Source organism: Necator americanus, chromosome I (genome assembly GCF_031761385.1).
Source record: "Necator americanus strain Aroian chromosome I, whole genome shotgun sequence".
Taxonomy (NCBI): Eukaryota; Metazoa; Nematoda; class Chromadorea; order Rhabditida; family Ancylostomatidae; genus Necator; species Necator americanus.
In genome coordinates this window covers 21,296,186-21,580,914 of record NC_087371.1, presented here as the reverse complement: position 1 = coordinate 21,580,914, position 284,729 = coordinate 21,296,186, and the positions used below count along the sequence as shown (strand labels likewise).

At 41.5% G+C, this 284,729-nt stretch overlaps 26 protein-coding genes across 39 annotated transcripts; 12 read left to right on the top strand and 14 right to left on the bottom strand.

Moving 5' to 3' along the window:
* Positions 1-1,719: 1,719 nt before the first annotated feature.
* Positions 1,720-16,507, bottom strand: RB195_006442 (uncharacterized protein; the record flags this gene model as incomplete). Of its 3 annotated transcripts, XM_064179518.1 has the most annotated exons (19): positions 1,720-1,869; positions 1,976-2,129; positions 2,382-2,551; positions 4,417-4,518; positions 4,600-4,679; positions 4,761-4,867; positions 10,381-10,436; positions 11,190-11,325; positions 11,397-11,511; positions 11,583-11,690; positions 11,774-11,892; positions 12,998-13,073; positions 13,373-13,478; positions 13,533-13,603; positions 13,658-13,757; positions 14,112-14,245; positions 15,185-15,219; positions 15,351-15,475; positions 16,397-16,507. In XM_064179518.1, 19 exons carry the CDS (start codon positions 16,505-16,507, stop codon positions 1,720-1,722), a joined length of 2,055 nt encoding a protein of 684 aa, XP_064036466.1. The 3 variants fall into 3 exon arrangements, with proteins under 3 accessions (XP_064036466.1, XP_064036468.1, XP_064036467.1); XM_064179519.1 differs by lacking the exons at positions 1,720-1,869; positions 1,976-2,129; positions 2,382-2,551; ... (2 more) ...; positions 4,761-4,867; positions 10,381-10,436 and adding exons at positions 10,915-10,986; positions 14,710-14,808 and having other exon boundaries at positions 13,524-13,603; positions 14,112-14,234; positions 15,138-15,219; XM_064179520.1 differs by lacking the exons at positions 11,190-11,325; positions 11,397-11,511; positions 11,583-11,690; ... (7 more) ...; positions 15,351-15,475; positions 16,397-16,507.
* A 5,558-nt stretch (positions 16,508-22,065) lies between these two features.
* RB195_006441 (uncharacterized protein) lies at positions 22,066-23,646 on the bottom strand (the record flags this gene model as incomplete). The annotated part of the gene is made up of 3 exons (XM_013448671.2): positions 22,066-22,196; positions 22,729-22,816; positions 23,530-23,646. The coding sequence occupies 3 exons, from the start codon at positions 23,644-23,646 to the stop codon at positions 22,066-22,068; spliced, it is 336 nt and encodes a 111-aa protein (XP_013304125.1).
* Positions 23,647-27,058: 3,412 nt separating this feature from the next.
* Positions 27,059-46,494, top strand: RB195_006440 (uncharacterized protein; the record flags this gene model as incomplete). Of its 2 annotated transcripts, XM_064179516.1 has the most annotated exons (15): positions 27,059-27,178; positions 28,555-28,586; positions 28,710-28,810; positions 35,372-35,595; positions 35,659-35,759; positions 36,688-36,780; positions 37,000-37,117; positions 39,620-39,800; positions 40,066-40,180; positions 40,328-40,410; positions 40,477-40,595; positions 40,707-40,811; positions 41,640-41,789; positions 41,879-42,019; positions 46,366-46,494. In XM_064179516.1, the coding sequence occupies 15 exons, from the start codon at positions 27,059-27,061 to the stop codon at positions 46,492-46,494; spliced, it is 1,812 nt and encodes a 603-aa protein (XP_064036464.1). The 2 variants fall into 2 exon arrangements, with proteins under 2 accessions (XP_064036464.1, XP_064036465.1); XM_064179517.1 differs by lacking the exon at positions 27,059-27,178 and having other exon boundaries at positions 28,558-28,586.
* An 8,688-nt stretch (positions 46,495-55,182) lies between these two features.
* Positions 55,183-58,173, top strand: RB195_006439 (uncharacterized protein; the record flags this gene model as incomplete). Its single annotated transcript, XM_064179515.1, has 4 exons — positions 55,183-55,236; positions 56,179-56,343; positions 57,637-57,687; positions 57,991-58,173. The coding sequence occupies 4 exons, from the start codon at positions 55,183-55,185 to the stop codon at positions 58,171-58,173; spliced, it is 453 nt and encodes a 150-aa protein (XP_064036463.1).
* Positions 58,174-58,353: 180 nt separating this feature from the next.
* On the bottom strand, positions 58,354-61,191 carry RB195_006438 (uncharacterized protein; the record flags this gene model as incomplete). Of its 3 annotated transcripts, XM_064179514.1 has the most annotated exons (3): positions 58,354-59,325; positions 59,379-59,610; positions 59,864-61,191. In XM_064179514.1, 3 exons carry the CDS (start codon positions 61,189-61,191, stop codon positions 58,354-58,356), a joined length of 2,532 nt encoding a protein of 843 aa, XP_064036460.1. The 3 variants fall into 3 exon arrangements, with proteins under 3 accessions (XP_064036460.1, XP_064036462.1, XP_064036461.1); XM_064179513.1 differs by lacking the exons at positions 59,379-59,610; positions 59,864-61,191 and having other exon boundaries at positions 58,354-59,241; XM_064179512.1 differs by lacking the exons at positions 58,354-59,325; positions 59,379-59,610 and having other exon boundaries at positions 59,860-61,191.
* Positions 61,192-61,666: 475 nt separating this feature from the next.
* RB195_006437 (uncharacterized protein) lies at positions 61,667-64,564 on the top strand (the record flags this gene model as incomplete). Its single annotated transcript, XM_064179511.1, has 6 exons — positions 61,667-61,765; positions 62,730-62,813; positions 63,738-63,803; positions 63,872-63,942; positions 64,001-64,115; positions 64,472-64,564. The coding sequence occupies 6 exons, from the start codon at positions 61,667-61,669 to the stop codon at positions 64,562-64,564; spliced, it is 528 nt and encodes a 175-aa protein (XP_064036459.1).
* Positions 64,565-73,097: 8,533 nt separating this feature from the next.
* Positions 73,098-73,568, bottom strand: RB195_006436 (uncharacterized protein; the record flags this gene model as incomplete). Its single annotated transcript, XM_064179510.1, has 2 exons — positions 73,098-73,319; positions 73,551-73,568. 2 exons carry the CDS (start codon positions 73,566-73,568, stop codon positions 73,098-73,100), a joined length of 240 nt encoding a protein of 79 aa, XP_064036458.1.
* RB195_006435 (uncharacterized protein) lies at positions 73,098-78,409 on the bottom strand (the record flags this gene model as incomplete). Of its 2 annotated transcripts, none has more annotated exons than XM_064179509.1 (2): positions 73,098-73,330; positions 78,073-78,409. In XM_064179509.1, 2 exons carry the CDS (start codon positions 78,407-78,409, stop codon positions 73,098-73,100), a joined length of 570 nt encoding a protein of 189 aa, XP_064036456.1. The 2 variants fall into 2 exon arrangements, with proteins under 2 accessions (XP_064036456.1, XP_064036457.1); XM_064179508.1 differs by lacking the exon at positions 73,098-73,330 and adding an exon at positions 77,770-77,897 and having other exon boundaries at positions 78,073-78,391.
* A 5,783-nt stretch (positions 78,410-84,192) lies between these two features.
* Positions 84,193-123,985, top strand: RB195_006434 (uncharacterized protein; the record flags this gene model as incomplete). 3 transcript variants are annotated; one of them, XM_064179505.1, is made up of 57 exons in its annotated part: positions 84,193-84,237; positions 87,031-87,181; positions 94,186-94,283; positions 94,509-94,667; positions 95,797-95,936; positions 96,093-96,116; positions 96,634-96,747; positions 97,471-97,546; positions 97,608-97,711; positions 99,547-99,610; positions 99,896-100,001; positions 101,878-102,032; positions 103,025-103,213; positions 103,300-103,467; positions 106,767-106,927; positions 106,999-107,077; positions 107,273-107,406; positions 107,464-107,542; positions 107,694-107,857; positions 109,853-110,024; positions 110,112-110,219; positions 110,279-110,401; positions 110,842-111,012; positions 111,092-111,283; positions 113,128-113,201; positions 113,253-113,343; positions 113,452-113,649; positions 113,741-113,857; positions 114,319-114,473; positions 114,528-114,630; positions 116,061-116,324; positions 116,389-116,613; positions 117,119-117,285; positions 117,348-117,546; positions 117,603-117,775; positions 118,219-118,410; positions 118,497-118,569; positions 118,627-118,719; positions 119,011-119,169; positions 119,228-119,419; positions 119,477-119,576; positions 119,671-119,800; positions 120,007-120,109; positions 120,175-120,300; positions 120,357-120,574; positions 120,643-120,826; positions 120,879-121,004; positions 121,109-121,225; positions 121,554-121,826; positions 121,883-122,020; positions 122,137-122,262; positions 122,565-122,685; positions 123,180-123,232; positions 123,301-123,417; positions 123,492-123,593; positions 123,717-123,815; positions 123,869-123,985. In XM_064179505.1, 57 exons carry the CDS (start codon positions 84,193-84,195, stop codon positions 123,983-123,985), a joined length of 7,701 nt encoding a protein of 2,566 aa, XP_064036453.1. The 3 variants fall into 3 exon arrangements, with proteins under 3 accessions (XP_064036453.1, XP_064036454.1, XP_064036455.1); XM_064179506.1 differs by lacking the exons at positions 84,193-84,237; positions 96,093-96,116 and having other exon boundaries at positions 87,052-87,181; positions 123,884-123,985; XM_064179507.1 differs by lacking the exons at positions 84,193-84,237; positions 96,093-96,116 and having other exon boundaries at positions 87,052-87,181.
* Positions 123,986-124,239: 254 nt separating this feature from the next.
* RB195_006433 (uncharacterized protein) lies at positions 124,240-124,440 on the top strand (the record flags this gene model as incomplete). The annotated part of the gene is made up of 1 exon (XM_064179504.1): positions 124,240-124,440. The coding sequence occupies one exon, from the start codon at positions 124,240-124,242 to the stop codon at positions 124,438-124,440; it is 201 nt and encodes a 66-aa protein (XP_064036452.1).
* A 2,337-nt stretch (positions 124,441-126,777) lies between these two features.
* Positions 126,778-136,716, bottom strand: RB195_006431 (uncharacterized protein; the record flags this gene model as incomplete). The annotated part of the gene is made up of 3 exons (XM_064179500.1): positions 126,778-127,024; positions 132,412-132,533; positions 136,570-136,716. The coding sequence occupies 3 exons, from the start codon at positions 136,714-136,716 to the stop codon at positions 126,778-126,780; spliced, it is 516 nt and encodes a 171-aa protein (XP_064036450.1).
* Positions 135,587-136,417, bottom strand: RB195_006432 (uncharacterized protein; the record flags this gene model as incomplete). The annotated part of the gene is made up of 1 exon (XM_064179503.1): positions 135,587-136,417. One exon carries the CDS (start codon positions 136,415-136,417, stop codon positions 135,587-135,589), a length of 831 nt encoding a protein of 276 aa, XP_064036451.1.
* Positions 136,717-138,960: 2,244 nt separating the features above from the next.
* On the bottom strand, positions 138,961-165,571 carry RB195_006429 (uncharacterized protein; the record flags this gene model as incomplete). 2 transcript variants are annotated; one of them, XM_064179498.1, is made up of 17 exons in its annotated part: positions 138,961-139,060; positions 139,118-139,154; positions 139,218-139,248; positions 141,243-141,419; positions 141,482-141,565; positions 141,623-141,727; positions 141,933-142,058; positions 142,887-142,988; positions 144,387-144,503; positions 144,857-145,000; positions 145,060-145,209; positions 145,624-145,690; positions 145,755-145,857; positions 147,739-147,864; positions 154,680-154,746; positions 156,518-156,520; positions 165,494-165,571. In XM_064179498.1, 17 exons carry the CDS (start codon positions 165,569-165,571, stop codon positions 138,961-138,963), a joined length of 1,617 nt encoding a protein of 538 aa, XP_064036447.1. The 2 variants fall into 2 exon arrangements, with proteins under 2 accessions (XP_064036447.1, XP_064036449.1); XM_064179497.1 differs by lacking the exons at positions 138,961-139,060; positions 139,118-139,154; positions 156,518-156,520; positions 165,494-165,571 and having other exon boundaries at positions 139,162-139,248; positions 154,680-154,743.
* On the top strand, positions 161,380-161,757 carry RB195_006430 (uncharacterized protein; the record flags this gene model as incomplete). Its single annotated transcript, XM_064179499.1, has 1 exon — positions 161,380-161,757. One exon carries the CDS (start codon positions 161,380-161,382, stop codon positions 161,755-161,757), a length of 378 nt encoding a protein of 125 aa, XP_064036448.1.
* A 17,114-nt stretch (positions 165,572-182,685) lies between the features above and the next one.
* RB195_006428 (uncharacterized protein) lies at positions 182,686-182,892 on the top strand (the record flags this gene model as incomplete). Its single annotated transcript, XM_064179496.1, has 1 exon — positions 182,686-182,892. One exon carries the CDS (start codon positions 182,686-182,688, stop codon positions 182,890-182,892), a length of 207 nt encoding a protein of 68 aa, XP_064036446.1.
* Positions 182,893-186,048: 3,156 nt separating this feature from the next.
* Positions 186,049-198,098, top strand: RB195_006427 (uncharacterized protein; the record flags this gene model as incomplete). Its single annotated transcript, XM_013448664.2, has 6 exons — positions 186,049-186,244; positions 194,266-194,417; positions 194,674-194,919; positions 195,895-196,029; positions 196,105-196,263; positions 197,439-198,098. 6 exons carry the CDS (start codon positions 186,049-186,051, stop codon positions 198,096-198,098), a joined length of 1,548 nt encoding a protein of 515 aa, XP_013304118.2.
* A 1,847-nt stretch (positions 198,099-199,945) lies between these two features.
* On the bottom strand, positions 199,946-204,273 carry RB195_006426 (uncharacterized protein; the record flags this gene model as incomplete). 2 transcript variants are annotated; one of them, XM_064179494.1, is made up of 15 exons in its annotated part: positions 199,946-200,030; positions 200,209-200,290; positions 201,256-201,339; positions 201,393-201,479; positions 201,628-201,705; positions 201,760-201,786; positions 201,871-201,924; positions 201,992-202,146; positions 202,217-202,328; positions 202,538-202,711; positions 203,052-203,154; positions 203,220-203,318; positions 203,396-203,483; positions 204,041-204,135; positions 204,202-204,273. In XM_064179494.1, 15 exons carry the CDS (start codon positions 204,271-204,273, stop codon positions 199,946-199,948), a joined length of 1,395 nt encoding a protein of 464 aa, XP_064036444.1. The 2 variants fall into 2 exon arrangements, with proteins under 2 accessions (XP_064036444.1, XP_064036445.1); XM_064179495.1 differs by lacking the exon at positions 201,760-201,786.
* Positions 204,274-204,629: 356 nt separating this feature from the next.
* RB195_006425 (uncharacterized protein) lies at positions 204,630-208,856 on the bottom strand (the record flags this gene model as incomplete). Its single annotated transcript, XM_064179493.1, has 12 exons — positions 204,630-204,756; positions 205,566-205,695; positions 205,746-205,871; positions 206,204-206,330; positions 206,390-206,469; positions 207,220-207,331; positions 207,397-207,491; positions 207,558-207,682; positions 207,777-207,883; positions 207,945-208,039; positions 208,556-208,653; positions 208,777-208,856. The coding sequence occupies 12 exons, from the start codon at positions 208,854-208,856 to the stop codon at positions 204,630-204,632; spliced, it is 1,302 nt and encodes a 433-aa protein (XP_064036443.1).
* Positions 208,857-211,480: 2,624 nt separating this feature from the next.
* On the bottom strand, positions 211,481-218,552 carry RB195_006424 (uncharacterized protein; the record flags this gene model as incomplete). 2 transcript variants are annotated; one of them, XM_064179491.1, is made up of 7 exons in its annotated part: positions 211,481-211,605; positions 212,189-212,235; positions 213,568-213,734; positions 214,709-214,804; positions 217,185-217,337; positions 218,262-218,383; positions 218,501-218,552. In XM_064179491.1, 7 exons carry the CDS (start codon positions 218,550-218,552, stop codon positions 211,481-211,483), a joined length of 762 nt encoding a protein of 253 aa, XP_064036441.1. The 2 variants fall into 2 exon arrangements, with proteins under 2 accessions (XP_064036441.1, XP_064036442.1); XM_064179492.1 differs by lacking the exon at positions 218,501-218,552 and adding an exon at positions 218,395-218,464 and having other exon boundaries at positions 218,262-218,335.
* An 824-nt stretch (positions 218,553-219,376) lies between these two features.
* RB195_006423 (uncharacterized protein) lies at positions 219,377-224,618 on the bottom strand (the record flags this gene model as incomplete). 2 transcript variants are annotated; one of them, XM_064179489.1, is made up of 11 exons in its annotated part: positions 219,377-219,484; positions 219,551-219,607; positions 220,930-221,034; positions 221,120-221,215; positions 221,780-221,826; positions 221,909-222,027; positions 222,128-222,184; positions 222,245-222,287; positions 223,976-224,012; positions 224,078-224,215; positions 224,613-224,618. In XM_064179489.1, the coding sequence occupies 11 exons, from the start codon at positions 224,616-224,618 to the stop codon at positions 219,377-219,379; spliced, it is 813 nt and encodes a 270-aa protein (XP_064036439.1). The 2 variants fall into 2 exon arrangements, with proteins under 2 accessions (XP_064036439.1, XP_064036440.1); XM_064179490.1 differs by lacking the exon at positions 224,613-224,618 and having other exon boundaries at positions 224,078-224,260.
* Positions 224,619-225,319: 701 nt separating this feature from the next.
* RB195_006422 (uncharacterized protein) lies at positions 225,320-230,498 on the top strand (the record flags this gene model as incomplete). The annotated part of the gene is made up of 10 exons (XM_064179488.1): positions 225,320-225,372; positions 225,444-225,588; positions 225,683-225,794; positions 225,859-226,025; positions 227,213-227,293; positions 227,479-227,636; positions 228,669-228,726; positions 228,783-228,902; positions 230,187-230,357; positions 230,424-230,498. The coding sequence occupies 10 exons, from the start codon at positions 225,320-225,322 to the stop codon at positions 230,496-230,498; spliced, it is 1,140 nt and encodes a 379-aa protein (XP_064036438.1).
* A 5,945-nt stretch (positions 230,499-236,443) lies between these two features.
* RB195_006421 (uncharacterized protein) lies at positions 236,444-238,680 on the bottom strand (the record flags this gene model as incomplete). 2 transcript variants are annotated; one of them, XM_064179484.1, is made up of 4 exons in its annotated part: positions 236,444-236,655; positions 236,716-236,812; positions 238,364-238,441; positions 238,549-238,680. In XM_064179484.1, the coding sequence occupies 4 exons, from the start codon at positions 238,678-238,680 to the stop codon at positions 236,444-236,446; spliced, it is 519 nt and encodes a 172-aa protein (XP_064036436.1). The 2 variants fall into 2 exon arrangements, with proteins under 2 accessions (XP_064036436.1, XP_064036437.1); XM_064179485.1 differs by having other exon boundaries at positions 238,515-238,586.
* Positions 238,681-240,590: 1,910 nt separating this feature from the next.
* On the top strand, positions 240,591-240,974 carry RB195_006420 (uncharacterized protein; the record flags this gene model as incomplete). Its single annotated transcript, XM_064179483.1, has 1 exon — positions 240,591-240,974. The coding sequence occupies one exon, from the start codon at positions 240,591-240,593 to the stop codon at positions 240,972-240,974; it is 384 nt and encodes a 127-aa protein (XP_064036435.1).
* A 139-nt stretch (positions 240,975-241,113) lies between these two features.
* Positions 241,114-242,958, top strand: RB195_006419 (uncharacterized protein; the record flags this gene model as incomplete). Its single annotated transcript, XM_064179482.1, has 1 exon — positions 241,114-242,958. The coding sequence occupies one exon, from the start codon at positions 241,114-241,116 to the stop codon at positions 242,956-242,958; it is 1,845 nt and encodes a 614-aa protein (XP_064036434.1).
* A 1,253-nt stretch (positions 242,959-244,211) lies between these two features.
* On the bottom strand, positions 244,212-244,609 carry RB195_006418 (uncharacterized protein; the record flags this gene model as incomplete). The annotated part of the gene is made up of 3 exons (XM_013448658.2): positions 244,212-244,320; positions 244,373-244,451; positions 244,525-244,609. 3 exons carry the CDS (start codon positions 244,607-244,609, stop codon positions 244,212-244,214), a joined length of 273 nt encoding a protein of 90 aa, XP_013304112.1.
* A 4,495-nt stretch (positions 244,610-249,104) lies between these two features.
* RB195_006417 (uncharacterized protein) lies at positions 249,105-258,477 on the top strand (the record flags this gene model as incomplete). The annotated part of the gene is made up of 11 exons (XM_013448657.2): positions 249,105-249,148; positions 250,909-251,032; positions 251,109-251,196; positions 251,254-251,387; positions 252,006-252,076; positions 252,164-252,320; positions 252,863-252,981; positions 254,012-254,079; positions 257,601-257,766; positions 257,816-257,966; positions 258,355-258,477. The coding sequence occupies 11 exons, from the start codon at positions 249,105-249,107 to the stop codon at positions 258,475-258,477; spliced, it is 1,245 nt and encodes a 414-aa protein (XP_013304111.2).
* Between the last annotated feature and the right edge of the window lie 26,252 nt (positions 258,478-284,729).

Sequence of the window (284,729 nt, the reverse complement as noted above, 5' to 3'; positions counted from 1 at the left end):
ACTTGAAGTAAAGGGAAATTTGTAGCTGCCTTTGGGAAGTGAAGCGTTTTTAGATACCTCGTACCAATTTCTTTCAAGCCTTCTATGAAATGTGGAAGTTATTTATGCCAAACTCTGCCAAACTCTGAATATTCTTTTCTGAATTGTACAATCCACCTGAATTGAGCTCGTTGAATGAGTTATTTCCAGCGAACAACTCCAGCCTCAGCTTCCCTCAGAAGCAACACAACAAATTCATTTAGCACTACACTTTCCGTTGGGGTGCGAGCGCCATCTCCAAGAGAGCCATAAACGAGTAGTAGTCGCTGAGACAGACGCGTCACCGATGTTGATTTACGCCCACGCGTCAAATGACCGGATTTGTGTTCATAGAATGAAGTTGCTCAAAGATATCGCTTGTACATTCCGAAACACCAACGTGAATAGAAATAGCAAATATCATGCGAAGAAGGAATAGTTAGCATAAATGTTGTGCAGTGCCCCTGCTCTAAAGACCTGAACACGAGGTGCTCGCGAAACAGAAATACCCCACCTTTTCGGAGCTCAGAGCAAAATGCACCATGAATACAACGAAATACAGATAGAAATAACAATCCTGCCATATGAGTTCGAGCCCATAGCAGGCGGAACAGTAGCAACGCTTTGGATAACTACCCAAGGAACAGAAACAAACAGTACGACTGAGATCCACGAGCGCAACGAGATAACCCTCTACTGCGACATCTGCGGCTTTTAACCTACGCCTGAGCCCTCGGGATTCCATACGAAAACCACTGCCATTGATAGTAGCGGTGTAGTCAAAATGACATGACGTCTGGTGCCGTTGCGTTAGCCGCTGCGCTCAAATGGTAGGGCGAAACTAACGGCCGCGACAAGGGGTGGGACAATAAATCATTCTTGCAGACCGATGACAGAAAGCGAAGGTTCCACGTTCCAGGTTCGATCTCCACCTTGCCGCTTGGACCACAGCCGTTTACGCGACTGCGCAGGGCTTCAGGCCGATTTAATCCGAGTGTACTAGATGGCCTGTTATGTTACCAGTTTAAGCCTGTAGGGTAAGCATTAGCCATTATTTTGTTACTTAAAGGCATCACCCCACGAATCTGACGTAGCATGGATTTCCAACTGTCTAAGACTATACGGGGCGTATATTGCAAAAACAGGTGGGATCTCGCTCAACTCTTCCTGAATCACTGTAAACAGACGGCTTCGGAATGCCGTTCCTTACGACGTCCTCTACTGCAACGCGCCATCCTTGCGCCCGCCCCCGCTTGTGATTCGTCGAATGAAATGAATTCCCCATCGGGGCGTCCGAATGGATTCTCGACGAATCGCAGGCGGAACGGGGCACAAGGGTGCGATTCGCAATAGAGGATGTCGTGAGGAACCGCATTCCGAAGCCGTCAGTTAACAGTGATGCGGGGAGAGGTGAGCGAGATCCCACCCGTTTTTTACAATCTACGCCCCCGTAGAGCCTTTGGCCGTCGGAAATCCTTACCACGTCAGATTCGTGAACGCAAACTGGTGGAATGATTCTTTTGATGAGGTGTTTGAGACGGTAAGTCATTTATGGCTTTGATGTCCTTGACTGAAGGCAATGACGCCGAAACTTTGTTAGTAAATATTAATTTGATTGACATTTTTTTGAAATCAAAGCAATCTTTTCTCAACAATACCAGTAACAAAGAACCAACAACTAGTTCTGCGATAGAGAACATGTTATTCAGCAAATATCATTTGTAGCACATCATCGTCTTTCGCAGCAGAATGTGCATGGCTCGACTTGAACCGTTTTCGCTTTGACTTTAACACCTTCCTTTGCTCGATTTCACGTTGGAATTTGTTCCAAGTTCCATTTGCTTTCAGTGCCTATAAGACAACGATGAGCGAATTGGGGAACGATGCATATATAACTCAGACACTTTCCTGCCATTCTGCCTTCTGAGAATGGCATAATTACTGAAAATCGATCCACCTTCTCCTCTAACTTCCTGAGATTTCGTCCCTTTTCCACTTGTTCTTCGAAGTGCGCGGCCACACGCTTTGCTTGAGCTATTTCTGCACTCATGTGGTGAGCTGATACCGCACGTTCGTACTGTAGCTGCTCCATTAGGTGAACCCACTTGAATCTGAACGTAGAACCATCTGCACATGTAGGAGGGCGCTTAAAAGTTTGTCCTATTCACATTACGACCAATAATCAGCGCGGTTGTCCTCATCCCTTGTCACTTTTTAACCCCATTCTCTACTGATCGTATCAATCAACGTAGCCACATCGCAGCGGCAATAATGAGAGTGAATCGGACAACAACTAACTATTGAAAATTGCAGGCAAACGAAAAATGTTGCTATAAAAATCTAGAAACTAAGCATTCACTTACGAACTCAGGTACTTGATGTTCCACAAAACACTCGAAGCGTACTCCCTCTTCTTTCCTCCTACAGGAGTGTTATCGAAACGTGAAGCTAACATCTTCGCAACCTTCTTTCTCTTTACCTCCAACCATCCTTCCGAGAACCGGTTCTCTATCGTTTTTGCGTTCTTGTTTCGCTAAAAGATGTATTGTCATTATCATACCCCCAACGTATAGACGACGGTACATATTTTTACTCTTATTTTTTATTCTGCTTATTCCTTCTTCCACTATGACAGAATCAGATGGCGAGATCAGAGGTGATTCTGCTCATCTCTCCCTGATCGGTGTAAGAAACGGCATGGAAGACGACGTTTTTTCAGGAAGATTTCAGTTGCACTGTGCCAACCTGTGCACGCGCCGCACCCAAGTGCGATTGGTCGAGGATCGGTTATGTCATCTCATCAGCCTATTTCGGTAAAACTATTAAATAGGATGCTAAGAGAACCAGACGTGTGCATAGAGGAGCGTTCTAACATACCCTGTAATAACCTAAGTGGTTCCCAACTCGTTTCTTACGATGATCTGGGAGGGAGCGAAACCACCTCTGATCCCGCAATCTACAACCCCATTTTTAGCATGCTCATCACGTCAGATTCGTGGTATGCTGCATTTAAGCACTTCTATTATTAAAGTACCAAAAAATCTCGTTGATTATGAGCATTTAAAAAATATTTCAGCATGAAAGAGGGGAAAGCGAAAGGGAAAGAAGATCAAAACAAAGGAATTTTCGCTGCTGTTAATTGTGTTGCCACGAAGAAGAGGCTTAGCATTACGTCAAAGACAACAAAGCGTAACTATCAACAAATAAAACGTCTTTCGCCAGTAAATAAATAAATCAATCCAAATATGTTATATATGAATATCATACGCATATTATACCATATTAAACATATGCCTGCCATCATATAAATGTCACTTCTATTATGTTATATTTATGTACATGCATTTAAATGTGGTGAAAAACAACTGGGTTGGGAATCTAAAAAATTTTGTAATGAGTCAAACATTTGCATTCAACTTTTTTGCAACCTTTTCAACTGACGTTTTGTTTCTACATGTTCAGTGATTTTTCGATGATAAATCCATCATACTTCAACACGTTTCTAGTTCCTGAACAATTTCTGTCCTCAAAGTTGTGTACAGTCAACTCCAACCAAATTGGCGTGAAAAGTAGTGAGCTTGACAGACAAAGGGCCACGATGTCGCAACACTTGTATTGAGGAAACAGCGGAACGAGTCGATCAACAGTTTTTGATCATCACGTTACTTCTATTCGGAGTCAATCATTTTGCGTTTCTTTTCGCCAGCCTAACTGTCTCATCACCACGTCACTTCTCGAGAGTGACATCCACACCACTACCATTTAAGCCTTACAACAATTATGCACCTTTCCTATCCAATCTCAGTGGGTCCGCAGATTTACACCAAATTTTACAAATATTGTCGCAACGTATGAATAATATAGGATGGCTTACCTATAACAAAAAAGTATGGGTCTATTTAGCAATTATGAATACCTATATTGAAATTCTTGCATACATAGTTGCAGGCTATCGTTCCTTCTCTATTATTTTTATTATTTCATGTATCAAACCATATTTTTATTACTAAATTTGCTATATCGGGTAGGTGTAGCGCAGTCGGTCAGAGGTTCGCTGTGGCCACACGGCCGATCGCTCGCAGCCTCTCTAGTTCCAACCAAGCCTTTCATCCCTCCGGAATCGATAAATTGCTACCAGACCTCTCTGGGAAGATAAAAATACTGACTCGATCATCGGCTGGCTCCCGCAAGTCATTTTATAGGCCGACACGCGTTCTAAAACCTCAACTAATTCCACTAAAACAAATTGGAGCATCCCAAGTGGATTGATACGCAAGTGACCTTATCCTTTAAGATTATTACATTATTTATTACAAAAAGTTATTTAAGTTTAATAATTTAATTTTATATGTAATCAATAGTATTAATTCACGCGAAACGTTGAAGTTGAGAACTTACTGTGCAATGGACCCTCCCAATCATACGAGGCGCATGTTTTTCAAAATATTCTTGCAACCTTGAAGGAGTGAACTTTGGAGGAATTCTCGAAAAATATAACACCTAAAAAAGTTTGGTTTGTTTTCCAATTCTAAAATTGACGATAGAAAAAGTGCTTTTGAGTTAAGGATCTGCATTGCTTACTCCGGATTTTCGTTGTTTCGACTCAAAATTGGTCGACTGATCCTCACCATCGCTCTCATTTGCAGAAGAGTGACATTCGTCTACAAAATGTCGAATGTTGGATGAGCTTTAGAAATGCCGTGAGTGCCATGATTACCACAACAAGTCAAAGTGGATCGTACCTATTTCGGACGTTACTTGAACATTTCCGATATTTTCTTCACACCTAAGATCGTGGGCTTCTTTCAAAGGGCTTTCAGTAGGATCTTCATGGGTCTTCCTCTTTCTTCTGAAAAGTGTAAAGGAGTGATGGAACGTTTAAAAAGCAATCAATACATGAAGTATCAACCGGATACTCTATTTTATAATAAATACTGAGTTCTCTTTCCCAATAGCAACATATAGTCAAAAGGTTGTACTGCAGTCTATAAAAAGAAGAACAACACCCCAAACTGATCAAAAAGAAAACTATTCTTTGAAGATTTGACTAAACTCCTACCTGGACAAACTTCATTTAATCAAATCTCACTTCATGTCTCACAGTGTCTTAAAGCCGGAGAAACGGAAAGTTATTTAACAAGGTTGCATTCATAAACAAAATCATTACTGTTTAGTAGTCGTAATAAGGATTATCTAACATTCCGACTCTCCTTCACACATACAATCTTCTCAGCAACTTAAGAGGTTTTTTTTTTAATTGATTTAAAATAACTGTGAAAACATTTGAAAACGGATGCTACATCCATAACTGCGCAGTAGGTAAAAATTATGTGATGAAATATGAGGATAAAGAAAATGAATGGATTATGAGGATAAAAAAACACCGTATCGATACATCGGCTGGCTCTCGCAAGTTTTTGTATAGGTGAACACGTGTTCATTAGGGATTGATCCACGCAGGACACTTTGTTCTTTTATCTTTTCCCGCTTTCGGAAGCTTTGTCCAATTTATGTCTGACTTTTTGTAGCCATATAGGGGAACGGTCAAGAGGTACCCGTATGATGTGCCGCCGCGTCTCCAGGAGGCTAATGAGCGTATTAATTGCACAGCGCGTCTTCTGACAGCGTCATGATCGCTACAGTAGCCTGGCTGCTTCTCTCGTGCTACGCCTCGCTGACACCCCGCCCACACCACTCTCCTTGCTCATTTCGCCGCGTCTGCTGCTCTTACGACGCGCTTTTAGAATCGAAGGAAAAGGAAAGTGCCTGGTATTAGATGTTGTTTGAAACTCTATATAAAGTGTATTCGTAAATTAATATAAATGAAAGGGGTTTGCATTTATGCCATTTAGAAACGCGAGTGGAAATGAAATTATCCTGTTTTGACTTGTTAGATGGAAACCAATCACCCATCTCTGAGAATTCAAAAGATGCTTCGAAGAATTTCCCACTGATCGGTGTGATGCTATATTTCTCTACTTTTTTCGCCTTCTAGGAATTTCCTTTTTGCTTATCTATCCGGGTAAAACTGGGATTCAACGCTTAACGAGGCGCGATTAATGCCTCGCAGACATACATTATACCCAAAGGTATATCTCGAAGATGTTGAAGATACAAAGGTATCTGTTCCCCATACAACAATAATAATAATACATCTAACTTGTCATATTAATTTTATGTAGAGAATACATAGGAATTAAGCGATAAAACGCTGTCAAAAGCAGTTTTGAGAACTATAAAAAGTTTTATTCTATAAAACGTACAAGGAAGTACTAAAATACTTGACATGCGCTCCATATAAATATTACATCTATACAAAATTTTGAAAAGGTAAAATGTAGAAAGGAGTTCAAAGAATGTGTACAAAGTAATAAGGGCATAAAGTTGCTGGGCATATACGTAGTTGCTGCAGTCGAAAGTTAAACATGAATTCGTTGAATTAATCGTGAAAAACACATATTTATGCACTTCGAGTTTATATAGAACAGTTTGGGTGTGAAATGTTTGAAATTATGAGATCTGTGAAAATATATGCATATTATTCTTTTCCCTGCAGCATCTTTTTGAGATAATCTTTATTTGTGTGAAGTTGCTCAAATGAGGTCAACATAGGTCACGCATATCACTCTTATCAATTTTCAAATCTTTGACTTTTTGATGCTCTACGATATGTCTCTGATGATATATCTTTTAAGTTAATGAAAGGATGTAGTTTTTCTCCTTAATTCCCGGTAATATGCGCTCAGTTTACTATATTCGTACATCAGAACTTGCTGCGTCAATTCGTTTCACACTCCTACCTCTTTTAAATTCGCAGTTTCCACTGATTCGTCGCTACGTGAATGTCGCGCGCAGCGTTGGTTAGAAAGCAATAAGGGGGCGGGGTTAGATGATCTAACACGGTCGTGGAGGATGTCTAGCTGGTGGAGTGGCAGCCGTGATTACGCGGAGGCGTGCAGCGCTGAAGGAAGGTCAGGAGCGGTCAGCCGGTTTTCACGAGTACCTCTTTTACTGCATTCAAAGAACTTTACGAGATACGTGTTCCTCGTAAACTAAGCGGAACCCACAGCGGAAGCGTGGACTTCGGAGAGAAGAATGCGGAACCACCGTTGTTCCGCTCATCCTTTTCTAATCATTGTGAAAAAACGGCGTGGGAACCGCTTTAGTTCCTATGAGCTACGTTAGAATGCGCCTCTATGTACATGTTCCGGTCCCTTCGCCAGACTATTAATTGGTTTCACTTGAATAGGCTGGTAAGGAGACATCATCGATCTTCGGCTGCTCGTTCGGATGCGGCGCGTGCACAAAGATGATGCCTTGCAACAAAACCCAAACTACACCTTTCCCATGGGTTCCGCACCATCTCAAAATCGTGGTATGTTGTCTACGAGTGGCCTGGTTGTGTCTTCGTAAGTGCTAGAAAATTGACCAAAAATAGGGAAAAACAGGGATTCTCCGAGAAAATAGAGCTATTGCCAGCTTGGTCAACGTGAATTCCACAGAGAAAAACCATGGCTCCTTACTTTTCAAAGCGGTCAGCTCATTGGCTTCTGTTTAAAAACAACGATCCAGAAATTTCGGAAACAAAAAGAAAAGGTCAATGGATTATGAGACGTGCTTAGTGGGAACGAATTATTAGATAAGAATAAGCATACTCAGAAGTTATTCAGAATACTGTAGAATTCCAGTTTCTGAATAAAGCTTCGAAACAACTAGCGCATAGCTGCAATAAAATAAAAAAGTAGAAGGATAAAGTCATTGGCGTATCAATCCACTTGGGATGCACCAACGCGTTTTACTGGAATTCGTAATCGTTGAGGTTTTGGAACACGTGTTGGCCTATAAAATAACCTGCGGGGGCCAGTTTATCCTCCCAGTCAAGTCTGATATCAATTTATCTACCCCGGAGGGATGAAAGGCTTGGTGAGCAATAAGATGGATTCGAATCTCCGATCGATCGTGCAGGAAGCGGAACCGCTACACTACACCCGCCCCACAATAAAATAAAATAAAATAAAATTATGAGGTGGTGGGTGTTGATCTCAACCCCTTTCGGATGTTTAGGCGCAGGGTTCCAGTCCAAAATCGTAAGGGTTTACGAACGTGTGCTCGTGATTTGTGAGATGTAAATGTATCAAAGACTAGTACCAATTTGTCGACCTCAGTGGAATGAAAGACTTTGTTGGCAAGGGCAGTTTCGAACGATAGACCATTCAGACGCACCGGAAAATCCTATCACGGCGCTGCACCCGTCCTGCAGGACTTGACAATGGCTCGTCGTTTTTTTTTGACACAAGAAAAACGCAGTTTTTCCTTCTCAGTATATTGATACAGTTTTTCAGTTCTTTTTTTTCGTTAAATCCACTCAAACTACATTCTTTGTCATCATTTTATAAGAGAGTTTATCTCTTTTTAGCGGCTTGACAAACTTGTCAATATGTGAGGGTTTGAATTCAGAAACAATCCTCGACGCAAGAAATTCCACACAGTGGAAAATCTCCAAAAATGTATTGCAGCAGAACGAAAGGAATCCCACAAACTATCATTTCCTTTTCCAGTGTACTTTCAAGGGAAATATATAGACAGGGTCAAGCGTGTGAAGGGATTTTCCCATCGGGGGTCGTAAAGGGAGGGGGCTGCAAGGGAAGGGTGTCGTAGGGGAGTGTGCGGTGGCCAGTTGTGAATTGAGGATAGCATGATAACCAGCACAAAATATTACATAGTAATTAAACAATTACATAAATTACCAAATATTACAATAAATAATATTAAATGATTACATAAATTACAAACATTATATTTAGTTTCAGGCGTAGGGCAGTAAAAAGGAAGCATCAACATTTCGTTCTGACAAAACCACGCAAGTTCGACACCCCACTGAGGCAAATGTTTGCAAAAGAGATGGAAACTTGAAACTACTTCTAAAAAAAGAAGGATTCAATTTTACGTAGCTTACAACAGTTTAAATGTGAATTTAACAAAATTTAATGAACAAAAAAGCTTCTGTGCACATTGCCAGGTCTGGAAGATCGCGAATAACTTCGTCATAAGAGAACCAAAAGAAAAAGTTCAGGTAGTTTTTGAGAGAAAAAGATTTGCTCAAAAAAAAAACAGTCCCATCGCTGTTTTTCCCACCTGTTGGTCTTTTTGGAATTTTGATGGGAAAAAAGTCGTTTTTCCCATCTCTGTCCCATCGAAATTTTGAAAAAAAAAGGCGAGGACCTGGAGAACGTTTGATGCAGCATCTGATAGAAAAAATCCTCGGCTACAAAAAACTGGAAGATGATTTGCTCCGCTCTAAGCTATTTCGAGTTATCGAATTTTATTCAAAATTACTCACTTTTCGGCGCGTGAGCGAAAACTGAGATTTTGGCTATTTTTTCCATTCTAAAAAAAGAAACGGTGTTTCAAAAAAATCCCCCATATATTCGGATGGAGGGCCTAAGAGAACCCCCTATGTGCAAAATTTCTCTTTTCAGGACCTTTTGGTTCTCTCAAATTTTAGATGGGAGAAATCCAAAAAAAGTCGGAAAATTTCAAACTTGGTCCCATCCAAATTCCAAAAAGTCCAGAGGAGTTGAAAAAGAGGTGAAAAAATGCAGCAAAATGACTGTTATTCTAGGACAAACCTTCTTCTCCTAAGGACCACCTTAACTTTTTCTTTTGGTCCTCTTTAGGCGGAGTTATTCACGATCTCCCAGACGTAACAGTGTACACAGAATCCGGGCTTTTTGATTTTTAAATTCTGTTAAGTTTACTTTTAAACAGTTGCAAACTGCGTAAAATTAAATTCTTCATTCTATGTGCTAAGATTCTTCATTTTTTCAATTCTTCATTCTATGTGCTTCTTCATTTATGTGCCTAGATCAGAATTTGAATATAATTCGTAGATTTTTTAGAGTACAAATAGGATGAATAAAAATGAAAATAGTTCAATACCAGTATTTCAACAGCATTTCAGCAAATTTGCCTCTTCTAGTAAATGGTATTTCTTCGCTTCTGCCAGCTACGTACTTTCACATTTGCCATTTGTTCCTCAGCTAATTTTCGGCTTTTCAAAACACATGACATTTCAATATATTGAATTAACAGCAATCGAGAACTGCCCAGAACAAGAAGACGGGGAGGGAGGAAATTCCCACACCACGCTGACCCTGAAACTTCAGACCCTTTCAAAAATTTATGTGAAACAGAGTAAATCTGCCTTTGGAGCTAATTTGGGATGATCGACCTTTACAAGAAACAAAACGGAGATTTTAAGATCTTGAATGGAGTTGGAAGAAACATCACGAAATCGCACTGGTTAGACTTAAAAATAAAAAAATAGTAGTCGACAAAGGCAAAAAAAAAACTACAACCCACTTGATTCCTTTCTTTTTTAGCTTCCCAATCTCTTTTTCCGACTGGTTAACAACCATCTAGAAAGAAGTTCAAATGTAGATTTATTTAAGTAAGGATGAAACCAAAGAAAAATCCAAATAATTCGAGGACACTGTCAAAAACACCTGCTCATAAACGGTTGCGATAACAAAAAATATATTTATTTTAAAATATCATATCAGAACACCTACAAACATAAACACCAAACACAAAACAACTTAATCTCACTCACGAGCAGCTTATTATCCTGAATAGGCTGCGATGGCAAGGTGTAGAATTTATGTGCGAAACTTTAGAGATTTAAACAAGAAAACATCTTATGAAGGACAGGAAAAAAGTTGCAGCATCGATTACGAGCTGACTACATACGAGACTAGTGAATGGTTAAATTTTTATATGTAACAGTTCCATCGTTACACAGTTCTGGTAGTCATAAGAGATGAAACACAATGACGACAGTATAAGAACTGAGTATCTGTCGTACTGGAGGTTGTGACCTTGTTCAATTACTAGTTATCATAAATCCTTTGGTTTCGTTTTTATAGGTAGACTCTCCCCGATCCGAACTTCATGCAGATCTTTCACCATCTAAAAGATAAAAAATGATATAGAAACAAAAGCCAACCACGGAAATGAAAAAAAGAATTATATCTGAAGTTGTTCCAAAATCTAGAAGCCAATTTTGCAGCTCCATTCAAGTAATGAAAGATCACCGCTGTCGTGAAAATGACAACATTAGTTGCCGTGAATAAAACGACTGTTATCCGCATCTTCGCTGAAAAAAAATGTACCTGGACACCAGCGCGTCGCGCCATACGGCCAGCAATGCTACGTGGTCCAAGATCCCACAACTGCGCTGCAGCTAACGATCCATGCCCGGCAGCAAATAGGGCGTGATGGGTTGCTTCCGAAGCCTCATCACCATACCTTTAAAGTTACTTCGGCAAGAATTAAAAGGTAAAGTTTTTGATAAGAAGTAGAGGAAATGTCATGACAACTTCAGTTTGACAGTCTGCACAGTCTGATTTGCAATGCTACGACAAAGTGAGCGGCTGTTATCCTCCAGAGACATCCATACAGTACTAACGCCAGTGATTCCACCTCCGAGCACAGCTAAAACATCCAATTAAGTACGTAGAAAACATCTGTCAACGGCAACTGCTGCTCTTCTGAGCTTCGCTTACATATCGTTCCAGATACAACTCCTGCTGCACTGCCCTTCCCAAAAGTTTTTTCCGCTCCAGATGCTAATGATCTACCGATAGAAACACCCATGTCACCAACTTTATCCACTGAAACAAAAACTACGGTTTCAACAGAGAAAACTAAATATATTTTTTCTAATGAAAAAGTTAAAATGAACAACATAACCAACGCAGATATCGCGTGCACTTCGCCACTAGCTTTGAGCCTTTATGCATGTAAAGAAGACTTCCTTTAAGAGCAGGATTGATAGAAACAGGTTTTTCAGCAGGTTCTATCCCTGATCGATACCTTAAATTCACTTTTACAATTTAAGTCATATTGTTTCCTCACAATCTTTACAGTCCTGATTACTACTATCCGGTTGTCACTATTTCGGTTTTTGTTCCTGGTTGAGTTTTGTCCCTATTCGAAATGCTCTATGTCTTTTTTTTTTTGAGTTTGGCTAGCCAAGCAGCGAGAATGGATATGGATATTAAAACTATGATATATGCTCTGTCGTCTGATACTTGCTGTCCTTTTCTTCAAATATTGCTTTAAAAAAACAATTTTTGTAGTTATCAGACCTATTACAGTTGCGTATCACTATTTACGTTTTCTCCTAAATTAATAAAATAAGCATAGAGCAGAATTGTTGCGTCTCACTAAGCGCGCCAGTTTCAGTAAGATTGTACCAATGATTCGTTCCTTGTATGTTGATACCTGATTATTTTCAGCCTTTGGTTCTGTCATACCAAAATTTCACTTTAATCAGAAGCAAAAAGAGTAAAGCACAGTCAAAATCAGCTACCAATATTGCGCAGTGTTTTTGCATGTCTGTTTCCAAACAACCAATGAACCTCAATACAGCTGTATCGCTCTAAAGTGCAATGGTGCTGGCCGTAATGTTAGAATGATACGACTGCAAACGAATGATACTCAAAAGTGATCGTGAGGTTGAGAGGAAGGAGACTGAAGATCGCGGTTTTTCTGACGTAACCGCCAACGCGACTTTTCACTGCAAATCAACATCTTTTACTAGACCTTCATGAGGAAAGAGATTCTCATATTTGATTTCATTATGAACCTCATGAAACTCAACGATTCACACACTGTCTACAAGAAGAAAATTCAGACGTCACGAAGAAACTAGGACTTCACAAAGGAAACGGAAACGTTAAATAAATTATTTCTCGGTTCTGTAACACAAGGGTTCCCCATCTTACTCTTGAGACAGTCTGCTTTCTATCTTAGTCTACGAATAAAGCCACCAAAAAATGCGACTTTACATGAAATATATTATATATAATATAATATAACAACATAATATAATATAATACAATATAATATAATATAATATTATATTATATTATATATATATATAATGTAATATAACATTATATATACATAAACGAACCTTTCCGCTTTATCGTCCAAATACGAGGTCACCTTAACTGCAGTAGTCTCAACGCCCCATGCAATACGCTCACCACCTAAACATTTGAAGGATAAGGATAGACAACCGTGGTCGTGGAACCAAGACAGTTAGAGTGGGGTCAAAACGGCTTGGAGCCAGGTGTAATTGCCTAAAGGGTTGTGCTCGAAACAGGATAGTCGCTAGCACGAATTGGTCTGCAGAGATGAATGAAGGTCCCACCATGCCACTTTGAGCGCAACCGCTTTGCAACTGCAACATGACCCGGTTCGTTTTGGCCAAACTGTACCTACGAAACTATGGGGTAACACTAATATTGATCTTTTATCTGCCGCTTCATAAAACGAAAATACTCACCAGCTATCAAGAGCTGTGCAATTTTCCTACTTATAAGTTTATTCTCATCTTCGGAAAATTCCTTTCTCACGTCTTGGTCGCGAAGATCGCAGAACTTACTCAAAACCTGAAACTACTGTACTGAAACGGGCTTCCAAAGAATCTCGTTCACTATTTGCACACTAAACTCTCGAAACTCTTGTTCTACTTCAGGACCGATATCTGATGGAAGCAGAATGGCAACGGCTAGGCCTGGAACAAATATTGTCACCAAGCGCTTCATTTCACATAACAGCTCCATCTTACCCGGATTTTCTTGCGTTGGGTTTGATACAACATATGCTCCAAAATCGTTGCGCAGAACTGGAGTCTGACCACGTACAAGAGGATAAACCCATGGGCCAACCTTGAAATAACAAGACAAGTAACAAAAGTTTCGAAAAAATTGGAACGAGCCCTGTTAAGTTCGAAACCCTCAACTGGCAGGACAATAACAAAGAGGATGATTCTCTCTATATAGAAAGACCCTCAAGTAGGGTCTAAACGACCTTACTTGTGATGCGATTTCATAAGTGATTGAACTATCGCGGGAACACTCTCCAAGTCCAGTTGGGCTGAGGAACTGAGCGAAAATCCCACCGCGCCACTTCGATTGCAACCGCTTACGCAATTGCGTTACAAGTTAGATCGTTTTGACCCAACATTACAACTAATTTGGTGCCTTCAGCCTTATTATAGTTATCAAAATGCTCTAGAGTACCTGTATCAGAGCAGACGGTTTACTGCCTTCATCCGAGACAGCTTTTTCAGGAGTCGAATCGGGACTGCTGAACTGCAGCACTTGTAAAGATGTTGGATACGTTGGTGCAGTTGTGTTTTCACCCTTCAACAATACTAAAGTATAAAAGCGGGTACGTGAAAACCAAGCGCCTAGATTAATACAAACATAATATTACATAAGATTATATGTTTTTGGAGTTGTGCCAGCAAAGAAAAGAAGTGTGTGTGTGTGTGTGTGTGTGTGTGTGTGTGTGTGTGTGTGTGTGTGTGTGTGTGTGTGTGTGTGTGTGTGTGTGTGTGTGTGTGTGTGTGTGTGTGTGTGTGTGTGTGTGTCTGGCGCCGGAGCAAGGAGCGAATAGAATATATGAGCGCCCAAAGCGGAATAGAATGGGTCAGGGCAGAAAGAGAAACAAGCTGATGCCAGTGCGGACTGTGCACCATCACAATCGATAGCAAACATTTCCCACACCAACTTTTTTTCTCAAATAGCACTTAATACGAACGATGAGACAGCGAAGCACAAAAGTGCACAGTGCAGATGTATAGATATAAACTTGTTTATAAAAAACTAAACTTACATCGATGGTAAAAAGCTGCACACCATCTGGTACGGAAAATATAACGTCAGCTTCTGCGTCTCCCACTTCCTCCAAGCATCCGCGCAGTTCTTCTTTGACGTTAAAAAACGAGTTATATAATTTTGGTCAAGGCGACCTGACGCCCAGTGCAGTTGCTCAAGCGACTGCATTCAAGGCGCGATGGAGCCAGCGATTGGATCGAGAAGAGACCCCTGCTAGCTACACCCAACGCTGCAGTACTAGTCGGTCGGAACCGCCAGCTCAACAATGCTGCATTAGCGCAGCAGCTTACACAACTTCAACGAGCTTCAGGTCGTTTCAACTCGACCATTTGAAGGTCAGACTGACTACAATGAGCCCAAGAGATAACTTGGGAGTTAAAAAGTGAGTAACGTAAATAAGGAAAAGACTACTCTTAACAGGCTTATCTTTTCGTGTTTCTCGGAAGGTACTAGGACTTCGTCTTTGTGCGTACCATAAAGGGCAATCTCTTTCTCTAGTACTTTCAGTCTGAAAGAAGACGTTAGAAAATACTAGGACTTTCCCACTAAACTCTACCTAGGCTATTGATGGATAGGAAAGGAAGAGACATGTGTAGGACTTTTGAGAATGGATGTGGACCGGTCAGTAAAGCAACTCACCGATTTGCTACACTCGGCTTCGCCTCCATTAGATGTTTGTACAAGTCACTCCTCTTCGCATTTTTTGCTTTCTCCGCCTCCGTGATAAGGTTAAGTCCTCTTTCATACATTGATGCAGCATTCTCCTAAACGCTTAATTACTGGACCTTTCATACCGATTTGAAAAACAAAACGAAAAGGACTATACTTCATAGTCAGAATCGACGGAGGGTAAGGTGTATTTGGAGGGGGAGAGGCACTCAGTGGTGTCTTTAGTAAATAAGTGAATCAATCGGTGCCCTAACACCTAAGCATTAGTCTTAGAGGATCTGTGGCATGTAAGTTAAAGTTACTATGAAAAAAGTAAGATAGAGCTTCCAGAAATAAGAGCGCCACTGAGTGCCCCCGCCCCTCAACTACATTTTCCCCTCGAAGGAATTGTGATAAGAGGATGACAAGGTTCAGCTGTGCCCACGCTTCGTGTTTGTGTGACTTCTGAAGATACGGCAAGAAAAAAGTTGCTGACGAACCCCAAAAAGCAACTGTGTTTAAACTGATGGAATAGGTTCAGCGCTAGAGAAGTTTTAATGGACTGCAGGACGTTCTGTGGCATTACGCAAAATCATAACACACATGAACCTAGCTGAGCTTCCATGGAATTACAGAACTCTGAGAAGATGAGTTCTTGCTTGTCCAGTGGACTCTTGGAACTCTGCATAGATTAACAGTGGCACAGTGAAACATTTACTGGGGACCAAGGGAACTTGCAAAAGTGAGTGAGTACAAGTGAGCTACCCTGCACGCATAGAATTGAAAGCTGCAGCTGATACTTTTTAATTGTAATATACTGAAATTGCCCAAAATAAACATGAGGTGGAAAAGGGTTGACATAACAAGGATCATTGACTTGTCGATAATAGTTGCAATAAGTAAAAAAAAAACCAGACACATAGCAACGAACAGCCGTCTTCAACGGAAACACCGGGAACGGGAAAGGTTGTCTTTTTAATTCTTGAAAAGTGAGATAAGTTCAGACATCGCACAATAATTTCAATCTGATCACTCACTCGGTCATTGTATTCCTCGTAACACAGTCCTTGATCAATGGCAGCGTAAGCCTCAGAGAAGAGCGCATCAGCAGCGGCAGTGTCACGAAGACGTAAAACAAACGGAGACATTTTCTGAACGCAAAACACTTTCGGGGAAGATGAAGCAAGAGACTGCAGTGCAATATTTACGACACAAAACCACAGAAGGATGTTTGCAAGCTTCGGATTCAAAAAAGCATAGGTAACCAAAAATTGATAAAACGCATTATAATTTGATAATCAACAGTTCCGGCAGATTTCGGGATACTCAACTTTCAACTAAGAAGGAGAGTCTCTGTAACAAATTTCCCATGCATTCATAGCCTTCGCACAGTGTTACAGCAGCCGTGTTTTGGGAAACTCTCAAGCACTGAGTGGGATGACGAAAGAGACAAAGTAATTCGCACTGTTTTATTATGTAAAAGTCATAGCTGTGTATGCCTGCCATTTCGTAACGCGCTTTCATCAAATTGATCAGCGCAGTTTCAAAAACCGGTTTTCCACAGAGGCTTACGGAATTGTCCTCTCCGTCGAAGGTCGGCTGACTCATTCTCTCACGCACCACCATGAGTCAGAGATATGTAAGCACGTACAAATGGCAAAAATGATCGCTCAACTATAGATAGAACAGCTGCAAAGATACGGAAGTTGCGGACAACGTGGACATTGAAGAAAGACGATTGCAGAGATCCTCAAGTAGAAGACGTTCGCCTTTGATCTGAACTGCCGATTCAGTCTCTAACCACACCTTCAAGAGAAGTAAAGGATGCTTGTAGAAGCAAAAGTTTTAAGGACTGGCGCACAATTCGCCGAAGAGCGCCAGCAATGTTCCAACTCTTGTTATAGTCGAGTTAAAATGACTCGACGCTGGGTTCAATTGCGTAGGCGGCCGCGCTCAATGCGACGCTGTTGAGCTAGCGGTTGCGATCGAGGTTGGACCATCGCTTACATCACTCAGACTGTGTAGATAAAGGGTACAATTTCTTGCGATAGTCAATCCGCTTTCGATATGCCAGCGCGTCCTTTTCAATCCGGAATCGTTTGCGGATGTTAACCGATGTATTAAGTTACTGTTCTTATCCTCCTAGACAAGCTTGAGGTGATTTCGCACCATTGTGGCCGCGGTGCAGTCGTGGCGGAACTTCTTGCCAATTGTGTTACGCTCCTCTTTCCCTTTCCGCGGAAATAACAGCAAACGGGATCGCGACAAACCTTCGGAAGACAAAAGTCCGACAAAACCCTCCAACCTCGGCAACCAAAACAAATAGATGTCCTATTTCTGATCCCTTTTATCCTTTGTGTGCAAGAGACATGTTTACACTGCAAAACTTGTTCCTTATTAAAATAATAAAGGACTGGTATCTGCTCCGTATTATGGTCATAGTATATAGATAATATAATTATAGCAATAGTCATCCACTGAATGATGCATCTCCACAGGGATTTCCACAGCCCACCCCCACAAACGAATGCACGCCAAGTACGGTAAATTGTTCTTCAAGTGATGAACAAAACGCAGCTACTTCCACGAACAAGCTTACCTGTGTTCATTCTCATTAGAATCCCAAGAGAAATCCTTGGCTATGTCTAGCTTTAAACTATGGGTAACTAAACTAAGCTAGCTGGAAATTGTATATATCATAAGAACTCAAGAAATGCGTTTCTATTTCCAAATTACCATGGGACGAAGAGCGATAATGTGTACTAGGACCCCTTTTTTTCTTGTCCTAAGGGAGAAAACATACATGAAAAAACAGTGGTGATTGCAGATTGCAAAAATCCTTGTTAAAAGGTGCATAAGACAAAAAAGTAATGAGGAAAAGGGAACAGACATACAGTCGGGTCAAAACGGCATGAAGCACGGACAGTTGCGTATGCGTCTGCGCTCGAAGCGGTGCGGTGGAGAGTAGCGGTCGGGTTCCTCGACACCGCCACCCATCTCTGCATTTCGCCATGGTCCCACCTCGATTCTAACTGTCAACTGTCCGTGATTCATGTCGTTTTGATCCAACCATATAGTCGAGTCAAAACGACATGAATCACGAGTGTAGTTGCTGTGCATTTGCGTACGCGCTCGAAACGGCGCGCTGGAGGCAGCATTTGGAACCGAGTTGGGAACGTCTCAAACTGCAGCGATGGGTGGTGCCATCAAGCATTGCACCACGCTCCTAGCCGCTACGCTCCACCGAAGCGCCTGGGGAGAAGCCGTGTACGCTAACACTAAATACTAACAAAAAGATGTAGTTAGAATTCAGTTGGCTACAAACTTCAAATCATTCTTAGGCGACCTTTGAACCAACAATTAAGCCGTGGCACAAGGCAAAGAATGGCGGATGTGTTGTGCTGCAGTGCAAAAAAGCTAACATAATGCTGCGCATACACGCTCGCACTCTACGTGCAGACTTATGGCGCTCACCAACGAAAAAAAAGCACAGTCAAACCGAGACGACTATGATGGAATATATTCCGCTGACTCTTGACATAGAAGGACCAACAACAGCAGTCACTGCTTAGTCAAACTAAGTAAAGAAAAACACCCAATCAGCCGCGTTTCATCACATTAATCGGCGAAAAGAAGGAGAGAAAGCTTGTCACTGTCTGGCTTAACAGTAGACCTAGAGCACTGCCAGAATTTGGCACTACACCAAATATTTGAACTAGGTCACAAAAATCAAAACTGTCAATAAAAGCCGCTATGACATCTCAAGTCAAATAATGAGAACATAAAGATGGGCTAAATTTTATCGCAATTCTATAATTTTACAGCGTTCGACAAAGTAGACTAAGAAGAGTGATCATCAAGCTGTTGCGCTTGGATAACGCTTGTTCCAGAAAGGAATGTACTGCCCAACGGTTTGCCATTCACAGAAATAAACAGCCATCATAAATGCGGATATTCCATAAGCTCCATAAGTCGGATAGCTGAAACATTGAATACTAGAGCTAGACATGTGCAGAAACCTTATTTCATTTTTCCTAGAAACAAGAAAGGACCCTTTCAAAAAGGTGCCATTAAGTGAAGCACTACCAAAGAGAGGCAGCACAAACATAGGATACTGCTAATCTTAAACGCTAAGATGTGAGCGGTAAAACGGGATCGTTCATGGAGGTTTTAAGAAAAGCACCATGAGGTAGCAGGTGTACGCAGAGGTGCTACATAAGCGAAAATTTTGGTGACCAAAGTCTTCGGATGTGGTTATTAAAAAGAAGGCAGCACTGCCATAGCAAAGTTTATTCCGGTTTCTTGTTAAAAAAAAAAAAAAACTATCGAGATAACTTAAACAATGATGATGACTTCTTCCTCGACGAGCAATGAGAAGTCTTAGATCTAACCACATGAAATTAAAGCGACTATAGAGCATAGGTGCGATGAGGAGAACCTGGCCTCTTCTCATCACACCTATGCTAAAAAAAAAATAATCTCCTCCTCAGGTGAAGGGGATCTGGCTTATGGGGTGCCGCTCAACTGTTGAGGATCCCTTTGTCAACTGTTCTAATGTGAAAAGCGTTCTTCCGTTATCAGTCCAAAAGTGAAGGGAGTCGGAGCACCGGCTCCGACTATCTCATCTATGCTATAGAAGTAAATAAATCACATGAGAAAGTGAGAAGATGAGAAATGGGAAGAAATGTTAATTTACTCGATTTTTTTCACTGAGGAGTTGCCAAAAATAGAGCGAAGAGCAGAAACTTCTGCAAATCAGAATGAAGAGGGGAAACCTATTCATGCACTTCAACAATTGCATCGCGCCGCGTTTCCCAGGTGATAATTTTGGCAGTTATGCCTGAAACAACTCAACAATGCATAAGGTCCTCTCGTCACCGCAACCACACCGAGAACATTTTCGTTCAAAAGGATTATACTGGCAATCACCGAATTTAGGAACCCATAACTGTATCATGCAGGTAGGGATTCATAGGATGTCAAAGAGTTTGGAAGAGAAATAGATGGAATCACTAAAACAAGTATTTTCGCGCAAAACGACCATTCACGAACGAGAAATGCGAGAATCCTAATGGGCAAAATTTTTTTTTGCACATAACAAAAGGATGGAAAAACCAATGAGACAGGTAGATAAATCACTGCATTCGCACGACAATATAGGCGATTTATTTGTCTTTTACAGGTTCCTAATTTATCTTTCGGAAAAGACATGGTTGTTTGCTAAGACTGATAGAAATTCCACCCACTTTCAGAACCCCACTAACTCCAGCCCTACTATATATGTGCAATACACCGTTGCGTTCAGGGAGGAAATGGAGATCTCGAATTTCTCGGAACCGAATACTGCGTGTGTATATAATACAATATAATATAATAATAGTAATAATATATCTGTGTGGCCGATGTTTTGAGAGTAACTGACATTATTTTAAAAAAAAATTCATTCTTTGGAGTTCTCTTTGAATGTTAGTTTCAGTGTTTAACGCTTCGCTTCTTATGAGTTCGCACAGTGGCTGTCTGAAGATGAATTGCTTTATTTTGCTAACAATGCAGAATGGATCAGAAATCCCGTAAGAATTGTCCACTATTGTTCAGAGTGTATTTCGACTTCTCGCTCTGATTTGTATTTCTGTATTATTTTTACGACAGAAAAAAAAACAATACGAGTGTGGGTGCGCATCCCCGCGGTTCGGAAACGTCTATTGGCCCGGTGTATAGTGGACTCATTTCGATCTGAAGCTTGGTGCAGTTGCGTACACGTTGTTGAAGGATTCATGGTGAATTTTAGAGTGAGACCTTTACTTAGGCTTTGTCACATTCGGACTACCTCAAATAAGTGTGTTCAGCTGATAACTGTTTACGCAAAAGGATTCCGAAAGGCACGCTCCAAACGATACGAAGAACCTACTACTTGAATGTTCAAGAAAACCCAATTACTGGGGTTCATTCAAACATTTCGTTTAGAAGTTCTTCAAAACATTGAGCTTCGAAGTTGGATGTCTCAACTATATTCCGCAGCCCGTCAAAATAACTCAGGATAAATAGCAGAAAAAGAGCTGCGGTAACCCATATTGGAGTTATTAAGTGAGCCATGTAATGAAATAATGTAAACCGTTATGTAGCAAGGTGCTTGCTCACAGCGCACCAATTTTGGGATAACCTAACTTAAGTACTATTTACATCTTTTCGAAAGTGCACCTGAGCATTACAAAACAGGTCATGAGAGTGCTTCAAGCACCATATAGCACCATTCACAGATACGTTAGTAGCTCAGCAAAGGCTATTGAGTTTGCACAAAATCTGCTTGAGAACGACAAGAAAAAACATAAAACTTACTAGGTTGGATTAGTAAGAGAGTTTTTGAGAAGGCGGAGTGGTCTCATGTAGAGCATGATGGAACTAAAAATTATTTTGATTGCAAAAAAAAGGATGAAAGATGATAGATAAGGAATCATTAAAGGTAGAACAACGAAAAGACGTGGAAGGCGTTAGTCACAAAATACATAAACCATTTTATTCAAGAATGAACCGTACTAATCTGCACATCATGTAACAGAACAAACAAATGTAAACAATAAATACTAAGTAAAAGGAGAAGCTCAGAAGACCGATAGCTTAAGGTCTTGATAGATAGAAAGGCCCACATTCAGAAACAACAGGAGAAATAAATGTAACACAAAGGCACAACACAGGCATAATAGAGCATTTAACCTAGGAAATTCGCGACCACCAAATGCAGAACTGCATGTGCAAATATGAAGTCAGCAAAAGCTCGTTCGGGTGAAATGTGAGAGAACTCCGATTTGTTATCCTCATTCACTTGCACACGAAGACAAGCTGAAATAAGATCTTGATACTGCAAAAATATTTTTCTAATGATTTTGGTTCGCAGTGAGGCTTAATAATAGCCGAAGAGTATAAATATGGTGGAGATGAACACACGAACCACAAGTAAGGATTACCTAAACGTTAAAAAGTTTTCATCCGAAAAAAAGTGTTGAATGGGAGAAAAATGCTGCCCAGCCAACTACAGGTAGAAATTTCTACATTTGATGACATGGGCATGTTTCAGAAGTTTCAGAGGGGGGGGGACGCACTCAGTGGCGCTCTTATTTCTCGAAGTAAGTAATCAAATCAATCAGGGCCCTAAGGCCTAAGCATTAGTCTTAGAGGATCTATGACATGTAAACTTAAGTTACTAAGAGAAAAAAGTAAGTTAGAGCCTCGGGAAATAAGGGCGCCACTGATGCTGACGCCACCGCCACTTTTCTTCCGCATTTACAATGATTGAAGTTAAAACTGCGGAAATAGTGTCAGTAAGTAAAATAAACGAATGTAAATATCGATGAAACGAAAGAAAAAAACTCACATGCAAGAACGAACGAGGTGACAGTGGAAATGAATCCTGAGAGGAAAGAGTTGAACGGGTATGTACCAACAATTAGGCAGTATAGGAACTAAAAGAGAATACTCAAATACTGCAATTTCCTTCTTTAAAAAGTGTAAGAACGAGTTGAAAATGTTCCACTTATGTTGGTTTTATTGAGACTTTCGAATAATACTTTCAAATGGACGTTTTCCGGTCCTTTTGGAAACTCTCGTCGCGAGAACGAGAAGTAAACTTCAGTGAAATGTGCATTTTTGAACTGAGACTGCTTCCAATTGGCGTTAACTATTCGAAAAAGCGTTAATCACATTAGACCATCCCGAAAGTCACAGTAAAATCGAAGCAGCATTTTTAAAAGCAGTATCCAAACTAGTTTTCGTTTCAAAGGATTTGTTCGCTGTTGAAATATTCAAATAAGACAGTCTTTGACATCGGTTTTGTCTTTTCATTCCGAATGATGCGAACAATCTACGTTGAAGAAGTTCCGTTAAAGCATAAAAAAGTCATTTTCACTAAAACTTGAATGTTGTCCACCATGGAAAAGTCTCCGTACGTCAAAACGAAAACCAAGTCTTGTTGCCAAAATTGATAAGGTAAGAGAAATTGAAGAAGCAAGAAATAGGAAGGTATGGAAGTTAACTATCCAGATTTAACTTCAATATATATATATACATTTATATATATATATATATACATGTATATATATATACATTTATACATGTATATATACATATATATATATATATATATATATATACCGAAGGACAGAAAAGTTGTCACTACCTGAGCAATTCCTGTGAGAAGAATATAGAGCATGTATGCATCTATGATTTTGAGCTTTCCAGGGGTGGTCTTCCTGTAGTCATCGAGCAGTTTTTTAAGTACTTGAACAGCTTGCATGTGTGAAACGAGAGACCCTAGAATTAATAGGGATAGGAAAATGGGACGAAATTCATAACTCCCGGCAGACGAAGGCCAATGCGATCATGTAACTCTCCGAATGTCCGATACAGATCCACTGAACACCCAGACGAGCGACCAAATTGATAATACCATCACCAAAAGAGCGGAAAAATAGCTGTGCACTTTCCATTAAAACGTATGTCCAGAACAACCAAAAGCCTAAGACATAAGCAACTAAGAATAACTAGGCAACATGTCTGAAAAATCTCAGGGCGCCGTGCCAATAAACGCATGTCGACGTTTACAATCTCCTGCAGACAACTCGTCCAACTGATAGTGCTTCGTCGCGCCGCAGCATTTTTGGCGCTCGGGCGAAGAACGGTTCACAGCATTCCAACAACTTGGTTTTCGAAAAGCGGGATCGAAGTGTTGAAGGATTGTTGGTTCGAGACCGCCCGGTGATGAAAGCTAACATGGTGGATACATTAGGACGCGGTTGGGATCGGACTGGACCTTCGCTTCCTCTGCTGCTCGACTTCAGTGAACAAAAGTTCCAATGTGAGCGGAACTGCCTAGGCAACTGCACGGCAAGTCAGCTTGTTTTAAATCGACTGTAGTCGTTCGTCCCCTCCCTTCAGAGATACTTTTCCTTCTTTTCTTTGCAGTTCGCGATGGTCCCACGTCGATTCCAACCGCCGTCTACACTGCGTCGCTTCAAGCGCAGCTGCTTACGCAACTGTCTGTACTCCATGTCGATTTGACCCGACTATAGGTGCGGTAGTTCGAAATATTTTCAAGGACTATTCCTGACTGGTTAGGTTGGGTTTAACGACATTTCTTTTGCACGCCCATGCGAATACGGAAGCAAGTAGTGTCCGACCGAACCGGACTCACTTGTGGTGGGGAGGGCTGGTTTCAACGGCTGATATGTTTTTGGACGAGTTGTCTCTCCCTGCGGCTGAACTTCATGTTAGTTCGCCAATTTTCGAATAGAGCATGTACAGCGTACATTTTTCTCGTTGTTTTGTAAGAATCTATAGCTATGGTCAAACTATAATGCATCAGGAGATGAGTTGGTGTTTCGTCTACTCACTCACGCATGCGTTGGACAAAACCATTTTTGTGAGAGCAAGTTCAAGTATTCGTAGAAATCTTTGGAGATTACGCTGTTCTTCGTTTTCTGCTGTGATCTATGCTTGGGAAACGTCCTTTCGTTTGTAGATAACTAGAAAGGCGTGCTTGTTCTAATTCATTGTTTGCCGAGATTTCATAGATATCAAAGGTCTTACCATTTTGAAAAAGTGCTGAAAGACCAGGTGGTTTGTGTGTTCCAAATTAGTGAAACGCTAAGATGCGTTGTATTTTACGAAATTTCCTACCAATAAGGTGTTTTTTTATCACTTTATGAAATTCAAATGTTGTTGACTTCTTGCCAAAGCTTTTCATGCTTACTGATTTTCGGCTATATTCTACAATCTAGGTGTATTGTCCCATGCTGGCTGTGTTCATACGCCTAGTGTGATAAGAGGTTCCGGACTTTGAACTAAGGTAAAAAGATCGTCATCTCGTCAGGATTCGATAAGCTGAAGGAAGCAAATGAAGACGAAAGGTTGAAGACGTCTGCTAGGCGTTTCCTTCCAAAGTAGTTTGTGGACCCTTGTGAAATGATACCTGGATAAGATATAATAACTACGAACGAATACTATTCAATACTGTTTGTCGATATTTACCTTTCATCCAAACCTTCGAAATCTAGAATAATTCATAAAAACTTTGTGTTCATTGGAACCACTTTCACTTTGGTTGTGTACAATGTAGTCAAGAACTACGTGCGCAATGAATCACTCGTACCGCTCGAGCACAGTTCAGATTTCAGCTGTAACTATGCTGCTATGAAGTTATATTTTTGCTTACACTGTAGCGTAGAAGAGTAAACGGTGCATTACAAATATAAGAATACAATATAGGAATATGAATATGAATATATAAGAATAGAATATATACGACAAGCTATGCTTTATAGAATCATTACACCTGAGGTCTTACAGCTATATCTCAGTTCAATTAGGAGATTAGAAGCAATCGTCAAGTTCCGCGTGGTTCAATTAGATTCTAATTGAATCAAGTGGAGCTGGACGATTGCGTTCAAATATTTCCAGAGAGATTTCCATTTCTATTTGTGCAGATACCGGGATCGTAGTACTGAAGAGGTGACTGGAGCTAGTAGTTAGTAGAAGCTGATAGTCGGAATTTAAACTGGAGAAATTAAAGGCAACGTTCGGAGGAGCTGTCGTTGTATTCTCTCCAGTAATAGACAGTGTTCGGGATGTAGTTTGAAAGTATGACAACAGAAGCACGCAAAATTCATTAAAGGCATCACCCCACGAATCTGAGGTGGTACGGATTTCAGGTGGAGTATTCGTATACGGGATGGGAGAGTACGGAGGGAGGGGTGATTCCGTCCATTTCTTCCTAATTGCCGTAAAAAAACGGATTGGAAGATACGGCTTCATTCGTTTTGGTGCACAATTTTGTACAAGAGGTTCGATTGGAGCGCGCTAGTCTTGTGCGGCGCCGCATCTTCCGGGCCGTTTTTTACGGCAATTAGCAAGAAATGGACGGAATCACCTCCCTCTCCGTAGTCTCCCATCCCGTATACGAATACTCCACCTGAAATCTGCACCACCTCAGATTCGTGGTATGCTGCCTTTAACAATATCACAAATATGAGAATCATAGGCCCCAGAAGTGCCTGAGGCTTCAATTTACTTAAAGGCCACGATTTTGACGTGGTGAGGGAATCCGCGCGTCAAAAGCTAGGGCTCTGGTTGTAGATTGTGGGATCCGGCGTGGTTCCCCTCATCCCCCTAATCGTAAAAACGGCATGGAAGACCCCGTTCCTCATTTCAATTGCAACGCGCCTCATCCACGGTAAACGGTAAAAGATTAGTTTGGTCTCCTTACCAGCTTATCAAGTAAAACTAAAGAATAGGCTGCTGGCGAGACCAGAGATTGTTCCACGGTGCGCGTTCTAATGTACTTCCTAGGAACTAAAGCTGTTCTCGCCTTGTTTTTCACGACGATTAGGGTGAGATGCGGAACCACCTAGCTTTTGTCGCGGATTTCATCACCACTTCACATTCATGGTCTGTCGCCCTTAACCAGACAACCCTTTGCGTTCATATGCTTGACTAAATGGAAGTGCGCGAGATGGATTGGTGGTGAAACTGTCCAATAAAGTAACTCTTCTAGTAAAAAAAAAAATCCGACTTGCTGATCTGGTTCGATCAGAATTATGTGTGTGAGGAATTGCATCGTAGGGTGAACTGAGGCCTATGCTGCTTACCATCCCGCTGACTCCAGGGGTAGCCATTGTTATTTCTTGTTTTCCCTGCAGTAGTTGCAGAGCATGTCCTGGACGCTATCTTCTGTTGAAGTGTGCCAAACATTAGAAATTCCTCCGAACGGTGCCTTTAAGGATTTCGGAAATAAAGCGACGATATTCTACTGCTGTCCGTTGCCGAAATGGGTAAGGTTCAAAACACGAAGATCTGACGTTGTTAGACGCTTGTTGTATTGTACACACATATTGCGAGGCACATTCTGACAGGATAGAGGACGCCCTTCCAGAAGCAGCCGTCAGTTACAATAATTTCTAACGTTGCATGCAAAATTCGATCCCATATTGTGGAGGTTTACTTCGCCTTCTTTTAATTCATGTTTTATGGCCAAAATTCCATAGCGGAATTTAGTGCTGACAAATGGGTAGCTACAAAATAAGACTTCTCAAGAAATCAACAGTCCACTTGAACGTGAGATTATCGAACAAACATTGGGTGCGTCAATGGCTGCTCGGCATCTTTTTTAACTCCTTCTTCACCAGTGTTTCTCACTCCGACTCACAACTCTCAGTTTTGCCGTATCCGTAGGTACCCTCGACAACCTGTTTTACCCACTTTTGTTGTCTCTCTTTTCCTTCTAAGAGGTTCGAAGAATGATTTTCTTCACCGCATTACCACAGAGAATGATTACAACTATGATTACCAACCTCTGAACACGTCGTATTCGAAGAGAAAGTTTCGTACAGATCCTTTGGGTCCATGATTCATTGAAAGTACAATGATTGGTAAGTTTGTATTGTGTCTGTTATTCATTTGAAAAACACGTGCGAAGCTGTGCCTCAGCCCGTGGTCTCAGAGGAGGCGGAGCGCTCGAATCTGAATTGAAAAGCAGACTGTCCCACCGTTTCGCGTGCGCGTTTGATTTGTTTGTTGGATGTCTCGGCAAACAGAACGAGATGATTCGATTATCTTTCACGTGAAAAACTGGCGTGTCACATCTTGTCTGTCATCGTTCTATTGCATTGAAAAATTTTCCTTCTCGTCAAAAGGTAACAGACGTAATTCAGATTATGTTGTGCTGTTCGTGTTTTCATTTAAGTACAAATCTAGTTATCTTTATATACCACTTTGGTGATGTGTATACAATGACCATTTCAATTCTTCTTTTACATAATTTTCTATTTCATTTCAAACATTTGAACTGCTTCACTTTTCCCATAATCAGGGCGAATAAAGTGATCTTCATTCGTTCGGCTGATGTGTTTTGATGCAGCGCCATTAACAAACCTGTTCTGTTTGATTTCCAATTCTTTTTCAATTCTGGACAGTGACAGAATCGTAGTGTTGAGACCTAGTGTTCCTTTTCTGACATAGCCATGTGTGTGTGTGTTTTTTTTTTTTGTAGATTTCTCTTCGCTGATTTCTTGAGAACTTCACCAATAGAGCTACCATGTGGTTTGTGCGTACACCAAAAATTTCAGTGTTGCTCCTGAGTCGTTTTGTACAATTACTTCATGAGGCCTTCTGCGAAAATTGTGCTTTAAGTGGAAGATTCGCTTTCTAGGCAATGCTTTACACTGTCCTATCTGTACTTAGGTAAGTCCTTTTGCGTAAATAACCATTCTTACGAAAATAGTGGTGGTTTATTTTAAACTTTGAGTTGATCTTTTTTGAAGGGGCTCGTTTTAATTAAATGTTCTTTTTTTGTTGTAATTTCAGCCAAATTTATTGCGATGGTCCTATTCTTAGGACTGTGCAGGACTCGTACATGTTTCCAGACTCGAAGCATTTCGTTGACATGTCGCTGAAGTTTGATCCGAGTGAGTGAATCTCCCGTGCTTTGCATCTCTGCTTTTTATGCATGTTCCAAGATATGATGCATATGCTAAGTTTGTTGGTGATAAGATCTGCTCAGAAATAGGATGGCTTATTCCGTTCGGTGACCTTTCCATTCTCTGTTTCTTATTTATTTGCTTTTTTTTCGCTGGCTCTCTTACACGTCAGCGCTTCTCGTCTTTACGCTTGACAACTGTTCTCCTGAACATGTTGTCTGGCGATCATGTGGAAGGATCATGGGTCCCACAAACATAGGGATGTGGTAAAAATTGCGCCAAGCTTTTTGTGAACTCGTGAAATGTTTACGATGCTTTACTTGTGTGCACAATATTATAACGGTGTATTCTTTCGCTGAAATCCTTTCCCATTGTGGATTCTCGGTTCTCGGAAGATAAGGAAGCAGTTGAGTTCTGAGTTACTTATTAATCATATTTCTATTCAAGAAAGGCATTTCTATGTTTTTATGTCGAACGGACATTGTAATTACTAGTCCGAATCCCTATTCAAAAAGCCATCTTTGGAATTTTGTCGAACTGAGATATTTTATCATATGCTTCTGTATTTTAATGAAAACATAAGATGCTCAAGAAGAATTCTATTCCTTTCCTAACACTTAGAGGTTTGCTTCATTTTTCATCTTTTGGTTCTCTTCAATGATCTCTAGCTCCTGGAGCAATTCTTTGCCACTTTTGCGTTGACTGTTAATCGGCTTCACTGATCGCCCCTTGTATATGACAATGCAGCCAACCTATTTTCAGCATTTAACACAGTCTCCGCGACCCTTTTCATTAAAATAACTTGCACTCTTAGTGTATGAATCAAAGTTGTGGATATCCAATCATATTATTTAGTCTCGTTCAAGTCAATATATGTTTGTGGGCGTACCGTTTTTTTGATTCACTTGTTCGAAAAAACTGAGATTCTTCTTCCTTGTAATACAAAGTGGTTACAAAGGATTAATTGTATTTTTTATCGAGGGTATTCTATGTAATCCCCTGATAAGGGTCTCATCTAAAGTCCGATTGTAGCGCATCACAAACAATGACTTCGAGACCGTCAAACATATTTTGAATTATGAAAAAAAGGGACTCAGCCTCAAGTTTACGTTTCCAACTACTCGGTGCCTGTAATTATATAATCACTACGTTTCTGACTCGTGCAACCAACATCAAGGCTTTCCTTGTTTTTCCAAAAAACGTGGTCTGCTGTTTTTATCGTTCTTGTTGTAATTATAGTTTTTGTTGTATTTGTTTAGCGTTAGTTGGTGGAGTAAGAAATGTTCTGAATATATCATTACAGGTATTGAGTAGTTGGAACCGTAAGTCTATGCTTGAGTCCTTTCTCCATAATTCAAAATATGGTTGATTGTGTCTTGCAGTTGTTGTTTGTGCTGCGGCACACTCAAATATTAAATTAGAACCATATCAGGGATTATAGAAGAATCCTTAAGGTAAATATAAGGTTATTTGTTTATTATTATTTTCACTTATTATTCTCAAAAGGTTTGAATTTGAGAAACAGCACATCATAGGATCTCCACGACTGAGCCCTCATTTAATCAAAATGGCTGTGTCGAAACACAACTGCGAAACGTTCTATGAACCATAAAGTCGTAATCGCCTTTTCATTTCTATGCGTTCAAACGTTACACTGCTTTCGCAAAAACGTCGAGAAACTCTTCTTTAGGAAAGATAGCTTTCACACTCGGTTAACGGTGATGCCAGTTATAGATTAACTTTGACACCAACTCGCACTTGATTGTTGAGATCGCACAAATCGATTGATTGAGACAAACAGTCACGTTTCACAATTTTCGGTTGACATTACCACTATATAATTTTTTGTTCTCCCACTATTGATTGATTATGATAGCGTTTGGATTTCTTGGTCCTTCGCGTCCATCAGAATCAACCCGTGCATCAAAATTTAAGTAAAGCTTTTCTTTTAAGAATTTGGAATTTTAGCTTTTCGCCTAATGTATTGATGGGAAAACGTAGTTAACGTGTTTTTGATACCCAATTTTTGTTTCGGCTGCATCTAGGAATTTTTAAAATGATGCAGAAAGTACCCTCGTAAATCCGGATCGATTTGTGGCGATCCTGAGATGTTTTGTGGGAGGTTCTTGACTCTGACCTTCTTACCACAACAGATGTAGTACATCGGTTTCGTTTTTTTTATGACTGATATATATAATATTATGTTTATATATATATATATATATATATATATATATATACTCGGAACAGTTCGCACTCCTTAGCTTGAACTTTATTTTGCTTTTATGAACTAAGTAGTGTTATTTTGACAGCAACACTTCCTGTTTTTTGAACACACGACTGACTAACCGAAGTTGAGCAAACCAAACGGTGATTTTGAAAAGTTGTTTCGTAGCAAAAGTTACAAACAATATAAACGTAAAATACGCTTTGTAAGTATAAATGAGAAACCACAAGATGTTATCAGACAAAGCACTTTTGTTTACTGTCCAAAATTATGCAAGATGCATAATGCTACTAACCGTTCAGTGTCTTCTTTCTGGAAAACAAAAACAATAGATATCTCATTGTTTTTTGTTCTTTTTTTTTTTGAAAGATTGAGACGCGTTTGTTTTGTATAGGCGAAAAAATTTTTTTGAGCGGGTTCAACGCAGTCTGCAAGAGGATCAGTTGCGACTGCACGGTCGAACCGCCCAAGAGGCAACTGATCCCTATTTCTTTGCTGTCGAAAAATTGGTTCTAAACTAGTCCGTAAGGGTAATAATGCTGACTTGATACATTGCTTCGACAAGTCACTTTCTAGGCTACACATGTACTCGTAGACCCCAAACGACTCTAAGTTGAAGTCGAAAGCGTAGGCATATTCCAAGAGTATTGATGAACACCGTGCACTTTGTACAAGTTTTTACATATAATGGAAGGCGACTTGCTTTTCAACCGCTCGCAGGTCATTGCGAGCATATCATTCAAGCGTTGCAGAGGCAGTTCCAGACCGAAGGTAGAGTTTTTCATTGCTTCCGCAACGCATATTTCTACTGTAGACTCGCCGGAAGCACAACAAAACGTGTCACGACGATTTTGAGCTCTTCACCGAACTGTGGTGTTACATCTGATGTGAAACATCACGTTAAGAGCCTGCGTATTTCCACGCACTCAGGGTATTATCGCTTTTGTTTGACACCGCGACTGGTGTTTTACGGAAACGTCCAGCACCTGTACAACATTGAGCTTGGATCCATCCAGACTTATAGTAGGCTCAAAACGACATGAAGCACAGTGCAGTTACCTAAGCGGCGCGGTGGAGATAGCGATTGGGATGGAAGTGGGGCCATCCCGAACTACAGTGAGGAATGCTACTCGCAAGGGCCCTCCTAGTTTCTAACCGCTACGCTCCGCCGCACCGCTTCGAGCGCACCCGCTTACGCAACTGCTCAACGCTTCATGACGTTTCGACCCTACTATTTTTTCTACACAGATTCCAACATGGTGAAAGTGGGAAACAATAACGAACACCTTTGTGTCTTGGATTTTCTAATTGTCATCGATTTCTACCATGATGACTATCTTAGCAACTTAGTGCAGTTGCATAGGCGATGCGGTGCCGCTACTGATGGTTGCACCTCAAAAACGGTTGTTTTTGAGGTGGGACCATCAGTAGCTTCGCTAGGACTGCAGTGATGAATCGAACTAGGGAGAATCTTACCTCGATCTCAACCGCATTTCTGTGAATGCAGCCGCTCATGCAACTGAAGCGTGATTCAGATCCTTTTGACTGCACTATGTAAGCGATAAACATCGCTAGGTGGAAGTGTACGCGTAATTGCTGCGTTCTTTTGGAACTGACTTCCGCTGTAGTTCACTTAACTGCCCTAACAGAACTATCCTAACATTTCAGTTATCACGTCTTCGGAGAACAACCAATGTCTGTGGTTCTTAGTCGTAAAGAGGGCACAATATGTCACGATAATGCCGCTTTTTAGGGGATTCATATACGCCGACGAGAAGAACGCAAGAATTTCGTGACATTATGAATCCATCAAGCAGGGTTGTTATAAAAAACTGATCACTGATTAAGTCGATCGCCTTTATTGGTCACTACTAACTAGATTTTATATCCCTTGCATCTCAGAGTTCATAAACGCCAGGAAAGCATTTCAAGTCGGTTTTTTTTGGGAATTTCTGGAATTTATCAAACACTCATTACGCAACTTTTGCTTAATGATCTCTATAAGTGGGATCGACGAGGGTCCCAGCGATTTGGTGGGTCCCGCGAATTCCTTCCTCTCACAGTTCTCGTTTATGTCCTTCTTTGGAAAACCGCGGTTCCACTTTCTGAGAGAGACGAATGTATACTGTAGTCGAGTTGTCTATGAGGCCAACCAGTTGATATCCTTATTTGTTTTGGTTACATCTTTCCAGTAAGTCCCTCAGCTGCATTGTTTACGTCTCTAAATCTGTATGAAAGAGTATTACATAGAGGTATCTAGAAAAAAACCTGCATGCAAATTTGTTCCTATCCGAAAACAATTTTCAGAGGAGGAACAAAATTGTTATTCTCGTGCAAGACTGAATATATTCATAATTACCGTATGTTCAATCTTCATGGATAGGTGGCAAGAACGTTTCTGGCTTAGGTACTACACTGATTATAGAAAGAAATAGCAACTTTCACACCCTTGGAAATAGTTCACTTTTCTGTAATACTGGAAAACAATCTGAATTTTTGTATCTAAAGTGGTCCGAGGTGACCAAGCTACGTTAAATTTTCTGCTATCCTAACCCGACTTTGATTTAAAAGGTAAAAAATAGTCGATAAGTAGTCGAGGCTGGATATGAATCATAAAGTAGACAGATTCAGTTACTGGAAGCTGTAGTGCTGAATGCGACATTGACAGCTGCTTCAGTGTTGTTTCATATGCTGCATGTAGCTTAAAGACATCACCCCACGGATCTGGGGTGGTACGGGTTTCAGGCGGGTAATGCCTATGCATGGTCGTAGATTGTGCCGATCTCCCTGGATCTATGTAAACGGACAACCCCGGAACACTGTTTCTTACGACGTCCTATATTGCAGCAAGCCATCCTTGCCCCCCGCCTGCGATTCGTCTGAAACCCATTCGGACGAATCGCAGGCCTGGACGGAGTCTTAGGGTTGCGCATTGCAACAGAAGTCGTCGTAAGAAACAGCGTTCCGGGGTTGTCCGTTCACATTGATACAGATGAACGGAATCACCCTCTTCTCCACAATCTAGGACTCCGTATAGGCATTACCCGCCTGGAACCTGTACCAGCCCAGATTCGTGGGGTGATGCCTTTAAATGTAACAGTTATAGCTGTGACGCCAGAGCGAAATCGATTATCGGAATCGATTTTTACGTGGATTTGAATTGCTAATTGAGAATTGCTCTGGTGTAAGGTGATAGCCACATTTGTAATCTGCTTGTGAAAATTTCTCACTTCCTTCCCGGATCTAACAGATTTCTACTGCGTTTGCTATTGAGGTGAGCATAAATTAGAGAAATGGTTATAATCGATGAATAGACGGATGCTTCTAGACATAGGGTAGCTCATATTAGCCACCAATCTGTAAACATGCGAACTTTTGTCGGAATTAGTTGGCCCGCTAAGATTTTTATAAAGAACATTCAAAAATGCAGACATACGGACTTCTCTTCTTTCAATTTTATTTGAAAGAGTAAACTTAATTCCCACGATTTTCCAGTAAGAGGTGGCTGTAGATTTCAACAGTGACAAGTTTCGATGATGGAGTTGCTGATTTGGTCCTCATCAGTCACGTTTCTCGGCAACAAGAATATTTCTCAGTCTGTCGAAAATGAACCGCGATAAGGTGCTTTTCCAATACTTGCTTCCTCACTGCTTCGACTTTGGAAAAATATCAGAACTTCTTTTTATCCGAAATGCGATGTAAGTTTGTAAGATGTAAGTTTTGCCGAAAAGAATATCAACAGTTTTTTTCTTTCTGTAAAAGGAGCGGAACTGGGAGCGGAACTGAAATGTAGCACACCTACACAGGACATTTTTAAAATAAGATTGTTTTGACGTTACGGACCTTTCATCAGAATGATTTTTTTTTTATGAAACAATAAACATCTAGCCACGATGTCGTATTGCTTAGTATTTTTTTTCTCAAAAGTTTTCCTACACAACCACTTCCCTATTTTATTACCCGTTCATCTTTCTTATATCACTTTTAATTTAACTTTATCATCATTCATTGTTTTTAATGTATTTATTACTACTTTTGTTGTCATTGGGGCGGGTGTGACGCAGTCGGTTAGAGGTCCGTTGAAGCCACATGGTCAAGGGTTCGAAACCGTCCTAGTGCAAACCCATAAATTGGTACCAGACTTGTCTGGCAGGATAAAAACACTGACTTGATCATCGGTTGGTCCCCGCGAGTATGTGCCGTTTCAAAACCTCAACGATTACGAATTGCGGTAAAACGCGTTGGCGCATCCCAAGTGGACTGATACGCCAGTGATTTTTTCATTACTTTTTTGTCATTGTTATACTATTATTATATTTTAGTCGCGACATTGCGAAATTTTGACGAACTGGGGGAGAAAGCGAACGACATTGCTGTACTCAGAGAGTTTGTGAACTCTCACTTCAATCCCCCTGGAACAGAACTAGTGGAATGGTTCCCTCGCGATTGGGTCGATTTCCCTTCCACATTTTTAAGCATACATGATTATCATCATCGACGCTGGGCGCTCCATCTGCATCGTATTTGGAGAGATCTGTGTAGACGGGTTCGTTCTTGCTCTATCTATACCGCAAATCGTTCATAAGTCTTCTACTTTAATTTATTCAAGGTACGGGATGATGTTCGTAGACATCAAGACCACTATTCACTTCTGTATGTGCCTCACCCATTCATCATTCCCGGAGGGAGATTTAGAGAATTCTATTACTGGTTGGTTTTGATGTGTTCAGCCTAATGTTTTGTGGCTACTTTTTCCTACCTGAGTGTTTTTTTTCATCGAACTTACGATTAATTTGTTTTTTTGTCAAAGGTAAGGCTAAATTGGAGATGCCGGCGTAACATGTCTAAACCGAAAATCTCGGTTGAAAATCTCCATAGATGCTCTTTTAAACCAATTCTGTTCAAGTGATTGACACTATTACACAGAAGCAACATTTACTGTAGCTCCACCAGCTTGTAACCAGCTGGGAAAGTTTTCAGTCTGTTGGTAAACCATCCTTATCCTGTTTCGCAAATAGCCGGCAAACTTGTGTTTTGTTCAGGGAACCAGCCTGTTATGAGTTTTCCTTGCTTTTGTTCTTTCTTGAAGAATAACTTCTTTACGGAAATGGTTTCCTGAAGATCCCAAGATACTCAAAGGCGATTTTAAATGTTTAGACTGCAAAGACTAACGAACATTTTTTATATGTGCATAGTTTTGTCTCCCAAGCGATCTCTGATGGAAATATAGGTTCTGGGAAATTGTTTTGTTTCCTTCGAGCTCCGTTAAGCTGGTGATTTCCGACATTTTTTTTTCGGAATTAGTGTACAAAAAACTGAGATGATGATGATTAAGCATTCATACTTCTTACTGCTTCAGAAAGTGGGCTATCAGGAAACAAATCCATTTCCGCGCTTTCAGGAGACAAATTCATTTCAAGCTATTCTTGTAGTAAGAGCTCACAGGTCCTTGTAGTTGTCACCTTAAATCGAAATTCTAGCTTTTGTTTGAATTTTATGATCTCCACATTATTATTTAGGAAGTATTTCGTTTATTTCGAAATGCCTAAAATCATGTTGTGCGCAATGGTTTCGACTTTTTTTACTCCTGCCAGTTTTAAAAGACAAGGTCATTGTCAATCTATTTCGATTATTCTAGGGATTCGTTCTGGATTCTAAAAGGTCTCATCTTTTCCGAAATGCACGAAACAGCCAGAGGAATAATTAAAAATCTGGCATATATGGTCGACAAGTAAGATCATTCGCTATTTCACTTTTATTTTTCTTTCCTTTGAGCAAAGTCTCGACAGAGATACGCTGGTGATGGCCTGAATGACCGCGACGTGCGCGCTGCAACTCTTTAGTTCCTCCCGTTTGACGCAAGCTCCCTTCAACCGTGTCCAATGTTTTCGCAATTTGCGGTTGTCCGGGCCACCACAGGCACCCTGCTGCCTATAGTAGCATACTTTAGTCATGGTTTTGTGCCAAATGGTGGTCGTGTGTACTATCTTACACGTTCACAGCCACCACTCCTCATACCGATGGTTTACGACTATTTTCTGGGTACTGGTGACTTGGAGTTTGTGATGGTTAGCTGTTTTTGTTTTTAAATTCGTAATCTGATGTTTTGTGTTCGTCAAGACTTGCCTGATATCATCTATGTGCAGAGCACAAATCTTCATAGAGGTGTATATGTGTATGTTCCGTATGCGAATATAAGTAAACGGAACAAAGATCCGTCTTCATCTTTGTTAGACGTACTCTTCCCAAGTGGAAGCAATGAAACCTTGCAACCTGCGGTTCTGGTGTGTAGTGGTCACGAATATAATTGACGATTTGCTCGAAATACCTATTTCTTTCTTCCTTATACTTAATGATGCGTAAGTTATAGAAGTACGCGGATATTTCAATCACTGGTATGGCAACTGTTTCGAGGCAAAATATTTAGTCTGTAATAAGCGGCTTAGCAAGACCGTAGTGGTTAAACGGCGCAGTAAGCATAGATGCGATAGTGGGAGCCGGTGCTCTGACCCCCTTCACTTTTGAACGGTTGGGGAAGGGACCTCCTTCACTTTTAAACGGCTGGCGAAATTACCCCCTTCACTTGAGCTGCACCCCATGAGCTAACCCCCTTCACCTAAGAAGGGTCCGGCTTCTCCCTATCGCACCTATGGCAGTAAGCTCTTCTTACTCTTTTCTAAGTTTGTACCGTGAAAAATGAGTAAGTTGGTATTTTTAGGCTTATCTTGGTGATTATAGCTGGTCATAGCCGGCGTAACCAGCTGTTACTATGCAGTTAGAGCAGATGAGTGGCCAGGATGTTCTTATTTTCAACATAGTGCCTGTAGCTCAGAGAAAGAAAAGTAAAAACTTAAGCATGCGCATGGGAACAAAACACCTTTAGACACGATCTGCGTTTTGTATTTAATGGAGGTGTTGAAACTGCCGAAGTTGCTCAGAAGAATTCTATTTAGTATATAGGTATATAGAACATGGTTTACAGTAGTTTTTTGACATGACATGGTTTATTGTAGTTTTTCTCTTATGGAAAAGATTGAGAAGAAATGGGATTCTTCCTCAACCCTCAAGTATTGGTCGGTGTGTGATCAGTCTCCGAGGTCAAAATTTCCGTTTTTGAAGCGAGAAGAGCAACAGTGAGCACTGTTTTGAAGCACTGATCTTCCTTCGCACACAGCACCGATGTCAGCTGCAGCTGCCTTATCATCTCGGCTAAAGGTAGAAAACAAATGGTTCTCTTTTTATTCCCTTTTTTGTTCTCTTGACCTTCCATTCTAATGATCAAAGAAAACAAGAGTCAATAAAACAGCAAAAGTTGCAACACTACTCTCTTGTAGAGTAATAAACTCTGTATCAAACGGTATACAACACTTCGTTAAAACTTTTATTTCCATGTGCATTTTAAGTTGGAGAAAAGTCACAAGCTGTTCCTCAACTAAATGGAAGTGACTTGATTCTTGTACAGTTGATTTCCTGTACCTGCCACACTCATGCTTTTGCATCTCATTCTTTCTTTATTAATAAGCACTGCATGGGGACAGCTACTGGAGTCCTAACGCCTGCGCCTCTATAAAAATCAATTTTGTACCCTTGAACTAACGATAGAATCAGTGAAGTATTGAAGTGAAATTAGCCATCTAACATTCTAGTTATATAACCTAACGTTTGCGTAACTAACCTGCTCCGAGCGACAGTCGGATTCTTAGGCGTCGCAGTGTCTCTCGAAACTCACAATTGAAAGTCGCAGTTAAACATTTTTGCTTGTGATGACAAAAAGAGAACAAACACATTCAAATGACTAAAAAGTTCTGTACGGCTATGCTTCACGTAACCGTCTCCGTCACATTACGCCGGAAACCGAATTTTTTAATTGCGGGTAACGGCCTTAGTTCCTTCGAGGTGCATCAGAACATGCCGCCGCATCCACGAGTGAACGGACAAAAATCAGTGGGGTCTCCTCAGCAGTCTATTGGAATAAAACTAATGAATAGGTTGCTGAGAGAGCCGGAGCGTGTACAAACGTGGCGCGGTCTAACGAATCTCATAGAAGGTTTTTCGGTTCTCGCGTCGTTTTTGAGGACTGGGAGAAATTGAGTGTGGCCGCCCCTCATAATCGTAAGTTAAAACTCTATGTTGTTCCGCAGTGATCCCAGCATCATCAGTTTCGTGATATGCTGCTTTTAAAAGGACTTTTGAAAGCGTTTTCAAGATTTGAAACTTTTAGTGAATCCCAGATTTTTAATTTGTAGATAGGGTCAATTTTGGAATGTTGCGGTTTGCACCATTCTAGCACTTTTTTTACACTTGCGTAAACAATATAAGGTATACATCAAGTATAAATCATAGGTATATGAGATGATAGATGGTATGCCATCAGAAATTTTTTTTGCACTGTTTTTGCACTGCCTGAACTCCCTACCTAAACTAATTACGTGGACCACCATCCTGTTCCTTCATGATGTGTTCAGTCTGTTTGCAGCCACTTAGGTTTGTGGTCCTGCTTCGTTTATCACCAAAATTGGTCCTTGAAATAGCTGAATTTTCGGGAGGATATTTAACCCTAGACTTTACAGGAAGTTTTACCGACTCTTGAGAAGGAGTATTTATTTTGGATCAACAAAAGGTCACGAATGTTTCTTGGTGACGATGGCAAAGAAAAGTTCCCGTACTATCAGTATAGAGCAACGCTACACATGCCACGTCCGGAATCATATCGCGAGGACTATGAACTCGTCCATCATTTGAAAAACCATGGTTGGTTTTTCGAATTATTATTTATTGCCGTTTTCGCCGAATATTCTTTAATGGTCTTCTCCTTTGTCATTACGATTTACAATACAATTTTTACTGATACTCTAATAAATGCTTTGACATCTACATGATTGTGATGTGTAACGTTTTGTGTTATAGCTAAGTTCTTTTTTTAAACCGCTTCCGACATTGCTTCAAAGTCAAGAAATTCCCCTTGCTCAAATGTGTTATCTCAAAACTTTCTAATTTGTTCAATTTGATTGCTCAGAGGACCGAATACGCATGTGGTCAGAAATAGCTTCCGCGGCTGAAACAGGATGGGATTTCTCGACGAGATGGTTCGCTCAAGTGGGAGAAGGGAAGCATAATATGAAAAGCATAAGGTACATTTGTGTTGTTTTGTGTTTTTGTTTTTTTTTTGCCAATACGTAAATGTGAGCATGAAATTCAACGAACTACTTGTCATGCAGTGGGTTCATCCTTCTCCGAAGCAATCAAGTTGCACATAATTGCACAACTTTGACATTTAGGACCTGGAGCATAGTGCCTGTCGATTTGAATGCTTTCATGTGTGTAAACGCACGAATTCTGGCAAGTCTTTTCGAAATTAGAGGTGCAGTTGACCGTTTCAGAGTTCTTTTTCCTTTTTTCTTCATTTTGTGTGGTATTCTTGTTCTAGGCGATTTCAAAAAGGTTGCATTTTATCAGCAGCGCTATGAATGGGCAAAACGTGAAATGAAGGAGATTCACTGGAATGAGACTGATGGGATTTGGTACGACTACGACCTGGAACGAAAGGTTCTCCTTTTTCGCCTTTTTCTGGCCTAGTTGGACTTCTTTAATGTACATTTTTAGTCGTTCATACAAGAGAGTTCTTAGTTATTTGTGAATAAGATGGCAGAATTGCAGACTCATTCTAACACTTACTATGTTTCGAACGCTGTACCACTATATGCCAAATGCTACGATGACGAAGATGATATTGTTCCCCGCAGAGTCCTTGAATACCTTAAGGTATCATGAATTGTCAGTTGCCGTTTACGGTTGGGTCAAAATGACTTGAAGGCTGGTCAAAATGACTCCAAGGCAGTTGGCAGGAGGCAGCGGTCGAAGTGATACGATGAAGCTATCGGTTGCTGCCGAAACCGGACTTAACTCCTCTCTGCTTACACAGCTGCTCTGAACTTCAGGTTGTTTTGACCCAGCTCTGTCATATCTATTAGAATTCTATCCTGAAACACGACCTTTGATCCAGTATATGCATCCGAAACTGCGTATCACTGGAATTTTGTTGGTATCGTTAGGAATGTTCTTTATGCAGCATGTCTTCTTTACTTATCCACTTCTTCAAAAACGCTTATTACATTTTGTCCAATGCAGTACGGGATGGATTGCATTTGATACCCGGTTTTTTCATTCATTATCTTGTGGGAAAAGCACCAGTATTGTGGTTTCTAAAGTAAGAGAAGGTAGCACGTAGACTACTTTCATAATCTATCATTTAGATTCATTTTCTACTTTTTAATTAACTAAGTTTAAGTTTGTTGTTTCATTGGTTTGGTGGGTGTAACGCACTCGGTAAGAGGTGCACGATCGATCGAAGGCTCGGATTCTCCCTGCTCACCAAGCCTTTCATCCCTCCGGGGTCGATAAATCGGTACCAAACTTTTCTGGGAGGATAAAAACACTGACTTGACACATCGGCTAGTCACTGCAATTCACTGTATAGGCCAGTTACACGTTCGTAAACCTCAAACGATTCTGAATTGAAGTGGACGTGGTGGCGAATCCCAAGTGGATTGATCAAAGCCAGACAGTTTATTCTTTATTCCATTTGTTTAGGCAGCAGGAGTTATGAATTTCACCAAAGGTTTGCCAACTTCACTTGCTATGGGTAGTGAGCAGCAGTGGGATAAGGAGAACGCTTGGCCGCCTATGATTCATATGGTTATTGAGGGTTTCCGTACCACGGGCGAGCCTGATTTAATGGAGGTTTGTTACTATCTTACTCGGATGGACTAGTAATTTGCAAAACATCGTTTACGCTGTAGATGCGTAAGCATTCTACGTTGCCGTTTCAGGTGGCTGAGAAAATGGCTACCTCATGGTTGACAGTGACCTACCAGTCCTTTATCCGAACTCATGCCATGTTTGAAAAATATAATGTGACTACACTCACCGAAGAAGCGGCTGCTGGCGGAGGCGGAGAATACGAAGTGCAGGTAAGCGGAAGCAAACACCTCTACCGAAGTCGTCAAGGGCTAACACATTGAGTTTGTTTCGTACGAAGTTCAGCAATGCTCTTGAAAATGTTGAAAATTTCTTTATATGTGTAGTAAATCCACATAATCACATCCTACCTGTTCTTTTCATTAAAAAGCATAGAGATCGATGAGCGAGTAGGAAACAATTCTTAAAGGTTACAAACAGCAGCAGTCCAGAAATCTCTGCTGCGTGCTTCCCAGATTTGTCATCCAGCGTCAGGTAAAGACAATACTTGCAAAAACGTCGCTATAATTTACGCACTCGAGGCTACACCGATCTGTCTCGGGGGCCATCATTAATCATATCCTAATATCAACTCATATTCTTTGCCGGCGTTATATTCACCACAATAAATGAAATCTTTCTTGAGCGGTTATTGTCTGGAAGATCTTTAATAATTTTTAGAGTTAAATATGCCTCTAAAAAGTCCCTAGTCATTTTGTGATCTATTCGGCCGTCATAATTCAATTTTTTCAGTGTTTAAGTGCTTAAAGGCATCACCCCACGAATTTGAGGTGGTACGGATTTCAGGTGGAGTATTCGTATACGGGATCGTAGTTTAAGGAGAAGGGGGTGATTCCGTCCATTTCTTCCTAATTGCCGTAAAAAGCGGCCCGGAAGATACTGCTTCGAGCGTTCCGCCGCGCTATTTCTACAACGAGTTCGATTGGAGCGCGCCAGCCGTGTGCACACGCCGCATCTTCCGGACCGTTTTTACATCAATTAGCAAGAAATGGACGGAATAACCCACCTCTCCATAACCTACGATCCCGTATACGAAAACTCCACCTGAAATCTGCACCACCTCAGATTGGTGGGGTGATGAGTTTAAAGACCATCAAATACATGTTCCATTCACGATTCTTCTGTGTTTTGGTCTCATACGGCTTTTCTGTTCCAAGAATTGGGAAATTCCAGTGTGTAAACAAATTCTCATCAAATGAAGAAATGATACATGTTATCATTAATCAATTTGTTTTTTTTTCTCGAAGGGATGGAAAGTATTTAGAACTAAACAAACTAAAATATGAGTGATTCTTTCTCACTTAAGCAGTGTATTCACTTAATTTCTGGTGGAATGTCACTCAGTTGTTTTAAAAACAAATACTCCTTCACAAAAAAAAACCATTATTTTTTCACTTATCCAATTTTTTCTCCTGATGGATGACTAACTGCTCACTGTTCTCATCGCCCGCTTCACCAGACTCTGTTTGCTTTGATAAATAATTTAACTAACTGAATTTTCGTCTTAGAGTGTTGTAGCTGAAGAACTCTTTCCTTGTTAACCTTTATCACATAGTAAACCATCATCCGCAAATTTACGTTGTCAGCCTGTCCTTTGTGACTTGCTCGGCTTTGCAAGGATTTTAAGCAGAGTAGGATCGTCCGGGGAAGTGCGCGAAGTGTCATCAAACTTGGCTTGGGGGATGTAGTCATGAGAGTTTCTCTCTTAACTCAGCGTATAGATCCAATAGGTTCGTTCTTGAAGTAGTTGTGGCTTTTGGATTTTCTTGCGTATTTTGTTTTGTGAGACATCTTTTTAGTACGAGGATCTAACTGATAGTTCATTTTAGTTCTCCAAATTACAATAACACAGCGTAGTGGGAGCTCGAGTATCACATCTTCTTCGAAATAATGGTCACTACTTGCACCTTAGCTTCAATAGGTCCACTCATTTTCGTTTACCTGTATTTAAACAAAATTTCAGAATCCTTCAAATGGGATACTGAGATACGTGAAAGTTGTAAAAAGTTGAAAGGATAGAGATGACCTGAGCTCTGAATCTCGTAAAAGCTTCTGTCCTCATCTCGAATAAAACGCTCACGTCTTGCGATTGAGTACCTCCATGAAATTTCATGAAACGGCATGTTTTTATAATCGGCAGTCTCTCTCTAAGCGCCAGCAAATGGTAATTGACTGTTTTCTTGTTGTTCATTGTTCGGTTTGCATTTTGACGTTGATCAGTGACTCGCTTCCTGGTATTCTTTAGTTTGAAAAATTAAGAAGACTAAATAGCAACACGCAGAATTGTTACCTGGTTCTCCAAAATCGTCTTTCGTTGTGATCTGGGTGCTTCAATTAAGTGGAAAAGATAATGGCTAGACAACCCCTAAAAATCAGTAGCTACATCTCTTTGCTGGAGAAAGACTCTGCTTGACGACATGCGACCTTCATTTAAAACCACGCGTATCATTATGTGTAGACCAGACACACCCTTCTTGCATTCCCTCGTGAATTAATCGAATTTCCGATAATATGAAATTAAAGTTCACGCATGTTGTTCGAAATGTGTGAAACAGCAATGTTAGGTTGAACAATAAATTTGTTGTGTGAGGTGTCCCACATTGTACATTTTTGTTTTAACTGAGACCCTTACAGTTAAGAACGAATTAAGAGTTCTTTTTTTCCAACAGACAAGTGGGTAGTATCAAATCGGTGAAATATGTGCAGGTGGACCTATTTTATACTAGTCAACATAGTTGGTAGATTTGGCGCTGATGTTTCCCTGACTATGATCTTCGAGGTGCATCCGCTTTGCGTCTCCGGTTCAGCGTGTGGAGAACACTCTCTAGCATCATCGGAGATTCGCTCAAATTCTCATAACTTTCATAACTCAAATTCCTGGCTAGGATATTTTGAAGGCGGCGTTCTCTTACCATCATCGTCAACGCATTCACAACTACTTAGTGTTCGCGACATATTTTCCAAGAGTGGCAACAAAACGCGAAACACCATGTGCAAATCCAAAAACGGATGGTTCAAAAACAGCAGGCTGAATTGTTCACTCGAAGAAACACTCTCATCACTTGTACGGATGCAATAAGTTGCTTCTTCACGTAAACTGATCAATCTGGAATTCCTGATTTATCTGGTCTGCGAGGCTGGAAAGGTTTTTTTTTGCGTTTTTGCTACGGTATCTGCAAATCTCCTTAACACTAACTACCATCGTAGAAAAGCGAATATCGAGATTTTTATTAGATTTCTAATTTTTTGTCTTAGAAAGCCGTGATAATCGACAATGACAATGACACGACAGGATCAATTATAACAATTTTGGTAGTGAAAATAGCGAGTTTCTGCACTGCTAGTAGGCTGTTTGTTTTCTTTTTGTCGCACTATGGCATGACATCACTTATGTGGCATTCTATTGACTCGACGAATTCCACTGAGGTGACGTTTTTGACAGATTCAAAATCTGATGGGCTTAAGCACGAATGCATTAAACATATTTCTTGGGAATTTATGGAAATAACAGAACAATGGAGGATTTTTTTAAAATTCACACATAAATTTCGTTTTTTTAGTTTCGTAGTTTCTGGACATTTTTCGAACAGTAAGAAACATTTTTTCAGTGGAATGAACTCTATGATGTGCGGGAAAGTTCCGGTTTTTACCTCACTTATCTTGAAATGTGGACTTTGTTCATCCTCACACTTCCCTCTTCTTCCTGTCGCTGAAGTTCTCCTTTTAAATCTTCGGGTTGTTAACAGTAGGGAAGCTTTCATTGAACTCACAGTTTGGTTTCACCAAGCACCTGAATGCAGGATTAGTGCGAAGCTCTGTAGTGTTGACAAAAAAAGCTTCATTGTGCATTACGCAGTTCATTTGACATGAATGTGTAGGTCGGGTCGTTCAGAGGTCACGAATCTGTGAACGTTGCAAAATTCTACAGAATCCTTGTACAAACGAGCAAAAGAAAGAGAAAGAGAGATTCAGATCGCACATCGATGTCGATATGCAGTACAGTACACATTAGACCCTATTTCATTTGTGAAAGGTTGATTGTTGGGCAAAATTTCTTATGTTCATCTTTTTTCTAACCTATTAGTGGTTGAAATTCGTGTATGAAATGTGCGTGTTTTGTGTATCATTTTGAGATGGAATTGTGTCCGTCATTTAAAAAATAGGCCGATTTTAAAAATCTATGTGAAAACTTCAACTTTTTATTTAAATTCGAACGCATTAAATGATTTCGCGTTATCTTAGACGTTTTGGGTGATCCACAATACATATGATTTATATTTTTTGTTTCTACGGAGCAACTATAGTGATATTGCATTCATACTCAGTATAGTAGGGGAAATCTCTCCAGAAAAATAGCGTCCTGGAGGTGGTACAGAAGCGAGTGTCAGATGGCTGTGTGAGCTCAAAGTTAGAGAAATATCATCGCAAAGAGCATTGGAATTCTTTACAATGGAACTAAACAACTGAATTGAACAATTTCCGATTAAAATGTATTATTTCTACTATCTCACTCGCTACCCTTAATTTGTTGTGAATTTGTTTACTCGATATTTTTTAGACTGGATTCGGATGGACGAACGGTGTTATCCTCGATTTACTCGACAAATATGGCGACAAGATGAAGAGCTCGTCACAATTGTCCCCTATCGTTTTAGTTACAGTTTTCGTTTTGTGGCATTTTGGATAGGAAGTGGTTTCTCAAAAGTTTTAAGTCGTCGTTTTTCTTGCCTTTGTGGCCTCTAGTTTGCTGTCGCTTGGTGGGTGTCTTTGGTGTTATTACGTAGCGGGGTGGTGGTAGGTAGCTGTGCGTAGCAAGCACGTGATGTTTCTCTGTTTTTGTCGTTAGTGTGCCTCCTGCGCAACGGAATGTCGCGGCGAGCTCCAGCATCGCCCGTTCACTATTGCTGACGATGATTCATTTCTTGTTGTGCCGATGCCAGTGGGTGCTTACGATTCTCATTCTGATTTTATGTCGCACTATAATTCTAAATTCGGACCGTAAGCTGGCTATTGCCAAAGTTTTTTTTTGTCGTTTGTTAGCTCAAAGCTTCATCACAACTCCAAAACATTCACTTTTTACGACCAAGCGAACTTCACGGGGGTACTACGCGCTACGCTTGTTTTGAGCCCTCGTATTTCCCATCAATACTAATGAACTGCGACTGAAACAAGCACAACAAGCACCAGAAACTAGATAATCGTCCTCACTCTAGTCACAATTGTATTTATTCGGGTAGTTATTGCGATGCTCACCAAGTGACAAGCCGGCGAATTTTGTGGTCTACGATATCTTATACGTCTAGAATCTATTGGTCGGGTTCTATCTACATATTTCGAGTTAGAAGATATCTTTTTTAATGTATGAGCTCAGTTTGTACATAAGATTTTCTTTTGTTGATAGATTCGTGCCTTTTGGGGCGTTTGTTTCATTTAGTGGCATTAATATTTCATTGGAATTCATCACTGTGTTCAGATGGCATTAGCTATGAATTTTTTGTTCGTAGTGTGTCAATATCAAGCTGGTGCGGGTTTTGAGAAATGGTATGGTATCAGTCAGTTCTATTTCGATGTTTCTGGCTTCGTTATAGATGCTAACACTACAATGACGTCAATTTGGGGCAAGAAATTATGAGAGACATGAATATTCGGCATTGTTAACTTCTCATTAATATTTTTTTATGACTGGGCGTAAGCAGCGCTTTCAGGAAGTCCCAACTATCCTTTATTGTGTTCGGGAGTGATTATGTTATCGCTACATTTAGTTTAAGCTCTCTTTCTCTCTCTGGTCTGTTGTTTGGCGGTTTTTGATTCTCGCGATTCACTTTCTTTCATTCAAATCATCGGATCGTCGTAATGTTTCGCAGCGCTTGTATCACATTAATTTTGTGTACTACGCTCCCTATAAGTCTTTGTAGGCATGATGTCAGTCAATTTTAGGACGGTGTTTTTGGCTTCAGTATAGATGTAAACAACCTTTTGTTGTCAATAAGGTGCAGATCTTGTAGGAGACGTAATGAAATGGACGCTCAAGTTTAGTCCAGATGAAATCGTATGTTTTAGATTATGAGATTTTCCAGTAACCACATATTGCTTGGATGTATGTACTCTTCCAGATGAGATATGATATTTTCATCCATCATTTCGAAGAGTTGAATTCAGAAAGAAAGAAATGTTTAAATGTGCACGCAGAAAGAGAGCGAGCGGTTCTCATCCTCATAAGTTAGCCAAAACCGTGAGATGAAAAGAGAAATTGTCACCAATAATATCTTATTTTATCTTTTTAACGACGTCAACCCGTTCAGTAATATTCTTCAGTTTTTTATGGTATAATTATTAATAAATATAATAGTATAAAATAATAGATTATATATAATATAATCTATTATAATATAATGGGCGGGTATGGTGAAGTTGGTAGGAGGTTCCACTGTGCCTGCACGACTGATTGATTGTTCGAACCCCTCGTAGTGCCAACCAAAAAGTTGATCCTTCGGAGGAGTCCTTCTATAAATTTGTACCAGACTTGTCTAGGAGGACTAAAACACTGACTTGAAACATCGGCTAGATCCCGCAAGTCATTGTATAGGTTCGTAAACCTCGATCGATCCTGAAGTGAAGTGGACGTGTTGGTCCATCCCAAGCGGATCCGTTAAGTCCATGCTCTTTATCGTTCAGGGCATGTGTTTTTTTTCAGGAATAATGGATTTTAGGAATGAAGGAAAATGTGAACCGTCTTTTATAAATTCAGAAGTTAATGGGCTCAGTTTACACGGCAAAGCAACTCTCTACATCTGTAGAGAAAATAAAATGAAAGCTCGCGTGGCGAATTATCTCTTGGATTTCTATTTTACCATTTGTATGTACGGATGTAAGAAGTTGCCTGGTATCGTACGTTGAGGCTTATGATTCCAGGATTTAATGATTATACATGTACAGGATGTAACACACATATGTTTCGCGTTTTTGATACGTTCCCGAGAAGTACGTTCTGGAAGTCACCTACTAGTCGAAAGAACTCATTATCGGGAACTTCGCGAACATTGCCTTCAGCGGGGATGATGTATTTCGTGCGGCACATGATATGTATGAGCCTGTGCGTTGCAATGCAGCGAGTTGAACATCTGTGAACAGCGACCAATTTTTTGCTTACCACCGTTCAAGCAGATGAAGAGTTGCATCAAACTACTTGCTCTCTTCAGTATTTGTAGGGTTGCAGTTAAAAGTTACGGAAAGACGAACAGGCGTCGCTGAGAGGGTCGACCGCGTCTGCGCGATTGATTGTTCAAAAATCACTCTGGAGGCGACCAGGCCATTTATCCCTGCGACATCGATGAACTGGCACCAGGCTTGTCTGGAAGGATAAAAACACTGACACATCGGCACGCCCCCGCAAGGCATTGTAAGGCTGCACACGCATTCATAAACCTCCAACGAATCTGAATTGAAGTCGAGGCGCATCCTCGTAGTGATCAACGGCACTGTCACTTTATTCTTTGTTTTCCATTCAAATACCGAGAACTTTCGAAGTCAACAACGATTTGTTTCATCTACGCACAAAGATTTTCCTACTTGTGCAGCATTCGGTGTTCGTAAAGGTAGTATCCTTCCAAAAATGAGTGTAAAATCAATGAGATTTCAACGAATTGAGTTGGCCGCGCATGGACGAACAAAGTTTTTGAAGTCGTTTTTGGAGAAAATAGTATCTCAACTTGCTAATCAAGCCTGAACTCTTGCAGCGTTTTCGCTGGAGAGGCTAACCCTGTTTTTCGTAGCTGCTTTAATACTTACATGTGCATAGATGAAACAATGCTTCGACTTTTCTTCACTTAAGCAATGGACAGGTTTTTTCGCTTGAATATTCCCTGTCTGTCTTAGACGTTACTGCACATAGTTTCTGAGTATTTTAGCACGGCTATAGCTTAAACGGAATTTGAAGTTGAGATCCTTGAAAGCGTCTCCCAAATCCAGCAGTTCACATTTCTTTGCGTTAGCTTTCCATAGATACTGGAGACATTAGAAGAAAAAATAAGTTGGCCTCTGGGAAGGATCTTGCGCTAATTTTAAAGTCAAGTTCAACCTTTTTTTCTTAACCTTTCAAATTATTTTCCTCGTTCCACTCTTAGATCTCACCTTAGCAAGGAAAACTTAGAGACGTAAACTGTTTGTATGCCATTCAAGCACTTCTCACTTTTTGTACCATTATCATCGATCTTGGAACCAACGATGGTTTGCACGGGATACTTCTAGGAAGCCGAGAAACACGTGAAACCTCCTGAAAAACATCGCATCCTACCGTGGATAAGAGCGGGGTTGAAGAGCAGGCTTTTCTAAGCTGAATGATGCTCATTTCCTGTTCCTTTTCGAAGTCCATGATGGACGATGCACAGTCGATCGAGGTCCTGAGCGTCCTCTTTGAAAACGCGGATCCTCCTAGGAGTTCATTTCAAGAAACTCGCCAGAAATGAGCAAAAAATTCCCCTGCAGCGTGACATATGCAACTTTTGAAATGAACGACAGAATATGATAAGCAGAAGCTGAAATCGTCTCACCTTCCAAAGATACAATAAATAAATTCCTTTAGATTTAAGGGAATAAATCCCTTTAGATTTAAGGAAATTGATAGTTCCAAAAATCTACCGTTTCCTGTATATTGTTTGGATGTTCAGACGTGTTTTTATCTTCTCTTCTTTCAATTGATGATAGCATCTTAGATTTTGCACGGTGCTGCCATTAGAGTTGAGTTACTTGGTTTCTCGTGATTCGCAGACGGATCGTTATTCATTGTTCAAATTCAAAATGTTAGATTGATAAGGCAGAGATGTTAGAGAAGCAAGCAGAGAGATCTTTTCTGGATTTGTTACACTACAAAGAGAAAAGAATGGTCTGATGACAGCGAGGAAAAAGTTGTGCAACGATAGTGGAAGGAGAACAGGGAATAGGCCGTACCTGTTTCTATCTTTACAACTCACTTTAGGCATTTAAATGAACAAACAGAAAATAAATAATACCTGAACATGGCAAGGAGTAGTTAGCTAGTTAGAAATAGAAGTAAAACCTGGGTTGTCAAGAAGCGATGTTTTCAACTTTGTCGAACTAGTAATAAAGGAATATTCACTGATAACAAGAAAATCACTTTGAATCTTTCAGATAAGTGGCAGTTCTTTAAATGTCTTGGCGTTAGCCAAAGTTGACTTCTACTTACAAGTAAAAAAATATTTTCCGACGATGGGAAAAATGATTCAGACACCACAGAAAGGCGAGCTGTCTTGTTTTCCGTAACTTCTCACATTTTAAGAGAATCGAGCGCGTTCTATTTGAAAGCGGATAAGTGATTCAATAACTAAACGTTGAGAGAAACTCTCATTCCTTTCATTGACACAGACCATTACACGATCTTATATTACCATTTTGAGGTTCCCTCACCTTACGTCCACCACCTGCTGCACATGAAAAGCGCTCAAACGTTTTTTATCCTTTTGTAGCTACGTAGTAGCCAGAACTGCTGCGTTGAAGCAGAAATGAAGTACATTTTGCTCGATCTGTTGAAGCTGTGTGGTAATTTCAATGGCGAAAACCTTCTTGAAGCTGTAGAATAAGTAATATCAGGTCCATCACAAAGTTGGAGTTTTCAGAAAAAAAAAGGGGAAATTTGCCCAATCTGAACAAGCCGTCTCTTTTTCTGCTAAATACACGTTGATCTCTGACCGCCGAGTACAAACAGATGGTTTTCTTCGCCGCGTTCGCTCAAGTAATCAGTTGGCGCGACCTTTACGGTTGTAAACGACGGTACAGCGGGAACCAGTGCGTTCGAACGAGAAGCGGCTGCGGCTTATGCACATCACTCGAAATTGCGGCGGTCGTTCCGGGTTGCAGTCCGAGTTGATGTCATTTTCCTGCTTCTCCTCCGACTTTCATGATGTCATTTTGTCTTCTTGTAACGATCGAGCAAAGGAATTCGCCTGCGGATACAAATACAGAAATTGAACTGTTTCATTGGACGCATCAAAATTATGTCTCTATGCGAACTTCTTCCAATACACTTGATTTGGATCTGAGGTTTCTTCTCTTTTATTTTCAGATGGCCTTCCGGTAAACAATCAATATCTGAGAGAAGTTCGTTAGCAGGCTTTTGCTCTTTTTTGAATATGACTACTACTATTAAAATTATGTCAACATAACTTTCTGCACCAATATTGGGGTGTTGAAATTTTCCTAGGGTTTCTTTTTCGACCGAACATTTATCGGATGGTTTTCACAAATGCTTGTTTTGCAAAAAGAAACCAAATCACTCTGGTTGGATACAATGATGTAAAACTCGCTGATTCGCAGTTTCAGGCCAACATATTCGTTTCCGATGCAAGATAAGTAGACTTATCGTTGCCTTAAAGAGTTTTCTCGAACCTTAGCATTATTATGAAACACAATTATGAAATGATGTTATTAAATTTCATTACTGAGTAGGATTAGAACCGTTAAAATTGGTAGGATATTGTGAAAAGTTTTCAAATACATCGGTTAGATATTTCATTTTCGCTGTCTGATTTCAGAGATCACCGTGAAAAACTGTCATTAACAAAATGATACATTTTTGTAGGGATTAAGTCGGGTTAGGTCCAGCCTTCTTCTCTGCGAGCTGCGTTTCTGTGCGTCAACGTCGCTGATGACCGAATCCCGTGTTTGAACGGGTTGTCCCAGTTGGAATCGATAACCCACAAAACATGTTCTTCTTCGGGGCGTCAAGTTGTTGCAACACGTAGGAGACCTCGTGTGCATTCTGCCGCCTGCATTCCTTATCGTCCCACCCATCGTTGAAACACAACGGATCTCTTCTTACTGTGTTTCCGTACAGATTTCCTCGATCCCTTGACGAGTCGTCTCGTCTTCGTTTCTACCTCTCAGCTTTCGCGACATGTGATTCATGTTTCCGTAAATATTTCGCCGGTTTCCAGCTGCTCTCTTCAGCTGAACGGGTTTCTTCAAGTTCTTTTGTTGATACTGGAAGGTCAAGATGTTTTCTTTGATCCCCGAAACACGTGAGTAAAGAGTTCTGTGTACTCGGGAAATTCCGCTGGCGAATTTTGTCGGTGAAGGGAAGTAGACGTTTTTGCTGAAGATTGCTCGCTGAACATTTAACAAACCTGGCGGAAACATTTTCTGTCGCACAGTTAGAAGTTCCACTTTCTTAGTGAAATACAATGTGCCAAGAAATAAAATAATAAAAAATAATATGCTGGAGTTGCATTGTAGTTCTTCATTGTTTGCGATAACGTTCATATCAAAGAAAAAAGTCGACAGAAATGCAATCTCAACTTCTTTCTCTCATTACAATCTTTATTTTTTTTATTGTTTTAGCGAACAACGTTCATCGCATTAAAAAAAGAAAGCAGTAGAGATGGTTGGATGCTCTGCGGAGTTCCGGATGTGTTTTTAACTCATTACCCGTATCTACCGTAATGCAGATTATATTATATTTAGTAGATAAGAGTAGATAATATTGCAAAAAAAAAAAAACAAGCGAGCAACAAAGTAACCAAAGTAACCGTTTAATTTTGGCAAATGGTCCGCCTAGACCTATCTCCAAGATCCATTCATTTGTTTATTTGGACTTTTGTTTGGTGAGAAATGAAAGTACACCAGCTGCAATTCCCTACGTGTATAAAAACCAGACATGATGACGTTCCTCTCATGTTTCTTTGGGGGCTAGATCATTCTTCTGCAGGGGAAGATCGGTGAGATCCTCCCGGCAAATCCAGATGCTATTTGGTGTTACATTCATGCATACAGCTCATAGATCTCTGTTATTCCTGTATTCCTGCTCACTTAAATTCATTAGCTCGCCATACCAATTAGTTTAATTGTTTTCTAAGAAGATGTTTGTCAAAACTCCTTAATTTTTATTCGAGTTGTATAATCAAGACTTTGAAATTAGACGGCCATTTTCCATGTGCAACTAGACTGCAGGGCCCAAAGTTGCTAGGAACTTTAAGGGAAATATGTACATGGAAAATACAGCGAACGTTTCGCTGCGTGTGCAGCTCGGGTGTTCTGCAGCCCTTCAGCAGCGGGGAAGAATCGTTGCATTGATTTTCTGTAATTTTTTAAAAAGGATAGCGATGAATGCGGATTTCCCACGCTGCTAAGGGCCTCGCGCAGCGTCAGGATGTTCGATGTTCATAAAGCGTCGAAAAGCAGTCAGTCATTTCATACCTCTGGGACGTATAATCTTTGGGATAAATGATGCCAGACTTGTTTGGAAGCATAAAAAAGTGATTTGATATTGCCGAAACGTTAGCCACGAATAAAGGATTATAACAACCTCGTGTCCGGCTCAATTAAAGAAAACAATCATTGAAACATCAACATGCCGAGGTTTATCGAAAGTCGCACATGGAGTGATTTGATATATAGGTGATACCTGCAAGTCAGGGCCGCGTAGAAATATCCCCAAAAAAAGTTTGAAAATTCTGAGTTTAAGTCGGCGCAACCCACAGGGACCAGTCAATGCTAAGCATTCATCTTTTCTTCTTTAAGACTTTTATAACTCGATTCAAGTGTGCATCTGGACCGTCCAGACACAAGCTGTGGAGACTGCAGTGAGGCAAATCGCGACCAAAATCTGTTGACAGCCATTTTAGATTAACCTGAAATTGCCGCAGATTGGGACAACATGCAGCAGGCTTATTCTAAATACCCTGTTTTTAAATTCTTCTAAATTTATTCTGAAACATCGAAAATCTGATGTATCTGGTTCTGTATGTAGGTATTTTGCCTTTCGAATCACCAAAGATTCTGCTAGTCGATTTGATTTCATCTTTCACTAGAAATCCTACCATTCCTTTTTTGAGTTATCTATCTTTTCCTCACATGTGGAGAACAGTTCACGGTGAAATCCATCGTGAACAGTCTGCGCATCCACAAATGCGCCGGAGTTTAACACTGCTCTGCCAAACAAAAGCGATTAGAAAATTCGAAAGCGATTAGAAAATTCCATGAAGCGAAACGCTCGTGTGTGAGTGTAAGCATACTTTCGTAGCGATATCCGTCAGATTTTGACGTTTAAAACATAGAACCTTGGACATGGGGTTTCACATTTCTTTGCAAAAATCTTCATTTGAGAATAGTTGCTGAGTAAGCTAGCAGTGTAAGATTGTTCAGTTCACAGGGTGATTTTTCTAACATGACAACGTTATTCTTTTTCGAAATCAACACTTTATTGTTGTTCTTGGGAAATCTATCACTCCCTCATCTTCACTGATATCCTCCACTTGTCGTTTGATCACTCCTCCAGACTTGTCCACTCGATTACTTTTTCTCTGCCAGCACCGTCCGCATGCTTCACATGTTTGCCTTCTCCTCGAATATTTGAGCTTTACAGATGTCAACAACGGTGAAATTGTTGGAGATTGAAGATACTACAACTGATAGTCAGGCAAGTATTGCCACTTTCTAGTGTGCCCTCTTGTCAAAACTAAACACATGGCTTTGAGTAAGTTCGAGGTGCCGAAGTGGGACCCTCATTCAGCTCCGCATTCGACTGCGGCTACAGTGGTGCCCTCTGTGCACCTGCGTTGGGAGCCCCGCGGCTGAGCAATCGATCGCAATCGACTCGAACTACAGGTGGAGCTCACCTCGATTGCCCGCTCTGCCGCGTCGCTTCGAATGCAGCTGGTTACGCAACTGCACCACGTTTCAGGTCGTTCACACTCGACTATAGCAAGGGCTCCACCCGAAGCTCTTTCGCCTATGCAATTGCAGCAGAAGTTAGGTCGTTTCGACTGCGCGCTCTACAATAGTATTACATACACTGCTGAAATTGTTTTGTATAGAAAATAGTTACAGTTGAACTAGGAGGGTTTTTTTCCACATACACACCCTCCTGTGTCCTGTCCCAATCGAAAACGTATCGCGGCCGTCAAGTTCTAAAGATTCGGGTGAAATCTTCATAATTGTAGTGTAGCTGTAGAATGCACTTTATTTCGTCTCTGTAATCATCTCCTGGTTTCGTAAATTTTCTGAAATTTCTTCGGCCGACTTTTTCTTTATAAATACAGTTTGCGGCGAAATCCTTGTCTCGCTGCTACCGTCGGGCTCGCGGATCAGTGACACCGTTAGGCCGGCGCTTAGCCAAGCGTTCCGTTTCATGTCATCGTCGCAACGCCTTCCCCAAGGGAACGAAATTTAAGGCAAAACTGTTGGTAAAGTTTGAAAATCTGAGGGATGTTTTCGTTCATGTAAATAACTCAACTTTTAATTATTCACATATTTAAAGCCAAGGGTCAGATAGTCTAGGACGGTTTGGATCACGTCAAAAACATCAAACTTGAAAATCCAGACGTTTATTCGCAAATCAAGTTTTTCGCTTTGATTTCAGTATGGAATGGGCTTACGAAACACTGCGCATGCGTTTGTCGAAGCGCTGAAAGTGTTCGACGATGCGAAACGCGCAGATCGCAAGGACTGGAAGCTGAAGGCCGAGCACAAAGGCGATAAATGCTTCAACAAACATTTTCCCATTGGCAAAGTCTACTATCTCAAGGTACGTCTCAGCATAGCTTCATGTATACTTCGACGGTGCAACTTATCATCGTGGTCGTCCCAGTCCGATCGTGGTTCAGACCTGGTATTTAACAGTTACTGGCACGTGCTACCACGTACATAGGCGCTTCAAGACGATCTTAGCACGTATCCAACAAAACTTCTCCAGTTGGATTAACATACTCTAGAAAAAAGTGTGCCTTGATAGGGTATATTGCTATCCATCAATTGTTTGTCTGCGGACAAATGCATCACACAGAGAAAATTCGCTTACACTCGTTTCAGCAGTGGAAATGTTGCTGCGGCGAACGGCTAGGTCCCGAAGCGAGTTGCCGTTGGTCTGAGTTTGCTTGAGAAAGCCAACCAGATGATACTGGATAGCGCTATTGGAAAAAGAAACCTTCGATAGTTTCTATTTCGTGGAATTTGTTCTCCCAAATACAAATATATTGGACACGGAGCCCTGTGGTCGAGTCCATTTTCTTACGCTGCCGCGCTCGAAGCAGCGCATCGGGGCTAGCGGTTCATCGCTAGCCCACTCCTCTCTGCGGTCCGTGTCGTTCGCAACTGCCGGTCCAACCGCGCAGCTTCGAGCGCTGCTACTTAAGAAACTGCGCCGAGTTTCAAATCGTTAAGAACTTTATTACATACACCGCTATTCAAAGGTGAACGTGTTGCGCTCCATTTCGGAAATGGCGCTCCTCCACAATCCGAAAAAAGTTTTAGTTCATGGTGCAATATGGCGTGAACACTTACGAACAAAGTCGAACTGTTCTGATCATGTTTTTGGGACTGCAGATGAGCTCATCATAACCATACGCGTTTGAAATTGTTTTGTCGCTGCATATTATTGTGGACGACGAGCTTTAAACCCGAAGACGAAGTTAGAGAAGTTTCGCGCGGCTCTACGTCCCAACTGGACAGTACGAAAGTCACGAACTCTGAGCGGACTGTAGGTTTTGTAGATTCTTTCATGGAATATGCAGCGATGTTTTTTGCGAGCACCCCTGAGAGATCCGGAGTCGGACTCGGATCATCCCCCGTATATATTCAGCCTTCTCATTACCTTTGAGTTCTATAGTATTTCGGACCAACTTGACCACGATCTGACGGCAAAAGAGAACCATAATCAGAGTTCAGTTCGTGTGGTTATACTTTCTAAACAGATCGCATAAATGCTAAAAGCTGCACGGATTACGATATGAACAAAAAATAAAACGAAACGCACAGCGAAATTGATAAGTAAGAGAAGTTACTTTTCACATTCCCTTTTTTCTAAAGAAATTCGTTTCAGAAGACGTACAATATTGACATGGAAACGCTTTTCCAGCATCACTGGAACGAGGTAATGCTTGAAAAATTTACCGTCTACACTTAATAGAAGCTTCCGTTCTGGACTGATGGAATCGACCGCGCATAAGATCGGGATCACTGTGAAGCTACAGAACTTCGTACTTTGTTTAGTGGCTGGGCTCAAAACGTTGGAGCATAAAAGTTACGATTAAGAGGGGACCGTTGCTAGCACCTCCTGCAGTTTGCGTGGGTCCCACTGTTAGCTCCAACGCGCCGCTAACACAACTGCACCGAGCTGCGCGTCCTCACCCTCCGTGTTTACCCGAGTATATTCTGATCCGAAATTCATTTGAAGAACGGCACCTCTCGTATGGTTCCATCAAAACTACCTCAAGCCTGGTGCAGCAAGGGGCTACGCCAGAAGCGAGGCGGTGAACTCGATGGCGATGATGCGATTGAGGTGGACCATTGTCAGCTCCAATCGGACTGCAGTGAGGTTAGCGAACGTCGCACCTCGGGTCTTGATCGCAGCCCCTAACCCCATCACGTCGCTCCGAGCCCAGCCATATTCGGGTGCTCAGCTGCACCAGGGTTCAGGTGGTTTAGCCCGAATATGGTTTTCGTGTGCATATTTTTCAAGCGTCAGCTGGCTTTTCTGTAGCTGGACCTTTATTTGAAGAGTTTCACTATGGCGTGTGGCATGAAAAAATCACCTTGATCACCTTGACTCCCGTTGATCTTCGGACTGGTCGAGCGGGCGCCAGTAATTCTTCCATTTGTCCCGATCGCGTGCCAGAGTAGCCCAGTGGTTCCTCCTTTCGCGTGGGACACGAAGAGCATCATATTTTTCTTTCAAGGACTTCGTGAAGAAATCTGACCATCGGGTCGGCGGTCTTCCTGTAGTGCGCTTAATATCGCGGGGAACCCAGTCGCTCACGGCTCTGGTCCAACGGTTGTCATTAAAGCGCATCACGTGTCCGGCCCACCTTATTTTACTTTCCTTGGCAAACGCGGCGGCGTCTCTAATCTTCGATCGCTGACGTAGGAGAGAACTTCGAATCCCGTCCCTCACTTGCGTGAAACGGGATACTCCTAGCATCACTCTCTCAATTGCGCGTTCAATGACGCTCACCGCGTTTTCTTCCTGCTTGCGAAATGCCCAGGTTTCCGAAGCATAGGTCAAAGCAGGAAGTACGGTGGTGTTGAAGAGGTGAGCACGGAGCCGGGTGTTCCTGGTCTTCTTCACTACATCCTCGATGCTCTTGTACGCTCCCCAAGCCGCTCGTCTCCTCCTGCCCAGCTCGGGGGTCAGGTCGTTCATCATGTTCAGTTCCCGACCCAGATAAACGTAGCTGGTGCATTCGGATATGTTCGTTCCGTTGAGCGTGAATGGGGCATCCGAGACCCATCCGTTCCGCATGAACATCGTCTTTTGTAGATTCAGCTGAAGACCGATGCATCCACATGTTTCGTCGAATTCGGTCAGCATTCGTTCCGCTTGGCTGATGCTAGGTGTCACCAGTACGATGTCATCAGCAAAGCGCAAATGGTGTAGCTGCCGACCATCAACCTTCACTCCCATGTCGTCCCATTCCAACTTTCGCATTGCGTTCTCGAGGGTGGCTGTGAATATTTTGGGTGAAATTGTATCACCCTGTCGGACCCCCCTCTTCACGTCAATGATGATGTTCTTGTAGAATGGCGAAATTCCGGTCGTGAAGTTACTGTACAACCTCGAAGTACCTTTATATATTGAGTAGGGACGCCTTGGTTGTCCAAGGCTTCCACGACCGCTTCCGTCTCAACCGAGTCGAAAGCCTTCTTTAAGTCGATGAAGGTGAGACAGAGCGGCATCTTGTACTCTCGTGATACCTCGATGAGTTTCGAAACAGTGTGGATGTGGTCAATCGTGCTGAATCCTTTTCGAAACCCTGCTTGCTCGCATGGCTGTCCTTCATCCAAGACTTTTTCAATCCTATTAAGGATTACTCTTGTAAAGAGCTTGTAGATGACGGACAGTAGGCAGATTGGGCGATAGTTGCCGATGTCATATGGATCTCCTTTTTATACAACAACACGGTCTTGCTGGTCTTCCACTGTTTAGGAACCTTGCATTCCGACAGATAGCGTGTAAAGAGCCTCGCCAGGGTGTTGATGAGTACTGGCGGAAGGCTCTTCAGGTGTTCTGGTCTTATTCTGTCGGGACCGGGTGCCGTACGATTTCTTACCGACATGATAGCATGTCGTATTTCGGAGGGAAAACCTCTGGAATGACTTGTCCATCTTCCCTCAGATGGTGAGGAGGCAAGTGGACATGGCTGTCGAAGAGATCAGAGTAGAAGTCGTAGATGATTTTCTCCATCCCCCTTCTCGATGCAATGGCTGTTCCCTTTGGGTTCCGGAGAGCAGTCATCCTCGTCTTGCGACTGGCGAAGTCTCGACGGGCATAGCGGATGCTTTTCCCCGCCTCTGCAGCTTCAGCCAGCACTTCTGCTCTTCTCTCTTTAAGGTCTTCCTTTATCGCCTCTCGGCAAAGCCTTGCGAGCTCGGACGTGAGTTCTTGGTTCCCTGCGGCTCGTGCTGCTCCACGCTGGCGTATCAGCTCAAGAGTTTTAAGAGACAGACGCCTCTTGGTGGTTTTAAAACTCTCAGCCTTCTTCGCGCAGTCGTGAAGGTGTTCGACAAGCCGGTCATATTCCTCGTCGATGTTGTCCATTGCAGAATCTTCCCAAAAGCCGACTAGCGTAGCGAAGAGATCCCAGTTGATGGTAGTCCTGGGATTTCTCTCTCTGAACTTGGCGGCTTTCTCTGCTCTCCTTGTGAAGGAAAATCTTCCTCGGAGGAGGCGATGGTCCGATCCCGTATAGAACTTTGGTACAACACCGACGTCCGTCAGGCAGAACCTTTTATTGACGATGATGTGGTCTATTTCATTACGGTACCCTCCACCGGGTGACTCCCACGTCCAGCGTAAAGAAGAGGGTTTCTGAAATTGCGAGTTCCCATGGATGGTCTTAGTCGTCATGATGAACTCGGAGAGCCTCTCTCCCTGGTCATTCCATTGTAGGCCGTGGGTCCCGATGTGAAGTTCCTCCGGCGTTCTTCTTGGGCCAACCTTAGCGTTGAAATCGCCAACTATGACCTTGTAGAAGGCATGATCTTCTTGGTAGAACTTCTCCAGGTCCATATAGAAAGCTTCGACTTCTTCTTCTTCGTAGCTTGATGTTGGAGCGTAAACGACGAAGATAGTCAAAGCTGGTATTGGGCAACATCTTCTCATCCGCAGACGTCCGATTCGGGTCGTAAGTTGTTCAAAAGAGTCGATGTTCTTTGCCATACTCGTGTTGACGAGGACGCCAACTCCACCAACACCTCTACTGTCGCATGTTCCTAAGAACAGTTCTTCTCCAGTTTCATATACGGCGTTGAGAGGGTGACGTCGTCTCGTCTCGGTCAGTCCGATGACGTCGTACTTGATCTTCTTGGCTTGCATCATCAGATCTTCGATGGCCGCTTCCGATGCAAGCGTACGTGCGTTATAAGTACAGATCGCCATCCTAGTCCTTTTCCGTTTTGGTAGCCTACATGACTCCTGCAACCCCGTCCTACCTGGCGCTACCGTACCAGGCTTTCCTCCGGAATCAGGAGACTCTTTTCTATTACTGTGTTTTGCTTAAAAATTTTAAAACCCATGGGCAGGTTGCAAGCCTCTAGTCCCATGAGTTTCTGGGAGAACTTCCGTTCTCCCGGTGTGGACATGTGGAGCTTATTTGTTGGAGGCGACTCCAAACCGCCTCCCTTGCACCTGAAAAAACACCTGGCATGAAAAAATAAAAAATAATAAAGGGAACGGTGATGTGCAGCTTCGGTTTTGTTTACTGGATCGTACCTCTGTCTCTGCTTTTCATAGAGACATTTTTTCCTTCAGCCATTTCCTAATCAATACCATTTTCGCTTTCCTTCGGTTGATCACATCCGTTGCTGTCCACGCGTATTTATCTTCTAGTTTTTATGACATGAGGAATTTTCAGATGGAGGCTAATGAGTTTGATTTCTACTGGTCAGTTCTATCGGGTGTCCCCGTTGGAGCTTTATCGCACCTTCATATGAGGGCAGCAAAATTGACATTTGTGAGATGCAAAGCGATGCTGCCTTTCCTCTCCGTTTCTAGACATATTCTGCTGCTATCCTGGAATTGCATCATAACATTTCTTCATGAAATCGCGGCGCAGAATATTGTATTCGATCGCACTCCAAAACGCGTGCACTTTAGGTTCTTTTGGTCTGCTGCATATGTTGTCGTAGATTTCCGATGTTTTGCTCTCGCTGCATTCTACGCAGATGAGCGGAGATTCAGAATGATTAGGCATGAATCACGTCTGCGTTCCATGAAGGTTATGGTGCCATTTATCCTCTGCGAAATGTAGTTTACTGCGGGGAAAAATGAAGAAATGGGAGACATTGGAAAGAGGATTCAGTTCTGAAGGGAATTATTTTCCTTTCGCACATTTATGGGGAATTATGTGGTAGAGAGTGGAGCAGACCTTGTAGATGTAGTGGTTAATGTGAGGAATTTCAGAGAAACGTAGGGCTACCGTTATGTTATAAAGTAATGATTGGTCTCATAAACAAGGCGGTATCGCATGTTTCTATTTTTCAGAATTGGAATAAACAAAACCCTTTCTGCCGAAGATATTCTGCCTTTCATTCAGCACAACCTTTTCGCATATTTCTGGCAAATTTCTGATGGCCGTTTTCCAAATCTCCTTTATCCACGAAGAAAAATATCCTTCAAGTGTGATCAAAAAACAGAATGACTCAACATTTGAATGAGTGTTTTCTTATCTACCTTTGTGGAGTTCCCCATAAGGAAAGTTCTTCAAAACTTTTATAGGTGAATTGTTGTCGCTGACGGAAGGAACGTGGATTGTTCATCCGCAGTGTTCGAGGAGAATCCAATGAGGAGCCGGAGAGGCTTCTATGAGATCTCTTCAGTTTTGCTTTCAGGGAAGAATTGCATTGAACAGAAAAGCTCAAACAAAATATCGGATCAACTCAATGTGTTGTCACTGACGATGACAATTGCAATTGCAGATCGAAAAAACACCTCAATGGAATAGCAACGTACATAGTGTGGATCGTCTTGGAAGAATTAGTGACCACGCTGACATTCTTCATGTAAGTTTTCTTACTTGCAATTTAACAGTTTGTTGGCGTCACGTTCGACCTAGAGACCTCTAGACGCAAGAACTTTGACTGCCTCCTATCTGAGTGAGTCGTTGAGAGTCGAGGAAAGCCCCCATTTATTCCTCTTCTTCCTTTCGCCCTTTCCTTTCCTTCATCATCAACATCCGATTCTGCTAGCTAGACGTTGTCTTAGTGAGTGTTCCGAAAGATCATTAAAGAGTCCATTTTTGCATAGGATATTTCATCGTTGAATGAGAATTCCAGAATTCGTTGCGTTCTCATTTGTGGTCAGAAAAATATTGGATCCCAGCTTTCCGTGAATTCGCACATTTTCACGTACTAGAATATGTAAATATTTTTAATAGCTTCGAATCTATCAATTCATTCAAATAAACCTAAAGGTGTGCCAAGACAGACAAAAAAAAAAACAAGAAATTTACATTACGACCATTAAAAGCAACATAAGACTAATCTGACGTTGTGAGTGCGTGGAAGACGCCATTTTCACGAGGATCGGGGAGAAATGAGCGGAACTACCCCAGGTCCCGCATGGGCATAAAGCCCATTTCTAGCCTTTCCCATGGATTTTTCACCACGTCAGATTCATGGTATGCTGCTTTCAAAACAATTGGCCTCAACCTTGTCGTTCGGCAGTGATTGGAAGGATTCTTAATACTCTTTTATCTCTGATATTCATAGCAAGGATGAAAAACGTTTTGTGCTATCAATATCAAAGGTGAAAGAGTATTAAGAATTAAAAGAAGAACTTAATTTCATGTCTTTGGTCTGTGTGTTCCAAGTATCTTGAGAAAATAAGCACTGTTTGTCTGCGCCTTTTCTAATCGCACCATTCCTTCCCGATAACATCCTTGTGTTACTGGGCAAAGATAGTGCACAAACTGTATACCTTTTCAGTACACAACTTCCGAGGTGGTGGTCATAAAGGGACGCGACTTTGTGGTTTGTCGAATGTGGCGGAAGGTACGGTTAATTAATCGCTGCATCGCTCCCTTGTAACCAGGAGATGATTTCCCTTTTTTTTCTTGCAGGTAGGGGACTCCTATGTGGTCACAGCCACCAGCTTTGAGAATGATGTTCCCGTAGTTTCGAAAAAGAAGCGGTTCGGGCCTTTTTCCCTTTCGAAACCGTTTATCGCTGCTAAATTAGATCGTTTGCAGAGGGTGGGTGAATGTGTGCGCCGGAAAGTTCACTCCTTTACATTCGGATCCTTCGAAATGTATTGTCGAATACATCGTTTCAGTTGATCTTAAGGATAAATTGACTCCAAAAGCGGTATGCCTCTCTTTTCATTCTCGTTGTTTCCTTCAGTGTTTATGGATCCAGAGGCTCAGAATCGTTCCTCTTGTAATGCAAACACTTCTCGCCTTGCTTCTCACGCGCATCGCGGTTCAAAATAGCGGGATTTTGCATCATATGCTCTCTGAGTTTCCATAAAGGCACTTCAAAAATGCAGCACAGTAAAATGTTTGAAAGTCCAATTTCATTCAGCCAGTGAGTAGAAGAGAAAGGTGAGTATCCTACGTAAATATGACGAGAAAGGGCTGTATCCACATTTTAAGGACAAGTCCGTTCCTTCTCACGTGCCTACAAATCTTCCTTAGCATTTTTTGATTTTAAGCTCCATACAGGTGCTGAGCTCGGGAATCGCCGACATGTTGATCAAGGACGCTCGAAATGCTGACAAGTACATTGATGAGGAGATATCCAAGCAAAAATCCTAAACATCTTCCTCTGCATCTTATTTTGTATATTAAGACGAAACGACTGTATAAAAATTCTTTCCTTTGTTTGTTATTCAACAGTTAGTTATGAACAATTGCGTATCCGCGGCCAAATGCAGTGACAGTGGAAAGATTCGCTTATGAATGCGGATACGAGTTAAAACAATCGGCCTCTCATTCCTCTTGCAGTTAGGAGACTTAACGGCGCATTCTAAGGTTGGTGTATTCCGTTTCTTCTTCGAAATATGTGATAGTGATTTTTTGCTCCTCTAAAATCTCCGACAGAATGCTATAGACATTATATGAGATTACACAAAATGAGTTTTTTAGAGTAAAAAGTGAGGGCTCGCGTTTCTCCACGATTCGGTGAGTTTTCATTTTTCGGCATAAGTATATGGCTGCAAGAGCTCTTAGCTCCTTCCAGGGGGACATCCAAAGTAACAACTTAGTTTTAAAAGCGGAAAATTTCCGATTTTTGTTCTTATTTCAATATGCATCAGAAATTACCTTCAATGAATGAGATGCGATTTTAAAAATTTCTGGTATCTTTAACAAGGTCCAATTCAACAACTTACGAACAGTATTGGAGCTGAATGTTGATGTGGGACTCGAACCATTAAGGATGGCTTCGGAAACTTCGTTAAAGGCATCACCCAGATTCGTGATGCCTTTAAGAATGTTGCTTTTGAAGCTGCGTAGAACAAATTTATTCTCTGATCATACTGTATCTGGAAATTGTACATTGAGGTAGATCAAAACCAAAGATTAAGCAAAGTGGTTACTGAACATTTTAAGCGTTTATGAGTTTTGGTCCATTTAGTGTGAAGCTCACATTCGCCCCATTTGATGCCCCGAGGTGGAAAATCTTGGACTCATTTTCACATCCTAACGCTTTGTTTATTCTTTTGGCGTCATTCCAAAATTAGGATCAGAAAAATAATGTCTGCTCTCTGGTTGTAACCGGCTACAACGTTCTTGGTTCTAGGAGCATTGGTCACAAACGCAAACGGTACTGCTGCAACCTCTCCTATCATGGTTTTCTAGCACATGTTTCTTTGTCCTAGAGAATAGCTAAGGAAGAACTCTCAACCCTACTTCGAGTTACGTTAAAGGCATCACCCCACGAATCTGAGGTGGTGCAGATTTCAGGTGGAGTATTCGTATACGGGATAGGAGACTATGGAGAGGGGGGTGATTCCGTCCATTTCTTCCTAATTGCCGTAAAAAACGGCCCGGAAGATGCGGAGCCGCACAAGGCTGGCGCGCTCCAGTCGAACTCCCTGTAGAAAATAGTGCGCCAGAACGACTGAAGAAGTATCTTCCGGGCCGTTTTTTACGGCAATTAGGAAGAACTGGACGGAAGGGGTTGAGGATGCAGCAGTACCGTTTACCGAATTAGGAAAAATCGGACACCCCCCTCTCCATAGTCTCCTATCCCGTATACGGATACTCCACCTGAAATCCGTACCACCTCTGATTCGTGGAGTGATGCCTTTAAACGGTTGAGATACCCTCTTTACAAATAAACTGTATTACAATGGAATGAAGAAAATCGCAAAAAAAAAACGTATTTCCACTCTGCAACTGAATACTGAAAACTGCTTTTTCACATTTACCTTTGAAATGTTGAGGTTTGCTTTCTTCCCTGATTGTCAGTATGAGACATCATTTTGGTCGCAAAAATTAGCCTTCATGAAGAGAGATTTTCTACCAACAAACACTTCACATAACACAACCTCAGAAAGTACGGAAAATAATAAGAGAATCGAAAACTTGTTATATATGCGGTGAAATGTTGTGTTCTGCTGCACGGGAAATATTGTAGTAGAGGTCTCAAGGTAGGGGGAAAAGTTCTGGTAAATCGAGAGGGGCACATCATGCTCACCTACGTATATTCCACTTGATTTTCACGTCAGTTCCTCTGGACTGAAACTGAGGAATTGGCAAAAAGTGAGAATACAAAGAAAAATCAAACGCACCTCTGCACAATAAATCCTATTGTTACCTCTATCGTTACTTGCAATCCTCAGTCCTAGATTTCCTCTACTCACGCTTTAATTCGTTCGTATCCATGAGAGAACTGTTAGAGGATCCTCTGTTAGAAGACGTCCCAAATTTTTCTCTGGAGAAGTTCATGAAGAAGTCTGATCATCGATGATCCCCCGTTTTATCTTTTACAAGCCCAATTGCTTACGGCTATTGTCTAGTAATCGTCATTAGAGCGTATCGCGTGTCAGTTTCATCTAATTTTGGTTCCTTTAGCAAACGCGGCGCGTCTCTGATGTTCGATCGTTAGCGTGGTATATGATTCAGAATTTTTTATTGCTCGTGTCGAGTAGGGAATCGATGCATCGCCTTCCCAGGACGTGGTGATGATGAAACCATTTCTCTGCTGCTCAGCTATGGAGTCAGATCATTCATCGCGTTCAATTCTCTCGGATATACAGTCACTAAGAACTCGGATATACAGTTTCATTGAGATTGAAGCGGAAATCAAGGACACGATCGGTTTTCAACGAATGGTTGTGCGTTCCATTTCATGGAATTTGATCAGAATTCGGCTTGTCTTGTGATGAGGAAAGGTCGTAAATAGAAAATTGCCAGCCATTAGCTTTCACCCATGCCGTCATATTCCTATTCAGGCTTGCGTTCTCGAGAGTGGCGTAGAATAATATTGATGAGATCTTTTTTTTTTGTCAACGCTTTCTTCAATTTTTTTTTGTTAAGCAGTTAAGCATAAATGAAAGTTTTTACGGCTTTTCCTTAAACGCGCCAGTTCTATATTTGGAGAACAATTAAACTTGATTTTACATCTATTTTCCTCTCAAACCTCCACAATTTGGAAACATTATTCGAAGTATGAGTTTCTTCCGTTCTCAACTATTAGCAAAGAATGACGTGAATATCACTGAATATCACTATCGTAGTGATAAAAATAACGTTCTACGGCAGATCGCGTAAACGTTGGCCACAATGTAATGTATTTAAGCAGCTGTTTGCAAGTGTGTTTCCTCCTTTCGAGAAAGGATGCTAGAAGCATCAGGGAGACATGCTGGGAAATAGATATGCGAAGGAACCATAGGAACCCATTCTACTGCGTTGTGGCTCCCGCGCACCATTCTGACCTCGTAGAACCCGACCCACCCCATTTTATAGCTATTTGGCTCCGGGGCACGAATATGACGCCCTAGGACCACTCTCACTCAATTTTACTGCGTTGGAGCTCAGCGCACCAAATCGACGCCATGGTATCCGTCTCCCTCACTTTTTGGAATTTCTTGACTGAGACGCACACATACACAGACGCACACCCGTGACAGAATAATCCTGTTATTATATAGTATGATAGTTTGCAAATTTGCAAGTATACATTCACATGAAAGTTTATTTACCCTCACTAACATATGACAGAAACAAACTTGAATTGTCCAGGTGAACATATTTTATCAGCTGCATGGCCATGGTTCGGTACATCACCGGTGCAGAGTTTTGCATCATTATGTGGTATTTTCGTTGCACACACAAAGAGACTGAGTGCGTTATTATATAGCATGCTGATTATATTATTATATTGTGCGATAATGTTGAGAAACTCAATTTAACAGGACCAAAAGGAGAATGCGAAGGTCTCCTACACGTACAATAATCTGAGCAGTTTCAAAATGGTAAAAGAAAAATAAAGTGGTAGCTTTGTGATATTGAATAGAAAGAAAGCACATGGAATGGAGTAGCATAAATGATAGAAATTAGAAAACGAACAAACGAACTCTTTGCGGAGCGTTAAAGAAGATAAAAGCGTTCTAATGGAAGAATGGTGAGCGTTGCCCAATACTAAGCATGACGTTCGCTTCCTCATTTATCCATAGCTGATCTTATGGATGCGTTCAGTTCTAGATCTTTCTGTTCAAGTAATGCTAAGACCAAACGTTTAAAAAAAACTTTCGCGTTCGATTCTTCTTTTCTTTGTCATGTTTAAATTGAGTTCTCTAACATTGTCATATTTCTTTGGAACCTCATTTCTTTTGGAATTCATTTCTTTGGGACCAAAGCCATAATTAATACTTCTAAATAGGTAACATCAGTAAAACCTGGAATGAAATACTCAGAAAAGGTAACGTCTAGGAAATTCATAATGGTTTGATGGAAATGCAGGAATAAATATTTCAATCTATTGCAGTTTTTCCACATTTTCCTGTTTCTCTTGTGTTTCCACAATAATGTCGATCCAGGTGCTGTTCTGGAAGTGTCATATAATGCTAAATAGGAGCCCTACTGATTACTCGAACACTTCTGAACACTTATTCACTTTTTCTTTTTAAAAAAACTGCGGACTCAGTTAATAATTTTAAAAAATGTTTAGTTAACAATGGTTTAGTTAACAAAATTTAAAAGAGAACTTTCAACCTTATGTAACATATTTAAGGATAACAATTACGTCAGGGGTGGTGTAGCGCAGAGGTTCCGCTGTCTGCACGATCGATCGGAGGTTCGAATCCGCCTCAGTGCATCCTCCGGGATCGATAAATTGGTAGACTTGTTTGGGAGGACAAAAACACTGAGTTGACACATTACCTAGCCTCCGCGAGTCATTGTTTAGGCGAGTTACACGTTTGTAAATGTCAAACGATTCTGAATTGAAGTGAGTGTGGTGGCGCATCCGAAAGCGATTAATTTACGCGCTTATCCTTTACTTACCAATTACGCACTTGAGTTTCGTTGCAGAGAGGACATGTTTTGATGCTCAAGAGCTTGACTAAAACGCGACAAAAAAAGAAGTGAGTATGTTTGTGTCCTTTTTTTTGTTAGGAATTCGGAAGTTTGCAGTGTTTCCATTTTTTCATGTTATCGTGAAATGAAACATTCAGAGTCTAGGGGTACAGCAAACTTTCGTTTCTACTTGTTTTTTTTGAGGTGTCTAAGGTAAGATCCGGAACATGTTTTTGCCTCGAAAAAGTGGTTCGGGGTAAGATGGGTCCTAAGGCGTCAAATGAGGGGGTTGGTGTCAGAAGGCAGTGAGGCGAGTTTCACGATGCTGTAGTGATGCGCCATCGCCGGAAGGCAGAAAGATAAGATGGCCACACAATGCCGGACTGTGCGCCCGCACTTAAAAGTACTAAGATTTATGGAGCGGGTTCTTGAGCGTCAGACAGATGCGTCTGCGACTCCTTTGTTCAGCTTTTTAGGGCTTAAATTGGTACAAATGCGCGAAAAAGCAGTAGAATTGGGTGGGACGAGTCGGACACCCCTAATAAGGCGTGTTGGCACCAAAATAGTGGAGCGTATTCTACGGTCTCATGTAGATGCGACGGTACTAAAAAGTAGAAAGAGTAAGAAAGGTCTCATGATATTAAAGTGCGCCGACACCTGAAAACACTAAGATAAAGCGAGACGAGTTGCCTGTATAGCGAATCACAAAAAATGTACCCCTCCGTATGACCACTCCTCTGATTGTAATGGCTGGATGATTTCTTCGGAAATTTTATACACATGCATACATCTGCTTTAGTAGTAGCTAGTTATTTACGTGAACTGACATAAAATCCTTATCTGATGATGACTTCAACGTTATTTAGCACTATTACACCATTCCATGGTAAAGGCATCACCCTACGAATCTGAAGTGGTAGGGATTTCAGGTGGAGTATTCGTATACGGAATCGTAGATTATGGAGAGGAAGATGATTCCGACGATTTCTTTCTAATTGCCGTAAAAAACGGCCCGGAAGATACGGCTTCAGGCGTTACGGCGCGCTATTTTCTGCAACGAGTTCGATTGGAGCGCGCCAGCCGTGTGCACACGCTGCATCTTCCGGGCCGCTTTTTTACGCCAATTAGCAAGAAAAAAAACGGAATCACCCACCTCTCCATAATCTACGATCCCGTATACGAATACTCCACCTGAAATTCGTACCACCTCAGATTCGTCGGGTGATGCTTTCAACTGTTGGGTATTAATACGAGAAAATCTCAGAAGTTATTGCCTCAGAATCTCAGAAGTATAGAAGGAAGGAATATCATGCTCTAAATTGGAGGGTTTGGTCTGTCGCATGTGTATATGTTTATGTGCGAAGCGCAATATGAAAGAGTAGAGAGACAGCCCACACGGTGTCGAATTGGTGCAGAAAGCAATAAGAGTAGCTCTGAGACGGATCGAATTGGGCGTAGAATTGGTGCGTGGTCGCCAGAAGACGCTGGGAGCTGCAGATCTGGTGCAACTGCGCAGAACTCAAATGGATCTCTTCTTCTTCCAACAGCTTTATAGAATATGATGTCTCTTTGATCGTATAAATGAATTCATGTTTAAAGAGCATGTAGATGATAAAACAAGTAGCAGACTTTATGATAATCATCGATATGATCATGATACGATGAAGATCCTCATCTGATGGGAAACGCCGAGTTGGTTGGTTTTCTGTGATTAAGGCCCACAGATTCAGATAATAACTATAGGAAGAACCTTGTAAAGGCGCGCAGACTTCGACTGACAAAAAGAGGTCAATTTCGCTGTAGTACTCTTACCGGATGACTCCTTTTAGTAGAAAAGAGAATTCTCAGAATCGTGCATTCCACAAACAGCTCTTTATTGTGGTGACAAAGCGTCTTAAGTTGGGAAGTTTCTTAACACTGTCGCTTAGGAGTTGTAGGCAGCAGATCCGCATGCGAAGTATCTTAGGGGTTCTCTAGAAGATAACATTCCCATTGATGTTAACAATTTTAATGTTGAAGGAGGCATCGCAGAACACCTTCTGGTTTGATTTCCTTAGTAGTAGTAGATTGCAGAACCCAGCGCGGTTCCGCTCATCTCATAATGATCGTAAGACCCGTTTCTACTCAGTTGAAAGAAATGAACAGGCTGCTGAAAGGGACCGGAACGTGAACATAGAAGAGCATTCTAGCGTACCTCGTAGAAAATAAAGCTGATCCAATGCCGTTTTTTTACAGCGATCAGGGAAAGGTGGGTCTAACCACGCCCCGAAATCTACTACCCGAATTCCACGCTTTCGCTGAGGTTCCCTTACGACGTCAAAATCGTGATATGCTTCCTTTAAACATTGAAAGGTAAGTGACGGAAGTTGGTCTCTCAACCGAAGACTTCTCAGTTCGCTCGGCATTACGTCGAAGAATCGATGTTCACAGTCACATTTGCATTGATGACGACACCAGCTCCTATGTTTTCACATTGATCCTCTTTGTTTGCGTCACGAAGCTTTCAACAGCAGCTTTTAATGCCATTGCACATATGCCAAATGTTCGGATTGTCATCATATGTTGTCCTTCTCCTTCTGAACATCAGACACAGCCATCGTCTTCGGTGACGCTGACGTAAGGCTGACGTAGATATTCCCCCGGAATCAGAAAAATAGTCTTTATTAAAAGTGTTCTGGACGAGAGTATTCATAAATTAATGCACAATTTGTTAAACTACCTCTGAATATGCGAATCTTACCTGCAGATGGATATAGGACTTGTTTGATGAAGGGGAGACAGAGTGGCCTTCCTTGCCCCATACATATACACACGTTTGAACACCCAGACAGAAAAATGGATAATTTCTCGCAGCGAAATGCGATCAGCGCAAAAATCTGGTCTTAAAAGCCGAGCGAATATCTCAGTGCGCGGCTCCGAATGTAACTGCTTGTTTTATATTAGAAGATAGCTGGAGAGCACCGGTAGGCAGGACTTGATGCTGAGGTCGATGAGGACAATGCGATTGAACCATATGCAGGCACGACGCAAGGTATTGCCATAGATCCGAGCTCGATGCCATGATCATACGCAGAGAAAATTCATAGGAACGTTTCTGGTCTGTAGTTAAAACGCAAAAACGGCTCGCAAGAAGGAAGGGGCCTCTGTATCACGAGAGACCTCCGCGTGTTCAGCACGATTGTTGAGTTTGCGTCAGTCGACCTTCTACAATTAATAGAAAGCTGTACTGAAAGCTGTACTGTTCTTTTGAACATAAGATTTGGTTAGCACTTTCAACCGCAACTAGCATGAGCCAAGAGTAGACTTTACTCTCTCAGCTCTCAAGAAGACGCACTTACCAAAACACCATTCAGGAATTTTTTTCTATTATTACTAGGAACAAAGCGAAGCGAACTAAACGGGTATCACAAATACTACAAAGCGTACCTTCAGCTGTTTTTGTGGTGGTTTCCACAGATAGTCGGGAATTCACAAATTCGTCATAACCACCAGAACGAAAGGAAAATTTTGTTGCATAGAAGCAACACGTAGAAGAGGAAAGAAATGAGAAAATGAGGAACGATTCATCTCTAGCACAAGGATTTGAAATGTAGTTGAATGTAATAAAGTTCCCTAACATCTTGATGTGATGTCAATGTCAAAATGAACATATACTGAGTCACACAAATTGTAGAAGAGATATGGCCGTGGCGTATAGGAATACGGAATAATATAGGAAAAAATGAGTACGTACTGCCGATTCGCAGTGGCAGTTACGCTCACAAGCTATACAACCTGCGCAGTTCTATTGCAGAAGTTTTCCAGACATTGCAAGAGGTGCTTTCGTTCAGAACTCTGCCATTGCACAACCAAGATGTGCCATTAGTATAGATCGAGCATGGAATCTTTGACAAGAACTCTGCATTACGTTAGCTTTGACTACAGGGACTTTGTTGACGTACTTGGGTCGTTCGGTGTCGACAGGCAGCTCACGATGCCAGGCTTCGCACGCTATGATACAGCGGCGAATAGACGGACTCTTTTCAAGCTTCTGTTGTAGATTCTCAAGCTGGAACAGAGCTAAATTTCAATGCTGATACGCCTCGGCGAAGATGCGGGAAACCGCGTCAGGCGACAATTATCAGCTTCATTATTGAGTCAAGTGGTCGTGTGCAAAGTCCCTTAGCAAATCAAGTTGTTTCCTGCACGGCATGTTTTTTTTTTTGTAAAATTTCATATACATTTCCGCACTACATGCCGTTGCAGCTTGTTCTTCCACAGCGAGTGTCTCATTTGTCACCTTAAAAGAGACCAACATCACACTGAAAAGTTAGAACTCCAGCTTTCAAAAGGATGTAGAGAAGAAGAACAGGAATAGATTGAGGAAGATGGAACATATTACCTATTCCATAGCTTTTTATATGAATTCTTCGATCACCAAACGTCCTGCGAGAAAAAAATCTGTCTCCATAAAAAGCAGGAAATGCAGTAAGGCAATGTGCTTCACTGATAACACTATTTGAAAAATAATTCGTCGAAAATGTGTTTTTCACGTTGGGCAATATGGAATCACTTAGTCAAAATTGATCAATTGATTTACTCGCTTTCAACTTTGTTGATATCAGATATCCTTAGTTCCCATTCAGTGGTGTTCCATATTTTCCTGACATGAACTTACTGAGTAAAATTAAAAATGACCCTGGATTCGTTGGGTCAATGATACGGGTGAATTATTTCTTTCCTTTCCTTAGCAAAGATGCTTGATAGTGTTTCAAAATTGAAGTATATTCTTTTATTCATATTTTATAGTTTAGCAGCACTATAGTAAACATTAGACAATTAGATCTCATTTTGAACTATTTGACCCTCCCCTCGAAAAGTAAGAAACTCGTTAAAATTTACTGAGGAGTTGTTGTTGACACTGAAGACGATAATGCAACAAGTCAACATATAGGTGTGTTGACCATTTGCATTAGCGACGCAATGAAACTTCATCAATAAACTGGAAACAATGGTTGTTCAATGACAAAAATGACTAAAAAAAACCGCAAATATTATATACATAGTGTATTGATATGAGTAAGGTTTTAAATGAGTAAAATACCGGTCAAGTACTTGTATTGGAGTGGATATTTATTTATTTGTTTGTCCGCATACACCAATGATGCACCGAAAACCACAATATTTTGTGCGAGCCAAAGAAAGAACTTGGCCACTTAATTTTTTGGTTATGAAACTGGCGCTGTCCTTCTTCACGTGGCGAGAAAACAGGTCGTTTTCCTCCTAGAAAAGGTGGAAGGTCCTCATATTTGTTCCCCGAATATCGCGCACATCTAGAAACCACCTATTACGTTTCTGGGTCTACGCTAATCCATGACTCAACTTCCGCAAATTCAGTTGACAGATTTTAGCTTTGTTTTTCTGAGTTTTCTAAGTTTTTCTAAGTTTTTCTGAGGATAGGAACGGCAACTATGAGACCTAATTATGTGCATCTACCATAAAATCCCCTCCTTCCCCTTCAGGATCAGTTGCAGCCTCTTCTCCTGAAGTGCAATCAAGGGAGCATAGGCAATTTCTCATTGCCTATGCTCCCTTGATTGCATGGTTTTCATCTGGGTAAAAACAGACACTTGTGAACATAAGAGTTTTTCATCGCCTCCGAGTAACCGGCAATTCTTAACTTACCTCTCTTCTTTGGCTGAATTACTGAGTTTTTGTCTTTTCCAGAAAATATGCAGCAGCCCTCTAATCTACCCATGGAACCCCATCTTTCCCTTATGGGGAAATAGCATGAAAATACACTATGGAGACATCAAAGGACAACATCACATGTATTGTTTTTGTTCTTAGAGAGATATGGAATTGAGGTCCGGTCCATTTTGAATTCCCGTTCTTATTTCGTACATTGTGTATATCAGAATGAATAAATGAGTGCTATTGCTCAGAATCAGTCCCGTTCATTCGACCTAAGCACTGCCCTTAACTGCAATCTCTCACTAGAATGTAACTTTTTTTAATGGTGAGTGACAGGTTGTCAAGAGTGTATCAAAACACATGAAAAAATGATGACATTGTAATAGATTCAGACATTAGAATTGTCAAACTTTCTGGATAACCTCTCTAATTTTGGTCCTTGAAAAAATCATCGCTTCCATTGATGAATGCAATTAAGAGACAGATGCGATGAAAAAGTATATAAAAAGTGTTTAATGTCAATAAATTCGAAAAATCCTCTGCCTCTGGATTAGACAAATATGTACTTCGAAATGCGGACATATGAAACGTAGAGTATACACTAAACATACGGACATACTATTTGTTGTCACGGTTTTCTAGAAACGAAAACTATTGAATAAATTTTTCCGAACGTTTTACACCTTGTTAGCTCTCGACCAAGGTGTTCTGATGACTGCACATGAACCGATCCGTGTCCGAAGGACGTAGAAACTCCACTGTCTGCGCTGATCTGGGAATCCCAAAACTCCGGCGAGCCACCGAACGAGGTTTGCACTCCCTCAAGTACTTTGCTCTACATAAGCCCACTACACTGCTCAACATAAGCAGAGCCGGACTAAGATCGATCAGAAGAAGGAATGCGAGAAATTTGTCGGTTCGATGAGGCCACAGGAACGCGGAGGGACGAGAGACGCAGAGCGGTGAGTTTTCTCGCCCGCGATGTTACATCGAATGTTTCTACGATGTGCTGCACTCGAGGAGAGTGAGTGACCCACCACCGAAGGCGGAGGCGAAGGAGGGTCAATACATCAGCGGCCACCACCACCAGCGAACAACAATGCGCTGTCATTAAGCATCTCGGCTTTGTTTTCTTAGTCTACTGCGCCAGTGGTGCTGGAAGCACCTCCCTTCCGTTAGGTATTTAGTGATGTGGCAATAAATGTGGATTGGTATCACCATGGAAAACTCTAGAACTGTGTATTACTGACTGCTACACTTGCCGCTCTACGAGTATGACTGTCTCTGTCGGCAGATGACTGGTTCGTGATGTAAAAGCATGGCTGCCAGTCGCTGCTATGGTTCACCATAACCCCTATACAGTGTCCGATACCCGTCGTAGTCCATCCCCATGGAGAAATGCCCAACGCTCTGGGAAAAAAATCTGAAACCGCAGCATCCACAGAAGGAGAAGGTTCAGCAGCAGGCGAGTGAGGTGCGGAATGGCCGAACCGCTCGTCAACTATAGTCGACGGTCATCCGGCCGGAGCAGTAGCCTCGGCTGTTCCCGTGGAGTGCGGTCTGCGTCACTGGCGGCCGCTAGCCACCCTGTCGTGTCTGCAGCCCGCTCGGCCACCCGGTCGTTCCTGATTGCGGCGTGTTCGACCAGAAACGTGCGAGCGCTCACCACCACACCGCTTCTGGATGACTCACGTCCTTATCCGTAATGCTCCGCGATCGATAACTCACATCTCGATCAGTCACTAGTTGACAGTCGTCCTCTCGTCGCTGCCACTGCTACTTTTCCTGGATCCGATTGATTTTTGGCGTATTTTTTTCGCGAAGCTCGTCAGATTTACCGCTTTTAGTCTTCTGTCAATTTATTTGACTATTGTTCGGTTATGGTAATTCTGAGATCATCAGGCTTGCTCTTTGCCTGGTTCAGCTGTCACATTAAGTTGCCATTCTCCTATCAATTTTTTCCATCTCGATTATTCTCGTGTGGTATGCGCTATTGATCGATTGCTATAACTCATTCAAGTGATCGAAGGTCTTCAATCTTATGCGCTTCGTACGTATCGTCAGGCAGATAGTGGTAGCAAGGGACGTGTGATTAGTAACTAACCTGTATTTTCATTATCTTACTTGAAATCATACTCAATTATCGCGAGGTCTCCTGATCAAATCAAAATCATTCCATTAAACAAGGATTTTCTCGCGTTTTCAAGACCGTGAAACCGTTCTAAGGTTTGAAATTTCAGACTTGAAAGTTCCCTATTTTTTAAATCTCTAACTACGGAAGAGGTTGTGGCCGACTCTTCATCTAAAGTTGTCTTTGACTTAACACTCTGAAACAAAACCTTCATTGTAGTTCATGCATGTTTCTTTGTTTCGTCGGTTTGTTTCAAAAAAAGTGTTCTTTCAATGTATTCATCAAGGATTCCTTTTCTTTTCACCATTTTAATTTTTTGAGCCATACCAAACTTTCCAGAAATATTTGGGTATGTTCGATTTGCTTTTTTCTACCTAAAAACATTTTTTTTTAATCTTGTTCTATTCGCTTCACTGAGTTTGTTCATGAGTTCTTTCTCTCTCTTTTCAACACGTTTTCTTTTTGCTCCTATGTCTTCTCCAATGAATTCTGCACAAAATTAGTTGTCATGTTTTCGGTGCTCTACTATTCTTCGCTTGGTTATTCTACAACTGAAATCTACTGAAATTTTTCCATGCTCTGCTGAAGGCTCTCTTCGACAGTGAGCAAGGAATCTATGCAACGTTCGATTTTCAAAGAATGGTCAACAGAACAGTTTATTTTAACTTCATACTCTTTTTTTCCTCATTTTTGTTCATTTCTTTCTCTTCTCATCATCATTCTCCAAACCCATCGTTTCATCTACTTCGTTCTCAAATGTATTGCTCTGTGAATAGTTCCGTTCCTTGTCCTCTTTCATTATTAGTAAATGAGGGCACATATCTGGAGCATATCATCCTGATTACAGATAAAAATGATTGTTTCTGTAAGATTTACTCATTGGTACTTCACTAAATCTATGTCAAAGTCTTTTACGTTCCAAGAAGTCTGAATTTCCTGCTTCAGTTTATTTGAGTTACTCATGTAAGTCCAGTTATTCGTGTTCTATTTAGCTTACTTTGTCCACTTGTCCCAGTCGGGTCTTTTGCCGCACGGATTGATCGCGTCACCCACAAACTTTCGCGAGATCCGAATCCGTATTTGTATAAGAAAGCATCCTTCTTTCGCATTTGCGCGAGAGGCTCTCGAAGAAACGAGTTCCCGTGTTTGAAGTGGGCTGCTTTTTTTGGTTGCTGATCGAAGTAATCTGATTTTGTTGGCTCAAGTAATCCGATTTCTCGCTCTTCTCTCCGTGAAACGTTCGATTTAGTAATACCTGCTGGGAATTGTGTAATCTGATCCTCTATGAAACCATTGTTCTTTATCCATTTATTCATGACGTAGAAATAATCCATTGTAATAAGTGCATTTTCCTAAACAATTCTCTTTCATCGAACTACGTTAAACGTCTGTTTCTGGTAGTTTCGTCTTTAGAAAACGAAATCCTCATCACCATATCGAAAGCAGCGTTAAAAGACGTTTTATCTGCAGATCTATCCTCATACGTTACTGCAAATTATACTAGGAAAACACCTCCTGAGCTTCACACAAATCTAAAGACACCAACGAAGAGAAGCCACTCACCGCCGAACACCGGCATGGAGCGTTTAGTAAAAAGTAAACAAAGTAAGTATAGTAAGGTCAACACGACACGAAGCACGTACGCAATTGCGTACGCGACTTCTCTCGAGGCGGTGCGGTGGAGCGCCGCGGCTAGGAGCGTGGTGAAACCCTTGGCTCCCGGAACCACCCATCGCTGCAGTTTGCGACGGTCCCACTTCGGTTCCAACTGCTGCCTCCAGCGCGTCGTTTCGAGCGCGTACGCAAATGCACCGCAACTACACTCGTGATTCATGTCGTTTTGACCTGACTATAGATCGCGCACGTTGCGGCAAACGCGTAGCGCTCACGCAGTTGAACAAATCCGTTTCCGAATACCACGACTTTCTACTATTCGTCCTTTTTTAAGCAGAACCAACAAAATTAACTGAAAAAATTAGGAGTTTAATTGAATTTATTTCTTCTACAGTTCTTCGACTACATTTACGTTTATTTTGATCGATCCAAAATATGCAACCACAACTAAGAACACATTCTATGTTAGGAATCACCTTGCTCTTCCGCTCATTTCTTTTTTATTCCTTGTGGGGTCAAAATGATCTGAAGCTCGACGCAGTTGCATAAATGACTGCGTTCGAAGTGGCGAGGCTGAGCTGGCGATTGCGTGCGACTCAGACTGCGGATTCGAGTGGAGTTAACGAGGGTCCCATCTCGATTACAACCCTGAGCTTCACCGCAGCACTTCTAGCACGACTATTCACGCAACTGCACCGAACTCCTGGTACTTTTACTCGACTAGATCAAAATATAGTTCAAACTAAAATGCTAATGGCTTGTAATACTTTTTCTTTATCCAAGTGGATTTCCTTGCATTAGTTTGTGGGATTAGAGATGTTTTGGTCTCGATTTAAATTATTTCTAGCTATCTGTGCGGCGCTTATGCTTTTTTACTATTTATTTGTATGTTTATTGCTCATATACTTATCTATTTATTTCCTTATAATTACTTCCAGGTATTTGTGAATTGAGGATGCTGTACTGCGGTTCTAAAACATATTCGTAGCGAATTCCTTTTTTGTTTCATAATCATTCACATACGATGACCTTGGATCGTAAATCAGTTTCTCTATGATGGCTTACGGAAATGATTGATTATAAATAGTCGTTTTTTCCGTAATTATTTGCAAAGCAAACGAGGGAGTTCTCATTCAAGGTCCGGTTCTCCGACTTCCTCTTGTTTTCGGTGGCAATTTTGCATACAGAAGAACGAGTAGATAACGGTACTCTCACAATATTCTTTTTTTACCTATCGAATGACAGAATTAATGTTATCGAACCAGCACGTTTTTAGTAACTCTGTAAAACCCTTGATGTTCATTGTTCGATTGCATTTCCAAACATTTTTGATGAAACAACTTCACAAAACATTTGGAAGTTACGAGGGGAGTTTACCGGCCTGTAAATGCTATGACTGATTTTTTCTTTTAGAATTATTAAATAATTAAATAGTGAGTGAAAGTTAATAAGTAACTTTTCTCAAAGATTCGTGGAATCCTCCTACAGTAAGGTTTGAAAGTAAAAATGATGAATTCCCCCTCGGGGTGTAATTTTCCTCTCAATCAGACAACGATTTTGGAGTGACCAAGGATTCCATTTCATTTCAAGATTCTATCGTCAGCAAAGAAATTTCATCCTATTATTGAAAAATGAAATGCAAGGGAATTTTTTAAGCAGGATAGTCTCAGCGCTGTTTTTCCAACGAAAACTACTGAACAACTAGTTGCACGCTCCTCACAGCTCACTTACATATATGTACCTTTGTTAGAGTGTTGATTTTGAGAACGTATGGTATAGGGTATAGTCCGTCTGGTACTGGAGGTCCCAGGTGGAATTCTTCAAAGCACAGGCGCCCAGCCCCAATCTATCCGGTGTTAAGAGGTTTTGCAGTTGTGGGAAGAAAATTATACAGGCTTTCCTTTTCTATTCTGTTTCAATAAATTGATGGTTCTCCATCCGGTGGATCCAAGATCAATTGCTGCATCATTCATGCTGACTTTTTAAGAAATATTTTGTCATTTTTCTGCTTTTCCTATTATTATTGTGACTCAGGATTCAGTGTTCGTTACTTTGAATAATCTTTGGTTGTTTAGATTAACGCGACCTGTGAAAGAAGTATTGTTGTAGAGTGTTCTTTCTTCTTTTTTGTTTATTTTTCTTAGTTCTTAGTCCACAAAGATCGGTTCTTTGTGTTTGAAACAGTCTGAGTCATGAGTTCCAGAATTTTCTGCTGCTCGTCATCAATTTACACTTTTCTTCCTCGGCCTTTTCACTCCTGCAGATAATTAGGAACTACTCGCGATACCAGAAAGGAAGCGGGACAGAGCCATATGTTTTTCTCTTCCCCTCTTTGTTTTTCTCTTTTCTACTCTACAACATCGCTGATTATTCTAAAATGATTGTTTCTGGATTTTTTTTCTCGCTGAGAAGAAGGATTTTCCTAATCTTCCTAACACGGAGTTTTCCAACATTCAGCTATGCCTGGATACGTGGTGTTCATGTGCTTTCTTCCAGACTACACCGTGCAAAACATATGAACTCGTAGCAGCGTTCCGCCAGATGTTAGTTCAAGAAATAGACGCAGTTTCTTCTGCTACGGCCATGTGGCGATTCGAGCTAATCTGAAGAAATCGTGTTCTTCTTGAGTGGGGATGTTCTTGGTTAGACTTTTGGTTGAAGCATTCATTTCTTATGCAGTACGTTACAAAGAATATGCACTGTTAAACACTAGTTTTTAAAAATTAATTATTCAGTTAGTTAAATTCGTTGGTCTGGTTATTTTTGGGTGATTCTGATTCTGGACATGGTTCTTTTCATGGTGAGACACATACATGGGAGTTGTAGGCAAAAAGACAAGTAATCCTGTAGAAGATCAAGAAGGGCAAGGAATCCTCCAGAAGATCAAGAATTTCGCAAAGACCCGCTATATCAAACATCGCATCACATTTTTCGACTGCCACTTTGGTGCAGCCAGGGCAAAACTGTCGTATGTGTGGTGCAACATCGCACAAATACGTACAGAGGTTTTCAACGGCTCGCACATGTCGGCGCACATACCACTGTAGCGGCTGAATTCCAGCGTGACAGCGGGGTTTAGAGAGGGTCCCACCGCGCAGGCAGCCTCTGTAGCACTCTTGGACGCAGAAGCAGCACGGTTTTCGACAATTCTTGACCATTACTAATTTTGTCGTCCATAGTGAGATCCTTAATCGTTTTGTTCTTTCAACTTTGTTTGCTTTGAAAAAGTAGTTTATAGCGTGAATAGATCGATGATTTAGAAGTATCACGAACCTACATGTTTTGAAAGCTTCAGAAAATCCCTACTACTTTGAGGAACTTTTCCAGTATTTTTCTTTCTGTTGTTTTTTCTTAGAATGAAATGCTTCTTAGAGCAAAATCGTAGTATTGCAATATTTTTGTGGTTTAGAAAATTGTTGGGAAATTACCACGTACTAAAACTCTCTTTCTGCTTTCTTAATTCTTAGCGACGTTAATCATCGATCCATTCGAGACCAACCAGGTAACACTTGAACTTGTATATTTTCCAAAATCCTTAGAAAGAGGTGGTTTTGATACTTTTGGAGATCATGGGCTTCAAATGAGAAATATTCTTAGCAGCAATGAAATCTTTGTTGTTGTGGTGAGAACTCCCTGGAAGTTTTGCTCTTGAAACTCTTTTGATTGAGATGTCAGATCTCTGTGATTTCAACATTTCTAGATGCGGATGTAGTAGTATTTCGAATTGGTCACGCGAAACTAAGTGTTTTGATCCGGTAATTAATTTTTACCTAATTCATAGTACAATTTGGTGTAAGCGGTTGTGTTCGAAGCGACGCGGTGCGTTTGCCGCGTGAGTGCAGGGGGACATTGACGCGCAGCTAGTGCTTGTCAAACACATACCTCAGTTCAAAGCATTATGGAACAACGCATCATGGATGATCGCAATTTCCTGGCAGAACCACAGTCCATTCAGAATAGTAAGGGTCTGCATGGTCGCAAAATCTGCATAACCGTTGTGATGAAACCTATGGGAGGAAAAATTTGATAATGGGTATGTCTTCGTGTTCTCGCTGCGCTCTTTTCAAAAACCTATCGTAACCGTGACAGCATCTCTGGTAGGCTATGTACAACTTCTAGTTCACCATTAAGCGAATCTCAACATTTCAAAAAATGGAGAATACGGGAAAGACCCCGATAGGTCAGAAAAGAATCCCTGTTGCTGTCAGCTGAAGCTAGAATAGTCGGTTATCTTTTTCAAAGTGCACGATTCTCAGATTCGGATTTGTCATTTTGCACTCTTCGTGAACTCGTCGTTAGATTTTTCCTCGAATTTTCCATGATCACATTGTAAAACGCAGTGGAGCATTCTCAGTCATCTTCGTTTGTTTTGATTCTTTCGATGGAATTGTGTTTCTTCTTCGTGTTCATTTTCAAAGATCTGAGAGATTCTCGATAAATTCTCACAGGGATGTACTCTCTCTCTCCCTCTCTAAAGCCTATATTTTTATTTGATGCGTGTGAACGATGAGATATCTTTGTGAATATAACAAAATTTCCTTCTGTTTCACGGTAAGGGGAGGGAATGCACTCATAAAATTATAAGGTGCGCGCGATTGCGTTTTCACACTGACTTTATTTTTCTTTCGTTGAATATTTTTTCTATAAAATCCCGCTTTCGCGATGTGTCAAATATAAACACTTTCGCATTTTTTTCCTCAAGAGCAGCTGTCAACAACCCAGCGGGAAGTGTAGGAGGAATGCCACTTGAAGCCAACGTTCACAGTTTAGAAGTAGTGCACGTTTTGAGAGTTTCAGGAAAATTTAATTTTCGCAAAAGCTTTTATATATATAGTCTCAAAGACTGAATAAGTGTAAAATTTCGTTACTTGGAGCAGCTTCTTAATTTTGTCTCTAATTTAGTATCGTCGTTTGCTGAATTTTTCCACATCACCTTCTTTGCATGTTAGTTTCTTTCTTTTTCCTGTAAGTTAAGCCTGAGACGTAGTTTTTAAGAATGCCGTCAAAAAAAGAAGCACCTCTCACAGGTCCTGAAATTTGGGGTTCCGGGAAGGCTCAAAGGCCTCAGTTCACTGATGATATGAAAGCACGTAAAGTGGATTATTTTTGTAAAATTATTATAGATCACATGACACCTTTTTGTACAGTAGTGGATCCATTCTGCGCACTTTATTTCGTCTATTCTTCATTTATTTCATAAATTTCAGGTGTGTAAGGAGTTGTGTTGTTGTTTAAATTGATCAGCCTCGATGTTGTTGTCCCATCGAATTACTGAATTTTAAGATGTTTAACTTTTCCGCTTTGATAATTGCAGAACATGCCGCATATTTATAACATCCTCAGCTTAAAAAAAACTGAATTGAAGATTTGTGGCTTTAACAGAAGGTTTAAAACTTATAAGAGGGGAGAAGGGCGACATGAGGAGAGAGGGTCCTTTTACATCGAAATTTTGCCAGACAAACGACGCGTACCGCTATGTATTGTCCAAAACTTTTATCGCTAAATGTCAATCCTCTATCTCATTATCAACGGGTTACTCGTTAGAGGTGTACGTAGGTAAATTTTCAAGTCCCAAAAAACGAACTTACGAAACATGGGGGAGGAAATTTCGCAAACTTTTGATCGGTAAATGGAGAAAGAAAATAGCATCCACGTTCGGCTGTTAAGTCTTCACATGTGACGAGAACTCTCTTGCTACGTTTTCCTCAAACGTAGAAGATAATTTTTCAGGAAAAAAAAAAGAGCCAGGGAAGGGATACGGAAAAGAGCGGAACACGTTTAATATATATGCAGTGGTTTTTAATCTGTTAGGAATCCGTGATGAAGCCAGGTTATTTGTTTAACAGGAGTGGGTAGCGTTCGTGCACCCTTCTTCCCTCTTTACCCGTGATAGTCCTCCTTTTTGTTATCAGTTCAGATACCATCGGCTTCGAATTCGCATTCGCCTTCTTCTCACATTCGCTCCCTGATCGTCTCTGCCGCTGCATCTGTTTCAGTGTCTCGCGGTCGTTCACTTTCTACACGTCGGTAGGCCAGGCAGCAGCGGCAGCTGTCCTGCTGCGTTGGCGTCGTCGGAGCGTGGTGTAAAGCAGCTCCTCGAGCTATTTTCTTCCATCGCAGCAGCGTTCGGCCCCGTACATGTTTGTGTATCTGCAGGGCCTATCGCTCTTTCTGTAGCTTTTTTCCTTCACTCTTTTCTCTCCAGTGCGTTCTCCTCGGGAGTTCTCCATCTAATTACGGTAATGACGAGTTGTCCATTCGCATTCCTCGATAAATCTAAGCTAACACATATGTTTCACCAAAATCTCTCATCACTATTAATTATTAGTTATAGATCTTCGTTTTTTTTTGTTTTCGTTCACTTTTGCTAGCTTTTTTCCATCTGAATCGACTACATACTCTTGATCCACGGATGTTTTTTGCCGCTCACGCTAAGGGCACCTTAAGAATGCGAGCTCTTCTAATCGTTTCCTTTTGCTTTGTTCATACCTTTGCCTTTGTGTAATCCTTTTTTTTTCAAATGTGTCGCTGTTCAGAGTTTAGTGCACCGTTGAGCCCTCCATGTAACGCACGAAGTATCTCTTTCTGCTTTCCTCGGGATTTCGTATTCTTCGGATATCCACGCTGTTTTGACGAATTCTAGCTTACCAGACTAACCAGATTTGTGAAATTATTTGTTTCCATTCTCTGCTTTTGCTAATTTTTCGAACTGGACTGGTTTTTCGAATATAGAGAGCTGTACTATATAATTAGGAATCTTAAAATCATTATCCCTGCAATCCTTAGATTAGTGTGTTTATTTCTGACGTTTCTGCTACTCGATTTTTTTCCTCTAAGCCTTGAAAACTTTCGAATTTCTTCGCTGATGTTGCCTGTTAGAGCTCCACAGATAGCGGAATTTTTAGTACTGATCGAATTTTTGTCGCTCAAATTCCTTTTGGGATTTTCTTCGTTCGAGACTTCCGTCGTTTATGATGGATAAATTTATCCGTTGGTCGTTCTGTGTTGCTGTTTACTTTTCATTACCCTTCGTGTTTAAAAATAGTTAGAAATTTGTTCCACGTGCCTATCTGCTAGGAACAAGTGATAAATTAAGGGGTTATTGTTTACCAGGGAATCACTGAGTGAAGTTTCGCAAATGACATCTGGGACTTTCACAACATTCTGCTAATGTAAAGGTTTTGGTTTCCATGGAGGTTGCTGGAAACTTACCAACTGGAAACGAATATTTTGCACTGACAAAAAATGATGTTTGTAACAATTCTAAAAGCTTGTGATTTTCCATCTCAACCACTCAGATCATTTAATATTTTGAAACTACCTCCGCTTTCCTTAACTCACCACATACGAACATCCTTAAGACGCCTCTTCAAAGTCTCGGAACCGTTAGTGAAGTTCACATCTAGAGGATTTTCTCATGCTTCTTCCAAACCGACTCATCTGAAGTACTACTGTATTATCATACAATCAGATGATCATGGTGTTTGGAAGCGAAGAGGCAAGAACGCGCTGCTATTCGCAGTACTGCCGTCTCTCAGCCTATTGTTAGTGTAATAAGAGACCACCGCCTGCCAAGTCTCGGATATTTCCTAGGTCTAATCCTCGCCTCCAATATCGCTGTGTTACAACTACGAAAATCATATCAGTTCTGTGTGACTGCACTTTTTATTTGTGGGCGACGATCAGAATTGAAGAGAGGTGTTGTTTGATGATTATTCCCATTTGTTCGGGAGACGGCGGAGAGGCTACCGCTGTCCAGAGCTCGTATCTGATATTTCCATTCCTGGAAGGATAAATACGATGGAAACCGTCGGTGACTTCTTTTTGCAATCGTGCTGTTCAATATTGTTTGGTTGGTTTGCTGACGCAATTTCAGTCCCACAGCATTTTGCTATGGGACCTTGCTTGCGTTGGCTGCAGAAACATTTCCAGTACTAAAACTAGCGGGATCATATTTATGCCGTGTCATCGTTTGTCCGCGATCAAATTTTTAGTGGATAGCAATGTTTTCATCTAAGGCACATTTTCCCGCTAGAGCGCGTTTTTTTCAATTGAAAGAATTTTATTGGATCCGTTCTCAAGACTCTTCTGCTTAGGACCATAAGCACAATTCGTTTTCGCGAAACATCGGGAACCTCAGTAGGTCTCATGCTCACATTCCGCGACGAATCTCGAGAATCTCTGGGAAGCTCTTTTCCCGCTGCATATTTTTCGTAACAAATTCTATGCTCCATCAATTTTGGCAATTTCCTTATGTTATTTCTTTCCGTGTACTCGAATATGTTATGATTTTTGGCTGCGTTAAATAATGATGATGCAGATTTTAACGGGATATTTGCAGCTCACAGTAGGCGCCTCCAAAATGGGCGTGATCACGTTGAACGTGGTCTCTCAGGAGAAGGGCACCAAGAAGACGATGCAGTTCGACCCGTCAACGCTCGTCTTCGACGTGTGCAAAGTGATTCGCGAGAAATTGCACATGAATGTAGACCGTAAGTGCACGAATTCGCTTTTTTTTTTCTTTCGAGATCCGGCAGGCAAGAAAGGGACGTGCGACGGGTGGCCGATGGGAGGCGGCCGCATGCCGTCGCACATCCCTTCTGACGCTGGTGCTAAATATGCGTGCTACCGAACACTGAATCACGAATGAAATTTGCAAGAAACATTGTGGGCGGCTGAAAAACTTCCTTAGAAGCGTAGCTGAATAAGTTTTCGAACATATTATGGATATTACGGATTATTTCATTCTAGAACTGTTAATTTGGTCGGCATTTTGCGTGATTTGTCCCAAAATTCGTACAGGAAGGCTGTTTCCCACGCCGTTATTCAGAACTTATTAAAGGAAAATGAGCAGAAACTTGCTCAACTCGTAATCCGGATCCCTATCCGAATCTTTTCCTGGAGAGATCCCAACATCGTTAATTTCGTGATATGCTTCCTTTAACACCATATGTAGAGTGATAGGTAAACGGCAACGAGTAAAGAACAGGTCCCTTTCCTTCCTCATGGTGCTGTTCCGTCCGTCCTGAGGAAACTGTGAAAAATAAATTGAAATTGCGTTGGCAAGAAACCCCTTCTTCTGCTTACTGGTTGCTTCTTTGCCCTTGGGTATTTTGTCTGTTTTAATTGCACCAATTCTTCATCCAGCCTCCCAAATCCACTGGGGAACTCATTCTTCGTTTCATGAATCGTTGCTGTTGGTGTAATCGACATAATCCCAGAGGGACACTTGCTGGTTCACACTTGAATCGGCCTGCCAAACGATGATGGAATGGCAATTCGTGTTGAGTTGAGGGATATGAAGAACCGCTGCTGGTTCTTCAGATAGTTGCTTGAGTTGTAGGCCTGCTTTTAAGTCGATAATTTGGAAGGGAAGTGAAAAAAAATTGAAAACTGCCATACGGGAAAAACTTACCGGACCACTACCGTGCGACATACATCATTGGTTGATACTTCTTTTAAAAATTCGATAGAAGAGCTACAGAAGAAAAATTTCTTTTACAAATATTTAACCAGGAACTCATCAGTCAACAAATCCCAGAGACCTATAAAAGAAGTATACATCAAAGGAAGGACGAGTGACACACTTTCTTAGGAAAGAAATGCAAAATGTGGATTAAGAACTTTTGAAAGTCTTATTATCTGCTAGAAGTAGAAGTAGTGGAAAAACAGTTAGATGAAGCATTGCTTTTAATCCGGAAATAATGGCTCACCCCTAGTGTTTTTTCAATAACCAAAATATGAAAATTCCATTTTTGACCACGTAGTGGTGTACAATCTTGGAATATCACTTTTTACCTTTTTTTGTTATCATTTTGTCATCGCATAAACAGTACAGTTTTTCTAACGACGCTGTATCAGTTCCTTTTGTCATGAACAAGTGAATTCCGGATATCAAAAATCTTCCGACAATAGATTAAAAAGAAGGAAAAGTTGTGGAAAATGAAATATAGTTGATGTTGGATTAGAATTGTTCTTGTGTATTATTTTTACCATTTATCTTCATCTTTGAGAAACAAAGTGAATAGATAGTAGAAGACCGCATAAATTTTGATGAGTGCTCAACATTTGAACTGACTGTACCGAATAAGAAATTTTCTCTCAGGTTATTTGTGCTGCTATTAAAGGCATCACCCCACGAATCTGGAGTGGCACGGATTTCTGGTGGAGTATTTGTATACGGGGTCGTAGACTATGGGGAGGAAGGTGATTCCGTTCATTTCTTCCTAATTCCTATAGAAAACTTCCGGAAGATACGGCTTCGAGTGTTCTGGCGCACTATTTTCTACAAGGACTCCGATTGGAGCGCGCCAGCCCTGTGCGGCGCCGCATCTTCCGAGCCGTTTTTTTACGGCAATTAGGAAGAAATGGACGGAATCACCCCCCGCTCCATAATCTCCTATCCCGTATACGAATACTCCACCTGAAATCCGTACCACCTCAGATTCGTGGGGTGATGCCTTTAACTGTGTGAAGTTTTATTTTATTAATTTACATTCATGATTTATTTATTTATTTATTCATTGTTCACTGTTTTATTAATTAATATTCATTATTCACTATATTCATATGCATATATCCATTAAACAATCTGATCTTATCCGAGTCTCAAGGGATTTTCTATCATTCGAAGGAGCTGTCTTCGACCAAATGATCTGCTCGCACCCGTCGGTTGCGTGACGGCTGCGCTCGTAATGCGGAATGTCGTGCATTTTGTAATATCTCATGTATGTGCATGAATGCGAAAAAAATCGCCCTATGCCGCAGCACTTTGGACTTCAGACAGAGAATGAAAGCACAGAAGTTTAGAGTAAGATATGTGTGAGGGATGAGAATGACACAAATAGTTTTTTTGTTCCAATTTTTCTTCAAGCAACTGTTCGTTGATCAGTGCGAATACACTCATCGTGAATCAATAAGTTGAAAAGAAATGAGAAAAAAAAGTAATGGGAGTGGGAGTAATAGAGAACAGATGATAAAATGCTTGACATGGATCAGTCCTGACGATCCAATTCCAACCCTATTCAAAATGGTAGAGGTTCATAATCGCATGTACGGCCTATATATTCACAATTACGATGCCAGCTGATCTATTAAGACGCTGTTTTTATAGTTCTGGAAATGTCTGGTACCATTTAATCGATTCCGCAAGGATGAATAGTTTGGTCGGCGTAGGTCGGTTTCGAACCATCAACCGTTCATATTGGCAGCAGCTTACTAGGCACTACGAAAGCCACTCGGATATCCGCCATAGAAAACCTTTTTTCCTTTTAACTTCTGCCTTTCTTTTCTGGGTATTCTATGAATAGAAGCTTGCCCACAACTACAGTAAAGCGCAAACAAGCGCATTCCTGTGAAAACCCAAGAAATCTTGAGGATTAAAATTTTTGCAGGACTAACTACATAGTTAGGCATATTTTCTTCTTACTTTCGCGTTATCTGGCACAGTTATTGAGCTATCATTATCTATCGTTGTTTAGTTTAGAATATTATTAAGTAATTTGTCATTAAAAGCACCAAAAAACACTTTTTTTTCGTTTCTGCACAGGAGAATCTAAACGCATGAATGTGGATTTCATACGAATGAGTCATTCCACCTGTTGACATCCGCATTTTCAAAATTTTTGTTGAAAGAAAAAAAAACAGATGAGTCAGCGATGTTGCAATGCTACCTCATGTGATAGATGTGACGCTGTAGAGGGTTTTTATATGTGGTTGTATAAAACTGACATAACTGGGACCGGAAACAGGCTGGGTCAAATCAAAACTAATGTTTACCCTAGTTTTCTAGCATGGCGAATTGCTTGGATGAGAATAATTCTTGAAAATAATTCTTCTTTTTATTCACTATTATATGTACGTTCATAATGGATAGATATTCTCATTCAGATAATAAACTACGATTTCTAAAATAGGAAATCATTTCTTTTCTGAAGACTCAGAGCCAGAAAAACTTCTCATGTTTTGATCTTCTAGAAAGTTCGAGTGGATTCTTTTGAATGGATTTTCGCTAAATAGCCCTTGAAAATAGCAGAGTATTTCAAAAATTCAATAATTGAAATGTGTTCCTTTTATGCTATACTATCTTAGATGCACTTTTTTTTAAAGATATTTTTTGATAGGATCAAGGTGTGATTCATGCTGATTCTGTAACATAACATTCACAGCATCAACATTTCTTTCTGAAATCTTCCTGTAAATCGTTTTAAATCTTGAAATATCAGCGAGAAAACAGCGAAATATCTATGGGTATAATTTTTGAGGCAATCTTTTGCAAATAGCTTATTTGTTTATAATGCATGCCAATAGAATTACCTGATCACAGCATGAAGAGGAGAGTAAAAATATACCCTTGTTATTGACTTCAAATCAATACTGTTTTTGTCTGTGTTGGCCTAACGACCAAAATCACCCGTGGAAGTTAATGCCATTGTCGTTTGAATAAATAAAAAAAATGTAGCTAATTTTTTCAATTGTACGTTTTCACTTCGGAAAGGAAACCAGTGCTATTGTATTCTTAGAAGCTTGGATATTTTAGGCGAAATTCAGCGAAGTTTGGTTTCTTTCGAATCTGCGTCCTACACTTGAGTCGCTCAGGTTTTGCTTGAGTTGTATTGTTTTCTCTGTTCATAGCCAAACAGGAGGTTGATGTGACCTCTATCAAACTTATTAACGAGTTCAACTCTTCATCGTCTAAAAAAAGCTAAGAATCTAGGAATGAAAGCTGGGAATCTAGGGATGCAATTTATCCGAAGCGCGAAACGCGTACTCTAGCCTGAAGTGAATCGTATGAAAAAAAATTCCGCTGAATTTCACCTAGAATATCCAATTGTCTAAGGATCCGCACTACTTTCCTCTCCGAACTGAAGGCGTAAAATTACGAATCCTATACGAATTCACCCTTCTTTTTTTTTACTTTTTTTCTTTTTTTTTCAAACGCTGTGCGCTGAGGAGTGAGGATACCACAATGGTAATCCACGGGTTGGAGGTGTTAGTCGAGTCCATGAGTTGACAAATTATAGGTTTAAGTACATAGTAGGGAACAACAGAGCAATTTGAAATAGAGTAAAGCCTTGCCTTGTGTTTGGCTATAACAAAGAAAACCTTTCGGACGAAACCTTATGCTGAAGTTCTCTAACAGTAGGACGTGGCGAATCGTGCATGGATTTAGTTCGAGCAGCAGTCTTAATTTGCCTGCAATAGCTGGACCCACGTGTACTTTCATTCCCTCGTGGGTGGCCCTGTGTGCTGGTTACGAGAGCTAATGTGATTGTTAGTGCCCCCTTTCGCGCTGCCAGAAACCTTTGCCGGGATTTGGTGGTTGCCAAAATCGATCCTCAGTCGGCAAAGCCCAGCGGCTGTTGAGAGAGCGGTGCGAGAGTGCACTGGTAGGGTGGAGACGAGCATTTTCGGCCGCTGTGATTGATGTGCTTGTGTTGTGGCTTTGAGCAGGACGGGGATTAAGATATAATACGTACGAGTAAGACGTACGTATGAACTATCTCAATACAGCGATTTTCGTAGAAAAGTCGCTCTGAACAGGAATTGTTGTGAATTTTGCACTTAGGTGACTGCTCTTTTTCCCTCGAGACACGTCTTGAACAGAAAAATGTGGATGGAGGAACTGTTCCAGAAGTAAAAAAGGTATTATAGAATGGTAAAGTAAGGGCTGTGGCGGAGGAATCATCGAGATAGTATCAGTTCCTTCACTTTCTTCCACACTACAGGTGACATCAATATTATTCTTTATTTTTCATAGTATTTAGGAAAATATATACGTTTAATTGATGTACATAAGAAATAGTGAGAGTTTGACCAGCTTACAAAAAACGTCCTCAACAGCAACTTCTAGAAAAGCAACGCGGTCGTGTACACCTTGTCAAAGAGGTGAGATAGTAGTAGTATTTTTTATTCTTTACATTTTAAAATAATCTAATGAGCTTTATGAATTATATATATATATATATATATATATATATATATATATATATATATAAGGAGCAAAATAAATAAAGGAAAAGTAGATATTAAATGTTAGGGATGAAGGGTAATATATACAAGTTTTTATGAGGATGTGATGGCTCTCTCAAAATGTTCCCATGCACTGTTGTGCTGCACTTTTCACTCTTCTGTCCTGTGGCCTACTAAATGTTTGGGATATGATGCTCTAGTACCAGCAAAAATAGCCCAAATACAGTATTATTGCGCCATCGGCGTGCTGCACCCTGGTTTTTAACGTCTTCGAACCGTATTTTACGTTAATGTGAATTTTCGAATAAAGTTGATGACCAAGGTGAGGAGTTGTCGGCAGATCTTAGAAACCATAGTGCTACTGAATGTATCCACCTGTGCGGCGAATATTGAACATTTAAAAGTGCAGAATTCAAGATCATGTACTAGCTGACAATAAGCTGAATATTTTCTTTGTTAGCATTGACAGAAGTGTACGCGAATTCCGCCGACACACACGAAGAGGAATATTCGGAGCTGAATGTGTTCACCCGCTTGGTAGCGTTGCGCTATCGATCAGGGAGGGTTCATAGAAGAGAGCGTCTGGCTGATAAGCGATAGAGAAAGAGGGTGCACTGCAGCTGACGCGTCGCGCGTTCACTCGTTTGAACACATTCGGCGTTGGACATGCATAGGTTGATGCATGAATCTCCTGCCTCTTTTAAAAATGAACCGTCTGGAGACCAGAAATATCCACCATACCCGTCTGCCACACGACAACAACGCTCTGACAGCCTGTCGTTCCCCTCCTCCCAGAAGGACGGGAGGTGGAACTCGAAGTAGTCGCCGAGTGTGAAAATTTGCTGCTGGAAACGTTCACATCAACATTATGTAGACTTGAGAGTTTTGGAGATCCTCATGGGAATTGGAAAGTTTCGGGACATCGATTCACTGGAAATCTATGTGTACATTCTGTAATTATTGGGACTGTAAGATGTAGGACAAAACAAAAATAGAATACGAAAAAATAACGATATACTCTAAAACATGAAAACACAACATCTGAAAGAAAGTGGTACGGTAATACCATGCAGCAATAGTGTACCTATACTGACGTTACTGTACAGAACAGAAGTACTACAGAAGAAATGCGAACATTCAAGGTAGTGGTAAACTCAAAAAAATTACATAGGAGAGAACTCCTAAACCTTTCAGAAAATTAGCCGTCAGTTTTTTTTTTACTGAAAGAAGGAAATGGTGATCAGTGAGCTGATATTCACTAAGATTCAAATAGTCGGGGCTTGCGACGGTGAACGAAAGAGGCCCCTCCTAACATCATAATCGAGAGAGGAAGAAGAATCTTATTCTCCTCACCCTCGGTTTTTGAACCACCAAAATAAAAAATATGGATGAATATAAAAAATAGAAGGAGGTACAGTCTCCGACGTAATCCAAAAAAATCCCTGAAGCTTCTACCTTCCATTTTTCGTAGTTTCTATAAATCAAATTTTTCTGTCCTGCTTTTTAGTTTTCTTTTTTATTTCAGCTAAAGAATATGGCTTAATGAGAATTGTCGACGATCCGACGAAATGTGCATGGTTAGCGAACGGACACTCGTTAGAACATTATTTGATACGTCATCAGGTACAGTATACAATCTATACGACATTTTTTTATCGTTGGCAACTAGAGATCGCAGTGTTCCTCGGTCTGCAAATAATCATTTCAAGCATATACGTAGAATTCCGAACATAAGAGCTGAGGAATGGTTGCGATCAGGTGTCGCGTGGCTTTAAATTATTCATCTGTGATCTTTTTTCGATGCAAAAATTTCACCCTCGCACACGATTGAATATTCGACTATTTCAGGACACAGTAGAGTATCGACGAAAAATTCGTCTGCTAAAAGTGCGAATGCTAGACGGATCTGTAAAAACAATACCTGTAGACGAAAGCCATCCTGTTGGTCAACTGATGGTCGGCGTGTGCACCAAGATAGGCATATCGAACTACGAAGAGTACAGTCTGGTGCGTTCCGCTGCCTCATTTTCTTTCTATCTACAAGAAAATGATGGAGATGCGCAGAAATAAGAAGTTGTTGCGTTTCTCCTGCATGGACACCATCTCACTGCGTAGATGTTTTTCGTTTTCTAACAGTAGTAGCTTAGAAGAATTTTCCTAGATGTTAATACTAGAAAATGATCCACTCCTTCCTTCTTCAGACGCTATTTTGTTTACTTTATGCTAATGTTTTTCTCTTCAAAATCATGATCCATAAAGAAACTGCTCCCCACAAATTAGTCCGTTTCTTTTTCTGCTTGCACTCAGTTTTAGAAGTAATCACAAATATGTGGTCCGTATTCTCCATTTCTGAAGTGACAAACCCTTTTAGTCCTTATAAGTTTTCTGGTGGAAGTAGGCTGGCTCTGAGTGATTCGTTTTTTTTGCTTCGTACTCGTCAGGTCTTTTTTTACCTTCTGGGATTCTTTCTTGTGTGATAATTTACACAGATAGCATTCAAGAACTCTAGCTTGAAGTTCACACGGATTTTCCCAGTTAAAACCTTTGTTTTGGAAAGGTGAAACAAAATTAATTGACACAAATGACAATTGACTGCTTGTGGAGACTTTCAGGAAGTTGTTTTCAGATTCCCGAAGGTAAAAAAAAATTTTCTGATGATTTTCATTTTCCAGGAAGTCCATTTTTTGAATAACGTAACGAGACTAAATAGTTGCAAGAAAACGGAAGCGAACGAGTCACCATGAGAATTTTTTCGTTTTTTCCCAATCCTCTCTTCGACCCTTGAGCTCAGAATGGTCCCAAATTCTACCATATTAGACGAAGATCGAAATGAGACGGTGTGCCAAGGGTGATACCCCACCTACAAGAATGAGGAACTTATTAGCTTCCCCTTCGTTCCTTTACAAAATCACCAAATATTCCTCCTTTTCACCTAAGTCCGCGTCAAAATTGTTCAATCGAGTGAGCTTCATGCGCCATCATTAGAACAGTGTGAACAGAAGTAGACTAGAAAATGTATAGACATATGTATGCGCGACAGGCGCGTCGCGCACACGAGGTCGAACACGTCCGCCACCGACTATAATTGCGCCTTCTATTTGTTAGAAGTTGTGGAATCACCTCTAGTTTGTTCCAGGTCCGTGCAACGGAACCGGATTCACGAGGATCTATGATGAACTTGAAAGATGAACGATCACGTATTGCGGACGGAGATACACGAAAGGGAATGATGGGTACCTTGGGCAGGAAGAAGGAGCAGAAGCTCGAACAGCTACGGTTTGTCTAGAGGTTGAGACGTTTTCTAGCGGCAACTATTGCACACGGTCCTCAACTGGTAATCACGTGCTCCAGCTTCTAGATGGTATTTTTCCGTCTGAAGCTGGAACAGGTCGAACTTGTGTGGCGCTCACTATGAAAATAAGAGTGTTCCAGTGCTAGTATCCGGAATGGATCGTGGTGGGTTACAGCAGGTTGATGTGTACCGCTGAATAGGCGTAGAGTCCTAAAACGATAGGGTGTGATGCTCTTTAGCATTCCTTACAGTAGTTTGACGCACTGACGCAGTTACTGTATTATCGGATAATGCGTGGAAATAGCTTGCAGTGCCATTTTTACAACTTTTCCTCGTCGTATCCTTGAAAAGGTGAGATAGGCGCATTTGTGTGTTCTGAAGTGTACTTACCGTAGGACTAACTGTTAAACTGCAATAACCATTGATAAATCCTTTGTTATCGCTACCGACGCTTTTTCTCATTATGCGACTCGAACGTTTTGGCATTGTCTCTTTTTCCGCTGCTTTAAATTTGCTTTTTTCCGAGAGTTATTAGCAAAACTACCATCTTGTGTGAAATCTAGTAAGAACAAGTTTCTCTTTGGTTTGCTGCGCATCGAACTCCTATGGGAGCTGTCGAAACCCGAGTAGGGTAGACTTGAAAAAAAAAGTGGCACTCAATGGCCTACATTCGTTTTTCAGGCAAAAATTGCATACTGATGAGGAGATGGCGTGGGTGGATCACAGCAAAACGCTAAGAGAGCAAGGGATTAGCGAAGATGAGACGTTGCTTCTCCGACGGAAATATTTCTTCAGGTTCGTCCGGTGACATTTTCTTTCTGTTAACATTATTCTCCCCCTCTCTCCATTCCTCTTATTTCAAAAAGGCCTAAGGAATTTTTGAGCAAACACAAAGAGAATTTCGTAGAGGAAGTGCAGAGTTCCTGTTGTTGTTTTTTACTTACCCTAAAAGTCGCTTTGAAGTAAATGCATTCACAGATTGCTCGTGATGAGCTATAAATATTATAGTAGAGGAGAAATGACGATATTTCTGATTTTTTCTTCTGAAAGCGCTTCGTCGGCAGTTCGCCTTCTTATGACCGTAATGCTCCTCAAATTGTTGTTCTTCTGTGGACGTGACAACGGGAAAATCGAGCGCGCAACCGTTCACTCTGCTGTTCAGGATTTGTTTCGAATTTAGATCCATATTTGTTCTGATTGATTCTCTTCCTTTTTTGAACTATTGTAAATGTATTCAATGGATCGCAACCTTATTCGACACTCAACAGGATTAAGCTCTTAAGAACTGGTCACAATCACATTTAGCCGGTATTTCAGTGCTTGGTCTTAGGCTTAGGCTTAGTTCTAGTCGTTGTTGAAAGTGGATCCATCTTTTTCTTAATGAAAGCAGCTTTGAATTTATAAACGTCTATAATTTGAAGACATTTACTACAGCATAGCTCTGTTTTAAGCGTACACTCTTTTCTTTCTCTATACTCCACGACAACGTTTTCGTTGTTCCATCTCGTACGATTTCAGTGATACAAATGTGGACAGCCGTGATCCAGTGCAGTTGAACCTGCTCTACGTGCAATGTCGCGACGGAATTCTTCGAGTGAGCCCACGAAAACATACTTCAGCGCTTTTTCTACATGCTTCTTAACGTCTCCATTCAGAGTTTGCATCCAGTAACGAAAGAGATTGCGTGCGATTTGGGTGCGCTTCAGTGCCAGATCGAATACGGGGATTTCCCGGAGAATAAGCCAAAATTCTATATTGAGTCAGTTTTTATTTCATTATGGATCAATGTGAGCTCAAACTCCATTAACAATGTAAATTGATCGATTTGAGCAAAGCACATTAGAAATCGTTCTTTATTCTTGTTTGTTTTCTGGGATAATTCTTCATCCTCTGCCAAATGATCACGTCTACCGCCAGACCGCCGAGATCGCTGCCCTTTCGGGGAACTGAAATAGTCCTAGAAAACAATTTTTTTTTTACAAAATTTCTCGGAGTAGCTAGCTGACTTGGCGACTGATATTAGGACTATGCGCAGAGTTCAACGGAACCTCAGCCTTAAAGAAATAGCATAGGAAACTAAATTTAACTTTTTTACAAAGAGATCTGTTTCTTAGAATCAGTCCAAAAAAGAACGAGTACGTTCTATTTAAACAAGGGATTAAACGGAATGGAATCCTCAAAAACTCTAAATTTTTAAGTTATGATTTTGAGTTTACGTATATCCTGTAACAAGACTATACGTACTCTTCAACTAAATCCCGAAAGTTTATCCCATTCGGTGCTGAATTGATTCTTTGCTCGACTGTATGTATTGTTATTTCTTCCTTTCTAAATTGATCATATAATTATATATATATATATATATATATATATATATATATATATATATATATATATATATATATATATATATATATATATATATATATATATATAGCCTTAATCGCAAGTGAAAAATGTCTTTCGAAAAAAATCACTTTTTTTCGAAATTTTCAAGAATTTATCAAACTTAAACTTTCATCTACTCATTTTTAATTATAAAAAACTTTAGAAGCACTTGATTCCATGTTCTTCAGAAGTTTTCCTGTTTTTCGCCCGGGGAGTTTTTAAGGCTAGTGAGAGAGTAGATGAGGAGAAAAGACAGTAGAATTTAGTGAGATAATCATGTCTCCTTGTTTTCAGTTGTTTCCCTGGAGATTTTCTCGCTCACATTAAAATATATGTTCTTTACATATTTCCGAAAACGGGGGAAAGAAGAAGGCTGAAGGGTTCCGTTGGATTACTCTCTTGAGAGCGTCTAACGAGCGCTTATTCGCGCCTCCACTACAACACACGAACTCTCATTATTGTTTCGTATCACACCGTGCACAATTGAGCAATTTGCTTGCGTCGAGAGGCCGGATGCACTCGGCAGCTTCGGCCTCTCGTAAAATTCCCGCCCATCTCCTTGTACGAGAGTAGCGCAGTGGTAAGCAATCACCAGCACGTCTTTGTGGCCGATGTTTCGATGTCACTCTCTGGCAACCAAACATTTCATCCTTTGAGGGTGAATAAATTAGCTTCGGATTTCATTGTCTTAATCACTTATTAAATAAAAACTCTTACAAACGAACATGTACGAACCTTCACAGTCAAAAATAATTCAATACTAAAAATGAGGAAGGATGATCACAAGAACAGCGAAAAACCAGTCAGTTAAGAAAAAATACTGAGTTTTGAGGAGTAGCTGTACTTTTTGCGCGAAATTTCTCCATTAAAGAACAGGTAAAAATAATAAACTAGAGAGATCAACAGTGAATTCAAATGAAATTCCATCAAGAATATAAAAATACGAGCACTAATTTCACGGTCGGTTGATCTCTTCAGGTCGTTTTATAGAGGTTGATCTATGCCTACATTTTTAGAAGCTAGTTAAACTAAAGATGTAAATAATACGATGGATGCGTAGAGGTGGATTGAGAGATACCATAAATTGGTGGGAACATAGCGCTAAACCGTCGATAATTTACTGTGTGAACTCTGGATCCGTTGCAGTACACTCACAAAGCAGAATGACCCAAAATATATGTTCTCCTGTGAAACATGCTGTTCCAGAGGTCGTGATTTTCTGCCGAAAGAATACGCGAAGAGTAAAGAGAACGAGAAGAAAATTGTGCAGGTAGTATTCCTTTTTCCATTATATAATCGTTTGATTGAGTCGAGGAGTAGTGATCTATGGAACAAGTCCAACTCCGTGTTCGGTCATGCTCAGTTCCGTTTCATTGGTGATCTCCTTCATTCAGTCCGTTTGAGCAAATTTTTTGCAGTTGATTGCAGTCCCATCCGCTCTTCTTCATGCAGTGCGAGAGCGCTTCCTTTATTCGTTGCTGTATTAGATTTTCCTGGAACTCAGCATTAAAGATAACCAAGTTAAACGATTCCGAGCTGAAAGGTTTATTTCCAGCGTTATAAGGAACTCACTGGCACGTCCGATTTGGATGCGAAAAGCAAATACGTGCACTTATGCCGAGGCCTGAAGACCTATGGTGTGACATTCTTCTTGGTGAAAGGTTGGTTTTAATTTGGCTTAGATTTTCGATGGCTCTGAAGTTCGTGAAGAGATTTCATTCGCAATCTCTCGGATTTATTTAAATTGCTATTCGAATGGCGCTTACTCGCCTCCTATTATCCCTCCAATGGGAAGAGAAACAGTAGTTCGGCCTAGGAGTTTCAGGAGCGAACCGCTGGTGCAGTGTTTTCGCTTACACATAGAAGACTTAAGTATGGTTGCATTAAGTAGCTTAGCAATTCGCTTTCATACAGTTGTGATGTCCAAGAATATTTTAATAAGTGTTTACATATTTAGGTAAGCAGTGAGTATTGAATTGAAAATTACCACTTAGCCCCTGTAAGCAAAGATATTATTTGTTTTTTTTTTCACAAATTTGAAGCGCTAACAAAAGTGTAATTGCACTAAGATTAAGGTAAACAAGTTCAATGGGAGATACCGTCAACTTCTCGGAACTATTTGTGTTTTGTCCGGTAAAAAATGTATCTCCTCTCGAAATAACATTTACTTTACTTGCAATCATTGAATCGCTTCCGTTGGAGTTGCTAGCCACGGTGAAAACCAATATTTCATGCGTTAAAAATATAGCTATGTGATTTTGAGTGCTAAACGGTAACCAGTCCGAGATGAGATAAAAATTTCCCTGGTAGGTTGAGATGTTGTCCACCTGTATAATGGGTGAGGTTAGGGTTCCTTTAATCGAAGCGTGCATACTCACATAAATCGATAACGTTAGATTATCAAATTAAGAACTTGTTTCAAAGCTTTAACGTTAGCTACGATCCTGGCGAATCCCATAGCGAAATTTTCTCTTTCCATAGCTTTATCAAGGTTCCAAGTTCAATTTATCAAGGTTCCAAGTTGTGGAAAACAGCGGCAACCCTTCTTCTGCATTAGTACCGCTTTTGCAGTTTCATGCAGCCTTTTGGAAACTTCTTCGAAGCGTGCGGCAAAAACAACTGGCAAGGAATACCTTGACTGAAATTTTTGAGGCACTTCAAATCGTGAATAATCAGTCTTTCTCACCTAACAAGGCTGAAATTATGTGATGCTTCAAATATTCCATGAATATTCCATAAACGAACCAGGCATGTTTTCTATGTGTTTAGTAGTGAGAAGTTTATTTCAAGGGCGTTGATGAATCGGTTCCAGATGTGACTTAAAGGGAGCTACTGTTCTTTTTTATTGCAGAAGAAAACGTTTTGAAAGTGAGAACTCTCCAGCTGACTTCAGTTTCTGGTGTGTACCACTTAAATGCTTAACAAAATCAGCTGCAGTTAGGCGCTGGAGAGCTTTTGACTGAATCCCGAGGGACGTTGTGTCTACGAGAGGCGGTGGTGTGCTGTTAGCTGGTGTTCGGCAGGCGTTGCGCGACTCTGTCGCTCTCCGTTGACATCGGTGCCCAAATTTCGCCATTTACTCCACGCAAACTAGATTTCGTTGGCCGACCGCGAGGTCTCTGATTAGCCTGCCAATTCAATGAGGTTCGAACTAGAGGGCGGGGTGGCCCTTTGCCTCCTCGCCTCGCCTCGCCTCGATTCCCTCCATTGCTGCTGACGACCTCCGCGCTGCCAAATCTCGCGTGCCACATTCATCGCTGCTGCGCTAATGAGAAATTCTCTCCGCCGTCGCCGCTGCCTAGTCGACTTGTCTCCGATGGAACTTCGCCTTGTTGTACTAGACATTCATTGAAAGGACCATGTTTCCATTTCTGTTGTCCTTTCTCTTAGATGCGTAGTGTTCATGCGAGGAAGTGGTGTGAATCGTGCACTTTTTCCATTTAGTTTATTTTCAAATCATTGTTTTTATTCTCCTTCCTGCGTATATTCTTCTGAGAAAGAGAAAAATCTTTTGTGTAATGTATTTTTCGAATTCAGAGAAACTATGCGGGAAGAACAAACTTGTCCCACGCCTCCTTGGAGTCAACAAGGAATGTGTGATGCGAGTCGACGAAAAGACCAAAGACGTGCTGAAAGAATGGCCGCTGGAGCAAGTGCGACGTTGGAACACATCGCCGAGAACGTTCACCTTGGTTTGTGCAGCACATTTCTTTAAACCCTTTCTCTAATCTATGGAAAACTTATTGCACTCCTATGCTTGCGTTTTGCTATGGCTCCCATCGCTTCAACCATACTATTCCTAGACTATAGCTAAAATAGATACATTCATGTGAAGTCGGGTCATCGCACCGATAAGCTGTCATTGATCCTCTAAGTCTGAGTACCATCACATTATCATCTCAAGGAATTACCGCTTTACTGTGTTCTCCTCGCATTGCACGCTTTGTTTCACCTAAAAGTAGCAAATTCTGGAAAATCGGCTATTGAAAACATTCTCTGGTAGTGCAGCCTTAATTTGAGAGAGGCTTCTTCAGAAGTGGTACCGCTACTTGGCCAGATTATGTTGTGGGAGGTTCAAGTGGTTAGTGTGGTGTTTAGTGCTTCACAAGAAATGGATAATTTGAGGAAAAACCCTGAACGAGAAAATCCTAAAGGAGGTCATTAATCTATTTGAAAATACGAGCTTCTTCCTTTACTTTCCCAGCGCTTCAAAAAATATTGTCTCTCAGTTTGCTCCGAATAAAAAGAATCAGCTATATTTTTGTGGATAGCAGCTTTATTTTGTTCTCATCACTTGTACCATTTTCATTTTGTTTTTCTCCAATTCGAAATTCCTGTATCTAATCCTATATTACCCATAGTTAGTGCCGGATATGTACAAAAAAGCGACGCCTCTGCAGCACACCTTCACTTTTCCAAGCGGACAATTGCACTCACCTGCTTGAACTCATTTGGCGCCAAATACATATTCGCTTTTTTCTCACTTTCTTCTTGAAGTGATCGGACAGATTCCGTTCGAGCTAATTATGCGCATTTTCATACAAAATATAATAGTTTTAAAGTGGCTGCTTTTGGTCGAGATGACCGTATTTTTGCCTTCTCGTGGACATTGAGGCCGAGTGTGGACTGCAGTAATATTCCTTCTTGCAACTTTCGTCTCGTACTTCCACTTGATTTTTTTTAGGACTTCGGTGACTACCAAGATGGCTACTACTCCGTGCAGACCTCCGACGGAGAAAAAATCGGCCAACTTATTGCCGGCTACATCGATATAATTATCAAGAAGAAGTCCATGCGGGACCACCTGGGAATTGAAGGCGACGAAGGATCCACAATGCTGGAAGATGTTGTGGCACCCGCAAAAGCGACACTTGTACGTGTGACTTTTTTTCTAAATTAGTTTGTTCTTTAATCCATTAGCTCTTCATTTTTTGACGCGAATGAGGATCTGCGCTTCAGGTTGCCCACGGGCAAATCGGTGCAGGTCAACATGCACAGGATGGGCATGTTGCGTTGCGCGGCGTGTTGCGTACGCCACAGCAACAACCGCAGCCTTACGGCTACGGTATCAACGGAGCACAATACGGAGCTGTTAGTGGGGAGATACAGTCGCAGAGTCTTGCGAGGGTAGGTTCATACGGATTTTATTGTCTTGGTGAAGATCTGAGTACTTTTCTTACTTCTTCCATGCCTTTTAGTATCCCTCCCTTCTTGAAAGATATTTGATTATTTAACTGAAAGGTTGTTTGTATTCAATTCACTTGGAAGGAATGTTTGCTTGGCAACAGTGCGTTGGGAATTAGCACGTCTCGCTTTTCACCTCTCTTGCTGAGCGGTGGTCAATTATTGCCAATGCAGCTATGGTAACGCCGAAATCGCTATTGTCGGCTGGTTAAGGTGAATTCCCCTTCGGTGTCGCAGATGTGTGGCCGCCCATCGCGTCTCCAAGATTTTTGGTTTCGATTTCGCGCTACATTCATCAATCTTCTTAGCTAGGCGCTTTTGAATAAGTTACCAGGGACTTTTCACCTTGACCTTCCTACCTGCTTTGACCTTTTGAAGACGACCTCGGCAACTGACTAATAAATTGGAAATTAAGACCACTCTAAACATATTCCTTAAATGACTTCTGTCAAAGTTCGTTACTACTGTAGCACGCAAAGAAGCTGGTTCCTGCGCGAGTCGACAATTTCGATTCCATACAAAAAACCACTCTCAAACAAAAAATAGCCTCGTACAATGATGTTCCAGAATTACTCCTTCCACATCCTGTATACGTCGTTGCTCTATTCCTGCCGTCGCTTCCCTTTTTGATTAGTTCCAGAAATGGCGCTGAACTTTTTCATAACCGTTCCGCTACAGATTTCCGAACGGCAACATCAGCTATGTTATCGACCAGTGTTCCAGTTCTTTTCTAAAACTACCAAATAAGAATTGATCGGTGAAAAGAAGCAACAGATATAATATCTCAGTGTATTACTCTCATCCGATCCCTTCTTCCACAGCACACAGCGGCTTCCCGTCTCAAACCTCAAACCGCTTCTTCGTCATCTCTTGTCATGGTTCTTCGACGTACTTCGCGAAGAAATTCTATGCTTCGATGCTCCTTGTGCGCTTCCGCCTCACACATGAACGAATTGTCTCTTTGAATAACAAGAGAAGCCAAGAATATCCGACAAATCTGCCTCCCACTCTTCCTACTGACCTTAAAAAGCGAGCATGGGCTGGTAGATAGCTTATTTCACATTTTCTGCGTGTTCTACTTATTTAAATTCTACTCAGTTTTGACTTAATAGTACACCATACACCAGTGGTTCACCAACCTTGCCCAAGTCAAAACAAAAGGCAGAAAAAACGATGCTCAAATTTTTGGCAGTGAGAACTTGCGCAGCACCTGTCGCTGTGGGTAAACAAGTCGCTTTCTTCCTGGAAGATGTGAGAGGTCCTTTCAGGAGATCTATTTCCTTAATCTAGAATTTAGTATTAGTCAATTTATGTAATTTCTTGATTATGAAAACGACTGACACGTAAGCACACTTGGGCTCATCAGAAACATTTTGGGGACTGTGATAGAAATTTAAGAAACCTCTTGCTGAGTTTAGTGATCTTTCTCAAATATCAGCATGTTTCTAACTAGGACTTTTTTCTTTAAAAGACAATTGTGTCCACACATCCGCGCGGAATTATTGAAAGCGCCATTTTCTGGTGTGCATATGTATAATACATATTGTGCATTCTACATTATTGCCGTGTGCATATTTTTTTTGCGTGCATAAAGCCGAAGTGGGGAAGTTCGGGTCTTTTGGGGAGGTGTTGTTAGATTTGTCGTTGCACTTGTTGGAAACTTTTCGTGCACTTTGGTCATGTCCCAAAAAATAACGCCTTACTCAATACTTTCTCTATCCCTCAGGATTGAGGTAAACAAGACCCTTCTGGTTTTAGACATAGTCTCCTCTTCAACTTCCTCTTATTCCGTTCCCCCTTTCCGGTGGACTTTCAATGCCTCTCCCACTTCCATAGTTGCCTTTTCCATGACGGAAAATACTTCTACATGCAATTGAAGAACATCATTATTTAAAGACATCACCCCACGAATCTGAGGTGGTGCAGATTTCAGGTGGAGTATTCTTATACGGGATGGGAGACTACGGAGAGGGGGGTGATCCCGTCCATTTCTTCCTAATTGCCGTAAAAAACGGCCCACAAGATACAGCGCCCCACAAGGCTGGCGCGCTCCAGTCGAACTTCCTGTAGAAAATAGTGCGCCAAAACGCCTGAAGCCGTATCTTCCGGGCCGTTTTTTACGACAATTAGGAAGAAATGGACGGAATCACCCACCTCTCCGTAGTCTCCCATCCTTTATGCGAATACTCCACCTGACATCAGCACCACCTCAGATTCGTGGGGTGATGCCTTTAAACAAGGGATTATTTAGCATTTAGATCACTGTTGGGATTACATTTAATCCTCAGACCTAGGATCTTTGGACATCTATTAAGTTCTACTTCAATTCCAATTACCGATTCTCATCGAAACATCTCCATAAGTCTCGCACTCTATTCGAGTTGTTGTACTCTTTCAAATAACCTCTAGGTCCACGAATGGAAATATTTCGGTTCAAAATAAATTCTAAGTTGTTTCGGTGCAATATTTAGTAGCACATCACATACGTGTTTTCTCGTTGATTTAGAACTTGCAGTGTATATTTTATGCAACCCTTTGAGTCTACAATTTGTTAGAAGGAAAAATTGCAAGCAATTATATCCTTTTAACACTTTACCCCCACTTTTTCAAATGGGTATTTCGGTCTCACAGAATCTAGAGCGTGTTTTCCCGTATAAGCTCGATGATAGTCTTTATTTTTTCTTTGTTTCCATGAACTCTTTTTTCATTGAATTTGGTGAACTAATAAATTAAGAAAAATTCTGCCTTTATCTTTACATCGCTTCTCTTCGCTTTTGGAATTCGAAGAGAAAGGTAATCGGTGGATTAATTCACAGTAAGCGCTTACTTTAGGAGTTTTGGTGTTGGATTTTCAAAGTATGGGTTGCTTAGCTGTGTTTGTACCGCTGAAAACCGTAAAAATGCACATAAAAACTGGAAAGGGTGCTAGAAGCTACAGTAACTCAGTGATTTTGAGTTTTCTAGAGGTCTCTACATAATTCCAAGAATAGCTTTATTTCGGGTATACAGCCCCAATCAACGGTATCCTATATGAATCTTGAATTCGAAAATTGAGTTTGCTCACGAATATCCATTTAACAAGGAGACAAGAAATGAATTCAATAGGAACAAAGTCCGAGTTAAGCCAGTTTCACACATATCCATTTCATTTCTTCAGGATTCGCCATTTATGGTTACCTCTGTTTCTTGGCTCACATAAAAAATGTCAAATCCTAAAAATCGACCTTATACCTGTATTTCAGGCGCAACGTCTCCGTATTCTCGACACCTACGAGCATCCACAACGTGCATTGGTTGGTACGATTGAAGCGACGATCAAATCGGTAGCGGAAGCGGAAGAGGAGCTGGAACGCGAGCCGCACATCGAACTACCGCGATTCCATGACGATTACTCACGAAGGAAGTGAGCGATTTTCGTGCATAGCGCCCCATCCATAACCCTCATATGCGTAACTAGTAACAGTTTTTCTGCAGGTGGGTCGACGAACAGGTCATCATCAACAAAGAGAATGTCAACGAACGCCTTGCTGCTATGGGTGCAGCCACCGCACAGGTGACTTTTTGTATTAATTTTCCGGCTGGATGTGGCATGAGCATTTTTTGCTCCTCCAAAAATTCGTTTTTGTTGAACTCATTTTAGTGAACAATGGAGAGACAAGTAGTAAACTAAGTATTCGTATTATGCAGCCAATCAGTCATAATTAAGCATTCTGGTCGTTTTACGAAGACAATATGAGGCTACTTCCAGGTGGTGCAATGGACAGCTGTGCAAGAGGAATACGACGATCGCGTTGGAACCGCAATCGCAACGATTGGATCTAACCTTCCAGATGTCGGAAGAAATGTTCGTGATCTGGCGCACTTCATGCCTGAGAGAAGAAGGTGAACGAGCTATCAGTACCTAATAACACTTGTGAGAACTCCTTTTTCTCTTTGCAGAGATGATTTGGTTGAAGCAACTCGTAAACTGTGCGGTGCTTTCGGCGATTTCCTTCATGCCGTCAATCCAGAGCATGAGGTTGGTGCAGTGCTAGCCTTTTAAATTCTTCTTTCAGAATACGAGCAAATTTATGGTTGTGGTGGCGTTCAGTAAAGAGTTCTGCTGTTTTGAACTAGAATATCACGATAATATAAAAGTAATCAGGCATACATAGGCATATCATTTGTAGGAGAAGCGAACCACAGTGTTGGCTGCGGCTGGACGTGTTGGCGACTTCTCGCAGCAAGTCATCAACACTATGGACGAGCCAACGCACGAGCAATCCTACTTCCACGACCATCTCGTCCAGAAAGCGAAGAATGTCGCGACCAGCACGGCTCAACTTGTACTGAGGTCTGTTTATCCGTAGCAGTCGAATGCTATGCAAATCGTGCCAAGATCGAATTTTCGATGCCATTAGATGCGTTCAGATTCTGTGGAGAAGTGCGAGTTATTGGCTGCGCTGTAGAGGGGTGCAATTGTGGCGAGCGCATATGCCCACTGGGGGTTATTTGTCGTGGGCTGCTTGGCCGGCTGCCAATGATGGATGCTATGCAAATGTGTGCGACTCTTGACACCACACCCTTGGGAGGCTCACGGCTTGATTCCGGACGAGAGAATACGCGCAACGAATAGAGTCATGGGTTGGGGCCGTCCATGTATCTTTCGAGGGATGAAGGGAGTTTCCCCGCGGGACGTTAGATCCGATAGGGCGATTGAGGCTGCTCGCCTGTCATGCCTGCCATTCGTCTACTTGCAGCCATGATTGTAAGTCCTCTTTACACCCAATTCCCTCGTATCGATGTCGTTTCACGTTTTTTTCTGCTACTTGTTAGATGGTATTCATAAGTAAAATTAATGACTTCCTAGGCCGCACGTCTCCCTGCGAATCATTATTTCAATATCCCTAGGCAGTTTTTCTCGTAAGCTAATGCATGTCCGAAAAGAGCCGGTTCTCTCGCCACGGCGGCAGCAGCAACGTATCAGCACCAACGCCCATCTTTATCCGATGCGCGCTAGACCACGTAACAACTGCTGCGGTCGCTCCTCATCATCACACTTGTGTTTTACGTAACAGTGCTGGTGCTGGAAAACTCGTTCTCTCGTCATCGAACCTCTTCGAACGTCTTTTCTTCTGTCGTCGAACAGAAGGCGAATTCGAACTCTTCGGTTCTGACCTCAATCAAACATCAATGCGTCGCAAAGTCTACACCGACATACGTGTGTATAACTATTATGGATTTATTACGCCTATTCGTAGGTTAGTATCAGAATTTTCCCTATTTCCCATCGAAAAAGCTATTCTGTTCCTCGTATTTTCGCAGATTTTCTCCAGAATTCTTCCTTCGTTTCAGAAATAAGCTGTATCAACCTTTCAGAGTTTTTTTTTTCGAAGCTATTGCGTAGCGAATGCGTTTCGACCAATCTATATGTCCATTTCACTGAGACCACACTAGCAAGACCGTCTAATCAATCTTGCGCCGTGATTGCTTTTCTGTTTCCCTTTGAGTATTTCCTTCCCAACTATTACCACAGTTGCTGCTGTTAAATTTTCTTGCGAAACCAATCTCAAAAAGATCAAGTATTTTCTCCAGACGAATCCTAGTTTTCTTCATACTTACACTTAGTCTCCTCATCTGCGCCTATTTTCGACATTTGTCGAAGGAACTAAACTGGACTGGTTTCATTCACTGATCGTATCATCAGTAACAATTGCGTTTTTTTCTTCTTCCAGCAGAAATTCATGATACTCTCTGAGAGAATTTTATATCATTGAATCTTATCGAATGAGCAAGAATGACAAAAAAAAATGGATAAGGCAGGCTATTTGCTTCCTGTCTCGATTTTCTATTTGTTTGGATACTACTTTTTTCTGAAATGTCTTTTCAGTTCATCATTTTCCCAAAATTTATCCATTGGTACAGCCGAATTTACGTATTACTTACATTGGAAGAAACTTGCTGTAAAAAAAGACTCAGTTTCTTTGTGCCTCTTTTTTTAAAGTATAATAACATCCAGAAATCAAAGAATTCGCAAAACACATTCTGCAGAATCGTGAGAAAATATCTCTTCTATAAGTGCGAAAGTTCGACTTTCCTTGAATCTTGGCATAGAGATTGCAACTTGTTGATAGTCGAATTTAAGCATGAAAATGCTTAAATTCGACTATCAACAAGTAAGTATAAGTATGCATAATTACACTGTGTGGTGGTCCAGTCCAGCGGCCGAATAAAAATTTTAGAGGCTAAAATAAATGTAAATTTTTCGAGTAGCAGTAGAAGGAGTGGACAAGGCACACAGAAAATTCGTCCGTATATAATAACATTTACCAAACTCACAATTTTTAAGAGCGAAAACAATCTCAGCGGATTGCGACGAGCCAGTGCTCCAAGAGAAGGTTATTCACTCAGCCACTCAATGTGCGTTCGCGACGTCGCAGCTGGTCGCCTGCGCCCGAGTCGTAGCGCCCACCATCGAGAGCAACGCATGTCAGGAACAACTTACAAGTGCCGCTAAGCAGGTCAGGCTCCGAAAACCTTGTCACTTTTTTCCGAAGCTCTTTGTTTCGTTGTGAGCGTTATCCACGAATTCTCATGCGAAATTGCAGGTATCGCACGCTGTCACTGAACTCTTACACGATGCTGAATACGCTTGTGAGAGGAGTCATACGGATGGCAGGCAGTCGTTGGGAGATATTCACGATGCTGCCAGACAGGTACGGATAGGTTTACGGATCCTTTCCACTGTCACTGAGGATCATCCCGATTCTCCCAGGTCACGCACGCATTGGATAGCTTACTGGAGCATGTGAAGACTTCACCAAAAATCACGAAAACGACCGAAGAGGAGCAGTACAACGAAGTGCTGCGGACGACTCACAAACTTATTGCTCACCAGGTTCGTGATGCCCAGAAAACTACCGTCGTAGTCCATAATTTTCTCTATCGAAAGAGTCGAAGCCATGCTATATTTCTCCTCCTAACTTGGATTAGTACAGAAGAAACCCCGAGTGAATTCACATTGCATCTATTGCACATTCTTTGGAAATAAGTTTTGCTTCATGGCTCCTGTGAAATGTGCAGAGGTCCTGACTTCTTTTTTATCAGCAAATTTGTTAACCATTTAATTTGTCCCAGAAACTTTTGCTCTTCCATAACTTTTAGAAATGGATACATTTTCCAATCTTTGTTTAGATATAATTTTCAAGTCTTTGAAATGTTCACATAAAGTTAGCCCTAAAATTATGTAGCATGTCTTTTCAGACTACTATATGTAATTTGAAAGATGTTATTAACGATACGAAAACTTTGTTCTTATATGAAAATGAGAAATTTTAGGGTCCAAGCGAAGACCTTACACGTGAGGCCAAGAAGGTCATCCGACACAGTCAAATTCTCATGGAGCAGTTTGAACATGAAGCTCACGAACGTCCAGAACATAAAGACAGACTTTTGGCCGCTGCTCGTCGTGTCGCAACCGCCACGAGCGATATGATTGACGCAACGAGAGTAAGCGTCACTTCTTCTAGCGCTCAAATTCGTTAATCCCCGTTTCTTTCTTCCCTTTTCGAACGTTTCTCTGTGCCAGGAATGCGAATCGCGTCCGACTGAGGCAGAATCCGAGATGGCGCTGCGCAATGCAGCCGAACGCCTTGTGACGGTTACAAATGAGACCACAAGCGAACAACAGGCGAAGCACATCATGGAGAAACTCGAACAAGCTGCTCGTCAGACTGCGTACGAAGCGACGCAGACAATTGCGGCCGCTAACGCTGCAAAGGTACCTTAGCTATTTCTGTGTAAATCTTTCCTTAGAGAAATGAGCACGACGAAAGTTGCATTAGTTGTAAATGCGTCAAAATAACTCCAGGCGCATGCTCGACACAACAATCATTCTGCTATAAGTCCACGTTTTCCTTCTAAATATCTAATTCTTCCCCTTCGTTCTCCGGAACATCTTAAATCAGAGGACTATGTCATGAATAAAATAATGACTATCAGTTTGCTGTGCTGTTAGAAACGATGGTGATGAATTGTGACCGTTATATGCGATCTGAGGCTACTGATTTACTCTAACGTTAAGTCTTAACTATCCCTCCACCTTCGCATATTGATCATACTCCATGCAAGAACCCTACTGTGCAAGCTGAGGAATTTTCAAGAAGTCAAGAATTAACGGGCGAATCGTTATCGTTTCCTACAGCAGGAAAGGAAAACGAGAACGTGGCCTATCGTATCGGGGCCCACTTCAATTAGCCTTACACGACGACGGGTTTTGTTTCGTCGAGTATGACCAGTCGTTTGCGTAGCTTGTTGAAGAGTGTTACACCAAGCGGTTTATTACTGTTAATTCTGGAGGGGTGTAGACCCGTCGAAACGAATTTAACGCTCTCATTTGATCATAGCGAGCTATTCTTACAGTGCACTAGTCCCAAAAGTCGTGCATGTGTCTCTAAAACAGTGAGAGTGTACACAGTTCCCTTTTGTAATATTTTTCTATTTCAGTGTGTGTTTTTGTGAGTGAGGATTTAAATAGAATTGAACTACTGGTCGTTTTTCTCACTCTGGATGGTTCTAGGTGCTAAGAATATCCGCAAACTTTGATCTGTATAAGTGTTTAGTAAAGAATCCAAAAAAAAAAAACTTTCCATGGAATCAGTGTGAACGACTTTTGGGACAACGATGGTCATCTGTTGTGTGTTCTGCTTGTTCCCGGTAGTAGCCTGCTTCGTTCAGGAGTCACACAAACGAACGGAGACCACGGAGCAGCTCATAGTTGATGACACCCACACCGTACTGCGAATCCGCTAGCCACGAATCGCTCGATGTGCCCGCACATATCACGCCACGCCCACTTGTACCACACCACTCCCCCAAGCCATACATAGCCTGAAAGAAATCTATGCTAGCCACGCCCACACTGCCGTGTGCCTTTCGCTATCTTAGTCCAGTGTGATCACCACTTTTTTGAATCTTGCCATCGTCGTCGATTGTTCGCGAACGATTCTATGCTTTCGTTGTATTTCGTACATGTAAATTTGGGATTAGAATAAAAATACCGTACTCCTGAGAGATCAGATCTACTCGTTCAAAACAGAATGTGAAGGCGCGGAGGGGATTCACACGGGCAGGGAACAAGTAAGTGGCGGTGTGCGGTGCTCCTTGGTTTCCCTAGTGGAAGACTGTTTAAAGGCATCACCCCACGAATCTGAGGTGGTGCAGATTTCAGGTGGAGTATTCGTATACGGGATGGGAGACTACGGAGAGGGAGGTGATTCCGACCATTTCTTTCTAATTGCCGTAAAAAACGGCCCGGAAGATGCGGCGCCGCACAAGACTGGCGCGCTCCAATCGAACCTCTTGTACAAAATGGTGCGCCAAAACGAATGAAACCGTATCTTCCGGGCCGTTTTTTACGGCAATTAGAAAGAAATGGTCGGAATCACCTCCCTCTCCGTAGTCTCCCATCCCGTATACGAATACTCCACCGGAAATCCGTACCACTCCAGATTCGTGGGGTGATGCCTTTAAGAACGAAGTAGACTACTAATCGGCATGCATTGGTTCAAATAACCCAATCATTACCAAAAATTCGACGGCTAATGACAAATTGATTCAATTTAGGAACTGATCAAGACCAAGACTACTGTGGAGAATCTGGTCTACGAATGTACCGAAACAGCCGAGCACGTGCCGAGGTGAGCTGAACTACTCGATATTAGTGCACTTTCGATCATTTCGATCTCCAGATTAATCACATCAATCCGCGAGAGTCAACAGTCGAAGACGGCAAGTGAAAAATTCCGCGCGCAGAGTCGTCTTATAAGGGATGCGCATCAGGTGAGCTGGCTCACGATTCCGGGAAGGGCTTTGAAGGAGTATATCTTGATACAGGATCAAATACCTCGAATCTGATGGCTTTCCTGGAAGGTTTACCTGGGTTTTCAGATTCTCTCGCCAGCTACACGTCTTGTGGAAGTGGCACGCACATCAGTTGCCCACGTGAGTGAACCTCACATCGCCTCCAATCTGCAGCAGACCAGCAATGGCTTGTCGACTAACCTGGCCGAGCTGAGAACAGCTCTGAATGCAGCACAACAACTAAACTTTAGTCAACAGCTCATACACAGCGAAGAACTCATTAGGGTACGAGTTCTATACCTCTTCTTTCTCGAAACATTTCCTTTTTTTTTCGACATGGAATTTGTTAGGTGAGCTGAAGTTGTGGGCATTTCAGGAACTCGATCAGGAACTGATAGAAGTTCATAAAGCAGCACAACTGAAGCAATTGTCACCCCCACATGGTGTCACTTCCCAGTCAGCCACTTCGCATCTGATGTCATCAGCAAGACAGGTATGGAAGACAAATTTCAGAAGAGTTCGACCTTTTTTGAATCTGGTTATAAGGACTGGAACTTGTCAATTATGAATATGAACCAATACTCTCGGTTGTAGGAGCTGATACTCCGACCCTTTTCACCTTTGAGGGTTTTCATCACTTTAGCTGCACCCCATTAGCTAGACCACCTTTGCGTGGGGAGGGTCCTGCTCCTCCCTATTGCACCTATGAGCAAGAGCCGAGACTCTTAGCACCCCTTATGACGGCTAACGTTTTGGTGTCGTCGCTTTCGGCAGAGGCTTGAAAATAAGAATATTTGTAACGCATCCTCTCAAACACCTCACTCGGAACAATTAATCATCCGTTAAGACATTACGCCCGAAACCAAGAACCAATCGTTGTGCCTGCCTAAGTAGCTGCGTTGCGGTAATGTCAGCGGAATTTTCGTTCGTTGTGTAATGATGACATGCTTCCAGGTAGGCAGCAGTATTGCTCAGTTAGTATCGGCAGCCACTACCAAAGACGAGCATCACATCGGAGCTTCGGCCGTCGAAGCGGCTCAGAGCCTTCGTGCATTCACCACCGGAGTCACGGAGGTGGTGTCGACAAGGACAGATGTTCAACTCGACTCGTAAGTTGTAACGAAGATTTCTTTGGCACATTCGCCAACATTATACATGTTTAGGTTCATCGTCTCTTCACGCTCAGTAGTACACGATTCAGGAAGAGTATTCGATCGTGTACGAGAGCATGCTACACCCGCAGTTTTGACCGATGCCGCAAAACAGGTATAGTTGAATTCCTACACGTTCTGTCACTGTTGGGTGTAGCCTAGAGCTTGGTCTCAATTCCACTTCCACTTTTTCTTCTTGCTTTCGTAGCTCGGGTCAGTACTCATATTCAAGAGAAACAGACAACATATTCGTATGTTTCTGTGACATTAAAATTGGGATTTCTGGATCCGAAGTATCGAGCAACAATATTTTTATCTGCGGTCTGATTAGGGCTTCGCTTGCGCATGTAAAGTGTCAAAGGTTTGGAATGATGAATGATGAGATGAAATCTGTGGGAAGGAGATCCGAAGAATATAGCTGATGAGTCGCCGCTTCAATTTGCGAATTTTTCGAAATGTTTCGCGTACGACTTTGTTCCGAAAAGGATTGGATCACATTCATTTAATAATTCAGGATTACTTCCGAACATTTTATCCCTTACAACTCACATCGAAGAAGTACCCTGGTTTCACTGTGTCTCGAGAATTTTCATTTTCTTTTTTTTTCAATTTGTGGAATTTATGATTCTTATGACCAAATCAATAAGGGCGGGCGTGGTGTAGCGGTTAGAGGTTGTGCTTCCTACACGATCGATCGGAAGTTCGAATCCGCCCTAGTGCCCACCAAGCCTTTCATCCCTCCGGGGTCGATAAATTGGTACCAGACTCGTCTGGGAGGATAAAAGCACTGACTTGACACATCGGCTAGCCACCGCAAGTCATTGTGTAGGCCAGATACACGTTCGTAAACCTCAAACGACTCTGAATTGAAGTGAACGTGGGGGCGCATCCCAAGCGGATTGATTAATTATTTTGATCAGAAACTTTACTTACTTTATACCAAATCAATAGCAGATCGGAAACTGTAGCCAAGATTCGTTGGGGCCCAGTCTCAGCTCTATGCTTTATTTTTTGCCGTAATCAAAAAGCATAGTAATTGCTTCTAAACAACAAAGATGAACAATCTCCTCAAACTGAAATGTGGCTCTTCGTTTAATTCATACGGAATTCATCGGTCCAAGTTTTCTTGGCTTTGCCAGTCTGTCGTAAGTGCCTGAACACTGTGATGTAATCCATGCCCAGTATGGTTGTTGAGTCGTATCTGTTCTTTCCACTCCAAGAGGACTCCAAGAGCTCTTCCAGATTTCATTTTTGGTCAACCCTGAGGTCTTTGAGACCGGAGACAATTTTTTTTGAGCACTAATACGTAGCAGATTTTTCAAAAGTGCTCCATGTACCAAAAACTTTGTTGGTATTACCCCTCGTTTCTGTGCATGACTATGCACAAGATTTGGTCATCGATCGTCATAGGCTTTTGGGTACCGAATATTGACAGCACAATAAAACCCAAAGATCATTCGTGCACGTTGACATTTAGATCAAATTTTGTGGCAAAGAGTCAGAAAGCTTTCGAAAGAAATATGTTTGGTGAAAGCGATTTTTTAGGTGTCGACAAGCCTTCGCCAAGTCATCGCCTGTCTTCCTGACAACCAGGTCATCGAGAAGGCGATCGCGCAAATTCGAACCATTGGTGTGTCGGCTACAGTTCGTGAACCTGACGTTCGCGTTGCTGCGTCGCGATTCGTGGATGCGACGTCGCAATTGCTTGTCGCCGTTCGTTCACCGAACAATCAAGAAGCGGTGAATGCGTTCGTCTCCACCTACACTGACTTCCATTCCGCTGTAATCGCCTCAGTGAAGAATCTACCGGTGAGGAATTATTTTCCTACTCGGGAACCACCATGTCTCAGCATTTACAGCCCAGGAATTTCAGGACATGGAGGCTCGACGGCGTACAGTCGATCAACTGGAAACCGCTAGAGAAGAGTCTGTTACAATGCTCTCGTACGTGAGCCTTGCATCAAGCGATATCACACAAACGAACACATTGTCGCAATCATCGCGCAAACTGATTGAGACGGTGAACCAAATTGTCGAGGAAGTCGGAGTCGAGCAGCCGTGGCAGCGCGAATGTGACGCGGCGCTCAGACAAATCCAGGTTGGTTTTCATCGTTTTGATTCCTTCGATTTTGCATATTCAGCTAGAACTACGATCGGTTCACTTTTTTGCTTGGCTCGCCCGCTAAAGGCAGCTTATCATGAGAATTGCGTTGTTATAGTCTTTGTGAAACAGTATAGAGTTCAGGTAACAGATTACAAGTGTGAGCGTGGCCATGCTCAGTTCCCCTAACGGCAGAAAAAGTGGCATGGGAACCGCTTTGAACGGGGCTACACGCATACTCATAATGTACTCTATATTACCCATACCCCCGAACTCTATGTCCATCCACAGAGACCACATCATCAATTTCGTGTTACGCGTTGAGCAGTTTGTTTTAAAGCAATTTCTTGGCAAACTCGTATCTGGACTCTGCGGATATTCTATATCGTAATCCTAGCGTTTTTTAATCCACTCGTCGATTAAGCCCTCAGATCAAAGAAGCGTGTCATCTGTATTTTCGTAGAAAGTCTAGAATATCCTAGCTCCATCATGTTCGTTGCAGGGCATACGACACCTCACAGAGCATGCGAACGTACCGGTGAACTCTAGCTCGTACTTCGGATGTCTGGACATAATCACAGAGCAGTCAAGACATCTAGGCGAATCCATGACAGGAATCGCTCGTAATGCTAAGGCTATTGACACCCGTGCCCTCTGTACTAGTGTCAGGTAAGCTGCTATCCTGGAAACCCTATCGCTTTGCTATGAAGAGCCTGACAACCGTACTTCAGGCAATCCGCTGACGCTGTATGTTCGCTTGCCGAGTCTGCATCGCAGGCAGCATATTTGATCGGAATCGCTCATCCGAAGAGCGTACGCGGGGAGACTGCGATTATTGACGCGAGTCGTGTTCGTCGCAGCGGTATGCTGGTACGTCAGGTGTGCGAACGAATCGAACAGCAGAATTACACCCAAGAACAGATAATCGATGTGAGTACACGAACCATCATTAACTGACACTGCCAACATCATGACCTTCCCTTCAGGACGCCACTGTGGTCGCAAAACACACGTCGAATCTAGCAAATATGTGCCGCGAGGCCTCAGAAAAATCACAGAATGTCAACGTCAAGAAAGAGTTCATCAATTGTGCGGGAAAAGTCGCCGCCGGCACCGCTAAGCTGATCACCGCTGTGAAACAGCTGGACAGCCGCCCTAGGTAGGTTTTTCTGCTAGTCCAAATCATTTGCGATTAATCGGCTTAAAGGACTGTTTAATTGTTCTTAATGCAAAGGATTTAGGTTTTCTCAAAAACCATTCATCCAGCAACTAAGCGGAATTATAAGACTCAAAAACCTAAGTCATCGTAAACACGAATTATTTTAGTCTTAAAGAGACGTGTCAAAAGAAAGAGTTCACAGAAACTTCCCACTTTTACATGGCCAAGGATTTTCGGATTGGAAGGGTTAAAAGATGTGGAAAGGACCCATTTTAATGTAAAGTAATGTAAATATCTTCAAAAATTTTAACTAATTTTGAACCCATAATTTTTACATTATTGTCTCAAGCTACTATATGGCGTTTGGAATGACGAGCACCTGTTTTAAGACAGATCCCACAACCATAATTATTAATAAGCTAATCTAATGTTAGTACTTTAAGTGCGGAGGCGCGAGAGATATGCACTATGGCCGCGCAAACGCTGCGAGCAGCTACGGAACAGTTGGAAAGTTACGTGGATAATCCGGACTTTGCCGGTATGCCCGCTCGAATCAGTCCATCGGGCCGTGATGCTCAAATACCGGTGTTAACCTCAACTAGACAGATGTTGGATGCGAGCTGTGAGATGATCAGGTGCGATCAGGGTTTTTTCTTCCTTTCTCATACAGTCAGCTGTTTTCTTATCGGTTTTAATCGTTCAATTGAACTATTCATTCCAGTACGGCAAAACACCTCGCTATTGCACCGATGGATGCTCCTACGTGGCAACGTCTCGCTGACAATAGCAAAGAGGTCTGATTCCACTGTTTTGAAATAGAACCCCTCGAAAGGACGAATGTTTCTGTTTAGGTCAGCGAGTCGATCAAAAGAATGGTCAGCGCAATTCATGCGGCCGCGCCTGGACAAGCTGAAATGGACAGATGTATCCGACAACTGGAACAGGTTATTATATAAATTTTTATTACGCACAACTAATCAGATAAGAATACATGCTGTGAAGTTGCTTCTAAACTGGTTTCTTGTGACCAAGATAAGAAAAATGATTAGATAAGAAGTTTGCCTTGGTTGCTTTCGCAGGCGTTTTTTTGCTTCCGTTTGTGTTAATGAGATGAGGTTGCGCATGATTACGACGAGCTGAGTACAGCTGAAGCTCATGCTTCCCAACTATCTGATTTTGGAGATTATGTGCAAACTGAGCTGAACAAGTTCAGATACTTTTATCCCATTCTTCAGCTCATCGTGGACGTGGAACGAAGTTCCTTGGATATGAGTGGAGCTCAAAGCCAAGCATCGTCGACAGCAACCGAGAAACGAATCCACCAGTCAATTCTGTGCACTGCCCAGGCTCTTGCCGAGAAGGTCGACGAACTGCGAACAGCAGCTGTGAGCAAGGTGAGGATCAGGATGCCTGTATCCATGTGGATGTACAATAAATAAGGTTCCTTTTCAGGGTGAAGCTCTACCTCACTGTGTTGAGGCTCACTGGGAAACTGTGCAGCCACTCGCAGCGTCCGCGTGCGAAGCAGCAGCGATCGCTCGGGATAGTCGTCAACAAGCGGAACTATTCGACAAATGTCGTACGGTAGTTGAAGCTGAGCTGCAGATGATGTACGCGTGTCGTGATGCGGCCGGAAATCCGAAGGTAGATAGAATTTAAGGGAAAAATTATTTGCGCGCTTTCTACGGACCTCCTATTCAGGCTACTGAAGCTCATGCGCGCGTCGACGAAGCTGCTGCTCAATTAAAGGACGCACTCGACGATATAAGAAGCACAGTGAGCGCAATTAGCAGCGAACAAGGTAAGATTTCGTAGGTGTTATTGATTGATCTCATTGGAACGATCGAACGATCAGTTTTTCTAACTGCTAACTGCAACCTGTTGCTTCGTTTCAGGCGTGATACAAGGAATGGTTGAGACGATTTCACATTCGATCGCTGGCACCGACATGATACATGTGGCAACGCAAGGAGCGTCGTTTGCTGATGCTCAGACGAAGATCAGCGCTTATCTGGAAGAAATCAGGTTCGTAATCATGTTACCAGTTGTTTTAGTCACTTTTATTGTTTTTATTTTACCTGCTTACATCAACTGTCATTCATTAAAAGCCCAATCCCCTATTTTCGCAATTATCGTAGTGCTTCAGATACTGAAACCGAAATTAGTATCAATAGTGTTTTTGATATTTTATTTTTATTCACTTCTTGCCCACGAAAGATTCACCGTTCCAGAAGAACAGCCACTGATATGCCTTACGCTGAGCCTCAAACACTTGGTAACATGGCATTGAACATGAGCGAAAAATACCGTTTACTAGCTGAAGAGGCTAGACAAGTAAGTTCATAGTTTTCGGATGCTTCAGTCCAATGCCTTACTCTCCTGTTAAAAAATCCTTCCAGGCAGTTGCTGTGTTGCCATCGCCCAGCTTGGCCCAGAAACTGAAAGTGGCTGTTCAGAAGCTCGGCACTTCTTGTATCGACACCGTAAAAGTAGCCGGACAACGCAGAGCTCATCCGGCAGATGAGGTACAATTCCTTGATTTTCCAGCCTTCAACTGCGCCTTCGTAAAGAGCTGCTTCAGCGCACTCATCGTGAACTGACGGACAACTCACGTGTGGTTGTTGAACGTGTGAACGAAGTGCTCGCATCACTTCATGAAGGTTCCAAAGGAACGCAAGCCTGCATCAATGCCGCGAATACAGTATCCGGAATCATCGGTGACCTCGATACGACGATACTTTTCGCAACTAGTGGAAGTTTGAACGTGACTGGCGAGCAGCGTGACTTCAATGAGCACAGGTATGTGGCCCTTACATCAGCATGTTGTCCGTCAACGGGTTTCATGTGCCTTAAGCAAATGTATTCAGGGTGGCTATCATCAAGACAGCAAAGGCACTTGTCGAGGACACGAAAGCACTGGTAGCCGGCGCTGCTTCGAACCAGGAACAACTAGCGGTCGCAGCTCAAAATGCTGTCAGAACCATCGTTAACCTATCAGATGCTGTGAAAAATGGAGCGGGCAGCTTGTCGAGCTCAAACTCGGAGGCTCAGGTGAGGAATGACCTATCACGTCACTTCATTTCACTTCTCCACTCTCTTCCAGGTGCTTGTCATTCACGCAGTTCGTGATGTAGCCGCTTCGTTGTCAGCACTAATTCAAGCGACGAAAAATGCCTCGGGAAGATCGCTACACGATCCAGCAATGGGTCACCTGAAAGAAGCGGCAAAGGTTTGTGTCATCAAAGCCGTTTGATGAGGAAATATCCAATAAAAACTCTTAACGATTCCCGAGAGGTTTAAAATCCTTTGGTATAGAATGTTTACTGTTTACAGACTATGGTGTCGAATGTGACATCTCTCCTAAAAATTGTGAAGACTGTCGAAGACAAAACACAGCAGGGCACTAGAGCTTTAGAAGCAGCCATCGACGCTATTGGCATCGAAATTAAGGTTCGTTTGAAGGATTTATTGTTCCACTAGAATTAGTTCTCCTTATTTTCTCTGATATAGTATTAGTAGTATCAACATCACTTTTCTACTTTTCTGAGTCTTCCCAAATCCTTCCAGAAATATTCATTTGGTTAAGAGTTGAGTTACTTTCTTTGTTTGTAGATAAGGCCTTAAGGCCGAAACATTTTTAGAACTGCACCAAATTTACGAAATTCGAATGTGAACGTATTTTTGCAAACAAGTCTGAGGATTGTTTTTTTTTCTAGATTTCTTCGGTTTTCTTTCATAAGGATGACTTTTGGACATGAAGTGTGTTGATTATTTTTAGTCGTACGACCACGAAACTGGCGAAGGCACATCTGGTCCTTCTGGTGCCACTCCGGAACATCTCGCACGCGCCACCAAGCGCGTTACCGATGCGACAACTCGTCTGGCTGGCGCCGCACAAACACTACAACAAAGTGATGTCATTGCTGCTGCGAATCTGGCACGAGCTGCTGTCAGCGAACTGCTGATTGTGTCGCGAGCAGCTGCGGCAGACGCTGAGTCTGCTGAAGCCAGATACAGGACACTCGACTCAGGAAGAGAAGTCGCTGCTCAGGTGGGTCTCGAACGGCGGATCTCTTCGCGTATTTGGCGTTTACGAGGACTTTTCAGGTTCGTGGATTGCTTGTCGCTTTGCACACAGTGCTAGCCCGTAACGCCGACCAGTCTTCACGTCAGCTGCTTCTGGAGGCATCCAGAGGAGTTGCAAAAGCAGTGAAGGATCTCATCGGTTGCAGCGAACTATTGAAGGTACGAATAAGATTATTATGACAACTTTAGATCACCAGCGCATCTATTCACTTAGATCCTTGACCGTCTCATTAGATTAATGTAGATTCGATTGAGAACAGCCGTGCAATTTTCAGGGTGATACATGGGCTGACCATGCCGATCCCACCATTATTGCCGAGAACGAGTTGATGGGAGCGGCCAGCTCAATTGAGGCGGCTGCTGTGAAGCTGGCCGAGCTTCGTCCTCGTGTGCAACCGACGGTAGGTTACGGCACACCCTTTTGAATTTCTTCTACATCCACATCCATTTGCTGTCCATTCTAGCCTCATATTTTGCCCTCTTTTCTCCTCACCACCAACTGATCCACCGTCCCGCCCATTCCTTCCCCCTCCGTGGCCGTTTTAACTTTGATATGTCTGGTATTCTTGGGTTCAGTGCTAACCAGAACTATTAGACATATCGAAGGTCGGGCGTGCCCTTCACTGGACTCCTCTCTCAATCTACTGCATTCTCTTCTGAACTCATTTGCTGTGAGCGATGCTACGAAAACTGCTGTTTTCAGAAAACCGATGAGAATTTAGCGTTTGACGAGCAGATCCTTAGCGCAGCCAAGTCCATCACCGCTGCGGTCCAGACACTAGTCAAAGCAGCGTCGTCAGCTCAGCGAGAACTCATCGCTCAAGGTGAGTGCTCTAAAGTTAATTTCTTTCGTGGTTCGCTTCATCATTTGCTCTTTTGAATCGATGAATTTTACCCTATGTTCTTTTAAATTCTGTATCGAAGAAGGAAGTGAACTCGACTCGCAGAACCTTCCAGATCCCAAATCTGTTCATGAAAATTTTGATTGCTATGATTTGATCTTGAATTGTTAGCCGTACGATCTATGATTTGAATTGACTTGAAGACATGAGGATCTTTAACCGAAGGGAATGGTTCTCTCTACTGTGGGAAAACTGACGGGAACTCTTATGATGAGTGATCACTCATCCTGATCTTTCCTTAGTAAGGCACCTCATGCTTCCGAATTGCTGTAAAATCTTAGTTGGTAATTCAGCTGTGAACATTTGCTGCTGTTTGCTTGGGCGACGTCGCTAAAAATGTAAAAAAGAAACCCTTTATCACTTTCGCAGCCTTTCTGATCTTCGTAGGTGCTTTCCTTTGACTTATCCCATTTCAGGTCGTCTGGACTCTCATCCACAACAACACAGCGAGGATTACCAATGGTCTGAGGTGGGTTTTCGCCGTTCCCACGGACTGGTGATGTCGTGATGCCGATTTCCCATAATTACCCAGTTCAGGGTCTAATCAGTGCTGCTCGCTTTGTAGTAGCAGCAGTTCATCAGCTATGCGAAGCAGCTAACGCTCTCGTGCAGGGACAAGCAAGCGAGGAGAAGTTGATTTCTGCTGCAAAACAGGTATTTCTGCTTCTGCATAAGAGAGCATCACTTTGTTGTGGAAGGAAAGGCGAAGATTTTATGTTTAATTTTAGGTAGCGGCATCAACTGCTCAATTGTTGGTTGCCTGTAATGTAAAGGCTGACATGGATAGTCAGGCTAGAAGAAGACTTCAAGGCGCAGGCCACGCTGTGAAGGTACTTGCTCCACTTTTTTCTCCCTAAGAAGTCTTTACGGGTTCTTGATCCCCAATTTATACAATGATTCCAAGTGAGGAACCATTTAAAGAAGTTGGCTGCAATTCGCCTCTATTCGTTCAGACTGCTACTGAACGACTGGTCAGTTCTGCAAGACAAAATGTTGTGGAAGACGAGCGGAACATAGTAATTTCGGATCGGCTAGTGAGCGGTATCGCACAGGTATGGAATAAAGTTAACTTCTGTCCTAGCCTACCTCTTCTTGTCTCCTTAAGGTGATGGACGCTCAGGAGCAAGTTCTGCGTAAAGAGAAGGAGCTAGTCCATGCTAGGGAACGTTTGGCGAACTTAAACAAGGCACGATATGAGCGAGGAGTGTCGCCGGAGGAGTGAGCTCCGATCGCAGTTGTTGATAGGATACTTTAACACGAACACAATATCTGCCATAATCCACTGCACGTTGATTGTATATATCATTGAATTTATTGTTATCTCCTTTGTTCTGTTACAAAATCCACACATATCGCAGCCTATAGTCAATTCTTTCGATGTCAAAGGGCCAATTCCGAGCTGAGCTCTTCCTCATCGGCAACCTCTGTTGTGCCTTAACTTCATACCGAGTCTTGCAGCACTGACCACTGCTACTTATGTTAAACGCTACGGTTTATTTATTTCGATTTTTATATGCTATGCTCAGCGAACATATCTTTTTCGTACTGCTCGGTAGTAGAAGCTTTTCAGGATGGCGTATTCTAATGCATTTCTTTACTTTTGCTGAATGCTATTTATCGTCGAATGAAAAGTTCTATTCTGTCATGGAAAACACAGAGCATGTTGTATACTTTTGAATTGCGGAGAAAGGAACTTGCAGTGCTTAAGAAGGAAAAAACCAGTTACATGGATAGCTGTTCGACCGAGACACGATGTGTTTTATATGTGCTTGAATTGGCGGCAAAAAAAACCCACGTTAACATAGAGGATAAATAAGGAGTGCTTGGTGTTGATCAGTCTCTTCTGAGATGCATCAAAGCATAGAAGTTCAGTTCAAAATGGTTGGGGTGTACGATCGAGTCGAAGCCGCCAGATTTGTTGTGTAAATGGCATTCGGTTCTCCTCAGAGTTCGCTCACTTTCGCGGCTCGACCATTCCACCGCGAGTACAACCGCTTACACAGATCCGTCACAATTTACAGGCCATTTTTACTCTGCAACCTTTGCGTTGATCTGCTGTATCAACTCGACGTTCTTATTTGTCTAGACAGATCTAGTGCCAGTTTATCGAGCGAAGTTAGGCCGCAAATGCCTTCCAGACGTTAAGTATCCCGCAAATATGATAGCACGCCGACGTACTCGACGAAATAACGTTGCAGTCGTTTATGGAGACACCGACAACCATCCCAGGTGCTCTACTGGCTGTAGCTACGCAGAAGACTACATATTAGGTACCGGGATACTTAGTTTCGTTTTTCACGAAGAATTTCAAATCAAAAATTTTTTTATTCACTAACCAGGAAATCAAACAATAACAATTCCACAAATGACTCAACAACATTTTTCCACCTACCAATAAGAGAGAGAATCCCGCGTTCGCCAGAGATGAAGGACAGGTCATTTTTGACATCATTTGGATACTGGTACTCCTTGTACGATAAAAAGTTAGACATGGACAAAAAAAAGATAGTGGTCAGTTGAATATGAAGTATGACGCAGAAATTCCCAGCCTAGCTGGGCAATTTTTTAAACTTTTTTTTTAAAACAAACGTATAAGCGCGCTTTTTTCGCTTTTTTGTTGGCAGACGTAAAAAGGTGAAAAACCCCTTGATTTATTTATTTATTTATTACGCTCAAAGGCGTGCCCAGAGTAAGAGGCAAGGAATGAATACAAATAAACAATAGAAAATCCAGCAACGAGAAAAGAGTAGAATGAGAATAAGCAGGGATAAGTCACGCGAACAGTAAAGCAAGGGACGATTTAGTAATTTCAAAAAGCACATAAACTCGACAGGGTGGGAATTAAAACTCTTGGAAAATAAGAAGGTATAGGTAGGCTATAAAAATTAGTGGCTTCCAATCACATCAGCCAGCAAGATGCCCTCATAACAGAATTAATAGGTACAACACCGGCAGTTCTGCAAGCGGGTATACTGGCTCATCCCGCTCAACCGATGAGTAGAAAAGGAAGCACTAATATTATAGGCTAGATAGAGAAGTAAAGGGAAATAACAACAGTGCAGAGAGGGTTCAAACAAAAGATCAAAGGAACTACACATTAGAACGCATTAAAACGACTGATCCCTGCTAGCAAAACAGAAGCAAATAGAAGAAAAACATAAAGTTGCAAAGAAGAACCAGTCAAGCTACTAGTTACATAAATAGTAAAGCAAAATACAACACCGAAGACGAAACAAAGGCACCGAAAGGTCAAATAAAGACGAAATCGAAGGAAAAACTAGAAAATCGAAAGCAGGGAGCAGGCGGTCTTGCTTAGAATGCCATACGAACTGATGTTGTTACTGAGAAAGATGAGGAGATGAACTGTCCATTGGGAGAAGCTGAAGAAGAAGCGCGAAATTAGGGAATTTCGAGGTTGAAATGTCGAACTAAGTCAACTTGACTCAGCCTTCGTTTAAAAATCCTGCTGCTTTCGGCAATAAACACGTGTAGGGGAAGAAGACGGAGCCATTTGAACGAGCAAGAGAGATGTGGAAAGTTTCTGCCAAGGTCTCTGCTATAAATTCCAAACCCCCCTATTCTGGTACTGCTAGGTCTAAACATCCACTATTTACTGGGTGACCGTTTAGTTTCGTTTCGGGGGATTCGAAAGGAAAATACTAAATCTGAGATTATTCTTCTATAAAACACAGGTTTTAATGCTAATGCATTCAATCGATCAGCGTAATTCGATATGTTTTGGTACTCATAACTAATTCTAATGAAAACTAGCCTCGTGAAGGTTTTTTGAACTTTCTCAGTCGTAGCAGTGTATCTTTTGGCATAGGGACTCCAGATCTGAGAGCAGTATTCCAACTGAGGTAAAACAAAAGTTTTATTTAACAACGTAAGGATTTTAGGATCATTGCAGCGAATATTGCGAGGAATTGTGAATAGAACCGCGAATGCTCTCTTAAGATATAATCAATATGGATGGAAAACTTCATAGAAGAACTGAACCAAGCTAATAGATCCTTAGTGGTATCGCACTTTTTTTAACAGTATCCCGTTTATGATATAGTTTGCTGAGTCGCCGTTTCCAAGATGCAATACGCAACATTTGCTAGGATTAATTGCGAGACCCCATTTGCATGCCCAGAGGACAACACTATCTACGGTAGATTGTAACTGGGAGCACATTGCATACCGGTTTTCAGAGCTGTAGACACAATAAATTTTAACATCATCAGCATAGAATTGTGCTGTGATATTAAGAGGAGCTCTAAGACAAGTTGGCAAATCAGTTATGTATAAAAGAAATAATAAGGGGGAATGTACTCCACCTTGAGGTACACCGCTTTTACAATGGAATTTTTCAGGATATGCATGTCCAACTTTAACAGCCATGAACCTTTTAGTTAGGTAAGACCTGATCCAGGCTAACATATTGCTATGGATCCCAATACTTTCCAATTTCATTAACAATAATTTGCGACAAACTTTATCAAAAGCTTTCGATGAATCGATAGAGATTACATCAACATGGACAAAATCATGTTGTTCCTTAGAAATAACATTATTTCTTAGAACCCAAGACAAGAGTTTGTCCCTCAACATTTTTTCCATAACTTTAACAAGAGTACAAAAGATGCTAATTGGGCGAAAATCAGATAATAGACTTGAGAAGGATGTTTTGGGAATATCAATAACTAGAGCTTCCTTCCAGAGTCCGGGAACTTCACCGAGTAGCATGGGAACATTGAAGAGGTGAGCCAATGGTTGAGATAAAGTTTCTGCGCATTTTTATAGACTATTTGTGGTATACCATCATAGGGTAAGGTGGTCGATGCTTTTAAACGTTTGAGTATGCCAAGAATATCATTAGGATGTAAATGTCACAAGGAAAACGAGGATCATGAGGATCATCCGATACATTAACGTCGAGACCACAGACATATTCAGCAGAAAAGACACTTGCAAAATACTCACCAAGGGCATTAGCCTAGTCAGAATCATGAAGAAGTTTTTGCCAGATTGATCAATAATACAGGCACATTTTAGATTTGAGTTTGCTGTTTACATAGGAAAACAAGAGTTTGAAGGATGCTCTGTTGGTCAATCGAAGTTCATAGTTTGCACTGAGCTTTTTCACGTGGTAGTCGAGATCAGAGCAGACCTTTTTTTAATAACCATTGGATAAGGGATCACTAAATTTCATAAATAATCGGTTCTTTTGTTCCATAAGGGAAAGTATATGTTTAGGATAACGACGAGAGCAGGACAGTACAGGAAATTTCAAAGAGACAAATTTAGAAAAAGCCTGGCACATAACATAACTTGATCGAGTTTTTGTGTAGCCGAATTCGTGGAGCCGTTTGCTCACCGTCGATTCATCACACTCGAAGTGCTCAGCCATATCAGCTCAAGTCTGGGAAGGTCCACTCTCGACCATTTCAACATTGGGCGTGCTTTCTGGTCACCGGTGGGAACGTTCCCCAAGATGTGTCTTCAAGGTCCTTGTGACCTTCTCGAAACCTCTTGAGTCATCGCTGAGCGATCCCGAAGGGTGATGGTGCCCTAGCCAAATCCAATATTAATTCGATTGACGGGTTCCAACTTTGAAATCATACGGTAGGCACATGCTAATTTATATACTGGAGCGAGTCACAATCTTAGTCAAAAATTTAAAAAGAATACGAAAGAGAAGTAGAAAATCAGTCATTACAATAACAAACAAGATATTTAGCAATAATAGTTAGCAAAAAAAAACTTAAAACAATAGTCTTTCATGGTAACCAGATCGCTATAAAAAGCTATACAAAAAACGACACTAAGTATTAAGATATGTAATAGTTATGAAAAGAGAAATAGATACTGAGGATTATCGAAATTGCTTAACCAGATACAGCAGTAGCAACAAATCAATAGTATCAGGTCCTGTCCGGAATCGAACCGACTGCCTCCTTTTTTGCGTGTGAAGCAGAGGTGATGATCGCTACACCGCAGCACCACACAATACAAATATGTCTTCCTAAAATTGTTTTGAAATAAAACCTAGCGTTAAGGAAAGTCCATCTATGTAATCATAAGTTGGGTCAATAAGTCAGTAATTCATAGGCATTGAAAAACATACATATATAGAATTTCGTGGAAAGATTTTTTTTTTGAGTATTTTTCTGGCAGTTCTTCGAGGTATTCGTATAATTGTTACTCGTAGCGCCTCCAATCTCTGGGGTGTCTAAACCGCTCTTACACGAGCATCTCTTCTCGTTGGTAATCCCACTGTTTTTAAGCTTCTAGCTTGAATAGAAATGCTGTAAAAGAGAAACTTTTCTGTTCACCAGTCCAATGTTGCATGGTTACTAACTTCTGAATGTGTGAAACGCCTACGTCAGTGCCTACTTCCCCCAAAGCGTACGCACCCACTATACAAGCTTTGTTCAAAATGGCGGTTTGACTTCTCCATCCTGTATTATACACCAGCCTAAAGTTGTTTGCACCCATTAATTGTTCATAAAGGATGCCCACTAAGCATGGTATGTATACATATTATCAATCACCCTGGGTATTACGGCTAGCTGATTTCTTCGGCTCCCACAAACAAAACGACAGCTAAGCACATAGTGTCCGAGGGTTTCTACTCTTAGTCGTGTCAGGTTGCAAAGACCGTTGACAACGTCAAAATTATGCAGAAGCAGGACGATTGCACCTTTCTTTGTACGTAGCTTGTGAGGTGGCATTCCCGTGGGTTCTAACGTGTTTAGGTACTCTACCGGGCACAACTCATCCGACCTACCCTCATGATACAGTGCCTCGTCAACGCTTTTGTAAGTACGCTTATTTTGGAGTGATGTGATGAGATGTGCATAGCTGCTCCAAAGCGTCTTTATTTAGCTGTCTGACATTCAGAGTCGTGGGATGAGAAACAGCTCGTTCAAAATGGTCAACTGTCAATTTGGATCAGTTGTCTCACCAAAAATTTCTGGAGGAATACATTTTTGACTCAGGAACTCCGAAATTTGAATTCCTTCTTCGTTATCATTTGCAGTCCCATTACATCGAAAAGAAAATAAGCCCATTCAAATCCAGCTTCTCGAGTTCCCACATTAACTTGAAGCCGATAAACGGTGAATACTGACCAAAGGACAGAATTTTTCACACACGAACTGACAAAATCGTCGCGTTGTCCGTGCTCAACTATGGGCAAAATCGCCCTTAATGATGAAGGTTGTCGCCGAATTTAAATGATACACGTAGCAAACCCTCAATTGCTTCGAGAGCGCACTATGGAGCATCGGAAATTTCATCCCATATGATAATATCAATGGCCATGAGCTGTCGCGCTTCTAGCTGGCGTTTCACCAGAAATGTGTGATTTCCATCGGTCATGTTGAGCTTGAATGCTGAGGTTACTTTTCGTCCATTTGGGAGAAGACTGGCTGCGATTCCAGCCCAAGCAACACACAACACTTGACGACGCTGTTTCACGGATAGGTTATAGATGTTATTATAGAGAAGTTTTCGCTGCTCCTTTTGGCCCGTCGATGAAAAGGCAGAGGTTGTCTCCGTTATTCATTGCTGTAAGGATGTCATTAGCAGCTTTTCTGAAATGAGTATTCAATGGGTTATATAGCCGTGATTCTTCACTTTCATCCCGACCATGGTCAACAGGATATTAGGAAGTGAAGGCCGTTGATTTGCAGGTGGCATAACTGTTAGAATCGCATCCCAGTGCTAAGGAGTGACATCCTATCAGCGACGTCGAAGCAGCCTCCAACAATCACCTCCTCTTGAACTACTTCTCTGTTAATGAAATCGTCAGCCAATCAATCGATGCCGAAAACTCACCCTATAGTTCCTCAGCGAACGCGCCTTCACAATAACAGATCAAGCAAGCAACGAAATTACATAACTTTGATGCTGCGAAACTGTGCGGCTTCCTGAATACTCTGACAATAGTATGTATCATCATCAAGGAATCCGGAAGCGTTTGCCGCTTTAAAAAACTTCTCGTGCGTTCCTCCATCTACTGTTCTCAGATATTGGAATGACATTTTTCCTTTGGTCTCCAACAGAAGTTTGCGGAGACTGCACCTTACTACATCTCGTGGTGAGACTGTATACATGCGTCGTATTTCCTTAACTCTACGTCCTACTGGTTTCCAAAGATGCCGTGCTGTGAATGAAAAATATTTGGAGATTTCGTAGGAAAAAAGTTCGTGAGCATCAATGTCTATATCGGACTGCAGACCATTATCGAAAACATTCCCACACCACCGGTTGAGCCCAAAATAAGAGGTTAGAGTTCGAAGTTAGAATTTGCGACATCTACAGCCAAATGTTCATGTACTGCCACAAAGTGATGCTGTTTTATGTGGTACACCACATGATTTCCGCTGTCACCAGAATCGCGTTGAGTTATTCGTGTATAAGTACTTGAAAGCAGAAACTTTGCCACAAATTTCAAAGTTCACATGACAGTTAAAGTTCGTAAGAAGGTACAAGTTGGTCGGCACGACACACCCATCACTTCCATTAATCTCGACGATTGTGCGATTCCATATCCTATACTTTGGGTAGCTATCAGCTCCCATAAATGTGCTTTCAGGCAGCTATTTGAGGAAACGTTTTGCACATCTTCCATCACGCATACATGGTGAACGAGGATCATCAGTGCACCAGTTTCTGTGGATCATAGGTGACCACATACCTCATACGGCTCCGATTCTTCCTCATTCTTTGGTATTTCAGAACAAATAACATTGTCTGAGTTTTGCCACTTTTTGCGCCTTCCATTCATGTTTTGTAATCAGCAGAATATGACAGCGCAGTTTTTTTCCCTGATACTCGCGCCAATGAGGATTACAGGTGATCGCAAGAAAATAGGTGGGTTTTCCATAACGAAAAACAATAGCCATGGCGTCCCGGTAGGATTGTTGCATGGGCCCTGGACTACCTATATGTGACGACATTAGCACGACGCGATCTCCTGGAGGTCCGTGATTACCCTCTCCGGCTAGGTAATCATGCAGACTTCTGTAGGAGTCATAGTGAAGATTTACCTGGTGCATTCTGCTGTAGTTTAAACGATTCTGCTCTATTTTCACGTAAAAGTGCAAATTGCTGAAAGGGCTCCCCTGAGTGGAGAACCGAATTGAAACTGTCGCGAATGCAAAACAGACAGAAACAGATGGAACAGTACTTCATTTGCAGGATGCACGCTTCTATCCACCAACGTTGGGCCCCAGCCACCTCTTCCAGTCGGAAAAAGAAGAGGGTACGTAGGAAGGTCACACCTCTCGTTAATATCACTTATGTTTCAATGACATCCCACCGGACTCTCTGAGGAGAACTGCAAGAGTTCTGGCGGGGCGAGCATCATTTTCCTCTCCTGCATAAACAACTACGCCATCAGCGATAGTAGTGCAGTATTCTTTTCGCTATTTTCTTCAAAAACCATCCGGATAGTAGTTGGTCTACGATTATCGCGGAGCGCGCTTCATCCTTAACTCTTTTACCTTCACTCATCATTTTGAACGATCGCTCATAAGTATTGTTTTGTGGAAACCGCTCGCTCAGAAATCTCATATGCTTCATGGATCACAGCTCGAATTTTGATACCAAGGCACTGCTGAGCTGCCGTTTCAGTGTTAAGAATATGAGCTTGACCGTATACCGCATTCAAATACGTCTCGTCTTCTCAGAGCATCGAATTGCTCTCCATTAAGGGCATCGCCAGAGCCGAATTGAAGTTTCTTAAATTTTCCAAAAACTTTCTCTGACGCTATGTTCTGAAGATGCAAAACTGTCTATAAAGAAAACTTGTTTTAGAGTCTCAGGGAAAGCAAGGCAAAACAAAGGCAAAGCAATACAAGTAATTGCAGCAATCACCGAATGTGCACGGATGCTGCTGTTCGACTTCAAACAGAAAGTGTCGCGCTCCACAGTTTACACAAAGACAATTCATTTCGCTCAAGTAGTTCGTCTCTGTCATTTGACTTCTAAGCGCAAGACCAATCGTCTATAGTGGAACACAGCGTCGCCACCGCTCAGCATCAACGTAGAGTCGGCCTGTTGGTGGTTATCGTTGAGACGTTGCTTCCGTTGTCCTTCTGCGTTTAAATCCTTCAAATCTTTGGGTAGCATCTTCGTTTTGACGCCGTCTCTGCTATTGCAATTTTAAACGAACGTTCCGCTCTTTGTTCAGCACCTTCGGTTTGTCTGGGTCTCTGCTGGTGCTGAGCATTTTCAAAGAGGACTTTCAACCCAGTGCCGTCTGCATTGAAGCAGCAAGTCAGCTGCGAGACGTTCGGATTGCAGCTCAAAATTTCGTTTCGGCGTATTTTTCGTCGGCGCATCGAATTTGCCATTAGTCTAATTGAACCCTGTTCAGTGTTCTCATATTGGCAGAGTAGTTGACGACAATGTGAATCTTCCAGCTGTCAAAGAGGTTGCGTGCTGTGTTCAGTCTTCCTTAAACGTCGTTGACGATGCGCAATCAGGCGTGCTTCTCGCACATCACGGATTGCAACTGAGCGGTAATTTCTTTGTCGTTCAGCATAATTGGTTTGTATGCGTGAACGTCCACCTCTACGTGATCTTGAAGGCGGATCCACAGAGGCTAGCAATCTTTGTCGCATTTGTTTCCTCTTCTCTATCTTGTTTGAGTTTCTGAACAAAACCATCATTTGCTTCCTATGGAAGCAAATTTAAAATCGGGGGAAGATGATTCAGAAAAGGTAATGGCCAGAAAATATACATGAATCACAATTCCTTAGAAGTTGGGGGAGCAAAAATTAAAATCCACCCACGAAAATTTCAGGAGAAAACCTACATGTATTAGCAGACGATTAACCTCCTGCGCAATGTAGGAGGTACACGTACACATAGAAGTTTAAGTGCTCTCCCTAGCATATGACAAAAAATAACCTGTCTTGTCATGGTTCTCATACATGTTAGTACATGTTAGCGGTATTTCAGTGTTAGAATGCTCATGTCCCAAGAGGGTATTCTGCCTTCGATTCTTGTAGATGTAACGCTTTTCGCATTTATGCAACATCTTCATGACATTCGCAAACACACGCACAAAAGGCGTTAGAAAAGAAAATGGCCGGAAAATAGCCGTACATCACAACTTTCTAGCACTTTAAGAGCCTGCAAAAAAAGAACACCTTTGAAGAACATGGGAAGAAATGATTTTAAAAGGGAATAAAATAGTTTTGTGGTTTTTTGATTTACTCAAATGACAACTTGAAGCTACCGTTGTGATCAAAACACTAATCACTTTTACTGCCTGATGAAACAGGTGTACGTACTCATAAAGGTTCTTATGCTCTAATTAACACGTAACTAAAACTAAGTTGTATTATCAGAACATTTTAAATGTCATTTGACAGTGGCTCAGTGGTGGATTGCTCACTTTGAGGGCTGATGCTCCCTGTTCAGTCCTCGCCGATGTAAAAGGTTTTCATCATCGTGGAGAATTTTTATGAAACAGATAAGCACGCACAAAAAAGTCAAAAATGGTAATAGCTAGAAAATAATCAGAAATCAGATCTGTTCTGATCTGAAAATTTGTGTTTTTTAGATGACTGGAACAAAAACGCAATGTTTCAGGTATACCCACACATTAAAGGTTGATGTGTTCTCCTTGGTGTGTGACAAAAACTCACCTGTCTCATCATTTCTTTATAGATGTTAGTGCAGCTGTAGACGGTGGTTCAATTGCATATACCCGCCTCACCTCTCTGGCACGATTTCCGCCGATTTATTATCGAGTGTTTTCATGACACACGCAAATAAACGTATGAAGGCTTAGTCTGTTATTGTATGGCAATGCGAAGTAGATAATCTTCAGTAACTAGTAGGCATAAATGATAGGAAAAATTAACAAACGAAAAAATAAACTTTTTGCAATGTGTTAAAAAAGGATGGAAACGTTCTAATGAAATAATGATGAGGGTTACCCAATACTAAGTATCACGTTCGCTTCCTCATTGATCCAAAGTTGATCTCATGGACGAGATCAGTTCTAGACCTTTCAGTTCAACTAACGTCTAACGTTTAACAAAGTTTCGCATTTAACTCTTTTTTCTTGCCATGTTTAACTTGAGTTTTCTAAAGTTGTTACATCTCTTTGGAACTTCATTTCTTTTACATTCCATTTCTCTGGAAGCAAAGGCTTAATTGATACTTCTAAACAAATAACGTCAATAAAACCTGCAAAAAAATATCGTCAGAAAAAGTAATGTCTACGAAATATATGATATATGATATAATACATGATATAGACGAAAATGCTGGAATAAATATTCCAACGTATTGCATTTTTTCCACTTTTCATGTGATCTATGTGCTGTCCTGGAAGTGCCACATAGTGCCTACATAAAAAGCCTACTGATTAGTCGAACATTTCCGAACATTTCTGCACACTCATTCACTTTTTCCTTAAAGAAACTACAGTTGTGCAGCAGAGACCATGTCTTTTTTGACTTAGTCGCCGGGCTGATGTCACTGCCTGACGCGATTATATCTTCGCCGAGATATGCCGTCCTTGAACGCAGCTCTGCCCAACCTCCTTGATCTTCTGCGAGAGCTTGCACAGAATCAGTCCATTTGTCGCTATTCCGCATTCTGCGAAACCTTACGTCTCGTCTGAACTGCCTATCCACGCCGAGTGTCCGTTGTCGGCCAGGTGGCTTCTTCCAGCCTGAATCCGGCAAACTCCTCAAAACTCGTTGAACAAGACGATCTGTCGACCTCCTTAATATATGACCAGAGAAGCGAAGACAATTTACTTCAGCCACTTTCGATGGCAGTGCAAGTTGTTGATATCTTCCACCTGTCATCTTCCGGTATACCACATCAATTTCTGCGTAAAGATCCTCATTGTGGCATACCCTCGGCCAAAAGTAGCCAAATAGCCGCCTAAGCAGCTTTCGTTCCTCTCCATCACCGCAGATGGTGCCGCCCAAGTCTCCGATCCGTACATCATGAAGGGGCGAATTGCGGATAGGTAGACTCGCAGCTTGACTTCGTTGGTGATGGTGGTCCACCACAGGCATTTCGTTAAGGAGTTAAATGCAGAAGTGCCCTTAGCCCATTTTTGCTGAACATCTCTCTCGTAGCTGACGTTGTTCTTCAGCGTACAGCCCAGGTAACAGAACTCATCGACGAGTTCTATCGGTTGTCCGTCCACCCTGATTCTCGTGCGAGGTCTCGAAGAGATCCACATCTGCCTGCATTTATCAGGTCGTAGGCGTAGTTCGTAGGCTGCAGCCAGCTTTGATACAAGGTTGACAACACGTTGAAGTTTCGTACTGCTTTCCGCGAATATAACAACATCGTCGGCGTACTCGAGATCAGTCAAGGGGCACCCTGATGGTGCTAAGACCATGTCGGCAGGACACTGGTCGACTGTTCTTCGCATAATGTCGTCGATGGCGAAATTGAACAGGAAGGGTTCTGCCACTGCCCTTTGTCTTACTCCATTTACCACTACAAACGGTGTTGTACATCGGGCTGGTGTACGAACTGCAGCAGTTGTTCGTTGATTCATGTCATCAAGCAAGCGAACGAACTTTCCTGGTACTCCATCGGCGCGAAGCGCGTTGAGAAGACGGCCTCGATGAGGAGAGTCGAACGCAGCTCCAAAGTCCAGAAAAGCTAATTGCATTGACTTCGAATACCGCTGCCAGATTTCGATCACTCTCTGACGATGAACACCTGGTCAATCGTAGATCGGCCAGGACGAAAGCTAGCTTGCTCGTCGCGCGTTGTTTCTTCGCGATGTTTAATGAGTCGGTCCAGGATAATGCGCTCCAATACCTTGCACATTACACGCAGCAAAGAGATTCCCCGATAATTCCTAGGGTCCGTGACGGATAACTCCTTGTGGAGGGGAATTATGATAGCGTGTCTCCACGAATCAGGTATCCTTTCATCTATCCATATTGAACGGATGATCTTTGTCATCTCACAAATCCCAGACGGAGGGAGACATTTTAGCATTTCTGCGCTAATCCCGTCGTCTCCACTAGATTTTCAATTCTTCATTAGTTGAATACGGACTAAAACCGGTGTGGTTCATTTTAGGGTTTGAATTCTGAAATTAGGGTCCAAATCTTAGCGCACGAATCTAAAACGTTGGCTCGAAAATCGCTGGAGGCATTTTGGATCCAATCCAAAAACCCTAAAATGAACCGCAAGGGCGAATGTCTGACGATAACGCGGGAACTCGCGCCATATCTCGAATGGTTCTTTCGATCCGAATGTGTCATTCGAACCATTCCCCTCGTGATTGACCAGTCAGCGGTCCGTGCTAGGCGTCTCCGATCTAAGGTGAGCATTCAGTGCAGTCGCTAAATTGGTGATTGAAAGTAGGCGTGGAGTTTATCAGTTTAGTTGTGGAGAGCTTGGTCGTTTCAATAGTAGATTGAATATCGCCCTTTTTAGGCTCTGAAGAAGGCGATATAGCCGAAACGTCAGCCAATAAATTTATTTAACAACCTCGTGTACAGCGTATCAAACTCGATTTTATTTTAGCGGTAACGAAGAAAAAAACGAATTTACATACATGTAGCTTTATCTTTAATCGATTATATCAACATTATTATATCGACAGCCATCATACACCGACAATTTTTAACACACGCTTTCATTTCATTGAGGTTACAGAATTGTGTTATAGATATCTCATACTTTCCAATCGTTAGTCTCCATCGTTATCCAGGAAGCTCTGCCATCTTGCTGATAGATTTTTAATCGCCTGTTCATTAAATTTCGCTACCTTTGAATAAAAATATGACTCTAGTTGAGTTCGCGCTTCATCGGTGTTTTTGGAATTTTTATTCCTTAGAGTTCTATCAATCGGAATAAATGAAAATAAGATGTCTGAAGAATATGAGGGATGTAACCCTTATTTTTTTCTGGGTTTAATCTCGCTGTGGGCGTCCTGGCATTATCGTGCTGCGATATTACTCTTTTTCTTTTGACCAGAACTGTAAATCTTTATAATTTCTTGAAGATGTCCTTTAGTAACCTTGAGAGTTTTTGCTATTTCCTGGATACTTTGGGATCAGTTTCCATCAGTGCGTTAGCACTTGTTGACTATCACTACGTCTACATACACATAACAAATTTCCTCTGTTGCATTAACACCTGATGGAGAAATGAAACAGGATGCAGTGACGTAAATTTTCCTCCATTGGTTGATTCTCAGCCAATTGTCTACAACGAATAAAAAGTTTGAATTTAATAGTCACAAGAATCAAGGTCACGACTTGTGACTTGATATGCATCAACGCTCTGAATAAGACTGAAGCTGATATTCCACACTAGTAATTATTGATAACTTATGAGTACCACTACTATAAAGCTCTAAAGATCTTCATTCTAGAGGTACGTTGAACTTGCAACGGTTTTACATGCTAGTGTTAGCTGCCCTGACACTTATAGTTAGAATGGTACCGATTCCAATCTCCCGCTGTTCGAATGCGCGGTTTGGTTTTGGATTGCGCGCTTCTAAGAGTGAAAAAAGTGCCTTCGATGGCATCCGGTCGCGGCAGCAGTTACTGCAGTAGGGCAACGATGTTATTCCTAGGGAGATTGTCGAGGGCAGCTCGCTTATCGGCTGTAGTCGGCAAATACAGTAGATTACAATTACTAGTGTATTCAGCACACGTTTTATTACCCATTACTGTGAATTAGCGCAGCTGTGCATGTAGTGCTTTTAGCAGGACACCCCAGAACATGGAAGATGCAGGAGCGGACGAGATTTTCACGCCGCGGTCCTTGGAGCATTCACGGCAGAGTCAAAATCTATAAATGCGCAAAGAAGTATATCGCGATAATAGAGTCTGTAAATCTAGAACTATTGCATTAAAGAAGTGTGTATTACAGCAGCTCCTCAAAGTTTGTTCTGAAACTTTCCTTTCTTGCTATTTAACACCACGTGACACTTCTAGCAAAATAGTTCTGCACAGAATAAGCGTGAATAAAATACTTCGGTCAAGCAGAGATGTGTTCGAACGCATGTCATTAAATCACATTTTTTATTCTATACATATGTACAGAAACTAGAAGAAGAAACAATAAGTAATAGCTGTGAATCAACAAAGCGTAACAAACAGCAGACAGGGGGTTCTATCTTTGGCAGAGTGCAATTTATGAAAAAAATACAATATGCACGTTTCTGGAAAGCACTGAGAACAATGTACATTAATGATGAATATCCTGAGCATCTGTCTTTGTTAGTTCTGGACGGAAAGTACTTGAATGGATCAGTCGAATAAGCCAAATGAGCAAAGCAGCGTAACACCTGCATCAGAACACCTGAACGCACTACCACTATCGAAGCTACATATGTCTACCAGACCAGCAGAGCGGAGCGCCGCTAGGTCGTACGAAGTCTTCTCGAATTTAGGATTGCTCGACAGAAATCGAAGGCAGCGATCCAGAGCATTCACAGTTTGTACCGAGATTCGAATTTTGCTGATTACAGGCAGTCTGAAGTTTTTTTTTTTTATCAATCTTTCAACTCGTCAATGCCCAGAATTATGCAGAATGCCCTCAGTAACCAGTACTCGAGAGGATTTTGCAGGAAAAGCTACCCTTCAGCAGAAGAATACTTCCAAACTAGAAGAAATTAATTAATTCTAGGTTATAGAGAAAAGTAAATCCATTTAGCTGTTCACTCCACACAAAACAGAGATGGATAAAGGAGCACAGCACAATGTTGAACCCACCAAGGAGAATGGCAGAATCCCATGCCTTCCACTTTTTCCCACTGAAATTCGTTTATGTTTGTAAACTAATAAAAATATTCGGTTGGTTATTTGTGCACAAAATATCCTCATAGATTTGCACTTTTCAAAGAAAATTTGGGGACTTGGGGATTTGGGATTTCGAGTCCTCCAAATGCAAGGTTAGAAAACTGAGACGTGCGAGGTGGTGATGATCTTTTGAGTTCCAGAAGCGTAGTTCTGTTAAAGACGGTGTTTTAGTTCGATTTGAAGCATATCCACTATTTGTTTCATGCAAAAATGTTTCAGAGAATAAAGTTAGGATTTAGAATCTAATGTGTTGTTTCAAAACATAATTGAGCACATCAATCAATTATTTACGTCAAGGGAATCAACAAACGCTCAGTAGTTGCGAAAACCGGCAAAAGAGAAGCTAACAGAACGGGAAGAACTCTTTTCAGGGACATTCGAGATATGTGGATCTGCGCGGGTGTCGCGTCATGATATCGCGACGTTCTGTTGGTTTTTATCAGTCAGGATCCACTACGCTTGACCGGAACAGGGAAACAACCTGTCTGTGGAGTGGAAGTGCTTGCGAGAATTTCTGGTGTTCGGCAAAGTAGTACCTCAAAGTAGAAGGCGGAATTGTAGATATACATGGGTTGCTAATGATACCTGTCCGAGTGATGGAATGAAAGAAGCAAGAGAAGCGGATTCTAGCATTTGTAAATGGTATGAAGGATTTGTCGAGTAATCTCGAAGGGTAAAGAGGTCCTAGCAAACTTACGCCCTCTGTTCCTGGATCTAGAAGTATTTCGCGTTATCGCGGATTGTTGTTAATGAATCGACCACTTAGGTTTAAAGCCAGGCACCACGAAATTGACGATGTTGGTATCTCCCAGAAAAGAAAGGGTTAGAGGTGTAGATTACGAAATTGAGAGTATTTACGATCAATCCCCGTTGCTCCTTCATGAAAAGCGGAGTGTTAAAGGGTTTTTGTAGGCTTCTTCCTAGAGGGTCCATTATTCTGCTGTTTCTGGAAAAGCGCCTTTTCTCACTTCTCCATCCTTTGGTTTTTCTTAAATAAGCCGCTGGAGGAATCCCAGCGACTTCCGCCCGTTCGGAGATGCAGCGCGTGTATGTATAAAGGAGGGGTGTTCAACGTCTCTTGCAGGAAAAAAGAACAAAGAGAACGTTTCCCAAACAGTTTCTCAGGACATTTAGAGGGGACTGAAGGTAGTGACATCACAGTAGCAATCGAAACCCTTACTTCTATCTTCTCTCGGAGAGATCCCAACACGGTCAATTTTTGGGGTAAGCTACCTTTAAGGTTTCGGGCAGATTCCGTGCAAGAGTCGTAAAATTCACAGAAATGTGGAAATCATCATAGTGGCTGCTTTGAGCCTATCAAACGTTCGCACCGTTCGCCAAATTCAGCCTATCAAACTGTTCGCCAACCTTCGCAGATTACTCGACTGCCACTGTGTGAGTAACCATGGAGGCTCTTCTCCCAATTTGCGCATTGAAATGGAACTTCTCCCAAATGTCAGGACATCAGTGAAAGAGAAAATGAAATTTGCTAAGCTACGTTGAATCACAGGAATTAATTCCAAAATTAATGTCACCGGTTCATGTGAGGTCCGCAAACCTTACAGAGGACATAGAAGCAGGTTAAAAGTTTTTTCTTTCGCAGTTGCACGGTATCGCACCCCTTCCGCAAGAACAGATGATCAGTTTCTGAGCATTACGAAAACTCACCGGTTGATTCTTTTCTCTGTATGTGTTCACAGCTTGTATATCAAATTTGAACATTTCAACTTCACAGGAGTACGCCTTCGGGGTCAATTTGATTACCGTGTGTAATGGAACTCGAAGATACGGTAGTTCTTCAGTATTCTTGTTCGTGAAGTATGCAAGTATACACCGTAGAACAGCCTAAAACAGCTGTACATTAACACAGCATGCACAGCGGAGCTAAGGGAGTGGTTATCCGGAACCTGGTGGGAGATGACTAGCACATTAGCCTGTCGCTCAAGTTCCATGATGACGGGTTCCAGTCGTGTCACGAGGTCTTCGTAACTCTGAACTCACGAAGCAGTGACAAAGTGAAGTGAGTTAAGAATGCACGGGAGTCGAACCTCGCCGCTTGGGTAACGGTAATGGTACTTGTCCTTGTCGCGTTCAGCGAATTGCTTCGGATATCGAGCTTGGAAGTCGTCGTAGGTGAGTCCTTCGCAAATACCCTGAAATTCTTTTTGACTTTTTTTTTTTTTTTTTTTTCTTTTAATTTTTTTTTTTTTTTTTTTTTTTTTTTTTTTGTTTTTTTTATTTTTCCCCTGAAAAACCCCAAAAACAGCTGTACATTAACACAGCATGCACAGCGGAGCTAAGGGAGTGGTTATCCGGAACCTGGTCGTAAAATGAAAAATCTCGCCAGAGGCAACTCACTGCATCGATTTCATCTAACACTTTCCAGTACTCAATGATAGTTGCCTGTTTTCGTAAATAAGCAGCCGTCTGCGCAGCGCGAATCCGCTGTGACGACCAAACCCGTAGATCAGAAATGTGTTCATTCTGAAATGAGATTGGCAATAATAGATGCAACAGAGATGTGATGAATTCCTAAAAAAACGCCAAATAGACTATTATTCGTTGCTAGCAGTCAAATTTAAATATTGTGAGAACACCGGGAGTTGCAGGCGTTCTATCGCGTATTAAGTTGCGTTGAGGAGACGGAATCACACAAGGTTGTCCCACACGAGTTGAACATGAACTACAGAAAATACAAGAGGAAGGCCAACGATTCCTGTGCAACCGAATAAAAGATCGGTTCAAAAAAAACTAGAGAATTAGATTTTTTTACAGAAGGATGACCTGGTTTGGGGCAAGCTTTCGAGTGTGTTTGATGTTTGACTGAGTCCCATGCAATCGTCTTTGCTTCATATAAGATTTTTATTTTAATTTTATTTCCACTTTTCTAAATTGTTCTCATTGGTCGCAATAAAAAAATTCTCTCGAATTAAATGAATTAGTTAAATGATTTAGCATTTGAAGAAACGATACAACAGAACGCTGTAGCCATCCATATATTACAAATTTTAAACGAATTTTAAACCTAATTCCAAGTCTTAATCAGTTAACATGCTCACAGCTGATCCTCTTGCCAATTTGCTGGATTCATTTGACAGAAACTAACATATCAACGGCGACTTTTTCGTTACAATATTCAGCCAAAAAATTGTGGTCGAATCTTCCTTTGAGTCTTCCTTTTCTACTCCTAACTTCTTTTCATCACTTCTTTCTCATTATTCTTACTTCTTTTTCTTCTTTCTTTCCATTACTTTTGCAATAGCGAAAAGATTTCTGTGCGCAGTACGCAAAAGCCTCCAATGTGCAACCTACCTCAAAATAATCTCTCAACTCTTCAGCGTACTTCAGTCCATTCTCGCTAAGCGGACTGTCGCCGCCGAGTCGACCAAGCTGATTGTACTCGCTCTCGCCGTGCTGCAACAGAGATGCACATTTCATTGTTCCACCTCGAGCAAGCAGTATTGACTCTTTTTTCCTACACCATATCAGTTTGTTCACGTTCAAGTAACCAGAGATTTAGCGAAGAGAACAGCAGGGGTCCTATAACTGAAGTGGATCACCATGTGCCAATTCCACCTCGAAAAAAACTCTCCTCATGAAACCCTTTGAACAATCAAATTCTAACAGCAAACTAAACAACTCCTCATATTTCATTGGAAATTTTGTTCAAACATACAATCGATTATCATTTTCATCCAAAAATTGCTTTCCCCTTTGTCCCCTCTTCAATGACGACGTGCATTTTCATCCACGAAGTGCGCTTTCAATGCTTTTAACTTTTTTTTTATACGTAGCACTTGCTGTCAATAGAAAATAAGATATCACATGTTAGAAATTAGGATATATCCGTTCGATTGTGCAGTCATCACATCCTAGCAAACAAGCTACAGTTAGCTAGTTTTTCATGGGGTTAGCAAGAGAAAAACTGTCGATATCCTGCATTACTGTAGGAAAAAGATTAAAATTGTGATCGGAGCTCTACAGGTTCCTGCGTTGCTGGAAAAAGATGCGTGGATGTTTCGTCGCTTACATAGTCTGCGGTATGCTGAAGACGTTTCCTTATTTGCATTTGCTGCGCTACACTTCAGAGGAATCAGACATAGTCGAGACAAAACGACATGAGGCTCGGTGCAGTTGCGTGAGCGGCTGCGCTCGAAGCTGTGCGGTGGAGCTGGCAATCGAGATCAGGGTGGGTCCATCACTAACTACAGCGATGAGTGGTGTTGACGGTGGTCATCCACCGATCCCAACTGTTCGAGCGCAGCCGCCTACGCAAATGCACGAAGCTGCAGGTGGTTTTACCGTACTATAGCCTTAATCTGTTGCTTAAGTTTACGGCGTCTCTGGCTGCGCTTTTTCACCGTTTGCGATTTCGGAGACATTCGACTGGGAAGGTCGCCCGCGATAGAAAGCGACAGATACCCATTAATCTGTGAAGACGTCAGTCTGCGCCGCCGCAGATTCTGCTGACAACGTAACGCATTATAGCAAACGAGAGCTCTCCGTGGAAAAAAAATCGCGAATGCCGTCAGCAAAGTTCGCAGAGGTGATGGTGTCGTTGTATAGCTTCTGCCAACTCTGCTGGCAGCCCTCCCTCGCTACCACTACTAGTAATCGATTATCGATCGGACCAGATCTGAAGTAGCACCCTTTCCACTCATTTAAATGCAATACGGTAGGATGTTAAGCTGTGCTACCTGCTCCTCACTTGTTCGCTCTCCGTTATTCGCTTTCCTTCCAGCATCACCCACCACACCCTTTGTTTTCACATAGTTCTATCTTCCCACTCTTTGCTCTCACTTACATACTTACTCGAGTTAAATAAATGCTTCGAGGCAGTAGGTGGATGTTCATCAAGAAATAGACCACACGACTCTGCACGTGACCATTTACGTTGTGCACATAGAATGACTTGCCGGCATTGATCACCTGGAATCATTTCTGAGCATATTTTGAGTCACTGCACAGGGTAGTTAAATCTCCAACTCGATCATTGACTTTTCTTTCGTCACCGGTAAAGCATCAAATTGACACGAAGCACAGCGCAGTTGCGTAAACGCTCTCGAAGCGCTCTCGAAGCGATGCGATGAAGCGCAGCGGTTAGAATCGAAGGAGGACCCTTGCTAGCAACATTCCTCGTTGCAGTTCCCGATGGTCCCATCTCGATTTCAACCGCCTTCTCCGCAGCGCCGCTTACGCAACTACACCGATCTTCATCTCGCTCTGACCCTACCACGATCCTGTTTACCAGTAAAAGAAAAAGAAACTAGAAATAGTGAAACCTTGATGAAGGAGTGATCCTCGTCTTCTTCCTCATCGAGTGGCTCGTATTGCAGTTTGTAGTTCTCGATTCTCTTTAAAAAGTCTTCTTTTGCTTGTTCGTGTGTCATGATTCCTTTGTAGTCAGGAGAGTTGACTTTAACATCCTAAAGTGCTTGATTTATCTTCTCCAGATCATACTTGGAAATCTCGCAGCTAAACATACACTAATATTAGAATTGATGATAGCAGGATCGTCGCAGATACTTTCAATGAAGAAAACTCGGAATGGTGGATCGAACAGCGTACGTCGGTTGGAGCAGAATTCGAGGACCTTTCGTCGTCTAGCTCGTGTCGTGTTCGTGGCATCCAAAATCTGTAGGTTGCAGGGTCCCATGGAAGAACAAATAATAAAAATAGTAGCCTTCGCATACATTCGTAACGGATGGAAATCACGGAAGGATATCCCGGTGAAATAATGAGAATAGGGGTCGAACTGCCAGTGTTGGAGCTGGATACCCACAATGGATACAATTCAGATCTACAGCTTACTTGTACTCTGGCGACTTGTACAGCTGCTAGATACCCAACTTCTCTTCCTAATCTGCCTGGGCCTTCAGTGCCAAATTACCTTGGAATCGTGCACGAAAAAACTAATCCGTCTTCGCTGCACTTTTTTGTCCTTTCTTTCTTTCTGTCGTTTCACTACGTATCTACCGTATTTGTTTGTTTCTGTCCTTGATACATTTTATATCAAGTATATTAAACAAATAAATGATGTTGAACCTACAGCTACTTCTCCCTCCTTCGACGACAAGTACATACCCATATCCTCGATAGCCAGACGGGCGCATTCTCTAAAACCAGCGCAATAGAATCGTGGACTATGTACGCAGGGATGGTAATTCTGAACACACGTACTCTCTAATTCTACTTCCTTTCGCATTATAAGGATTGAAGAACTCGAAGTCCCCTTCTTTTTCCAGATCGCATGCTTTTCTTCGATATTCGCCTACGTTGAATGCTGAACAACGCATATTACGAATAGTTGTAATGTTCTCCAGTGGCGTCATTAATTATCTACTAATTATTAGTTTTTTTCATTAATCTACGATTTCTTTGTCAATTTATCCGTTCATGCCCAAATACTGAAGATTCACAAAAAAAAGTGTCATATTACAAAAGATTTCTACACAGATATAACTTCTCAGGAATGGAGATTGATGAGGTTCTTCTTATTGCAGGCAAATAAGGTCCTCTTCTGTAAAAGGTGAAAGAATTTCAATCATCTAGTCAACTATTGCTCCGTTCAAAAATGAGGACAAAGACCATGAAAAAGTTCTTGAAAATGATTAGGAAAAATCTCGCAACTGAGCTGGTTTTGATTGCAGATCCTCCAACGAATGTGGCTATACAGCTGCCTCTTCACAAAAATTACTACCGAGATTGTGAAGGGCGCCGTTGGTCGCGTTATTTAAGTAGGCATGGAACCACTTTTACGTGGATGAATGTATAAAGGATAAAGTGGACGGCGGCTACCAGTCCCTGTGGGGATGCGCCCGCTCCTTCGATTTCAACGCAGAATAGTTTAAGATTAATGAACGCGTGTTCAGTCTTACAATGAATTGTGGAATCGAGCGATGTGTCGAGTCATTTCCTTTATCCTCGCGGACAAGTCTGACAGTCGGACAAGTCGGACAGTTGTCGACCTCAGAAAGGTGAGAGGTTCGGTTGTCACAACGCGGTTTCGAAACATCGAACATGCAGCCATGAACGAATTATGGTGAATATTTCCACACAATTTGTACACGCTTTAGAACTAAAACTAATCAGACTCGTTTCTTGTGGGGCTCTTCAACGTAACTTACTGTTACCATGAAGATACATTGGCATCTTATTTATTTCCTTATATTACGCGCTGTGCAGAAAGTAAATGAATTAGTATTTCCGATAGGAAGTTGGACGAAATTGTAAAGATGCCAAAGGTGTCTGTACAAACGAAGTTGACCTGAATAAACGGCGTTAATCGAATTACAAGGTGCACCCAAACAACGGCGGTGAGAAGAAAAAATGGAGCGAAGTAAATGAAATCAATCATCGCTTCTTACTGCGAACGAATAACAAGTACAGTATTCTTATCGCCCCCATTGATTACCCTCTGGGAAATTACCAGCAATCAATCACTGCTCGAAGATTCTTTATGTCACGTCTCATTCATTCTTACCACGATATTAATGGTACAGGGATTTCAAAAAAAATCGCTGAAGGGAAGAGACGCTGTAAATAAACGCCTTCGCTCTAACACCTGATCGCCATAAAATGAATGGCACATGTTTGCCGAGTTTTCAGACTCTCTCTGACAATAGCAGAGTACAATAGTCAGGCAAATGTTGAAAGGGTGATGCTGGCGATAGAATTACGCTTTGTGCTGACCAATTCCTCTCAGGATGTTCAAAAACGTTCGAGTCCAATTCAAAACCCAGAATTTTTTTAAAAACTGAGTTGTTCTCCTGCATGTCGAGTAAGTATGTCTATCCTCCCAGTCAAAGCTAACAGTGTTTTCTTCAGAAGATGGAAAGCATAGTTGGCCTAAGGCGGTATTGAGCCATCGGCTGCACGGATGCACTTTTGACCTTTTGACGTTGCGCCACACCCGCTTGTTTTCACAGCAGAAAATGAGAAGAATAAGTTCACAAAGTTTTCAGTTGACAATTAGTGATCACCTTACGAAGGTAATTACTTTGTGGAGACAAAAAAGAACAATAAAACAATGAAACATGTAAACACTCCGAGATAATTGTTGACCGTTCGGTGTAAGAGGGCATTGAGACGGCAATGTTGCAAGTACAAGAAAAAAAAAACTGAAAAGTTAGTAATATCTACGTGAAATGAGAGGTAAACGTACCTTTTGTTTTGATCCCGATCCAGTTAAGATATCGACATAGTTTGTGGGAGATGTAGGTTTTCCCCCGAGCTGGCAACCCGACGAGGGCGATCACATTCGGAACCCGCACTTGTACGTTTGAACCATCTATGAAACGAGTCATTGAGAAAAGGACGTCATAAACGCCCCACCTACTGTTTATAAGCAAGAAAATTTCCAAGGAAAGGCAAGGTCACGTATACGATTGATTTTCATGAGATATGAGCGCTCACAAGATGAAAAAAACGATGTCACGTGGAAAACTGTAACATGTCTACGACTGCGAAAGGAATTCTTTCTTCATGTACGCAAACACCTATGGATTCGAGAAATTGGGAAGAAAGAAAAAAGAGACCGCGTGATGTCAACCACTTTGCCCATTCATAGCAGCAAAGCATCCGCAATAATGTTTCTCAAGGGCTTATTGCCACTTGTTCTCACCATTAATCCCAGATGTTCCGGCAGAAACTGCGGAAGAAATTTATGGAAATACCTCCCCCAACTGTTCATCGGAACAGCCAGTATGTATTCACGGAAAATTTTGGAGCAGGAAACAATGAGCGATGCATCCCAGAGGTAGTTTCTAGGTGTTCGTTTTGTAACTCCGAAATTATTTCCTTCAAAGACGATTAATAAATCAACAAAACACACATAATCTCCGTTCAAACCACTTAAATTTCTAATTTTCGGGATAAATTCCAGTCTTGTAAAAGGAATGCGACTGTTCGTACTATTATTGGACTCTGCTTCGGTCATTCCGCAATCTCGCAGATTGCCTCGAGCTTAAAAACCTTTCTCTTGCGTGATGAAACGGAATTTTCTAACTTCACACTGTCCGAGAGAACATCCTTCACAGCAGGGAACAAAAGTGAAGATAAATAAGCCACTTTAATTTCTATGTAAAATGTTAATGAACATTTGAAACACAATTATTCATAGATTATATCATGATGAAGATTAAAAATAAATAAATAAATAAATAAGAATACGTCATCAATTTTTGCGACAAACGCGAGCTCGAACTGTGTGTCTACTTAAAGGCATCACCTCACGAATCTGAGGTGGTACGGATTTCAAGTGGGGTATTCTTATATGGCATTGTAGATTATGGAGAGAGGGGTGATTCCGTCAATTTCTTCCTAATTGCCGTGAAAAAAACTGTCTAGAAGAGGCGGCGCGTGCACAAGGCTGGCGCGCTCCAATCGAACTCGTTGTAGAAAATAGCGCGCCGGATCGCTCGAGGCCGAATCATCCGGGCCGTTTTTACGGCAATTAGGAAGAAATGAACGGAATCACCCTTCTCTCCATAATTTACTATTCCGTATACGAATACTCCACCTGAAATCGGTACCACCTCAGATTCGTGGGGTGATGCCTTTAAGTGAATTTATGGTACGGATATTTGCAGGGGCTTTCCTTTTTTGAAGGAAGACGCATTTAGTGGAGCACAAAAAACCAAAGTTGTGTGGTGTATTTGCAAAATTCGACTATTCGACAGTTGTTGTTGACGTAGGGAAGGCTGTCGCCATTCACTGAGAATCGTCGCATCACAGATACCATTTCTCTGAACTCAGCTATAGAGCTGAGAGGCGGAATGTACTTAATGGGAGCAAGGACAATTAAAAAATGTAATTTTTTGTCTCTTTATTGTGCATCCAATGACAAATGAAATTCGTAATAGTTCTAGAAAATTCGCTGCGTGCGGCGGTAGACAAATATGAATTTTTAGTGCTGTAAGGAATAAAAGGGCGGAATAAAAGGACTAAGAGTGACGTTAGTCTGAAATGCTTTGGCGACGAAGAGTACAGATGTAAAGTGGGAAAAAATGGCTTAGGAATGCATTAGTGTGCAAATCGGGGGCAGAGGGAAATAAACCAACCAATGATTTTAGCGATATAAACGTACATAGTTTAGTCTAGCAAATAAATTTATCCAATTTTTTCTTTCACGCCAGCACACTTTCAATGGAAGGCGTAAGGGATTTACATTCACTGAGAGTCCGATTTCTAAGTTGGAAAACCTCAAAAGAAAGGATAATGATTGACACGATCTAGCTCTTGACATCCCTATATATATTATTCTAATATGTCTCACATATTTCTCTACCTATATATATTTATATTTTGCCAAAATCAAAAAAAAAATCCTCATCGAACAACATTTGAGAGACAGGTGTGTAATTCATGACTTTACGGATTAATTCTTGAGCGCTCTCGCCAAAAAATATCCAAAAAAAAATGCTTTACGTTTTTTTTTTTTGAAATCCAAGGAATGTTATCTCCGGGAATGTTTTGTTCTTCATTCACAGACGTGCCTAGAGAGAAGCGAAAACAGCTGCACTGAAATAACACTGGAAAGACAGACTGATAACATTTAGGGACCATGCAAAAAACTGGTCGTAATTTTTTTCCTACAAGTGTTGTTTTCTCGGTCGAGTAAAATATTGCAATGCATAAATTATGCAGCTGATGGCCCTATTTTTCTCAGAACAATCTTAAAACCGACTTTAGAACCGTCTTTTCTCATATAACTCATTAAACTTACAGCATTATTGCCGGAATACTCTTTTCACTTAAGATGACAGACTCCACCAAACTGGATGCTACTTTTTGTTGAATCTCATTGAATTAATTAATTGATACGCTCAAGTGTCCGAGAGAACATCCTTCACAGCAGGGAACAAAAGTGAAGATAAATAAGCCACTTTAATTTCTATGTAAAATGTTAATGAACATTTGAAACACAATTATTCATAGATTATATCATGATGAAGATTAAAAATAAATAAATAAACAAATAAAAATACGTCATCAATTTTTGCGACAAACGCGAGCTCGAACTGTGTGTCTACTTAAAGGCATCACCTCACGAATCTGAGGTGGTACGGATTTCAAGTGGGGTATTCTTATATGGCATTGTAGATTATGGAGAGTGGGGTGATTCCGTCCATTTCTTCCTAATTGCCGTGAAAAAACTGTCTAGAAGAGGCGGCGCGTGCACAAGGCTGGCGCGCTCCAATCGAACTCGTTGTAGAAAATAGCGCGCCGGATCGCTCGAGGCCGAATCATCCGGGCCGTTTTTACGGCAATTAGGAAGAAATGAACGGAATCACCCTTCTCTCCATAATTTACTATTCCGTATACGAATACTCCACCTGAAATCGGTACCACCTCAGATTCGTGGGGTGATGCCTTTAAGTGAATTTATGGTACGGATATTTGCAGGGGCTTTCCTTTTTTGAAGGAAGACGCATTTAGTGGAGCACAAAAAACCAAAGTTGTGTGGTGTATTTGCAAAATTCGACTATTCGACAGTTGTTGTTGACGTAGGGAAGGCTGTCGCCATTCACTGAGAATCGTCGCATCACAGATACCATTTCTCTGAACTCAGCTATAAAGCTGAGAGGCGGAATGTACTTAATGGGAGCAGGGACAATTAAAAAGTGTAATTTTTTGTCTCTTTATTGTGCATCCAATGACAAATGAAATTCGTAATAGTTCTGGAAAATTCGCTGCGTGCAGACAAATATGAATTTTTAGTGCTGTAAGGAATAAAAGGGCGGAATAGAAGGACTAAGGGTGACGTTAGTCTGAAATGCTTTGGCGACGAAGAGTACAGATGTAAAGTGGGAAAAAATGGCTTAGGAATGCATCGTGCAAATCGGGGGCAGAGGGGAATAAACCAACCAATGATTTTAGCGATATAAACGTACATAGTTTAGTCTAGCAAATAAATTTATCCAATTTTTTCTTTCACCCCAACACACTTTCTATGGAAGGCGTAAGGGGATTTACATTCACTGAGAGTCCGATTTCTAAGTTGGAAAACCTCAAAAGAAAGGATAATGATTGACACGATCTAGCTCTTGACATCCCTATATATTATTCTAATATGTCTCACATATTTCTCTATCTATATATATATTTATATTTTGCCAAAATCAAAAAAAAAATCCTCATCGAACAACATTTGAGAGACAGTTGTGTAATTCATGGCTTTACGGATTAATTCTTGAGCGCTCTCGCCAAAAAATATCCAAAAAAAATGCTTTACGTTTTTTTTTTTTTTTGAAATCCAAGGAATGTTATCTCCGGGAATGTTTTGTTCTTCATTCACAGACGTGCCTAGAGAGAAGCGAAAACAGCTGCACTGAAATAACACTGGAAAGACAGACTGATAACATTTAGGGACCATGCAAAAAACTGGTCGTAATTTTTTTTCCTACAAGTGTTGTTTTCTCGGTCGAGTAAAATATTGCAATGCATAAATTATGCAGCTGATGGCCCTATTTTTCTCAGAACAATCTTAAAACCGACTTTAGAACCGTCTTTTCTCATATAACTCATTAAACTTACAGCATTATTGCCGGAATACTCTTTTCACTTAAGATGACAGACTCCACCAAACTGGATGCTACTTTTTGTTGAATCTCATTGAATTAATTAATTGATACGCTCAAAGTGCTCAATAAATTTCAAAAAATAAAAGTAAAAATATACAAAAAACTAGAAAAGTAAGAATAAACAGTTCACGTGTTCTGAAATGAATGAAGACGACAAAATACTTTCAATACAAATTACTTCTAACTTTTTTCTTCAAATAACACTGTTTCTACTTCTACTTCCTAGTTGGTTACGATAAATCTAAAAGGTTTTTACAATAGTTTCTGGTATTTCAAAAACATAGATCCATCCATGAAAGGTATATATGTGCTTAATTGAAACTATAAATGAGAAACGTAGATTTGGCTGCTCGAAAAACCTTCCCCTTTTCTCTCGGCTAGTTCCCAAATAGTCTTTTTGGAATTGATGTTAAAATCAAATGCCAGAAAATTTAAAAAAGGCTACTTTTATATGAGACCATGAGACTATAAGACTACCATAAGACTCCGCCTCTGATGTTTTCTGATGCACCAAACATATCGGGAAATGGAGCTGTTGAGAGAGAGAACAAAGAGAGAAGGGAGAAGAGAAGAGAAGAGAAGAGAAAGGACATAAATGTTAACAGATGGTTGCCAGTCAAATATTAGGCTGCCTCATAAATATCTTTCCACAATTTTTCGACATTTTTAGGGCCCTTTCCACTCATCAATACGATGAAGAAAACATCATTATGGTGACAAAAAATCGTCCAGGACCTTCGCCATTTCCTAATTCCCTTTTCCCGAAACTCGAGAAAGTTCAAAAAAAAAGAAGGGAGGAAACTAATTGGACGGTATGTGTAATACATCTATGCATAAAGAAATACTGGTTCCAAACTACCGGTATTTTTCTTGTTTATATTTTATGTGATGGGTTATAAAGATAACTAATGGGGAATTCCCGGGAATGCAATAACTAAAGTTGTGATTGACATGCAATATTTATTTCAGTGAACGGATAAGTGAATGAATGAAAGAATCAGTGAATGAATGAGTGAATGAACGAGTGAATGAATGAATGAGTGAATGAGTGAATGAATGAATGAATGAATGAATGAATGAATGAATGAATGAGTGAATGAGTGAATGAATAAATGAATGAATGAAGATAACCCATTTTATACGACCCCTCACTCTTCTCCACTCTCCTTGCCGAGATATTTTAAAAAATTTCTCGACAGAATATAGTGGCATTCACAGCTGTTGCATCAAAAAAGATTATCGGAGATAGTTTCTGGATGTGTACGAGGAGAAGAGCACAAGGATTGAACTGTCAACTCCAGGGCAAAACATCTACGTATCTTCAGTCATCTTGTCTTTTGCACATTTTCAAATATTCAAGTAGTATAGAGAATAAATGTGCCCTGCTTTCACAATCGACTTACGAAGGTCAGCATTGTCACTTAGAGTCTTTTAACCACGAACAAATGTTTCTGGCATGTGTCAGCTGATCTCCACTGCAATAAAGTTGTACATAGATGTTTCGCAGAACAACTGATTCAACGAGCGCATCCATGGCTGAATTACGGACTGCAGCCTATGAAGTTGGAAAGTTCCTCGAGACGAGAAAAAAATGTCACCAAAGGAATTTCGCTGTAAAGGTGGAAATGGCGACCGAATTACAACGAATATCGTCAAAAAAATGAGAAGATTGCAAAAAACGAGTGCGACGCAGGTCTGAGAAGAGGAAAAGTGCTTTATTTAAAGGCATCACCCCACGAATCTGAGGTAGTGCAGATTTCAGGTGGAGTATTCGTATACGGCATAGTAGATTATGAAAAGGAGGTTGGGGGGGGGAGGTGATTCCATCCATTTCTTGCTAATTGCTGTAAAAAACGGCCAGGAAGATGCGGCGCCGCACAAGGCTGGCGCGCTCCAGTCGAACTCCTTGCAGAAAAAAGTGCGCCGGAACGCCCGAAGCCGTATCTTCCGTGCCGTTTTTTACGGCAATTAGGAAGAAATGGACGGAATCACTCTCCTCCCCATAATCTACCATGTCGTATACGAATACTCTACCAAAAATCCGTACTACCTCAGATTCGGGGAGTGATGCCTTTAAGTCACCAACAGAACTTGGATGTGTTGGAAGTACGCATTAATGAATCTTAAGGAACCATGAAGAGACAACGAATGGCAAAAAACTTTAACATACTTGAGCCTTGAAAAATGAAACCCGCTGGCAAAAGTCCAGTTAAAGAATGAGAATTCCGCATTTTGCGAACGCGCTTGGAGCTTCATAGTTATTTGTTAATTTTTTTCTGCATAGTTGACCTATTGACATTTTACACCATCACAAATGTTGAATGTTTAAAAAGACAGTTGTCACTGACGTATCCAGCAGAAAATCTTACAATACCTTTGGCATCTAGGTATTGGCAAGCCATATGAGGAAGAACAAACAGAAACAAGTGACTCAATTCTGTTTAAATTAAATGTGGACAGCTGCTGGGAGCTCTAATATATGAGAAATTTGACGGAAATCCCTCCGTAAATTCATACATACCTCCTCCAGGACTCGGCACCTGGAAATATGTCATTTTCCGTTGTGGAACGCCGGCCTTAGCCATTTTCTGAAAAAAAAGCGTAAATGAACAAATATGCAAGAAAAAGATTCCAAATGGAATCAGTAGATGGATGTCAGGCGGAAATGAATGATTTGTGGCCCCGAACCAGACTATTACACCTTCATCTCTCGAAAGGGAATTTGTTGAGAAGAAGAGAGAGAACGAGGAAAAGTGGGAAGTGAGAGAAAGGTCGAGGACAAGGGAAAGAGAAAATGGGAAGAAGCAGAGAGTGAGGGAAAAGGGAAAGTTAGAGGACGAGGGAAAGGGAATCATTCACGCGAACGGGCAGCTCGCAATCTCACATGTCGCTAACGCCAGAGCCAATTAGGTGCTCAAGTGACATAGCTCTAGCATCACCGCAAGCAGAAGAAGAAAACTGACGGGGATTATTGGCTCTGAAGAGTGGCCGGAGCCTGCCGGTCTTTGGGAAGAGATTCAAACCTTTCTCAATTTGCCAAAATCCTAACTATATTTAGGAGTATTTCTATGCTATTGCCGATTAAATGGGAAGATAAGAATTTCGGAAGATATATTTTAAATCCACGGGCTTTCTTTCTCGAGGGAGAGAGTAATTCTACTGCTAAAATGTCAAACTCAAAATCAATGCCAATATTTTGCGAAAATTCACCTGAATTCACTTCACTTTTCACAAAGAAACGAGCAGATGTTTAAATAACGTTAAGAGAAAGAACATAGAAAAATTCGAAATGGAACGAAATTATGCAAAGTCGCTTAGGTAATAGCACAGCGAAGGATTTTCTTTGATTCTTCTCTCACTTTCTAGAACTTTGGAGCTAAAGGGAAGGGCATTCCATCTACAAGTGCCTAAGGGCGTCCACAATAACGGTTAATCTTCGATTATGAAAGGACTGCATAAGAGAAAATTGCGCCGGCGAGAATAACATGCTCCGCCCTCGTTTCCCGGAGCACATCCGGGAAGCGATGACGAACAATCGTCAGGTAATGGCTCTTATCCAGGCACAACCCTTTTACACTTCCAAACGTTAACGATCATCGCTTGAGAAAAACCTCAACAAGCTCGATTTTCGCTGATGTTCGGCGATTGCTGGGAAGTCCCCGCTGAAACTAATATTTTCGCTCGAAACCACTTACTTAGACTCAGCTGATTGGATTTCGCACCTCAACGGAACGTGCATTATGCCAGTGCAAACGAAGAACACATAACAGACGTCCGGACATTTTCGTCCCGACGTCTGCTTTTCGAGGATGGGGCGGGACGATAAATCATTCATATCTTTTCGCTATTTTCTTAATCTGCAGATTTTCAGCCCTAACGTACCGCCGTCTTCCGTACACATTAATACAATTTTTTTATTTCCCTACAACCCCATAAAAACATGTTGCTGCGGTAATATTATTATAATTAATGTATATCTACCAACTTACACAGAAAATAAGGAAATCTTCGACTACTCCGTATAAACTAAATTGGAAACTAATTAATTGGAAGAATCTCGTCGCGAAAAAAAAAATTGTTTTACATACTCAACAACGCATAAAATGCTGAATATTCAGCCCACTCTGGTCGAAATGTTGTCGTTTGCTTCCTATTAGTTACTACAGTTCCGTATTTCTAGAACTGGCAAGAAATAGAAGTAATAAATAAAAACAAGAACTAAAAAAAGAATGATGCAAGGGTTTGCAAAATTTCTAGGCCCTAGATGTTAATATTTCCTTTGAATAGTGTGAAAAACACATTAATGAATTATTCAAATTTATGCAGTGGACAAACACGAACGGTCGGATGCACACTGACCTCCTAGAATTTATTTCCAAAATTTCAATTCACGAACAATTCTTCATAAGTGCTCTATGCACTCTGCAGAGAGAGATCTGATAGATTCTGCTGACGTCGTCGCTACTTAATCTGAAATTGCCCGAAATTGTCTGCTATTGGAAAATTTCATCCGGCAGCCAAGAATGAGAAAGAAATTGACGAGTAAAAATATCAGATCAGTTTCTGTAGGCTAGAGATATACGTACGTGGAGAGCGGAATCGATGAAGAGACTTTCCCCATGACATCACAAACTTGGTCATCACATTCATACATAGATAAGATGGTTTCTTTCAGAACGATTGCTCACTTATCTGATGTACGCCAGGACAATGTCAAGGATGGATATGACATACTGTAGCCAGAAAAAAGTTGACTTGAAGGAAAAAAGTTGACTTTGATAGGCATCAAAACAGCTAACGCGATGAGAAATGCGTCGTCTTCTATTGGTCGAGAAAAGAAAAAAAAATCCATAAAGTCCATCATGTGGCGCATTAACGACGTATAAATTGACTTTGATAGGCATCAAAACAGCTAACGCGATGAGAAAGGCGTCATCCAATTTACGAATCCGAAAATCGCAAAAAAAAATACGCGAAAAAATGGTAGAGGTAAAGCAACGAATCGAGAAATACAAGTGAATGTTGGCAAAACTTCACTGGCATTTTTTGGAGCCAATTACAAGCACATTATTCGAATGTACGAATTTTATGTAGGAGGAATCGAAAACACGGACATAACGGCAGAAGAGCAGCGTCATAGAATCCATGAAATTGAAGAGGTGCAGGTGAATACTAGATAATGAAGTAATTTTATATATGGCTAATGAGAAATGTCATAAACACGTGTGTTTGAAAAACATTGACTTGAAATAGCCGACAAATTGGTGGAGAAGCCTAGAAATGTCCCAAAAAAACGAAAAATTAGAATTGATTCCAGAAAATTAACGAAGAAGACGAAAAGAAGATTACGTCGAAATCTTCCTACGAAGAAATTGCGGGAAGGAAAGAGGACAATTTTAATCAGTAAAAAAAGGGTCTTATCTCCTCTTCTTCAGATACGTTAGGACAAGATGAAGAGGACATCAAATCAGCACTTAGATATTCTAGGAAACATGGATTAGCTCTAAAGTGCGGCGTCTCGCTAGCTCGTGTTGGTTACACACACAGGGAAAGTGACGGGATAACTTTGACTTTCATGGAAAAATACAGATGAGAATGGCAAATACACATTCAGAGCGATATATTTCAGAACTAGACAACTCTTTGAACAGAGCCACGAGGCTCGTTTGTTCTCGAACATGGAAAAACCAACAGTCACGTGTTGCGAGTCCGAAAATCTGAAAAAAAAACGTATGGCGCTTTTTGACTGCGAAAATTCGTGGTTCACACGTAACGCCAATGCTTTCTCGCCATGTGATGTGAATGTGGATGGCAGAGTGGTGACCCACAAGAAGCGGCAGCAAGCGACGGCTGCGAAGTAAGTGAGAAGTGCAGTTAGGAGACTCGAAAGGCAGACCCGCAGAGGCCCTAAATGACCTCATCGGCCGCAGAGTGAGAAATTTTGGCGTCTTCTGACAAACCAGACGCATCAAACACAGCATAGTCAAGATGATTGCAAATGAATGGTAGTTATAAAGGGGGGAGCACGGAAAATAAAAAAGTGCAGTCGTCTTGTCGAAAATGCCTGCGGGAAATTACGACATGCACTTCCCGACCGGCAATATTGTGTTTGAGGCTATCCGAGAAAACCTGATTTCACTTTTTATTCTTCTTTCTGTACGAAAAATGGGCAGAAATGTCAACGGCACGATTGCGTGTCCGAGGCTTCAAGCGGATTCCAAATAAACAAGTAGGCAGTCGAGTCGAAACTCGCTCAATTGTTTGTGACGATCCCCTGCTGTTGTGAAATCCGATATTTTACAGGAATTATTGCTCTGGAAACGAAACCCTCCCTAATCATCGTTAATCGCCGTTTAGGGCAGTTAAGCTGATCCGGTGGTTTATGGTAGCAAAGATGTTTCTAGAAGGCACTCGTGACAAAATGAGGTCATGACGTTTGAAAAATCGATGAGTAGAACTGAAAATGAATGAAGTTATGACAAAAAAAACTACTTTAACATGATAATAAAAACAGGTAAGGTAGAACTTCTCGATCTCCATGCGGAACTTTCGAAGGAGAAAAAAGTTCTCCATTCAATCCCCTGGATAGAGAAAAGCATGAAGGTTCTCAAACACTCTTTTTCTTTTTTCCATGGCAAGTATTCGAGAAAATAACCTTCGTGTGTTTTTCCTTTGTTCAAGATATTGCGTGGAACTTCGGGTCCATAATTCTGTCCCTTCGGTGAGCGTAATATCCTTCCGATTGTGGAAGGACGGAGCAGGACAAAAAGAAGACGAAAAGTGTGTCCAAGAGGCAGTTGAGGTTAGTGCAGACGCGTCGCGCCCACCCAGTTGATCACATTTAGCGTCCACTTTAACTGAAAACGTGATCTAGTAGTTGCGCTTGTCGTTTCTATTCTAAAACGTTTCTTTGGCTGTTAGAACATCGTAACATCCAGTTACACGTCCAAGATCTTTTTTCTTCTACAGTGAGTGGCACACTCTTTGCCTGATCTCGAGAGGAATTTCTTAGAACGAAAGTAAACAGCATTTTATTAGTGTGTACATTTCCATATGTTCAATAAATCTAATGTCCTCGATTCCCAGCACATTATGCGCCAACGGTAATAAGCTCGGAATGTCGTCATAGGCAAGGCCGTGTGACTTCTCGCCACTGCATCTATGTAACTTGCGATTTTCTCAAGGAAGAGGGGATTAGTTTTGCCGGAGGAGATGAGGGGTTCGGAGGAATAGATTAGGGCTGCAGCCCTCGCTGTATCTTCAAAAATCTAGAAGTTTCCAAAGAATGTTCGAGGACCTGTTTTCTACAAGTGTCCCCACGAGGATTTTAGGAAGAAAATTCCTCGGAATTAACAAAGATTTCTTGTAACCTTCATTAACCTGACGTTTCGGCTTTTTCGCCGTCTTTAGATGCCTGAATAGAGGTTGATTTGAACAATCTTGCGTTTGTGCTGTCAAGTGCCACACTATCCACACTCTCTACTGGTTCAGTGCTTCAATAAAGAATGGAGAATACTTGCTTTTGTTTGTTTTTACTTTTGTTTGTTTGTTTGTTTCTTTATTTGCTTAGACGTGAAGGTATTGCGGCTTATTGTAGCAGTGAATTTATTCCAGCTCGTGGTTATGGGAAGCGAACTCAGGTGAGGTGGGTTCAACTTCGTTTTAGTGCACAAGTATGACCCAGTCAGAAAGACCTGACCTGATCTGACTTAAACCTTTAGTACTTGACGAGGTGTATGTAAGCGAATATGAATAATGAGGGTATTGCATGGAGAGGAGAAAGCCATAAAAATACTTTTAATCCATACAAACAAGAGTACAAGCTAAAAATTGAAGTGTTGGATCGTTTTGTCCCATATTTGTTTACAATAATGCTATAGCCAGTAATAAATCAAACAGAGCGCTTTCAAGTGTGCGGATTCAATTTCAAGTACAGAGAACAACCTGCTAGCAATGGAACGGCAGAATGAGAGCGAATACGAGATGCGATCCTCGTGGATCTTGGATCAGCAACAAGGATTCATTCCACTGTGAATAAGTGCTGATTTCCGTCTGCGGCATAATAGCACTAATTTCTGCGACGAATAAGCAACGTCGGGATCTGCTACAAACCATCGGAAAATCTATATTTTTATTGAAACTGCATATATCAGTCGTTCAGAAGTTTGTACGAGAAACAGCCAAACTACGTTTTTGACAATTTTCAGATCGTGATTTTTCAGTACCAGTCGATACTACAAGCAACGCCATTTCAAAAGCTACACCAGATTTGAAAAAAAAGTGCTTTAACACGCTCAAAAGCGATGAATCATTGTAAAATAGCATCTGCGCTTTCCACAACAGCCTCGTAAATTCATCTTTATACTTTTTCTGAAGAGGAAATGAGGTGCGGAGAAGTGTTTGCGTTGCCTCCTTATGACAGGGAAGCTGGTGAGCGGCAAAAAGTGCGCTTGCACTTCCAGTCTCATCATATCAGCCACAAAAATTATGAATAAGTCCACAAAATCAACGAAATGAACGCTTTCAGACATTAGTGTTAGGTCACTGAGAGATACTACTTCAGAAAAAAAGAGAACAGGAACGTGGAAAAGGAATAAAGTAGATTCCAGACTCGACTCAAGATACCATTATATTTCTGGAATGGGAGAAGTTTGTGGACTTTCGGAACTGCAGATTCACTTTCTCATCTCCTACGGTTGTTAAAAATAACACATCTTTCATTCTTTTTTCCCCGAGTTACTTAAGGTCACAGTGAATAGCTGCAATTCGACACCGCCGCATAGCTTTTCCTAGGATATATTAAGTGATCAAGGATGAGTGGAACTTTATATTGAACATTTCAGGATGAATGCAATTTCGTGTTGAAAAATAAACGATAAAGATCAGAATTCAGCAGCTGAAAAAGTGGCAAACGCATCGTTCGAAACTGATTCTCTTCACTTCGCAAGCCTCTTTCATTGCACACAAATTCCGTAATGGGCTGTCTAGTTCTGTCATTGTGGTGAACATTTTCATACGACGTCACTCTAAGAATTCCACGTCTCCGAAATTCGATTAGGATTAGCTCCGGAGAGCTGCTCCTATGACTTATCAAAAGCTCGTTTCTTTTTTTTTGTGATGTAGTGTGTCTGGATGTGTTTAATCAATGAGTATTATGAGTCCTTGGAGAAGTGTGTGCGTGCGCGCGTCGCGTCAGCCCATTTGAACGCGTCAGCGGCGGGATGTGCCACCTGCGTGCGCGTGCCACTGGTGCTGCTGGATACACCAAATCTACTCCTTCCGAATTCTTTCCATCTGATGAGTGTGGCCTATACCTGGCTAATCCTGTACTTGTTCACTATCCAGCGGCTCTCCGCAGCACATATTTCGAACGTCTTTGCGGAAGATTAAAAATGTGGAGAATTGGGATGAACTGTATTGCAGCTGTGATCGAGCTGCGACCCTCATCACCTTCAATCTTCTCTGCAAATCGAGCGGGACTACTCGAACTGCAGAGATGCTTGGAACTCAATTATCCAACCTCGGCCCCCGCGCTCAGCGCAGCCGCTTGCGCAACTGCACCACATCGTTTTGACTCGACTATTCTTAAAATTAGATGATGCTTCATATTACGCGAAGCATATCGAAACAGTGTAAATCGAACATTGCGGGTTTTGTCGAAATTTCGGTTAGATGGTGACCTTGTCGTTTCGTTTTAGCAGCACTTTTCCTGAGAAAAACATACTATTTTAGAGGCGGAGTTAGCAGAAAATCCCCATGCTAATTCTTTTCCACCTGTTCCATATAGTGTAAAAATATAGTTTTCAAAAAAAAAAAAAGCAACGAAAATGCAAAATGAAGGTGAAAACGCAAACTATGTAGATTGCAGAATATTTCGTACGAGTTTGAGAATCGAGCGACACAGAAGCGCCCTGAAACCCAGTTCACCTTACGAAGCAACTCTTTGCACCTATGAGTGTGAAAAAAAATAAAAGCTCGCAGAATGGTTCTAATTACTTAATTTACCTTTACTTAATGGTGGTTACTATTTTACTTAACTAACCTAATTTTTCTACTATACTTAATTACTTAATTAATTTTGCTAAGGGCTGTTCCGCAGGGCAACTTCATGACTGATCCAGTTTAGGTGCTTTCACTTCGCCACTAATACGGGTGTAATACGTTGCCTCGTCGGGTTAATTGAGACCTTTGATGCCCCTGAACTCTCCGATCCCGGGATTTGTAGGGATGTTCCCCACTTTCTCAGTCATACTCGGAAGCTACATCCTTTAAATTGTATGTCTCCCAGTGGAAATCTTACCTAGGTCTCATAGTTAGGTTTCTCATGGATCGTTCACAGGTGAGAACGACAGGGCAGACGTCTATCACGGCGCAGACAGCTACACCCGTCATGAGCGGATAACAGGTTCAGTGAAATCGAGAAACATAGCTGAAGACGGCTGACCGTACCTTTATTATTGATATTGAATGTGGACAACCGTGGTGTCATTGCGATCGATCCGCTCGCAATCAATAGTGATCGAAAATGGAACAAGTGCGGCGTATCACATTCATGCCAGAGCCCGTATCCAATATATCTTTCTTCTTGGGAGTATAAATATGATGGGAATGTTTTCACTTTCTCTTCATTTCCCAATCGTGCTCTCCAATATTATTTGATTGATTTGCTGACGTGACCCCGTTGCAATGGGACTTCGTTGCGGGACCTAGTCATTTGTTGGATGAACATCTCCGTGCTACAATTACTGGGTATGCGTTTCAGCTGCGTCATGAACTTATCGACAGGCAAATTTTTACAGAATTTCCACGAATCCAACCCAGTCCCATTAATTAGTTGTCCAGTTGTGTATGCTTTCCAGTTGGGATTTCATCAGTTTGTCCAGTTGGATAGATAATAATAGATCCGGGCTCAGATGATTCCCGAAAAGAAAAGACAGTCACCGTGTGCAGTATCACTTCCACATCATGCAATAATCATTATTATGGTTCTCCTTCGCATGTGTGGCGACGCAGATTTGCTTTCTTCAAAACAACTTGTTTACAATGGCGCTTTCACGTGATGTTTTGTCCAGTGATTCGATCGTATTACCATTCACATTCAAATTACCCAAAGAAAGAAATGTTCATGGCTCACTGCTACAAAAAGTTGCTGATATGTGTCAACAACGAGTTGAACAACATAGCCTTATTACCTTTGCTGTACAAAACAACGCAAGCGTTTGCTGCTAAGTTGCGTTATTCCATCAGAAGACAGATTTACAAGAAATCGGTACTGAGCACATCCTTGTTTAAAAAAAGCATCTCTACCCAAATAGCTAAAGATAGAGGTGGGTGCGAAGTGAAGCGGATGTTCGGAGTTGACCAACATCTTTGCGCTGAGGCGTCTGACTTCAATTCTGGATTGCAGACATTCATGAACGCCCATTGACTTGAGAAACTCAGGCGAGGCACTAGCTGATACTCTCAGACAAATATGACAATAACGTTTCGATCCGGAAGAAGTGAGTTACCTGTAGTAGGGTCAGAACGACGTGAATTGCGGTCCAGTTGCGTTAGCGGCTGTGCGTTGCGTTTAGTATCGAGCGAGGATCTTTGTCTGCACCATTGTTCGCTGCAGTTCGCGGTGGTCCTACTACGATTCTGACCGCTCTCTGCGACGCATCGCTTCGAACCCAGCCGCTTACGCAACTGCATCGTGGTTCATGTCGTTTTGATCCTACTATGCCTATTTGTGGTTTCATTTTAAAGTGTGCAACCACTGAGGAAAACCTTATAAAAGAAAGGAACTTCTGCAACACTCGTAACGGATGCAAAGAAGCATAATGTCGAGGAGAAGCGGGTAAAGTCAGTTCAACAGCTTAAATATATCTTCATCCCGGATTTGATGAAGTTGGGATCTCTCCAGAAGAAGATAGGGTTGGTGGTGCAGTTTGCGACTATGAACGTCGTCATGTCCAATTCTCCTTAACTATCCAGAAAACAGCGAGCTCAACTGCCGCACCCTATCCCCTTACGAGACACCTAACAACGTGTCACGTATGCGGGCGCAGCTGTACGCCCGGCATCTGCAAGCAGGCAAATAATCGACAATATCCGCTGACACTACCTTTTCCGCGCGCTGGTGGACACGGCGCGTATCTCTGCTCGCAAACGTGACATGTTGTTAGGTGCCTCGTAGCTTGTCTTTGATTAAGTTTGAGTTTTTCTGCAGTACTCAGTAAGCCACTTCTCGTTAAAAACCAAGTTACATTGCTTGAAACAAAAATCAAGCCATTTCTAAAATATGAAGGAGATCCCTTGCCACCCCTTCACTGAGTTGACGCAAGAACGACGAATTAACCCAGAAATTCATTAGTCGCTCCTGCGACTTAGTCAGAAAAGGAACGAAAAATGGATAATTCAAAGACCAGAATACGGCAGCACTCTGGTCAAAAAAATTGTGATACCTGAAGCGATGCACTTCTAGAGTAAAGATTTTGGATTCGCGACTCTCTATCCCTCTCTCCGTTCCTCTGCGATACGCTCGCAGTCACCCCCAGGCGGCTAAAAATCACACCGGTTTCAATGCAACCTCTTCCACAGTACTGCAACTTCTACGAGACGATGACTGCGTAACGCATCATTACCATACACGCGCCACGTCTGAGAGCCATTTCCAGTGCCGTTTTGTTCAGGAAGATTAGGATTAGCGTGAACAGTATCGTACTGGTAATCTACGCCCCGAAACTCTACGTAGCTTACGAGTGATCCAAACATTGTCAATTTATCGTATGTTGTCTTTGACGCATTGTGTTCCGTGCCAGTAAGGATGACACCTGACTATTTGGAATCCTCCATTTTGCTGTCACGGAAAGAGTAGCGGATGAGGGGCGTGGATTTGTTTATGACACAATATTTGTGGAATCACTCAACTGTTCAACTATTTGGTGACCAGATTGTCTGAGCACATGAGCCGGTTCACATCAAAATAGGAACACCAACGATTTTTTTCCTATTCTGATTGGGAGTATGGGTATAGCTCAATGGTAGAAGACTATCACCATGTCCAAATGGTACGACAGCTCAACATTCTCCGGAGGCAACGCACAACTAATCTTTTTAGGAACCATAAATTGGCGCAGGTTTCGGTTGGGAGGATGAGGACACAAATGGTCTCTGCTGGTCTCTGCTAGCCTTTATGTTAACCGCGTATGCGTTCATAACAATCCTTTACGATTCTAAATTAACGTCAGGTGCGTCGAAGCTAAAATTATTCATCTACGCTAATATTTTATCCTTAATCCTGACTGTGGAGAGATTTGCTGGTTCTGTGCACCTCTTCCCCTGCGGTCCTACACCTGCTCCTATGTACTGACCAACTTGTTCGAGTCGCTGCCAATATTCAACGTCATCGACGAAGTCAACGAAGATCATTGCGCAGAGAAAGTAGACAATCACATATACATGAGTGCGTCAAAGGATTTTGGCTCTTCTCGCAATTTAACTTTAAAAAAAAACAAAAAAAAAACAAACGCTAAATCAGATTTTGTATTGGAAGATATAGGTCAATCTATTTCGGCAACATTTATGAGTTACGCCAACCATGTAATGGCTCTGACTTTCTTTTAAAAAAAAGAGAGAAAAGACGGGTTTACTTTTGGAAATTGTTGGAGATTACTTGCAAAGAGTAAGTCCCTTTTTTCAGCCAAATATTATTGCTTGATATATGCTGCACATAGACTGGAACTCTTCTCATATATCAGGCAGAGGGAAGAATTTGAGCATTAACAGCGGAAAGAATTCAGAATTCAGAATTTGATTTCTGAATTCTGAATTGAAGTGAACGTGGGGGCGCATCCCAAGCCGATTGATTAACGCGAGAAACTTTAAACTTTAACTTTAACAGCGAAAAATACAAGGTTTTTTTCTGAGAATAAAAAACTTTGTCTTCCGCGTTTATCAAGCAGACAAACAAAAGTAAAGGGCAGAAAGAGAATTTCAGAGAATTCTCGCGATCGTGTGTACATGCCTGTGATACAGAGGAAATCATGTAGTTACAAGCGTTTCAGAAAAAAAAACAACTATATCCAAGAAACTATTAAAAGAATACTCAGAAGAAAAAAGTTTTTAGATTTCTGAGAACGACTGGAAGATCGCAATGGAGGACAGCACAATCGCAAAAGTTCTGCGTACATGATCTGCTGTCCTATTACCTGAACGAGAAAACGCGAGGATCACGAGGTTCGAAGAGAGAAATACATGCAGAACAAGCTTTTCCACAAGAGATCCTGCTATTCATATGGCATCAAAATACGAAAAGGCGACAATTTGTAAGCGAAAACCAGTTTTACATAAACATCACCTGGTGAACAACACAATCAGACGCACGACGCGTCGTCAACGCATGTCATAGCAACACATAATTGATACCGACTACGACACATCGAAAAACAGAAAAAATTCTGCACAGAAATTTAAGTTGATGATTGCTGAAGTCGTAATCAGAACATTCATTACAAGATCTTCTTGCTCTTCCATTCATTCACTCATCCACTTACACAATCACTCGTTCATCCGTCGATTTACTTATTCGATCTCTCATTCGTTTATTCGCTCAATCATTCGTTTACTCGTCTATTCTTTGGCTCACTTTCAATGATTTATTCACTTGTTCATTAACACGTTCAGTCACTCACGCATCCTTTGTTCGTTCGTTTGTCCATTCGTTTATGCAGTTGTTTATTTATTTACTCATTCATTCACCTGTAACCATTTGCTCGTTCATTCGTTCATCCATTCACTAATCTACACGTTTATTCATTCAGTCATTCGTTTATTCATTATATGTGTTTGAAGTTAATGTGACAAGTCAACGCAATACCGTGACAACAGGGAAGAGCAAGAACTCTCAAAACACCTCTGAAAGGAGGCAAAAAAAAATTATTTCAAAAAAGGTGGGAAAGGAGAATAAGGAGAACGTTTTGTTCCCATTCTTAAAGGTATCACCCCACGAATCTGGGGTGGTGCGAGTTTCAAGTGGGTTATGGGCACGGAATCTGCGGCACGTGCACAAGGCTGGCGCGCTCCAATCGAACTCGTCGTGGAAAATAGCGCCCGGGAACGCTCGAAGCCGCATTTTACGGGCCGTTTTTTTTACAACAATTAGGAATAAGTGCACGGAATCACCCTATAGGAGTATCAAAATGTTATTTTCCTGGCTCCTACTAAATAGTGATAAAACCGCTTCTACAGGAGGGACCTAAGTCCTTGACTTTGCTTCTCAACAACCTCTACAAGAGCTTTGTTATTCGGGCAGTAGAGTGTGAAAGGACTTTTTCTGAGTAAATGCAGAAAGTTGGACAAGATTTCTGCCTTTCAAAAATCGGAAGAAAATTACAGTTGGGTAATTGCTTCACCTCTGCTTTCTCTTTGGAGGTTGGACCTGTGTTACCTCACGAAGCAGAGGTCCAACGACCAAACAGAAAATAAATAGTATAAGGTGGGAAATTTAGGATGTTTGGGAAACATTTTGACTGCAAACGTGCTCTGTTGTGATAAGTTAAGCACGTATGTTAGTTTTGAATCCCTCCTTATCGGTCTTTTTTCTTCAATAACAACTTATTAGGCCTTAATTTCTTCGTAGGTCTTGAACAAAACTACGAACAACGCTACCGCTACAATATTACTTCATAATTACCCTTTATCCCGAATGTTTTCAATTACTTTTTGATTTGTTACGTTTTTTTTCATTCTAGTTTAATTATAAGGAAGTTGAAATTTCTGTTGTCCTTCTCACAAGAAGTAACGCATACAAATTTTATTAGTTAGTCAACTAATCCATCTTTTATAGAGAAATTGAATTGATTAACAAAATTAAGAGTTTTCAAATCGATTTTACATGCACAATTAGAATTAATTGAACAACCAGGTCTTTAAGATTACGTGCCGATCTTGGTGAAATAACAGAAAGACAATTTCAACAGGTGAAAAGCTCAAGCCGCGTGATTATTGAGTTGAGAAAGGTTGTTAAAAAATATCTAACGTTTCGCATACGCCTTCTTCAGACCAAAGGGGCGAAATCACAATAAACGACCAACCCACAACAAAAACCACGCCCTCAATCACAAATTAGCACACCAACCACCTATAGACCGGACCCGACGTCGATCACGAGGGCGATGGTCAATGCACATATGGACAAACCAAAAGGCGAGTTCGCTAACACCCCGCGGTTCATTTTAGGGTTTTGGCTTGATCCAAAACCCGCGATTTGAGCCAACGTTTAGTTTCGTCGCTAAGATTGGCCTACAAACCCCGTCGTGTTTTTGTGTTCTATGGCACCCAAAGGTGTCCATCCTCTAACCTACTTGCCGCCACGTGCTCTTTGACGGACATACAGCGGTCGTGCCGTTCACCGATAACGTGCCACAGTCGCAAGAAATCAGTAGATACCCCGACTCAAATCCTTCTCCTAAATAATATTGGTGTTGTACAGATGGTATCGTAAAACGATTCGAACTAATGACGTTTCAAATTGTTGGTGGTATTTCAACGACCGAAACGGAGCTCCAAGTCTGCCCCCACCAGGCAGCTCACTTCATCGGAGAGAAGGAAGAGAGGATCTTATCTGTGGTGGGGTTTTCCACTGCTGTGCTCGTTCACTTCGGTATCGTCTGTTAGACGTCGACCATAACGGTTAGAAGTCCGAACGTCGAAAACCCCACCACAGAAAGATACCTCTCTTACATCTCCGATGAAGAGCGCCCCATTAGAGAACAGACGATACTCCGTTTCGGCGTGAAAACCACGAACAATTTGAAACGTCAATAGTTCGGAATCGTTTAACGATACCATCTGTACAACACCGAACTGTATTATTGTCCCACAGGTAGATCAGAACGACCGGGGTAATCTACCTGATTTTTTAACTGTGGCGACAGTATATCGGTGAAACGGCAGACCTGTATCCCACAAAGACACGGCAAGAAAGTTACGAGGATGGACACCTTTAGGTGCCCATAAACACAAAAACACGACGGAGCCGATTTGAAATTAGGGTCCAAATCTTAGCCACGAAACAAAACGTTGCTCGAAAATCGCTGGAGGCATTTGATCCAAGCCAAAAACCCAAAATAACCGCAAGGAAATGTCTGTCGATAACGCGGGAACTCGCGCCATATCTCGAATGGTTTGTCCGATCCGAATGTACATTCGAACCATTCGCCCTCGTGATCGATCAGTCAGCGGTCCATCAGGCATCTCCGATAAAGGTGAGCATTCAGTGTAGTCGCTAAATTTGGATTGAAAGTAGGTGACTATCAGTTTAGTTGTGAGAGGTTGGTCGTTTGAATTGTAGATTGAATATCGCCCCTTTCAGGCTCTGAAGAAGGCGATATAGCCGAAACGTTAGCCAATAAATTTGTTTAACAACCTCGTGTACAGCTTATCAAACTCGATAATATAATTTCAACAGGATTAGATGAACTGTACGGCGAAATGATCTCCCGAAAACCCACCTTCGAACAAACGAGAAACCTCGAGGAACGGAGATATGTAAGGAGCTGTGTCTATGGGTTTTGATAATGAGTTACGGAGCAATGCTGACGAGTTTCGTCTTTTCGTGTCCACAGTGTGAACCGTTCAGAAGTAGTCATTGGCGACAGAATCAACAGGTTGGTGTTCCAGTTACGATGGTAAATAGCGCCAACAATAATAGAAAGAAAATATGTACTACTGCAGCTGGAGGTCACCAGCAAGAGAACAAATCCCACTACAGGGTCCCATCGAATAAACCTCAAAATCGAGGGTAACAAGCTCAATCACTAATGTTCATTTAAACCTCACATTCAACTCAGTGATGCATAGATACTTTGTAAAAAGGACGGCATGACCAGAAATGTCACCGTCGCTCTTCGAATATTTCTTGAACGATGACTAATTGGAAAAAAGCCAGTAGAGAGCCCTCATCTGATTGTTTATCCTTAGTGCTCCTTGTAAAAATTAATTTCCCAAAGCAATACTTGACGGCAAAAACTATCTACATTTGCAGTTTACCTCAGTTGTAACCTTGACCTCCACCTGCACTTGGACTAAGAAGATAACGTGAAAAAAATGGTAAGCTATAATTTTTCAGTGGGTTGCATTTAGAGTGAAATGCAGTCTCTGGTTAGTCGCATAGTGAATGTTGTTTCCTTGCCAACCTGCAACACTTTCATAGAAGACGCGAGAAAAAACGACCTGCAGCAATTCACCTAAATTTCTCTAATCTTCTCTAAAAACCTTTTACGGAATCTGGATACATCTTTCTCCAGCATTACCGCATGCAATGATGTCAATTCTACTTATAAACTATGCAATTTCAAATCTCAAAGGCTTTGGGGGAAAACGCGTTCCTTTTTAGGATCATATTTGCTAAACTGACTTTCGTTATTTAGTGTACATCCATCGCACACTGACAAACATGGCATCGCGGGAGAATTTTCGCTGAAAAAGTGAAGGAAAGGAAAGCAGAAAGATTGAACTTTGTTGTTGTACAATTTGCTTGAGTCGAAAGAAAGTCGCGGCAACTTCGGACGAAGTCGAACTGTTGAGAACCATGGAAATTCATGAACTACGGATTTTGTCACAGTCTCAGGGACGAGAACAAAACGATGCGTTCGGGGGGAATCGAACCCCCGTCGAATGCTTGGAAGGCATCCATGCTAACCATTACACCACGAACGCTCACAACAGGTGCTAATGTCCATCTTTTTCGTACTCTCCTATGAAACGTCAGCTGAACATTGGAAATACTGTTGTTCCTTCACGAACGCACCTAAAATGATGCGATCTATCCTCTCGATTTCTCTCGATCGCATAACTTCCCACTGAAGCCCCTTGCGATCCTCGGGCGCCGGCGGTGACGGTCGGCACGTTCAAAGGGGGAACAGCTTGCTGAGCGCTCCCACCACATTTGATCAACTTCACATGATGAGATGCGATAGCGTGGACTGACCGGTCCCACGGGGAAGCGGCGGCAGGATCACAAGTAATAACTGTCAGCCAACCTCGTTTGTGTACTTTCGAGTAATCGCTCGTAGTTAATCAGTGTAGCTGCACCGATTAGTTAGTTTGTTAGTTCTCAGTGTGCTTTGGAAAAAAGTTCGAGAAGAGTTGAGGCGGCTTTGATATAGAAAATATAGAGCAAATTTGTTGTTATTATTTTATTTATTTTATTGTTTATTTATTCACTTATTAAAGTACACTAAAAGGCATATCATAAATAGAAAAAGGCAAGAACTGCTATTCCGCTCATGGTTGCTAGGAGAATGGCATGTTTTTAAAGATACAATCCAGTGGAATTCGTCAAAGACCCAAATTGATGTAGTGACCTGGGCCGAGTGAATTTGTCAGTGCCTTTTAAGGTTGAACGGCGAAAAAACTTTTTTTACTTTTCAGCTTTGTTTTCTAATGTTGTTGTGAATTACTCGTATAGAATACTGGATTTGTCTCTAAGCTGTGACTTTCCGTTGAGCATCCGAGCTATGAAAATTTAATTTCCTACTAATCCAGCGTGTTTCAATCCGTATTCCGCGCAGCTGAGTCTTAAGATACGATTAAAAAAATTTTATCTCTTAAAGTCAGCTCAATCGGCTGCACAAATCAAACCTTAAAAGGAACTTTGGAAGTCCATGATAGAAATCAGATCATTAGCTACTGATTCTGGATTCGCGCTTCTTTTCGGAGGTGAACACAGATGATGGAGGAGAGGAAACTGCAAGAAAGCGGAAATTCACAGACAACACTGTGGCTCATCAGTACGCCACCGTTGTTGTTGTACGCCAGAGCAAACACCATCCGCCATTGCTGAGCACAACTCCAAACAACAGTTACTTTTTCGCACAGTAATGGCTCGAACAGGGGTCCACAACTTTGCGCTTTTTTACCGTTCCTTCACTTTTCTCGTTTGTCTCCACTCCCAAAAAAAAGCATGAATCCAGAGATTATTGCTCTGGATTCTGTTCGCTAAATTGCTAAAATTACTTACTAACTACTGAAAGATAAAAATCGATAACATATTGTCGCTCGTTGAACTGTATAATAAGTGCGTCCACGTAATCCAAATACTAGTCGGAAATTTCAAAATCTCTGTAAATATCTTCTGCGAAGGATTAAAAAAACCGAAGTTCACGAATTACTGTCTCTGCCAGCTGTTCAAACTAAAACCGGAATTCTGGTATTAAAAGTTAAAGTTTCTTGCGTTAATCAATCCGCTTGGGATGCGTCCCCACGTTCACTTCAATTCAGAATCGTTTGAGGTTCACGAACGTATCTGGCCGATACAATGACTTGCGGTGGCTAGCCGATGTGCCAAGTCAGTGTTTTTATTCTCCCAGACAGGTCTGGCACCAATTTATCGGCTCCGGAGGGATGAAAGGCTTGGTGAGCACTACGGCGGATTCGAACCTCCGATAGATCGTGCAGACAGCGGAAACTCTAACCGCTACACTACTTACACCCACATTCTGGTATTAGATCATAAAAACTTGCTGAAGAAATGTATATAGGTTGTCCCAGATTAACCCTGCTAGAAAATTTTCTTCAGTCGCATTTTTTTTAAAAGAAATCCTCACATCAACAAAAAAAAGAGGTGGCTCATATCTGTTTTAGAGGATAGTTATTCCGTTGATCCAAGAAAGTATATCTTTATAACTATTCCGGAACACATTATAAATATCATTATATTATATATTAGTATTGGACTGTATTACTGTAAACTGCTGAGAAATCGTCTCTTTTTTAAACATGATAAAATTGAAAAACAAATTGACCGCTCTGAACTTACCACATAAAAAAACTTTAAAGTGTAAAATTAAAACCACACACATGCCACAGGTTATTTTTTGGAGCTGTGTAGTCTCTATTTCGTTCCTCCCACGTGGATTAGTCATGCGGAAATCAACTTCCCTAATCCATGGCCACATTAATCCCACAAGTAGGACATGTCCACATGCTTCCCACTTCTCAACGACGATAATCGCTTCGAGCGATTCCCTTAGAGACGAGTGGACGATGTGGCTGGCTAATTGTCGAATCCATCCGTATCCGCAATAATCGAATAGATGAAATTAATCGCATCACTATGAGTATCCACCTCATTAGTACAATGGAATAACACAACATCGACGTGCAGCCGTCGATTGTCGGTCCGGACCGGACAAACAAATGCGGAGTGGTTGATGGCACCGCAAACGAACTTTCCATGTTTGTTATGGTTTTTCCTCCTTTAGCTGGGATTCATAAGTGGATAGTCTGAAGGTTATCAAATACGTGGTGTGTTTGTTTGTTTGTTTATTTGCTTGTTTATTTATTTATGTATGTGATCAAGGTGCATATATAAATACATAGCCTGAAGTGGATTAATTGTCGGGAGATCCCAGAATCCCAGAATTTGATTTCCTAGAAAGTATATGGAACTCTTCACGCTATTTTTCGCGTACCACCGCCTGGGCGAACTGCACATTTGCGATTGCTGTTTACGAAAGGCTTCCGGGAACCTGTGACAACGCTGGAAGTTTTGTTTACTGTGAAACGTCTATTTCTCACCTACCAATAAATTTACAAAGATTTTTTCTCTGTTCGAAGATTCACGGTAATAGGGTCACACAACTGTGATCTCTTGACCAGGGAGGACTAAAATAGAAGATAGATAAGGTAATAGTAGATTACACAAGATGGAAAAGATCAACCGTCAAAGGTGATGTCTGGAATTCACCCGACACGAGGTCTTGAATTGGAATGAGGCGAAAGACATTGAATGGCATTTTTCGGTGTTCATCAAAAAATTAAATGCATTAGAAAAATGCTTAAGCTCCAAGAAAAGCATCAATCACGAGTCTTGAAAGTCTTTTCCTTATTGTTCAAATTTTTGCAGGTAAATATAGATAAATAAACATACAAGTAATAATGGATCGGGTGTAGTGTAGCGGTTAGAGGTTCCACTTCCTGCACAATCGATCGGAGGTTCGAATCTTCCCTAGTGCTTACCAAGCTTTTCATCCCTCCGGGGTCGATAAATTGGTACCAGACTTGTCTGGGAGGATAAAAACACTGACTTGGCACATCGGCTAGCCGCCGCAAGTCATTGTAGAGGCCAGTTACACGTTCGTAAACCTCAAACGATTCTGAATTGAAGTGAACGTGGGGCGCATCCCAGGCGGATTGATTAACGCCAGAAACTTTATCCTTTATCCTTTATAAATAATAATAAATACATATGTAACACAAATACAACACAGCTCGTTCCCAGTTTGGAAAGTTCGTGGTTAAGGGAAAGAAATTAGAGAATCCGACAAAGTTCACAAGTAAAAGTCACAAGAATTCGGACAAGCTTTGGATTAGACATGGATTTCCTGTACTGCCTGTGGACTGATGAATCGGCGCTGTTGTCTAGTAAGGTTCGATCTTTTCTCAAATATCTCTATTTTCTGGTTTTCTATCCAACAAAAAAACGATAAAACAACCAACAATGCACGAAGACTCTAAAATCGCGAATGGCCTGGTCCATCGATCGATTTTCAAGTTTGGTTTCAGTCCACAATCTAATCGATCACATAGATCTGAAACCAAACTTGAATGAATGGAAGAACCATAGAAGGAATTGTGAGGGGTCTAGTAAGTTTGCCACGAAATCTGAATGGAAATTTTATTAAAAAAAAAATTAGGAAACAGAAAAGCGGCAAATAGAGATTTTTAGCGGAAGAGGAATGTTTAAAGAGCTCTAACTCTCTCCTCTGCCTTGGCGCAAAAAGAACCCACATAGTATGGCTTATCTAGCTTATGCTCTTACAGCCTTGGAGCACTTTGCGCATGTGTCGAGGCTCTGCCGATGATGAGTTTCTCTGCGCATTTCCCTTGAAATGTAGATATTTGTGTTGAAATTCGTTACTGTTCAGGTTTGTTAAGTGGTTGTATTTGCCACGATGTGTGTAACAAGAGAACTGTCCGTTGACGGCAATTCTACCACCGGTTAAAGGTAGCATACGACAAAACTGACGATATTAGGATCTCTCCAAATAGGTGGATTAAAAGTTCCAAGAAATAGGACTAGAAGTGTAAATGACGAGCGTGAACAACGTTGTGAATCATCCTGAAAAACCGCTTGGGAAACAGCCTTCCAGTTCGTAGTTTCCTATGAATTATCTTACGACGCACCGTACCTACACTCGCTCCGCAACTGCGAGAAAGCGGACGATAGTCAGAGGGGTTTCTCGTCACCCTGTTCAACTAAAATCAGTGGCTGCTGGAGAAATCAGCGCGTATACAAGGATAGCCTTGTGAAGTGCCTTGTAGGAAAATTCGAACTTGCAGGCGGTCACCCACGCCCTTCTTTCATTTATTTTGTGAGTTAGAGCTCACGAGTTGCTACCTTGTGTCTAGTTCAAATGAATCATCAGAATTCAGATGAATATCGCGTGTCGTACGTTCTGGTTCACTGATTTGTTTGCTTGTTTGTGATTCGTTCAAATACACCTGGAATTCAACCACGAAATTAGTGCCTTTTTCTTTCATACCAGCGCATTATCAGGTGAGTGTAGGTTGAAACCTGCCTCATTTTTCCATCCTGAAAAGCTACCATAATCAACTTTTGAGAGCAGAATGTTAGGGAATTTGTAGTGTAGAGTAGAAGAATGGGCAGTTCTAAAATTTAACATTGATTTCGTTCTGCGATATGAGAAAAAAGTACTATGTAATTTTCTTAGGTTACCTGCTAATTTACAGCTTAGTCCTCTGTGTTCATGTCACTGTTTTTTTTTTCTGAAGGAGAAGATCAAAAAATCTTTCTTCACGCCTTATTTGATAGCGGTAAATTTTTTAATATTACTGATACTGATATAATGATATATAATTTCAGTCACGATAGAAATTTATTTTGTGATATTTATTTATTATTTATGTATTTATTTAATGTTGTAGTGTTTGCTTATGTACTTCACGCTTGTCTTGCCATGCTTGCGTAGAAACGCTAGCTCTAAGCCTAGGGTAACAAAACATAAGCGTTTTGCATTGGGAAATTCCATCCACAGCTGTTTATCCTTTAACCATTTCAGGATGGGGAAAGTGGAATAACGTGTCCTCTGACCGTCATACACGCTACGTGGGTACTAGTCGACCTAAAACTGCAGCGTAATAGCCGCTCAGCGGAAATAAGACTTTTCTTGGCTTCGTTTAGCCGTTGCCGAATAAATTCCATTTCCTCTAGCAAGGATTTGTTCGCACATCGCCGTACTGATCCTACCGTAGCCTTGCACAGCATTAGCCTCAAAATTGAAATTGAAACCGAAATGTAGCTGAGCTTAGTAGGAATATTCTTCGTATTATTCAGAAACATACGATGCCTTGCAATGTCTAGTTTTAACAGCCTCTCTAGGAACTACACTAAATATACAAAAATATACATTATAAAAAGTATGGGATAAAATATGGAATAGAATACCAGTCAAAACCTTGTGTGACAATGAACGCATAGTTTCCGGCTCAAAACAACAACAAATCATGGGATGTTGTGGTTATAACAATGTTCGTTGCGATCCTTTGAGAAACTCCATGCAAGGAATTAACTTATTACCCCTACGTATACCTCAGGAAATAATTTACTTGAAATATATTAATAGCTTAAAAATAATAAAAACCACGATTAGGACAGTGTTCGAGCGGTAATATGAGAGCAGGAGTTCTTAAACCGTCATTGCAAGTTCTTTACTGACAAATGAGGGTTACCTGCAAATTTAATCACAAGGTTATTAACTCACTTATAAACGTGCATGGATGCATTGTCTTCTGAACCGCGCAGTTCACAGCCCTTAAGGCAGTTTTCTTCGTGTGGTGTACTTGACTGGGGTGGTAGGCAGGTGAACATCCAAGTAGCTTCACTCATGGAGCGTCTCAAACCCTCAACAAACCAAATCTTCCACTTCCGCTCCAAGATTCTGGATGCGACTAAGCTGTTGTTTCTTCCCTGTCAAGATTGATCCTCGACTTCTGCCTTCTACTATGGTTTTCAGTCCTATCATAACGTATCAGAGCTATCTGATACCTCACTGCGCGTCCTCATCGCAGGTCGATAGTTATAAAATTTGGATTTGGACAGAAATTAAGAACGACGATTTGTTCCGCCAGTTCTTTGAGCCTTCATCTTTTTGATGAAACTTGGCGGAAGGCGGTTATACTAATTTTCCTTAAGCTTTCAATGGCACAAGATGTGGTGTATAAAATAAATAAGTAGTATAATTAGTAAGTAGTAGTATAGTCGATATGTGGGTTGAAATTTGTATCAACATACGATTTCTCAACTTATATTGCTGGTGCTCCTTTTTTCTCTTTGCTTTGCTTTCATAATACTTAATAGTACCACCTATTGAGCCTACATACAGTCAGCAAAATATTGTGAACTTTCAAGCAGATCACCTCACGCAAGTCAAAGAAAAAACGAATTTCTTCTTGTTTCCGCGAAAAAAGACGACAGTGTATTCAGCTTCATTAGTAGTAAGTACATGCTTGCACAGATTTTTCGTGCAAAAGAGAAAGATGGTTTTTTACTTTCGGCCTGCTAGACTAAAGCCTCCTAAAAAAGCAGGGCCAATGAAAAGCAACATCACTGTCTTTGGTTTACCCTGTCTCCATTTTTCTGCCACTTTTGCGTCTAACATTAAAAGCTTAATTAAGCAGCAACATTATTTGCGTGTTCCTATCATGGACGCACAGCTCCACTGTTGCGCGTAAATGTAGGAATTTTGCTATGTCTCTTTGCAAATTCCTGAAATTCCTAGATTTTGTTTTCAATTATGGTTTTTCCTAATTGTTTTGCCCCTTTGCATCACACCAAGTTATGTGGTTCGGTGCTGAATAAGTTCAAATGTAATGACCGTCACTTCTTAGCGGAATACAAAACTTCAATACATAATAATATACGACATAATATAAAACAATGTAGAATATATGATGTGAAAAATAATATAAGTACACAACAAAAAAACAATGAAAAATAATCATCGACATCTTCCTTTACCCTCAAAGGTTGTCGCAGAAAACCAATTTAAACGTTTGGTAGTGAATAAGTTCGCCTTTGCTCGTTTTGGTCACATTAAAACGATTCCATCAGATTCCTTTTCCAAGATGCACTGAGGATTCTTCCAGACTTAAACTGAAAAAGAGCGCCGAACTTAAAAGGAAGTTTTGGACGGTGCAAGAAGTTCTGAAGAAATCTGATGTCGACAGGAATTTCAGGCGAGACGTGATGTTAAGCCAGAACATGGAACTGCGACACTGAAATATTGTAGATCGTAGATCGATCACACCTACGCGAGTTCCAGGGGGAGATCGAACAAGGGTCTTTCGAACAGATCTCTGATAAAGATGGAACAAAAGTATTTTTTCAAGGATGAGATTCTTCCATTACTCTTTCGCTAATTTCCTTGAACTTACCATCTTTACGGCAAGTATAGAAAATAATCTATCCTTCCGGTGGGACCTTTCCAAATAAAAATTGCACAGTCCATTCACAAGCAGAACTGATGTGCAGGTGGTGGTCAGAAAGAAGTCGCCCCTCATGATATGCTCATAACAATAGGATTTCTGGTGTAGAACGGCATTGAAGTGCACTTCTGAAGCGCCGACGTCTCCTTCAAGGGCGCGTCGTCGTCATCACCTCGGCTCGGAGCCGACTTCCCCATCAAGAGCTCGTAAACGGATGATCTTGCTATTGTCGGTCCCGCTCATTTGCATGAAGAGGCCATATGAGGGGGTGGGGCGGGCGTGGGCGCCCTGGTTGCCACACCCTCATAATTTAACCGTTTCCAGCAGCTATTACACACCAACCATTCATATTCAACCATGACCTCAGTATCCCATGTTACTTAGAGATTTTCTAGAATTTTTGATGTTATTTCTAGAACGTTATTTTGGGCGAATAAGTAAAAAGAAGGATCTCAACGATTTCGGGAGGTGGCTAGTGATACGTGGATCAAGACTGAATGGAATTCCATGAAATTTCAGTTGTTTTCTTATTTGAGGAGTGTTGTATGCTATTCATCTGGCGTTTTTGCCACACAGAGAAGCTCAGCGATGCTTTTGTACTTATCTGCCAGATGACATTGCATGCGATGCACGCTATTCCTGTCTGGATCGCGCACAATCTCCGGACTAGCGGTTTGTTTTCCCTTTCAAACTGTTATACAACAGCACAAATCATTCTACTGCAGAAAATTGTTCATTTCTATCAAAAATAATCGAAAAATCCTTTTTGGTTATTTTATCTTTGAATTTTTGCAATGGTTTTAGCAATTTCACGAATTCGTGCCATGAATTTTCAGCAGTGTAGGCTAAAAATTTAATTCTTTCCAGATTTTTTAGATTTTAGAATGTTAACATTTTACGCACAAAATTTCAGGATGCTAAAAGAAAATCAGAATTCTAACACTTATTCCACCCCGTGAACTAATTAGTGGGTGGAAAAATTGGCGATTTCTAGCGGTGAACAAAAAGGAAGATTATAGAACCGCTATTATCTACGTAGCTGCGTAACTAAAGCTTGCTCAGCCTACTTGCAACGGGGTCGTTCTGGATTTCGGCACCTGACCACCTGCTGCTAAGGATTTCTGGGCCAGTGCAATTTTCATATCGGATTAATTTTGATCTCTTTTTTAGGGCCGAGCACCTAATAATATGAGCAGCTCCCAGCCTTTGTTTCTCGCGAAACCCTTCTCCTCCTCGAAAAATACGGATGGCAATAGATATTTTCGTGCAGATTTCCTTACATCTAATGTGTTTGAGCTTCACTGAAACAACAAGCGAGGATTTTCTCACCTCCCTGCGACCTCCCATCACCATCAGTTCCTTTCATTTCTTCGAGGTGGTGTCAACTGCCTATCATCACTGTTTATGTAATCTCCAATAACCAGATTCTGCAAACAAGAACTGCTGAGAAATCGGCCGCCACGTTTCTGCTGCAATAATTCCCCATCGTCCTCGACCCGCCCGTCAGTTTCGCTTGATTTTCGATGCAATAATTGTTAATTATCGTCGCAGATGTTCTTAGTAGCCCATCCTATTGTTAGTGCCCGCATGTCGTTCAATTCTTGGCAGTGTTTTCGGCTTTGCGCATTAATAAGCGTATTCTTAACGAACTAACAGGGCACAGTACCGAATATTCTCCTCTCCCTTGTGATGAGCTCATTTACTTCCACCAATACAGTAATCGCGATAGGCGCAAGTAAAAGAAAGCACAAGCATAAGTTATGTTATTCATCATTCAAAATCTCGGATACCCCAACGAAGTCCAAATCCGAGGTTTAGGGCTCTAGAAGGGTGGTACTCGTATGGGAACCCACCCACGTACACAAAGCGCTGAAATGAGCTCTGACCACTTCGTCCGGTCTCATCCAGTCGTACTAGTAAGGTCTCAGCGAGATATGAACCCTAATACGAGGATCCGCATCCACTTGCAGTGAGTGTTCGGCCTCTTCCACTCTCTTGCCCGCCGTGAACCCTAGTGAGAATGAGCCCGACCTCCTCCTTCTCCATTTGCATCGCGCCGTTGATTGCCGAACCTTTCTGCCTATCCAGTAACGTGAGCTCGTCCTCGTTCCTATAGAAAATATGCGTTTATCTTCAATTTGTGGTAACGACAACACCACTTCATTGAATGTTTATATTTACTTTTTTTACTAGACTGTACTTCGAAAATTCGTAAGTATGACCACAAATGTAGATGAAGCAACCATTTCACAATGAGCCGATCCGACTTGTCACCGGAATGTCAGTCATATGATTTCTTTTTTCTAACCTTCTATGAGAATAATAAGGAGTCGGAGGCAAAAGATGAGACGTAAATTACGCTGAAAACGCTTCGAACGAACTGGATTGCAAAGATTCGTTACTCTTTTAATAGCAGTAAGTAATGGTGTCATATCAAAATAAACAACTCTCTTTTATTTCCTCAGAGATTATGACACTCTGACACACTCAGCATATCCTCATCATCAGTGACTTTTGTGATTGGGCGGATAAAAAATTCTGTGTCTTTGGAGTGGAGGATGTATGGTTTTTGAACAGAAGAAATTTGGAATTGATTCGTTTAAAACCGATATTACCTTCCAATACTTCCTACTTCGCTACTATCCATACTTCTGTGACATACTCGACTCGTAACATATTTTAATCATTCCGAAATGATTAAAATATGCTATAAAGGAATTTTAAGCTTTTTTTGTTTTGAATTTTTTTGGTCGGTAAGATTGTATCTTCTTCACGTTCAAAAAAGTATCACTTATTGTTATTCGGTAGAATAGATTCCAGCCTTTTGTAAGCACATTCAGGAGTCATCTAAATTTATGATCCCTACCTAAATTTAATTCTTTGACAAAAGCTAACTAGGAAACCGGTGACTCGCGTAAGGAACACTTGTCTCAAAAAGTGATTTCCCGCCTGAACACCGAAAATGGAAACGAGGTAATTCTGTGTTTCTTGGGGTTTTCAGTTTAAAAATCACCTAAAATTGAGTATAACACGTTTTTGTTCTATGATCCACCTCCTCACATCGTTGCTTTCTTCAAATAACTCCTTCCAAGGAATCGAGGTGCTGATTTTTGCTTTTATCCACAAATGTCAAACAGGATGGTGATCTCGGCCGCTGATCCACGAATTCTTCTACGCAATTGTGATAAAATCTGATTTTTTTTCCTTCAGAAGGCTAAATAAGCTAGCAGATCCCGGCTGACCGTGGACAGTTCTGCACAGCAGTAGAACCCCACCATCAGCACTCGCCTATCTGCTCATCGTTCCCGTCCTTGATTCTAATGAAATGTACTGGCGTCAGCCGTCTGAAACCTGTTCTTAGCATCGATCGGAACTCCATTATCACCCGGTCCCATTTCCAACTATCAAACCCATTTCACCATTTTGTTCCCAGAATCATCCCTCGAGCTGTTATTAATCGTTCGTAGAATTTTCTGCCATCGATACTGCTCTCATAATCGATGACGATCGATTACGGTATCTATCAATCATTCGCGTATTTATTCTGTCCTCTGGCCAGGTGCCACTGCGTAATACCCCGGGTCGTCCGACCGCTCACTATTCATCAAGCGTCTTTCGGTGCACAAATTTTTCGACACCGTGGGGAGGACCCCCGTGGGTCTGGCTTCATCTCTTACAGTACACCTTCCTGACCAGGATCGGTGCGTGCTGTAGAGATGGCCGAAGTACATTGTTGCGCAAGTGATTCCACCCTCTGCGCAGTCACAGTCTCATTTTTCATGGATGCATGGTTACATGACTCCTTTCTTTCAGAAGAGCGAGTGGTTCATATTTTGTGTACCACATCGTCAGTTTTTCTCCCGTTCTTTATTGTTTTATTTCGCGGTGGTCCCATTATGGATGCTTTTCTGCTCTAAAAATGGAGGAGTGATTAATGAGCACGACCTTTTTAGTTGCATACAAAGAGCTCTCTGGATCCCTAATTAACCCTCCGGGAACGGTGACATTTTAATAAACGAGTCATTGCTGCTCTAATGCTCATTGACTTTTTTGTTGAATTTGTTTACTTTTATTTATTTACTTATTATTACTGCGACTTATTATTATTATTATTATTATTATTATTATTATTATTATTATTATTATTATTATTATTATTATTATTATTATTATTATTATTATTATTATTATTATTATTATTATTATTATTATTATTATTATTACGAAAGTTTATCACCTGAGCCAAGACTTTGCTTGTGTTAAGCAGGAACAGTTAAAATGTTTCCAATAAATTTAACAGATGGAAATAGAATGTAACAATACGGAATTGTTTCTTGTACTTTTAAGGCATTAATAAAGTAAGTATGTACAGTGTCAATCTTCGTTACAGCTCAAGGAAATCAATAAAGGAATTTATTTCTATCTCAGAAATTTTCTTCTTGCTTTCGACAAATTTTCATCCGCCCTTCTGTCATTTCTTCTCGTTTCTTCTTCGTTTTTCTACATTGTCGAGAAGTTGAACTTAACCTATCAGTAGTTCGCTAATGTCAATGATGACAGCAATACGATCAGTGGCACATCATTTACGTCGTAAAATCAACGGCGGACTCGGTCGACCTTGGACGCGAACTGTGCAATTGCAATTTTTTCGTTCTCCCGGAGAATCCTTGTAGATGTCCGTGAGATGCGTGAAAGCTGCTTAGCATGCATATTTTACTCGGTTTTGGTACAGCCCCACTCAGGACCGAAACGGGTGAATTTCAAATGCATCGATCGAATGTACTGGAATATAATCCTATTTTATCTTTAACTTTAACTCAGCGTTAAACAGTACCACTCCTCTTTTCATTATAACGGATTTTTCATACTTTTACATCTCCCCATTTACACTCTATTGTTTCTCTTTTGCATCTTTTCATAATTGAAAGCACTATGTTCTTTATTTTCGGATTTTTTTAAGCTTTATGTGCTTCTCTTTAAAGAATTTTAGGTCTATTTCTGGGCACCAGTGCATCTCAAAAAATCCTTCCCACTTGCTTCGGATCGGCCAGATTTATGCGTTGCATCGAGGATTTTCTCATTATGCATCGTTATGACGTTGTTAATCCTGTTTTCTTCTTCGCACATGTAAATTTCTATTTATCATCACCAAAGACGCCAAGACAGCTATGGAAAGAACTTCAACAAGCGTTCTGTAAAGAGGAGGAGGAGGAGAAAAAACTCCTGCTCCTAGCTCCTGGCTGAGGGACAGCGTCTGACAGCATGACAAGGTCTCCATGCTCGTTTTAAGCTCCAAGCGTTTTTTAGGTTCAGCTCCGAAGTTCCCTGATCGAAGGTCCCCGGAGAGCCGGCCTATCGCATCAAACCACTTCATCTGCATATTAGGACAAAGTGAAGCAACATCGCGAGCTGATTGACCACTTCGAAACGGACACGATACTCTTCTCGCGTTACTTTCGGACGCACTGAATGATGAGGGAAAAGGAAAGTGAGACGGGATGCTGAACAACCTTATCAGCTTCTTCACGAAAACTTCTTCAACAACACCTAATGGGAACACCTGTGGACTGTCATTTGGTCACTTATGCCGTGCATGTGTTCTTACTGAACAGATGTGCTAACGACGTCAATGCGTACGTGAAGTGACCTTAAGTGCAGCAGCTCTTCATATTTTCGGATTGTCACAACACAGTAACAATCGACGATCGAACGGCGCTGAGCTGCGAGTCGAGCGCGATCACCGCCAAATCCCCACTCCGGCCGACCTTCCCATACTCGCCTTGATTAATCACTTACAGAAAGGCGACTAATAAGACGCTCATTCATTCCTGGGTGCAACCTAACAATGATTCCCAGCACAGTCGTGAATTTTGTCAGTTTTTTTTTTTGTTTATTTATTTTATCTAATTATCATCAAACTGTGTAGAAATATAACAAGCAGAAAGATAACAAATGAATATAAAATTATTTAATAATACAAAATAACAAATACATACAAAATAAACAATATGAAGTGAAAAAACACAATATCAGTAGCATGTTCTTAAGGCCCGGTTTGTACCATTTCAAAATAAACTTCTATCGCAATTCCATGGCGTTTCAACTCGACGACTATAAAAATAGTCATAAGAACTGAATTATTTCATCGTTAAGAAAATCAATATAATATAAATCATTTTTTACTGAGGGCAGCCCCAATTTTCCTTGTACATATATTTGTCAAAACGTTAGCTCCTTCTTATTTATTTGTTTTTACCCTAAAATTATTCCATGTTTTACTGCGCCTACAGGGCTGAATCTTGAGCAACACTTCTTCGGATTTTCTTTTGTTGCACTGAAAACGATGAATCTACTTCTTTAAGAGCTTAATGCATAACAATTTTACTTTTGAAGCGAACAGCTACTTTCTCAACGAAGAAGCGGCTTCCAGTTCAAATTAAAGGATGGAGAGGTTTAAATGATGGGGAGCTTATAACGAGTAGTTTCCTCTCGGCTTGAACCTAATATGTCGCAAGCACAGCGGATCACCTCACCTCGTTTCGCTTCCGTTATTTTTTCCATTATTGCAACACAACTCTGAATTTCTCATTAGAATCTGATTTTCTTATTTCACAAAAAGTCCTAATTTCGAATTTTTTCTCTAGAAACCAACAGAACGAAGCATGTGATGAGCAGCAGTAAAGAGATTCGTGTACTATACGTAGCAAAGAGCGTTCTCAACGGCTCCGAATGTCTAAACCTCGGAAAGAAAACCCTCTAAATCAAGAAGATTGTGCTCTGACTTTTTCGAGCCAAACGATGAATCTTATTGCTGGACAAAGTTTTGCCAGAACCCCAAGGGTTCCTTCAGTCAATCTCGGACTCCGCGGCACTTTCGTGCTGACGTCATACCGGAACGGCAGCGCTCCGCTCCGACACCACTGGACACGCTGGGTGCATGAGAAATGCGCCCTCTCCCTAATTATCACTCACTCGCCGGTATTGTCGGCACACCTTTGAGCGCTTTTGAAGTCTTTTCCTGAAGCTGACCTCACATGCGCCAGGGAGCCGTCCTTTTTACCTCCAAACCTCTTTTCAAGTGCATATTCTTTGGAACATTTAGTAAAGGCTTTTTTCAGTTTTTTGAAATTTTTCCTTCCAGATTTCTAGGAGGATCAGCAGGAGAAACGAGGATCCCTTCACGAATTCTTTTCTTTGCCTCATTACGTTTACTGGTATTAGTTGTATGTGTGACGATCTGCTTGCTGTTTACTCACCAACCAAGTTTATTCGGATAGGATTATCACATTCCCGCATAAACAAATTCCTCACGATGCATCCCCGTAATCGCTCTCGTAACCGTTTCTTCGACATCCATGGCGTTCCTTTCGCTACATTCGCTTAGAAGGATATTTCAGATGTTACTATTATTACTGTTTGCTGCGACTGTTCATGGTTGTCAGTTGGGATGCGAGTGTTCGTCAAGCGTTGCCGTATGTCATGGCCAGTCTCTACGAAGTGTTCCTATTCTGCTCGATCCACGAACAAAACGACTTGATCTCTCGCATAACAGAATCACCAGACTGACAGGCGATGAACTCAGTCTTTATCCGAGTTAGTTATTTCTTCAAGATGATTTTTTTGTGTTACTGGAACGACTATGAGATGAAGGAGCACTTTAAAATCTCTATAAGAAGGATGTAATTATTTAATTTCATTGCAAATTTCTTGTCGAAATCCGAGCCCTGGGCCTCATTGATCACTATAGATCTCGATGTGGAGAACACCTAAAACATTATCTCAGCGAATTGTAGGGGTCTAAGAAATGTTCCTGGGTTACTGTACGCATACTCGACTGGAAGCTAATGACATAATTCAGCGTTTATTCTTCTTCAGCTTTTCCTTGCACTTTCCACTGCTAGGGAACAGTTCCTGAATGTGAGGTAGAAGAACATTTTTTCATTAAAAAGCCAGACTTCTCAATATATGAAGTTGCTAACGAGCTCAATCTCTATGCATATATGGTAGATCTACGATCGTAAACTAACCACAGAGCTATTTCGTGACGTATGCAGAAATAGAATAATAAAATAAAAGTAAATAGGAATAAATAAGTAGTAAATAGAAGTAGTACCACAACTACGAGAAAGTTTTTCACTCAGGAGGATGTTTGGTGCCGCTTTTTCAATTTGGATTAGAATTTCGCACTTCACTTGAAAAAATTTTGAGTTTTAGAAAAAAGGAAAACGAGAGGTGGCTCCGCTTGGTTTGTTCTCTTTGACAATGCCTTTCGACCCCACGATGGGGCCATTTCTCCGAAAATATGTGGAACTAAAGTACAAGTCATCCCGCACATGTTGTCCTCGACGTGCGCGGGGCTGATAAGCATCGGGCGACCTGTTGTTCGACAATTGCGTATCTCGCCCAATCCATCTGGATTAGTGGCCATATTGGTCTCGAAACGATAAAATCTCTGCGTAAGCAGTATTTCAGCGTGTGTTGAATTGAGCGTGCAGTGTTAATGACCGAATGGCATAATTTATAAGCGCGATAAGTGTTCGCGATCATCGTGAAAACAAATCTCTCATAGGATGCTGGTGGATTTTAACATCTCGTCTTTTAATGCTCATGCGGCAGGGAACAAATCCCGCTGTTAGGACTTATTTCTGAGATGTGACCTCACACCCAGTTGCTAAAGGCTATAGTCCAGGAACTGACCCAGCATGAGCCAAATTGATGGATATTAAATGACAAGATGACAGGCGCTCACAGTAGAGATCGCCTCGATTTTTGCCACCTCCCTGACACCGACAACACCGTAAGAAACACTGGCATTGTCCCAAAATATCCTTGATGAGCCGCTCACCCTCGCATGGATACATCTATTGTGATTTAATCCTGAACGTAGACAAAGCCCCAAGTCTTAGGGCGAAAGTAACGAGAGAAGGAGGAGAAGGAACTCCTTACCAGTAGATTTCTACTTCTGATCAAATCCTTTAAACCAAAACGGTTAGAATATCTTCCAGAAAATGCTTCAAATATTTAAACATGTTCTGTCCCTTTTTTTAAAGAATTGGGTCCACCTTTTTGAGATTTTTATCATAAGAATAATTCAATTGCTTCTTTATGAATCGTTTTAAAAAATTATTCAGCGCATTAACACCAAATTACTTCCATTACGAGAGAACCAAATTGTTTTCGCATTATTCTACGAGCTATGTATCATTTTCCTGATTACCATTTACTACCGTATTCTCTGAATATTACGCTCACAAAATTTTCTATGCATATGAGTGATAGTTTTGATATAATTCTATTGTGCTGCTGAATACACACATCATTTCTTCGTTGCTAACCACCCTCACAGGGTGACAAATCCTCATTTCGTATTAATGACGTCTGATTGGCACTTGTGCATCTGAAATGAGTACACAATCTGATTCGTTGCTTGTCTAACTAAAATCACACATGCATAAATACATAGTTCTACGTCGAACAAAGAGATCGTGAAAGTCTGAAGAAAGCTATGGGCTCTTTAAATTGAGAACTGTTATATTAAATATGTCTATTAAGAGCATCACGAACCTGAGGTGGTACGGATTTCAGGTAGAGTATTCGTATACGGAATAGTAGATTAGAGGGGGTGATCCCGTCCATTTCTTCCTAATTCCCGTAGAAAACGTCCCGGAAGATGCGGCGCATGCACAAGGCTGGCGCGCTCCAATCGAACTCCTTTTAAAAAATAGTGCGCCGGAACGCTCGAAGTCGCATCTTCCGGGCCGTTTTCTACGGCAATTAGGAAGAAATGGACGGAATCACCCTTCTCTCAGTAATCTACAATTCCGTATACGAATACTCCACCGGGAATTCGTACCACTTCAGATTCGTGGGGTGATGCCTTTAATGGCCTATGGGGGAGTGCCGGAGAAATTGCGGAATTTCTTATAGGCACTAAACCTCAGCCAATGGTGTTATTGTACATACCTTCATTATCATCGAAGTTGTGCCTCTTAAAATTATTTTTCCCGATCCGTAGATGATTTTAAATGAGAGAAAAAAAGCATGGTGGATATGCGTGCACATAAACGACAATCCACTCTGTTATCCTTAACATATTGATGTGGATAGCAAATACATATTTTGTGTTTTCAGTAAACAGCCCTGCAGGATAGTATCCTTGTAATGTATAGTATTGTAGTAGGACCACTCATTGCGCACATGCTGAACACACAGTAACCAAATTTTACTGGAAATACCGTATCATAATGTTGTCTTCTTCTTGTCCATGTTAATTTCAAATTTCTACATGATCAACAACCCTTTTTCATTCTATAGATCTGAAAGTGAAGAGTTGGTCTTGTAATGGCAAAAAGATACTGTTAATGGGTCGAATTACGCCATTAATTGAGAACAGAAACATATTTCCCAAAAAAATATATTTGGTCTTGATTTCAAAAAAAAACGAGATTACTCTGTGATACCTGCTATTGAACTGAATTTGATTCAAATTTGATTACCAATTTTTTTCCTTGTTTATCATCTCCTGTGTCTCCTAACGCCATAATCCTATATTTATAAATCCTAATTAAAGCGATGGATTCCCTTCATCATTCGTCCGCTCGAGGTATCATTCAGCCGCAGACATCTAGCATGCGCTGCCCAGTGCCCCGTGATCGTCGTGCACAGTCGCAGGAGTCGATTATCGACATGACGTTAATGATCGTCTTGCATATATCGCCTCGTTCACCTTGACATCACGTGCGAATCAGATTACTACGCGATACCATACAGTATTGACCACTTAAATGTCTCATGTTATGGTCCATCGTGCGGTACTTATGACCATTTATACTTGACGACGCGATTTTACGACATTTCGCTTGGAGAGATGGGATGGGCGAAATAACGCGAATACCGTGGCGATTTTATCCTGTATGTTTATCAAACGATTTTAGCAACTATATTTCCCCCAAAATAAGAGTTTATAGAACGTCCGCAGTTGCTGGTGATGCATTAGATTTTAATTGAGAAAAACTTTAGAAAAAAAATCTACTTGAACGTCTATGTTTGCTCAAACTCAGCTCAGTAAACTCTAGGTTTTGACATTTCCAGACTTTTAGTAATTTCTATAATTTCACACCGATGGAAGCAGTAAAATGGCCACCCAAAATGAACAGATTGAGTAATAGCGAAAGTCCGTGTGATGAAGCTCTTCTATCATGCCTTTCTTTGAAATAGCACTACGATAAGTCGGAAACAAGTTGACAAGCAAAAAGCGCTTCTAACAGCATGGGAGGGTTCCTCAGGTTCATGTCGGATGATTTAAAAATCGTCTTCTTAAAACCTAAGCGAGCTTTATAATGAATCAGGTAATTAAGGTAGGAGCCGATAGTACGACGAATTTCAGCACATTTCGTATTGTAACGTATTTAGTTTCCGTAAGTGAAAATCCTCTACCTCTTCGCAGATTTTCTGCTCTTGAACACGTTGCCTTTGTTTCACATCACCATGAACTGAGTAGGAGAATGTTCTCGAAAAGTGCTCATGTTATGCACTCCTAAGCGTTGCATACACTCAGCCAAAACTCTACAAAGGTACATAAGTGTCCCGCGAGTCACTTCCATTTGTTCTCGCTTGATGTTTGTACACTTTCTGTAGTTGTCCTTTCAATCGCAAGTGGAAATTCAGCGATAGGAAGCGACCCGACATTGAAGTCTTCAGGATTTTAGGTAGAAGAAAGGTGGTTGAGATTGAAATCGATGTCATCAACTCGCCAGATCATTTAATGTGACCCTTGTGATGCACTTTGGATAGAATTAATCTGAGAAGAAGAAGTTTCGCTATTGTCCAGCTAATCGACTTAATTCGATTAAGTCAGTTTCTTTTAAAAAAATCGATTCGATCATTCATAGTTTAATTCATAGTTTAATTACTGCAATCTTACCAAATCAAAGTGGGGAGATTCCCGTTGATATTTGCGTCTTTTAATGTTGGGTTAGGGGTTAGGGGTCTCTGGCCTTATGGTAGTCCTCTGCTGCTTCTGGTTTTCAAAACAGCAAAAAATTCTTTTTTTGAGACCGAAGAAAGAATACGCCGCTTAGTATTCAGCTCAGACGATCACTGTCTTTTAACAAAATGATGGCAAGAGAGAAAAAATGAAGGCTTGCTCAAAGGCAGTCAAAAATTTCTTTGTATTCACTTTTCTAGCACCGGGAAAAATTTAAATTCAGTCAAATTCTTTATCTGCTCTCTGTTAAATTATACGAAACAATGGGAAACATTTTGAATAATCTGCGTGATTTTCCGAAAATATGTGAAATTAAACGTATCATATAGTTATAAGAATTTTACCTTCATTGTTTTATTTCAACTTTTAATTAGGCGCTGAACAGTTTATTATGTCACCAAAAAAACTATGTATAATTGTTCTCTGCAACAGTAAGCAACGTCTAAACCACTGTGCACCCGTACTTAGTGTTACGTCACGTAAATGACTACCTGTGTGTGCCGATGTAGGACAGGTGGTTGCGCACCGTGAATGGCTGCTCAAAGACAGAGCCGCAATTATAGCATCATTATCATGGGCGAACTGTCCCCGTACAAAACGGAAAGACGAGCACACCACAAAAGATGGCGCCGGATCTTGCTGGGCGAACTCGGTTCTCCGTTTGGAAGCAGCAGCTAAGTCCTAATTTTCGGATGGGAGAACACAAGAAGCGCGTCGCTGTGTGGTGGACGCGCCCGAGTTGCTCGTTGATGCTTTTTTCCTCGAAGCCAACAAACAAGACGAACACAGCTGTGCGGATTTCGTCAAAGTAGGAGATGAATGTCGCCGATGGGAATGCGACTGACATTCGTCTTGTTCGAGTGTGGACAAATTGAAATCTGAACGCCTAGTTTTAGCGGCGGGAAGTGGATGACGTTGGCGGGGATCTCAAAACCACCAGGTGGCCAGGAATAGAAACAAAGAAAAAGAAATCCAGAAGATCAAAAAACCGACATTCTTACATATTTTTCTTGCTTCACTTCGATTCTCAATGAAATTCTTAGGGAAGTAATATCACCATAGAGTCCTTCTCTAAACAGCCAAGTCAGTGCAGAATCACTTCCCTATCGCTCAGCACAGTAATCCTAGGAAAATCGGTCGCGTTCACCCTACGATTACGCTCTTTTTAAGTACAATGCGCTTGACGCTTGACGATTAGTGGTTGGTGGGTGAATTCCTTTCATTTTAGAGGAGCTCCAATAAAAAAGATTGACCAAGAAAGTGGCTGGAGAATAATAGCGCTAGAAAATTCGCTGACTTTTATTAGAATGCCATTGAAAATAAACTGTTCTCGTTAATGTAATTTAATCGGCCGTTTCTCGACAAAAACTGGTCATAAGGTGCTGCAAGGAGAATGGAGAATAAGAAAAGTGAAGACGAAAGAAATCGGTGATGAAAGGCACAGAGAAATTAGCATTCAATGAAAATGTGCAAGGAAACAATTCGGAAAAAGAATTGCGTGGGGTGGCGAAGAGTTTTGGGGCCAGACTGTGTTTACGTATGTACCTTCATGTGTGTATGTACAGAGCAGCAAGTACATACTGCACAAAGTCACTAATCCACTCCACCTATACTTCATCTCCAAAATTATGATCACATATTCTTCTTCAACCGTTCTGCTTACTCAAAAAAGTAGGGGCGATTTTATACTATTTATATAGTTAATTATTAATTTAATAAATTAATTTAGTTAATTTACTAAACTTAATTCAAGTTAATTTATATAGTTAGTTAGTTATAGTTTTTATTTTTTATTTCATTTTATAACATCCAATATATATATATATATATTTAAGTACATAAGTTACTGTCCATTAACCCTGCACTGGTTTAGAAAAAAAAATCATTTTTATGCAGCACACGTGTAAATAAGTGATTTAGTTCTGGCTTGCGCATTTGTTCAGTTCTTTAAGTAGTTTTAATTTTGAAATCTTCATGCAGTAAATTAAATTACATTATACCAGAGAATAAACATTACAAAATAAATATTATAAGGACTGAAAAGTAGGTTTCTGAAGAAATCCACTACATACACACTCACAATCTGAAACCGAGAACATCCAGCTAGAAGGTGTTCCATTTGTGTTTGACTTGTCTTATTGTCTTTATGTTTTTTGCAATTTTCATCAGCAACGGGGCAATCTGTGATGTTTCATTTTGATCTGGTAGTAACTATTATTGGTGATATTATTTTGGACATGATATCATGCTATATAATAACGGTAATAGTCTTAGTCCGTGTGTGTGTGTGTGTGTGTATGTGTGTATTTTTTTTTTTTTTGTGTGTGTTGAAAATACTCCACAATGATGCAAAACTCTGCACAGGTAGGATACCGAACCGTAACCATGCACTTGCTAGGCGAGCACTCTATCTTTCCACCACTGCCCAGAGGTATCTTAACATGTATCTTGACTTTGATAAGCCAAGTTTTTATCAGATTTTAGTGAGTGTAAATAAACTTTTATGTGAATTTACACCGTAGAGTGTTATCTTCATCACTACGATGATTTCATGTTAGCACACCATTCTGTGCTAATGGTTGAGAACGGAGGAAACCCATACTTCGAATAATTTTTCCAAATTGTGGAGTTTTCAGAGAAACATAGATGTAAAATCAAGTTTGGTTTTTCTCCAAATATAGTACTGTTGTGTTTAGGAAGAAAATCATGAAATCCCTGATCCATGCTTAAATTTTTGAGGAAAAAAATCAAGAAAGGGTTGAATAAATGAGCAATTATAATCATGCTATATAATAACGCGCTTAGTCCGTGTGTGTGTGTTTGTCTGTGTGTCACGAAAACACTCCATGATGATCAAAGTCAGTGCGACCGAAAATATGGACGAGCACGCTACCTTTTCACCATTTTCCCAAACTAAGGGGGGTTGTTGGCTTTGAGAAACCATTTTACGGAGGTAGCTCATACTTTGAATAATGCTTCCATATTGTGGAGGTTTGAGAGAAACATAGATGTAAAATTAAGCTGGATTGCTCTCCAAATACATATAGAACTGAGCGTTAAAGGAAAAACCATAAAATCTTTCATCTAGGCTCAAATTTTCGGGTAAGAAAGATTTAAGAAAGCGTTGATAGAAAAAAGCAATTATAATTCTCCAAAAAATGTCGCTACTGTTATTTCTGCTATTTCTTATTGATCGGTGAAGGCGAGCGAAGCGAACACCAAAATAAGCCTGAAGTCCGGCTTTAGCCGGACGTTCAGGCTGGTATGAAATAAAAATCGTCGAATCAATCACGGATGTTATAAAAAAATGTGATTTTTTATACCTCAGATACCATAGATAAGCTAAAGCTTCTCCCTTGATTTTGATCATGGCTCTGCGGCTATGGCGTACTCTGTGTGTATCGAATAAGTAAATAAATAATTACCTCCTAGTCCTAGTCCTAGAGAAAGAAACATTCAACTTCATGTGTAATCGACAGTTCTCGAGAAATAGATGGTATTGGTGGGGTTTTAGAGAGTTCACCCAATAAAAATGGTTAAATCCTTGGCACATTTCGTTTTTCTTTGCTTTTTTTCCATATCTTCGCTGTTACGACGAATTTTTCAAATCTCAGTTGCTGTTTTTCAGGCTTGGAGTACCTTTCACTGGGGAACAACTCGCTGACCCACATCGCACCCGAAGCCTTCTCCTCACTTGTCCAACTCAGACATCTTGACCTATCGAATAATGACTTATTAGCTGTGCCTAGGAACGTCTTCAGCAAGCTCAAAAATCTCGAGGTATGTCACCAATCTCTAACGTCACTACAACAGACAGTGATGTAATGTCCTTGACATCCACACATGTCACCTTAATACATATGCATAGTGCTGTCAGTCACAGTTATTGACAGTTCGCAACCGCTATTAATAGTTAAGCCATCTGTCCAGCCTCGGGTGCACTAATTGACTTACAATCGCTGAACGAAAGGGCGATGACTGTTTATTCTCAACACCATGTAATAAGCTCTCCACCACACAAAGCCCTTATATTCAGACGCTGATCCTCTCCAACAACGAGCTGCAGCTCTCGCCCGACTGCTTCGCCGGACTGGCCTCACTCCGGGATCTAACCCTTTCATCGAACCGACTCACGTACCTACCGCCCTCGGTGTTCAGAAGCCTGAACTCTTTGCGCACACTCAACCTGGCTGGCAATAAACTCCTCACGTTGCCGGCGTCGCTGCTCTCCACTGTTCCGCAACTTCGACACCTCGACGCTAGTCATAACTTGCTGTCCGACGTAAGATTTCCTATTCATTTATTCTTATTTTATACGTAATAACCTAGGCCAGCTAAAAGGAAAGGAAACAGACGAATCCTGCAGAAATTTATGGCTTGGCGTGAAAAATACTCTCTTCGGTAGCCAAATAGAACTTGTGCTTTCAGACGCGAGAAAGTTCGCGAAAGAAATATGCTGCTATCCATAAGCTAGAACTGTAGCTTAAAATTTGGAAGTAAGGCGGCTGCACTTTAACTAGATTTTCTGCGGAAAAGAGCCACCAAAACTTTTCCAGTCTTCTAGCAATCCAACGACGCTGCTTCTGTAAGTGAGCTTCGTGGGTTAGCAGGTCCTAGGCCTAGATCGGTTAGCATTAGTTTGTCAGGTAAAGTGAGGTAAATGGAGCTCACCTCAAGCGAGCTAATTGCACAATTCTTAACAAACTGGTTGGTTTCTTTCAATTTTTTTTTACATCCAAAACAAGTGTGGGGACTCTCAAGATATATTGCTATTTAAGTTATAGACGGTGCTATAACTTCGTTGCAGAAATTTTGATAGTTTTTTTTTGTTTAAGAGAAGTCAAAAACAATTATTTGCATACCAATTCTTCTCTAGTTAGGGAACTTTCAGCAGGCCCTCAACTCCTTGATCTACAAGTACTGAGTTAGTTTTCCAAACACTTTGGCTGCTCTTTTCGTTTATATCCGAATTTTTACTTAAAGAAGACATTTACTGTCCCGAGACGTATGACATAATGAACATAACATTACTTTTTCGAACGCCGTTTCCTCTGAATAATGAGGAAGAATTAAGCGTGATCGTCCTCACGCTCATGACCTACGCCCGGTTTATTCCCTTTTTATTCTTGCCGCTATATAGGGCTTGTTTTCTACAGTTTGTTGAATGGTCAACAGCACTTTATGTACTGAATCTTCTGTACAGCAACCTTAAAAGGTTGGAAAAGAAACATCACCACTAAATGATTAATTTTTATAGCTAGAAGCAGGCCAGTTCTCTGCATTGCGCGACCTGGAAACGCTGAACATCGCCGACAACCTCATCAGCGACATCTCAGATGGTGCGTTTTTTGGGATGGACAACCTAACACTGCTCAACATGACAAACAACCAGGTAGGTCGCAGAGGAACTCTCAGCAACAAACGCATGCCAACATCTCTACCAAATATTTCCACAACGTCGTTTCAGCTGGTGCGACTGCCCGGCAACACTTGGCCTCTTCCATCACTTCGTTCACTGGATTTATCCGGAAATCCCTTTGTCGCGTTGGAAACGGCCTCCTTCGATACACTCCCCTCGTTGCAGTTCCTTAATTTGTCAAACTGTCGGAACTTGAAGACCATTCATGTGAGTGCAGAACTTGACCACAGGGCAAACAATGCTGCGCACAGACCGTAAACGACGTTACGAGCGCAGAAGTTACCGTTGCTTTTTTAGTTCCTTAAACGATGACTATTAGTGGGAAGAAAAACACATCACCAAGTAGTTCTCATCGAGCAGTTTACAGACATAATCACTATCAAACGTGTTCAACCGAGCGCGGGCGCAAGGCGACCGCAACGCAACGGATCCACCGCTACGTGTGTGAAGCACGCTCTCTCCTTCCTCCCTACCTCGATGACACTGATCCAATTGAAAATGTGGGACGGTGACCAAATTTTAAACAGCACACATCACAGGAATTAGAAAGTAGTGTGAAAAGGTAGTTCGTGCCTAACGCGTCCAGCGTAACTGAAACTTTTGAGAAAATAACTATTTTGACTTCTTAGAAAGAGGAAATCGCTCTAGCTGATACAATTTGAGGTTTTCCATGACAATAAAGCAAAGAACAGTTTGTCCATGACGTCAATAACGGTAAGGAAGTTTGTAGGTGGACGCGCCAAAATTGGACCACAGCCGCTTTCATTCTGCTTAGCGAATAAGAGGAATGAGAATAAATGAAGCCGGGAGGAAGGAAAAAAGATACTTCACGTTCCAAAGGAAATATCATGCGCATTATTCCGAAAAGTCAATCGCTAGAAAAAAAAAACGTATATATACAAGGAAAACAATACAAAAGTAAACGAAATCATCGGTTTACCTGCGGGAGTAAAATTGGACTGGTGACAATAAAGATATTATTTAAATATTATTAGTCATTACTCTCACTTATTGTAGGCGTTGATAATTATTATAAAGACATTCGTATAACCCTACTGCCCATCTGAGATCATATAAGAAGTTAGCGTTTTTCAAATCCCAAAATCTCGGACACAAGTATTTTCATGAGTATCGCCTTTGAAATAAAGTGCACCAAAAGCTTTACTAGCCCTGAAAAGTACTGCCTGGAAAGCAATACGACGTAAGTCATCGGTAGCATTTGCAACCCAGTTGCTTTGACTGAGACTTTGTTCTTGCGCAGTATTCAAAAAACAACATTCTTACAATAAAAATGGTGAGTGAGACATGCGCACAACATGGTGCGCGTGTCTCACAAAAATTAACTACTCCCCAGGATTTATTTTTAAATTTATTTTTTGCAGATGGCTGCGTTCGTGTCGCTGTCGTCGCTGCAGACATTGGACCTCTCGAACTGCGCTCTGAATCACATCGCTCCAACCGCATTTCAGCCTTTCCCACCGCTCGCTCAGCTGTCTCTGGCGGGGAATCGCCTGGAGACAGTCCCTGCATCGATGCAGCTCTCCTCGGTAGCCACCGTGGATCTCGCTAACAACCCTTGGGATTGCTCTTGCGAACTTCGTGCCCTCAAGCTGTCCTCAACTGCACTCTGCGTCTCGCCTGACTCGCTTGCTGGTGTGCCGCTCAATGAACTCACCGCCTGCTCAGTTCTGCATGGAATGATACTTCCTCTGATGCTTAGTGTCATAGTGCTGTTCCTCATCCTCATCCTAGTCTCCATTTTACTTATGAAAAAGCCGAAACCTCATCGTTCCTCCCTCTATCATCATCAAACACTTATCAACGCCCTTTCACAGAAGGAATACGGCTTCCACCATGCTCCCAGTACCTACTGCATCAGCGACGAATCCCAGGATTCCGCCTACGAAAGTCCCACATCAGCTTTTTTGCCCAGACAAAAAGCTCCTCCACGACCACCTCCGACGCGTCTTCCATCCGTAACAGCTGCAGATGAAAATTATCGAATTCTTAGCAATTATACTGTACCAATGACACATCTGTAAATATCCATTGCATTCCACGTTAGGATCGCCTCCTCTTGCTATGACATTTTCGCATACGGGCCAATTAAACAGGTTCACAAGTCAGCTTTTTCCTCATTCTGTACTTAAATCATTCGTACACCGATGCTCTGTGATAGGTTGTTCATGTGCATAATTTCCGATGAAGTATGATATATGTTGTGTTTTTCATTTGCATTTGTAAAGGGATAAAGTGCTTAGTGCTGATCAATGACTAGCTAGAACCAGCCGATAAGTACACCTTGTGTTCCCTCAGACCAATTTTGGATAAATCTGTCGATCTCGTGGAAAAAAGGCTTGCTTGGACTGGAGAAGTGTCGGAACATTGACTGTGGAGCTGTGAGAGCATCCTGCCACTGCGTTACTCCGGTAAAGTACCAGAAGTACATTATATTTGCTGGACCACATATAATAGAGAAGAAGGTGCAGTCATTTGTGGTCACTTTGGGTTAAGGGAGCAGCTCCAACAATCAAGTGGATTTAAAAAAAGACTCTTCTTTAATATTGAACTCATATGTATGATGAAATTGGCGATGTTGGGATCTCACAACGAATAGATGTAGCCAGGCGATATGAAACTCGGTGCAGTTGACGAAGACGACTGCGCTTGAAGCGCTGCCGTTGAACTAGCTCCTGGGATCGAGGTGGAGCCGTCGCGAACTGCAGCGATGAGTCGTGCTAGCAAAGGTTCCCTAGATTCTACCCGCTACGCTCCACCGCATCGGACCACTCTCACCCGACTATAACGGTAGGAGCAGTTTATGTATATGAACGTGATCATCATCAATTCCCTCAGTAATCCAGAAATACACATGTGAAACAGCCCTGGCTGCACCGGTCCTCTCTACGATGCAATTTGATACGGGTACCGGGGCGACGGCAGTACGCAACATGCCTGCCATTGTGCGAATGGAGCAATTTCTACCGCTAATTTGAGTTACATCAGTTCGATGGCAAACCTTGGACGACGGTGAGATTGCTCACATTCTATCGTGTAACAGGTTGCAACGTAGGGGGAACCGGTGCAACCTAGGTTATTTCACTCTTTTTGTCTTTATTATTATTATTGTCTTTATTATTCGAGGGTGATGGCACTCATAGTCGTCAGCTACACTTCCGATTGCATCTATTCGTGGAGAGATCTCAACCCCATCGAATTCGGATATGTTTTTTCTTTCAACCTTTGACTAAACTTATTATTTGACTTATTTCGTCTTTCCCTGAAAAAAAAAGTCGACGATTGATCACATCTGCATCTTTGACTTTCATATTTGTTTTTAGAAAATATTGAAACGTGACACTAAGATTTTCCCCCGTGCTGATTTACAAAAAATAACCTTGGGAAGACATGTAAAGAAAGGACATCAAAATAATTGAAAACGAAGGCCCAAATGTCTAGCAGTGGGGCGGATTGGTTTGCACTTTTCGAGATCACAGAACAGTTAAAACATGGGAGAACAGTGTTAGCAGTGCACGCCCAGAGAAGAGGGTTCCTCCACCAAAAGTTCCGTTTGCATTGTAACTCGAATAGTCCAAAGTACAAGAGTGAGCTACTTTTATTAGAATACATACATTCAACACAATCAGAAGCGAGGTAGAGCATTTACACACATAGCTACTTTTACGGCACACACTCACAGTCACTGAAATATGCAAAACCAATACAATTCTGTTCTTGTTCAATTCGTTGAATAAAATTATATAATTATTCAACTGATGGTGAATGAAGTTTCTTAGGAGTCTACATTCAATATACATAGAGGGGAACAAACTTTCCCCAAAACTTTCTGGAAGAAGCACGACAGATGACAAGCACTGCCATAAGAGATCTATCGTCGCCTGTCACGCGGAGATCTTGATCTAGTTACTGAACGTCTTCTCCGGTTGTGCGGAGATGAAGAAGATGAACGACGTCTGAAAAAAAAAACCCTCATTTAACCATGACCACTCTTTCAGGGAAGTCTCCAACAATCCTCAAAGGGGAAAATATACAAGGTGCTAATAAGATATAGTTTTTTTTTGCAGGCTACGCTAAGTTAGCCAATTGTGCGCCAGTATCTGCGATCATTTTTACAGTATCTCCATGCAGTACCTTCTTCGTTTGCTCGCCTCCTCGTGATGTTTCCCTTTTACCGCGTTGTGGCCGCTGCTGCTGCTTTGCAATTTTCGATCATCTAAAAATGTGTATATGAACTTCGACGAAATCACAATTGACAAATTATCTGTTATAATTTGAGAAGTTAACGTGGACTGATTTTTTAACTCCAATTTGATTCATTAGAGAATTTTCACTGTCTTCAAAGAATAAGCCGAGCCTCTCCCAATCACACTGACGCTCAATGAGCATCAGCGTGAGAAGCACGGAGGTGTCGTACACCTAAATGGGAGCTGTATGACATCTGGATGGGGAGATTGAGGTCACACCGAGTAAAATATTGCAAACATTTTGTATTTGCACTGGAAATTTATTTCGCACAATTATGTAAGACGTGAATCCGATCATACGGAACCTCAAACCCAATCAGACAATTGCAATCAGAGTAAAATTAGTATGGACAGTTCCTGCAACAAAAAAGTAGAACCTAATTCGAAAACTATCTCACTTTAACCTGGGCTAATGTCAGCAGACTCGACAGAGTAAGATGAAATATTTGCATATATAATACATTATTGCAAACTTGTCTACACAGCAAATATAGACAACTTTCAAGCCCTATTGAAAGACATACGTGCTAAAACATCAACCCGCTTTGCGAAATAACTTGTGAGGGCACAACGTATTCGAATTGTATCTGAATACATATTTGGGCACACTACGTAACAGATCAACCAAAACACGGATAGTAGTATGTTTTGACGTGCACGTCCGCCACTATGTACAATACAGAAAATACTTAGACTAGTTTCTTCAGTACGATGTATAGGTCCTCCCGTAAAGGTCATATCAGCTAAGAATATGCTACATTGGAGGACCACGTGTCAATCGTCAATCAAACAACTTTGAGCATTTGCAAATTGCAGTACGTCATAACTTAAAATTGCGTCTTCTTAAGATTTGTAAGGAGGAAAGTCGAGCATGAGAACATTCATAGTTCTTCTATTAGAAGTGTCGAGCAATTACAAGAAAAAAGTAACCAACCATCGCTACTCCTTGAGTCCTTTTGACTACGATCCCTCCCGCGAGAAAATTTCTTCTCATTAGTCTTCGACTTCTTGTTAGACCCTTAAATTAACAAATGCAAAATTCAGACAACGAGTACAGGTATGAATCTAAACCTTTAGTATCTTCATCAATGCATGAATTTCGTATACATTTCTGTGACTCGTATCTTGCAGTGTATTCATGCTTTGACGTTGTCAACTCTGAAAGTAGACTTGATTAGCGATCATAACTAGTGCTAAGCTTATTCATCTGAGCATAATCGATCATTATGATCATTATCACAAGTCAGATCATTTCGACCCAACACATATTGAAATAGTCGGGGGTTGGAGCTGGGCACTAATATACCTTCGTCACTACTAGAATCATGTCGTCGACGACCTTGGTCCCGGACATTTGTTTCTCTCTTCACATCAGATGAATCTTCTAAAATTAAACCCATTCACACAAAGCAGAGTTAGGAGAATTAAGGAATATTACCAGATGTTTGTATGAGAATCGTATTCCCTACAATATCAAAGTAAAGAAATCGAAAATAATACGATAACTTTTAATTTACATATTTAGTTGATCACTTTGAAAAGAAAGTACCTCTGCTATTTGATCTTCGTCGACGTTTGCTTTTTTTCACAGCCTCATCATCATCTGAAAATGATTAAATTATCTTCTGCAAAAGGAAACGAGAAGGAAATTTTACGAAGTACGATCACACCTGAAGACTGCGACGACGACGAATCGGGGCGCTCTCTCTTTATTTGCTTTTTTTCTTCATTTTTGGCACCGTGTTTTTTCTTTTTGTCCCGCTTTTTTTCCTTACGCTTCTTTTTCTTCTTATCCTTATCCCCTTCCGTAGCACCAACTAATTTTCTGGAGCAGAGAATGTCTTCTTTTGACTAAATATGACTCAGAATAATGGAAAAAACTGCCAATGAATTACTTCATTAGTTTCTTTTTTTCTTTGTCTGTAAGACTGGCAAGGAACATTTTCATCTGTTCAGCCTCGTTTGGTTCTGCCTTCAAGGTGCTCACTTCTTGATCTTCACGGATTACTAAAAAGATATATTCTATATACACATATATCATATACTTATCAGAGTACAAAAAGAAGAACTAGCAAAAAGCCGCAACGAACTAATGAAAAGATACAGTGCTGTATGCAATTCAAGCGACCGAGAGTTTAAAAAAAGAGAATGGAAACATCAAATTAGAAAAGCTCCGAGTCTGCCTCATTGCTATTGTACGAAAATCATCAACATACCATTCAAAACACTTCCTTTGAGGCGGAGACCATGTGTATCTTTCATTTCTTCAGCCAGCTGCGTACGATCCATGAAAGCGCCTTTTTCCATACGATCTTCCTTTACACGAGATGGACCAACAGCTTGTCGTTCTTTTTGTAACTCTTTGATCAAATCTGACGGGTTGTTCGCATCTTAAAAATCTGATGATAAAAGTCTATAGAATCTGATAGATGAAAAACCAGTAACCACAAATATATAAAAATGGAAAATCGTGAAGGGAACCGGCATATTGCACATTTTCTCACGTCCCTCAACCATCTAATAAGAAGTTTTAAGTTCTCAAAACAAAACCAGTTCATTACTAGACCTCTCACTTCATATACGATTGTGATTCTATTTTGGTCGGAGAATTTAATCAGCAGAAATAACGGTTTAGGTGCCCCGCAAGAGCAACACGAAACATAAAAAGGCCCTTCGGTCAAAACATCATCCTGCACTCTTCTATCTTAACAAGTAGAAAGAATAGCTTACATCCAGCATCTTCATAGTTTCCGCTCATGCCGTAAAGTGGGCATTCGTTATCCGTGTTCAAGTGACCCCATTTATGACACTTGCAACATCGTACGTTTCGAACCTGAATGAAAAAAGACATATTACTGCTTAATTTCATTCCGATAACAAACAGAAACCAGTGGTCACCTGTATACCGAAAGGTTGATCTTGGATTTGGTCATTGTCCTTGGCCCATTCTTCACGAGGAGCATGATATTTGCGTTGCCATTCGAATTTTGGCTCTTCCTAGCACAGATATGTTAGTTCTATACAAAAATCCAACGGAAAAATACAAATGCCCAAGTGTGAAACAAAGATCATACTTTGGGCTCCTCTTTTCTAGCCATTCCAGCTGGTGCATCGTACATGAACGATAGTCCCATCTTCGCTTTTTCGTCACCGAGCAAAGCCCTATGCGATAAATTTGAAAAAAAATGAAAGACTATAAACGCTTCATGTTTCTATAGTTGGAACTTAACTATTGCATATCAACAGGATTATTTGAATGGAATGAAACAAATCAGACAAAATCTCAATCTTGTAAAAACATAGTAAAATAAAGGAAGTTGAGAAGAAGCAACGTTACGTTCAGTTTCTGGGGACAAAACATGAAACTTTAATGGCTGCAAAACAAATTCTGCAATGTACTAATTGCTTTGGCAATGTACTAACTATTCTACTCTAACAAATAGTGTAGATTTGTAATATTTCACATTTAGATAAGGAGGGGTTAGATATACGGATTTATTGCAGATGACATTTTGGTCGCAGAGCTGCAAATAGTAGTTCTAGGTTGTGATAAAAATATTTCCAGCGAAAAAATACATCAACATCTTTGGAAGAAGCTACTTCTTCAAGTATATTTTGTTTATATTTTATTGCGAGATACTAAGTATCTCTTGTTCTCTCAGATGATCAACTATGGCCACAAGAGTGACATGTAAAAAGGAATAAAAGTTTAAACTTACTTGTTGTTCAACATTTCTTGCTCTTTTTCGTACTGTACGCGAAGATCTTCCTGTCTTTTGTCATCAATGGCCTTTTTTTGGCGGACTTCCCATACCTAAATTCACAATGATGAAAATTATCCAAACAAGTACATTCAAACGAAAAAAAAACTACCACAAACCCTCTTCAAATTCCACCATGCACTTGGATGGAAGTCCTTCTTGGACATAAAATTTTGGAAGCCTTTCCCCATTTTGCTTTTGATGAGCTAGAATTGGTTATGGCCTCTGAACAAAAAGAAAATGGAGCTAAAAACATGCATGACAACATAATATAAAAACAACACAGAAAAATAAGACAACGAAAAGAATATGAAAACGGTACTTGGAACCGTCGCGTTCTGACAAACGAATACAATCTCAACCTTTCTTCAACAAAAATATACAGTAAAATTTGAAAACAATCAACAACAGTTCAAGACAATATCTGTAAAACATGTCGAAAACGACGGGAACCAAAAATAATACGAACGAAATATAAAAATCTCCGAATCTTGTGCAAAACACAAGTGAGCAAACAACCGAGTAAGAAGTAACATGAAAATAACAATCATGGAGTCGCGTAGACCTTAACTGTACTATCAGCCGATCCACTTGCAATAAGGCTGCCACTCCATGTACAACACAAAACACGATCTTCATGACCATATAAATCGAACAATGACGTCTTCGAAGAACTGCAAAATTGGTTATTAAGCACTAATTTAATACAATAAGGCAGAAAATACTGCAACTGAGGATTCTGTAAGTTGTCAAAAAGGTCCAAAAATTCGTCCGATTTAGAAGATAAGATCACCAACTTGTAACAAGGTTCAAGGCTGCTTTTCATCGGAGTAATGGAAAAACGGTTCTCAATCGAAATATAAGGCAGAAATATGTTACTAGTTATTCACAGACAAAAAGCTACCGCACCACTACTATCATAGCCCAACCTCCTGGTTTTTGGTTATTAGATGACTGATTAAACGCAATGCTTTTTCCCCAACCTGTTACATCTCCTTTGGATACAGATGACGTTGTCCCGTCAGGTTTCTTTCTAGTAAAGATAAAAATGAAAGCTAATGAAGTCCACTGAACGTACCTTTTGGTACGATAATTATTGACCATCAGACACAGAAAGGCAAAAAATAGATAATTGTATCGCAACATTTACTACAACCTTTAGGGTTATAGTTGCAGGCCGTTGTGTAAATCTCTCATTTTAAAGAGCATGAATAAAGAGGAAACTCTCCTATATCACAAAGCTTCAGGAATACCAGCAGCTAGTTTCTGGAATTTTACGGAACAGGAGGAAAAACGGAGGTCGCAATGTCCTTCTCTTTTCTCGCATTGCAAAGTAGTTGGTGCGTTTCGACAAGAAAAAAACAACTAAGAAAAAACCCTTTAACAAAATACCACCAAACTTTGAACTAAGAATGAGATAGAATACACTATTAAGGACTGGGTAGGCTGAAAGAAAAAAAACTGATACGGATAATCTACTTACCGCACGTCCCATATTTTCAAGGATTTGTCGAAAGATGAGCTCACAAAACATGAATCATCATCAGGACTCCACCTGACGCAGGTTACCCAACCCGTATGACCAATGAACGACTGTTTCACGACTGATCCATCTGGAAAAGCGTATTGAAAGAGAGAGACGGAGATGAAAACGAAAACCCACCATGACTCCGAGGGTCGTAAAGCCTCGGAACTGCATCTGTGCTGCTGCTGATGACTAGACCAGACTTTTTATTAACGTCGATACTAGTGAACGCTTTGGAGCCACGAATTCGTGAGACCTCTCCAGCTAAAAACTGTTTTAAAAAATGTGATATTTCCAAATGTAACAGAATAAATACCAAAACGGCATTCCTCTAATACTCATCATAATTATTAAGAAAATCCCTTCACATAAATAGCCTAACATCTGAATGAATGTTCTCGCTTCTCTTACATGAATGATTTCTGCCTTAAAAAACCTATTACGAGGAGCGTTATTTATTAGAATTGGTTACATTCACAAAAGAATATACGAAAAATAAAAAGGAGAATGAATCTTCAACAAGATAAAGGAAATTGTTGTCCAAAGCAAAAGAAAAGAAGAGTGGACTAGAAGCTGAAACGAAATAGAAGCACAACCTAGTTGCAGATCCCACACTGTAATGCTGTGGTCCCACGATGCGGACACTACTTGATTGTTGTTCCACATACACCACTTTAAGGCTACAACTGCATCCTTATGACCAGCGAGTGTCACCATAGGTACCTAGATATACCGACCGAGAATCGACCGATACCAATTTTTATAGACTGCGTGATAATTACCTTTGTAATGAAGTTCTCCTTTCGCTTCTTGGCATGTTTATCTTTATTGGTTGTTTTATCGAAAACAGTATCCTCATCGCCTAAAAAAAATTCGCCTTGGACCAAGCATTATGACTGCAAAATTAAAAAAAAAGTCTCAGAATAGTGATCGCGTATTTCTACTTGTGGTATCAATTGCTCCAGAACTGCTAGCATTAATCTTCATGTATATTTCAATATACGCAAGAACACAGTTCTTATGTTTTGCGTGAATAGATATACATAAATTATTATGGCATATCATCTAGAAACCTTACACTTCAATTGAAGCCCAAATCCATTACATGCATTGCGACTACTGTTCGAGTAAAACTTCCATATAAGTAGTTTTCAAAAAAATGAACAGCTATGATAACCGAAAATTAATGCAAAATTAGGGGTCAAGGGCAGATGCTACTAATAATACTCCAAAGCATAAAATTCAATGAAATGCATCTTCCTCATCCAGATACTACTATTTTTAAAATATCTCCACCAAATTAATACACCTTTCTTAATTTTTTTAGCAGCTCTAACGTAGCGGAAGTAGTCCACTGTTTAAAAATGCATCCCCATGTATTTTAATTTCTTTTCATATGGCGATGTGCAGAAAACTCAAAGACTTTCCGAGCAGAAAAAACCGCCAACAAATTATGCTCAGTCCCTAGAATGACGCAACACAGCTAATAAAAGTTCAGATCCAAAATGAACGTGAATCACTGGAGCTTCGCAAAATTATACTATGCTATCAACAGCGTGAAGGTGACGATTGTGACTCACTTATTGAAGAAACAGGAGATAAAAGAACTCACTTTCCAAATTCCAGACTTTGATAGTTGAGTCGAAAGCGCCTGAAACTAGACGAGAGCAGTCAGGGTTCGCGTCCAAAGACTCGACACTCCTTTCATGTCCTCGAAAAAGAGTCTAAAAAATGAACCAAAGTTCTTGCTGATGTTCCAAGAAATGATAAGCGTTATGTGAGTATTAACCTTCGGGACAAGGGTCCCACTTTCCACTTCAAACAAGGTGATTACTTGGTTCTCACCACCAACTACGATTCGCTGATCTTCCAGCTTCTTCGGTTCTGCAGAGTAGATCATTACTAGTAAGTAGCAAGAACAGTATTGATAAGCAGAAAAGAAACAAGCACCTTTCTCATTACCAAGTAGAACTCCACATTTATACGCACTCCCTTTGTCCCTATGGCTTTCGAGAACCTTTTTGCCTTCTCTATTTATCACCACAATTTCTCCACTATATGTTGTAGAGAAAATGCTAGAACTGTCCAAGTTTATACCAGTATTATAAACTAATGGAAACTGTGGAGGCAAATATGAAATACGATGTGAAAAAAGTAGTGTGAACCTACTGTCCGGACGATATCTCAATAGAGGAGACCCAATCAGGGGCTGCGATATCCTGCACAGCATGTGGAGCTTCTTTTCCTAATATACATTCAATCTTTAAAACCCTTTCCTAAAAATATACCTAGGAGTTCAACATATCAGTTTCGGCGAAAAATATTACAGCTGATCACCGTATCAACGTCGTGCTCCTCGATGAACTCGGCCAGCGACGATCGCACGAATGTTTCGCCAATGAGTAATTCAAAACGTTTTTCAATCCAGTCATCTGGAAAAGAAACTAAACTCTTAGGTGCATAGGAATAATTTCGTTTTTTCACAAGTTTTTACTCCTTATTTTCCATGCAGATGGTGAGTCGTTTTGAGCAAAATATGTTCCTCTGACACTGACGAGCTTCTGCTTAACCAGGCTCATCGGCCCGGATTTAAACAGCCTCTTGAGGACGTTTAACTTCGAATAGCATAGCAGTTTCAGAAATAAGTGGAACAAACGTAAGACCGATTTCGTTGACAATATGCACACCTAAGTCTAAATCAATGCATTGACTTAATCCTATTGTTTTCAAGTCTAATTAAAATCTGTGTAGTAGGCAGTGCATAAGTTTAAGAGATGACGTATTCATAGCCGTACGTCAAAGTTGGGATTAGATTGTGAAGCTAATAATATAGGAATAACCCGGGTCTCCTCCAGAATAGATGTACGACAATTAGAATCTCCCGAGACAAACAACAAAATTGAGAACGATTCTTCCCTATTGAGAATGAATGTCAGAAAAATAGGTACCTTGGAGTGTTGAAATCGTTTTGTTCACAAGCGCATTCAGGTTCTCATAAGTTGCAGACAACGGGACATCGAATACAGCGGTCGAAATATTTTTCAATCTAAAAAAAAACAAACAAAAAGGCACCAACACATACTTCGAAACTTTCTTCTTTGAAAGAAAAGTCCAAGATAGTCGGAAGGTTTTCCAGATGTGCGCAATCAATATCCATTCAAGCACTTACTTTTCCTCCTCACTGAAGAAAGAGACCTGCACATAGCCCACGTCGTCTGCAGGTAAGAATTCGTCTGACTTTTCTAGCATCTTTGACGACGTCTTTTATTTGTGCTTTAGGAATTCGTTCCGAGCATGCAGAGGTCCAGCTGCTGGTCGGACTGCGCTCTAGTGCGGAAAACGAAAAAAAACCACCACAGCAAAACAAATCTGCGGAACGGTAGCAAAAACTTTCCGTAATAAAAGGCAGACTTTCGCAAAGTCGCTTTGTGCAGTCTGACGTCATTTGCTCTTTTCCAAAACGGTCGCAACGAACTTTTACGGACTTGCGGGAACGAGACACCAGATTGGGCGTCCCTTGATGGAGCCTTCCAAGGCGAACAAAGCCATTGCCTAATATCTCGTGCCAAGATATTAGGCAGTGGCTTTGTTCGCCTTGGAAGGCTCAGAGAGCACCGAATACTGCTGGCTGCACAGAATGCGGAAGGCCGTCTTCTAGACTGTTCTCTGGAAGCTTTAGTGCGCCTCTTCTCTTATTTGTTCTCTTACTTGGGTGACTGTGCTTGTTTGATCCGCGCGACAACAACAACGACGGGTAACGCCTAGGCTCTTCCTGCGAGCGGAGCACTACGTAGTAAGAAGTATGCGAGCATTTTTATTGCATCGCTTGTCGCGGAGAGGTCTCGCAAGTCTACGCTGCTGCTTCCTCACCCTTCACAGTGTAGTGTGAGTCGCAAAAAGACAACTCGGGGGAAATGAACGTGATTGCGTTAACACTCGTGAGCTACAACCTAAACCCTATCCATTCGTATAGACATCTTAATGCTCTTATTTTCCTGATGTGTTGCTGTTCTATAGAACCTTTCCATTCTTTGCCAGAGATGTGAAATATCCTTCTACTGTCCTCTAAATATCGGATATCCTTCCCAAAAGTACGCGTACGTTCTGGGCTCACTCAAGCAATTCGCAGGTCATTGACGGTTCGCCGTTTGGCCAGTCAAACCGTGCACGCATTTGCCCTAGGCTTCAGGTCATTTTGACCTCGCCGTATGTGCTTCGGTTTTCTTTGTATGAAACATAGTAGAGTAAAAACGACATGAAGCACGGTGCACTTGCGCAAGCGGTGGCGCTCGAAGCGGTGTGGTCGCTGCAGTTTGCGATGGTCCTACCTCAGTGCCAACTGTTGTCTCCACCGCCCCGTTTCGAGCACGTAAGCAAATCCATTGTGCAGAATCACGAGTGTGGTCGCGGTGCACTTGCGTACACGCTCGAAACGGCGCGGTGGAGGCAGCAGTTGGAACCGAGGTGGGACCGTTGCGAACTGCAGCGATGGGCTGCCAACAGGGGTTTCACCGCACTCCTAGCCGCTGCGCTCCTCCGAAGCGCCTAGAGAGAGGACGCGTACGCAATTGCGTAAGTGCTGCGTGTCGTTTTGACCCTACAATATTTAGGTTTTACTGGTATTTTGTTGAGATCTATTGCTTACATGTAAGTTATCTCTTAATTTTAGGCTGCACTACATTCATTTGTTCTTATGACAACTTTTTACGTCCAACATTTTTCTGATAACATCTTTTTCAATCATTCTCCATGCGACTCGGCCATAGTGAAGTATGTGGATCTAAGATCTACTTCATTTCGATTCATTGCGCAGTAAAATCGTGTGAGTATTCGTGATAAAACGAATGAATTTACTCAGGACGACCGTTAGTTTTCGACATCTTCAGGATACATATTTCTGGCAGTAAAACGTGTTTACAGGCGAGCACTATGAATTTGCTCTTTTCTGTTTGACTTTAATGGTCCTTTTAGTTGTAGCGTTTGTGAAACGGTCGCAGCCTTCAGTTGTTGCTTCTCCATCTGCGAGGAGTAGCCTATTTTATTCATCCCGTTCGGGAATTCATGACATTTTACGGGTGGCTAGTACGGTGAATAATAATCCGAAATACGAAAATAGGCGTCTTTATGCCAAGTAGTGAATTTCCAGCGATCTTTCGACTCGATCCCCAGCCAATAGATAAAGTGATAAATCGAGGTTGACTGATCAAAACTGCCCTATGCTCAGACTCAGTCGCAGTTCCGTTCCGTGGAACGGACTCCTCACTTCTGCTGTGCCAGGATTGTATTATAGTGTCCGAGTAGGAGAAGGCATGTTCACGCACAAATTGTATCTCATGGACCGGTTTGACCAGAAACCTGCAACCAACCGACTAGTAAGTTTCTGATCCTCCTCAGAGTAGACCTGGTAGATCTTACTTGTTGAATTAGCCTCCAACACAAGACTGTCTGCGATGGATCTGCGTATTCAACAGGCCAAGATTGAAAATCTTCACTGATGATGAGATGACGCCGATATGATCAAGTACTAAGACATCGAACTGATCAGAACGAAAGGACATCGCACGCGAGACCCGTCAGTGATGCTGGTGAAGAACTGTTCCTAAGATCCGGGAGCAGTGGAAGCCCGGGATTTTTTTTTTGGATTGATGGAATGGGTTAGAGACGTCACTGAAGAGTTTATTCATTAAAATATGTTGAGGGTAAATATGGAATCTGAAAGAGATAGAAGGATACACATAGAGTAGATAGAGAAATGCCTCTCATAGGAAGATTTACCAAATGACAGTGACTAAATGCTCATCTAACTCTTTCCTGTCTGTCGTCTGTTTCAAGATTTGATGTGAAACACAGAACAAAGAAAATTTTATTCACAGTTACTTCTTATCTCCTCCACCATCTGATGCAGCGACGTTAGGAGTAGGCTGTTCTGTTCCTGGTGCCGACCCAACTGATTGTCGTTTACTTCTTTTAGACTTCTTTTTCTTCTTTTTGCCAGATTCTACAAAAAAAACAAGTATTACAACAACACAACACAATTTAATCAAGTAATAAAGCGTAAAAAAAGAAGACGGTTATACTGAAACAAATTCCTGGCATCTGTGTTAGTTCGCAGGGGGAAATAAGTTTTGATGATCTGGAAGGATGCGTGTCTTAGATTACTGTCGACTTTTCTCACTCAGTAGTGTTCGTTTGCAGTGTAACTCTGCAAAATCTAATAGATTTTATGTTATAGTTATCATGGGAAGCGAGCTGCAGGATGTTACGGAAATGCAGGGCCAAATCAGCCGGGGTGTGCTGGTGGAGCCTGTGGAACTAGGGCGCCACATTCAGGAATTGGTGGGTAGCGCCGCTTTCGGTGTGTACTTCACACGGTTCCGTCCTATGTATCGGGGATCAGCCGGAGGGAGAGGGGCTTTGTGGGTGACGAATTCCATGTATTGCACATTTTTCTGGCTTCTTTCGTTTTTTTTTTCGATTTCTCGTCTGCAACCGCTGAACTTTTTTTTTGGAAGCCTTCACAAATTCTCCTATATCATGGACAATTTCTGCAACCTATAAATTAAAAGTTCGCGAAGTCTTACTAGTTTTTGACTTCGATTTTTTGGAACCCTTCTTCCTTGGTACTTCTCTGAAAAAGAAACGATTAGCCTGTGACGGTGATACCGAAAGAAATTTTTTTGCAGAAATTAGCTGTTGGTCTGCACAATACAGGTTACAGAAAGTAACATTTACTAATCCATTCAACTTGACTCAATTTAGGTTATTTTCTATATATAGGTGCCGAGTAAAACTCTTTTTTCAAGACCCTCATCCAAGTTCTCTGATGAGTTCGTTCGTTTTGTGTTAAACTGACACACGACAAAAATTCAGCGAAATACATTCCTGTGGACTGTCAGAGTACGCAAGCATAGCTTCTTTTTCCTTCTATACAAGAAGCAAAGGATCCACTAAGTGAATTGTTTTTCGTATGAAAACTTGCAAGACAGTTTCCATACTCGAAGGTTTAAATCAAAATAAAACGAACAAACCCAATAAAAGAATTAGGATGCGTTGAACAAATGGGTTCTTACTGAAATGTGTGTGCATGTGTGTGTATATGCATGCATGCATGCATGTATGTTTGTATTTATGTATGTATGTGTATGTGTATGTGTATGTGTATGTGTATGTGTATGTGTATGTGTATGTATTTATGTATGTGTGTGTGTATGTGTGTATGTGTATGTGTATGTGTATGTGTATGTGTGTATGTGTGTGTGTGTGTGTGTGTGTACTATACTATACTGTACCCATACTGTACCCATACTTCAAGTAACATTTTCAAACTGTGTCTGTATTATGTTGGTATCGAAGGAGTATTTAAAGCTGACGTTTGAATGTCCTCCATTTGTGGATTACTCAGAAGGAAATCTAAGGAATCTTGCCCTTAATTTTATACAAAAAAAGAAGAAAGTATTGTTAGAAAGGCACCAATCTAATTTCACAGCAAATGCCACTACTATTAATTTTGATTGATCAGTGAACACAGAAAGAAAAAAGAACGCCACAGAAAGTCTGAAGTCCGGCTGACGCCAGCCGGACTTCAGACTTTCTGTGGCGTTCGCCTCGGTCGTGTTCACTGACGTTCTGACTGGTAAGTACATAATCTATGTAGGACGGCTAAGTATTTTTTCTACAAAAACAAAATTCGGCATCAATCAAAATGGTGCATTGATTTTTCCTGCTCTTTCAATAAAATGAAACCGTAGTGCCAGTAATTTAAAAAAAAATTGCAGTACTATTTTGGATGAATGGAATTTTCTCATCTTAGATGAATACGGATTCGTTAGAGCATTAATAAATAAGAGCGCCACTGAATAGCCCCCCTCCCCATGTGCATCAGGTATTTACTCATAGACATTGAAGTTAATGTCGTGGTGTTGCTGTCAATGTGCAACCAACTGACCAACTGCTGACATACCTTCCAGTGCTTGAACTTCCACTGTCTGCGCCGGACGATGGTGACTCGCCGAGCAGCGGTCCTGGAGCTGACGGCGTGCTTGCCTCCAGATCAGCAACTTGTCGCCGAAGCTCCTCTGATGGTACGTTTTTCGATTGCTTCTGTGATGATACATTCCCCGCACTAGTCTTAATGAAAACAGTAGAGAGCTGTCACTTCTTAGTCGCATTCCTGTTTTTTTTACGTGGCTCAAATGCAAAGCACACGAAAATATGCTCATTACAATCATCACTTAAATAAAGGCGGCACCCCTCAAAATTTACGGTGTCGGGATCTGTCTACGGAATGGTATGGTTAAGAGCCTTAATGACAGGCACGAGCGCGATCGCAATCAATTCCTCCTAGTTTTCGTGATAAAATGGCCTTGTCGATCGGTTTTCCTACGATGCATCACACAACGTATCACGTGCATGTGCAGACACACGCTCCGCGTCAGCCAGAGAGCGGGAAAGACGTCAGTAGTCCATCGATTCCTCACTCGCTCGCATACGTAACTCGTTGTTAGGTGCCTCGTCGGGAAATCCGATCGACAATTCCGTTTCTGTAGACAATCAGGAGGATTGGTGTTCGCATCAATACTTATGATCTACAACCTTAACCGCGTCTTTAAATGGAGAGGTCCCAACGTCGTGAAGAATTGAAGACGCTGTGCAAATCATGGCTGTGGGGACGTTGTAAGAACAGTCTACACTTGTCAATCTCATTGCACATTTTTGGTTCTACATCTTCTTGAAACACACTCCTTGAAAGTCCTTAAAAATCCCTTTTTTTGCACAACGCCACAGTGAAAACACGAATCATCCTTCAAAAATCCAGGACCCATATGGATCAACAGCACCGGATCGATCAGCTTACAGTGATCAGTGACGAAGCAACTCATCGCATGTGATGGAATGAGAGCGCATAATCTGGATATCACCATAGCGTACAGGAGTGGAGAGTTGATTTATCGGGTGAACTGGACAGCCTGATATTTGTTCTCCACCTGTTTTTGGATTTGTGGAGCACCGTACATCAAAGATTTGCTCGAACGTTGCTTTCATGCAAATTCCGATGTATCTGCTTGAATTATTAAATATATTAACGCTACAGAAAGTAATACCTGCGCCACCGATGACACTTTGTTTCCTACTAAAGCTGTTCTCGTAGATGCATTATGAGCTTGAGTTGGTTGACTTTCTTCGATCCTCACTTGTTTCTGGAAGAGATGATATGGAGCAGGCAGGAAAAAAAAACAGAAAATAAACATGGAACTACTGAAAAGAGCATTGAAGGGTGGGATTGTTTCTATTCTAGTAGTCTACATTCTGAGTAGTCGTTTACACTTGCAGGTTGCACTTAGTTCGTTCTCTAGACGTGTAACTAACACTTTTTTTGCAGAATATCTCGCATCCACAGTTTTGCAAAATGCTAAAGAAATCGAATATTGAAGAGGGGAATGTGTTACAATTTCTAGACACAATAACATAATTCCCAGAAAGTTGCTGCTATGACTCCATTTTGAATTCTCAACCAGAAAAAGTTATCGGACTGTCAGGCTCTGAACAGCGAACAGTTCGCCGGTGAATTCCATTCATACAGCAAATTAAGGCAAACGTCAAAACAACAAATTCCTCTAATGTCTTCCAAAGTATTCTCAGAAAACCTTCATCGCTTCTGGTTTATCCCACTCAGCATCGTAGTTTGTGTAGTGACGTTGAATATACTACTAAAGCGGAATATGACTCGAAGTGGAAAAAAGTAAACTCGTTGGAACGTAGTTGTTAGGATCGTGACAGCCTCCCTGGTAGCTCCACTCGTCGCTGCACTTCGCGCTGACCCCACCGCGCCGCTTACGCATCTGCACCGAGCTTCGTGTCTTTTTAACCCGACTATACATCATAACGTCTTCTAGGGAACCTGTAGAGTTTGGGTTATAGATTATGGAAACGAGGAAAAAGCGAGTAGATTCCGCTCAATTCCCGTAGCCGTCCTAAAGAACGGCGTGGAAGACGGCACTTCTTCCTACGAGGTATGTCATAACGCAACCTCTCTGTGTGCGCGCCGTGTCCACGAGCGAGCGGTCGAAAATTAATTTATGCGTCCTCACCAACCTATTCATGTAAAATCCATGGATAGGCTGCTGAGGGAACCATAGGGGAGCTTTCTAACCGTACCCGTAGGAACAGACGACGTCCCCACGCCATTTTTTTAGGACTATTAGGGAAAGTTGAGCAGAGCCACTCAGGTTTCTGTAATCCACGGGTACCCTAACTTTTCCGTACTACATCGATTTCGTGACATGTTGCCTTTATTTTAAGCAAAATAGACGAAGTATGTAGTTGCCTCTAAAGGTACTGTTTGCGGATACGTATGTGATTCAAGGGAGCACCGGTCTGCTTCTACCACTCGATATGACGGTAATCGATAGGCCATGCCGCAGATGCTACCGAAAAATGAGTCCGCCACTTACATACCTGACATCTGTGGGGTCAAATGTTCCGTAGCAACTCGGGTCCGCTAAGGTTTAATTAAAAAAAGGTAATTTGCATGTTACTGATGCTGTCAAGCTGGAAAACGGAATGCTAAGGCTAGCCGAGCCAAAGGAGCATCTTTTGATAGTTTTTCTGCTAATCCCCTACAAAAGAAGAAACCCAAAGTTCCAAAAGTAGCAAAAAAAGCTGCAACAGATCAGAGAAAAGGAAGAAATCGAAGAGTGTGTTAGCGGTCACACAACTGCAGCGGACATCAAGTCGCTTTGACCCTACTATATTAGGGGGCAGGATTTGTTCCGCCGCTAGAGTTACTACTAAGCATCTCTAAAAAGGAGGAATTTGGAAATCCTTGAACCTGGCTGAAGAGTGAATCGTAGTACAGGCAGGCTATCCCTACAACTGCACTCCTTATGCACATAGCAGATTTTGGAAGGGTATTCTTGTGTGAACTGTTGGCATTCGAGTACGCTTTCAGTGTCGGCCGAGTTCGGGATTAATTGTTATCGGTTGTTTCAGGGTGTAGTAGCTGTCTATTTCGTTGGTTACGAGGTTTCGATTAATTTTTAGCACTAAATCTTTTGGTGGGTGAGAGTTTAATAGTTTAGGACACGCATCTCCTTTGCCCGAGGCGACCGGGGCATGCGATGCGGCTTTACGCACCCGCAGATTTTAGCTTGAAATCAACTATTATTGGAAACAAGTCTCATATTTAGGGGAGTATTCTAGTTTGAATGAGGCAAGTTATGCATCATTGGGACCAGCGTGAACGACATCGAATCGTAATCATATATAACAATCTAAATCAGACTGTAGTAGTTCTCTGTCGTTCCACTCCCAACGACGCTATTAGTTTTAGCTACTGGCTGGGTGAATGATCCAGCAGTAAGTTTATGTTTTTGCTATTCGAGTTGTGGAACTACTTTTTATAGAATACAAATTCACCACTCCATGTTCTGAAAATGATTAATAGTCAATAAATCGACCGACGACCTTGAGTTCATGAAAGACCAATAGTCTGTGATACCAATCTTTGTGACACATTTTGGAAAAAAGCTTTTAAACGAATGAATGGCTTATTTGGATTCATGACAAATAGATAAGTACCTGTTTATATAAATAGAAGCATACTCCCGATATTAGCACTAGTAAAAGAAGAACTATCATTAAGTATGTTGAGCTGGCTCGTTGTAGATCGCTCACTGGTGGAACACTTAACAGAATGAGACTAACACCGCAAGAATGCAGTTGAGTCAAGACCTAAAATGTTTACTATTATTAGGTGTTGGATTTTGTACAACTATGGTTGAGTTGCTCTTGATGAGCGGTTTAACGCCCGCACTAGATACAGGCCGCGAGTCCTGACGTTCTCTAAGTTCTCCTTGTGGTTGTCTCTGTCATAATAATCAAACAGTCTGAGCTTCCGGACAACGCCGGACATCAGACCCTTTGTGGTGCTACGCCCGCCTTCACTGATCAAAAGAAATTAAAAGTAGAGACATTTTCTGTAAAATTAAACTTGTAATCTCTCTAACAACGCTTTCTTCGTTCTTTTTTTTTAAAGAAATTTAAGCATGAAATGATGACATAATGAGATGATTCATTTCATAGTTTCATTCATAGTTCCGTCAGTACTACTTTTGGAAACTATTCAAGCTTTACACCTATAGAAGGATCGAAACAACACGAAGCGCGGTGCAGTTGCGTGCGGCCTGCGTTGCGGCTGCGGTCGAAGCAGCGCGGTGGAGACTCTCGAAGCTCGAAGTTGGAATCGAAGTGAGACCATCGCGAACTGCGCAATGGGTGGTGCTAGTAGGAATTTTATCACGATCGTAACAGCTACGTTCCAACGCATCACTTCGAGTGCAGCCGCTCAAGCAACTGCATCGTGTTTGATTCCGTTTTGGCCTTCTTACACCAAGTGAGAAGGCCGGGTGTAACAAGAATTAGACGTCAAAGGTCAGTTTTGACCCTATTATATATTTCCTTGATTTCGCCACACATTAGTCGAAGTGCGAGTTTTTCCCCTCATCGCTCATCGGTTAGCACAGAATGGAGTGCTAACATGAGATCATATGCCCATCACTATCCCATCGACAAAGATAGTGTTCAACAAGTAAGCAGTTGAGGAACCCATTGATCGAGCTTTCTTGTGCAGCCGAGTTCGTGGAGCCGTTTGCTCACCGTCGATTCATCACTATCGAAGTGCTCAGCGATTTCAGCACAAGTCTGATACGGTCCACTTTCGACCACTTCAACTGGAGCCTCCTTTTTCGTCACGTTTGGCGGCGTTCCCCGAGGCAGGTCTTCAAGGTACTCTTCTCGGGACCTCTTGGACTATCGTTGAGCATCCCGAATGCTGATGGCGGCCTCGGCAAATCCATCATTAATTTGATTGGCGGCTTTGTTGCCTTCAGTCTTACTTTGAAAAAAATACAGTAGATACATGCGAATCAGTATACTCGGTCGAAGCATGACCCTAAGTAAAAATCCAGAAAACGCGTAGGAGCAATAGAAAATCAATCATAACAATAAAAAAAAGATACTAAGGAATAATGTTCATCAGAAAAAAACTCTTAAAATACTATTTTTTGATGGTAAGCATATCGCTACAGAAGGCGACTTAAAAAAAGACACTAAGTACATATTGCGGTACTTAATACTATTCTAGCACCTGTTTCCATGCGTATTTACAATTTCTGGAGAAAGGACGTTACCAAGTTGATGGAGCAAACGTGCAGGATAGACATGAGGAGGAATACATGGGTGTGAAACGCAACACATACAGTTTTCGTGGCTGTAAAACAGTTTGCGTCTCACTTAACAAATTGAAATGAATTCACTTGAAGTTATTGCGAGGTACTGCTAAAGCACCTTACCAATCCAACCCCGTGGGACCCATCCCACGCTATTCTATCGCCTTTTGGCGCCGGCGCACCTATTTGACGCCACTGGCCCATTTTACGGTTTTCTGGAATTTCGTTGCACACACGCGACCGAAAAGGTCCTTTGTTGTACAGGGCGGTACTAGCATATTTGGCAATATAAGTATTTTGAATGTTAATTGGCATATGTTCAGCAACGTTCATTTCTTACATTACACTTTCACTTGTTCTTTGCTTAAAATGCATGTCCTTCCCAAAAAAAAAAGAGGTTTATCGTAATTGGACGTAATTACTGATGCGGACACATAATTAAATACATGATCAAACTAATCCGAGTTAAAAGTGAACAGAAATATTGATTTACAGTAATATTTTCACGTTAATGATTTACATAACATGAACTTAAGCGCTCCATTAATGCTTCTTTGCATCCGGAGTCGACTTAGAAGTGGTTGACGATGTTTGCACTGGGGTTGTTTTTGCTGGCTTCTTCTCTTCAACTTTCTTCTTTGTCTTATTTTGCTAAAAACGAAACTGATCAATTATTGGATTGTACGCTTTCTCAGGCACTACTCACAAACCACCTACTTTTTTCTCTTCAGCTTCAGCGGACTTGCTAAATTCGATCGTTTTCCGAAAAGGTTTCTAGAAAAGCTAAGTTTGGGGAGGGGATTAGTCGAGAGGAGACGACTCTTACTATCAATTTCATTCCCATAGACGTCAGCTTTATTTAGCGTGCAGAGAATCACAGTCTTTAGAGTAGCTGTGACTGTTGCTTCAAAGCAGCAACGGGGCAATGCGCACGCAACGGACTGAGACCGGAGTTTCGGTGCAAACAGTACATGTTACTTGCCAAAGCAACTAAATTATTTGTGTACTATATGTCGCCCTATAAAACGCACATAGATTGTGGGTGTGAGAAACAGTCGTTTGCAGTAGAAACTTTTCATTTTATATGAGAAAAGTACACATCTTTTTTACAGCATAGCAATGGAGGGTAAAGGCGACATTTCAAGAAATTGGCGATGTTGCGACCCCATTAGGAAAGGTCGGGTTAATGGTTTGGATCACGAATGTGCTCATGCTTAGTTCCCCTTAATCGTCCTGAAATACGGCGCGTGAAACGGCATTCTTGTACGGATTTTCCTACGAGACCTCCTTATCTCCTTAAAACCTTGTTATCGATCCTTAAAATGTCACCGTTGCATACGTCCAGGTTCTTTCAGCAGTCTATCCGTTGATTTTACGTGAATTGGCCAAGGAAGTTCATTGATTATCGTTTGCTCCCTCGCAGATGCTGAGGTGGCGCGTTGTAAAGCGTATCGTATGGAATTTCGTCCAAGGGAGCGTTCCCCCACGCCGTCGTTCAGGACGATTAGGGAGAATTGGGTGTGAACACGCACATACTCATAATCTGTTCCTTTTTCTGGTCCTTTCTTTTCGCGGAGAGATTCCAACAACGTCAATTTCCTGGTTTGCTGCCTTTATTGCAGAAAGCGAATAGAATGGTGATGAAGACTGCAGAAATTTCAGATAAAGAGAAAAGAAGAGGAGCCAATCTGTGCGTGTGATCGTGTGAACTCTCAAAAGGTTCGTCAGTGAAATTATTGTGTAGGCAATCCCGACAACATATACGAGTTGAGGTAATGAAGCGCCATTCTCATCGCTACCTCCTGCTAGAGATTGAGATAGAAAATTCCCTCAAAGATTTCGCAAAATAGCAGTGAATCTTGGGATAGTCATTATTTTTCTCCACCATCTACAACCTTAGTGTGAACTAAGATTCACTGCTATTTGCTGTCCTAAGTAAGAAAGTAATGAATTTCAATCTTGTTTATTTTTGACTTTTCGGAATTCTTCGAGATTGTGGAAAGTCGCGTAAGAACTGCCAAGAAAATGAAGGCTGAAGACAATCACTCCCTCGCAGCCAAGGGTTCAGCGATCGTGGGTGGCAATTAACCACTTACATCGAACATGTCAATTGTTGATCCAATCGCGGTGATCTCGTTCTGCGAAGGATCGAACTTGATCTCCGTGAGCTCCTTAGATTTGACTTTTTCCAAAGCATGCTTCTGTAAAATAACCAAGTTCTAGATGTATATCGCAAGTACAGGAATTTCTCGGGAATGTTCATAGTTCTGTGACGTAATTTCATACCACTTCTCCTTCGATGTTTCTCATATGTACAAGAGGTGCTGTTGTCTTGAACTCTTCCGGATTTATAACCGCGCTCTTCATTTTCTTTGGCCTTTTCTGGAATGATTAGTATTAGGCTGCATGAAGTTTAAACCCGTGCATCGCGCTGTTTCGAACACTTGAAATGGTTGCGGTACTATCTCACCATTCCACTTGAGTACTGTTAATGAAATATGGAAAACGTATGTTTCATACAATGTTCTAACGTGAGAGGAGCTCGCTGCACACCATATATAATCTGCACTGAATGTGTTCAAGCGAGTGAGACGAGGAGTGAGAGGCTAAGCGTCTGTCGCAACCCGCGTCCTCTTTCTCTGAATTTCTTCTCCAGATTTCGAGGTTGTTTTTTTTTTCGGAAACAGTTCACCACTTTAATTTATATGCCGAATGAATACCGTATTCGTCTCTGGCGCGTGGAATAACTCTAGGAACAGTGACGCCTCGAAAATAAAAAAAAAATTAAATTTGTTTGGCTCCCTCCAGCTACCACTGTGTCAAGGACTCTTATACAAATATCTTACACAAGGAATGTTAGCGCCCAGATCGCTGTAGACTCAGGCGTGAAACGTTGTTTATCATTCCTCGCATGTTGTTGTTTATTATGCTAAAATCCTTGCTTACCTTCTTTCTTCTTCTCCTTGTTCCATCTTCATCAGACGAAAATTCACCTGGAAACATACAAAGAGAGCCGTTCATCACATGAACAAGCAAAATAAGTATTAGTCATGCAGTTCACATCAACGTACGCACCACTTAATTCTTCTGGATAATCGGAAAGTATTAGTTGGGTTCCACCATAAATCACTACGTTTAGTACAAGCAGTGCAATGCCGATACCGGCGGCTACTGAAGAACCAATGAAAATTCGTCTGAAGTAATATAGTGTAGTTGGCCTGCGTGGGTGAAAAAAAGCAATTTTTTCTCTCGTAAACGGCTTTCCTTTTCGGCAGGAGAGTTTCGGGAATTTACCTGTATCCGCCGTGCTGGCTTGAAACGAGCCTCATAATGTGTTCATGGGAATATGCGCTGAAATTTCAGGAAGTATCAGTTTTCGAAGTAGCATTTGAAGAAATCTGAGGTAGATACCGAATCCTCTCAAGCTCCACTTCTTCAGAATTGTCGAAGATATCTGAAGCGATAACAATCTGTGTGCTGAGGTATGATGAAGATGGCTCATATAAGCACCTTAGAACTACAAAAACGATATTCGTTACAGATGCTGGTGTCCAGAACACACCAAGCGACGGCGTAGCGCCGTTCATCGCATATCGCTGTCAAAATTCTATGTGATGCACATTCTTTTACTGTGATACAGAGTTGCGGCTGCAGGGCGAACTCGTTTGCAGATCCTGAGAGCAGCGCAGGCATTGATCCGTGATTTAATCGAGTGGTCGCCATTGGGTTCGTCGACGGGGATTTCTCAGGTCGGTCCCACTACCAGAGAATCCGCAGGTTTCAGATGCTTGCTATCTCACCATTAGCAGGTCGGTTGTTATCGTTGATAAGGTTTTCTCTCATCGTGAATTAATAAGTTTACGTTAATTGAATCGTTATTACTTAATAGATTAATTAATTATTAATTAATTAATCTAATTGTTTGTTTTTTATTTTATTAATCATAATCAATCGTTATTTTTGAAATGCGATCCGCTGAATAGCAGGACACCAAACCACGTATATTCTATACTGTCCGTAAATTGCCTAATACCCTTCAGATTTCAATTGATTTAAGTCTCAAGTGAAAGTAATTAGGACAAACAGTGGCTAATAGCACAAGGTCCCTGAAGTTTCTAATAGAGGAAGCATAAGGCTGAGGGACAAATTTGAGCGAAAGGATGGGTGATATGAGGTAACAATAAAGAGCACTGGAAAACCCGCAAAAGCACACTTTATCGTTGGAGAGGAATCTAATAGAACTTTCGGAAAAATTTATGCTGAAACAAACGCAGAAAATTTGATGAAGTCCATAAGACTTGTTCGAAAGAAGATATTTATTGCTGCCCCTTGTTGGAGATTTTGAAAATACCAAAAGGCAATTTGAAATGAAACTGGTAGAAGCAACTGAAGCAGGTCCACTAAAGGGAGATAGGTAATCATGATCATGATCATGATTATCGGCCAACGGCGCCAGGTAGCTATAGAAAGGGGTGCGACGGGTCTACCGGCGTCAAATAACTATAAAAGGAAAATCGCCCCCGCCAAAAAGTAATATGGTCCGGGTCCACGGCTTGCGAATCCGTTTCATGAGTAAACGTATCCACATCCAAAAAAACGCGAACGTTTCATAGTGTATCCACTTTGTTTTTCACCTCTAAGACTCCTCCATTCTTCAGAAAGTGGAAACATGAATGCTAACTGCTGCTTATATAGTAGCCAACTGTTTACATGGTTTGATATGGAACGCTATCTTTATCAGTACAATGATGTCATTCACTTCATTTTATGCGGAACATCATTCTGTGATTACGGTTGGGGGAAGCAGGAGGAAAACCTATACTTTGAGTAATGATTCCAAGTCATGTTTATATTACGTTGGTATCGAAAGAGTGCTTAAAGTTGAAGTTTGTATGTTCTCCAAATGTAGAACTGACACGTTTACAAAGAAAACTATGAATCTTTAACCTAAATTTCCTTTAAGAAGAAGAAGAAAACGTTGTTAGAAAATCACAATTCTAATTTCACAGAAAATGTCACTATTATTAATTTATTTTCATTAGGCAGTGATGGCGAGCGGAGCGAACACTACAGAAAGTATGAAGTCCGGCTTTAGCCTGACGTTCAGACTGGTGAAAGAATAAGAATATAACGAAAGCTCACTATCATCCATCTGCAGACTCAATGCGGAACCGAGGATCTAAAGTGTGGAGGGTCAGGAAACACTTACTTATAGTGTATATTGTATATAGGGGATGTGCTTACCTGCAAAAGAATAAGCTGAGGCGACTGCTCGACCGTTCGCTGCAACAGGGAATTCAGAATGCACAACCATTGTTTCGTTGACTTCGTATGCACTGTTTTGATTGTTGTTCCTGCACGATATGCTTTGTCGATGAAACCCTTAACCATTAATTTCTTCTTTTTTTGATATAGAACTGATTCCATATCCTAATTAATTAAATCAGTCAGTCGAAGACGTAACACACGACTCCAATCTCACAACACATCACACAGAAAATTGTGGTTCAATGAAAAATAGATATCATATTTGTAGTCAGCACACGCAGAGTTTGTGGTGACCTCTTGCGGGAAGCACACGAGAAATTACTAGACTGTCGAGGAAAAAACACCAGCGCTACCCAAACAGAACTCGTCTGATACTCAACGAACAAAGCTTCGGCCCTCAACTGCTTGATCTTCGTGGAGGACGGGTCGACCACAGATTAGCAGCTTTAGCCTGCATGTCATGGGTCCTCTGAGACCAATGCTTAGGATTTAGGGCACCGATCTTAATTACCTTCATACCCCTCCTTAGTACTTCCACCTTAGAACTGACGAAGCGTGCGGCGAAACACGAAACGCGAAGATCACTGAAAAAGGATAATCGCGGCAAATAGTAACATGAAAACAAATGAATACATGAAATGACCGAAAAAACTCCAAAAAAGCAACGAGGGCGCCGAATATTCTGTAGTTTTGCGTGATGTGTTCGTCTTCTTTTTCTTAAGGGTGTTAAATTCTATTTCTTAGGGCTCATTTTAGTCTCAGCTTGAGATAAACAGTAAGCTGCGCAACCGAAGAAGTGTCAGGATAATGTAGAGTTCACCATTTCCATAACCTTCTGTTGCTGTTTCGTACGCTAAAACTAAGTCCTTCGAGTTGCGAGTAATTAAAAAAAGCACTATGAGACGAATTCCAGAAGCAATCTCGAACCTATTCGCATCTCCCGATCCTTGCTCTGTGGCGTGTCTCGGTTCGACGTCACACCGATAAACCCTTTCAGTTCTATCAAGTCACGTGTTTAATTGTCAAAATCGCCTTTTTAATAACGAGTTAACTGCGTTTTTTCGCAGTAAAGATACGAGAAATGGGCATAAGTTTGGTGGCGAAAAAAGATAACGCCACAGTAACAGCTGCCTGCGTCAGATATGCTTGTTCCTGGTGGGCGCGCCTGAAATGGCTTTTTTCCTTTTCTGTTACGTTAGGACCATTACTGTTTAGTTAATGGAATTACCATTTTCAGCAGTTCTCGCCGCCGCCCTGGCCGTATGGCAATGGTAACGCTATTGGTATTTGACTGAACTAAACTTTGCAAGTGTTTCCTCCTTAGGATCCTATGAGTTTTCAGCAATGCGGCACTTCCGGACATCGGAGCGCCTGGCTACACTTGCGATGCCTACTTGATGAGACCAAGCAAGACGATACCAACTAACGTGAACTCCGTCCGACCTGCAGACATCAAGCTGGTGATGGCCCTAGGAGATTCACTTACTGTACGTTCCGTATCTCTAAGGCTAGTGGTAAAGACAAATAGATCTGGAAAGACAACATTAAAGGATCTCTGTGTGAAAGTAAAAATGTTACCAGGCAGCAAATGGAGCTGGTGCCGAAGATGCGCTGGCGGTGGTACTTCAGTACAGAGGTCTTGCGTTTCAAGCCGGTGGAGATGGATCAGTGGACACCCACATTACTATCCCTAGTTGGTTCTTATAATCAGTCTTTAACTAACGAAGCTCAATACCCTCAGAACCATGTAACTTCAGATATCCTTAAGAAGTACAACCCCAACCTTTTTGGTTACTCAGTCGGCATTGGATCTCCGAATGTATGGGAAGTATCGTACCTCAACGCTGCGGTACCTGGAGCAATTGCCGCCGACCTTCCTGGACAAGCTCGAACACTCGTCTCGCTTCTGCATAGCCATCCAGAAGTAAGCTAATGAGAAGTAGTGAAACATTTTGGTAAATGGAAAAGATTCCACACTTCCTTCTGCACTTCTGACTAGAAGTGTATGTAATTCATTTTCGTCAATTAGTCCAAGAAAAGCGTCCTAGAACTTCGGGAACTTCGGTGCACATAAAACCTTGTGATTAGTTATCTGCTAGCTATAAGAAGTAAAAGTCCAAATGATGACTTTTCATGATCCAACGCATTACTGGAATGCTATCGTTTTATCAGATAAGTCAAATCGGGTCCACAACTAATGCAGATCCTATGCATCCAACTACTGCACTCACCCAAGTCGTTAGAAATTTGCGTGTTTCTTCAAATTCTCTTGGTAACATTGCTCGCAAAATACACTGATCGAAGTATCAGTTCAGTTTTTCCAAACCAACATTGTACAGTGAGAGGATCATGCCCGCGAGGTAATCTATCCAAGAACTTGTAGGATTCACTACAAGGTACAAAACAAAAAGTTCTGGCGTTAGTGAATCCGCATCGGATGCTTTCGACTTTTATTCAGAATTATTTGAGGATTAGGGCCGTACATTGCGGCCTATACAAAGAATTGGATGCTCACTGATTTACCGAGTCAGTATTTTTTCTCTCTCTCTGAGAAGGCTGGTAACAATCTATCTACCTGGAAAGATGCAATTTTTGGGTGACCTACGGTGGTTTCGACCGTGCATTAGAAGCGGAACAGCTTGCCACTGCGCCGCTTACGTGCCCGAAAGTAAAATGTTAAGTTGACATTTGACAAAATTTGTATGTTCCAAATAGATAAGTCAAGCTGAGAACAGTGTGTGCTGCTCTGTTCATGTGTGATCTTCCAAAAAAAGTTCTCAGTAATTTTTTAAGCGCTAGAGACATAAGTGGGCAAAATAATATACGATTTTTGGGAACAATAGGTAGTAACTAATATGTAATGAATACACTGATTGTAATGCTCTTATAGAACATCAGTAATTTGATATAACGCCTTGAAAATAAGGATGTCAACGTCATATTGCGCAAACAGTACATATGCCTTTGGTACCCTTATTCGCTTAGTGTTATATCAAATTGTTTTAAAACCACAAAGGAAACATCAAACGTGAGAGGGAGATGGACAAAAATTCATATTCGGAACAGTACAACCGATATATTTCAAAACAGTATCCTATCAATAGTTTCCAGGCGCTGAACTACAACGAGGATTGGAAGTTGCTGAACATTTTCATTGGTGGCAATGATATGTGCTCATTCTGCAAAGACAGAGTGAGTTTTTTTTTCCTCTCTCTTTCAAAAGTAGTGAAAAATGAAGAAAGAAGAAAGGTAATCCATGTTATAACAAATGAGTTTTACAAATCATACAGTTCTCAACTCGTAATAGTTATTAGCGTAGATCTGCAGGCAACGGTACTACTCTCTATGTGACGGGTATTACCCTCATTATTCTACAGAGTCTTCAACCTGCTGAGTGCGTCCAACACATCGAAGAAGCAATACAGATTATCTACGACAATGTGCCTAGAGTTATCGTCTCCGTTACCGCAATGCTACAGTTGGAGATCATCAGACAATCCGACAAAGGGAGGTTGTTCTGCCAAGGACTCCACAAGTATGTTTCTTCAATCTGCTTAGTAGCATCGAGACCAGACAACTTTTAAGGTGGGGAACTCATCAGAAAATGGGAGAACTTCAAGAACTCATTGTTTTAAAGGCATCACCCCACGAATCTGAGGTGGTACGGATTTCAGGTGGAGTATTCGTATACGGGATAGTAGATTAAGTAGAGGGGTGTGATATTGTCTATTTCTTCCTAATCGCCGTAAAAAAACGGCCCGAAAGATGCGCGCGTGCACAAGGCTGCATCTTCCGGGCCGTTTTTTTTACGGCAATTAAGAAGAAATGAACGGAATCACCCCCCTCTCCATAGTCTCCCATCCCGTATACGAATACTCCACCTGAAATCCGTACCACCTCAGATTCGTAGAGTGATGCCTTTAAGCTAGCTGCTGCATACACAGTAAAGTTTCACGCCGTAGCAAAGACGCTATATCGAAGATAATATTAGTCATGACGCTGGAACCAATGCTTTTCTGTAATCTGAACTACAGCCGCTCGAAAACTAGAGCACTGTTGTTCAGAGGTCTGGCGCAGTTACAAAAGCATCTGCTTGCACTCTAGTTCGCTTTTACCCCGTACTAACTATTAAGTTGGACAGAAATTCTTGTCATCATTTGTCACTTCTGAAAGGAAAATACTGAATGATAAGCGCCTGGAAAAGCATTAGTTGGACCGCACTACAGCCGCTCAACATCCGTACTGCAGCTAAAAGCTGGTAACGATTGCAGATTTATTCATCTATATTCTCTTGGGCTCAGTTGACCATCATTTCTTTACCCACGCAAACGCTCCTACTAGGCAGTACGTAATATCTACATTGGGATTTCATGTTTTAATCGGAGTTTCAGTCAGATCAAAACAACCCCAAGCATAGCGCAGTTGCGAAAGCGGCTGCGATCGACGTGAGACCCCTCCTCGCCCTGTAAGCCAACTGCTACATTTTGAGCGCAGCTATTTACTAAATTGTTACGCAGTATTCGTTTGACTGTCTTCTAAGGTTGTACGAATTATTTTCCATTTCTAGGGAGGAGTGTCCGTGCGAAAGCGACGCCAAGGACTTCAACAATACCTATCTAGCCAATGTACGTTGGGATTTCTGAATGGGTAGAGGTTCAGGATAATGTAATTCTATAATTAGGCATGCATCGACTACGCAAATCGTGAGATGGACTTGGCAGCATCTGGCAAATACGATAAGAATGATTTTACTGTGGTCACACAGCCGTTCTTCCGCGATATTAGCACGCCTCCGATGAAGGTATGCAATATGGGTCCTAGTAGGTGGTTCGCAGGACTCAAAAAGGGGAGTTATTGTAGGCCGATGTCTCTCATGAGAAATGTAAATCTTAACAGCGGTGGATGTTCACACTAGAATAAAATGTCACTGGTACATCAGGATAAATTTTTTTAAAGGTCCAACGATGCTGAGATCTAGCTAAGACAACCCATCCAGTTAGATGTATATCTGATATCTTAGAAGATAGCATATTACTGTAAATGCGCTAATATGAGATAATGTAGGAAAAGTGAACAGCAGCCTGGTCGGCCGACAGACTGATGAGTGGGTCGCGCAGGCTTTCCTATGTCGCCTTATTCGTGGCATTTTCGTGCTTTGCAATGGCTCTTTTCAGTTCTCGGGCTCGGGTTGTTCAAAGGTATAACGTTATAGGGGAATTTCTTGTGTCTCTTTTGAGTCAAACTGAATGTGTCACGTTCGTGATTCTAATGGAGCAGGCATACGTCATTTCAGTGGTGCGGTTTGTTTCCAAGTCATTGTAAAACCTCGATCGAACGAAGACGTTATGGAATGAAAAATCAAAAACAGTAACAAAAGACCAAGCAAAAGATGCAAAGAAGAAGGTTGAAGGATTGAAGAGTCATTAATCCTGGTGTTGGGCACCTGCTGCAATAGTAAACTCACCTTTGTTCCTTTACTTCAAGTGATGCCAGTGCTGCTGACAGTCACAAAATGTGTTTTTGATATTGATTTTGGCTTGTTGACCCTTTGTTTTTAGTTTGCTCGCAGTTGTAGCGAAATATAAAAGTCCATTTACGGTCGGCAGCGACTTCCTTTCTTGAAATAACAGCTTGTCAAATATTCAACCTAGTATGGTTTTAAGGCTCAGAGCTTGTCAGCATCGATGAGATTAAACAGGACACAGCTTCGCTTATCGAGTGAACTCGAATGCTACCTGCACACCATGGAAGAAAAGAATGAAACTACAAGGTTCCTACCGTTCCTACAGCACTATGTATTCGGGGCCGTTCTACCATTTATCACTAGGAAAAAACAGCAGCTCCTTCCGTCTTTCAAAGATGCGGCCAATCTCTGAGCCCACCAAGTCTGCCAAGTATGTAGTTTTCCGGTACAGGCACCATCCAACCACCCATGAAAAGTCGGGTTGGGTGCAGGATTAGATAGCGGCGTTCAATTCATAAATATTTCCATAACTTCAGATAATAAGGTGGTGTGTCTATTGATTTGTCTCTGATGTAAGATGCCAAATTCAGTGGTGAAATATTCTACTTCACGTTGTTTTAGGATGGAGAAGTCAATAAGGGATTCTTTGCACCGGACTGCTTCCACTTCTCTCAATGGGGTCATGCTTTGGTGTCTTCGTGGTTGTGGAAGAATATTCTAGAGCCTGTTGGAGAGAAAACCACTCTAGGATCAGCCGACGTCCCGTCTCTACCTCTTGCTTGCCCTGATTCGGTATGCTCACAGCAAATTTCAAGGGTAGTAATCATTTTGAATACTGTCGCATATTGTTCTTTCCAGGCTTGCCCATTCATTCGTACGAATGCGAACAGCAAGGACTGCAGCGAATACCTTACACCTACAGCAGGAAACTAGCTCCCAACGTGAATCTCTCTGCTAAATATAATAATAAATTAGTTCTGTTGAGATCCAGAATTATCTTAGCAAACCACTCAAGATGTTCTGCAAGTACACCAGAAAAAATCTGGTCCTTCTCACAGTTAAGAGTTAAGTTTTCTGCTGTGCGAAAGAAGCACAGCAGAAGCAAAAAGCACAGGAAAGTACTACTAAATAACAACAAGGTTACAATAAGCGTTAAATAAAATTCAACATGAAAATAGTCAAAAATACTGATGCGAGAAAGCAGCGTCTGCTTAGGAACCCTTAGATACCAAATCACAAAAGGAGTCCACAAATCGTCTTAGAAAGTTCAAAAGTTTGTTGCCAGAAATTCCTACAGTTTCTCAGCAAAAATTGTGACCAACATATATTATAAAAAACTCTAGTTTCAACCGTTCATATAGCAAAAAATAGGTCAATGTAAATGTCCTATCGATAGTTTCTTGAAGGCAGTCACCACGACATACCGCCATTCGCAATCAAATACTTCCGCAGCTTCCGCGAAAAATTCATTAAATCGATCATTAGGAAAATGATGTCGTCAAAGAACTAATTTTGTGCTTTACATAATAGTGGTTCGCTTCAAATAAAACATAAAAGACAAGGTCTGAGAAGGCAAAAAGGAAAAGGGAGGCTATCTGTAACAAGCATCATCGATAACATCTACCGGTGAAATCCCCTCAAGTCTGTACGATAAAAAGGATAGATCATCGCTTAAAGTAATGCTCCATTATCCTCCTCGCTTCTCATCCGCTCACAACAGCATTGCCGAACATGTTGCACAGTCCTCTAGTTCAAATGTTGACCTGCAACTCTAATTCGAAATTCCATCCGTGCAATGTAGGGTGCAGAAGTGACAGTGACAGAACCTTAAGAGACTAGGTCGGTCCAAATACCCAAATTTGGATACCCTTGATCTTTGAGTGGCCGTGGGGATTTGCGTCGGACAACGGATGGATGGAGATACAGGCAGTTTTGTGCTTTACGTAATAGTGGTTCGCTTCAAATAAAACTTAAAAGGCAAGGTCTGAGAAGGAAAAAAAGAAAAAGAGGACATGAAATTAAAGGAGGACGAGAAAAACGATGTTTCGGCCAGTAAAGATGATTTCATCATAAATTTAAATCATTCTATTTGAACCGTCTTGATTAGGATTTTTTCTTCTTTTGTTTCTTTTCCACTTTATTAAAAATTTCATTGTCTGTTAAATAATAGGTGGTAAACTCATGAGTTCCAAACAATTGAAAGCTTATATTAAGGCATGCGTTAAAGACAGATAGAAATGTTATGCATGCTTCTAGTCAATCAATTCCACCATGCTATAAGGACACATTTTTATAGTCTAGTGAGAACTAGCATGAGATCACAGGTTTCCTCGTTAACGTTTTACGTCTTCCTGAGAATAGCGCGATTTTTTTTTCGTTTCCTCGTTTGAAGTCTTTCTGAGAATAGCAGGATTTTTTTCAACAACAGGTCAATTCAAGAGCTCACTGGGTAGCCCAGGTGACGGCAGGGAAACGCATTTGGTGGAAAAAGCTTGGTGCATTCATGGCAATTCATAAACACAAACCTGCAGTGGTTTGTTTCCTAACGATTTCCTGAAGAGCTGTTCGAGAGTTAAAGTGGGATGGTAAGACGGGACCGTAGGGGAGAGGAAGATAATGTAGCCTGATTGTTGCAAGTCTACCCAGGGCCAAGGGTGCGTTGAGAATTTTTCAACGAGAGCTCGTAAGAGGGGTGGAGGAGCAAGAGATGTTCGTAAGGCGGGTCGCTAGAGGGAGAAAAATGAAGTAAGGAGGAAATGACGAGTGGGCAGTCGATGTTGAATGAACACGTATTAAGGTGTGTAAAATGTTAGAAAAATAGATACGTGAAGTAATTTTTGAAGGCTTTTGCTGATATAATTTCACACTTCTGGTCAGGGACTAGTGTGGAAAAATACCAAACAAATGAAAGACATTGATTAGGATTAATGCGAGGGGTCATTAGTACGAAGTTAAGAAAAAGAGTTTAACCAAACAACCATTCTGAACTAAGGATGGCAGCTTTACTTTGGAGTGAGCTTTACTTTGGAGTTTAGATAAAACTTTCACCTAGATAATGGAAAACGTTGTGTATGAGAGAAGGAATCGAAACGAGCGGTTATCTTTTATTTACTGTCATCTGTCAATTTGAGGGCAAACCATCATCGCATACTTAGGTAAAAATAGGTCATTATAAAGAACTATAAAAGTTGCGAAGATAATGAACTGGAGAACAAATTTTTAAATGCACGTGGCCAAATAAAGATTTTGATGTTATTGAAAACTTAATTTGCTGTCACAGCTATCAAATCTGAGCGTTATAAATTCCTGTATTATTTCAAATAAGAGAAACAAACCAACCAAAGGAAGGAAGAAACTTTGTTTTGAGTACTAAGACAGCAGTAGGAGAAAAATTTCATTTCTTTCATAGCTTGCACGTTGCATCGGCACTCCTCCTCTAGTCAATTCAATATATTGAAGATCCGCAGTGTTACGGAAATGTAGCATCGAAAATCCGCTTATGAATGGATGACAAACGAGATCTCCTTATGTTAACAGGAGTGTAAGAGCGCTACGTAAAAGTAGAAGCATAGTTGCAGAGAAAAGCAAGTGCGCTTCCTCAGGCTCCTTTTTCGTTTTTTCTGCAGTCCGCTATTCATGTTTACTTCAACCTAACGAAATACGACCAGTCAAGCAGTGAGAATTTTTATTCATAGTTAAGGCACAAAATGAAGGCGAATGCTAGGCCTCCTAATCTCGTCAATCAGACCGGAGCTACTTATGTTAGAGATGCTGATAAAGCTAGTGCTCTAGCCATTCGTTTTGCCAATGTCTTTTCTTCAGACTACAGCGATACCGTTCCGAAAATTGTTGGCACTGCTCTAGCTCAATAGCAGTACAATAACTTATTTTTCCATCCTTATGGTATCTACAAATCTTAAGCTATAAGCTTCATTCCCGATAAGCATCTTCTCATGGGAAAGTCAATGTCAGAACATGCTTTCTTATATAGTGGACTATGTATTCTAAGTCCTCAAAAAGACATTCCGCCTGAAAGAACAAATTTTTAGTTAGCATGGTAGATTAAAGGAAAAAGGAGCGAGGAAGTCGAAAAGGAACACATTTCACCAGACATTCGTAGAGCTTCTTATAGAATCGGAAATAGATGTCAGAGCATGAGGAGTATTGATCAAATACCGTACACCAATCAACACTGGAAAAATAAATACTCAAAGAAGAGTAATCACCTGCAAAAAAGTTGGGCATGGGAATTTCTGGTCCTGACTTAGTTACAGATGTTTCAAAGCGGATGATAGTATGGTTGGATGAGACTAGCGGTGGAAGAAGCGCGACGCCGAGTAAAAAGATGCTAGGTGCAAGGATAATGTCAAGAATTCTATCGGCATGGGTAGGCAGATTTCTAAACTAACGTTGCACAAGAAATCTAAGAAAGGCGATAAAGATGAGTTAGATGCTATAGAGTTGGCCCAGTCTACGTGCAGATTAAACTCACAGAGAATAATTGTATGATGATTCATAACCGCAAGATAGCTGAGTACTTCAACAAGTTTTTTTATCACTAGTTGCAGAGCTGTTTGGTGGACGGTATACGAGAATGAAACGAGGCTGCGACTCTTTTTCAGGGCACAAAAGCTCAGCGGTGAGTAAGTCAGCTTCCACACCGTTGTCAGGTGTGACGATTTTGGCACTAATAAAGGCCTCAACGAGAACACAAACTCCACTTTCTCTTCTCATGGAACGATAGACATTATAGGGTAGGTTACCAACCAGCTCAGAGTCTAAGATCTTAGTAGTTAATCAGGTTTCAGTAATAAAAACAAGATCAGGATCATATAAAACATCTGCAAATGATTGATTTTATTGACAAACGTACTGCGTTGAATAAATATGATTTTAGTGTTGAAGAGGCACCATGCTGCTTTTCCGACGTACATTGTTTAATGTCAGAGATGCGCCATAGGTCTAAAGTCTAAACTAAAGTTTGAATATTTTTCAGATGTGGAACTGACCCGTTTAGAAAGAAAACTACGAAATCTTTCGTCTTTATTTGTTATTAAAAAAGAGGAAGAAAGCGTTGTTTGAATAACACAAATCTAATTTCACAGAAAATGCCACCACTATTTATTTTCTTTGATCAGTGAAGGGGAGCGGAGCGAACACCATAGAAAGTCTGAAGTCCGGCTTTAGCCGGACTTTAGACTACGTTCAGACTGGACATACGTTCAGACTGGTACATATATATATATATATATATATATATATATATATATATATATATATATATATATATATATATATTATAGTACCATTTACTAATTTACTATAGTATATTGTTTTGTTTTAATTCACTTATTGAGCGTGAGTTTGTTCCTTTAATCCTATTTATTATAACTCCTTTCTTATGACTGTATGAGTGGCTACATGTACTAGGAAGACATTTTCAGGAGGTTTTTTTTTTTTTAACTACGCGCTTCACGCTGAACGTAACAACGACTAGCTAAGCAACAACACATCCTTCTAAGCAACATATATGCGGATATATTCTGCAGAACTGACTGCGTGCCTAACGTCTAACTCAGAATGACTAAATTCAACAGGCGATGAGTCGAACACAGGTACTATTATATATAGGAGTCCAAAATCCACTTTCTGCAAGTCCAACAAAAACCTTCCTAGTACTTTTTTCTTTGTTCAAACGTTATTAATTGTTTGTTTTATCATCGCGAAGTCAAGGAAACGAGCTAATCGCAGTTGTTGTTGTAGCTAATCCATACAAATGAAACATTAACGGTGAAGGTTGCAATTCGATGAAGTCTCCGCCATAATTTTGCTTTCCACAGAACGTGCAAAGCCATCCAACCACAGCACTACCGACCGCGCCGGAGGATGATGGCACCGATACAGAACCTTACCAAAAAAAAATGCTGCAGAGAAATTATACATTGCATTCGAACGAATCGAAATGACTTGAGACTCTAATTAATCTAGGTGAGACTCATTCAAACCATGATTATTTGATATCTATCGAAAACGTTTAGAAGGGCTTAGAATTTTTGACTAGTGGAGAAGCACCATACTCAGAAACTCGCCGAACATACTACCACACTGATTAATCAACTGAACCATACTCCATTAGACATATCCTCTGATTTGGGATTGTGATCGAGAAAAAGTACTAATGAGGATGTGATTAGCATGAGATGGAAGGAGGTGAAATTAGAATCATTTAGGATCCAGAAGACAATAACGCGATGGGACTTCGAACTTCTCTAGTGTTGAATTTGTTTATTTGGTTACCCAACAAGAAATCGAGAATTCCGATTCTCTTAAAGTCTGCATACCACAAAATTGACTATGTTGGGATTCCTCCACGAAAAAGTAGGGTTAGAGATTTAGATCATGAGTATGAGCACGATGGGGCTCAATTCCACATATCTTCTATATGTGTTATGTATGTTATTGTTACTTATTATTAATCCATATATGTCTTGGGAAATGGGACTGGCGATCGAATTTTCCTACGATGCATCTAGAAACGCCAAGTGCTCCAGCACGCGGACATATGCTGCCTGCGCTGCCTTTCCTGCTCGCTGGTATTTCTTGGTATGACATTCCTGGAGGTCCATAGGTGTTATTCTAGGTTTGTGCTATATGTCTGAAGTCCTTTTGATGGCGACCATAAATTTCAAATTGGGTTGCTTGAAAACGCAATATGAAATATTATATAGCGCAACATATGGAATATTGCGCCTTAAAACGCCTTGTTTTTTTTTGGAAATTTACGTAAAAAGGTGCAGAAATTATAATACACATTCTTTTCAAAAATTCAATTTATACAAAAACTGTACAGAAACAATGTGTAGAGAACCACCTGGTCATCAATACATGTCAAAATCATCCATGATCTCATTAGCCATGGCGAGTTCAGCCTCTTCACGCCTTCTCTGTTCTTCTTCCATTATGTAATTTACTGATTCACTTATTGCTTCCATCATATCATTGTCTATTTCCTGCGATTTAGAATTAACACGTGGAGACTGGGCTCTCAAACTGGAGGTCACCTCGAAAGAACTACCATCTCCCGTTACCTCTTAAAAGATATTTGTCTCAAATAAGGACGCATCAGTTACGAGTGAATAAAAACTACTACCTTTGGTCGATTCTAGAGGGTCGTAGTAATTTTCATCACTGTCAGTTTCTCCTCTGAGTTCTTTGCTATCGTGCTCGTTGTTCTCGGTCACGATAATCTGAATTAAGAAACAACTACAAAGTTGTTGACAGCGTTACATCTAAATTGACCTGATGCTATAGTACTTACCACACTTGACACTATTCACAGCTTTCGAATGCATTAAACAGAGCTATAAAACATGGTGGTGAGCAAGTTTTTTTACTTTGACCAATGATTGTAACTTACTTCTCTTCAATTTCAACGAAAAAAGTAACTGATTTACATTGTTATATGATTTGTGGGCCTGAAGAATTGTAGCCTCCCTTGAACGATGGGCCACAATAGCTATTATTGATTAATAGGGAGAGTGACACATTTCTGAGTGACACTATTAAGCCTAAGAAAGATGAAGATCAAAACCGTCGAGAACTTCGCAGAGGAAAAAAACTTTTTGCTCAACCAGACATAGTCTGTCTATACGTTTCGATTAATTGTGGGATAGTGGTCATGTTCAAGTTACAGGGCAAGTGATGGTAGGCTTCCAGCTCGAAGATGAAGTTAAGAACAATTTCCACCGTGCAAAACTGACTGTACTGTACTATAAAATTAGCGTGATTCGGATCACATAAAAACGCACCATTTATTCTTCCATCCACTTAACATAGCAGAGACTAAGTATTGGAATTTTCTACGAACAGTGGGAAGTCGCCCGGTATGACTTTCAGGTAGGCGTAGGTTCAAAAGCAGAGTGGTGTCCACGTTTCCGCTCCAACATCGAGATTATGCGTTGATAGCGAGAAACTCAGCACTATCGGTCTTATATAAAACCAAAGAGAGAAAGAAGGTCTAAACATCTGCGCTTAGTGTTATGCAAGTGTTATGCGTTCGTTTCAGCCGCTGAGTTTACCCCAAATTAATGAGGGAGAAAAGTGTAGCTGATCTACACAGAAATCAATTTTGCGCCCAAAATGTGATCTGCGACCACTTTTAGATTAGGAAAATTTGTTAGTAAACATCAAAAACAAGCTTCGCAGTGCTAACACAAGATCTCGCTGCTGCACAGTGTCCCTCAACATTGCATCCTGCACTCTCTTTCCCACTTAGCTCATGCGATTTTCATATTATTTTAGTGTTGTAGGTTTGTAAAAACTTGTAAGGGGTGTAAAATGGCATTTCTCATTGTTCAATCATCTTCTTACATTTACCTAGTAATTTGCGGATCTTGATCTTTATTATTTTACAGGCAGGTCCCATATAGCGGGTTCAAAATTCCTAAGCGCAAAATGGACCACCAGAATGGAGATTATTGTTGGCTATTGTTAGCCATGTTTGGGTATGGCCCTGTCTAAAAAACACGAGATTCACTCAAATAAGGCAAAGCATTAGACAACATAACTTAGAAGTCCATATAAATCGAAAACATGATTTAAAAAGAGAACTCTGTTAAGTACACCAGGCTCCGAAGTAGATTTTAAAGATGATATAACTCAAGCGTAAGTAAGAGACACAAAACGATGGGAGCCCCCAAAATGGCGAACCATTCCTCTTTAGAACACAGCAGCACATAAAACAAATAGTACACAGGTTTTTCATGATTAGGGCAAAATGAACTAAGAAAAGACACAACCTCATCTCCCTTCCTCTTTCGAGTAGCAAAATCTTCATCACTGACTGGCATGTCAAGTCGAGATTTTGTCATGTATACCTTAACGAAAATAATGAAAATAAACAGTAATAAAGGCCCACATGAAGGAAATCCCACGAAAAAAAACCACGACCTTCACAATCCTCCTATCACCGAGAGACTCGCACCTGTTCACGACATCTTCGAACTTTAGTTTCGGAAACATCACGTGGGCCCAATGTTCGTACTTTTTGAGAATGACACTCAAATTTTCGTACTGAAAACAATGTTTTTCTCTTGAATCCTCGAGAAAAGCGCATGTATACTGCATCAGAACCCGATGATGACAATTATTTTTGTAGAAAAGTGACGACTAGAATGCTCACTAACAGCGGGCCTAATCGTAAAGGCAGAAGTAGTCGATCAAACTCATCTCCTTTTCTTTCAGCTTTTCTACAAAGAGAGTTACTTTTTTCTCATGAGTTTTTAGTGGCAACAAATTCTTCTGGAAAGCTGGGGCCAAAGTCGGCGTAAAAATTTTGCCAAATAACCTGGAATGCAAAAACTTGATGTGCGGTTGAGGGTTCTGGATTGAGCAATGCCTGGCGTTCAACCGATCATGTCTCATAGGTGAAAAAGGAAAACAAAAAACAATAAGTGAATTCCTTATATTCCATAAAGTAAAAAATAACAACGTCAACTTGATCATGTTATATAATAACGGGCTTATTCTGTCATGTGTTTGTGTGTATACGTGTGCGTAACGAAATTCCAGAGGGCAGCGAGACGGGTGCAACGGCGTAAAATAGGTGCGCTGGCGCCAGCAACCCATAAAATGGGATGAGAAGGGTCCCATGGTGCCAAATTGGTTTATATGCACCGCAGAGCTGTAAAATGGGTTGGGATGGATCCAATGGCGTCCGCTTTGTGCACCGCGGTGTCGTAGTATCGCGCAATAGCTCCAAGTGAATTTGAAAATAAGTGAATGAGACGCTATGAACCGTCTCATAGCCGTGAAAATTGCATGTGTTGCGTTTCACCTCAATGTACTCCATTACACATCTACTCCACCTCACTTTTCATTCAGACTTTGCCTTTAGAAATTGGAAACACGCATGCAAACGGCTGCTTAAGTAGTAGCAAACAATTTATATGATCTGATTTGGAACTTATCTTTGTCAGTACGATGATGTTGTTAACGTTATTTTACGTTAAAACATCATTAGGTGATAACTGTTGTGGGAAAAGAAAAAGAAAACCTATACTTCGAGTAATGCTTTCAATTGGTGTCTACATCATAATAGTATCGAAAGAGTGTTTGAAGTTGAAGTTTGAGTGTTCTCCAAATGTAGAATTGACGTGTTTAGAAAGAAAACTATGAAATCTTTAGCTTAAATTTATTTTAAAAAAACAAAGAAAGCATAGTTAGGAGAACGAGATCCAAATTATACTGAAAATACCACTGCTGGTAATTTTTATTACTTTTTTCAGTGAAGACTAGCTAAGCGAATACCACAAAAGGTCTGAAGTTCGGGTTTAGCTGGACGTTCAGACTGATATATAAAAAAGCAAGTCATCCGCATCCTCTCCACGTATCTGGTGTTGCTGCGCTGGGGTGTTTCTACTCATTTCATTATTTATTTATTAAAATCGTTCATCTGCTTCCCTGTGTAGTAAGAATAAAAAAAACATTACGAAATGCTTATATATATATATATATATATATATATATATATATATATATATCACGAATCTCCCTCACTAGAGGGATCACAGCCGGTTAGTCGCGAGGCTACGTGGCGCGTCCCCGGGTGGCGGATAGGGGGCTAATCGGGGACCAAAAGCGACCTGGTGCTTGCCCAGAGACGCAGGTGGATTCAGGGGATGGACTCCCTGTTTCTGCTGAGCCAGGACTGACTCATGACATCCTTGTATCTCGCACGTCGGTCCGGCCAAAAGCCTGCAATCAAGTGACTGGGAGGTGCAAGGGAGGCGGTTTGGAGTCGCCTCCAACAAATAAGCTCCACATGTCCACTCCGGGAGAACGAAAGTTCTCCCAGAAACTCATGGGACTAGAGGCTTGTAACCTGCCCATGGGTTTTAAAATTTTTACGCAGAACACAGTAATAGAAAAGAGTCTCCTGATTCCGGAGGAAAGCCTGGTACGGTAGCGCCAGGTAGGACGGGGTTGCAGGAGTCATGTAGGCTACCAAAACGGAAAAGGACTAGGATGGCGATCTGTACTTATAACGCACGTACGCTTGCATCGGAAGCGGCCATCGAAGATCTGATGATGCAAGCCAAGAAGATCAAATACGACGTCATCGGACTGACCGAGACGAGACGACGTCACCCTCTCAACGCCGTATATGAAACTGGAGAACTGTTCTTAGGAACATGCGACAGTAGAGGTGTTGATGGAGTTGGCGTCCTCGTCAACACGAGTATGGCAAAGAACATCAACTCTTTTGAACAACTTACGACCCGAATCGGACGTCTGCGGATGAGAAGATGTGGCCCAACGCCAGCTTTGACTATCTTCGTCGCTTACACTCCAACATCAAGTTACCAAGAGAGGGAAGTCGAGCATTCTAGATCTGGAGAAGTTCTATAGACAAGATTGTACCATCTACAAGGTCATAATTGGCGATTTCAACGCCAAGGTTGGCCCAAGAAGAACGCCGGAGGAACTTCACATCGGGACCCACGGCCTACAATGGAATGACCAGGGGGAGAGGCTCTCCGAGTTCATCATGACGACTAAGACCATCCATGGGAACTCGCAATTCCAGAAGCCCTCCTCTCTACGCTGGACGTGGGAGTCACCCGGTGGAGGGTACCGTATTGAAATAGACCACATCATCGTCAATAAAAGGTTCTGCCTGACGGACGTCGGTGTTGTACCAAAGTTCTATACGGGATCGGACCATCGCCTCCTCCGAGAAAGATTTTCCTTCACAAGGAGAGCAGAGAAAGCCGCCAAGTTCAGAGAGAGAAATCCCAGGACTACCATCAACTGGGATCTCTTTGCTACGCTAGCCAGCTTTTGGGAAGATTCCGCAATGGACAACATCGACGAGGAATATGACCGGCTTGTTGAACACCTTCACGACTGCGCGAAGAAGGCTGAGAGTTTTAAAACCACCAAGAGGCGCCTGTCTCTTGAAAATCTTGAGCTGATACGCCAGCGTGGAGCAGCACGAGCCGCAGGGAACCAAGAACTCACGTTCGAGCTCGCAAGGCTTTGCAGAGAGGCGATAAAGGAAGACCTTAAAGAGAGAAGAGCAGAAGTGCTGGCTGAAGCTGCAGAGGCGGGAAAAAGCATCCGCTATGCCCGTCGAGAATTCGCCAGTCGCAAGACGAGGATGACTGCTCTCCGAAACCCAAAGGGAACAGCCATTGCATCGAGAAGGGGGATGGAGAAAATCATCTACGACTTCTACTCTGATCTCTTCGACAGCCATGTCCACTTGCCTCCTCACCATCTGAGGGAAGATGGACAAGTCATTCCAGAGGTTCTCCCGTCCGAAATACGACATGCTATCATGTCGGTAAGAAATCGTAGGGCACCCGGTCCCGACAGAATAAGACCAGAACACCTGAAGAGCCTTCCGCCAGTACTCATCACCACCCTGGCGAGGCTCTTTACATGTTATCTGTCGGAATGCAAGGTTCCTAAACAGTGGAAGACCAGCAAGACCGTGTTGTTGTATAAAAAGGGAAATCCACATGACATCGGCAACTATCGTCCAATCTGCCTACTGTCCGTCATCTACAAGCTCTTTACAAGAGTAATCCTTAACAGGATTGAAAAAGTCTTGGATGAAGGACAGCCATGCGAGCAAGCAGGGTTTCGAAAAGGATTCAGCACGATTGACCACATTCACACTGTTTCGAAACTCATCGAGGTATCACGAGAGTACAAGATGCCGCTCTGTCTCACCTTCATCGACTTAAAGAAGGCCTTCGACTCAGTTGAGACGGAAGCGGTCGTGGAAGCCTTGGACAACCAAGGCGTCCCTACTCAGTACATAAAGGTACTTCGAGAGTTGTACAATAACTTCACGACCGGAATTTCGCCATTCTACAAGAACATCATCATTGACGTGAAGAGGGGGATCCGACAGGGTGATACAATTCCACCCAAAATATTCACAGCCACCCTCGAAAACGCAATGCGAAAGTTGGAATGGGACTACATGAGAGTGAAGGTTGATGGTCGGCAGCCACATCATTTGCGCTTTGCTGATGACATCGTACTGATAACACCTAGCATCAGCCAAGCGGAACGAATGCTGACAGAATCCGACGAAACATGTGGATGCATCGGTCTTCAGCTGAATCTACAAAAGAAGATGTTCATGTGGAACGGATGGGTCTCGGATGCCCCATTCACGCTCAACGGAACGAACATATCCGAATGCACCAGCTACGTTTATCTGGGTCGGGAACTGAACAAGATGAACGACCTCACCCCCGAGCTGGGCAGAAAGAGACGAGCGGCTTGGGGAGCGTACAAGAGCATCGAGGATATAGTGAATAAGACCAGGAGCACCCTCATGCTCACGTCTTCAACACCACCGTACTTCCTGCTTTGACCTATGCTTCGGAAACCTGGGCATTTCGCAAGCAGGAAGAAAACGCGGTGAGCGTCATTGAACGCGCAATTGAGAGAGTGATGCTAGGAGTATCCCGTTTCACGCAAGTGAGGGACGGGATTCGAAGTTCTCTCCTACGTCAACGATCGAAGATTAGAGACGCCGCTGCGTTTGCCAAGGAAAATAAAATAAGGTGGGCCGGACACGTGATGCGCTTTAATGACAACCGTTGGACCACAGCCGTGAGCGACTGGGTTCCCCGCGATATTAAGCGCACTACAGGAAGACCGCCGACCCGATGATCAGATTTCTTCACGAAGTCCTCCAAAGAAAAATATGATGCTCTTCGTGTCCCACGCGAAAGGAGGAACCACTGGGCTACTCTGGCACGCGATCGGGACAAATGGAAGAATTACTGGCGCCCGCTCGACCAGTTCGAAGATCAACGGGAGTCAAGGTGATCAAGGTGATATATATATTATATATATATATTATATATATATTATATATATATATATATATTGGGGTCAAGATGACATGAAGCGCGGTGCAGCTGCTTAAAGGCATCACCCCACGAATCTGATGGTGGTACAGATTTCAGGTGGAGTATTCTTATAAGGGATAGTAGATTATGGAGAGACGGGTGATTCCGTCCATTTCTTCCTAATTGCCGTAAAAAAAAACGGCCCGGAAGATGCGGCGCGTGCACGAGGCTGACGCGCTCCAGTCGAACTCCTTGTAGAGAAAAAGTGCGCCATAATGCCCGAAGCCGTATCTTCCGGGCCGTTTTTTACGGCAAATAGGAAGAAATGGACGGAATCACTCTCCTCCCCATAATCTACTATGCCGTATACGAATACTCCACCTGAAGTCCGTACCACCTCTGATTCGTGGAGTGATGCCTTTAAGCGACAACGCTTGAATAGGTGCGGTGGAGCATTGTGATTAGGATCGAGGGAGGGCCTTTGCTAACACCGTTCTACGCTGCAATTCGCTATGCTCCCATCTCGATTTCAACCGCTTTCTCTAGCGCGCTGCTTCGGGTGCACCCGATGACACAACTACACCTACCTTATGTAGTTTATGCTGTACTATAGGGGAGTGGAGCATCGCTCCAAGTTCGTATACGACTGAAACAGCACTCCTTTGGTAGGATCGGACTCCAATGTGTAAGAGTGAAAAAGGTAAGAGTACAGTAAGAGTGAAAAAGAGTAAGAGCTAAGAGTGGAAGTGAAAAAAAAAGCAGGAAATAATCATACCGGATCCATCATTGGGTCAGGCTTGTAGCCTTTGAAAGATTCTCGGAGAGCTTGAATGCCTTTAGGCCCTGTGATCGTAGCTTCATCAAGTTTTGGCTGCGGTCTAAACGGGAGAGCATTTGTTTCCTATTGATATGATGTATAAATGTCCTTACCGTGACTTAGTACGCTTCTTTACCACTTCATTATTTTCCTTCTCTATCAAGCTGTTCAGTACTTTATCATCAGAGGGTTCTGGAACCGAAGACTAGCCTTTTGTACCACGAGAGTAATCCAAAAGAGTACATCAGTTTCAAATGAACCCCACCTGCATCATCGTCAGCCACTGATGCTTCATCATCAGGAAAGTCGTTGTCGAAGAAATCATTTATCTCACCAAATTCATCATTCATAGCCTGTTAAAAGAATACAATCCGTTCACCAAACCCGTCCCGGAAGCTAGAATATCGGAATAACAAAAACGATAAGTAATAAGGCACCACAACGGTAACATTCAACAAAATGTTTAAATAATATCACTTCGCGCGTAAATTCGCCAAGGGTCAGGGTGCCGTTTTGCTCCTTTAAAAAAACTTTCGAGATCCCCCACTTGAGTGTTGCTGATCTCTGGTCAATTTTGAACAGAAGGTTTTCTAGTGTTCCTTTGAAGCCTTCATTTTCCTTCGTTTTCATTTTTTAGAGTTGTAAGTGACGTGTTATTTTCTGCCCTTATTTTCTTTGCCTCACTGCTAGGTTCTTTCTTTTGTAAGAAGGAAGCAAGAGAAACAAGTGGATAAAGTTCTTTGTTACAGACATACTCCTGCTCACCATAGGTGTTGCTTGAAAAGCACAACGCGTATGGGTACTTAGTGTCTCGGTAACTGCATTGAAATAGGACCATTCTTCAAACTGCAACTAGTCTGGTTAGAAGGCACCCTGGACAAGAACTCCATGGTGTTCCTCAGGTCTCAGAGAGATCTGCTGCGAGATCCACAACATCTATAGCTCGCTCAAATAACTTCTTTTAGCCAAATACAATGAAGACACTATAGTAAGTTGTGAATGTTGTCGTTCCAAGAAGTTCTATCTACAGCGTAATGAATGGTACTCTGGCAAGCGGTCTACAGTCCAGTTAAAATCTCTTGATCGATATCCCTAAGTAGTTCCTGCAACCGCGTTTCGTCTGGTTCTGCTGCTCCATCACTCATTCCATCAGCTTCCTTTTTCGAGGTTGAAAGAAAACGCTTAGCTCGTTGTTCTCTCCAGCATTCAGTCTGGAGCGCAGGCACATTAACGCACGTACGCAGGAATACCGTAAGAGCAAAAAATGGGGACACCGTACAAAACAATGGAGCGCAAACACATCCACGCACGTATGCATGGACATCGTAGAAGCAAAAAGTGGTGTCGTTGCGCAAAACTAATCTCGTCTTTGTGATTATCGTCCCATTTAATCTCTCTTACCAAACTCTCAAAGAAGAAAAATACTTGGAATTCTCGACGGACAAGTGTTGGAACAGTGTAAAATCTCTCTAATTGCTGTGAACTCATTGTTAAGTTTCTCTTGATGAGTTTTGAGGTTATTAGGAAGTTATTACGGGGTTACCGTCAACCACAGAAAGTAGGGGAAAATGTAGTTGGCGGTAGGGGCACTCAGTGGCACCATTATTTCTCGACGCTCCAACTTACTTTTTTCTCTTAGTAACTTTAGCTTATATGTCATAGATCCTTTAAGGCTTATGTTTTGGTCTTTGTGCCCCCGATTGATTTTGTTATTCAGTTCGAGAAATAAGGCCGCCACTGGCCCCCTCCCCCCCTCCACCACCAAACTACATTTTACCCGAGATCGTATCATACCGATAGCACTATTTCCACCACGTCAGCCACTGTAGTCAACCACGCTCTTATTGAATTGTATTCGACCTGCACTTAGAAAGCAAAGGTCGTTTTTAAGTGACAAATAGCTTTCCCATTTGAGGCAATAGTTCACCAATCGACAGTTCATCAGGTGAAGTGAATAGTTAATTTAGTCGGGGCCCTAAAACCAAAGCATTAGTCTTCGAGGATCCATAAGATGTAGGCTAAAGGTGGTAAGGGACAAAAGCAAGATAGAGCTGGAACTACTAGTCCTTTGACGTCGTCCAACTCCAAACAGGCTTACTAAACGTGAATACCTAAGTACCATCTAGTACTTTCAACGAAATTGAAAATGTCCTGAGATGTGGCTTTTCCGCAGTCCGCATCTGTCTGTTAAGAACGGTCCGCTCGCTCTAAGTGAATTGCAGAAGCTTCCATAAGAGCGCGGTTGAGTGGGCCCCCAACTACACGTTTCTCCTGTTCTACTTGCAGTTTAGGTCAGATTGTTTGTATCAAGAATCTGTTCACTGCAATTGTGTTCTGAGCTAGTTGTAGTGCGAGGCGAGATTCTCGATAGAAGTCACTCATCTTTTGTCGCACTTTTCGTTTATCCACTAGTTGTCACTCAATGGTAGAGATAGGTAAACTTGTGTTAAACAATTGTGATGTGTGGTAAAGGGATTCTTGCTTTTCATCCTGTACTAACATTTTTTGAAACGGTTACCATTCAAGATTACTCGCATATAGTATGTGTAGGTGACACACGAGCATCCTTCAGTGCTCTTTAGTGTTTGCTCGTTGCGCCTACTCCGATTTTTCGGAGCCTGTTGTCACTTTACAACGTTCGTATTGCATATAAGTATGTGCGTATCCGCAGTTAATTAGAACTCTTCAAAGTGAAGCGTTGTTAATCTGATCTGTACATCTTATTCTCTCTATTCTCCTTTTCCGTAGTTTTTTTTCAAATCTATGTAATGTATTTGTTTTTATCTATATTCTATTCATATAGATTTCGGCGTACCAAAGATCGATCCATTCATGGTCGAATTCTATCTAACTGTGTACCTCTGATGTGATTCTTCACTTGTTCATTAAAGTGGTTGAAGAGAAAGATTACAGAGACTCTGTGAGGAGTTTCAACTTCTCTTACCTGACTTATAATTCAGTACCTTCACTCGCTATTGTTATTATCCGTCCTATCAAGTTCAGAATTATCTACATATTAGGCTGTTTGAGTACATTAAAACTTATTGATAATTGCTTGTTCCTTGGCAACCTTGGCAGTCGGACGTTCGAGGCTGGTCGTTCACCGCGATCAACGATTACTATTTCCGACGCAAACGTTTGCGAGTTCGCTAACATCGATTTTCGCTTTTGCATGGGAACTTGGCCCATGCTCTTCCTCATGCTCCATTTTTTTTTGGTAAAACAAGTAAAGTATCTCATAAATATACACGCGCCCTATGAACACAACATCCGTTGGGTGTGGATCTCTGTTAGATCATTGTGTACTACTTTTTGAGCAGAAGCAGGATTGTTATTTATCTTTATTCTGGCTAATGTTTCGGCGTCGTCGCCTTCTTCAGAGCCTGAGCTCGTCATCCCACAAGATATGACTTAGCAAACAGATTATTCAAAGGCAACGTCAGAAAAGCGAACTACCATAGCGCTCACCTTGATAGCCACAAGATCGTGATGTTAGCGGACCACCAGTTGCTAGAGTTGCACCGTTACTAGTAGTAACTAGTAACGATGTCCCCGCCTCAGACTCTGCAGGTCAAAATCTGCAAAGGTGTTGACATGGCGCAGCTCGTTGGTCACAGCGATGCATTCTTTTTTTTTTCTTCTTTCATGATTGGACTTTTGGCCGTGGTATAAAACGCTTCCAATGTTTTTCGCGCCAGAACGTCTGATTCGCGTGCTAAAATCGTGACAGCTATCTTGAAAGGGGTGTTGTCATGACACTGTCTGATGAGCACCTAAAGGGGACGTTTTTGATTTTACGAGTAGGTGTTCCTTGAATTTGGATTTCCTGTAAGATCTCAGCAGTGATATATGTTTTCTTTTGGAATTTCCTAGAAGGAGAATTCGCTTTGTATTTGTAATGGTATATTAGGTTTACGTATCACGAATTAAGGATGAATTTGTCATGTATTTGGTAGCAGCGAACAGATAATCATACAGTTACTATGTTTTTCATGCTGCGGTGTAGCTGTTTTATAAACGTGCAGTAAACAACCTACATACTGTGTATACATGTTGGACCAGTTTTTCTAAGAATATAGTTGAGGTCAATAATCTTCCCCAAGAACCGTAATGCTCTAGATTGTACTGATTCCTCAAACCATGCTCAAATAAAACAAATTCTGCTAGAAGCGCTTGAAATAAACATTTGGTTTCAGTGCAGCATAGAGTGGGCGCTAGAGACTTAGGCATTTTAATACCCTTAGGCATTTTAATACCCTATATTCGAACAGACCGACAGGGTGGTTCAGTGGAATGTTTATTATATAGTACAGACGGAGGAAGGTGCCAATGAATGTGAACGACGGAATGAGAGGGCAGAGCGTTGTCTGTCGCTCTCTTGGACGATACAAGTAGTTATGCCATCAATTAATCATAGCAGCTAAGCCTATTTTATATTATACCATGCCCCTTCGCGATCATTGGCGTAGATAATGTATCTTGATAATACAGCTCAATAGCCTGTTTTCGAAGACAGGCGTGCTAGCTATTTCATTTTCTCACGACTGAAATTTGGTGCTCCTCAAAAATCTCTCAAAATCGCTATAACGCTATAGTCCTCTTCATGATTGCCTTTTGATCAATAGGTTTCGTATCCTACATGTGTGGGTAGAGCAGCAGAAGGTAGGAGTTGGGATCGGGGTAGGACCGTTGCGTTCCAAATGGATTTAGCAGTGATCTCACCTTGATCGGAAATGCTGGCTTCACTGCTTTGCTCCGAGCGCATCCGCTCTCGCAACTGCAGCAGGCTTCACGTGTGCAGTTTTAACTCAAGTGTATCACGTACATTTAGGCAGGCGTACCAGCATGAGATCGGCGACGGTGGTGTTAAAGAACTCGATTCGTGCCAAGTGAGTGAGAATATATTTATTTTTAGGTGGACTTCTTTAAGGGGCTCTTACAGTGATTGAGTCAATTGCTTTTACTTGACGTAGTACAAACTTCTACGCAACGCATCGAGAGTGATATTATAAAATGATACGGATCTCTATGCGAAACGGGAGGTGAATTCTAATGTATGTTGTATGTAAGAATTACTGTGGTGAGGAGGCTTCGCCAATCTAACCGGTACAATCTGGTTAAAATGTTCTTATTTGTTATTGATTGCGCTCGAAGTGACGCGTTGGGATCCGCGCTCACTTCTAAGGTCCGAATTGATCTAGTGAAGTTCTACTGTGATCGTAACCGCTTTCGCAGTTGCACGTCACACAAGTCAGGTCGTTCCACTATAATTTTGGCCAAATCGTTTATCCTTAGCTATCCGTATAACTCAACTGAAGTTCCGAGTATTTGGGTATTCTATTAAATCGCACTTCCATTATCATACAAAACAGAAAAATGCAGTTTTCATCATTCGAATCGCATGTAAATTGCACTGTTGCAATTATTTATTCACTTACTTGTTCATTCGACGTTAGAGATAACGGATAGTAAATGAGAAAAATTAGCTTCGCTCTAGTATAACCAGTTTATACGAGTAGACCAATTATCCTGGCCTCTCGATATGTTTGCAAAAAAAAAAAAAGAAAAGCTAGTGAAGGGTATTGTGTTATCTCTGCTTATCATCTTGAAACGACCCGGTAAAAAAAAGTTTTCCGGTGGGCCCTGTAGAAAGTTTGGGTATCATTTTCACATCTTTGGGTGTTGCTTACTTTTGAGTTGTCTACATTTGAAAACTGTGCTATCTGCTCATCAGTACTCACGCTGTAGCTGATTTTGAATTTTGAAATTGTTGAGAAGATTTCTGTACTGCCTAAATAGATGTTTGTAGGAACTTGTAGTATCTGATACTGAAGAAGAGAGTTGAATGATCGGTTCGAATTATTTACTTAGTGAGTTATTCGCACGCGTCCTGTTACATTTTCAAAATAAAAAATGTTGGAACTACTCAGAAGTTCGCTCCTAAAATAATGGATGCTGGGACCATTCGTAGCTCGACTATTTCGGGGAAGTTTAGAAGCTCTCTCTTCAATAGGAAGTGCATATTATATGCGTTTAAATGTAGTGACTATAACAGCCACTACATTCTGTGGTGAGGGCATTAAAAGTGTCATAGTACGTTGTGCCAAAACATTCATCTATGAACATATAGTGGAATGAGAGCTTTGAACGTCCTATGCATTGTTCGGACAAGGTCAGCAAGGCAGTTGTACTTTGAAAGTGACAACGTCATCCCGCTATGTCGTCCTCGTGTGTGCCAGAAACGCTCATACTAACCGCGTATTTGTGAGGGTACAACAGAGCTGCAACAGCCTAACAATATTTTGTTATTATCTGCGGAAATTTCTTGAAGAAAGCAGAAGAACTTGCATCTTTAACTTCTAACTTCAAACATTTCTTTGAGTGTTCTGGCAGCTGCAAATAAGCTAGAAATGTCCGTTGTTAACCGGCTATCATGAGCATTTTTGGCACGCAGAAGTCCGATATGATTGGAATGACGTTATCACTTCCAGAAGTTTTCTTGTGCTGAAAACAAGACAGCATACCAAAAAGTCACCGCTCAACTCATAATGCTTCAGTTATGAACTACTTATTATGCAGATTTTGGAAAATCAAGGTTAAGAAGACAGTGAATTCAGAAGGCCAAGAAATCATAAGAAGTTTTTTTTAGATCTTGGTGGAATCATGTTGAAATGGGTCCACCAGATGCGATATTGGGTGTCACTGAAGCTTTTCACCGCGACACCAATCCGAAGAAGATGAATCTCGGTGTTGGTGCGTATAGAGATGACCAGGTTAGATTTCACCTAATCTGATAGTTACCTTACTCTTTGCGATTGCTTTGAGCTAACAACCTATGCTGTGTGTTAGGGAAAACCATTTGTTCTCCCATCTGTGCGAGAAGCTGAACAACGACTTATGGCTGAAAAGCTTAATAAGGAGTATGCTGGTATTGCCGGTGAGCTCTTTGACAACAAACTATTCACTTCTTAAACGCTTTTACCTTTTGTTGCAGGGATTCCTGACTTCACCAAGATTGCCGCCAAACTTGCCCTGGGAGAGAACTCCGAGGTCATCAAATCGGGTCGAATAACAACAATGCAGAGCATTTCCGGAACTGGGGCGCTTCGTATTGGCTCGGAGTTTATAGTACGTTACTTTTTTTGCTAAAGATTTCTTTCCAGTTTTTTCCCTAGTGCTGAGTTTCTACAAGACGTTTACGTAGGTTGTGTGATGTTCCTCGATTATCCAACGTTATAACTTTATCATACAGATCATTACGTGAGTGGTTGCTATCAATGATATAGTTAATCTCAAGTTAGAACAGTGGAAAAAAGTATATAAGCACCACCTCCATTTAGTTTGCCACTCAGCGTTGCCACTTCTCTATTCCTCATTGCATGTCACGGCTTAAAGGTATCACCCCACGAATCTGAGGTGGTACGGATTTCAGGTGGAGTATTCGTATACGGGATAGTAGAGTATGGAAAAGGGAGGAGGGCGGGGTGATTCCGTCCATTTCTTCCTAGTTGCCGTAAAAAACGGTCCGGAAGATGCGGCGCGCCACAATGCCCGAAGCCGTATCTTCCGTACCTTTTTTTACGGCAATTAGGAAGAAATGAACGGGATCACCCCTCTCTCCATAATCTACGATCCCGTAAACGATTACTCCACCGTACCACCTCAGATTCGTGGTGTGGTGCCTTTAACTCTGAAAACTGCTTAAGTTTAGCATTACTTCACTCATAGATGCACTGTGTGATTCAGGCTAAATTTCATCCCAACAAAGTTATATATCAACCTTCACCCACGTGGGGAAATCACGTGCCAGTATTCAAGTAAGTTTCTTCGGCACGTTTCTTTAAAAATTTTATTTGCGTTTAAGCAGCTATGTTACTCTTCGTTTTGAAACAAAAATATATAAGATTCGCTGGTGTTGATGTGAAGAACTATCGGTACTACGATAAAAACACTTGCGGGTTCGATGAAAATGGCGCTTTAGCGGACATTGCTGCAATTCCGAAGGGGTCCGTTATTCTGCTTCACGCATGCGCCCACAATCCAACTGGCGTTGATCCTACGGTGAGTCGCAAGCTGCTGCTGCTTCATGTGAACGTCTTCTGGCACCTTATATACCTGTTCACTCCTGTTTCGAAGATACGTGCGCAAAAGTGTCGTGGGCACTGATTCACAACTCGTTCCTCTCCTCTACATTTCCCACAATGCATTTAGAAAAGATTTTTTAGTCAAAGCATTGTTTGAGCAAGAAACCTCGACAGATTTTCTACAGAGAGGTTTTTTGAGATAAGCGGTGGCCTCTAAATATGTTTGGCACCTTTACAAAACCTCACTATGATACAGCACTTTTAGATGTTGTTTCATGAGTACCCTCTACAGAGGGATTCCAATGTAGGGTTTCACATTTTTGTGCACTTTTTTGTTTGTTAGTTTTGTTTTGGATAATGCTGGACTGTGAACTTTTTTCTGGAATGTCAACGGCTATTATTCTCCAATTATTAGCTGTGATATTATAAGTTATTTTAGACCCTTTTGGTCAGCACCATCAGAACACTTTGTAATTTTCAGAGAATGAAATTCAAAGAGATGATTTTCTACCTTTTAAGCAAGATCAATGGAAGAAAATCTCAGAGATTTGCAAGAAGAAAGAACTATTCGTCTTTTTTGACATGGCTTATCAGGGGTTCGCTTCTGGTGATGTTGACAGGGATGCGTATGCAGTACGGTAAGTTGCCTTTTGCTGACGGTAGATTTTCTTTCAGGTTTATCACTTATAAATTGTTTATTTTCACATATATTTCACTATAAGTGTATTATATTGTATAGTGGTACTTTTGGAGTAAACATGTCTCGAATTTTCAAAATTGATCTCAATTAAAAACTGAAAATGATGTAACTGTTTGATCTCGCCGTCCACTTGAAACGTTCTCACAGCACCGTCAGCTGGTGGTGCAGTTAAAATAATCCCCAATAATATAATATGGTATAATATAATGTGAGGTAATATGATATTATATGATTTACTAATATTATATTATATTATATTATGCATAGGTGCGATAGGGAGAAGCCGGACCCTCCTCAGGTGAAGTGGGTTCAGCCCATGGGGTGCAGCTCAAGTGAATGGGGTCCTTTCGATAGCCGTCCAAAAGTGAAGGGGGTAATTCGCCAACCGTTTAGAAGTGAAGGAGGTCTTTTCCCCAACCGTTCAAAAGTGAAGTTCCATTCCGTTCAAAAGTCAAAAGAGCACCGGCTCCGAGTATCACATCTATGATATTATATTGTACTATATTATATTACATGTATAAAGGATAAGGATGAAGTATTAGGCGTTATTCAATCCGCGTGGGATGCGCCTCCACGTTCACTACAGTTGGGAATCGTTAGAGGTTTACGGACGTGTAAGTGGCCTATACAATGACTTGCGGGGGCTACCCCGTGTTAAGTGTTAAGTCAGTGTTTTATCCTCCCAGACAAGTCCGGTACCAAATTTTAGCGACCCCGGAGGGATGAAAGGCTTGGTGAGCACTGTGGCGTATTCGAACCTCCGATCGACCGTGTAGACAGCGGAACCTCTTAGCGACCGCGCTACACCGGCACCTGTAATATATGATATAATATATAGTATATAATATAACATAATATGATAATGGATCTATTTCTACTTCAATAACATTTTTTTAAGATCACAATGCCACTTCTTTCCTTAGGTGGTTGCCATAAATGCAGCGAATATTCCAGGTTTATTCTTTCAGTTATTTCATCGAACAAGGACACAATATTTGCCTTGCTCAGTCTTTTGCGAAGAATATGGGACTGTATGGTGAGTTATAGCCACAGTCAATTGTATTTGCCTTAATTCGCGCAACGCGTGCGCAGATGCTCTCTCATTAACACGAATACTTATTCACTTACACTTTGCTATCTGCTTTGCTCTAATCGAACATGCATCACATTCTTTTGGGCATACACAAGTATTGGCGCGTGTGAATACATTAATACACTGTTTAGTCCCACGTTCTTCTTCCAGACGCGGATTATAGAATGACACGCAATAATTTGTTGTTTTGCTTCTGGATTTCTTGCTGTTTGCTTTCACGCTTCCTTCTTCATTCCTTTAATATGTAATAATGACGCTTCAGAGCGGCCATCTAGTCTAATGTCATATAAGTTATTCCGTTCACTAAAAAGTCACAGACGGACTTTTTACCTTTATCTGAAGTCGTGTTTTATAGAATTTACAGGATAGTTGTCGATTAGTGGGGTTGAATCGTTCTGGAAGCAGTTAGGTTTTCTCCGGAGTGGTTTGAGTTGTAGTTGTTTTGATTATTGATCCACTGACGACCGCACGAATTTCACGTGAACTGGGAGCCGAACCAAAGCATGTTCTGTCCTCATGAGAGCGATTTTCTCACTTTCTCGAAAAATAGAATAGTTTTTCTCTTATTTTTAAGATGAGCGCATCAAGTTTGAGTTTGAGTTATGACATCCATTTCATTACCATTTTCCCACTAATACCCTAGTTTTCCACATCAAATGGGTGTGGATAATTGTGAGGCTGGTGTTGGAAGGAAAAATAACACATGATCTCATACTATGGGAGGGTGTGGGGCAGTCGGTTAGAGGTCGGCTGTAGCCACACGGTCGAGGGTTCGAAATCGTCCTAGTGCAAACCAAGCCTTTCATCCCTCCCGGTTCGATAAATTGGTACCAGACTTGTCTCGCAGGATAAAAACACTGGACTGATCATCGGCTGGCCCCCACAAGTCATTCTATAGGCCAACACGCGTTCCAAAGCCTAAACGATTACGAATTCCAGTAAAACGCGTTGGCGCATCCCAAGTGGATTGATACGCCAGTGACTTTATCTTTTTACCCTAATAAGTAAAGCGGGTTATAAAACCACTTTTTGAAAATGAAATTGGAAACAGCACTTCAGGACCGGTGGACAACAAACTGGTGAGATCTGTTGTCCAGGTCGATGGAATGACCTCACGACAGAATGAATACGTAATTTTTGAGAACAGACTAAGAAAATGGTATCTGGTTTTTCTACCACCTGATGACTTATATTGTAGTAGTCAGTTCTTGGAAACTTTGCGATGATACACAAAGCAAAAATAAATCGGTTTGAAACTTTTTCAAAACTGATCCCAAACTTTTACAAAACACGCGACACTCACTAGTGGGTTTTTGACTGTGACACGACTTTTTTACTTTTATCTTATACTCTCCATTGTCCATCATAACTCCATAGGTCAAAACAACAAAGCTAAGGTGGAAAGGACCACAACAAACTGGTGAGATCTGTTGTCCAGGTCGATGGAATGACCTCACGACAGAACGAATACGTAATTTTTGAGTGGTTTTAAAACTCTCAACCTTCTTCGCGCAGTCGTGAAGGTGTTCAACAAGCCGGTCATATTCCTCGTCGATGTTGTCCATTGCGGAATCTTCCCAAAAGCCGACTAGCGTAGCGAAGAGATCCCAGTTGATGGTAGTCCTAGGATTTCTCTCTTTGAACTTGGCGGCTTTCTCTGCTCTCCTTGTGAAGGAAAATCTTCCTCGGAGGAGGCGATGGTCCGATCCTGTATAGAACTTTGGTACAACACCGACGTCCGTCAGGCAGAACCTTTTATTGACGATGATGTGGTCTATTTCATTACGGTACCCTCCACCGTGGGTGACTCCCACGTCCAGCGTAGAGAGGAGGACCTCTGGAATTGCGAGTTCCCATGGATGGTCTTAGTCGTCATGATGAACTCGGAGAGCCTCCCCCCCTGGTCATTCCATTGTAGGCCGTGGGTCCCGATGTGAAGTTCCTCCGGCGTTCTTCTTGGGCCAACCTTGGCGTTGAAATCGCCAATTATGACCTTGTAGAAGGCATGGTCTTCTCGGTAGAACTTCTCCAGGTCCATATAGAAAGCTTCGACTTCTTCTTCGTAGCTTGATGTTGGAGCGTAAACGACGAAGATAGTCAAAGCTGGTGTTGGGCCACATCTTCTCATCCGCAGACGTCCGATTCGGGTCGTAAGTTGTTCAAAAGAGTTGATGTTCTTTGCCATACTCGTGTTGACGAGGACGCCAACTCCATCAACACCTCTACTGTCGCATGTTCCTAAGAACAGTTCTTCTCCAGTTTCATATACGGCGTTGAGAGGGTGACGTCGTCTCGTCTCGGTCAGTCCGATGACGTCGTATTTGATCTTCTTGGCTTGCATCATCAGATCTTCGATGGCCGCTTCCGATGCAAGCGTACGTGCGTTATAAGTACAGATCGTCATCCTAGTCCTTTTCCGTTTTGGTAGCCTTCATGACTCCTGCAACCCCGTCCTACCTGGCGCTACCGTACCAGGCTTTCCTCCGGAATCAGGAGACTCTTTTCTATTACTGTGTTTTGCGTAAAAATTTTAAAACCCATGGGCAGGTTACAAGCCTCTAGTCCCATGAGTTTCTGGGAGAACTTTCGTTCTCCCGGAGTGGACATGTGGAGCTTATTTGTTGGAGGCGACTCCAAACCGCCTCCCTTGCACCTCCCAGTCACTTGATTGCAGGCTTTTGGCCGGACCGACGTGCGGGATACAAGGATGTCATGAGTCAGTCCTGGCTCAGCAGAAACAGGGAGTCCATCCCCTGAATCCACCTGCGTCTCTGGGCAAGCACAAGGTCGCTTTTGGTCCGCGATTAGCCCCCTGTCCGCCACCCGGGGACGCGCCACGTAGCCTCGCGACTAACCGGCTGTGATCCCTCTAGTGAGGGAGATCCGTGGGACTATGACACATTTTGTTACAAATTCAGTACGAGGGGTAGTGACTGCTTGGGACATCTTATTGACTATTTCCCAAAGTTCCTCAAATGCTCTTCTCAACTCTCCATTTTTCGGTTATGGTACATTCTTCTATGTAAATCATAAGTTCCCTGTTTGTACTAGAGTTCTTTGAAGGTAATCCACGTATTGAATACATTAAAATTATTTAAAAGTCTGACATAGAGCAACAAATGCGATCAAAAGAGCTATGAGGGCCAAACAGTCGCACTCGGATAAAAATGCGTGACCCAACACTGGATCGCGCGGTCGTCACTGGATTATTGTATCTATTTACATTTTGTTGAGAGGGACTGCAAAAACGGAACGGTCTCACACTTCAAATTACGAGCAGACGCTATCTGACGTCTGTTTCTTTTCTTCTCTTTCTTTCTTTCTTTATTTCTTTCTTCCAAGTTCACTCGTAGAATAGTATTTAAATGTGTTATTTTGTCCTTTCACTATACAAGCAGTGCTGTTCATCGATCTGGCCTTACATAATTCAAAAGTCAAAGAAACCCACTCTTCGTTGTTTCAAGGGGAACGAGTGGGAGCCTACTCAGTCATTTGCGAGAATCCAGACGAGGCCGCCAGAGTCGCTTCGCAACTAAAGATACTTATACGACCTCTCTATTCTAATCCTCCTATTAATGGAGCTCGAATTGTCATCAAAATCCTCAGCGATGCTACTCTTCACAAACAATGGTAAGCGGTATCATTCCTTGTGCCCCACATTCTCAGATTACTTCTTCAGGTTGATTGATGTGAAAGGAATGGCTGATCGCATTATCTCTATGCGAACTCAGCTGCGGGATCTGTTAGCGAAGGAAGGATCTACGCGTAATTGGCAGCACATTACGGACCAGATCGGAATGTTCTGTTTCACTGGCATCAATCCCCAACAGGTACTGTATTGGAATGCCATACCAAATATGTGATTCTGCGAACAAAATTGATTCAGTTATTGTAGTTACATCAAAATCTCAACATTTTTAATGTCAGAAAAACAGAAGTTATTTCCTGCCTGAGGGTGTTCAACTTATATAGGGGGTACCAGGCCAACATGTTAACAGACCACAAGTTTCACATGAGATATTTGAAGCGGTCACCTTTCTCGTTCTCTTAAACCCAACCTCTGAGACATTAACTGTATGTTTTGCCAGTGCTCTGTCTTATCAAATTTGGACAGAAACTGGACAAGTTTAGGACTTTTGGTTCAATGCTTCATCAGCTGGTTGCTTTTGATAGGCCAGTGTGCTGCACTGCTTTTTTCTGAAATTGTTCCTTTTCTAGGTAGAAAAGCTGATCAGAGAGCATTCTGTATACCTAACCAAAGACGGTCGCATCTCAGTCGCTGGGATTTCTTCAAACAACGTTGGCTACCTCGCTAAAGCTCTCCATGCCGTCACCAAGTAGACAACTCCTTCTGTCGCACCTCTTATTCAGTACACTCATCTGTTTCTACCTCGATGTCGTTAGGTTGTTCAATAATATAGGCAATCTCAAGAATATGCACATCTTGAAAGTGCATTCATGCACCTTTGCAGCACCAATTTTTGGCATTTTCTTTTCTGGTTCAATTCTCGAGTGATGTTTACCCAGTGCAGTTGTCGAGTGATGTTCACGGGCGTTGTCTCATCCATAAACAAATTTTTTATTCACTTAGTTGTTCCTATGTGGTTTGGGCGCATTACAAAAATGGTGACAGTTTGACTGCTGTTCAACGGGAATTCCGACGTCATTACAACTTAGGACGTTATAGCCGCTTTCCAAATTGCCACGTCGTCAATACACGGGTTAAAGGCATCACCCCACGAATCTGAGGTGGTACGGATTTCGGGTGGAGTATTCGTACACGGGATAGTAGATTATGGAGAGGGGTGTAATTCCGTCCACTTCTTCCTAATTTCCGTAAAAAAACGGCCCGGAAGATGCGACGCGTGCACAAGGCTGGCGCGCTGTAATCGAACTCGTAGAAAATAGTGCGCCGGAACGCTCGAAGCCATACCTTCCGGGCCGTTTTCTACGGCAATTAGGAAGAAATGAACGCAATCACTCTTCTCTCAATTATTCGTGTACGATCACGTATACGACTACTCCAGCGGAAATGCGTACCACCCCAGAATAGTGGGGTGATGCCTTTAAGCATTTCGAGGAGACGGGTTCAGCTCTAAAAAAGAGGCCACTATTGCACCAACGTGCTCAGCGAACCTCAGAAAACATTGAAGTGGTTTGGAACTAAATTGCGAGGAGTCCACAACGGGCAGCAAAGAAATATGTAAAAGATATGAGGAAGTTGACCCGTGGAGCAGCAGTCGCAATTTCACCATTTTTGATTACCACAGTAGATGTACATTGTGAACTGATCCACTCCATGATCCATGATCACTAAATGACAAGTAGTTATAAACTGAAGAATGCCACTCCCACCTGTCTATCAACTCCTCAGGGCTGCCACTACTTCATTCAAAATTTTCCGCTTCCCTGTCCCACCCTGTGCTATTAGTATCCACAAGGAACTTCTGTAACTACTGTGCTGAAAACTGTAGTGCAAAAAGCCATTCCTTTAAATTTATTTTTGCTCAACAAATAAGGGACATAATGGATAAGGAACCGTTTCTGTGGTTGTCGCATTCTCTAAGAAACTTAGTCACTACGAATTTATTCTGGCGCGAAGAAGTTGAAGCCAATGGCTCATCTGATTGTCAAGAAGTTATTTCAAAAACATGAGTCACTGCGTTACTCCACACACTCATCTTCATCCAAGTGAAGGTAGCAAAATCACGAAATTATGATATGCTGACTTCAACTGGAGAAGGTATTGAGACCTCTCCACGAATGGATAAGGGTAGGGGGTGGTGTTAGTGAGTGAGGAAGGTATCACGCCGAATTCCTCCCAGTTCCATGCTAAAGAACTCGCAGAAAGTATAGTACCCCTGTGTGATTTCGTTACCATAACGTGGAGATAGAAGGTACGAGAAAAACGTGTGTAACTCGTCGTCCAAGGTGTGTCCAACCAACATCAATAAGCATCTGCAGAATACCAACCTAAGTGTCTACTGGTAGAAGCGTTGCGGATTGTCATTGTTCTATTATCCGTATTAAGTTGCATCGTTCGGGGATGGGATCACATAAGGCTGCTTTCGTGGATTATCTGTCAAAATTGAGCATGACCACGCTCCTACTCCAAACTATTCGCTTAGATCTCGATGTCGTCAATTTCGTGATACGCTCTCCTTAACCCTTGACGACAGGCCGACTCACCGAGCAAGTTTTTCAACGATTTTTATTATGATTCCTATTTTTCGAGGCTTCTTCTACTTAATGGGTTTATTATCTCTGAATAACATTACATGTACGGAGCAGGAAAATGAAGACATGGGCCGGCCCGGATACACAAAAAAGCGCAGTTATCGGTGCGTCTAGAATACGCAACGAAATAAAAATATTTGGCTTTGTAAGCATCCTGCTTTTCCTTGTTATAAACTGTTTGATAGGAAACTCCCAGTGATGTTTTGATTCATTTTACCCTACTGATCCTTGCTTTTTTCGATCATCAGAATGGAGCGCCAAGAGGACAGAAGGGGACATGTATTCTCTTCAGCATTTTTTTTTTGCGTTTAATCAAGGGATCAAGGCCACGAAAGAGGAGATAGGTGAAGGATCACTGTTTGAAGGTCCGCATACTGTCGGTCTTTGTTATGCAAACGGAAGATTTTTTGGCCTCAATTAGGATCACATACTTGTCAAACAGTTTCGTGGGTTTTGGAAAGTCCACTAATCCCACGTTTTTCAAAACAAAAAAGTCTGCAAAAAATGTATAAGTCAATGGTATACACTCAACTGTTGTTCTTTTCATCGTTCTCCAAGATTTACTCTCGTTGTTTAATATCTCTAGTTTTTTATCACATTTTTTGCTCCTTTTATTTCGTTTTCTAAATTTTTCATGCTTCACACAATATACAGTGGAGCCTAGCTTCAGCGATGATTAAATAACGACGATAACTTGATTAAAGGCATCACCCCACGAATCTGGAGTGGTACGGATTTCCAGTGGAGTATTCGTATACGGGGTCGTAGATTATGGGGAGTAAGGTGATTCCGTTCATTTCTTCCTAATTGAGGTAGAAAACGGCCCGAAATATACGGCTTCGAACGTTCTGGCGCACTATTTTCTACAAGGAGTTCGACCGGAGCGCGCCAGCCCTGTGCAGCGCCGCATTTTCCCGACCGTTTTTTACGGCAATTAGGAAGAAATGAACGGAATCACACCCCTCTCCATAATCTACTATCCCGTATACGAATACTCCATCTGAAATCCGTTACTTCAGATTCGTGGGGTGATGGCTTTAAATGTAGAAATCAGTTGGCGAAAATGCTCCTTTTCATCCTCCTAAAACTCCATTTTGTTTATCTGAGAAAACAAGAGTCAACAAAAATTAAGGAATGAAAATACAGCTGTCGTGGAAAGTAGACTTCCCATCAAATGACTTAATACATTTTGTCCTTATTTTCCATTTCTACTTGCATTTCAAAGTTTGAAAAAAAAAAACAATTGCTCACTACTTATTCTTCAATCGTGTAGACAGCTTCTAGGTGAACTCCCTACAGCTCTTTATTTCTTGTTTTTTCTTGGATGGTTTTTCTTTTTTTTTTCCTTGTGTTAGTTACTTGTGAGTAATTAAAGTTACTCCATATTTCTGCTTGTCGCCAGATCCTTTATTTGTTTCCATCGTCAGCATTACCTCGTCGGTTATCGTCCCAATGACCGCTGAAGTGGGACGAGGAAGAGTTCCTATCTTCATCACGGACGTCGTGTGAGACACAACGACGAAAAGGTTTCCTTCAACGCTGGCTATACGTCGCCCATGTTCTTTACAAGCGTTCATATTTTGAAGTTGCTGAGAGTAATTTCTTTCAGGAAAGTGGTTTTTTCTTCAGAGAAAGTTAAATCGCTACTTTTTTTCGTTTTGTATTGCAAATTTTGTAGTCAGTATGTATATTTTTTCATCAGAATGCTCAGTGCGAAAAGGGGATCGACCATCAATGAAGCGTTCACAGAACGAACTTCAAAAAGTGTATGCTTTAAATTGGATTGAACTTTCAATTCTAACAATTTGCAGGGATAGCAACTTCAGGATTAGCTTGGTTCATAATGTTAAACAGCTCGGAGCAACGACGTAATTATAAAATATGTTGAGTCGAAAGTTCTCGGACAAATTGACAGTATTTCGACCTAGTTTTCGCACCTTGCCGATTGACTTCAATCCGTGGACAGCAGTGTTTGACTCACCTCAAGAGCGACCGTCAGTTCGCGAGTGGTTTGATACGGATCTTCTTCCACATGTCTCCGCAGCAAGTCCAAACCCAATCCCATCAGGCATCCGAACAGTCTTCATCTTCGATAGAATAGTCGTCCGACGAGAACTTCGAGTGAGACTTGTAGACTGTACTTCTAGCGGGGACGAGCTCCTTGTAAACTTCCTTTAGACGTCTATCGATATCCGCGGATTCTTGGCCAGATAGATGGAGAAAGAGTATGAGATTGCGGATGTGGAGTGACCACGGCTTGAAATTGTGCGGCATGGTGGCAGAAAAGGAACTAGCTTGGTGTAGTTAAACTACAGTTTGAAGAGTTCTCCATACTGTATCAAACGGTAACTAACGCGTCCATTTTCACTAGCTCTTTGCTGAGTGATGATCTCTAGAATTCATCGCTGCCAAATTGTCCGAGAACATTCGACTTAACCTAATATTTTCGAAAAAACAAAACACACTTGAAGGAGGGATCAGATTATTTGTGGTGTTTTCTTCTCATGACGATGCAATGATGTCGAGAACTAGCATATTTTGATGGAATCCCAGCGGGAATTTAACCAGAAGCGTATCCCTGACTAGCTAGTATTACATGCGCAATAACAAGCTTCTCTGGAGTTTTTACTGTGTTCTTCTGATTTCAACGTGAACACGTTTATAATTCTTCATCTCTGTTTTCGAAGAATTCAAGATTTCTTACATTTATCATGCGGTTTTTAGTGGTTTTAATTGTCATCCTCTTTTCTTGAGGATTTGTGCTCATTATCCTTTTAAACACAGTCATTCTTGTCCAACTATCATAGTGAAAAATAAAGAAGAGTTGTTCATTTTGAAGTAACTTGTTCGAGTGATATCGAATCTGTTCATATTCATCACTGTTCTAACATTTGCCTGAGGTCCAATAAGTTAAGCACAGAATGTTACAAGATGTTATTCGGGGAGGAGCGGAGAAACCACGTTTCCTCAGAATAAGAGAATATATGGTTGCTGGAAATTCAAGGAAACGACTCCATTAGGCGTCTATGTATTGTTATAATAATGTCTCGTCAAAATCTTGAGGTTTTGCGAACCTGAATTTCTGCATACTTTTCCGGGAACTTCGAATTTTCTCATTATGCTCAAAATGAACGCGAGAGAGGAATGCATTTCTTTCACTTCCTTGCTAACGAACCCGTTCTAAGAGGCTCAACCGTGCACATATTTACCTATATCTTAGACATACATACAAGATAACAAAATACTGCTATCCATAGACTTATGTATGCCTGTCCAGCTGACGGTGGTCACAAATTTTACGGAGCGTTTGAATTTTGGTAAACTGATGTCATAGTGAGTGCAATTTGCCTTTGCTTCTATTGCTTCTAGAATTCCTTTTTTGAGAGAAGAAACGTCCATTTGTTCTTTTTTCTTACTTTCTAGGCTCTGATGAAGGAAAGTACACTGAAACGGTAGCCTTACAAGGTTAACACCAGGGTCAGCTGCATTAATAGGAATTATTATTAGTGAAACAGCTAAAAAATTGACCATTCCAATACCACCTGCCCTCTACGTAAAAATTAATTATTAATTTAACGTAATTTAACGTAAAAATTCCTGAATCTATTTAATTATTGTCAGCTTTATACTGATTTGAAATATGTAGCTTTTATACTAGTTTGCTTAAGCTGTGGCCAAAATAGGTAATGGTCTTTATTAACAGCTAACGTTTCGGCTGGTCTACAGAACGACGTGCGGGTTGTGGAAATGCCACCAGCGAACCTCAAGTGTCGGCTGATATGGCAGTCGTGCGTATGGCCGACGTTGCACAACTCCCAGCTCCGTGGTTTCCCCACATTTTAGAGAGGTGGATTGCGTGGTATGAGGAGTGGTGAATCGTATCGCATGGAGAGCGCGTGATGACGATTGGATAGAGAAAACGGGACGAGCTATGTGTATTCGAGTCAAGGAGTACCTAGATGGACTCGTAAAATCTAAGCTCTCTATCCCACTCAAAATACACCGTAGAAAATGTCATCAAAACTCCGAAATAGATTTAGAAGTTACGATACTATTCTTGGAGTACGAGATCATTGAACGCAGAACACTAGAGACATTTTGGATAACTGTGGAAAGTTCAAAAATAAACAGAAAGGATCATGAACGAATTAGGTCAGCATCAAGATCTGCGCGGATTTTGATCCGCGGGGCGGGCCGCCAGGTCCCTATAAAAAAACCATTCTGATTCGTAATTGTGGTTTGTTGTGGTCTCTTACGTTACAATATTCAAAAATTGGGGTAAGCACCAGCTGATGTGTTGTTCTTTGAGTACGTTTATCGTTCGAATGCTTTCAATGAGGCAGCTTGAACAAATCAGTATAAAAGTTACGAGTTTGTCGTGCCCAGATTCAAGGACAGTCGAACATGCACAATATTGTCAAAATCTTTGCGTTCCCCTCCGTTTTCAGACTTGATACATACTTTAACTAAATACCTTAACTTACGCTTAACGGTCCAAAAACAGTCCAAAATCAAAGATGTTGAGATCTTTCTTGGAGAGGTTAGGGTTAGCAGTGTACATCACAAGTGTGACTGTGCTAGTTGCTTCTAAAAACGGCGTGAGAAAGGGCCTTGTCTATCGAATTTCCTCATGAAGCACTTGAGAAATGCGATGCGTCGCGTATGCGAGAACAGGTGTACGCGCTGCGTTTGCTAGCGAGCTGACACTTAAAGATCTGCTGATGCTGTCTCTCTCGCTTTGAAAGAGACAATTTCAATGGCATACTCTATTTTTTCCGCTAAAAAATATAAGAAAATCAGAAGTCGCATTAATTATGAGATGACTCAGTACTATTGCTTCAGGGAAGTAGCTTGCATGTCTGAAGAGCCTGTATCACTGTTCTACTTAAAGATCGCAACATCACTTTTGGGTTTTTCGTGAGAAGGCCCCTTCATTTAACTCCAATCTCGACACAGTCAAGCACATAGCTGGTGCGAAGGCGAACGAATCAAATAAACATATTAAATAGCATATTAAAGGCGATGGACACTAATGGGAGACTAGATGAGTCAATAAAGGGATCAATTGGATGCGTACCATCAACGTTGGGATGATTGGAAAGGACTTGTATGAATAAATTGGTAGCAGAGTTGTCTGAGAGGATAAAAACACCTGCCACAACTGTTTGCCCTGCAAGCCTCTGTATACGCGCATATCACAATTTGCGGTGAAATGCGTTGCTGCATTGAAGGCTGGTTGGTACGCCGGAGATTTTATCCTTCTTTGTTTATTACATCTATGAATTATAAGAAGTTCGTTGAATATTCTGGCGTTGATCAATCCGCTTGGGACGCAATGCGTTCGAATTGAATCGAAAATTGTATTAGGTTATTAAACGAGTGTGCAGTCTTTCAATAACTTGCGATGGCGAACCGGTGCGTCAAATAAGTATTTTTCAAACCTCCCGCGCAAGTCTGGTAATTTATCATTCCTAGTGGCAAGAAAGATTTGGTTGGCACCAGGGGAGTCTGAATTATCGAACTATCGCGCAGTCACGGCGGAACCGCTCACCTACTGCGCTTGAATTCCCACGAAGCCAACATATAGTAGTGCCCACATTCGACCTTCCGTGAAACGTGGCATGTTTGATACGCAGGCAATATATAGTTTAAAATTGTGTTAGTGGGAGTACTGACAGTATTTAATCAATGGCCATAGTATGCGACGAGTTTTTCGTGCCATCGATACCGACGCCACCAACGTGGAAATGTGACTGGTCTCAATGATTCGTGAGTGCAAGAGCAAACATTCAGTAGAAGATTGCGTACCTTGTATTTAGCGACAACTGTGAAGAGTTTGTAGCCGTGCCGCGAGTACTAGACGGAGAAGTAACGACATTTAGTGGACAATACCACATATCGCCGAGTTACAAGAAAAGATTTTTCTGCACAACATACGCTTCTGAGCCGCGTTTGCGTGACTGAAGGCAAATGTGCTGAAATGATGAAAGGTTCTCAGCAGGTTGAAATTATTAACATTAAGCTTCTCTGCATTTTACAACTTTGTTACAAAGCATGTTTTTATAGAACGTAATGAATCGATATCAATTGAGAGGTATAAAATTAGGTCAATAATAAGTTGGGACCGCTTATACAGGTCTGATTGTTACCTACAAGTGCTGGTCCTGCTTTTACTGAACGCAATCAGGCACTTCAGTACACGTATTTGGAGTGTACGTGGCAAAAAGCTTCCCATACATTGTAAAAAGGGGCTGCCGTCCTACACCGTGCCAAACCCATACCCTGAAAGGTCGAATGCCTCAGGAAAAAGGAAAGGGAAACATGGCATCTTTGGGAACAAACATCCATCTCGTAACACTGAAGGGATGGTCGTTGTCAGCTGCACCCCAACAAGCCACTCTATCCAGACTTTTGTGATATCTGCATGCACCGTTTGCTGCATTACAGGAAACACCAATCAGGGATCGTTCTCTCATTAGCATCGACAATTACACTATCTACAGCGGCGTTACTGATGAAAGGACAACCTGGAGAAGGAGTTTGGATTAACGTCGATAAGAGGCGCCTTTGCACGATTGCGCGATCGCAGAGGAATCAGGCTCCAGATTGCAGGTGCTCATGCACTTACGGAAAACGCTGAGGACTACTACAAGAATGCATTCTATGAGGAACTCAATGCGCTGATACGCAAGATACCGAGCCGGTAGGTAGTAATTGAAGTAATTGATGCAGGGGCAAAAATGGGACTTGGACCACAGTCCGATTTGCTTGGAAAATAGTTCTATCCCACAAAGCAAACATAGGATAACGGAAATCGTGTGACAGCCCTTTGCGAGCAGACGAACCTCATCATTGTTTACACGTTCAAGAGAAATCATCGATGCCATTAGCTAACGTAACAAGAAAGCGAAAACGGAAGATGCTGACTCTTAAGCTTCAACTCGATTACGTTCTGACAAAGAACATCCCTTTCAAACATATCCGAAAAGGTTCCAGAAAAGGAGCCGTAGAGTTCAACATAAACCGAAGCTCGACTTGGCAGATCTGAAAAGCGAGGAGTGCAGAATGAAGTTCCGCCAACGAGTGTCGATCAACATTTGATCATGGACCAAGAAGAAGGTGGACGACGCTGGCTCTTTGATTAAATGCATTCAGAACGCTGGAAAGGAAACGCTCACGGTTTAAGCGCCAAAGAAGAAGTTCACTTTTACACCCGAAATGACAAGATCCACTTTCAATTCTGTATGTATAGCCGTGTTCGCCTGTTCTAAACATTCCCAAGGGAGTCGATGTCAGATTCTGATGTCAGATGTGGAAGGCAACCCTGCCCATGTGGAGGGAAGAATTCATCACCTCACTGAACCGGCGAAAGCCCTTTTTCCTTAACTTGTGCACATTAAAAGACCAACAAATACCGCGATTAGCGAAGAACCACCGAAGGAGTTGGGGGTTCTGATGTGTATCCAAAAAAATGAAGAATGGAAAATCTGGCGGAGACGATGGAATTAGCGCATGAATGCAGAAAAGTCTTCCTCCTTTTGGGATTCGTGAAATAACGAAGATCATAGGTCCAGTATTGATTGACATAAGGATACCTGAATCGTGAAAACATATTATCATAATTCCTCTCTTAAAAAAAAGCAAAAAGCAAAAGAACCCAGTAATTACCGAGAATTATCCAGGATGACCTGCTCCAAAACCGAGTAAACTACTGCGTGTAATTTTCAAGGTTTTGGATCGAATCATCCTGGATCAACAAACCAAACATCGTGAGAAATCACCTGCAACGAACAAGTCGGCTTTCGTCCTGGTCGATCGACGATTGACCAGGTGTTTACTGTGCGGAGATTGAAGTGTAGCAGTGGTATTCGAACTTTCTGCAGTTAACTTTTCTGGACTTCAAAACCACTTTCGACTCCTCGTCGAAGCCGTCTTCTCCATCTGCTTCCATGTAGTTCAGGGAAAATCGTAGGCCTTATCAACAGCATGCAGAGAAGAATTGTTTGCTATGGTTCGAACACCAGTCTGATGCACTACACCGTTCGAAGTGGAAACTCGATTGAGGCAAAGGGCAATGACACATGCAAAGCTCCAACATCTTCTTTCCCCCCTCTCCTGAATTAATTAGTCACAGCAAACCGTCTTTGCTGTTTTGGTCACATTATGTGGAGATCGTCTGACCGCCTTGTTCAAGTTTTCTTGAGGATGCTTCCAGTTCCTAATTGGAAAAAGCCCCCTGATCGTGAAAGAAAGTTTGGACGGAGGTGGTGAAGGAAGATCTGAAGACAACTGGGGCTGAGAAGCAGTTGAGTTGAGACGTAAAGCCTCGCCGATTATGAAATAGCGACGGTTGGATGTACTTTATGCAGGATGGGCTCGGATTTGTCTAAGCACGACACACCCTAGTGAAGAATGCGGATAGCCGAGAGCATAGACACCCGCCCGTCGATTAAAGGCATCACGTCACGAATCTGGGGTGGTATGAATTTCCGGTGGAGTGTTCCTATGCGGGGTCGTAGATTGCAGAAACGGGTGGGATAACGCTCATTTCTTTCTAATTGCCATAAAAAATGGCCCGTAAGATGCGGCGCCTGCGCAAGGATGGCGCGCTCCAATGTAACTTAGAGCATTCCTTGACGCTGTTTTCTACGACGAATTCTACTGGAGCGTAGAACCGTCGTAGACCCCCGTCGTAGAAAAACAGCGTCCCAGAATGCTCGAAGTTCTGTTGGAGCGCACCACAGCGTGCACGGATCACATCGGAAGATGCGGCGCGTGTACTAGTGTGGCGCGTTGCAAGTGAAGTCGTCGTAAAAAACTGGATCCTCGGCTGCCCGCAGAGCTCAGAGCCGCGCGGGTGCGCGGTTTGGCGGCTCTGCACTGCGGTTTTGGTGGTTACTGGCTATTCACAGCAGTGGGTTCAATAACTACCAAAACCGCAGAGCCACCAAACCGGGCGCGGTTCTGTACTCTTTCTGCAGCCTTCCAGACCACCCCGAATCCCGCAGTCTACAGCCCTGTCTGTAGCTTTCGGATTCCCTCACCACACCAAATTCGTATTATGCTGCCATTAATTGTTGTAATGCGCCGTACTCTTATGAGAACACAAGAAGATGTTGTATTGGTGAATATGCTGAAGGAAGCAAAGTAGGGTTTCGAATTGCAGCTGGCTCGCAGTGGATCCTACAATGAACATTGAAAATATTCCCGGTTCCTGTCTGGAATCTGTCAATGAATTAGAGAGTAGTTCTTAAGAGTGGTTCTCGATTTCAAATGACTATATGCCATGAGCTACATATAAGCTTCTCACATACAGGATCTTAACACTTTATCCAGTAACGTTTTAGGTTGCTTTCTTTGCTCATCAGCTAGACTAGCCAGTTTGTTTTCCTGTTAGGGGCTTTATAAATGGAACGAAATCGAGGCTCGTCAAAGGAAAAGTTTGATGAGTTATGCATAGCCCCTACTAGGAAAACAGATTGACTGGCGCCGCTGTTCAGATATCTCAAGTCATTTTCAGCCCTTTCATATAATTAACATTGTTTAAACGCTAAGCCATACATGATGTTTCACCATAACCTCCTTGGCAAAAGCGGAGGACGTAGATCCCTACACTTAACCATTTCTTTATTCACACCTGTATTTGGTAAAATTATACTTATTTAGCCGTACATTCTATCTTATGGCTTCTTGATAAGCACGCTTTGGTAGGCCGCATCGTTTAAAGGCATCACCCTATCTGAGGGGGAACAGATTTCAGGTGGAATATTCGTATACGGCATAGTAGATTATGGAGAGGGGGTGATTCCGTCCATTTCTTCCTAATTGAATTCAAAAAACGGCGCGGAAGATGCGGCGCGTGTACGAGGCTGACGCGCTCCAATCGAATTCCTTGTAGAAAATAGCCGTAATCGCCGTAGCCGTATCTCCGGGCCGTTTTTCTACGGTGATTAGGAAAAAATGGACGGGATCACCCCTCTCACCATAATCTACTATCCCATATACGAATACTCCACTTGAAATCCGTACCACTTCAGATTCGTGGGGTGATGCATTTAAAATAGTAATAAGCTCACTGTATTTAAGTGTTTACACCATGAATAATGCAATGTCTACGAGGAAAAATCTAACCAACAAATCAGCGCCCCAATGATGAACGTCCTCGTCTCTGAAAAGAACTTAGTATCAAAGTAGTAGAGCTCTCCAAGCGCTCGAATCTCAAGTGTTCGAATTCCTTGAGTTTGGAGCGATTTCAAAATTACAAAAAATTGCTTCCAAATTCAAGTTGGTCGATTACTTTCGTGCACTGCAGATAAAATTGTGCAGTTGTTGTATTCGGTGGCCTTGAAATTCCACGCTTCTTCCATGCGTATTCGAATTTGATTTATTCTATCGAATTTGATGATTCGCAGTCGAATCGCCGTGAAAAACAACGATGCAGCTGCAAAGCAACCGAAAATTGCCGTGGATGTTCTAGGTATGATTTCGTGTGTTTGTCCAAGACCTGTAGTCTTAGATAAACACACGAAATCTCATATCATGCATCCGATTGCTTTACCACACGAGGCATCAAGAAGTTGTGCTGCTTAAGAAAAGGAGATTGCAGGTTGAACCAGAGCAATAACCTTTTTACTGTGATCGAACAAGCCAAATAATGAAAGCATCTGCTGTCCAGCTAGGCCCGATTGCTTCCATGGACCTTCCTCGCCTCTTCAACTACGTCCCATCCAACAATCAACGCAGTAAGACGACATGACTCTGCTGTCGCTTTTATCAAATCCACACAAAACAGATTTTCGATCCCAAGGCGGAGTCTATGAAGGCTATACGGCTATACAGCAACAGAAAGGATTTAGCCGCCCTTTTTTCGCAGCGGTTCAGCAAAGAGTGAACGTAGCATTTTATTGTTGCTTAATCACTTTGTCAGAAGCTAACAGCTATCGTGCGCTCATTATGCGAAGACATTTGCAGAATCAAACAATTTCGTGAGAATATTGGGGACGTTCTTCACGAGCGCTGCGCAGCCTTTGGGTTAAGCAGAATGAGCAGGAGCGCCTTGTGAAATGGATTTTTTTTAGTCTTTTTCTATTTTCGTTTCTCTTCAATATGCATTATTTGTTGACTCCTTATTAATGGATTATATATGACGTACCTTAATCATGGTTACATACAGCTTATTGAATCTTGGATTCTCTTCTGGATACAGTGGATTTGCCCTTTTTTAAGTTCTGGTTCTTTTCCGATTTAAATAATTTGAATTTCCTTGACTCTAAATTTCTTAAAAACCTTCTTGATTTTTTAAATTCAAATTACTTGCTTTTGCGAACGATATCTAAAGGCAGCAAATCGGAAATCCACGACATTAGAAAGGGGAAGGAAGAGGAGATAGGGAGGGAAGGACACGAATAGATAGGGTAGGCTCAATTTCCTGTAGAAATTCAAAAGAAGACGCATGAAACAACATTAGCTGCACCCGTGTCCCAAACGATGCGGCTTATTACAGGTAGTGGAAAGAGGGCAGTCAGAATTGAGCGTGATCCTCGAAACCTGCAAGAAGCGACTTTGTCATTATATTCTCACGGAATTTCTCTATTATACTATTGCTTTAGAACTAATTGTATAACAGTACTAGTATGACTCAAATAAGTTGCAGAAGCTTAATCATGTGCACAACCGCAGTTATATACGTTTTGCATTGTAGTCGTAGTATGCTGCATCGTTGGGAAGAAGGATCGTGCAAGTTTATTTCACGTGCCTCTTCTGAATAATTATATTTACTTGTAGTCGGGACAAGATGTTGAGACCGGTGAGGCCTATGGGGTAATTTCAGATGGTGGACGCGACGCTGATTCCGTGAAACAATGCTTAATTTAGCCATGAGGAGCAGTTTTGGGTTCCGATCTCGATTTTTTTTTTGAAAACCGGGTGTGGCGCAGTTGGTTAGAGGTCTGTTGTGGCCACAAGGTCTAGGGTTCGATACCACCCTGGTGCAAACCAAGCCTTTCATTCCACCGGGGTCGTTAGATTGGTACCAGGTTTGTCTGGGAGGATAAAAACACTGACTTGATCATCGGCTGGCCCCCCACAAGTCATTGTATAGGCCAACACGCGTTCCAAAACCTCAACGATTACGAATTCCAGTAAAACGCGTTGGCGCATCCCAAGTGGATTGATACGCCAGTGACTTTATCCTTTATCCTTTATTAGACTGAATGTCCGGCTAAAGCCGGACCTCAGACTTTTTTTGTGGTGTTCTCTTCGCTCGCCTTCACTGATCAATTGATCAAAAATTAATGGTAGTGACATTTTCTGTAAAATCAGAACCCCGCTTTTCTAAAAATGTTTTCTTCTTTCTTTTTTACTGTAGACAAAAACAAAAGATTTCATAGTTCTCTTTCTAAACGCGTCAGTTCTACATTTGGAGAATATTCAAACTTCGGCTTCAAACACTCCGTTGATACCAATACAATGTAGACACAATTTGAATGCATTACTCGAAATTTGGGTTTTCCTTCTGTTTCCCTCGAACAGTTATCAAAGAATGATGTTTTGGCATAAAATGAAGGGAAAAACATCATTCTACTGATAAAGATAATGTTCCTGGTCAAATCATGTAAACTGTTGTCTACTATTTAAGCAGCCGGTTTCACTCGTGTTTCCACTTTCTGAGGAAGGCATTATACCAACCTAAGGCAAATGTGGAAGGAAAAAGACGCCTAGAGGAGACATAGAGGTGAAAAGCAACGCGCGCAGTGGCCACGGCTATGAAACATCCCATTTACCTTTTGCGATGCACACGGAGTTATTGCGTAACATTTCGATGCCGCGAGACCCGTCCCACCTCTTTCTATAGGTATCTGGCGCCGGAGCGCCATTCCGACGCCGGTGGACCCGCCGCAATCCCTTTTACAGGTATCCGGTGCCTGCGCACTAATCCGACGCCGGGGGACCCGTCGCACCCCACATTACAGGTATCTGGCGCCGGTGTACTAACCCGACGCCGAGGGACCCTTCGCAGCCAATTTTGTAGTTATCTGGCGCCGGTGGACCCGTCGCATCCCATATTATGGCTATCTGGCGCTTGTGGACCCGTCGCACCCCCTTCTATAGGTGTCTGGCGCCGGTGGACCCGTCGCATCCCATATTATGGCTATCTGGCGCTTGTGGACCCGTCGCACCCCCTTCTATAGGTGTCTGGCGCCGGTGGACCCGTCGCGCCCCCTTCTATAGGTGCCTGGCGCCGGTGGACCCGTCGTGCCCCCTTCTATAGGTGTCTGGCGCCGGTGGACCCGTCGCACCCCCTTCTATAGGTGTCTGGCGCCGGTGGACCCGTCGCGCCCCCTTCTATAGGTGTCTGGCGCCGGTGGACCCGTCGCGCCCCCTTCTATAGGTGTCTGGCTCCGGTGGACCCGTCGCACCCCCTTCTATAGGTGCCTGGCGCCGGTGGACCCGTCGCACCTCATATTATGGCTATCTGGCGCCGGCGCACCAATCCGACGCCGGTGGACCCGTCGCAACCCTTTATATAGGTGCCTGGCGCCGGTGTACCCATCGCACCCCATATTATGGCTATCTGGCGCCGGCGCACCAATCCGACGCCGGTGGACCCGTCGCAATCCCTTGTATAGGTGCCTGGCGCCGGTGGACCCGCCGCACCCCCTTCATTAGGTGTCTGGCGCCGGTGGACCCGTCGCGCCCCCTTCTATAGGTGTCTGGCGGTAAAACGCATTTCCGCAGCCCAGGTGGATTGATACGCCAGATGCTTTATCCTTTTATACTTTTACTTTCTCACACAACCTTCGTCCACCTTTGTTCTAAGTGCTGCAGAAAACTTTTGCGATATCCGGTGTTTGGATTTTTATCCGGCTAAGCTCTCAGCCGGTCTCTCCGCGGTGTGGACACATGTCAGTGGTAGCCTCTTTCAATGGCCTCGTTCATCTCTTAAGATCAACCCTAACGTTCTTTCGGGCTCTATATCCATATCAGTTCCTCTCACTTTGCAAGCTGCCAATTTGTACTCGTCTTTCAACATACATCCTGCGAGGTTGCAAAGACCTCGTTCTCAAGTCGAAACTGCAGGATGGTCAACAAGTTGTTTTCCGGTTAGACATCAGAAGATATTTTTCTGTAAGTAGAAAGTGACTTTCTAGGTGCAGCAGGAGAATGAGAACATTTCTCTTCTGCACAGCTCAGCGTTGAAGGAATTGCTCAAGCAACCGTTTGTGTGTCCATTTAACTATTCGTGGTCCTACTCTCTCATCGGCTTTGTTTTATTCCACGACTATCATCTCTGCTTCACCGAAACTTCCCAAAAGGATAACGATGTCTTCCGTGATGCGAACACTCATCTTCGTTCGCTTTGAAGACCAACGTTGGCAGTAGAGCCTTGGGTGTCACCAAAGATTTTGTCATATTTGATGAAGACCGCAATAAGGGCCAAGCATTATCTCCGTCAAACCCTGACATATTCCGGATGTAAATCACGCAGCGAAACGTCGAATAATCCTGCTCGTTGTCGAAGTTGAAGTTCTTGGGATATCTTTTTGACATTTCAAACGGTGATAACTTATGGAAGATTGAGGGTGTGTCTTATCAATGAGCTGAAGGCTAATATCCAAGCTCTTAGCACTTTTTATTTTATTAAAACTTTTTCTCTCCTAACTACCTAATGGCTAGTCCTTATATATCATTGCCTTGTTATATAGTGAGTGAAGTTTTTGCAATTACCTGTCAGCATAGTGTTTCATATAGAAAGAAATGAAATTACGAAATTTCGGGAAATTGGATCAACTGAGAGCAGTGGCCAAGGATTCGAGTAGCAGTTCAAAATTAGAAAAAGCCGTAGGTCATTTACCCTGTTTTACCCATAATACATCAATACATCAACCACATAGGAGCATTGCCGTTTGATACATCGTCTATCGATATCGCCAAGGCGATAATCCACCCTATACTCTTCTTTCCAGAGGTTTTTCGTGCAACTTGGCATGAGATTACCTCACAGTCGCAGTCGACTTCGGAATCAGCTCCATCTCCTCATCGATTATCGTTCTATCGATCACCTTGGGTGTGCGCCATGGCCCACCTACGTCGGGATCGTAGCGCCACAGCCGTACGCAATACCTTCGGCGGCAACTATAAGTAACGAGGACCATAAGTAGGATATTCAGAGGTTTAGCACAAGGTGTGGAACGTGCGCAGGTTCATGAAAAGTGCGGCGTATGACAGACCAGGCCAGTACTCTTTGAGAGAAAAGGTTGGAAATTGTGCTATCGCTATCATCCAGCATCAGAACACTACAGAATTCCTTCCTTTTACATCAGAGACAACTTCGTCATCCAGAAAAATTTCAAAAGTTTTCTGATTATCGAGAGACATTTGTTCAATTCCACATAACCATAACGCTCACAATTGTCGTTAACCGTAGGATTTCTCATAATTTGGCGTCAAAGAACAGCTTATTTTGATAGGCTACCTTGGTAGGCTTCCTGTACTCAAATTGTGGATCTGCATTTGGCTTCGACACAATATAGAATCTTGTCTTCTTTATTTGTTTATCACTCACTCACGTAGAGCAGAACTTCCGAGAGAACTGAAGGATGCAGTCAGCCGACAACGATGAGATTTGACGAAGTGTCATCTGGGTATAGAATTGTTTTTTGAAGTTTCGTTTGTTTTCCGACGTCCTCGACGCTTCTCCATCACTCACTTCCATCCTTCACCATGTTCCTCGTCACGCGTGCATATCCGTTGCCTGCAGCTTCCGAAAAAAACCTCTCCTCATTGGGATTTATTTCAAACATTACTTCTTCCTACATATGTCACGGGATACGGTTGTTAGGAAACAAGTCTTCATACATTTTCATTCAGATAAGTTTAGTCATAATCAGAATTCCAGGATTGCGCCATATCAATAGCACCTTCAGATCAATTCTGTTGTTCATGGAAATTTTGATTTGGAAGGAACGTTCTTTCTCTTTATCTTCCAGAAGGCATTCTAGTAATGGAGTAACGTCCAGAAATGTGCTTCGGTGAATTTTTGCAAACAACAATTCTTCTCAACTTGGCAGAGAGCACGAGACAAGGGAAGATGAAGGTTCCAAAACCCTGAATTGAAGTTTCAAAGGTTGTAGGGAACTTCGCAAATTAACTTCTAACTTAAATGATGATGGGGTAAATGTTGCCGCTGCTCTGATTGCTACATTGGTTGCACTGCAAAGCAACTTCTACCAGAGAAATGATAGAACAACAAAATAAGAATCAGATGAGAAAAATAAATGACAGGCAGGTCGGGCTACGGTATTAGTCCAACTTTCACCAAATGCAACTATAGAGTTGGTAATCTGTTGGTATGGATGTAAGTAAGTCCAGAGCGTCTTGGTCTCCTGTTCATTAGAAGCTGGACAGAATGTTTTTGTCATTTTTTATTGCTCTCTCACATCCCACACAAAGTAGTGGTTTTTTCTGTGGTCACTGATCTTTCTCATGTTTTTTTTTGCGCTTAATGTTTGCCGTTCACGTATTCTTGTCAATTATTCAATGTATTCACAAACTCCAGCTGTTGTAAATGTATTGTTTTCCATTTTTCCTTGAATGACTAATCAAGCGTGAACACGCGTGTTGTGCGCAAACCCGGAGAGCCAACTTCATGTAATACTTTGAGGAAAAAAGGAGACGTTTACCTCTATTGTAACGTTTCTATCCTTTTGTACCTCGCCAGAATTGGTGAGGTACAAAAGGAAATGAACGGTCTTGCGCGAATCATCCTCTGTAGAACTGAGGAGGAATTTCACCAGTTCACTTCAGCGCGACCGCTTACGCACTTCCACCACAAGTTACGCAGTCGTTTAAAGCCGACTCCATCCAAGTACTAGTAGAATCAAAAATTAAATCGACAAGTTTGACTAAAATCGTCAAATGCCGTTCACATTTTTAGAAAAGAGCGACAGTACAATATATATATATATATATATATATATATATATGCGAAAGTTTGCAAAAATAATTCTGTCAATTTCATATGCGAATGTAAGAGTAAAACGTGTTGACGCGAGGCGTCCTGGGTGAAACTGAATTTTTTTCCTGCATTATGCGGGAAACTTCCCGGACTCCTTTTCCTTTCGTTTTAATAGCTCTTTATAATTTTTCGTTTAATACTGTATGGGTGGGCGGGTGTAGCGCAGTCGGTAAGAGGTTCGGCTTCCTGCGCGATCGATGGGAGTTTCGAATCCGCTCTAGTGCCCACCAAGCCCTTCATCCCTCTGGGGTCGATAAATTGGTATCAGACTTGTTTGGGAGGACAAAAGGACTGACTCGACCCATCAGCTAGCCACCGCAAGTCATTGTATAGACCAGTTGCACGTTCGTGAACCTCAAACGATTCTGAATTGAAGCGAACGTGAGGGCGCATCTCAAGCGGATTGACTAACGCCACACACTTTATCGTTTACCTTTTCCTGCATGGGTAGGACTAAACAGTCTTAGTAAGTTCAGATCGCACTAATTTTATCTCTTGCTTGGGTGCGAGAGCGCCTATATGATCCCAGTTTTAACAATTTGATTTCTGTCCCTTTTTGTGTAATCGTGCGCATTTTTCGTGCACTTAATGCAATAAAAAACCTTTTTTTCGCTCCTTAAGGAGTTCTCTCTGATTGCGGAGTATCTCCGCAAAAAATTCAGTCTGCAAAAATTAGGTTTCTGTCTGCTTTTAGTGTAACCATGTTTAGTGAGCCTTGGAATGGAACGAACTCTGTGATTTTACTGCCATTTCGACTACTAAGATGATGACCGTTCACTGTTACTCGAAAAAAGCACAATACATCCTCAACAGACTAAAATCTTAGAGGCGTCTCAGGAGCACAACAACTGATAAAATAGAAAGGCAACAATGTTATGTCCAATTCTATTTCGTTCGCAGGCCATGCTAAGATTATTCATGCACTATCATACAGAGAAAGTGAAAACCATGGAGAGAAAATAAAGAAGTAAAAAAGGAGACTAGGGGACTTCTTCACATGGCGTAGAGGAAGGTCTGTCCTGAGGCCGTCTCAGCTCTCCATATTTCCAGGATAAGGGAAGGGGGGGTTGGGGGGGGGGGGGGGAAGGGGGGTGGGGGGGGTTAGAGTTTGCCTGCTGTACCGCAACTCTCGTCCGTATGGGTCAAACGCATCCACCACTGTTCTGAATTCGAGTCAAACCAGTTGATTCATCTCAGGACGGTCAAGTCTCTATCCAGACTTTTGGTGCAAATAACTCTGTCGTGGTAGTGCACAGCACAGTGTGAAAAGGCACTTTTTTTATCTTTGTAGGTTGACGGGTTCAAGTAGTACTGTACATCTGCTGTCGACACACTGTTCACACTTTCAATTATTCACCTCTACAAGCCAAGGTCTTGTAGGCGGGAGCTTGCAACTACGAACTTTTTTGAAAGAAAAAAAAAACATTTGCTCGTGAATTATGTTTTCAAATCACTGAGTAATTTACAGGCAAATAGCTGCATTCTTTTGAGAACAGACTTTTTTGTGAAGCTGGCACATTTGAAGCAATTACTTAAATAACCTACAATTCGTTTTGAAAACTTGATAGAGTTGTTTTTGATTAATTTCCAACTGCTTTCTAGTGGATAAACGCTCACAAAGGAAATCGCACAGCATTTCTCTCTGGAGCAACTAATTCTGGAAGTACTAGCAGATGAGTAGCTTGTCAAACTCGTTAGGGCTTCCATGCGATCATTTTCAGTGCCTTCAAGGCTAGCGTACGCAAATTTCACAGCTCAGTGATGTTGCGGCCAAGTCGTATGACACGACGAAGTGACAGAAATTGTCAGCGCTGAGTTTTCACCGCCGTTTTTATTCAGTTCTATTCTTAACACTTTATGCCTACTTCGTTTCTTGTCCTCTCTGTGAAACCAGGTTACAGGGAAGGGAGAATTCAGTAACATCACTCTGCCTGAGACGCGTTCGACTGTAATTCGAGATTTAAACTTCAGCAATGCTGAGGTTATGTAGGGTTAGATAAAAATATTTATTTGCTGGAACTAAAGAACCGGCCAGTAGTAGCGGTACGGAGATACATAATGAGTGTGGTTTAGAGCCAATTAGCAGCTGCAACCATGGTTGCGCGCTTGGACGATGACGAAAAGCTGTTGCGCACATTCGTACTTTGCATTGTTAAGCACATCAGACCCTTTCGGCACTAACGACGACATCGCCAGTTGCGAAGAGCCACTTAGTTAGGAAAGTGGATTCAACGCACCACTTCTCAAAGGATAACTTTCTTAACTTTCTTCTCTGTTTCATCGTTGACAGGAAAATTCATGAAGTTACCTCTATAAGGGTTATTTTCTAGCTGAGCTCTGGTTGCTTGGACTAAGAGGATTTTGGTTACAATGTTGTGCACAAACTGCGTGCCATGGTTAGGAAAAGTTCCATCAAAGAAGTGATCATATTTGAGGTTAAGCTGTCATACCTGTAAAAATTGCCAGATCAAATGTATTGGATGGAGATGGGGGAGAATCTCTTCCTTAATTGGTCTGACCAAACAAAAGTTGTTGATTGGAGGGGAATTCGCAAGTCCATGCTTTCTGATATGAAAATCTTTTGCCATCATGACGAACATGCGAAAAGTGGCCAACTTGTGGTTGGTGCTCGGGAGTCTGTGACTATCTCAGTAGTGATTAGGAAAAGAAACTTAATATTTGTTGATCTCCTAAGGAAATTCTCCATCTTCCATTGAAAGCAACAATTTTTTTTTCAGTAAATTTTTCCTTCGTATATTCATCCATCTTAACCTTTCAATAAATCCTCCTTCTACCATAATCCTGCCATACATTTTTCATTGTTCCTCCATGCAAGAAACGAAATCAGCTGCACCTTGATACATCAACCGTTACTTGCTCACATTTTACTTGTTTTATTTTTTGTTTATTATTTATTATATTTTACTTTCATTTACTTTATTTTTTGCTTTATTCTACAGGCAGATGCGAAATATTTGCCAATAACGAGATAACGACCGATTTATCTAGTTTTCTCACAACACTATAAATTCACTATAAATGTTGACCCTGTCAGACATGATTTCTCCGACCAAGTTTTTGGATGATTCCTTAAGGATTCATTTGAAGCGCTGACAAGTGCTGTTTCTGGAACGTTTTTCTTCTTTTTTTTCTTCCCCACTTTGAAGGGTTTTGGCCTTAAGTCTTTCCTTTTCCTTTGACTAACGCAGAACGTTACTTTGACACAACAATTCATAAATGCGAAACATTTTTGTGTAGATGCGCTACCCTGAAAAAAGAGGCTGAAAAGAACTGCAGTAGGAGGCTTGGGCAACAAACTCAAAACAACTTACGCTGCAATTTGGCACAATGCTATGAGGGAGGAAAATGTGAAAATGGTTAGATTGCCTCTGGTTCCGATTCATTCGTAAACATGACAATCGAGTGGTTGTGATTAAATGGCTCGGCCTAGATGTGGACAACAAACTATCCACGAAAAAAAGATGCATAAGCTGCTCAAATGCTCTACAGATGCTCCGCACAATTCCCAGCAATCATTTGCACCTTCAGATTTTTTCTCGGTTCTTCTTCTCTATTTTGTTACTATTCTTATATATCTAAGATCCTGAAGAAAGCTTTTATTTCCATTTTCACTAACCGTTGCTCTCATTACACTGTCAGCCAAAGTTTGACAGGTTTTTTTCCTAAACAATATCCCGTTGCTCCTTTCTTCTACAACGTTGTCCTGAGGAACGGAGGCTCACTTTTTCCACAGTAACATACATGCCATAGTATTCTTCAACCAACTCAACCAACTTTCCTCTGCGATGCTCAACCTGTGCGGAGTCTCAGGGATGATAAGTTACGACAATTATGTTGAGCTGTGTTTATTCTCAACGTTTTTGAATCATTTGTACACTTTTTTGCTGTTTATCATTCATTTTTTCATTCATAACATTCATTTGTTTACCTCTGTTAATTAAATTAAATAGATTAATTAGGTTCATTTATAAACTGCTGACCTGATCTGGGATCTCGAAATTTTGATTATTTTCAATCAGTTCTCAAATTCATTCAACTCAGTTCGCGTTCCCATTCACCTATATATATATATATATATATATATATATATATATATATATATATATATATATATGTATATATATATATATATATATATATATATATATATATATATGTATATATATATTTATGTAGACGCCAAGACGCCTCAAGGTCGCAGTTCACCATGACACCGCGAGACCTCACAGGGCAGAGGAACGCGGCAATTTCTGGAGGACCGTGCTCCATCCGATTTCCTGCTGCTCCAACTCCTCAAGCACCACCTACGTGAAAGAAATTTTCAAACGCTGCGTTTACCTCAAAAACGTAATCAACGTCTTTTTGTCGTCGCAGTCGCTCTTCTTCGAGAAGAAAGGCATTGGAACTTTGCCCGTTAAGTGGATGGATGTTGCAGATAGTGATGATAGTTCTTTCAAAAGCAGTTTCTGTTGATTTGTCAAAGATCACCACGACGAAAGGAGGAAATGTAAAATGTAAGTAGTGAGGTGGTGATCGAGTTAGTAGTGGATGAGGAAAATCATGCGGGAAGTCTGATCATAGATGATCAGACTTCCCGCATGATTTTCCTCAGTGATGATAGTTTCCTTGTTGGTCCTTAACTTAAATTGAGAAGATTGAAATTTTTCATTTCGTTTTAAAAGTGGGAAAAAACATAGACAAAAACCCAATATTCTACTGCGTTACGTTGCAGTTGCAATTTTATGAGATGTCAGATTATGCTAATTTGTTAATCTGCCACAATGTCGAGCAAGAGTCTCACAGCAAAGAGTTTAATGAGTTTATTCGTTAAGCTGGCAATGCGCTAAATATAGCCACTTTTAGTTTGTTCCGGTACTATGTAGAGTCCCACTAGAATCAACGATTATTGAAGGGGTGAACCCAAGCAACCCATTTCGTTTCACAAATAAGCTAGCGTTGTCGTTTTCTCAGCTTTCTGCTGCTGAAGGATACTGATATTTCCTTAGACATGTATTTGCATTTTAGACTGTTTATTTGCATTACATCATATGTACACTATAATAAATAAATAATAATATAATACAGGAATATATGTACTAATACGTATCTTTTAATACTCTGATGTATTGCTTGGACGAAGTTGACAGAGCGTATGGCATGGATCAAGGCACTTCGGACTTTTTGTTCCCAAAATACTAGCCGATTAGCAACGGTGGTTACCGTATTCGTAATGAGTAAATGTACGACCGGTCAGCCGGAAGGCTTGTAGTGCGTCTACAGTTGAAGTAGGACCACATCAATGAGGTCGATCGATATTTGAATGCCATAGGTGGCCTAAATTTTCCGTTTGGTCGGAAAGTGGTCTGTGTGCAAAGCGTTGTCCAAATTCCAATTTCATGCTACGTTGCTACACCGAGGTTTGTATGCGAAGGCACGAAAAAATATACAATCGGACGTGTTTTGTGGACGAGATTCGTTATCTTTTCGATCGAGGCCCGGTCTTCTCGAGAGGGCAACTGACCGTAATGTTTTATTAAAGATCACAAGGTTACCGAGGATAGAACACCTCACGCCAACACAAAACGTCTCTGGAAATACGTAGGCAAAAGCGCTGCATTACAAATACAAATTACAAATAATAACGATAAATAATAAATGGAAAGAATATAAATAGTAAACAACACAGTCAAAAGGATTTGAAGCCCAGTGCAGTTGCCTAGGCGCACAAAGTAGCGCGATGGTCCCCCACTCAGCTCCGTGGTCTGGCTGGAGGCAACGAGGGTCCCCTTTACGGGCATTGCACGACAAGTCGGGTCGCTTTGTCGGTTCCTTGCTATGGGAATAGCGATGGTTTCTCTGAATTCATCGAGTCTCCGTTATTCCCTTGTGAATTGTTACACTTTCTAACCTGGATGATAAAGGACCAGGTTGAAAAGGCAAAAAAAAAGAAATTGTTTGCTGTTCGATGAGTTTGTTTTGTTTGGAGTGGTACCGATACGTGAAGAGAGGTTGCAGACTAACAAAAATAAACAGATGTATTATAATAAAAGGAATAAAAAAGTTCATCACATAGGGTTTATTTTTTGGAGGATTTCAGAGTCGAAGACGTGGACCCACTTCTTTTTCGTTCTTTTTTTTCACAGCACACCTTAAAGGCATCATCCCACGGATCTGAGGTGGTGGGTATTTCAAGTGGAGTATTCGTATACAGGATCGTAGATTATGGAAAGAGGGTTTGGGTTTCCCGTGCCATTTTGGACAACGAGCGATTGGAGCGCGCCAGCCTCGTGCACGCGCCGCATGCGCCGCTCCGTTTTTTACGGCAATTAGGAAGAAATGGACGAAATCACCCTTCTCTCCATAATCTACGACACTGTATACGAATACTCCACCTGAAACCCGTACCACCTCAGATTCGTGGGGTGATGGCTTTAATTTCAAATTCACCTTAAATTGATATCTATTAGAAAATCTATACACCAGTAGGTTCTTACGTACAAGTTCCATCGATTGGATATAATTACGACTCATAAAACTTAGCATTAAAATTTCTTTTGAAAAATTACCTGTCTCTGCACAGTCCAGCAAGGCTGAGTCCGAGACAACTAGGCCCCAAACATATATGATTCTGGACGTGAATATATCTTTCGAAAAGTGAACTACACTGAAGTCCAAAATCACATATCCTCGGAGCGCAATTATCTCGGACCCAGCCCACTTAAAGTGTAGCCACATGTGATTTTTTCAAGAAGAATTTTAGTTGCGTGTTTTAAGATTCCTAAATATGTCCAACCGTTAGAGCTCGTAAATGCAACTTTTTGCGTATAGATTTTATAATAGAGATAAAATTAAGGTGTGTTGTGAAGAAAGACGAAAAGACGTATATCCGCGTTTTTTTTGTCTTCTGTCGAAGACTTAGCGATTCTACTGTAGAATGCAGGATCTCCCGCAAGTTAGACTTCTTGGGTGAGAGTCCCATAAGGAGACGCTGCACGCATGCGAAGCACAAAACCACATTCTATGTTCTTTTTTTCTTTAGGAAGACAAAGCCACTGCCCATTGAGAAGTCGCATTTTAAATTTAAACAAAGACTTTCAAGAAATGCTGTGGTGGACCTCACTGGAAGCTTCTTCATCTTGCAGAGGGGACAGAGTACATGTTTTTGACTTAGTTGCAGAAACATCTAGCAGGGGAGATCCAGGATGAAGATTAGAGGATTAAACATTCCATGGATTTTCAGTTTCATTACAGGAATGCATTTCACCGCTTTTTTTTTACTTCGATATCACACATGCGAACCTCCCTGAGATCACTTTTA